Source organism: Dermochelys coriacea, chromosome 25 (assembly GCF_009764565.3).
Source record: "Dermochelys coriacea isolate rDerCor1 chromosome 25, rDerCor1.pri.v4, whole genome shotgun sequence".
In the NCBI taxonomy this organism is placed as follows: Eukaryota; Metazoa; Chordata; order Testudines; family Dermochelyidae; genus Dermochelys; species Dermochelys coriacea.
In genome coordinates this window covers 3,671,886-3,954,301 of record NC_050092.1, presented here as the reverse complement: position 1 = coordinate 3,954,301, position 282,416 = coordinate 3,671,886, and the positions used below count along the sequence as shown (strand labels likewise).

The window sequence follows — 282,416 nt, the reverse complement described above, 5'->3', positions numbered from 1 at the left end:
CCTTCCGGGCAAAGAGAGGAGGACAATGGTTCACTCCAGGACAGGCAGGAGTCCCATGGTGCTTTGCAAGCTATTAGAAGACTGGAGGGGGTAGCATGACCTGAAATGCCCAAGACCCGGCCCTCTCCTGATTTGGTCACAAGGGGCCTGATCCCTTGAAATCAGCGGTGTTGCATCAGCATGAAGCTGGGGTAAAAGGAGAAGACTCAGGCCCCAGTTCTAGGAAGTCTATAACTCCCCCATAATAGCATCATAAAGCTCCAGGATAGACACTTCCCTTTGCCATTCAGACACATGGACACTCCTGGTCATTGCTGGAATTACAGCAGCACTAGCAGTCCACATCGTGATCAAGGCCCCGGGGTGCTAGGTGCTGTACAAACACAGAGCAGGATCCTGCACCAAAGGGTACACAGTCTGAGGTCTGCTTTACACTATAGTCAGGCCAATGCAAGGCCACTTACGTTGACCTACCTATGGAACTGAATAACTCCACCCCCAAGAGCCGCGCAGAGTCACAGTTGGTGTAGTTCGGTTGATGCAGCGCCAGCGTAGATGCCGAGAGTGTGTGGAAATCCACCCTTAAATATGCAGCAGAGAGAAGTCAGGGGAAGGGGTAATTTTCCGATGTAACCCATGGGAAACTGAGGCATGGAGAGATGGTCAGATTTTTGAAAGAACTCTGCTACCAGCAGCTCCCACTGAGAACAGTAGTGAATTGTCCCCTCCCCCAGGCCATGGGAGCCCAAGGGGCTGCAGAGACTTGGATAAAAGGTGGGGTCTGCAGAAAGAATTCACAAGCATCTAAACAGCATCTCCGAAAACTCCAGTGGACAAAGCTGTGAATAGCACGCACCGGTGGGCCACACTCCCACCTAGGTTTTACCTCCTCTCATGTTAAACGTGTGTTAGAACCTGCTCATTAACATATTCTAATCCCACCACCCTCTTTAGCCAAGTCATGGCAAAATCTCTCGCAAATCTGGCCCTAAATTCCTTGCCCAAACTCCAGCAGGAATTCTGTCTAAGGACTGGGACTTGAACCAGGATATCCAGGGCCAACTTTTTCAGTTCAGTTACTCCGGTGTAAATCTGGCATAATCCCATTCATTTCAATGGCACTATTCCAGATTCATGCTGTAGTAACTGTGTTCAGCATCAGGCCCCCAATTTGCCTTAACTACAAGCCCAGCTGTTTGCTCTCATACATCGAACTGGCCAAACATGGAGGGGGAAAAAGAGGAAAAAAATCATAGGGCTCAGGGTATGCGGCTAAAAATAGCTGTGCAGCCATACCTCTTCTGGCTGCAGCCCAGGCTCCGAAACCCAGCGAGGAGGGTGGGGCTCAAGCCCACCATCTCAGGGCTATTTTTAGCCATGTCTGTAGCCTGAGCCCCATGAACCTGAGAGCCCAAGTCAGCAGACCCAAGCTCTGTGACTTGGTGCCATGGAGTGCTTTTTGCAGTGCAGATGTACCCTATGCTTCTACAATGCCTAGCGCAATGGGTCTGTACACTCGGCTGGCCCATAGGTGCTATCGCAGCATTAATAATAATCACTGCTCTGTCTGCATCAGAAGCCAGATTTGGAGTCCAAAGTCTCCCAGCATTCAAAAGTGCTTGGCTATAGGCTTTTGGATCATTCACCAGTACTATGTACAGCTTCTGCAGCATATCTCTCTGCCAGCAATACAGTGAGTGATGGATTGTCTGATGAAGAAGAGAATTAATGATCCTGTAAATAGTTATGAATTACCAGGCTAAAAATACACCTGAGTTGTCTCATGACAAGAAGTCCCCAGAGCAAAGCTCCAGCAGCTGGGGCAGGGAGCCGGATCCCACATCGCAGCGAGGCCTCGTCGATCATTTCCTTTTTTTCAATGCAGTAAGTGGAGATCCAAATATGAATGTGTCACTGGCTCTTCAAACCAGAATGCCATGTGACATGGGGGATGCCCTGCCAAGAGATGTGCTGGCCCCATCTGGCAATATTAGCCCACAAGCATGGAGTCAGCACTTATCGATGGTCCAAGAGAGTTATCAGTTTTGAAGCAATTCAGAATGCCAGGAAAGATAAGGAGAAAAAGCCACAGCCCTACACCAGTGTAAGCAGTTAACTCCCGTGTCTCTTGCTACAGGGCTGATCTGCTGCAATCTCTAGACCAGTGGATGATGGATGCTGCTGTGGATCCAGAGTAACTCCCCTGAACTCAGAGACGTTACTCTGAAATGACACCAGTGTGAATGAGATCAGAATGGGGCCAGCTGGGTCACCTTACACTTTATCACTGATATTTACACATTACAGTAGGACCTACTGACTCCTTGTCCACTTGAGAAAGTTAGAATGATTGAACTAGATCAGCTGAGAAGCCCATTAGTGAAATTAGCACCCCCTGCTGGGTGACACTCTCATTGCAGTTTTCTAGCGCCTGATGTCCATTTGGAAAAGAAGTGGTGGATTCTCTATCTCTTGGGGCCAGTAAATCAGGATTGAATGTCCGTGTCTAAAACTGACACACTCACTCAACCGGCGGTTATGGGCTTGAGGCAGGAATCTAGTAATCAAAGGAACTTTCTCCTAGGTGCTGCACACACATGTAGAGAGAGACAAGCCCTGCCCCACAGACCTTACAGCCTAAATAGACAATGGGTGAGGGGGAAACAGGCCCAGAGAGCATTCAACCACTGACAGGGCCCTGCAGCACTGGCTTCGAGGACTGATGGGTCCTAGGGTCTATTCCCTGGGTGCAGCATTTCAAGTGATGCCATGCCAAGGGGGTGTGGGTGGTGTCACGGAGTCCCCGGGCGATGCTCTGGAACTGCTCCCTACGAAGCCAGTCAGGACTCTGGGAAAGTCTCCTTTCTGGGAGCAGACTGTCTGCAGGACACACAGCTCACACAACTTCCACCTTCCTGGATCTGACCTTGGAGCATTCAGCATCCTCTGCCCCTCCGTGCGCTTCCCACAGTGAGTCCACCCAGGCAGGGTCCTGGGAAAGCCAGAGGGTCCTGCCCCCCAACTCCACAGTCAGACATGACTCTCAGCCAGCCATAAAACAGAGGTTTATTAGACGACAGGAACATGGTCTAAACCAGAGCTTGTAGGTGCAGAGAACAGGGCCTCTCAGCTGGGTCCATTTTGGGGGGCAGTGAGCCAGACAACCCCGTCTGCACTTCACTCCATGTCCCCAGCCAGCCCCAAACTGAAACTCTCTCCAACCCCTCCTCCTCTGGGCTTTGTCCCTTTCCTGGGCCAGGAGGTCACCGAATTCCTTTGTTCTCCAACCCTTTAGCTCTCACCTTGCAGGGGGTAACGGCCCAGGCCATCAGTTGCCAGGAAACAGGGTGTCAGCCATTCTCTGTGTCCAGACTCCTGCACACACCTGCCCTCTAGGGTTCTGCAATGATCATACACCCTTATCCCACCACCTAGATACTTAAGAACTGCATAGGGGAAACTGAGGCACCCCACACTATTCAGAGGAAACATTAAGAACAGTCCCACTTCATCACAGGTAGTGCTAATAATAATCCAGCCACAGCATCTGACTGGATTCAGCTTTGGACCTAAGCTGCACATGCTGGTACTGATTAAATAAATACTCGGATACCCACATGCAGAGACAAAACCGGAGCCCTCGCTTGGCTGCTTAGCAAATCCTTGGCTTGCTCATGAAGTTCTTCTGAGATGGGCTGTTTTCCTTTGATCTTTCTCGCCCTGATTTGTGCAGCGCAATGAAATTCCAAACCAGCTCACTCCGCAATGGACCCAGAGCCGTTGCAGCAGCAGGGTTTCGATCCTGCTGGCAGAGGAAGAGCTGAAGGTGCTGCAAACCATAAGCTGAGAGGTTTGCTGGAGCAAAGAGCCAAAGGCAGAGCAGGGGTGCTCTGGGGTTTTGCTTTGAGGGTTAGTGATTGGTTGAAGGGGAGGCGCATGGGGATTCATGATTTATTTATCACAAGGTGTTTTAAATTGGCCTTGTCTCCCTGCTAGATGGAAGCGTGAGTGGGGGCAGGAGGGAGCTATATAGACAGACCTCCCTGATAGATCAAATGCCAGGCCAGCACCCCACCACAGACTCTGCCCAGAAGGCCTGGCCCAGCTATGTGTACATGCACAGGTTTGGAGTCTGATCTCAATTACACTGGTGTAGAGGTGAAGTCACTCCATCAATTTCAGCGGAGTTACTCCAGGTTTACCCTGAGGCCCATTCCTCTGCACCCAGGGGGTAGTTCAAACCTCCCACTGCGGAACATGAGTGTCCCTTACAGACACACGGATTTGAAATTCAGACCCACAGAAAGCAATAATTAGAAGGAGCTAAATACATGTGCAGTCGGACATCCTGCCATCTTCTCTTAGGCCTTGCCTGGCACTGGTTTAATTAAAGAGCAGGATATGTCATATGACCTTAAACCTCTTCCTAATCGACTTACACTAAACTGAACCTTTTCCACCAATTTGATAAATCAGTTTAAGATCACACTGCACGTGAAACTGGCACGGTACTGCAAGTAGACGAGTCCTTGGACTCATAAATGTGCTGTAGGTAAAGCTACTCCAGTTTGACCCGTTGTCTCAATGTTGAGGTACTTAACATTGCTAAAAAAATTATCAATATTTTGAAAATAATTTTTCCAAAACCTTGTCTGTGCTGCTGATCTTTTTGTTGTTGTTTTCAGCAAAAAATCCATCTCTTTTCTTTATATAAAATATTTAAACATTATTGAAATGGTGATAGAAATTCTGCATTTGCCAAAAATGGTGATATATCCATTTTGACAACATTTTAAAAAACATTCGAAGAAAATAGAAAAATGGATCCATTCCCAAGAAAATTTTCAAGAAGAGATTTTGAATTTTTTTTTTTACTAAAATAGGGTGTTTAGTTTTCAACCATCTTCAGTGATGTGCAATCTGCTCTCCAGACAGGTAATATCCAGACTTGACAGCAGAGATTCAACAATTAACTGACAAGGACTCAGGGAGAGGAATAGAGCTCATTCACTCAGACAGTACAGCCAGAGCTGAGAAGGTTATTCCATGGTAAAAGTGCCAGAATCTACAATGAATATTTTTCGACATGAATTATTCAACCATCTTAAATGTTCATTGATTCACAGATTATAAAGACAGAAGGGGTCATTGAACCACGATTTAAGGACTTCAATAGCTCAGACATGGGTGAGGTTTTTCATAGGAGTGGGTGGGTGAGATTCTGTGGCCTGCGCTGTGCAGGAGGTCGGACTAGATGATCAGAATGGTCCCTTCTGACCTTAGTATCTATGAATCTATGAATCTATGTTCATTGATTCACAGATTATAAAGACAGAAGGGGTCATTGTGAGCTCCTGCAAGCATAGCATAGGGCAGATAATTATCACCCAGCCATTCCTTCAATAAGCCCACATCTTATGGTTGAGCTAGAGAACATTTGACATTCAACTTGTTTTAAAGAGTTCAAGTGATGGAGAATTTGGATTTTCCATTTTATGGTAAATTCCATGATTAAAAAAATCCATTCTGAAAGGGAATGAAAATGAACCCCCCAAAAATGAAATTGCAATACAAATTTCCATTTGGGTCAATCAAAGCATTTTGTTTCAATAAAATGAAAACATTTCATTTGGGGAGAGGGATAGCTCAGTGGTTTGAGCTATTGGCCATTTAGGGATCTGGGGCAAAAATTGGGGATTAGTCCTGCTTTGAGCAGGAAGTTGGACTAGATGACTGCCTGAGGTCCCTTCCAACCCTGATATTCTGTTTTCAACCTTTTAAAGGTTTTTTTTAAGTATATAAATCAATTAATTGTGTTTAAAAAAAAGTTTTGAAACAAAACAGTCTGTTCTGAAAATGTCCAAATGGGACCTTTCAACATTATCAAAATGTTTTGTTTCATTCCCCTTCACCCCCCAGAAATGAAATGTTGTAGAACTTGACATGTTTTCCTAGATGTTTTGCTTTTGAAGAAAATGGCATTTTTCACTGAAAAATCATTTCAACCAAAAATGTCCGTCCACCTCCGTCCCTCACCAGCTCTGTCCCCCTCCAGCTCCAGCTCCTTTCCCCTCCAACTCCAGCTCCATCCCCCTCCAGCTCTGTCCCTCACCAGCTCTGTCCCCCACCAGCTCCCGGGTGTGTTGTTCCAAAAGTTAATCCAAGACACTTTAAAAAGACAGAAGCTTGTTTCCAGTCTGAATCCATCTCCCTTCAGCTTCCAGCTGTTGGTTCTTGTTCTGCCTTTGTTTGCGAGAGTGAAGAGCCCCCTGCCAGGAGAAACGTTCTTCCTCCAGAAGGACTGGTCTCCCTCAGGGTTCAGTCACCTCTTCATCTTCTTTTGGATAAAGAATGAGGAGGCCTGATGGCACCTTAGAGACTAACACATGTATTTGGGCATAAGCTTTCATGGGCTAGAACCCACTTCATCAGATGCATGGAGTGAAAATACAGGCGCAGGTATAAAGACATGAAAGGAGGAGGATGCTTTACCAAGTGTGAGGTCAGTCTAACAAAATAACAGCAGGATACCAAGGGAGGAAAAATAACTTTTGAAGTGGTAAGAGAGTGGCCTATTACAGACAGTTGACAAGAAGGTGTGAGTAACAGTAGGGGGAAATTAGTATGGGGGAAATTAAGTTTAGGTTTTATAATGACCCAACCGCTCCCAGTCTCTATTCAGGCCTAATCTGATGGTATCTTTTGGGTAAGTCAGGGGTTCTCAAACTGGGGGTCAGGACCTCTCAGGGGGTTGCGAGGTTATTACATTGGGCTTGCAAGCTGTCAGCCTCCACCCCAAACCCCACTGTGCCTCCAGCATTTATAATGGTGTTAAATATATAAAAAAATGGTTTTAATTTATAAGGGGGGGTTGCACTCAGAGGCTTGCTGTGTGAAAGGGGTCACCAGTACAAAAGTTTGAGAACCACTGGGATCATGAACTACATTGAACGTCTTTGGTCTCTCACTGTAAGGCAGGTATTCCAGACCACAAATCATTCTTGCAGCTCCGCTCCGAATCCTTTCCAATTTTTCAGCCTCCTTTTTCAGTGTGCACACCAGAGTTCCAGCAATGGTCTACTGCATGCCTTCCACAGAAGTAATATCACCTCCCTGCCCCTGCTCAGTATTTCCCTTCCTAGACATGCTAGTATAACATTATCCCATGGAGCCACAGCATCGCTCTGGGAGCTCATGTTCAGTTGGTTCCATCAGGGCCTACCCCACCCAGGTGAACAAAGGGTTAACTTGAGTGTGATGGGGATGTAAGCCCTCCCTGGACAGCACGGGGTTAGAGAGCAGCTCTGGACTCAGGAGCCCACCCTGGCTGAGCGTGCTGTAGTTGGAGGCAGGGTTTAAAAGGGAGCCGCCCAGCTCACTTGGGGGCAGACAGGGAAAGGAGCAAGACCTGCTCTGGGTGCTCTGGAGGAGGACGTAGCTGGACCCAGACCGGGAGCAGGAACATCAGTGAGTGGCAGCTCTGATGGGACGGGGACACGTGGACAGTCCACGGACTAGTACTGACGGGGACGAACTGCAGCCTGCTGGAGGAGGGCAGGAGATCGGAAGTGACTGAGGGAGACTGGCTTGAGGCATCCCAGGGTGAAAGACGATGGACAAGCCTCAAGGGGCCCTGGCTTGAACCCAGTGGGGCGGGAGGGCCCAGGTACCTCTACCCCTTCGATGGCAACCACTAGGTGGGAGGCTGCCAGAGACTGCAAGTGAACCACAGACCTGTTCCGAAGGAGTGTGAGAGCTCATTGAGCCCACCTTGCTGCACCTGGCAGGTGGAGCAGACCCAGTTAAAGATGCGTCCCAGGTGGTTTCTGTAGAGTGAGGGGCACAGGCAGAGCTGGGGGGAGCCTAGGGCTGGGCTAGTAGGGGGCTGTGGGTCAGGAGTGAGGGGCACCGGAAGAGCTGCGGGGGCAGGGCTGGCACTGGCAGACATTGGCACAGACCCCAGTGTTCAGTCTAAGCCAAGATGTGGGGGATTCATGTCTTTGGCTGAGCCCCTCCCTCCTGGACTAGCACATTCCCACCCCCACTGTTCCACCCCCACCCTGAGGAGGTGAGGGGCTGGGAAGGGCCCTGTGCAGAAGCTAAACACGAATGAAACCCAGGAAGGTGCTCAATTGACAAGGATACAGAGGGAGTTCACACCCTGGGCCGGGCCCTGATGGGAGAGGGCAGCCGGGGTGCAGGAGACACCTCGAAGAGGCCTGCGAGAAGGCCAGCCCACAGGCAGAGGGCTTTGGGGGTGGACGGGTGTGGAGGCTCTGAGGAGACGCAGGACTTCAGGGAGGTGTCTCTGGAGAGTCAGCGTTCTGCAGGGTGGGAGAAGCCCAGATGGATTAAAAGCTCAGGCCTGAGGAAGGGGCAGGAGTCACTTTCAGGGTGGTTTGCGTTTCACGGTTGCATTTGGTTAAGACTCCAGGGAGTAGCCCCAGGGCCACTGCTCTGGCGGCAGAGTGGAAGGGAAGAGGCATCCTAGAGGGGCAGAAGCCATCACATCAATTACACTGTCCATTTGGGACATTGATATCCCTGAAGGGGAGAGACTTTAAAGTGAAATGGCTGGAGGGCCAAATCATGAAAAGAGAGACTGCCACAGGGCCGGCGCAGCTGCCAGCAGGGGGCACTGGATGACAGAAGAGCTGCTACATCACGTCTAGCCATGAGGACGCGCATATAGAATCATAGAAGATTAGAGTTGGAAGAGACCTCAGGAGGTCATCTAATCCGATCCCCTGCTCAAAGCAGGACCAATCCCAACTAAATCATCCCAGTCAGGGCTTTGTCAAGCCAGGCCTTAAAAACCTCTAAGGATGGACATTCCACCACCTCTCTAGGTAACCCATTCCAGTGCTTCACCACCCTCCTAGTGAAATAGTGTTTCCTAATATCCAACCTAGACCTCCCCCACTGCAACTTGAGACCATTGCTCCTTGTTCTGTCATCTGCCACCACTGAGAACAGCTGAGCTCCATCCTCTTTGGAACCCCCCTTCAGGTAGTTGAAGGCTGCTATCAAATCCCCCCTCACTCTTCTCTTCTGTGGACATATGTGATGTGAGTGAACCTTCCCATAAATGCTTTTCACAGTCACTGCTTTCCAAGATACAGCCCCCCACCCTGTGACCAGGACCCACATTATATGGCCTTAAATTGTGCTGAGTACATCCATTTCTTGGACAAGGAGTTTATATAGATACACCCACTGTGTGTGACCAAGTGTGTGGAGTCACTGGACAGCTCGCTTAGGTTGTGCTGTGAAAGAGACTTAAATGGAGCATAAATTCCTCTTTGTCTCTACACATAGCAGGTCCCACAGGGTGATATTTTGTCCCAGGTTAGCTTTATGCCCACTGAATTTTCTCCGTTGCTTTTGTTTGATTTCTTTTAGAATCATAGAATATCAGGGTTGGAAGGGACCTCAGGAGGTCATCTAGTCCAACCCCCTACTCAAAGCAGGACCAATCCCCAACTAAATCATCCCAGCCTGGGCTTTGTCAAGCCTGACTTTAAAAACTTCTAAGGAAGGAGATTCCACCACCTCCCTAGGTAATGCATTCCAGTGTTTCACCACCCTCCTAGTGAAAAAGTTTTTCCTAATATCCAATCGAAACCTCCCCCACTGCAACTTGAGACCATTACTCCTTGTTCTGTCATCTGGTACCACTGAGAACAGTCTAGATCCATCCTCTTTGGAACCCCCTTTCAGGTAGTTGAAAGCAGCTATCAAATCCCCCTCGTTCTTCTCTTCCATAGACTAAACAATCCCAGTTCCCTCAGCCTCTCCTCATAAGTCATGTGTTCCAGTCCCCTAATCATTTTTGTTGCCCTCCAGTGGATGTTTTCCAATTTTTCCACATCCTTCTTGTAGTGTGGGGCCCAAAACTGGACACAGTACTCCAGATGAGGCCTCACCAATGTCGAATAGAGGGGAACGATCATGTCCCTCGATCTGCTGGCAATGCCCCCACTTAGACATCCCAAAATGCCATTGGCTTCTTGGCAACAACAGCACACTGTTGACTCATAACCAGCTTCTTGTCCATTAGGTCCTAGGTCCTTTTCTGCAGAACTGCTGCCTAGCCATTGGGTCCCTAGTCTGTAGTGCTGCATGGGATTCTTCTGTCCTAAGTGCAGGACTTTGTACTTGTCCTTGTTGAAGGAAACATCAGATTTCTTTTGGCCCAATCCTCTCATTTGTCTAGGGCCCTCTGTATTCTATCCCTACCCTCCAGCGTATCTACCTCTCCTCCCAGTTTAGTGTCATCTGCAAACTTGCTGAGGGTGCAATCCACACCATCCTCCAGATCATTTATGAAGATATTGAATAAAACCGGCCCTTGGGGCATTCCACTTGATACTGGCTGCCAACTAGACATGGAGCCATTGATCACTACCCATTGAGCCCAACAATCTAGCCAACTTTCTATCCACCTTATAGTCCATTCATCCAGCCCATACTTCTTTAACTTGCTGGCAAGAATACTGTGGGAGACCGTGTCAAAAGCTTTCTAAAGTCAAGGAACAACACGTCCACTGCTTTCCCCTCATCCACAGAGCCAGTTATCTCGTCATAGAAGGCAATTAGATTAATCAGGCATGACTTGCCTTTGGTGAATCCATGCTGACTGTTCCTGATCACTTTCCTCTTCTCTAAGTGCTTCAGAATTGATTCCTTGAGGACCTGCTCCATGATTTTTCTAGGGACTGAGGTGAGGCTGACTGGCCTGTAGTTCCCAGGATCCTCCTTCTTCCCTTTTTTAAAGATGGGCACTACGTTAGCCTTTTTCCAGTCATCGGGACCTCCCCCAGTCGCCATGAGTTTTCAAAGATAATGGCCAATGGCTCTGCAATCACATCCACCAACTCCTTTAGCACTCTCGGATGCAGCGCATCCTGCCCCATGGACTTGTGCTTGTCCAGCTTTTCTAAATAATCCTGAACCACTTCTTTCTCCACAGAGGGCTAGTCACCTCCTCCCCATCCTGTGCTGCCCAGTGCAGTAGTCTGGGAGCTGACCTTGTTTGTGAAGACAGAGGCAAAAAAAGCATTGAGTACATTAGCTTTTTCCACATCCTCTGTCACTAGTTTCAGAGTAGCAGCCGTGTTAGTCTGTATTCGCAAAAAGAAAAGGAGTACTTGTGGCACCTTAGAGACTAACAAATTTATTTGAGCATAAGCTTCCGTGAGCTACAGCTCACTAGTTTGCCTCCCTCATTCAATAAGGGGCTCATACTTTCCTTGACTTTCTTCTTGTTGCCAACATACCTGAAGAAACCCTTCTTGTTACTCTTAACATCTCTTGCTAGCTGCAACTCCAGGTGTGATTTGGCCTTCCTGATTTCACTCCTGCATGCCCGAGCAATATTTTTATACTCTTCCCTGGTCATTTGTCCAATCTTCCACTTCTTGTAAGCTGCTTTTTTGTGTTTAAGATCAGCAAGGATTTCACTGTTAAGCCAAGCTGGTTGCCTGCCATATTTACTATTCTTTCTAAACATCGGGATGGTTTGTCCCTGTAACCTCAATAGGATTCTTTAAAATACAGCCAGCTCTCCTGGATTGCTTTCCCCCTCATGTTATTCTCCCAGGGATCCTGCCCATCAGTTCCCTGAGGGAGACAAAGACTGCTTTTCTGAAGTCCAGGGTCTGTATTCTGCTGCTCTCCTTTCTTCCCTGTGTCAGGATCCTGAACTCGACCATCTCATGGTCACTGCCTCCCAGGTTCCCATCCACTTTTGCTTCCCCTACTAATTCTTCCCGGTTTGTGAGCAGCAGGTCAAGAAAAGCTCTGCCTATAGTTGGTTCCTCCAGCACTTGCACCAGGAAATTGTCCCCTACACTTTCCAAAAACTTCCTGGATTGTCTGTGCACCACTGTATTGCTCTCCCAGCAGATATCAGGGTGATTGAAGTCTCCCATGAGAACCAGGGCCTGCGATCTAGTAACTTCCGTGAGTTGCTGGAAGAAAGCCTCATCCACCTCCTCCCCCTGGTCTGGTGGTCTATAGTAGACTCGCACCACGACATCACCCTTGTTGCTCATGTTTCTAAACTTAATCCAGAGACTCTTAGGTTTTTCTGCAGTTTCATACCGGAGCTCTGAGCTGTCATACTGCTCCCTTCCATACAGTGCAAGTCCCCCACCTTTTCTGCCCTGCCTGTCCTTCCGGAACATTTTATATCCATCCATGACAGTACTCCAGTACTTCAGTACTCATAAACCATTACATAAGAAGTATTTGAAATGAGCCTGTGGTTGAAATTTACCTGTGGCAATCTGATTTTTTTTTTGTTCAACCAATATCTTTGCCAAAGCATCGTGTATCTGTCCAGAAATCATTGGGGACAGCCGAGCGAAGGGGACAGTGTGGTCTGTGGCACTGGTAAGGCTTGAGTGGAGGAGGAGAGGGGTTATATAGTGTTAGGTGCCTTAGCTTTGCATTTCATTGATTTTGTGGTTTCATGCCATGGATGTTGCATGCAGCAACCTTCACTGCAGGCCGGATACAGAGAATTTTCAATTATTGACATTTTTAGGTACAGAAAAGCTAAGTAGGTCACTTTTTGGTGGTTTCCAGGCTCTGCTGAGCCCTGGATAGTTAGGCTGATGGTCACTAAGGCAACAAGCGTTACAGGTGGAGGGATACAAAGTATAGTCCCCATAACTGTTTTTTAAAAAACTCTGTAAAATATACATAAACAAATCTTTTTCTCCCCTGTAACACATGTGACATCTGCAGATTGCACAGCAGGGCAGGGGGTGCAGACTGCCCAGGGATGTGGCATTTTGAAAGGGTCTCTTTGACAAGAACAATTCCAGAGGGGCCGTCGGGCTGAGGGAATCAGGAACAGGATAAACCCCTCTTTTTCCAGGAGGGCTGGCCTAGGTCAGTAGTGAGCCAGTGTTCCGGCTGCCGCACCACCAACCTCAAGAGATCAAAAGTCAGGAGTCAGACCCCCCCAAAATCATGGGATTTGCCCGAAACATCATGAGACTTCTTGGGAATGACTGTATTGTGTTTTTCACTCTGTCTTTTGATTGTTGAACTTCCCTATCCCTCCCCAGTGTGTGGGTGACAATCAGGGTTACCAACGCTCCCAAATGTATTGGTATATGATTTCTCCCCTCCTCTCCCACAGGAGCTCTCACCCCCACAGCTGCCCCTCCCCTGTCCAGCAATTAATTCTAGCCCCAACATCCAAATCAACCCTGGCCCCTACCCCCATCAGTTTGCCCCCCACCAAGCGCCCCGTCTCAACTCTGCTCCTCCTGGGATACTTCATCCCCCTCTCCCAGGCTGGGACAATGGCTTCGGGTTGCTATGGGGAGGAGGAAGCGGGAGGGTGAGCTCTATCTGCAGCAGGTCTGATTGGCTGCTCAGCCTCAGGATGTGGGCACATGGGGGCAGGTAGACGATCAGAGGGCTCAGACTGACAAGGGGGCTAGAGCTCCTGCATCCCCGGCCAGCCCTGCTGCAGTGAGAACTGAGGGCGGGTTGGTGGCACTGCACTGGCTGGCTCCCGAGGGCTGGTGTGATGTGAACTAGGGAGCCTCGGCCCAGCCATGCCAGCAGCATCAGTGGAGCACGGGGCCTGGTGCAAGATGTGAGGTCTGACCCAGAGGCTGTGAACCAGTCAAGCCATGGATTAAAGCCGATGTTTACAAGTGCACTGTCCAGTGTATGAACTTGGCCAAGTTGTTGCTAGAGTAGTAGGTACTAGATATTTCCATAAGTTTATTCCAGCTGGAACAGATACACCCCAATCTAATACAGGATAAAATGGCTTGGCAAAACAATGAATAGGGACATTTATTCAAGATATTAGGAACAAGCACAAGTAACACACAAATGTCATAAGGTGCTGTGTAAGTTGTGTACTTAAGTTCACAGAATCATAGAATCATAGCATATCAGGGTTAGAAGGGACCTCAGGAGGTCACCTAGTCCAACCCCCTGCTCAAAGCAGGACCAACTCCAACTAAATCATCCCAGCCAGGCTTTGTCAATCCTGATCTTAAAACCTCAAAGGAAGGAGATTCCACCACCTCCCTCGGTAACGCATTCCAGTGCTTCACCATCCTCCTAGTGAAAAGTTTTTCCTAATATCCAACCTAAACCTCCCCCACTGCAACTTGAGACCATTACTCCTTAATCTGTCATCTGCTACCACTGAGAACAGTCTAGATCCATCCTCTTTGGAACCCTCCTTCAGGTAGTTGAAAGCAGCTATCAAATCCCCCCTCATTCTTCTCTCTGCAGACTAAACAATCCCAGTTCCCTCAGCCTCTCCTCATAAGTCATGTGCTCCAGCCCCCTAATCATTTTTGTTGCCGTCCGCTGGACACTTTCCAATTTTTCCACATCCTTCTTGTAGTGTGGGGCCCAAAACTGGACACAGTACTCCAGATGAGGCCTCACCTACCTACTTATACAGCCCAAAATGCCGTTAGCCTTCTTGGCAACAAGGGCACACGGTTGTCATATCCAGCTTCTCATCCACTGTAACCCCTAGGTCCTTTTCTGCAGAACTGCTGCCTAGCTACTCGGTCCCTAGTCTGTAGCAGTGCATGGGATTCTTCTATGTTGTTTGTCTTAGCCTGTAAATGTCGGGATACTTCACCTTAATTCTTTGCGAGGCCTAGGGGACTGCAGAAACTTCCACTGCCGATTGAGCCATTCCTGGCTACTAGGCACTCGTGTGTCAGTGTACCTGTAACCATCGAGCCAGGGCGCTGAGACCATGTCTAGGGGGCCAAAAACCTGGCCGAGTGTCTTTGTCACTGAACCGTGCTTGTGGTTTTTCTTTATGAGCAACATTGAAGCCTGCTGAACTAACATGCTGCACTGTCTTCTAATAACACTGAAGCTCCAAGGACAGACACTGAGTAGCCTTCACAGTGCTACTGAGGAAACGACATTCCAGCCTCCAGCACGTAACCACACTGGGTAGTACTATTGAGGTCTGCTGAGCAGTACCTGTGCAGAGCTGAGAAAGCCCACAGGAAGAACACACACACACACAAACACACAAGCCAACACATATAACATGGAGGTGGACAATCCCTGCCCCAAGGAGCTTCCAGTGTGAGAAGAGGGATGGATGCTCCAATCTGACCAGGGAGAGCACCAGCAGTCAATGAAACCACCATCAGCCCCCAAATCCCAGCCTTTCCTGGATTCGACTCTCCCTTGACCGCCTCAGTGTCAGCAGGACATTTGTAGCTGGCGCCAGTCTAAAGGTGATTCCCAGAACTCAGGCAATGCTGGGCCACCCTGGGCTGCTAGGCTGGCCCCGAGGTACCAGCTTCAGCCACCTCCTGGAGGGGTGGACCTGAGCCACACAAGTGCAGCTGCAAACTGAACCAGAGCCCCAGGGGTGCTGAGATTGGAGGGCTGGATTTGGTCATGATTTCATTTAGGTGGTTTCTAAATTGCCCCTAGGTGTCAATGGACAGGGCCCTTCTATTTGTGCTTTACAGGTTCTTATCCTGCCCTCCGCCCTGCACTATCTGAGCATCCTCCCCTTGTGCACTAATGTGACTCACCTCTCTCACATCCTCTCCCCAGGGGGTGACCATAGCGGGGGAGTGGGGGGCGGAAGGGGCGGGAATGTTTGCTTTGGAGGGCTTATTATTTTTAACATGTCCATGCTGCTCTGTGTGTTTATGTTGGAGAAGGCTGGCTGGAGGAGCCTGCCTGGCTCTGGGGAGGTTTAGGATGATCCTGGAACCGGCCCCTGAGAATACTGCGTCTCCCACCCAGAAGAGCTTTCCCCTGATGGGAGCAAGTTCTGCTGGGGCTGAGGAGCAGAGCTGTCAGCCATGGCCCCATCCCAGAGCCTAAGGCTGGGCTCAGAGAGAGAAAAGGTTGGGGTGAGCAAGGGCAGGAGGAATCTCTCTCTTCCGATCCACTCGGAGGGGTCCATTCAGCAGGGAGCGCCCAACCTTGAAGCCTGGGGGAGGGTCAGCAGCACAGGAGACCGGGACTCTACTCCCACCATAGGCCCTACACCTAGAGGGCTGTTCATTGCTCAAAATACAGCCCTGTGCCCCTCCTTATCACGAGGTCTGTCCCCAGCCGCCAGGACCCCTGAGGGTGGTGAGTAGGGCTGAGGAAATGAGAGGCTGTCTGGCTGCTGGACTTTTAACCTTGAGCAACTTTGCATTAAAGAAAGCCAGTTCCGCAGGCATCTAATTAACCATGATCAAAAGGCTTTAAGATACAGCGGGGAGATGGGAGAAAGGCAGCTGGGTTGGAATTTGCTCACACACAATGGCCCCTCCTATGCAGCATCTTAGGAGAGCTGGTCAGGAAGTTTTCAATGAAACATTTTTGCGATTTGCCAAAAGTGACACTTTGTGCAGGAAAGGGTTGGGTTTGACGAATTTCCCATTTGGAAGCAAATCTGAAAAAAAAAAAGTCTTAAAATTGTCAAAGCAGGGACCAGTTCAAAACAAACATTTTCCATTTTTCAATACGAAACAATTTGGGGTTTTTCAATGTAAGTTAATTTCCAGTTTAAATAATTTTTAACTATAAAAAGATCAATATTGATTTCCAATGTGATTGAAAATAAAACAGCTGGATTGGCCCAAACTGACATTGTTTTCAGCTATTTGGTTCGGGATGGGAAATTTCTTGAAATTTCAGAAAATTTTCCTGGGATGGGAAAAATGTTTCCTGTTAAACTCTCGACAGTCATCTCCCAGAACCAGACAGAGGCCACTGGGATCTGTTGGAACATGGAGTCTTCTATGTTCTCCCCATGCTCATGCCCCCGGTTGGGATTGTCTCTGATTCAATAAGGAAAGGAGTCTGTAATTCAGGGCATTGTGTGAAATTGCCCTTCAAGTTTCTTTGCTGTGGCTGTGTGGTGGAGCCCCCAGTGCAATGTCTTCTGTACAGCAGCTGGGACAGGGCGTAGAGGCAGCGTTATTGTAAGGTCTGTGGTGCAGGCGTCATCCTCGTGATACGTTTGTACAGCGCCTAGCACAATGGCCAACTGGTTGTGATCATAGGTGCTACAACTGTATAGATGAGGAGTACTGTGGCACCTTAGAGACTAACAAAATTTATTAGAGCACAAGCTTTCGTGAGCTACAGCTTACTTCATGCAAAAGCTTATGCTCTAATAAATTTGTAGTCACTAAGGTGTCACAAGTACTCCTTTTCTTTTTGCGAATACAGACTAACACGGCTGCTACTCTGAAAACTGTATAGATGTTAGCTAATAATAACATGGTGCACATGCCCACTCCAGAGGAGTCTTGGACAATTAGGAGCACGGTGATGGTTTTACATCATGCCCATCAGAACCTGCTGCTGCCCACCATTGGAGAAAAGGTACGGGTGTCAGAGACGGTACGTGGGCAGTCATGTCTAGTGGTTGGAGCAGGTAGCCAGGAACATGAGCCAAGGGTCAGAGCTGGAGTCGGAGGGCAGGTGCCAGAGCCGAAGGCAGCAGGCCGAATCAGAGCTAAGAGTCAGAACTGTGGGTCAGAGCCAAATTCAGGAATCGGAGCGAGGGTCAGAGCAGGTTACCTGGAGTGAGGCAAAGCTGGGCCAGCCAGGAGCAGGGCTTGGGAGTCAGTGGGCACTGGAGCTAGTGCAGTAAATGCTTCTGAGACTCTTCCCACCAGTCGGGGCAGTGTAGCCAATAGGCAGCCAGCTAGAGGCCAGCTGCGCCGTCAGGCTCCCGGGAGAGCAGCTCTGCTGCAGGCCCCCGATTCCTGAGGGGGAAGTCGCTGGGTCATTTGTCTCACCCCACGTGGTAGGGGAGGGTCATGGACACAAGCAACCTGCAAGAAATGGCCAGAGGCCGAATGCACAGTATGAAAGTCCTGGGTGTCTGCAGGGCCGGGCCAGACTGGGAACAAACGTGGCCCTGGGCTTCCAAGTTGTGCCCATGGAAAAGCTCTGACCCCCTTCAGGGCTGTGTGCCGTCCCCCCGGCTCTCCGAGCTCAGCTCCCCATGAGCTGGGCCAGATGCCCCGGGCTTGCCTGGGCTTCTGGTGATGGGGCTGGTCAATGACTTTTCAGTCAATATTACAGGACAGAAAATTGGGGTTTTTGATTCAATTTTGGCAGAAGGCTGTCAGCCGCCTGGGGGCAATCCCGACTTTTCATTGAAAACAACCCCCCGCATTTGGGGCTTCAGCTGGAAAATATTCTGGTGCGGATGGAAAGTTGACATTTTCCACACAACCCCCCCTGCATTTTCGGATCTGTTCCATTAGCCCCACTTTGGGGTCTCAGATTACACCCAGTTCTGCGAGGCTCCTTGACTGGGAAATGGGGAAGGGGTGGTGTCTCAGAAGCCCCCTCGCTCAGGGTGCCGTAAGGAGCTGTCCTGCACACTAGATCGGGCAAGATCCTCCTAACTGCCCCTCCCTCTCCTTTCTGACAGGCTCTGATGAAGCAGTGAAACAGTTAAATGTCAGTGTGGGCTGGATGGCCAGCCCCCAGGGAGATGAAGGGGCCGGTTCACACCTCTCCCAGCCACTGTTCCTTGTGTTGCTGCCTAGAGACTGAGTTTTGCTTTCAGATGAAAAGCTTAGATTCTGGAGAACATGGTGCTGTGAAAAGAGGGCTGGCACCCATTCCGAGGTGTGCCAGCTGACTGTGAGTCCCGATGCAGGTGAAGGAGGAGAGGGGAGAGCAGTGTAGCTGGACCATTGGTCTATGCCGGTGCCCGGAGTAGATAGATCATTGATCTGTGCTCCTATGACAGAGGCAGGGCACTGGATTAGCCTGAGCGTGGGTCTGCGCTCCGCACCCCTCTTTTACTAGGCCCTCCTGAGAGAGGAATGCAACAGACACTGTGAACGTAGCCTGGCTGGAAAGGGCAGGAGCAGCGGGGAAGGACTCCTTATTTGAGTCTTGCTCTGCCCCGACTTGCTGTACAAATCCCTTCCTCCCCTCTTGCCTCGATTTCTCCATGTCAAATGTAAAGCGCTTTGAGATCTAGGTATGGAATCTGCTCTGGCGTTCCCAAATTCTTTCCTGAAGATTTCTCTTTCTTTCCCCTCACCCATCTGACACTGGGGCACTTTGCCAGCCTCTCCTTTTAGCCAGAGAATGTCAGTAGCCCAGAATCTCTCCTTCCCCTGCCACACACCCCCTCCCAGTCCCTTTGTTGGAAATGGCCAGATGCTTTCTGCTGGGAAAGACCACAGAGAAATAATGAGCTGTGTGAGCCAGCGGAAAATTAAACTCGTGTTTGGCTGCTTGTTCCCTTAGCTGTGCTAATGACCCCACTCCCGGATGAATTGGTAACAGGTGGTGCTCCGAGCGGGCCACTGAGAGGCTGTCTCCCTGGAGAAAGGGTGAGCGGGAGAGTCATGGGCGGCAGTGCAGGGAAGACACCAGAGAATGCTGCATGTTACGGCTTGGAGAGGGGAGGGGCAAGACTTGGCGGGAGAAGAGGGAGAAAGGGGGGACAGTCCAGGCTATTGTGGGGAGCCTGCACCCTCCACCTGCCCTGGGCAGTGTGCCCTGGTGGGCACGGCCTAGAACTCAGGCACTCTGGTTTCAATTTGTTCCTCTGCTACAGACTGCCTGTTTGATCTTGAGCAAATCACCAAATTTCTCTGGGCCTCAGTTTCCTATCTTTAAATTGGGGGTGAGCCTTCCAGTTTAGACCACAAGCTCTGTGGGGCAAGGCCTGTCTCTCAGCACATGACCATACAACAGCTGGCTCAGCAGGGGAGGACTCCTGGTTCTATTCCTGCCTCTGCCCCTGACTTGCTGTACAAATCCCTTCCTCCCCTGTGCCTTGATTTCCCCATGTCAAATGTAAAGCGCTTTTAGATCTGGGGATGGAATCTGCTCTGGCAGGGTCAGGTATTGGTGGCAAGGTCGGAGGCCAGAAGCTGGAGCCAGGCAGGGCGGCTGAGATACTCTCCCCATCTCCTCTTCCTCTTGCTTGGGGCTTCGGGGCTGCAGCAGCTTCTCGGCTCCTTGTAACCCCCACAGAGACCTCAGTGAACAGCAACAGTGGGGGGCTGGGGCCCAGGAGCCTGGGTCAGTCTGTGCTGCTGCAGGGAGCCCCAGACCCTCCACCTTCCCTGGGCGGCGGGCCCCAGTGGGCAGGGACACGGGACAGGTGCTGCCTTCAGAGCTGGGCAGCTGGAGAGCGGCACTGCTAGCTGGGCACCCAGCTCTGAAGGCAGCGCCGCCACCAGCCGCAGCAGAGAAGTATCTGAGCCACGTGTGACCTTTGTGTTGGGAGGGGTGGCTCTGTGGGGGACGGAGGGCTAAGGCAAATTTTGGGTGGCTATAGGCCTCTTCCTCAGAGCCACCCCTGCTGCCTTCAGATTTGGGCATCCAGCCAGCAGCCGCCACCGCTCTCCACTCTGCCTTCAGAGCTGGGTGGCCAGAGACCAGATTTCATGACGCGTAACGTGATTTTCACGGCCATGAATTTGGTAGACCCCTTGTAATAAGATGTTAAGACTATAGTATCCATGATCTTTTCTGGAGGGGAGTCAGGGCTGGAGACAGGATGCCTGATTCTCAAAGGTGATAAGCCCCTGCAGCATCCATGGAGAAACCATGACTGAGTACAGAGACCGGAATGGGGTCATTAGCAAGGATTGAACCTGCGACACTCAGCACCAAAACCCCAGCGTTTGACTTCCTGAGCAGCTCTCTCAGCTGTGAGGGTGCTGGCATTGCTAGGGCAGGGAAGAGGGATACAAGCTCCCATGCTCTAACTATGTTGTATCAGCACCGCTGAAAATCAGGCCCACAGCTTCTACCACCCCCAGTGTGAACTGATTTATCAGTGAGAATCCTTCACCCTGTGGCGAAATCCTTCACCTTTCATCCAAGGATTTCAAGGAGCTTCCCATTCAGCCACTCCCATGGGACGGGTGAGCAGTATCATTCTCCCCATTTCACAGCTGGGGATGCTGAGACCCAGAGAGGCATCAGCCGGGCAGAGCCAGGAATGGAAACCAGAAGTTCCAGGTTACAGGAACGTGACTGAGGAAACCAGCTGGGTATGCAGCTAGATGCTATCGTGGCATTTGCTCAGGGACATGCTGCCAATCTTTTAACAAGGGGCTCCCACAAAAGCTTTCCCACAGAGCTGGTACCAAACCTAAACCCAGTGAGCCAGGAGGCATGTCTGAGGGGGGGACAAGGCCAGGCAGCCTCTTCCTTTGTTTTAAACAAAAGCACTTTCTCAGAGTCAGGAAGGAGGCAAAGCCATTTGGCAAACAAGGGGCTATTAAGAGCACTTAGCTGGAAGCGTTTGCACTGGGTTCCTGAGAAATGCACGGGATAGTGCAGCATGGAGCTCAGCCTGGGGGACTGGCACTGGGCAAAGGGCATCGCCCAAGATAAATGTGTACATACCGGCTTGTTGGGTGCACCCAGAAACGAACAGCATGCAGGAAAATCTCCCCTGTAGCTTTGCCTTAGGCTGGCAATCTGGCCTGCTTGTCACCATCAGCGATCCCTGCAGCGACCCAGCTGGACTGGGTTTCCTGTTCTAAGTATTCTCTTCATGGCTCCAGGATTCCCCTTCTCCACCCTCAGTGGGGTTTGCAGGCTGGGCTCTGGAGCGGGCTGGCAACGCATGCCATGTTGCACTGGGCAGGCTCTAGGTGGCAGCACAGGAACACACAAACCTGTGGCCCAGCTAAGGTGGGGCCTAGTTTTGGGAGCCAGGGCCCTGGTTTGAGGGGCTGGGCAAGTCAGAGATGAAGCCTTGCAGTGAAATACCATCCCCCGCCAGGCAGAGGAGCCACAGGCCTCTCGGGTGGGAATCCAGGGGCACCATGTGGGGCGTGCTGAGAGGGTTATATTTCAAGGTCAGAAGGACCTGCCTGATCATCTAGTCTGACCACAAAAAGAAAGGAGTACTTGGGCCCTTAGAGACTAACAAATTTATTAGAGCATAAGCTTTCGTGAGCTACAGCTCAATTCATGCATCCGATGAAGTGAGCTGTAGCTCACGAAAGCTTATGCTCTAATAAATTTGTTAGTCTCTAAGGTGCCACAAGTACTCCTTTTCTTTTTGCGAATACAGACTAACACGGCTGCTACTCTGAAACTAGTCTGACCACCTGGCACAGCACAGGCCAGGGAACTTTGCCCAGTGATTCCTGCAGGCGGCTCATATCTTACAGCTGAGCTATAGCAGATCCTTTAGCAAGACACCCAGTGCTTCTGATGACCTGCATCCCCCACCGCTAACCTGCGGGATTTCCCAGTGGAAATGTGCCCATCTCCTATAGACAGGTGAATCACATGCCAGGAGCCACGGCTTGTGCAGCATGGGGCCGGTGGCTGTTTGGCTGGAGAATTCCACCATGATCCAATTCATTTCACAGCTCCGGTCTGGCAATAGGGAGCATGGGAAAATTCCGATCAGGCCTCAGACGACAGGCTTCTGCGCAGTCCCAGTGCGTGCCCAGAGCTGCGCCGGTTTAATGGAAGGGATAGTGCAGTTAAACGGCTACAGCATTGTCTGTGGGCCAAGTCAGACAAAACAAGTGATCTTTTGCCCAAGGTATGTGCACAGTAATGTCTTCCTCTCAGAGGCTCCCTCTCCCCTGATCAGTCCTGGAAGGTACAGCCCAGGAGATACAGACCCATAGGAGTGGGTCCCGCTTGACTTCTGGGTTTGGAGCTGGTGCAATGAGCAGGTGCTTTTCTGGAGCACAAGCCTCCTTTCTTCCCCTCGCCACCACCTCCCCGGGCAGTGAACATCACCTTACAATGTTTGTCTGTTGTGCGAGTGTTTCCTATTGATGGATGCTTTACTTGTGGAGCTAAGTGGCAGACTTTGAGCTTAAGGGTATAATTTACTCCAGCTTTACTGTTTTGCTGCCGATGTGTTGCAGCAAATACAATGAACGCAGTCCATCCATTATCTACTGCTTCCCGTATATGCCTGATGAACATAAGAACGGCCATACTAGGTTAGATCAATGGTCCATCCAGCCCAGTCTCCTGTTTTCTGACAGTGGCCAGTGCCAGGTGCCCCAGAGGGAATGAACAGAACAGGGAATCATCAAGTGATCTATCCCCTGACGCCCATTCCCAGCTTCTGGCAAACAGAGGCTAGTGAACCATCCCTGCCCATCCTGACTAATCATCATTGATGGGCCTGTCCTCCACAAACTCATCTAGTTCCTTTTTGAGCACTGTTATATTCTTGGCCCTCGCAACATCCTCTCGCAAAGAGTTCCACAGGTTGACTGTGCACTGTGTGAAGATATACTTCCTTTTGTTTGTTTTAAACCTGCTGCCTATTACTTTCATTTGGTGGCCCCTAGTTCTTGTGTTATGAGAAGGAGAAAATAACACTTCCTTGTTTCCTTTCTCCACACCACTCATGGTTTTATAGACCTCGATCCTATCCCCCCTCAGGTGTCTCTTTTCCAAGCTGAAAAGTCCCCGTTTTAGTAATCTCTCCTCATACAGAAGCTGTTCCAGACCATTTTCCATATCATTGTTGTTGCCCTTTTCTGTACCTTTTCCAATTCCAATGTATCTTTTTTGAGATGGGACGACAACATCTTCACGCAGTGTGCATGATGTGGGCGTATCATGGATATATATAGAGGCAGTATGATATTGTCTGTCTTATTATCTATCCCTTTCCTCATGATTCCCAACATTCTGTTCACTTTTTTGACTACACATTGAGTGGATGCTTTCAGAAAAATAGCCACAATGACTCCAAGATCTCTTTCGTGAGTGGTGACAGCTAAGATAGACCCCATCAGCAAGTTAGCAGATGACACTAAGCTGTGGGGAAAGGTAGATATGCTGGAGGGTAGGGATGGGGTCCAGAGTGACCTAGACAAATTGGAGGATTGGGCCAAAAGAAATCTGATGAGGTTCAACAAGGACAAGTGCAAAGTCCTGCACTTAGGACGGAAGAATCCCATGTACTGCTACAGGTTGGGGATCGACTAGCTAAGCAGCAGTTCTGCAGAAAAGGACCTGGGGATTACAGTGGACGAGAAGCTGGATATGAGTCAGCAGTATGCCCTTGTTGCCAAGAAGGCCAATGGCAAATTGGGCTGTAGTAGTAGGAGCATTGCCAGCAGATTGAGGGAAGTGTTTATTCCCCTCTATTTGACACTGGTGAGGCCACACCTGGAGTATTGCATGCAGTTTTGGGCCCCCCACTACAGAAAGGATGTGGACAAATTGGAGAGAGTCCAGCGGAGGGCAACAAAAATTATTAGGGGGCTGGGGCACATAACTTATGAGGAGAGGCTGAGGGAACTGGGCTTATTTAGTCTGCAGAAGAGAAGAGTGAGGGGGGATTTGATAGCAGCCTTCAACTAGCTGAAGGGGGGTTCCAAAGAGGAGGAGCTCAGCTGTTCTCAGTGGTGGCAGATGACAGAACAAGGAGCAATGGTCTCAAGTTGCAGTGGGGGAGGTCTAGGTTGGCTATTAGGAAAACCTTTTTCACTAGGAGGGTGGTGAAGTACTGGAATGGGTTACCTAGGGAGGTGGTGGAATCTCCATCCTTAGAGGTTTTTAAGACCCGGCTTGACAAGCCCTGGCTGGGATGATTTAGTTGGAGTTGGTCCTGCTTTGAGCAGGGGGTTGGACTAGATGACCTCCTGAGGTCCCTTCCAACCCTGATATTCTATGATTCTATGATTTTATATGCATAGTTGAGATGCTAAAGAGGAGGTCTCTGTACAGAGGAGAACCACAAAGGACCCAGTACCTTTAACCAAAATGCTGAATCCAGGTGACCCAATATTCTCTTGCATTAGCCACGCACTGATCAGGACGTCTGCGCCTCCTGGAGCTAGCCTTTTCCCACCACTGCTTATGTGACCAGGAGGCACTAGGGACTGAGGACCCTTGGAATGCACCAGCTTTGATGTTTGTTCATTGAGGGGTGACCCAAGGTGTTAACAAACTGCTGGAATAAACAGCCAGCCAGCTACTCCCGGGGACAGCCAGGGGCTGGAAGATTCTGCTTTGAGTAAAGCCCTAGCTATGGAGCAGTTTCATCAATGGGCAGCTCATTTGCATGCTGGTCCCCCCACCCCCTTACTGCTTGGCATGAGCCCACTTCCTCCCGTGCTGCCCCGACTCCACCTCAGCCTTTCTCTCCAGCTGCCCAGAGCCACCCCGTGCTCTGCCCAGAGAGTCACCTCCAGCTTTTCAGAGGGCTCGATTGCCCAGGGCCGGGCACAGCCTGAGCGCCAGGGCCTCCCAAAGCCCTTCGGATGCCACTTGCTCTGGGCAGTCCCAGCTTTACCTGCTGCAGCCCGTGGCCCGCCGTCCTCTGGGGCTCGGGCGGCCTGCAGGGGGCAGCAGGGGGCTGCAGCTGGGGGAGGCTCTTGGAGGCCGAGGGCTGATCTCGGAGGACACTGAGTTTGAAAATGGTCCTAGTGATCGCGGCCGAAAGCGGCGCCCACAGGACGTCACCTTTATCCCATATACCAGGCGCTGAGTAATAGACACAGGAACAAATACGTCGGCTCGCAGGCTCCCCGATGCTGCCTTGGTTCAGAGCGCAGGCCCCGCCTGGCACCCGTGTCCCCTCCTGCCCCCAGCCACCCCGGGGAACTCCTTGTGCTGGCCCCTGAAAGACCCGTGACTTGCATGAGCCCGCTGCTTTGGCAGGTGTTGGCCTCTCTCTCTGCCAGGCCGGCGCCACAGAGCTCTCCATGGGCAGTACATGGGGCGCAGAGGTGGCCTGCACAATCCCGGGGATCCTCATCCCTGGCATCTGGGCAGGTCGACCCGCAGAGTTAGAGCCACATTTCACGGTGCCCACAGAGCACAGCAGATGCCCAGACACCCTCCTTGTTCGGAGCAGGCACCAGCTGCGGCCCAAAGCTCCTTAGCACCTTCCTCTGCGTCAGGGCAGGCGCCTGACTTGTGCCTTGACTCTGACCTAGGACTGAGGGGGGAGTTCGGTCTCCAAGCCCTTGGCCTTTCTGCCAAGCCCCCCTCCTCAGCGAGAACTCAGATTCACTGCCCCCGCGGCTGCCAGCTGGTGAAAGGGGGGCCATTCCCCATCCCTGCCCTACCCACCCCCAAATCGGGCAGCTGGCAGCGTCACACAGCACCCAGCCCGTGCCCAGCTTCGGCTCTGCTTTCCGAGCGCAGAGCCGCACAGTAAGAAATTCCAAGGTGCGTTTCCTCAGAGCTGTGGCTAAAAATAAAAAGGCTTCCTGCAAAATATTTTGCCTTTATTTTTTCTGCCTACCATGCACTCTCCTGTGCCTCCTGCCTGCACACACCCAGCTCAGGTGCCCTGAGACCAATCCTCTGCTAGCTCTGCACAGGTACGGCACACCAGTGCCCGCTCATTAGCCTCCCTGTCTGTCCGCAAGGGCCTGTCTGGGCCTGCCTCAGATGCAGCAGCTTTGCCTAGGCTACCTCCAGGCACCTGTCTGTTCCTGTTCCTGGGTCGGCACGGCTCTGCTGGGGGACCCGGCTGCCCCCATGCCCAGTCTGGAAGTGCCCCTCAGGCCTGGCCCCGTGGAAGGTGGGGGGCTTTCCCATGCCATGGAAGGCTCCCAAGCATTTTCTGCCCCAACGTTCTGATCTGGCCTGCAGGGCTGTTGGCACCAAGGAGTCCAAGCTCTGTTCATTGCTGAGATGGGGAATCTGATGTGGGGGTCACTCCCAGCCCCTTCCTTGGCTGCAGGAATACAGGCTAGGATGTAGATACCCTGTGTGGTGTCACTAGGGCTAGTGCCAGCAGACTCCCCTTGTGCCAGCCTAGCTGTCTTTTGTCACTGCCAAGGGGCATTGACAGGGATTGCCAGGGGAAGGTGGATCCAGCTCCCAGGGGCTAGAGCTGTTTTGCACCCAGGGTTTCAGCTGGGACCCCTCTCTTGGCCACTCAGCTGCCCCCTTCCCCCTTCCCTCCCTCATCGCCGCTGGGTGTTGGCTGGCCCTCCTGGACTGGCACCCATGCCAGGACCCGAGCATGACTGGGGCGAAGTCTGCACCCCCCTCCACCTCTCCAAGGTTGCTTGTTAAAAAGTACCCGGCTAGATAAATAGCTGTCTCGCTTTTATGGGTGCAGCAGCCGGGGCCGATGGGAGAGATGGCCCAGGAGACCTTGCTCTACCGGGGGAGGGCTGAGCCCGTCTGTTTAATGACCCGCAGCCGGTGCCAGCTCTCTAATCCGTGCAGCGTTCCAGTACAAACTGTACCAGTGATTATATAAACCAACTTGCCTCTGTTTATTTAATTCCCTTTTATTTATTTACTGTCCAGCCAATTGAAGCCAGGGGAGTGGCTGGGAGGTGGGGCTCATCCCCTCTCTGCTCCGGAGCTCTCCCCCTTCTCAGGGCTTTTCCAAGAAGCGCTTCCAGACCAGCCTTGAAAGCAAAGTTCAGGCCAGATCATTCCCCCTCCAGCCCCAGCCTCGTAGTGGAGGGTCAGAGCATCTCCTGATTGCAACATTTCCTCTGGCGGGAAAAAGCTCAGGGCTGGTCAAGGAGGAATGACCACACACCCGCCCCATGCAGCTGTGCGCGTCCTGTGTGCAGCCTCGGCCAAGACCCGGCTGTGGCTCTGATCAGACGGGGAGAACTGATGTTCACTGAGTCAAGAGCAGCCAGAACAACAATGGAGAAAGGAAACTTGGATGTGACAAGAGCTCGGCTGATTCCTCTGGTGCTCTGAGTGATTCGGGATTTCCTCTTGCGTCTAACCCCTGCACCCTGTAGTGCATAGTGCACACATACACACATGTGTACGCTTTACACCATGCACACAAGTTCTTTACATGTGTACACACAAGCAGGCATCTCTGCGTCACCACCGGCAAATGAAGGATGATGGGGGACACCAGCCTCAACGGTTGCATCTCAGGGACAAGGGCGGGCTTGCCTAGGGGCAGAACTGGAAGGCTGAGCTGGGCTCTGATCCTGACCTGCTGAGTCTCTGCCTGGTCCTGGACAAGTGGATTCGCCTCCTGTGCCTCAGTTTCCCCATCTTACAATGTGGGAATAGGGCCATTGGCCTGCAATGCTGTGGTGAGGTTTTACTGATGAATATTTAGAAGGCGCTTTGATCCCCTCTCAGGGCCGGAGCTGTGGGAGTGCCACAGGTTCCCCAGTTTAGTGATTCCTGCTCTGACCCTGTGAACCAGGCACATCTGACCAAAATCTGAAAACCAGGCTTTTGGGGGGAGGGAAAAACAAAAAAATGGCATGTTAGAGGCATGAGTGACAGATGGGGCAGCCCGCTTGCTGCCATTAAGCCATGCCCCTAATCTAAGCTTGCTTGGGCCTTTGAGCACAATCCTTGGTGAGCCAATGCAGGCTGAGGATGGGTCGGTCAGGGGTAGGTATGGCCCCCGGCGCTAGGTGCTGCACCAACAGTCCTTGCCCCAAAGAGCTTACCATCCACGTAGACCCAACCCTGGGTGGGGGTAGGGGGAGGACACCCCAGCAGGGTGATCAGGGTGAGGGCAGCAAATGGCATAAGAGTGCCCTGAATATTTTGGGTGCATTAAGGTAGGAGAGGATCAGCTAAGTGTAAGAAAAGGAAGGGAGACAGGACAGGGGCTGGAGTGAGGCTGAGTGAGGGTGCAGTCACCTGCATCGCCCCCCCCCCAGCATCTGTTGGTATGTTATCCCTGTTCCACTGAGGGCAAACTGAGGCACAGAGCAACTCAGAGACTTGCTCAAGGTCATACAGGGAGTCTTGTGAGCCCAGGGTAGTGCCCTACCGGCAGGCTTCTGAGGGAGAGAGAGAAACCCCCCGGGACCAGAGCGCTTGTCACGGGATGTCCCTTGGCAGCTTTGGCAAGACTCAGCCAGGCCAAGGCTGGGTTCGGGGTTCAGGTTTGAGGCTGAGAGTCAATTGGAAGTAGGGTGGGGATGGAACCCCAGTTTTCACAGTTCAATAGAGTTAAAGCCAGCAGGCACCAGGAGGTCATCCAGTCCGACCTGTCCAGCCCGGGCCCATCAATTTCACCCACTTGCCCCTGGCCTGAGCCCGATAACTTGTGCTTGGCTAAAGCATCTTCCAGATAAGCCTCCAGCCTCGAGTTTAAATGCTCAACGCAGGGTTCAGTGTGATTTCATTTCAGCCCCAGCCCTAGCTCTTACCCAGACCAGCCCCCCGAAGCTCCCAACTAACCCCCTCCCCGACTTGCTAAGGCAAGCTGCCTCCACCCTTCCCCCCGTTATGTAAACTCACTATTACAGTAAATCAAAGGGGTAAATGTCTTGCCTGAATTAACTAACTGACTTCCTGTGGTTACCATTCACCTTCAGCGTTTGTTTATAAACTCCTGCCTTTTTCCTCCCGCCTGAATGTGGTTTCTTAACACATTGTACGTGTTCGTTTGACATTAACCACATTGGGGCAGCAAAGTTATCAGGGGAGTTTAGTGGCATGGCCGGGGGAGGAAACCAACCAGTGTCAGTGTGACAGGGACGGTTCTTTTCTCCTGCCCAAATTTGCTCAGCACAAGGGACAGATGTAGGATTGTCAGCAACGTGGACCTGGCTCCCTGATTCACATGCTGCAGCAGCTCCGGCCCCAGCATGAGCTGGAGCTGTCTGGGGGCTGCTCTAACTTACACCAGTCAGCAGTGCTCCCTAACAGACCATAGGCCAGCTGGGAGCTGATGGAGCAGAGCTGTACTTTGTCACTCCCCCTTCTGTCACATCATACACCCCTCCAGAAAGGAAGCGTTGCCTACTGGGTTAGAGCACGACTCTGGGACTCAGTTCAACTCCTTGGTTTGCCACAAACTCCACTGTGGACTTGGGATGGGTCCCTGAGGGTCTCTCTACACTGCAGTGTAAGCCCAGAGGTGGTAGAACTCAAGTTATCAGACCCTGGGTTTGTTGACTTAGGGCTTAAGCATCTACACTTATTTGCAGGGGTGCTGGAACTAGAGGTGCCAGGGGCACTGCCGCACCCCCTGGCTCAAAGTGGTTTCCATCATACACAGGGTTTCCAGTTTGGTTCAGTGGCTCTCAGCACCCCCACTCTACAAATTGTTCTAGCGAGTGCCCCTGTTTATTTGCAACCCCAGATTAGGAGTTGTTGAACCCTAGGTCCCCACCTGGGCTCCGGCCTCTAACACGGCATTATGCAGGCCTGATTCCAACCTCCCATATCCCAGACGTCTTAGCACCCTCTCAAAATGTGGCCACGTTAGCCCTTGGCTCGCGGCGCAGTGTGGGAAAACCTGACTGTCCAGAGGACAAAGAAAGTCGGCCCGTGGAGCGTGACAGACTCCCGGAGCTGGAGTCCAGAGGGGCTGCTTCTACAGCTGCAAAGCAACAGGGCTTGAACCCTGGGTCCTGGCTTGACTTAGGCGCAGACCCTCCACCCCCCGTGGGGTCCTGGGACCCTGGCTCTGAGCCCTGGGTTAGCACGATTTGTGCTAGACAAAAGCCTGGTTTCAAACCCTGGCTTTATACTGCAGTTTAGACATACCCTTAGAGCCAGATATTTAGGCACCTCTCATTGATTTCAGTAGGTGTTAGACACCTAAATACCTTTACAAATCAGCCCCCCTGTGCTTCTGGTCCCCATCTTCCCAGTGGGGATAGTAGCACTGACCTGCCTCACAAGGGGTAATACATTCAAGGTGGTGAGGCACTCAGATACTCTGGCGCTGGGAGCCATATAGGAACTGTATAGGGACTATTCACTGATGGGGGGCAGCTGACCCACTTGGGACAGTCATGTTGCTTATTACCCTTCTGCAAAGTGCTCAGATACTCAGGTTATGTAAGAACCTTCCTAGAGGAGACCAGGAGAGTTTTCCCATCCTGGGGGGATTCCCTTTGGGTAATCAGGGACAGGGAGGAGAATCTGGCCCTGTATCTCTGCACGGTACAAGAATGAAGTGGATGGAGCTGGCACACGGGATGTTTTATCTTTCTCCTCCTCCTAGTGCCAGTAGGATGTGCTGCCAGCCCTGCGGACTTAAGTCCTCTCCAGAATGGACCCACGGTGGGAGTGGCCCCAACATCGCCCCTCAACACTGACCTCTAGGCTGGGCTCTCTCCAGAGCCCTTTGCTCGTTAGCCCCTGTGCTGAAGCTGTCCCCAGCTGGGGTGGTTTGTATAAAGTGGATCCCTGCCCATGAGAAATGGGACTGCGATACTCCAGGGGTTTCACAGAGGGACCCCAAACATCCACCACATCTAACCCATCTCTCAACGCGCCCCTTGTTGGACAGCTGGCCTGCTGGGGCAAGGACTCGCCATTGCTTCCTATGGCATCAGACCCAGCAATCATATCGTCTCCCCACCTGGCCAGGTCCATGGAGCAGGACAGATTGTCCCTCCACACAAGCTGATTCCTCTTTGCTAAAGAGCTATGCTGAGACAGCGCCCTCAGCCCCATCCCTTGCTAAGGTTTTCCATTCAGAGCGATGCTTCCCACCCACTCCCCACCTCTCTAACTTAATACTGGCCTTAAATCCTCAAGTCTGGTCACAAGCCAGCAGAGTTAGAAGGGACTTGGCCAAGTTCTTGTCCTGTGTCTCTGAGGGGAATAGGACCTTGCCCTTGGAAGAACCCTGGTCTGGCTCATACATTTCCTAGTGAACTTCTTTTATATTCCACAGACAAATAAGAAAAACTTTTCTGAAACCAGTCCAGGTTCTAGGAGACTGCAATGTACTTTACACATTGCCAAACCCAAGCATGAATAAAGTATGGAGACTCATAGGGAAGGCCGTTTGTAAATTGGACGCTGCTAATATAGCAAACAAATGTGTTGTCTTCAGCGATGGATATTCTTCGCTGCATGATAACCTTAACTCTGACCCACAGATTGTTGGGAGGGTAGATTTGGAATCATTTTTGTTTTTTTGATGTCAGCATTTACATTGAAAAGGACACAGTTCAATGGCAAATGTTACTGTATTTAGCAACTGACAGCAGGTATTTTTGGTAAAAAACATTTTTACTCTTTCTTGAGAATAATGTCATATATATAATCTAATGGGGAGGGTTATAGCACTGGGGTCCAGTGGCTTAGCCAGGTGACTGGCTCCCACCAGAGGTCAATCAGGCTTCCACCAAAAATTTCCTATGGGGCCTTTGGCAACTGATTTAAATTCTTGGTTCCTCATTCATTCCCTCTGGAGAATGGAGCTGTGTGGGGGGAGTTGTCTCATCAGATCCTGGGCAGTCCTTACACTTTTGAAAAGTGGTCCAGGCTAGCTCAGAAGCCAAGAGCAATGGTATTCCCTGCGACTAGATTTCTGACCCATCAGCTTCTCAAAGACACACTTTTGTGGTGAATTCTCCATCACTGACCATTTAAAAATCCAGATTGGATGTTTCTCTAAAAGATCTGCCCTAGGAGTGATCTGGGGGCAGGTCTCCGGCCTGTGTGCTACAGACACTATAGACCCTTCTGGCCCTGGAGTCTGGGGCTCTGTGTGGAGGGTGGCCCAGCGTGCCAGGTGCTAGGCTGAGAATTGGAAGCTCTGTTCCTTCTTCTGCCTTGGACTGACTTTGAACAAGTCCTGTCAGCCCAGGTCTGAGAATGTTTTCAAGATCACAGGGAGCTCAGGACCAAAATACATTTCAGACTCTGTGCCTCAGTTCCCCATCTACAGAAGGGGGATCCCAGCCCTGCCCTCCTGGTTTGTAGGATAAATATAGCGAGGTGCACAGGGCCGATGACAATGGGAGCCAGGTAGGTACCTTAGACGCATTTTTCAGTTTTGTACCTGCCCTTCCCTGAGATGCCAAAAATCTACCCGTGTTTCAGATACTGCAGTGACTCACCCAGAGAGCCAGTGATGAGCTGGCAAGAGAGCCCAGATGTCCTGCCCAGGTCCATCTCTACCAGCCAATACTTCACCTTACCCGCCTGTTGCTCCCTACGTTTGGCCATGCCTGTTCCTCGGAGTAACCAATTGTCCCTTCCATTAGTAATCTCCTAATCCCACCTCTTTCTGTGCCCGCTGGCTCAAGATGGCGGGAAGTGGTGTGGTGCTGGAATGGTTTAGCAGGGCATGTCGGGTGAAGGAGCTGTGATTTATGGGCCTTTTCACCAAGTCCCGCTGGGATCGCTAACCTCTTCTAACACTGCCTGGCACAGATGCCCTGCCGTGGCATGAGACACCCTGCTCATGAGGCTGGCTGGTTTGGTTCCCTCCTTGCCACTCCAAGCTGGCCCGCCTGGGGCTGGCAGGTAGCAGGACAGATGGCAGCTTGCACTTGGAATTGGGTAGCTCCATTTGTGCTGCCAAAGTGCCTGTTTTTGCCAGTGGCACAAAGTCCTTAATTCCTGCCAGAGCATCTGCGCTTTGTCCTCGAAGCTATTTGTGTATCACCTGCTGGGTGCTGATCTGTCCAACTTCTTTCGCTGGCTCGGTTTGTACCCGAGAGGACTGTGCCATGTGCCGCCCTTTGAAACCCAATCCTGGGGATCCATCGCCCATACCACCTGCAGTGGATCAGGAGCAAAATACCCACCAACCTCCTCTTCTGCAGACAAGGAGCTTAGCCTGGGGCAGAGCGCACTGGGTTCCATAACGCACTGGGAGCTTGTCTCTCTCCCATCACCCTTGTTGTCTCTAAGGCAGTGTTGCCTACCATGAGTTAGAGCATCGGACCAGAGTCAAGAATTCTATGCGCTGTTCCTGGCTCTGCCGCTGACTCACTCTCTGACCTTGGGTAAGTCACTGCATTGCTCTGTGCCTCAGTTTCCCCCTCTGTTGAATTCTTCTAACACAAACCTCCCTTGTTGGCGGCGGGGTTGGGGATTGTAATGAAGTTTAAGGAAGTCCTGTTTGTAAAATGCTTTGACATTCTTAGAATGAACAACTCTATCAAGGGAGAGAGTTTGAATGTGATAGATAGATAGATAGATAGATAGATAGATAGATGGGGTGGATGGGGATAGGTAGATAGATAGATATTGTCGGGGCAAAGGAGCTGTTCCCATTTGTCTCTTGCTCTGCGCCCACCTCTCTTTGCAGCTATTGGGTGCTCTGTGCATGGCGGCCAGACAACCAAAAGAGCTAGTCAGGGTGATAAATCAGCCATTTGTGACACAGCAAATCATTTCACTGAAGGAACAGACTTGACTCCTGCATTGTCTTCTGAGAAGCTGCAGAAGGGTGCGGGTCAGGCATGCCCTTTCGCACTCTGTCCTCTCCAACCCCGGTTTACAATACAAAGCCCAGTGCCAGCTTTGTGCCAAATGTGTGTGGGTTTGTGAAAAGGCCCCGTGGCAAGCGTGTGCAGAGGGGACGGAGCTGGGTCTTGTGCAACCATGGTGCAAAATGCCAAAGCAATCTGAAGCAATGGTCCCAGACCAACTGGCATTTTGGGGGCAGCTGAGTACCACAGGGAGTGCGCAGGCTCTGACACAATGAGGTGGAGGCTGTGTGTGGCAGATGGGAAAAGAGGGGCTGAAAGGAGCAATTTGGACAGGATGTGTGACTCAGCTCATCACCTCTGTTCTCGTCTAAGGTCCAGGATCTTGCTAATGTCCTCAGATTATTCCCTAATCTCCTTCCAAATGGGATTAAGAGAGACAGGACTGAATGAGCAATGAGATGCTCATGGGCACAATCCAGCTGCTTCTCAATAGACTGGGATCAAACCTGGTTAAGGTCATAAGGGTCAATGAGTTTTCCCCCATATGGTCCTTCCCCAAACCAGTTGGGGTGAATTTGCCAAAATTTGGCAGCTTCTGCTCAGGGGAGGCCCCGCGATGGAACAGCAGGGGGCTGCGGGGTGAGACAGAGAGGCATCCACAGGGCTGTGGCAGGAGAGGAGCCCAGGACTGGAAAAGCTGGGCTCCTGCAGGTCGGGGCTGGGGAACATTGGCAGCGCTGAAGGGTGCCCAGATCTGGAGAAGCAGGGGAGCATTGGGTCAGGATTGAGACTCATCAGCAGAGCAATGTGGGGGAGCCCAGGACAGCAATAGCAGAGGGGCTGCAGGTCAGGACTGAGGGGCATTGGTAGAATTGAGGGGGGACACAGGGGGCTGCAGGTCAGGACTGAGAAGCATCAGATGAGCTGTGGGTGGAGGAGCCCAGGACTAAGATAGCGTGGGGGTGGCTGTGGGTCAGGGTGGAGGGCACCAGTTGTGGAGTAGCTTCTACTGCACCGGCTCCCTGCCCCTCTCTAGGCAGAGCTGTCTGTCAGTCCTGTGCCCAGGTTCCCGAAGCAGAGCTCTCCCTCGGCACAAGCAGCAGGGCGCTGACGCAGAGGAATGGCTCAGAGGTTGCATCAGGAATACGCTGGGCTGGTGTCAACAACCCCCAGTTTCTCCCTGGCATTAGCATTGGCTGTGCAGGGAACGGAGCTCTCTGCTGCGCGGCGACCCTTCTGTGCGGACCTACCCCTTCGGCGTCCAGCCAGGGCCTTTCCCAGCTGCTCGCCCCACTTTCCGGCCACGGCAGCCCCTTGGGCCTTTCGTTTCTCAGTCTGCTTCATCACAACTATAGCAGCAGACGTGTGTCTTAGTACCAAGCAGGCAGTGATGCCTCAACCCCGGTCATAGAAGAAGGGATGGGGGGGGATATGGGCCCCCATAGATCCCCACAAACCTTGCATGCTCACCACTCAGTGACCTGCACGGATGTTATTCTGTGTGGTACTGCAGCACCTCCCTCGGGTCCAGCTGGGATCCGGACCCCATTGTGCTGGGTGCTGTACGGAGACATGGCAAAATGGTCCCTGCCCCACAGAGTTTACAATCTAAATAGACTATGCATGGAAAGGGAACCAGAGGTCACACAGGAGGTCAATGGCAAAGTCAGGAATAGACTCCACTTTGCCGGAGTCCCAGGCCACTGCTCCATCCACTAGACAGCGGTTCTCAAACTTTAGCATCCTGGGGACCCCCATTTTGATTTAAAATTTTTCGCGGACCCCTGAGCCAGCTTCTAATTTTCAGGCCATGCCCCCAGGCCAGTCCCCACTCCCTCCCCTTCCCCCAAAGCCCCACCCCACCTCTTCCTGCCCCCACTCCACCCCTGCCCCTCCTCTTCCCTGCCTCTTTCCACCCCCTCCTCCAAGCACGTCCTGTTCCTGCTCATCCCACTCCCAGCCCCGGACATGGCTCGCAGACCCCTAGAGCCGGACATGACTTGCGGACCCCCTGGAGTACTCTCGTGGACCCCCAGGGGTCCATGGACTCCAGTTTGAGAACTGCTGCACTAGACAACACTGCCCCTTGCAGAGGCAGGGGCGATTGACCACCTGGAAAAATTCTCAGTAGATTGGGGATTTGTGCCACCTAAAATGTGCCTGTCAGCCATCCTTTCCCTGTCATGACAGGATAAGGAGAACACTGATCCAGTGGAGATTTTGATTGCTGATGAGCTCTGACAGGGAGTGATTTCGTTTCACCTAATGAGGCTGATTCAATTCCAAACTAATATTAGGTTTGGGGGCATTCAGTTTTGATTTTGGAGTGTGGTACAAAGTCTGTGCTACCAGCCCCTGATTTAGAGCCTGCCATTCCAGGGAGGAAAACACACTAGTTTTCTCCTTGATTCTCCTCGGCAGGAGCAAATCAGGAGCAAAACCTTAGCCAATAACCAGAGGGGTGTGAAAGCCTGGTTGCAAAGCCCAAACTGGGCCACTTTTGAAAACTTCCCTGGAGAGCAGGAGGTCAGGTCTGGAGTGACAGGGGGCTGATTTACCGGTGGGAGTGGGAACCTCATTGGGATTTCATATGGTTTTGACTCGAGAAACGCCAGAAACCAAAGTCATGCATCTAGATGGGCCAGCACCAGAACTCCAGCTCTGAGCATCCTCGAGCTTTGGGGGAAAGCCAGCTCTAGACTTGGAATTTGGGCCCAGCTCTGACCTGAATGCAGGCAGAATGTCTCCACTGCAGCTGGGTTCCTGGGACTGGCTGATGCTGAAACTCAGGGGTCAAGAACCCTCCACAAAATGAAACAGGTTTGACCTGGGACACCCTGGGAACTGAAATGGGTGCCTTTACTCGGGCTCTTGTTCTCACCTACACCCTTACATCCTGTTTGTAAGAGCTTTTCCCCTCCCCAGCCCTGGAGCCTGGGAAATCATTATAGACTCTTCTGGGGAGGGTCTCCACTCCATTGCTTGCTGTCGCCTTGCTTTCCCCACCTGCTGCCAACGCCTAACACATGGGACCTCTCGGCTAGCCAATTAGCATCCAGGGTTTCTCCAAAGTTTCAAAGCATCCCCCCAGGCCTGCCGACAGCAATTCTGGGCCCCAGGGTGAGGGCCGACATTAGGGGGATGCGGGGCCTGGGGTGGGAGTGACGAATCCGTCACTTCCAGGACCAACCTGTCACTTTTGGGACTGACTGTGCTGGCCAATCGCTCCAGCCTGTGGTGCTCCCTAAAGCGCCCCAGTTCACCGTATCCTAGGGACAGCTGTGCCCAGCCAGGGCAGAACAGTCAATGGGCCACCTCGAAAGGTTGGTGCCCAGCTGGTTGTTGGCTGGTGCCCAGCAAGCTGCCAGCTGCACTGCTGGGCTCACTCTTCCAGCACAGCCAGGGCTTCCACATGCCCACCCGGGTGATTTAAAAGGCCTGCAGCCCCCTGTCTCATGCTGCTCAGAAGGTTGGGGAGGGATCCTGATTGGCTGGCATGGGGGGGTGGCGGTTCCTTCCCAATAGAACATCCCATTCTGGCACAGGCGTGTAAGCACCAGAATGAAAGTGTTATATGGATAAAATGCAAAGGAAAGAAAACTGCATAGAGATTTTGATAGCATATGGTCCCGGCTGCCAGGGGAAGACGAGGCTGGGTCAGGGCACTGGCTTGCTTCTCGTGTACATTTACATACATCTCACTTTAGACACATTTTAACTGGAGTCCGTGAAGTGCCATGAAGTAAGGGCTTCTTCTCCCTAGGGTCGCCCACTTTCTAATCGCACAAAACCGAACACCCTAGCCCCGCCCCTTCCCTGAGGCCCCACCCCTTCCCCACTCACTACATTCTCCCTCCATCAGTGGCTTACTCGCCCCCATTCTCACTCACTTTCACTAGGCTGGGGCAGGAGGTTGGGGTGCTGGAGGGGGTGAGGACTCCATCTGGGGGTGTGGGCTCTGGGGTGGGGCCAGAGATGAGGGGTTTGGGGTGCAGGAGGGGGCTCCAGGCTGGAGGGTGGGGCAGAGGGGTTCAGGGTGTGGGAGGGGGCTCTGGGCTGGGCCAGGGATGAGGCGTTTGGAGTGCAGGAGGGGGCTCCAGGTTTGAGGGGACTCAGGTTGGGGCAGAGAGTTAGGGCTCAGGGTTGGAGCATGGGCTTACCTCCAGTAGCTCCTGGTTAGCGGCACAGAAGGGGAGCTAAGGCAGGCTTCCTGCCTGTCCTGAGTCTCCTGATTCTGCACCGCACCCCAGAAGCGGCCAGCAGGTCCAGCTCCTAGGCGGTGGCGTAGCAGGAAGCTCTATGTGCTGCTCTCGCCCACAGGCACTGTCCCCACAGCTCCCATTGGCCGTGGTTCCTGGCCAATGGGAGGGCAGAGCCGGTGCTCGCGCTGGGGGCAGCGTGTGGAGCCTCATGGCCCCCTCATCTAGGAGCCAGATCTGTTGGCCGCTTTCAGGGCGCAGTGTGGAGCCAGGACAGGTAGGGAATAGCCTGCCTTAGCCCTGCAGCACTGCCGACCGGACTTTTTATGGTCCAGTTGGCGGTGCTGACCGGAGCTGCTTGGGTACTTTTTTGACCGGGGTGTTCTAGTCAAAAACTGTACGCCTGGTCACCCTACTTCTCCCATCTGGGGGAAACCTGAAGGTGCTCTGCCAGCTGAACCTGGTTGTCTCTCCACACCATCTGCATGCACCCTGTCACCTAGTCTGTGGAAGTGCATGCACCCCATCTACTCTATGCATGCAAGAGGACCTTTGAATGCTGCTCCGCCACACACCCAGCCCCACATGCACTGCCCCTCCCCACACCCAGACAGGCTGCCTCTGATACCAACTGCATCTCCCCAAATGCTTTACAGAGGGTAGAGTGGGGAGATAAACCCTTCAAAGACCCCCTTGCGCCTCCCCCTTAGTACGTTCCAAAACTTGACTGGTACAAATCCCGGGTCTCCCCATCCCAGCCTTGCTGGCGGAGCACGCTGGCTTTCCTGCTCTTGCCTTCCCACCCCTGGTAATTCTCTCTAGGGTTGGGCTGGCGTTGGCCATCCCAGCTCCTGTCTCCTGTCTTAGCAGCTTAGCAATCAAATCAGCTTGCGCGGCGCCTGCTGCTTATCACCCAAATCCTGGTCCACAGCTAAAAATAGCCCCCGGGCCCAGCAGGAGCCGGCCAGCCCTGAGACAGGGGGTCTTTCAAAGGCCACAGCTGGAAGGAGGACAGATTGCAACAAGGAGGCAACTCCCCACCCCAGAGGCAGGGCCAGAACCCACAGCTTATGCCTAGGAGCCCAGCACATTAGCCACCTGACCACAATCCCTGGTGGGGCACATGGAGTGTCCCTGCTTGACTGTCTCTGGGCAAGGGTTGGCTAAATCTGGGTGCTGCTGTTTTGTCTCCTGCTGCGCCAGATCACCTGCCTTTTGAGTCAGGTACATTGGGTGGGCGGAGGGGAGAGAGCCTGGGACAATAATGGAAGAGAGGTGTGGGGAGCTCTGGGGAAGAGACGGGGGGAAAGTTCCCACCCTACCGGAGTGCTCTGAGCCTTGCTAAGGATTGCGGCCCTCGATTCCCAGCACTGCTGCCGGCACTCTTGCGCCACTCTGCCCCTCTCGAATGGGGCAGATCCTCCACTCCACTGAAAGGAGTTCCAGCTCAGGGACTGGCCCAGCAGCATTAGTGTTTGGGGCAGGCGCCCTTAGATGAGAGATTCAGGGGCTGTGAAGCCCAGGGTGGAAATTCCATATTTGTCCACCTTGCAACGGTCTTCGGGAGAGGACGGAGTTTGCTGATCCATTTCTCCTCCCCCGCCGCAGGCCAGGGGATTTTCCCCACCTTGATGGCGTCTGCAGCTCCTTGGAAGCCCTTCAGAGCACGACATCGTTTCGTTCTTCTTAACGAGAATGCTAATGAGAACGTGCCAGGGGGCCTCTCCAGCATTCACTGGACAAGAGTGGCCAATGTCTTAGCAGGGGAGAGGCTGCCCAATCTGAGTGCTCCGGATAATGTTTGGGGCTGGCCATCATTTTCATAGGGTGGGACACATCTTAGCAAAATGGGCCACACGTCTCCTCTTGGGGGCACCTCTCCTCCCTTTCACCACTGCACAGAACCCCCCTTTGGCAATTCCAGCAATTGCTTCCTCGGGAAAGAGTTCCCTGCTGCTTTCACTTCTTTTAATGCCATTTAGCAGCTAGGAGTAAGGAAGAGAAACAAGGGTTCTGTCAGCAGGCAGCTGTCTGCATGCCCCCACCACGCGCTCATCACGTCTGGTGAGGTCTGTCCTGTGGTGAGCAGCAGCAATACTGGAAAGAAGGTGGAACCAGACTGTTCAGTTTTGCACGGGGTGACACATCCTCTTAATGCTCCTCTCAAAAATAGCTTATGAAAGCTAAATAGATGTCCTAATAGATGGCTAATCAATTGTTATTGATTGCATATAACCACTTCAAATGCTGTGCTCAGAACTGCCGCTCACCCCCACCGCTCATAGTTGCAACATGCTTACTGCATTTACTGATCATTCCGAGATTTGGAATCAACTATTTTTAAATAGTGAGTGCGAGGAAGTTTTCGACAAGCTGTGACCTTGCAGTTAGAGGATTAATTGGAAACACTTAATGTGATCTGCGGAGTGGCTGGATTTTTCTAGGGCATTTTGAAGGGGGAAAAAACCTGTCTTTAATTATCATTATTGCAAAATGCACCTTGGGGACCAAATATTTTGGACTGTCTCGTGTTTTCTTCACACCCCTTTCGAAAATGTAATTAAGCAGCCTGGGGTCTGACACTAAGGCCTTTCTGGAAGTTCTGCTTTAGTCAAATACAAGTTATCGGGCTCAATGCAGGAGTAACTGAGTGAAATTCTCTGGCCTGTGTTACACCGAAGGTCAGATTAGATGACCAGAGTGGCACATTCAGGCCTTAAAGTCTATGAAGCTATGAATTAATGGGTGTAGTTCTTCAGTCTGCAGAGCTTGGCTGAGTGTTTCTCTGACGTCTGTTTAAGGGCTTAAAAATGAATGCAGTGAGCTGATGAGATACATGACCCATGTCTGGGTGTCAGTGGTACAGAGACACAGTGTTACTGACAACATAAGCTCTGGCTGTCCTTTCCCCATAGGCGTTATGCTGGAACAATGACAGAGGGTTGAAGTGCACCAGATGTGGAGGTTACTACAGGCTTGTCTACACTTGAAACACTTCAGACCAGACACTACCTATGCCAACAGGAGGGGGTCTCCCATCTGTGGAGGTGATCCGCCTCCCCAAGATGGAAGAATTCTTCCATCAGCCTAGTGCTGTCTAGACTGGGGATTGGGCTGTCTTAACACGCCATTCAGGGGTGTGGATTTTTCCTTTTTAGTGTAGTCCAGGCTCAGACCCTAGAGGGTTTCATGTCACCTTCTCTTTGTGCTCCAGCTTGAGAATGCAGCCAGGTCTACCCTCAAAAGTTAAATTGACCCAGCTACATCGCTGAAGGGTGTGAAAAATCTACATCCCTGAGTGACATAGTGAAGCCAACCTAACTCCCAATGTAGACAGTGCTACCAGTTCTTGGGGAGGTGAATTAACTATAGTCTCCGGAGAACCCTGAGACGCTACAGCGGCTGTAGCCTGTCAAGTGTCGACAAGCCCTCAGGCGTTGAAGATCAGGTTGTTGCAACCTACTGGATTTGTGTGAATACAATACTGGCCCCTAGTGGCTGCTCCCCAGAGAGGCTAGAGACCTACTGCTGCTGTTACCTAGAGATGATCTCCTGTAGCTCACATGACAGGGGTCTGTGCATTCAGCACCGAAGAACATTCTCAGGCGCACATGAAATTTATATAACTGAGCCTGATTCCCCCTTGCCTAGCACCTGTGCAATGCAGGTATAAACAGCTACCAGCATTCAAGGGAGGGCAGAATCCTGATTTGAAGGCCTTTCCATCCATGGGTGTAAATGACACCACAAGAACTGAAGTAGAATCCGTGCTGTTGAGTTTCTTGTCTGTAGCACGTTGGCCCATCGCCGGCAATTGTCCAGAGATACACCACAAGGCCTCAGGGCTGACTTATCGCGACAGCTGGAGGAAATTGTTTGGACTTTGAAATGTTGACAATTTTTTTTTAAATCATGAAGAAATTCAGTGAAATGTGTGTGGAATTTTTCCAGCTGAAGAGCAGGTTGAAATTGAAAGAAATGTTGAATACGTGTAAAAAAGGAAAACATGCAGAAAGTGTTCTCAGTTTATTTATGGCCTCAGCCACCACGCCTAGTCACCAAGGTACAGCTACACTGCAGCTGGACACAGGCGTACCAGCCCAGGAACAAGAGCAGGGCTTGAGCTAGAGCACTAGAAATGTCAAGGTGGCATGGGCAGAGGCTTGGACCCACCTGGCCCCCTGAGTCTGAGCTCCGGTGACTTGCCCAGGCCCGAGCCTCCTCCGGGGTAGCAATGTCCACACCGCTATTTTTAGCACACTAGCTCAAGCCCTGCTAGCAGCATCTCCCTCCCCGGGCTGAGGGCTGGCTCCCAGCTGCAGTGTAGACATAGACAAGGGAGCCAGGTGAACAGTTTGTAACAAGCATCTTAGCTGAGCATGAACTGCTGCTTGTAAATTGTCTCAAAATGTGGGGCAAGTTTTTCAGCTATACACGTGCTGCTCAAGCTCAGGTGACTATTATAGACTCATAGACTCATAGATACTAAGGGCAGAAGGGACCATTCTGATCATCTAGTCTGACCTCCTGCACAACGCAGGCCACAGAATCTCACCCACCCACTCCTGCAATAAACCTCTCACCTATGTCTGAGCTATTGAAGTCCTCAAATCGTGGTTTAAAGACTTCAAGGTGCAGAGAATCCTCCAGCAAGTGACCTGTGTCCCATGCTGCAGAGGAAGGCGAAAAACCCCCAGGGCCTCTTCCAATCTGCCCTGGAGGAAAATTCCTTCCTGACCCCAAATATGGTGATCAGCTAAACCCTGAGCATGTGGGCAAGAATCACCAGCCACACACCCAGGAAAGAATTCTCTGTAATAACTCAGATCCCACCCCATCTAACATCCCATCACAGGCCATTGGGCCTATTTACCATGAATAGTTAAAGATCAATTAACTGCCAAAATCATGTTATCCCATTTTACCATCTCCTCCATAAACTCATTGAGTTTAATCTTGAAGCCAGATAAGTCTTTTGCCCCCACTGCTTCCCTTGGAAAGCTGTTCCAGAACTTTACTCCTCTGATAGTTAGAAACCTTTGTCTAATTTCAAGTCTAAACTTCCTGATGGCCAGTTTATATCCATTTGTTCTTGTGTCCACATTGGTACTGAGCTTAAATAATTCCTCTCCCTCTCTGGTATTTATCTTTCTGATATATTTATAGAGAGCAATCATATCTCCCCTCAGCCTTCTTTTGGTTAGGCTAAACAAGCCAAGCTCTTTGAGTCTGCTTTCATAAGACAGGTTTTCCATTCCTCGGATCATCCTAGTAGCCCTTCTCTGTACCTGTTCCAGTTTGAATTCATCCTTCTAAAACATGGGAGACCAGAACTGCATACAATATTCCAGATGAGGTCTCACCAGTGACTTGTATAACGGTACTAACACGTCCTTATCTCTACTGGAAATACCTCATCTGATGCATCCCAAGACCACATTAGCTTTTTTCACGGCCATATCACATTGGCAGCTCATAGTCATCCTGTGGTCAACCAATACTCCAAGGTCCTTCTCCTCCTCCATTACTTCTAATTGATGTGTCCCCAGCTTATAACTAAAATTCTTGTTGTTAATCCCTAAATGCATGACCTTACACTTCCCACTATTAAATTTCATCCTATTACTATTACTCCAGTTTACAGGGTCATCCAGATCCTCCTGAATGATATCCCGGTCCTTCTCCCGGTCCTTCTCCCGGTCTACACTACGAGTTTATGTCAGATTTAGCAGCGTTATATTGAATTAACCCTGCATCCGTCCACACAACGAAGCCATTTTTTTCGACATAAAGGGCTCTTAAAACCGATTTCTGTACTCCTCCCCAACAAGGGGATTAGCACTGAAATCGACATTGCCATTTCGAATTAGGGTTAGTGTGGACGCAATTCGAAGGTATTAGCTCCGGAAACTATCCCACAGTGCACCATTGTGACCACTCTGGTCAGCACTCTGAACTCGGATGCACTGGCCAGGTGTACAGGAAAAGCCCCGGCACTTTTGAATCTCATTTCCTGTTTGGCCAGGCGAGCTCATCAGCACAGGTGACCATGCTATCCCAGAATCGAAAAAGAGCTCCAGCATGGACCGAATGGGAGGTATTGGATCTGATCGCTGTATGGGGAGAGGAATCCGTGCTATTAGAACTACGTTCCAAAAGACAAAATGCCAAAACGTTTCAAAAAATCTCCGAGGCCATGAGGGACAGAGGCTACAGCAGGGACGCAACACAGTGTCGTGTGAAACTTAAGATGCTCAGACAAGCGTACCAGAAAACCAAAGAATCAAACGGATGCTCCGGGACAAAGCCCCGCTCGTGCCGCTTCTATGCTGAGTTGCATGCAATTTAGACATAGACAAGGCGGGGCTGCCACCACTATCCCACTCCTGTCCATGGACTTTGATGATGGGGTACTCTCTGCCATGGCTGAGGATTTTGCAGATGGGAAAGATGATGAGGAGGAAGACGAGCTTGAGGAGAGCACACACCGTTCTCCCCGACAGCCAGGATCTTTTTCTCACTCTGACTGAAATAAACCTCCCAACCCAACAAAGCCAGAGAAGGGATCTCTGGTGAGTGTACCTTTTTAAATATAACACACGTTATAAAATCAAGCGTTTTTTAATGATTAAGTAGCCCTGAGGACTTGGGATGCATTCGTGGCCAGTACAGCTACTGGAAAAGTCTGTTAATGTGTCTGAGGATGGAGCGGAAATCCTCCAGGGACATCTCCATGAAGCTCTCCTGGAGGTACTCTAAAAGCCTTTGCAGAAGGTTTCTGGGGAGAGCAGCCATATTCCATCCTCCATGGTAGGACACTTTACCACGCCATGCTAGAAGCAAGTAATCTGGTATCATTGCATGACAAAGCCTGGCAGCGTATGGTCCCGGTGTTTGCTGGCATTCAAGCAACATCCTTTCTTTATCTCTCTGTACTATCCTCAGGAGAGTGATATCATTCATGGTAACGTGGTTGAAATAGGGAAATTTAATTAAGGGGACATTCACAGGTGGCCGTTCCTATTTGGCTGTTTGCCTGTGCCTGAAAAGAAATCCTCCTCACAGTTAGCCACGCGGTGGGAGGGGAGGCCATTGGCGCTGAGCTGTTCGTGTTTGGCTAGCAGGGATCTTCCCTGATACCAGCCACGCGGTGGGGGGAGGGGTAAAGCGATCATCACAGAGAATTGGATGGGGCGGGAGGTTAGTTTGGATTCTGCTGCTGCATGTTAACAGGAAAACTGCAGCATTAAATGTCCAACTCAATGGGCTTTGCTTGGTATGGAAGAGGAGGGCGTTGCTGTTATGAAGGTTGCAGAAGCCGAAAGACTATGGCTTACTATGGCCGCCTGTAAGCCAAATTCTGTTGCCCGGCACTGCGTGTGTGATCTCTAACACCAAAGCCACAGACACTCAATATAAGATGCAAAATGCAATCTTGTACCAAAATCACATGAGTGATGTAATGTGAATAGCGTTGTTCACCGTGAAAGAGTATAGCCATTGTTCTGTAAAATGTCTCTTTTAAAATACTTCACTCCCTTTTTTCCTCCAGCAGCTGCAAATGTTTCAAGCCTCCCTCCTCCATCCCAAAGACTATCTCAGATAGTGCGGCGAAAAAAACGCATACGCGATGAAATGTTCTCTGAGCTCATGCAGTCGTCCGGCACTGACAGAGCTCAGCAGAATGTGTGGAGGGACACAATAGTACAGTACAGAATGGTGGCCGATGAACGTGAGGAGAGGTGGTGGCAGGAAGATCAGAGGAGGCATGAGGCAACACTGCGGCTACTGCAGGATCAAACGGACACACTCCGGCATCTGATGGAGGTTCATGAATGGCAGCAGGATCACAGACTGCCGCTGCAGCCCCTGTTTAACTTCCCTCCCTCCTCCCCAAGTTCCATAGCCTCCTCACCCAGATGCCCAAGAACGCGGGTGGGGGAGGGGAACACCCAACCACTCCACCCCAGTGGACAGCCCAAGCAACAGATGGCTATCATTCAAGAAGTTTTAAAGTGGCCTTTTCCTTCCCTCCTACCCTCCTCCCACACCCCACCCAGGCTACCTTGTGAGTTATCGCCATATTTTTATTTTCAATTAATAAAGAATACATGTTTTTTAAATTACAGTGACTTTATTTCCTTTGCAAGTAAGCTGTGATCGAAGCAGGGTGGCTTACAGGGAATTTAGAGGCAACCAAGGAGACGGGTTTTCATCAAGGAGAAACAAACAGAAGTGTCACACAGTACCCTGGCCAGTCATGAAACTGGTTTTCAAAGCTTCTCTGTTGTGCAGCACTTCCTGCTGTGCTCTTCTAACTGCCCTGGTGTCTGGCTATGCATATTCAGTGGCCAGACAATTTGCATCAACCTCCTACCCCACCGTAAACGTCTCCCCCTTACTGTCACATAGATTGTGGAGCACACAGCAAGCAGCAATAACAATGGGAATATTGGTTTCGCTGAGGTCTGAGCGAGTCAGTAAACTGCGCCAGCGACCCTTTAAACGTCCAAATACACACTCTACCACCATTCTGCACTTGCTCAGCCTATAGTTAAACAGCTCATTACTGTCTAGGGTGCCTGTGTATGGCTTCATGAGCCAGGGCATTAAGGAGTAGGCTGGGTCCCCAAGGATAACTATGGGCATTTCAACATCCCCAACAATTATTTTCTGGTCTGGGAAATAAATCCCTTCCTGCAGCCATTTAAACAGACCAGAGTTCCTGAAGACGCGAGCGTCATGAACCTTTCCCGGCCATCCCATGTTGACGTTGGTGAAACGTCCCTTGTGATCCAGCAGTGCTTGCAACACCATTAAAAAGCACCCCTTGCAGTTTATGTACTGGCTGCCCTGTCCAGTCCCAAGATAGGGATATGCGTTCCGTCTATAGCCCCACCACAGTTAGGGAATCCCATTGCAGCAAAGCCATCCACTATGACCTGCACATTTCCTAGAGTCACTACCTTTGATAGCAGGAGCTCAGTGATCGCATTGGTTACTTGCATCACAGCAACCCCCACAGTAGATTTGCCCACTCCAAATTGACTGACTGACCAGTAGCTGTCTGGCGCTGCAAGCTTCCACAGGGCTTTTTCCACTTGTTTGTGAACTGTGAGGGCTGCTCTCATCTTGGTATTCTTGCACTTCAGGGCAGGGGAAAGCAAGTCACAAAGTTCCATAAAAGTGCCCTTAGGCATGTGAAAGTTTCGGAGCCACTGGGAATCATCCCAAACCTGCAACACTATGTGGTCCTGCCACTCTGTGCCTGTTTCCTGGGCCCAAAATCGGTGTTCCACAGCATGAGCCTGCCCCAGTAACACTATGATCTCCAAATTGCTGGGGACCGTGGGTTTAGAGAAATCTGTGTTCATGTCCTCATCACCACGCTGCCGTCGCCTCCTCGCCTGGTTTCTCAGGTGCTGGTTCTGCATAAAGTGCACGATAATGCACGAGGTGTTTACAATGGTCATAACTGCTGCGGTGAGCTGATCAGGCTCCATGCTTGCTCTGCTATGGCATCTGCTCGGGCAATCCAGGGAAAAGGGTGCAAAACCATTGTCTGCCATTGCTCTGATGGAGGGAGGGGCGATTGACAACATAGCTTACAGGGTTGGGCTTACAGGGAATTAAAATCAACAAAGGGGGTGGCTTTGCATCAAGGAGAAACAGAATGGTCCCCTCAAGGATAAAACTCAAAACCCTGGGTTTAGCAGGCTGTTGATTTCACAGAGGGAGGGAGGAGAAAATTAATACAAAACAAATCTGGTCTATTTCTTATTTTGATCCAATTCATCTATCTTTATACATCTTGCTGGCAGCAGACTGTGCAGTATCACTGCTAGCCATCGTCATGTCCTGGGTGCTCACCAGAAGACGGTGCAGTAAGACTGCCGGCAGGACTGAATCGCCATGAGATGAAACTTAAAAAGGTAATGACCTGGCTGAGTCACTCCCATGGTTGCCTAGGTGCCCCGACCTCACCAAGGTCGGTTAAAAGAGCACCCTGGAGTACGTCGATGATGGCTACCAGTCATAATGCACTGTCTGCTGTCAAAAAGCAATGAGCAGCTGCTGTGTAGCAATGCAGTACCATGTCTACCAACACTCAGGAGACATATGGTGACAGTGAGCTGAGCAGGCTCCATGCTTGCCATGGTATGGCGTCTGCTCGGGTAACATAGGAAAAAAGGCTCGAAACGATTGTCTGCCATTACTTTCATGGAGGGAGAGAGGGAAGAGGGGCCTGATGATATGTTCCCAGAACCACCTGCAACAATGTTTTTGCCCCATCAGGCATTGGGATTTCTACCCAGAGTTCAAATGGGCAGCGGAGACTGCGGGAACTGTGGGATAGCTTCCCCACAGTGCAACGCTCCAGAAGTCAACGGTTGCCTCGGTACTGTGGATGCACTGCGCCGACTAAATGCACTTACAGCATTTGTGTGGGGACACACACAATCGACTGTATAAAAACGCTTTCTACAACACCGAATTCTAGAAATTCAACCTAATTACATAGTGTAGACATGGCCTAAATTGGCAATCCCTCCCAGCTTTGTATCATCCACAAACTTTATTAGCACACTCCCACTTTTTGTGCTGAGGTCAGTAATAAAAAGATTAAATATTCTGTGGACTTGTACTGGGCAGGGACTATTGGCAGCTGCTTTTCCTTCTCGTAGTCAACATGCACTCTGTGACCAGCCCAGCTGAGGTACTTGTCTGTTCCCCACTCCCAAAACACCTGAGCACCTCACAGTCTTTGCAGCACGTAGCGTCACAACACCCAGTTCTTCCATTGACCTAGCGCTGTCCACACCAGGACTTAGGCTGATTTAACTGCATCACTCAGGCATGTGGATTTTTCACACCCCTGAGCACATAGCTTACTTAGATTTGTACTTAGATTTCCAGAAACCCTTTGACAAGGCCCCTCACTAAAGGCTCTTACGTAAATTAAGTTGTCATGAGATAAGAGGGAAGATCCTTTCACGGATTGAGAACTGGTTAAAAGAGAGGGAACAAAGGCTAGGAATAAATGGTAAATTTTCAGAATGGAGAGCGGTAACAGTGGTCCCCAAGGGTCAGTCCTAAGACCAACCCTATTCAACTTATTCATAAATGATCTGGAGAAAGGGGTAAACAGTGAGGTGGCAAAGTTTGCGGATGACACTAAACTGCTCAAGATAGTTAAGACCAAAGCAGACTGTAAAGAACTTCAAAAAGATCTCACAAAACTAAGTGATTGGGCAACAAAATGGCAAATGAAATTTAAGGTGGATAAATGTAAAATAAAAGTGACAAAGAGTCCTGTGGCACCTTATAGACTAACAGACATATTGGAGCATAAGCTTTCGTGGGTGAATACCCACTTCTTCAGATGCACGTATCTGAAGAAGTGGGTATTCACCCACAAAAGCTTATGCTCCAATACGTCTTTTAGTTTATAAGGTGCCACAGGACTCTTTGCTGCTTTTACAGATCCAGACTAACACGGCTCCCCTCTGATAAATGTAAAGTAATGCACATTGGAAAAAATAACCCCAACTATACATACAATATGATGGGGGCTAATTTAGCTACAACTAATCAGGAGAAAGATCTTGGAGTCATCCTGGAGAGTTCTCTGAAAATGTCCATGAAGTGTGCAGCAGCAGTCAAAAAAGCAAACGGGATGTTAGGAATCATTAAAAAATGGGATAGAGAATAAGACGGAGAATATCTTATTGACCTTATATAAATCCATGGTACACCCACATCTTGAATACTGCATACAGTACAGTGGTCCCCTCATCTCAAAAAAGATATACTGGCATTAGAAAAGGTTCAGAAAAAGGCAACTAAAATGATTCAGAGTTTGGAACTGGTCCCATATGAGAGAGATTAAAGAGGCTAGGACTTTTCAGCTTGGAAAAGAGGAGACTAAAGGGGGATATGATAGAGGTCTGTAAAATCATGAGTGGTGTGGAGAAAGTGAATAAGGAAAAGTTATTTATTTGTTCCCATAATATAAGAACTAGGGGCCACCAAATGAAATTAATGGGTAGCATGTTTAAAACATACAAAAGGAAGTTCTTCTTCACTCAGCACACAGTCAACCTGTGGAACTCCTTGCCTGAGGAGATTGTGAAGGCTAGGACTATAACAGGGTTTAAAAGAACTGGACAAATTCATGGAGGTTATGTCCATTAATGGCTATTAGCCAGGATGGGTAAGGAATGGTGTCCCTAGCCTCTGTTTGTCAGAGGGTGGAGATGGATGACAGGAGAGAGATCATTAGATCATTACCTGTTAGGTTCACTCCCTCTGGGGCACCTGGCATTAGCCACTGTCGGTAGACAGGATACTGGGCTGGATGGACCTTTGCTCTGACCCAGTAGGGCCATTCTTATGTTCTTATAGCTTGGTCGATCTCATTTTCTAGTGTAGACCAGCCGTAAGAGACTGTAAAGGGGCCACACCTAACACAAAGCCTGATGGAGTCTGCCCAGAAATCAGCACCATGAGGGCACAGGGTTCATTTGGGTTTTGTGTCCAGGTGAGCATGGGCATGTGAGAGAATGCACAGAAAGAAAGTAGAAAGGAAAGGAACAGACTGTGTGAGGAGGAAGAGATGCAAGAAAAGCCAACCAGCCAGGAACCTGTAAGATAGTGTGACCCTGGAAAAAACTAGAGGGAGAGATTTTGGGTCAGATGTTGGCTAAAGGGCTAAGAAGCCATTCTTTTTGTGCTGGGTTCTTCTCTGTTCAGAGACTCAGGACTTTGTCCATTCCTTGTAAATAAAGAAGATGGCATCAAATAAATACCTGGCTACCGCCAATTTCTGCTTACAACTGGAACCCCATAGGGCCCCAAACTTTGGTTAGCTGTTCAGGTCAAAAGGACACACGGCCACCTGGGATCAATGGATGAAAAGAGGGAGTGGGTGTAGTGCAGGTGAAAATCCCTTGAGAAGTTGCTGGTATGCTGGCCAAACATTTTGCTGATGGCTCACCCAGCACTAAATACTGTTATTAATTTCAGAGTAGCAGCCGTGTTAGTCTGTATTCGCAAAAAGAAAAGGAGTACTTGTGGCACCTTAGAGACTAACAAATTTATTAGAGCATAAGCTTTCGTGAGCTACAGCTCACTTCATCGGATGCATTAGTCGGTATGCATCCGATGAAGTGAGCTGTAGCTCACGAAAGCTTATGCTCTAATAAATTTGTTAGTCTCTAAGGTGCCACAAGTACTCCTTTTCTTTTTGTTATTAATTAATACACAAACATGAATATTGTTGTGAAGCAGTAACATTGCTGTTGTCTCTCTCTCTCTCTCTCTCTCTCTCACACACACACACACACACACACACACACATAGTTAAGACACCTAACAGTACATCCCTTCTACTCCTACCACCATCCCAGCTAACATATACCATAGCTCATGCCTCGCAGCCTTATCTCTGCCCCTTGTCTTTACCCATCTGTACATACCCCCTTGACAAGATTCTTTCCCCGGCACTAATAGTTGTGGCTGTTTGGTGTTCTAGTTGGCTGTGTTGGGAGAGGGAAGCTTGGTAAAGAGCTGGGTGCAGAAAGGTAAGTCAAGGGGGGCGATGGCCAATTGGCTTTGGCAGGGAGCTGAGTTAAGGATATGGTATGCAGCCCCTGGCTGTGGTAATAGTAAGGTGTGTGTTGTGGGACAGAGGGAAGGTACGGCCAGGTGGCTTACCTTCATTTCCTTGCTTGGAGGATTTGTGTCAGGTGTGCTGGTGCATTGAGCTACAGTAGTTTCCCAGCTCCTCCACAGACTCCCTGTTTGATCTCAGGCAAGTCCCTTAGTCTCTCGGGGCCAGTGACCCATCTAGGAAATTAGGATAATTATAATCCCTTTGTCCAGTGAAACTGTAAACTCTGTGGCCCAGGGTATCTCCTCCTGTGTGTTTGTACAGCACCCGGCACCTTGGGGCCACATGCTAGGTGTTACTAACGGTAGCTTCTTTAATGATTACAGCAGGGAGGTGACCGACAAAACACAGCAGTGGAACAAAATCCACCCTCCTTGTGTTAATCTCCTGCAAGCTGCAGAAACATGTGGGGCTTGGTAAGATGATTCACTGCTCTCCTTTTATCTCCTCATGCCAGCTGATACCAAATGCCCCATGCCAGCTGGCAGTAAAGCAAGATCCATTTGGGGTGAGGAATTCCTCTCATTTTCCGTTGCCCTGGTCGGCTTGCAAAACAAAGCCAGGCTGTTTTAGAATGGAGTGTTGAGGGCTTTCTCTGTCTCCTCTCACCCCATTTTGTCTTTCATTGTCTTCTTAATTTTTAAATTTATGTTTGTGTCTTCAGAAGATCTTTTAATAAGGCTAGGAAGAGAGTGATCAAATTACATGGGCAAAGTAGGGCTTGAAAGAAAGAAAGAAAGAAAGAAAGAAAGAAAGAAAGAAAGAAAGAAAGAAAGAAAGAAAGAAAGAAAGAAAGACTACTGGGATATTTCAGTTGGTACTAAGGGCTTATCTACATGGGGGAATGGACTGGCATAGCTAAAGCAGGCTAATTATTCTGCTCTAGCTATGCTAGTATAATGCTCCATGTAGACACTCTATTTCTAAATAAAAGTGATTTTATTCTAGAATAATTACTCTCTTTCCAAAGACGTGCTGTAGCTCAACCACAGGGTATAGGCTGGCTGCAGGAATGACTGGATGGAATCCTCTGGCCTCTGCTATGCAGGAGGCAGTGCTTGAGCTGGGCCTGCTCATAAGGGGTCGTAGACACAGCAAATGAAATGGATGGGGGTACGTGGGGGAGATCCCCTCTGAGTGGCTGCCCCCCTCCCATCAGGAGCTGACACTGTTCTCAGAGAAAGAGAGAGGGAGGAGGAAGCAAAGAGAAGAGCAGCTCAGGCAGCTCAGTCTCCTCCTCATGAGCAATGGGGACAGGACAGTTCCTCTGCTCCTCCCTTTACCCCTGTAGCACCTAGCCTGGGAAGGGGGAGGAGACCCTGCTGCAGCCTCCCCCAACCCCCACTTAGGAGAAGAGGTGAAGATCCTCAGGAGCTACAGCAGGAGCAGAGATGGGGCTGGGGGGCAGAATGGATGGGGGTTGGGGAACAGGTTCAGGTGGCTATATTGTCTCTGATAGACACCCCCCCACACACACTTTTTACAGACCACATCAAGCAACATCAGGAAGTCACATTAGACGCTCACACTGGTAGTCCCAGCTGGCCTTGAAACCTGTGACTCCCAGATGAAGGGAATTGGCCGTGGGACTGGCTCAGACAATCACGTTTGGCTTCTAGTTTCCTCTCCCAGCCTTCCGGAGCCATGCGGGTAGCTCACAAACTGTGCTAAATCTATCTTAACCTGCATTCCTTCTTCGGTAGTGGCAGCCGTACTTGTATCTCGTTAGCACCTAGCAGCTCTAGCCGAGACCAAGGTCCCATTGTGCTAGGTGCTGTAGGGATGGAGAAGTGTGGCAACTACCCCAGCTACTCACTGAGCCAGGGGCACATCTGGGAGGAAGTGAGTATGGAGGAGTGATCAGAATGTCGCAAAGAAGGGGGCTGGGGTGGGGAGAGGCTGTTTCCAGTATTGTCGACCACTAGTGCTCAAAAATATTGAGTCATGCACTGAAAAATAATGAAACCGCCTTAACACCCCTGGGATTTTTAAAATCACATTTTCCAACTTTTCTCTTCACCACAGGAGCTCGTAGGGTTGCCAGTTTTGGTTGGATGTATTCCTGGAGGTTTCATCACATGACATAATCTTTAATTAAAGATTAATCCTTAATTCCTGGAGACTCCAGGATAATCATGGAGGGTTGGCAACCCTAGAAGCTAGAAATCTTTTTTTTAGCTGAGTTTCTCAGGGATCACTTAATTCCAGCAGCTGGGACTTTTAAAAAAAATTAGATCTGGTCAGAATTTTGTTTCTCATGGAAAACTTTGAATTTTCAGTTAAAAATCAAAATCTCGAATATTTCGATTTGGAAAGATCAATGCAGTGCCTCATGGGAGTTGTAGTTCAGGTGTTTCATGCTCCCACTTTCCTCTATAGGTTGGGCTTCCTGGTTGGATTACATCTCCCATGATACACGACGGTGTCCCTTCTTGATGAGGTAAGGCAGTGCATCAGGGCAGTCACAAGGACTTGGTGCCTTAATGGGAGATAAGGAGTACTTGTTGTAATTTGTTAGTCTCTAAGGTGCCACAAGTACACCTTTTCTTTTTGTGAATACAGACTAACACGGCTGCTACTCTGAAACCTGTCTTAATGGGAGATGTAGCGCAGCTGGGGAGTTCAGCCCATGGAGGAGAATGAGGGCAGGAGGGACCCAAACTACAACTCCCATGAGGCAACATGGTGGCATTTCGGAATTGAAATATTTCAGTTTTCAGTTGTTAGTTTTTTCAATGAAAAATCAAAATGTTCCGTGGCAAGCAGACAGGTTTCACAAAAGATTTGATTTGTCGAAAATCCAATTTTCAGTCCAAAAGTGTTTGTGGTGGACAATTTTTGACCAACACATGAACTGTCCCCAGAGTGGGTGATGCTGTGGGATCCGGGTCTGTGGAGGAGATTGAGGGTGAGATAGATTCATGGCTGAATCAGGACTGTTTGTGCAGTTGCACTGATGCTGTGCCAGCAGAGTCTCCAGGGAGTCAGTCCTCATGTGACTGCAGTCTATTCTTGGGCAGAGCCTGGGTCAGCTGAACTACAGACTCAGGTGTTTCTTCCTGGCTGCTCGAGATGCAAGTCAGTATGTGCACCAGCCCTACCTGGCCAGGAGTCCTTCTGCTGCCTTGTGTTACTGATGCCCTTGGCCCTTGCTCAACTTTCGGCCTGCATCCGGTCTCCAATACTGACCCTGATTCGGCTCGTCCATGGACTCTGACCCCCAGCCTGTCCCCAGACCCCAGGTTCAGCACTGCTCTGGGCTTGGGCTTGGGCTTGACCTGTCAGCCGGCTTCAACCCATGGTACCTGTTCTTGACCACTGGGCATGGCTCCAACTACCGGGCCTGGCTGCCTAGAACCCAGAGCCTGACGCCGAGGGTGCATCGAGGTTGGCAGGACAGGCAGAGTGGCAGGAGCAAGGATGGGGGAGTAACCAGAAGACAAGGTCAGAGATGCAGGAAAGGGCTGCCCAGCATAGACTCTGGAAGGCTGGGAGAAGACGTTTGAATTGGGTGGACAGGCTGCACGGGCTTGTGGGTGAGATGCCAAACTCGGGTTCAGGTGTTTGTGGCTTAGTGCTCGGCTCTGCCACAGGCTTGCTACAGGCTCTTGGGCAAGTCACTTCACCACCCTGTGCCTTAGTTTCCCCTCTGTAAAATGAGTGCGAATCTTTACTTTGCCTGCCCTATCTACAGTAGCATCGCCAGCTCTCGCCAGGTTCTCCTGCCAACGGGATTGGCCAAGGCCAGAGCCCAGGCTGACAATGAGCCGAGACTTTCAAATCCTCTAGAGAATTTGGGCATTGGCTGTCCACCCCATTTGCCCTTCTCCTGGAGCAGAATAACCAGAGCTGCTGCAGCCAGAACCCTCTCCCTCCCTCTGCCTCCTCCTCCCCACACTACCCCAAAGCCATTGTCACAGGACAGCTCTGTCCCCTCCTCCCGTGAGCAACAGGGACAGGACAGTACCAGCTCCCCCCACTACGCACTGGGAAGGGGCAGACAGGGATGAGAGCTCCTGGAGGGCAGCTGCAGGGGCGAAAGTTCCTTCAGCAGGGGACAAACCCCCCCCCCCCAATACCTCTGGGAGCATGGGTGAGACGGGGAATGGGCCCGGGGTGTCCAACAGGCAAGAGACCAAAAAACACACAAGATAACTTTTTTTAAAAAAAATCTCATAATTTTTGGCTCTCTTGAGGTTGGCAGTGCTGGGTCTGTTTAGACGCTACGCTGCTGGGGGCAGAAACGGTCTCACAATAGGTGTATCCAGCACCCAGTGCAGTGGTGACCTGGGTGCTATGGGACACTGGATACCAGTGCTAATGGCAGAGAGCCAGTGAAATGACTGCTGGGATAACCAGGGGGCTCCAGGACCTCAGCACCTGGCCAGAGAGTTGATCTGGGCTGGAGGGGAAAAGGCTGGAAGCCAGCGAGGAGGAGTCGCAGGAGATGGGGCTGCAGATGAGCACTTTGCTCACCAGGCAGATTTCAGGAACGTAGAGGGGAAGAAGTGTCAGGGTTTGGGGAGGAGAAGGGGGTAGCACCTGGCTGGGGTGGGGGGGGAGTAATGGGAACATTGGAACAAGGGGAGCCGATACAGCAGCACATTGATGAGCTTGATTTTCTCTAATGAGCGGAGTAGCTGGAGGAGCCTGAACACGCTAGCAATCGGTGAGTCGTCTGCTTAAACACAAGGATGTGGGAGACTGAACCAGGAGTGACTTGATCCTTTTGCTCTTAATGTCTTGCCCTTGCAGGGTGCTAAGTGCCTGCAGTCATGGCAGGCTGGAGGTGCTTGGCACCTTACCCTCCAGCTCTCTGAGATCAGAGCTGCTCAAATAACAAATGTCCATCCTGCTGAAAATTCAAAGAGTTTGAAATTTGGATTCAGCCCAAATCAGGAGGAAATGTCAGAATTTTTCATGAAACAAAATTTTCTGAAATACTTTGTTTCAACCTTATCAAAATGTTAATTATATTATATTATATTATATTATATTATATTATATTATATTATATTATATTATACAAATTGCAAGGCAGCATTTTGATAATTTCTAGTCTAAAATTCTGATTAAGTGGCTACATTCCCACAAAATGTTTCAGTTTTGTCAAATCAGCCTTGTTGGGTGGAAAACCATCCTGTCCGAAAATGGCTAGCCAGCTGTATTTGAGATCTTTGGTGGACAAAGGGAAGAGATGAGGGCTGGATGAAGATAACCTTCCTGCCACAATAACACAGTTAGAGTTGGACACAGCTCATTTGCGTCAACACCAAAGGCTGGAGTCACCCTAGGTCTGGATCCTGGAGGTCCACTGTTCCTCTGAAAAAACTAGCTACTGGTGTTGCTTCAAGGAGCTGGGCTGATTCTGGGTTGGGAACAGGGTTTGGGAGAGGTTTGGGGGAACGAGAGATCCATCACTTCCTTTCACCGGGATGGTACATTAGGTGGAGAGCCACAGTGCTTGAACGCTGAATTGTAGCTGCTCAGAATGCATTGGATTTCAGTGAGATAAATTCCTATACATTTGTGCCCTTTTTACGGGAAACAACAGCCTGGGAGATTTATGCGCCAAGAGATAATAAATGTGTCATGTGTATTTGGAGTTCTTTTTAGAAAGCAATAAAAAAACCAACCCAAAATCTGGAGGTTTTGGCATACATATGGCAGAGTGCATGCATGAGGAAATGTTTTTGTCATTAAAGGGCTGGATTCGGTGTCGAACACACAACCCTAGCTGTGGTCAGAGAGGCTGCTGGGCCACACCCTGGCAGTTGTGATGCCAAGGGGCTGATCAGAGAATCAGGGCTGGGCCCACTAGCACTTCAAATAACATTCAAATGGGCCCTGAACTTTCTGCCTGAAACGTGACTGGGAACTTAGGTTTCCTGGATGTTCCAAGAAGTGTGGATCAAATAATTATTGTTATTATTATTATTACAGTAGCGCCAAGAGACCCTGACCAGGATCTGGCCATTTCACTAGGGGCTGTACGTCCACACAGACAGTCCCTGCCCTGAAGAGCTTGCAATCTAAATCATCAAGAGAGACACAAGGCTGATGGGGAACTGAGGCACACAGAGTTAAGAGGGAGCTTTTCAGAAGCACACAAGGGATTTAAGTGCATAAATCTCACTGTAAGTTAACAGGACGTGTGTTTTAAAATCCCTTGGGTGCTTTTGAAAGTCTCCCCCGAACTGACTCGCCCAAGGTCACGCTGAGTCTGTGGCACAGCTAGGAACTGATCCCAGATCTCCTGGGTCCCAGTCCTGTGCTTTCCCCTGGTTATTTTTCAGCTGCCTCATCACTTGGTGCTTCCAGCCACAGAGAGGATGTTGGCATAGCTGCATGTGAGGCTGTTCTCATGGTAGCTCTGGCCTGACGTATCTGCAGAATTCACCAGAGTTACCTCTCCTGAGAATGCCAGCCTAATTCTACAGCCCAAAGCAGTTCAGCTAGGACTAAAAGCAGCCTCCAGCTGAACCAAAGTCCCAAACTGCTGGAAACTCGCATGTCCCCAGTGTTCAGGGACATACAAATCATCTGTGGGCAGAGATTTCGCTGATATTTCTACCTGCAAATGTCCTGTGTTGCCTGCCCTGCCTGGCTGGTCTATTTCCCCAGTAAGCTCAGTGGGGCAGGGTGGTCTGTCACTATGTGGATGTACAGCACCCTGCACAAGGGAGCCCTAAGCTCTGCTGGAGTCCATAAGTACTACTTTGTTATTATTAATACCAATACATCAAAACTGGGAGAGTTTTCTCTTTTGTACCAGGTACAATATTCCTTGGCTACTTTCTCTCGCTTTCTAGCTCGTTAGCCTGTTTATTGCCTCGCTGGGAAGCGGCAAGGTCTGGTGGCTTAGCATTGCTGCCTTTTGTTCCTGACTCTGCCACTGACCTGCTGTGTCACCTTTATCAGGTCACTTCACTTCTCTATGCCTCAGTTTCCCTGCCTATAAGATGGGGATAAACATCCTCTCTTTCCTTCCCAGAGTGCTTTTCCCTCAACGACTGGCAAGCGCTGCTCTGTACAGAGCTGAGCATTTGTCTGTTGTTTATCAACTCTGATTTTCTGCAGCACCATCCTGGACAGTCCTGTGCTTACAGCACTGACTGGATCCCAGGAGAGTTACATTCAGTTCCCACCTGTGCTGCAAATTCCCTGTGTTATCTAGCGTCAGCCACACAGTGCCAGAACTTCCCACCATCCCCACTGTGACACATAGGGCGCCATTTCCGAACGGGATCAGCACCCAACATGAAAATCTGTCTGTTGGGGTTTGACCCTGCTCCTGCTGAAATCAGTCCCATTGATTTCCAAGATGCAGCCTCAAGTCCTCCCATGCTCTCCCAGCTGTGAAATGAGAGTGGGATTTCCCTGCTGCCCAGTGGCGCTCTGAGCCACTCCGATACACGAGAGTGTTTAGATCACGGACGTACGTGCTGGACACATTGATAGCGTGTGCAAGAAGAGGTGAGCACCCAATGTGTTGAAGGTAAAAACCCAGGGATAGTTTTGTTCCGGTTTGTTTTCAAACAGCTGCAGAGTCTGGATCCAGACCCAAGAGTTTCAGAACCAGGGTAGTGTCTGGATCCCGACTCCAAAGTCAATAAAGCTCAAGGCCAAGATTTCCAAAATGACCGTTGATTCTAGGGACTCAGTTCAAGACCCCATGAAGAGGTCTGAATTTTAAAGGGAGTGGGAGGGGGCTTGACGCTTCAAGTAGGATGCCCAGAATCTTGAGCTGCTTTGGAAAAATGTCCTCCTAAGCGAGTTGTGCGGTGGCTGTGAGTTCTCTGGAGGGAGAGGCAGTGGGAAGCTGGCCAGGACTGCAGGCTGGCTCTGGGTAGGACGCTCAAAGAGAGCTCAGAAGGATGTTTGCTCTGCAGATCACATGGCTCTCAAACACGTATTTACACACCGTCCTGGGTGTGTCTGAGGGTACCAAGGAGAGAGAATCCCGCCAAAAAGCCAGGTGAGCATGGTGAAGCTGGGGGCAAATCACAAATCACAGAGCTGACATGGCCTGCGTGGGGCTGGCCCTAGGTTTGAGGATGGATTTTGCCCCAAGAGCTTGTTCCGACACCCACTAGAGTGTTGCCTTTGCTTTGGTGAGTGCAGAATCTATCAGTTATTAGTGCTATGCGCTGGTGTTTGTATTTCCAGAGCACCTCGGTGCCCTGGTGACAGGCCAGAACCGCATCATGCAAGGTGCGGTACAAACCCAGAACAAAAAGATGCCCCTGCCCCAAGAATTGGAGAGTCTCAGGCAGCATCCCTAACCCGCAGCCCGCAGGCTGCATGCGGCCCAGTTAGCACCCAGCTGCGGCACAGCTGCGTGCTAAAGGGTGGCGGGCTCCAGGGCCAAGGCTGCTGCTCAGCCCACACATCAGCATCCGGGGTTGGGGCTGCTGCCCGGCCCCATATGGCAGGGGTTGGGGTCAGGGTTGGCAGCGGGGTTGGGTCAGAGCTGCTGCACGGCCTCTACACTACAGGGTCTGGGGTCGGGGTTGGGACTGCCGTCTGGCCCTGCACAGCAACGTCTGGGGTCGGGGCTGCTGCCTGGACCCGCACAGCGGGGTCCAGAGTCCCTGCCACCCGGCCCCGCCACCAGGACTCCACTCCTGGCCCCACTCTGTGGTGGGGTCCCCACGGTGGGGGCGCTAGGCAGGCTGTCGGGGGTGGTGGGGGTGCTGTGATTCTCAACCTGCGGACCAGATAAAACATTACAGGCCGCATATGCGGCCCACAATGATTAATAGGTTGAGAACCACTGGACTTCTTAGGGTACGTCTACCCTACAATCAGGAAGTGTGACTGCAGCATATGTAGACACACCTGAGTGACCATCCTGGGCGGGTGGGGATAGCCCATGCAGCTGCCTGTCCTGCCGTAGCTTTCCTGTTCTTGTTACTTGAGCTACCTTTGATGTAGCTAGTTCAAAGTTAGCCCAGGGTGCCTACACATACAGCAATTACCCCTCCAACTGCAGTGTGAATATGTCCTCCGTGCAAGACAAGAGGCCACGGCTGGATGCAATCAGACAGGGGAGCACCAGGAGATAATGTGGGTGACGCGCAGTGGTTGTCACGTTTCTGAAAGCACTACAGCAAAGGAGCGCTCGGAGGAGAGGCTGGAAGGAGGCCAGTGGGGTGGCTTTGCAGACGTTTATGGAGAGCACCTCCCAAGCACACAGGGCAGCAGGGGAGAAACCACAAAGGCGCTTGTTTGAAAACGTAACAAATGGGCAGCGGAGGCTACATCATTGCCCGATTGGAGGTGGGCACCGACGGCTCGAGAGTGATGGAAATGGGAGAAGGAGGGTGGGGATTGACTGAGAAGGGCCTTGAAAGTGGCCCTCCCAATATCTGGGCACTTCAGAAACACTAAAGAGCCCATCCCTGTGGGGCAGGGTGTTGTTCCCTCCCTATTCTACACATTCAGAAACTGAACCAGAGACAGATTTGTGGATGTCAAGGCCCAAAGGGACCTGGATCATTCAGCCTCATCTCCTGTGTGACACAGACCAGCCAGAGACCGTCACCCAGGGACTCCTGCCTAGTCACTGCTGGATGAGCTGGAGAGCATCTTTTGCAAAGACAGCCAGGTTTTCAAAAGTGCTCTCCACTGAGCAGCTCCCAATGCTCAACATCTTGCTCTTCATTTAGCTCTCTAAATAGGAGCTGAGCACTGGGAGAAGTCTAGCCCCCATTCCTTGCTCTAGGTCAACTGGGAGTTGACAAGTCCTGTGAAATGACCCCAGATCACCTAGTCCCCTGCCACAGGCTTCCCTACATGGCTATTTTTTTCCCTGATACCCTAATGCAGCCTAGCCCTCCCAGTCAAAATAAGCACATAAATGAATAAAATAACATGGGAAATTATATAATATTCATCCCCAGATTGTTGGATTTGAATTTCATTAATTCAAAGCAGATTCTGGAGGAGGAAACAAAAAAGCAGAATCAGAAAAAGGAAAGCCAAATTTAAAAAACAATGCTTTAATGAAAAGGCAAGGAAAAAGTGTAATGCATTCTCAAAACCAAATAAGCACCATCTGGAATTGTATCATTTTTAATTATGTCCTGTTTCCAAATTCTTTATTACTTACATTGAGTTTGTGAGTAAGTTTCCTCTCTTGTAAAATTGTATTGGGGAAAGAACATAAAACTGGCCATGGTGAGTCAGACCAAGGGTCCATCTAGCCCAGTCTCCTGTCTTCCGACAGTGGCCAATGCCAGATGCTTCAGAGGGAATGAACAGAACAGGGACATTGTCAAGGGAGCCATCCCCTGTCGTCAGTGCTTACTTTGTAAAGAAAGAGATGCTGGGGCTCAAGCAATTAGGTGCCAGGGCTCCAGCAATATTTTTACATTCATAACTGATGCAGCAAGCCCAGAGGTGCCGGGGCTCTGAACTGCCGGGCCCAGAGGTGCCGGGCTCTGAACTTCCAGGCCTAGAGGCAGTGCCAGGTTTACAATGGCACCAATGGCTCCACGGAGCCGGGCCCATGCTGAGAAGGGGCCCCGGCCTGCTCCACCTGCACTGCGCCCCGAGATCCTGCTGGCTCCCTCCGCCCACCACTTGCTCCTCTTGGCTTGTCCGCCGGCTGGTCGAAGGCTCCTCTCCACCCCCTGGCCCAATCCCCCTGCTCCTCTCCACCCCCTGGCTTCACCCCCGGCTCCTCTCTGCCCCCTGGCCCTACCCCCCTGCTCCTCTCCACCCCCTGGCCATACCCCCCGGCTCCTCTGCCCCATGGCCATACCCCAGTGCACCTCTGGCTCTGGGCACTCTCTGCTTCCCAGTGGGGCCCCACCCATCTCCCCAAAGCTGAGCCACTTGGGACTGGTGCAGAAGCCTGGCCAATCTCAGCCGGGTGTAAGGGCGAACAGTGGGGGGGGGCCTCGGCTGGGCCCCTCCGGGCAAGTGGGTCCTGAGGGGGCCCGGCTGGGACAGGCCCTGGCCTGGCTGATCTCACCACTCCCGAGGGGCCGGAGCGATTCCCGAGGGGCCAGAGCGGACAGTCACCTCCCAGCAGGGTCGGTGAGTGCGGCCGGGAGGCAGGGCGTGGGGAGTGGGTCTCTTGGGGGTCTGGGCGGGTGCTGGGCTGTGAGGGGGTGGGGAAGATGTGTGTGTTGGGGCACTAGGGAGTGGGGGTTCTGTGGGGGGTCCTGGGCAGTTGTGGTGGGGCTGTGGGCAGTGGTGGTGTTGTGCAGGGCACTGTGCATTTGTGTGTGGGGATCTGGGGAGGCGCTGGGCGCAGTGGGTCCAGGGGGACTCTGGCCATAGGGAGTTGGGGGGGTGTTGGGTGGGGGGGCTGTGTGGCCTGGCATGGGCTCGCCCCCGAGGGGAAGGGGCATGCTGGCAGCACAAGGCCGGGCGGGCCACTGTGTGTCTGGCAACTGCCAGTTTGTAAATAGTGCCCTCGCGCTGAGCGGAGCAGGGCTGCCCCTGCCATGCCCCATTGCCCTTGGCCCCTCGCTCCTGGGACTGACCTACCCGCACCATGGTCTATTGCCTCCATGGGGGCCCACAAATATGTTTGGCACCGGGCCCACGAAAGGTTAATACGGCCCTGCCTAGAGGTGCCGGGGCTCTGAACTGCCAGGCCCGGAGGTGCTGGGGCTCTGAACTGCCAGATCTAGATGTGCCAGGGCTCTGAACTGCCAGGCCTAGAGTTGCCTGGGCTATGAACTGAGAAGCCTAAAGGTGTCGAGGCTCTGAATTGCCTGTCATCCAGTCCAAGCTTCTGGCAGTTGGAGGTTTAGGGACACCCAGAACATGGGGTCGCATCCCATATCATCTTGGCTAATAGCCACTAATGGACCTATCATCCATCAACTTATCTCATTCTTTTTTTAAGCCGGTTATACTTTTGGCCTTCACAGCATCCCCCTAGCAATGAGTTCCACAGGTTGACTGTTCATTGTGTAAAGTACTTCCTTTTGTTTGTTTTAAACCTGCTGCCTATTCATTTCATTGGGTGACCCCTGGTTTTTGTGTTATGCGAAGAGGCAAATAACATGTCTTTCTCTACACCATGGATGTTTTTATAGTCCTCTATCACAGTGGTTCCCAAAGCTGGTCTGCCGCATGTTTAGGGAAAGCCTCTGGTGGGCCGGGCCGGTTTGTTTACCTGCCGCGTCCACAGGTTCGGCCGATTGCGGCTCCCACTGGCCGTGATTCGCTGCTCCAGGCCAATGGGGGCTGCGGGAAGGGCGTCCAGCATGTCCCTTGGCTCACGCCGCTTCCCGCAGCCCCATTGGCCTGGAGCGGTGAACCATGGCCAGTGGGAGCCGCGATCGGCCGAACCCGTGGATGCAGCAGGTAAACAAACTGGCCCAGCCCGCCAGGGGCTTTCCCTGCACAAGCGGCGAACCGGCTTTGAGAACCACTCTTCTATCATATCCTTCCTTTGTTGTCTCTTTTCTAAACTGAATAGTTCCGATCTTATTAATCTCTCCTCATAGAGAAGCTGTTCCATACCCCAATCATTTTTGTTACCCTTCCCTGTACTTTTTCTAATTCTAATAGAAGAAGAAGAAGAAAAGCACTTTGTGTTTACTGAAAGGTTTGCAAGACAAATTCATGCCAATTTGTCTGTAGTAATTGGATTTAGCTACAGAAATATGCTGGCAATTGATTATGCAAGTTGCTAAAGTTTTCCCACAGAAAGTACATTTATACCAATGCTACTTTTTCATATTGTGTTTCGTTTTCATACATCAGAGGAATATGGAGCTAATTTTTGGAAACTAATATAATTTTTACACTTCCCCTAAAACATTTTATTTTAAATTCCAGCACAAATTTTCTCTTGCAAATGAACAGTTGGAGAAACACTTTCCTAACAGGCCAAGTGTCTGATTCAAAGCTTAGTGGTGGCAGGGGGGCTGTTCATTGGCTTCAACACACTAACAAAGTTACTCATCTGTTTGCAGGATCAGGTCCAAACGTTACTCTCTAGCCATGCCCCGTATGGGAATTCTGGGTTTGTTTCTCTTGTGCACAGTCTTCAGGCTCTGATCCAAAGCCCAGAGCAAGCAGTCTTTCTATTGATTTAAATGGGCTTTGCATAGCCCCAAAGCCTTGCATCCTTATCGAGGCATAGCTCCTGTCGGACTTGCTTCTTCTATTACTTCTGTTGGTGTACCTCGGGCGTAACTCCCTCTGTGATGCTGGCAGTCAGGTGCCAGCTCGTGCCAAGGTGCCTGAGTCTCCACTGAATTCTGACAAATACAGAGCTGGATCCAGCCTGGCTTGCCTGTGTGTTAGAATTGTTAAAATAGGTATTAGGGTGATAAGAATGTGTTTAGTGTTTAGACTTTATGGTGAGTTGCTGCCAGCATTAATCCCCCATACAACATCCATGTCCCATATTGTAAGGGAACATTTGAGCAGTTGTATTGTGCGCCTCTGTAACTGTGTAAATCACCAGAGAGGAGAGAGACGTTAACTAGTGTGAAATGCTGTTCTCCGGCACGAGGTGTTCTGGCCTGCCTGACATGGAAGGCCCAGTGACACCAGATGAACTAGAGTGGAACATTAAAAAGGACAAAAGACTTTATTGTTTACTCCCCCTCACCCCCCCCCCCACCTTGTGAAGATGAGTCTTGCAAGTGAATTCCTCCTATCAGTTGAGTTTGCAGAGCAGAAGGGGAAAGAGACTAAAAACCACTAACAAAGGGGAACTGGATCTTTAGGAAAAAAGAAAAGGAGTACTTGTGGCACCTTAGAGACTAACAAATTTGTATGAGCATAAGCTTTCGTGGGCTACAGCTTACTTCATCCGATGTAGCTCACGAAAGCTTATGCTCAAATATATTTGCTAGTCTCTAAGGTGCCACAAGTCCTCCTTTTCTTTTTGTGAATACAGACTAACACGGCTGCTACTCTGAAAATGGATCTTTAGGCTACTTGGACTCTGGGGGGCCAGGATATGAGGTATAAGCAAAAGACCCCCAGTGATTGGCCTGGGTTAGTCCTAAAGGACACATTGAGCTTGCTTATCATAGTCGCTTCTATTGCTTTTTGAAATTTAGGATTGGGACTCATTTGTGTATATCTATGTTTACCTGCTTTAACCTTGTACATAACTCTCTTGTTTCCTTTTCCTGCATTATAAATCTGTAGATAGTTTATTATAGGATTTGCTACAATTTGTCTTTGGTGTCAGGTATAAAGCGCCATTGACCTGGGGTAAGTGACTGGGAGTAACCTGAATATTGCTGTAATTCTTGGTGTAAGGGACCATCTGTCACACAGGCAAACTCACCTGGGTGGCAGGACAGACTGGAGTACCCAAGGGAATAGTCTCTGACTCCATGTTAAGGCTGTTACAGCGCCCGAGGAGTTTACACTCGATAACTGGTTGGTGAAATCCAAGTATAGAACTCCCCACCAATGTGGGGTTTGTGCCCTGGTTCCTAACACTCTGCCCAGAGGTGGGGACTCATGCTTTTGAGCCAGTACCTGGCAGCTTGACACACTCCATGTCAGTGAAGTTTCTCCAAATTTACACCTGCGAAACTGACAGCAAAATCTGCCTCATGGACTCCAGAAAGTGTTTCACCAGGTCCCCACATCTATACCCTGTCCAAACCCACTGACTGCTGGGGAGAATGAGGCCCCGAGTAATGAATTACCCAATCAATTCAAACTCCAAGGGGCAAATTCTGATCTTCATTTACACCACTTCAAATGCAGAGGCATTCCCGATTCACTCTACCGTAACTGAGATTAGAATCAGGCTAGTGGTTAAGCTCAGGTAGTCGGTTACCTAACTGCCTTTTGTTTGTTTTTGCAATTGATTAAAATTCCAAGTTTATTCCCCTCTCTTTCTTAGCTTTAAGGGGAAACAATGGCCTCATTTTGTCCTTCAGCAGCTGCAAGAAAGCATGCACAGAATGCTGGCAGTGTAGTTAAACTGTGACACAGCTATTTAAGGGTTAATCATCAGCGTGTCTGAGCAGTTTTACAAGTATTACTCCAATTTGTAGCGACTTGTTGCATGCAAATGTTTGCTCTTATCACACTGACTTTTAAAAGAGACCATGTCCTTGCACAACTACTTTCATTTTCTGAGCCGTGCGAGCTAGAACAAAGCGGTTGGACCTAGGCTTCCAGCTCTCCAGGGGAATGGGGAAATTCCTGGCCCCTTTCAGCCAAAAACTGTTTGAATTGAAACATTAATATTTCTAGTTGTACTAGAACCTTTCCCCTCTGTTTTTGTAAATCCAAATTTTGGGCCTGAAATTAGCTGACACAGCCCCTTTAAATGTTGTAACTAATCTGTGGCATATAGAAACATCATCAGTGTCACATGGCTACACATTGTGGCTCCTTGGGATTTTTCGGTGGCAACAGGGTTTAATTGAGATCTTTTTGCTTCTAAAGCACAGACTCCTCCTGCCAGTTGACCTAAAGGAGGACGACTATTACCTCTGAGCAGTATGGAGCCTATGAAATACACTTCCAGTCAGCAGGGGAGCAGCTGTGACACATACAGAGTAGCCATCTTAAGGTCTCACAATGAAATAAAATAAATAGTTAGATATTACTTCGATTGTGAGGTGTTTGGGGTGGGGCAGTCTTAATGTTCTGTTTATGTGCAGCACCTAGCGCAAGGAGGTCCTGATCTGAGGCACCGTAATAAATAAATACATAAATAAATAAGTGCGGTTCAACAGATGGGGAAGAATTGCATGGGCAAATTTTCAAAAATGCTTTCCTTTAAAAAATAATTTTTAATACATTGTAAAATTTGGAAATTTTGAAAAAGTTTGCCCATCTTGAAAAACGTTAGCCAGCTCTATAGTTAGTCAAAAAAGAAGGGACATTTTTTGTAAATATTTTGTTGAAAGGTGTGGGGGTTTTTTTAAAATGTTTTGCTGAAATTTCAACATTTGAAAAATACCCCCATGCGCTTTAATACAAATGTACAATTATTATTAGGGCTGTCAAGCGATTAAAAAAATTAATCACGATTAATCGCACTGTTAATAATAGAATACCATTTATTTAAATATTTTTGGATATATTCTACATTTTCAAGTATATTGAGTTAAATTACAACACAGAATACAAAGTGTACACTGCTCACTTTATATTTATTTTTATTACAAATATTTGCACTGTAAAAAACAAAAGAAATAGTATTTTTCAATTCACCTAATACCAGTACTGTAGTGCAATCTCTTTATCATTAAAGTTGAACTTACAAATGTAGAATTATGGACAAAAAACTACATTCAAAAACAAAACAATGTAAAATGTTAGAGCCTACAAGTCCACTCTGTTCTACTTCTTGTTCAGCCAATCGTTCAAACAAGTTTGTTTTCATTTGCAGGAGATAATGGTGCCCTCTTCTTGTTTACAATGTCACCTGAAAGTGAGAACAGGCATTCGCATGGTACTGTTATAGCTGGCATCGCAAGATATTTGCGTGCCAAATGTACTAAAGATTCATATGTCCCTTCATACTTCAACCACCATTCTAGAGGACATGCGTCCATGCCGATGACAGGTTCTGCACTCCAAAGCAGTGCAGACCAACGCATGTTCATTTTCATCATCTGAGTCAGATGCCACCTGCAGAAGGTTCATTGTCTTTTTTGGTGGTTCGGGTTCTGTAGTTTCCACATTGGGGTGTTGCCATTTTAAGACTTTTGAAAGCATGCTCCACACCTCGTCCCTCTCAGATTTTGGAAGACGCTTTGGATTCTTAAATCTTGGATCGAGTGCTGTAGCTATCTTTAGAAATCTCACTTTGGTACCTTCTTTGTGTTTTGTGAAATCTGCAGTGAAAGTGTTCTTAAAACGAACATCATGCTGGGTCATCATCCGCAACTGCTATAACATGAAATATATGGCAGAATATGAGTAAAACAGAGTAGGAGACATACAATTCTACCCCAAGGAGTTCAGTCACTAAGTAATTAACGCATTATTTTTTTAACGAGCGTCATCAGCTTGGAAGCATGTCCTCTGGAGTGGTGGCCGAAGCATTAAGGGGCATATGAATATTTAGCATATCTGGCACATAAATACCTTGCAGTGCTGGCTACAAAAGTGCCATGCAATGCCTGTTCTCACTTTCAGGTGACATTGTAAATAAGAAGCGGGCAGCATTATCTCCTGCAAATGTAAACAAATTTGTTTGTCTGAGTGATTGACTGAACAAGAAGTAGGACTGAATGGACTTGTAGGCTCTAAAGTTTAACATTGTTTTGTTTTTGAGTGCAGTTATGTAACAAATAAAAATCTACATTTGTAAATTGCACTTTCATGATAAAGAATTGTATTACAGTACCTGTATGAGGTGAATTGAAAAATACTATTTCTTTTGTTAATCATTGTTACAATGCAAATATTTGTAATAAAAAATAATATAAAGTGAGCACTGTACACTTTGTATTCTGTGTTGTAATTGAAATCAATATATTTTAAAATGTAGAAAATATCCAAAATATTTAATAAATTTCAATTGGTATTCTACTGTTCAATAGTGCGATTAAAACTGGGATTAATTATGATTTTTTAAATTGCGATTAATCTTTTGAGTTAATCTCGTGAGTTAACCTCAATTAATCGACAGCCCTAATTATGATACATAAACAGAAGTGAATATAACTGAGGACCTGATCCTAAATCCATTGAACCATGACCATTGAACAGACCCTATAACATAAACATAATATAATATAATAAATATAATATAATATAACTAAGGTTCCAACCCTGTAAACACTCATCCATAGGCTTAGTTCTAAATCAATGAGTGCTTAAAGTTAAGTCCATGTAGGACTAGGGCCTACAGCCCAATTGCAAATTTTACAGTTGAATGTAAATGTAAAACTCCCTCTTGATTAAAGTAATTGAGTTTAAAATTCTCTTTTTGTCAGGTTTGCACTAGTAAATTGAAGCTCTCAAATGTTCATGGAAGGCAAACCTGGTTACACAGCAAAATCACTCAATCTGAAGGAATTATCACAAGCAATTTTTGCTCACTCTTTTATGATCTTTAATGGACTGATTTCCCTCGTTATCTGGGAGAGCAGTAGATAAGAGAGGTGGCTAAAATTTCCTGCAAAAAAATAAAATCCCCAAATATTCACAGAAGAATTTACAAGAATCTCTTATCTGATTTTTATCAGAATTCCCAAATACCGGGAGATTTTAGAATAGATATAAAGGTGGTTAAAAAAAAGTACCGGTAATTTGTAAATACAGGGGGAGAAATCCATTTCAAAATTTTGCTGTTTTTTTTCCATTCTTTTTCATCTAAATTTTGAACTTTTCAATTTTTTAAATCAAAGAGAAACACATCTGGATACAAGAAAATGTAACACAAAAAGAAAATAACTGTATAGCTTAGACCTAAAGGGCTGGATGTTCATTCAGTCAATAAAAAGAAAAGAAAAGGAGTACTTGTGGCACCTTAGAGACTAACAAATTTATTAGAGCATAAGCTTTCGTGAGCTACAGTAACTGATCTTAGCTCTTTTGAATTCATTATTTATATCGGTTCAGGATCTGGTCCAAAAAGCCATATATGTTAATGGATTTTCCACAAGGTAGTCAAAAGAAGAATATTGCTCCTTATATTTAATCAAACTGCATAAAAATAATGCAAATTAATCTGGATGTGAAATGTACAAAACTTCTCTGCTACAATCCAGTTTCAGGGATCCAATTTCCCCCGATTATCGTTTTGGATATAAATCTGTGACTCGTGTGACAGCCATACACAGCAACCAATAGTAAAATTTTACCTTAGCAGAGGACAATGCAAGAGAGACATGAACCCAGCTAGTAAAAAGCTAATGGTGACTGTGTTATAGTTCCCCACCATGATAAGGGGATCTCGTACGGCAGGGTGTTACTTAAAAGATAACTGCATGCATTTTGCTGAGCACAGCATTCTGAATGTTGACACTAAGAAGTTCTAATCCCCATAAATAAATTGGGAGATGTCCCTTTTTTTAAAATAAAGCTTTTGACAGGGATGGTGTCCCAGACACAACGTTTTAAACCCAGATCTGACATGCCTCAAAATTCAGGGGATGTTCAGTTCCGGGGGCTTGCTTTGGTCTCTTAAAGGGGCAAGGCATGAAATTTAGACAAGTACCTGGGCTTCCCCCATTTTGGAGAATCTTCAGAGCTAGTGTTTCATCCCTCTAATTTTAAATGTTGTTGGGTGAAATTCATCCTTGTGCAGCACAAATCCTAGATATCACTTAAGTGGGCCTTAAGTAGTTCATAGGCCTTTCGCAGAGGCGAATTTCACCCATAGATTATTTCCAGGTAGATCCCATTTGGGGAGGTAGCTCAGAGGTGCTCTGGAGAAGGAAAGCCAATTCTGATTTGACAGCTGCCACATAAACTCTCACACTTAAAGGAAAGGCCTGATTCTGCTCTTAGTGTCCCTTTGGAACAGCTCAACTGAAGCCTATGGAGTTAAGCCGGTGTAAAAACACCCTCAGTGAGAGGAAACTGCAACCCAAAATGTTTATTTTATATTGAGCATTATGGTGACCTGCAAAAAAAAAAATTGAATTGGGCTTATGCCTGTTTTTGTTTCCTTAGAAAAGGCCTAAAAAGGGATTTTTGAGAAATATGTTCTCTTTTTGTGCTGGGATTATACATTAGTAATTAAGGGCACAGCTACCTTGAGAAGGCTTAGGGGCTGAGCTAACAGAGGACTAAATTTGAACAAAGACCTGGATTCTAGCCCTGATTCTGCAAAGATTTACTCATGCTTAATTTGACATTTCCATGGGACTACTCACAGCAGATACAATTAAACACAAACATAAGTTTTTGCAGGACCGGAGCCTTAGATAGTAGGATCCTTGAGGAAGGGACCGTTACTAATATGTACCCAGCACGGTGGCTCCCTGGCCTTGGTAGGGGCCTCTAGGTGCTACAATAATAATAATTAATATATTTATGTTTTAGAGTGGGTCAAAAATAGGGGGAGGAGTTGCACAGACACATTTTCAGTTTTTTCTCCCTTTTTATTCCGGATCTAACTCTGGACCCATCACTGTGGTTTGGGAAATCTGACTAATTGGGGGAGGCGGATTTCAATTTGGCCTGTCTAAAATCCTCTGGGTTTTGTTAACACTTGTTTAACTCTCATACTTGTGAGATAAGGTCCCTTTGAAGATCCAGTACTCCCAACCTTCCAATTTAGGGGTGAAAAAGCACCCACTTTTGAATCATCCAAACATTCTTTAGCAATAGGAAGAAGGTGTGGGGGAGACAAGCTTTGGCATTCCTGATTATACACACAGAGACACATACACAAAAATCTGGCAGAGCTTCATGTGCCAAAGAAGAAAAGAAAAAAAAAGAAAAAAAAGGTACAAACCCATTTTGCCCCCTTTGCAGATCAACTGTCATATTTCCCTTCTGTCCCTTGGACCCATACTAGAGCAGGTTGGTCCCCACATTTACAGGTCTTGAAGATCCCAGCCTGCCAGTGATCACAAGTGACATCTCTTTTTCATGACCCCTTCTGCTGATGTGCTTAGAAAAGCCAACTGTTATTAAAAACACCCTGCATGTGTGTTTCACGGCATACTTCTGCTGATACAGTGCCTCTCACCTTGAGAAGTTTCAGAACTGCTGAGTACTTTCCCTTTGTCTCAGATTTGGCCTGAGAATAACCACTCTTTATTAAACCAGTTCTGTGCGGTGCATAAGTGCGAATACCAATTTTCCCCTGAACATAAAAAGATAATGAAAGCGCTCAGCACAATCTTGGGTTGGGCTACAGTGATACAAAAGGATAATATAAATACATTTTGGGAAGAAATTCAAACTTCTAACATTGTGCCCAACACAGCCACTAAACTGCTGAGTCAGAACCATTAAGACATTGGCAAATTCTTTTCGATGTTTATTTTTTTCTTAATTTCTCCTGGTGCTAAATGCATAAAATAAAAACTATAGTCTCCTTAGCAAAGCAACAATCACTTTCAGGGTTAAGTTGCACAAGACTTATTTAGTTGGTACAGTGCAAATTAATTACTTATTTCGGCCAGGAGGCTGTTTATAGTCAAAACAGGGAAGTGACTTTTTGTTAGGGAGCAGATGGTGATTTAAAAAAAATAAATTCATCTTGTAAATATAAATGTTTTTGGATAGAAAATAAAAGCAAAATTAGATCTTCATTTACATAAGGCAAATTCTGTGCTTAAATAGACCATAAACAAACTGAACAGCAATAAAATATAGATTATATCAATACACAGATTATTCTGTGTAATATACGTGTAGTATGTATTTTCATGGGGTATGGGGAGGATGTGTACATGCATAAATCTCCAGATTATACAAAATCCCTGTTCAAATCGATGCTATTCCTATTAAGAACGATCAGTGCTCTCTGAGTTATCTTATATCGGGGGGGGGGGGGAAGGAAGCAAACTCTAAAATTAAAAAATTAAAAAACAGTTCCTCTGCACTTTCAGTAATTTTATAAAAAAAAATACAAGCAATTTATTTAGTCTGTTTTACCATTTTAGAATCCTTTGACCAGAAAAATAACACGAGATTATGGTACTATTTGTTAAGTACTCTGTAGGTATCATATATAAAAATATACATATCCACAGTACATTTAACCTCCACACACACTGAAAAAAAATCCCAGTTCGGTGTCTTTATATAAAAAAAATAGAGTGAGTTAAAAGAGGTAAAAAGTTTTTGCTGGTTGTGCTGCTGCAATGGAAGGACGGGTTAAAAACACAGGTCCATGCAAAATTACATATTTCAAATATTTCACTAACACTAGACCTTTGTATATTACCCGTAGAGATAAATAAATAATGAATGTTGGTGCAAAATAGGTTGTTTAATATGTTTTAATTACATCTAATATTTATATGGCGACAGATAGATAAACTCCAGACTGTCACTTCTTAGGAGGCAATGTAACTTTTTTACCATATTCAGTGTATAACTTCACGAGCCTCCAGTCCTTTGGCCATCCCAGTAAATCTGCTGTTAAAGTTGTACCATATGGTTGAAGATAAGTCACTGATCACCTTAGAGTACTGTGAACCCAGTTAGCCTCTAATGGGAAACTATCACCCAAAAGGAACATTGCTGTGAGTTAAATATTATTAGTGTGCAGAAACATTCAAAGGATCATTAATTGAAAAAACATCATAATTCATCAGTCAAAGCTAAAAGTGGGATCACAGGCTGCAGAACAGCTGGCATACGATTTTAACTAAAGGGTCAGTGTTTTTCCTTCACTTTCTTCTTTCTATAGCCCCACTCTGAATTCGGCAGAGGCAGGTGGGAATCAAGAATGTGGCCCACACTCCCTTCTCTTTGCATTCACACCACTTCCCATGGGGCCTGTTTTGCAGAGGTGCTGAGCACCCACCGGCCCAGATGAAGTCAGGCCCCTGGACAGCCCAGGAGATGGGTGCCCCATGCAGTCATTTCTCCACTCCCTAGCCTGGCTCACTGCTTTCATCCTTCACCCTCCCAGCCACTCAAAAGTTCGAAGGCACGTTTCAAATTCAACCATTTGCCCGCTGGTGCATGCCAGGGCTCTGCTGGAGTTAATGGAGGCAGCAGTTAATGTTTGACGGTGTATTTTCAGACACACACCAGCGCTATAACTTGGGGGGGGGGTCTGCTCTGCTAGGGAACTCGGATCTAGTGCAGAGGCCTCTCCGTTTTTAAAATGGGTGTGCAGCTTTAAGGAGTGATGGGGAGGGCTGAGGAAAGGGGGAGGGGTGTCCTGGGAGCTCTGATGGAGGGGGAGGGGGGTCACTCCGTGATGCAGAACTCTCCAGCTGGGCTGAGTGTCACCTCTACAGCCGGGGGGGATGAAGGGGGGTGAGGGGAGTCCAGCCCCCCCCCCCCCCATGTAACTGCCCCTTGCTCTGCAGTGGCCGTGCAAGCCCAAAGCCAGTGTGTCTCTCCCGCCGGGCACGCTCAGGTGTGTGTGCGTCCGGCAGCGGATGCACGGGGCTGTGACACGGCGGCTCACACACGCACACTCACCCCCCCCCCGCCCCCGTCTAGCCTGCGGGATCCCGCTAGGATGCGGGCACAGCCCCTGCTCCGCCGCCGCCCCCCTACCATCGCGGGCATCCCGCGGCTGCTCAGCGGACGCCTCGGCTCGCCCCCCTGGCGCTGGGGGGGAGGGGGGGGGACAAGAAGCCCCCGCCCCCACCAGGCGAGGGATCCCCCCGTGCGGCTCGGCCCGGTGTCCTGGCGAGGGGGAGGAGGAAGAGGAGGACGCTGCAGCGCGGCGGGGGGAGGAGAGAGGAGGGGAGGGGTGCGATGGGGAAGGGGGGGCGGCTGCAATCCGGAGCGGTGCCTGTCCGGAGTCGGTGCCGGGGGGGAGGGGACGCTGTGCGCGTGTATTTTCCTAGATGCCGAGGCAGAGGGAGCGGTGGCCTCCCGGTAGGACCCACCGTTCCCGGCGCAGCCCGCCGCGCGGCGGCGGAGAGATCGAGCCGCTCGCTCCGCCTGAGCCCTGGGAGACCCTGGAGAGCGGCTGCGGCGTCGCCCCGCCTGCGCTGTCACTGTGGCCCTTTCTTGTAATCGCACAGCGCCAGGCACCTCCTCGGGCTGCCCGCGAGCCGCGCCGCGCCGAAGAGCGAGAGGCTGGAGTCGATCTGATGCCGGGGTGTGTGCTCACCCCTGCCCGACCCAAACAAACAAACACAATAACAATACACACGAGCCACGGTGGGGGCACTGACATGGGCACCAGGAGCACGAAGGAGCCGGAGAGATGAGCCAACTCTGAGGACACTTTGATTTCCCCCCCCCTCTCTTTTTGTGGGTGGAAAACACAATTCCCCCCCCCCTTTTTTTTTTTCCTTTTGCTGCAACTTGGTCTGGAGCCTCGTTAATTTCACTTGGCTATGGTAGGTTCCCTGTCAGTTTCCTTTTCTCTTATACTGCCCCCTTCCCCTCTTTGGTGGATGGACCAAACAGCAAAAGTTTGTGGTGGGGGTATGTTTGGGGGGACTGGGTTACCCCCAAATGGCAAAGCAGATGCGTGAAGGGCTGGGAGGGGAGATGGGGTGAGATGTGTCCTGCATGGCTCTGTGTTTGGGGGGGCGGAATGGGGGCGGGGGAGCTGCCCAGCGAAGGTGCAGGCTGGGGACGCAGCCGGAATGGATGCAGAAGTGACCAGGAGCTGCCTGCGAGGCAGTGTCTTGCTGTGCCGTCGGAGGGGGGGGGCTGGGGGCAGGAAGATGGTTATTGCTGGGGAAGTTTCTTTGCCACTCCTCCCCGCCCCCTCCCCCGAGGTGCTGGGGAAGAGGCGGGGGGGGGGGTTGCTGGAGGGAGGGCACGGCGGGGCGGTGGGGGGGTGCTCTCCGCAGCCCAGGGCTGCTCGGCGGGCGACGAGCTGGATGTAGCGGAAAATGGCCGCTCCGAAAGGGGCGGAGAGGACTGCAAGCCGCACCGACTTGAACTTGGCAGTGACGCCCAGCAGAGGCGCGATCAAGCCCCGGCTGCGCAGCCTGCGCTGCTGCCCTTCCCCCCGCTGTGTTTTCATGCCCACCTGCCTGAGCTGCCCGGCTCGGCCCGACAGGGCCCGAGGGGGAACGGAGCGCCCCCCCGTGCAATGCACACCCGTCTCTCCCCCGCCCCCAGCCTGCATGCCAGCTGCAGCAGTAGCAGCTCCTCTAACCAGCTGGTAGCCCGGGCCTGGCAGCGCCAGCAAAGTTCAGGGCTCGCTGGCTGCTGTGGGGGGGGGGGGGGAGGGAGGGGAAGACAGACCACGTACCCCCGGGGATCCAGCCCCCCTTGCTGATCAGGGCTCCCAAACGTGGTGTTTCAAAGCGGAGACACGTTGCAGCCTTCACCTGCCACCGCAGCACCAAAGAAACTAAAAGCGAATTTCAGTTGTCTTTCCAAAAATAGCCTCGAGGTTTGGGGGCTGTTTAATTTCTTTAGTATAGAAGAGATTTGTGTTTAAAAAAAACAATACCCTGTTCTCCGAGCAAATCTGGTTTTGGGGCCTTTTTGTTGTGCTCTGATCGTTGCTGAGAAATAAACACTCCCCAAATAGGGGCTTTCGAAAAATGTTATAAAGACAGATTTGTTCCACTCCGACACAAAAGTTTTCTTTTTTAATGCAACATTTTGACGAGGGCAGGGGGAGAAAATCTCAGAGCGGCTCTGCGCCTGCGATAAAAGAGAATGGCCTGGAATAAACACAGTTTTCTTCTAATGATGCTTCCAAAAACTTGGCCCAAAACGAAAATCCCTTGACCTTAGAAGCAAAAGAGAAAGTGGTTTGTCCACGTACAGAGGGGAAAGCCATTAGGATGGCGTATGCAGAGCGGGCTGCCTGCCGCAGTGGGTAGGTGTTTAACACATAACATCTTACCCTAGGCCTCTTCTTCGATCGATCCTATCAGCTCTAGGCCTTGAATCCCTTCCAAACTGCACTGCCGAGGAAGAAGTGAGGGAACCCTCGCCCGCCTCCTCTCTTCCCGCAGCGCTTAGCAACTTCGGGACTCTCCTGCTTACAAACTTTGCAGGATCGAGTGCATTTGGGAATCTCTAACGAACCCTTCCCGCCTGCACTACGTTGCAATACGTAGAAAATCAAACGCGCGGAATACTTCCTTCTGCAGAAAATACTTGGGGGGTAAGGGGGATGATATCTGAATTTTTTTTTTTGCAGAGCAAAGCACTGTGGAATTTGGAAAAGCAAAAGTGTAAGGGTAAAAATAAGGGTTTATAATTGGCCCTCTAGATGCTATGGATTAATTAGGTGTATAAACTAGTAGGAAAATAAGGTGGAAAGCCATGTGAATATATTTTGTCCTATAATTATACGTAGATGCTGCTACATTTGGTCTTATATGGAGAGACCGCTGTAGCTATAAAGCCATAAGTATTTAATATCACAGACAGAATAGACACATGCACACAATTCGAATCCAAACTAGTTATTTAGGCAAAACCCTTCATTTTAATATTCGCCTCCAAATCCTGCAAAATTTCCTACCCAGAGAGGATTTTTCCCGTGTTCTTTTTTTGTTTAAGGTCACTGCTAAGATCAACGCAATTGAAAAAGAAGTAGAGGGATAGTCAATAAAAAATCGCAAACCTCGAGAGTCTGACATTTAGCCATGGTAGAGAAGGGCTGAGGTCTCACTTTCAGAATTATGAAGCAGGGATTCCCTTTGTTTTTTTCGATACGTGTCCTCTCTCTCTCTAATTAGTTTTATTAAAGCCTCCAGAAATGTTTGGTTGTTGTTTTCGCCGCTTTGTGCAACGAGAATTTGTGGTTTGGAGTTTGCTGCTGTACTAGGTTTGGTGTTTTATTTTCTTTTTGTGCTGTTTGTTTTGAGGAAGGAGGCGAAATGATGTTACTAATTTTGAACTGATCAACCCCCCACCCTCACCCCAGGCGTTGCAAACTCTTAGCTGCTGCTGGACTAAAGGAATCTATGAACCTGACAGATGTGTCCTCTAATGTTCACCTGTCGCTTAATGTTATAATGGCCCCCTCCGAAAACCGAACGACCCAAGGAGAAGTTAACTCGTCTGACTGCAGCAAAAAGAGAAAACGAAGTAGAGTTTTGTAGAGTGTAGAGTGAGCGGGGTTTGATGTGTGAATGCCAGGCTCGCAGTGTGTGATCGAGGGGGGCCGGGCAGAAAGTCGGGTTCCTGGGGGGGCTGGTAACCGCGCTATTAGAGTCACGGTTTGCTATCGATTTGTTAATAACATTTCCACGGGCCGTTTCGGCCTGTTGCGCGGGGGACCGAGGCAAAAGATCCGGATTTTGCTCCCCGAGCAGCTTCTTTGCAAACGGCGCCGTGCGCGGCTGAAGGGGAACCCGTGGTGGGCCCGGGCTGCCACTTGCGAGTTCGGGGTCGCTTCTGGCCTGGTCTATTTCCCTCCGCAGCGGCCGCGGGCTGGGAAGAAGGCGAGTGGCGTGGAGGGGCTGGTTGTCGCTCCTGGGTGGTGGTTGTTGTTTTGTCTACGTGCCCTGAGTCCAGATGTCAACAGACGATTCCCCCCGACATAATATCGGGGGGGGAGGGAGGCACAAAAACTCGGACGATGCCCTTCCGCCAGCTCTTTTCCCAGGGGCCTAACCCCCCCCCCATCCAGAGCAGCAACCCTGGGGTGGGCTTCCTGTGTGTGTGTGTTGGCCTGGGGGCAGTTCACGCCGGGGGAAGATGCATGTATGTATCTATCTCCTAGATATAACGCTGACATCGTGTTAGCAGCAAGGGGTGAAACTTGAGGGGAAAGCGGCCTGTGTGTGTGTGTAACGGTGAGTTCCTGGCGCAGTGAGTTCCCCAGAACCTCCATCCATTGGGGCTTGAATCCTCAGCGTCTCCTTTGGCGCTTGCCCAGCAGACGAATATGAATCTGCAGTTTTGATCGTATCGGCTCCGTCCAAACGCTCCGCACGCCCTGGCATCTCCCTGCCGCCTTGTGCCCCCGCCCCCCCCCCGGAACCTAGGCATTCCCCCACATCTCGCTACTCTGCCCCCCCAACTCCGTGCAAAACCGACTCCCAGGGCAGCTTTGCCCTGCAGCGGCGCAGCGAGCTCAGCCAAAAGGGGGATCCTGCATCTTTAAATGGGATGTAATATTTTGGGATGGGCTTTTTCATAACGTCACTTCATTCCTCGCTCCTTTTTTTTTTTCATTTTCTCATTCTTTCTTTCCTCTCTCTTGTGCCCGTGTCTCAAATGGAGCGAATTTCTCTATAACTTCCCCGATCGCTCCCCCTCCGTCCCCATCACTTTTATTCGGGGGGGGATCTTGTAGGGGGGTTGGAGATCACCCCCCCCCCCCGTGAGGATGATTATTTTTTGTCTTAAATTTCGGGTTGATTTTTTTTCCTGTTAAAGTTGGATCTTTCGCTCTCTCTTTATTTTGGGTCCCCCCCAACTCCCCCCCTGCCTGCGATCCGTCTCCAGAGAAGAGAGAGATTCCGGAGAAGGAGAGGGGGAAAAACTGCTTCAGCCTTCGAAATGACTCAGTAACTTTTGCGCCTTGGGTCTCTCTTCTGCAATTAGTCAGTTTCCCAGATCAGCTCGGGATGTATTCGTCTCCTCTGTGCTTAACTCAGGTAACAGCCCCCCATTTCTCTCCCCCCGCCGCCCCAAATCCCCTCTGGCTGCTTCCCTTCAAGCCCCTGCTTCCCTGCTGGCTGTCTTTTATTAGTAACTGGGATGTGGACAGAGAGAGATTTGCTTCCTCTGTTGCGATCGGGGGTTTTCGGTGGAGTAATTTCTCTGCCACCATTAGTGCAAAATAGTTTTACAGTTAAAGAAAAAAGGGCGGGATTTCTGGTGTGTGTGTAAAGATCTGGGCTCTCTGCAGAGGGCATGAAGCTCGGTTCTTGCCGGTTGTTTTTATTAGGGTGGTGGTTGTTTTTTCTGTCTAGTGATTCCCCCCCCCCCTTCACTTTCACTGGGGCTGTGTTCGCAGGGTTGCGAGTGTGGTTTTTTTTTTTGTAATGCGGAGGGCGGTGGATGGGTGCAGGGAGACTGCAAGGTTGGGGGGGGGCATTTAGGAAGAGAGGGGGAAATGAGGGGGGCATTTTGCGTGTAATTAAAAAGAGCGACTGGCAGCTCGCAGCCGGCTCGCCTCGGGGCACTCCTGCCTTCATGGGCATTTAGAGGGGAAATCATCGGTATATAACTAATTGCTTTCAGCCTCCCCCCCCCCCCGCCACCCCCCAGTAATACACTTTCCTCTGCATAGAACGGCACATGTCCCCAGGGCTGGGCTGGCGGGGAAGCGCCTTTCTGGTGTAAGGGGGGCATTTTTTCTTCGAAATGATCTAACTTTGTAAGAAGTTGGAATCACATGGACTCTTTTTTGTCTGGGTGTGTGTGTGCCTGTGAATTCTCTAGGAGCAACTCTGTGTGTGTGTGTGTCTCTGTGTGTATTTTAGGGGATAATCTGTTGCACTGTGGCTAGTGTGTATTGTATAGCTGGTCACAAATATTCACGGCCTGTGTTGTGTGTGATATTTTGAGAGATCATATTTTCTTACTGTATATTGTGTTTGTGTTATTAAAATATTGATTATGTATGTGTTGCTTTAAATGATAACCTATTCATTGTGGATGGTTGTGTTACTCTAGGTGATAAAATAGTCTCTGGGTGTTGTGTATTTTATGTGCATGTTATTTTAAAGGGGGTGGCCAGGATCACTAGCTGTGTTGTGTTACTCTAGTTCATAAAATATTCCCACTCTGTGTATTGTTTTAGGGGATCACTGGGACGGTTTGTGTTACATTGGGTTATAACATATTGACCACGGGTGTCACTTTAGATCACAGCATATTGGCCCTGTGTTGTGTGTGTTAGTTTATAAAACACAGGCTGCAATATGGTATGCGAGGTTCTGTTTGCAGTTGGTGTTGTGTGTGTTATTTGACAGGAGAGAATATTCCCTGGTTGTGTTGTGTGTTACTTTTGTGGGCTCTGTGAGTATGTGCTTTGCATAGTTTCTTTTTGTGACTAAAATATTCATTTTAAAGTTTCTTTGCATATTCCACCAAAACTCGGCAGAGGCAGGGCCACGTTGGAGGGAGAGGCTGGATCACTTGCTCTGTCCATATTGATTCTTGATATTTATTTAATTATTGAGCAGCCAGCCTTCCCTTTGCGTCTGAGTAACCCTTTCCCTGCTCCAGCTAAATGAATCTCTCCTCCCTCTGCTCCTTAGTGACTGCAAGGGTCTATTCTAGGACTGGGGGCTACACTCAAAAGCGGGGAGGAGAAAGGGCAGGGACCAAAGGCTCGGTCTGCTCCAGGGTCCCAGCTCCCCAGCTGCCCCCAGAAGGAGTGTGATGTCAGTGGGGCAGGAGAATAGCAAGACACCCCACTCGCCTCTCCTTCAGTCTGCCAGTCAGTCCCTCTGGGGCTGGACTTACCTATGGCTTTAACCTGATTCTTGCTTCCCCTTCCTGCAACCCCCACATCAGGGTCACATGCTGCCCCTTCCACTGGCTGTGGGTAGGGGCCCACAGATCTGCACCCAAGGGGAGATGGGGACAGGAGGCTTCGCTGAACACCCAGGAGGCAATGCAGAGGATCAGGCTAACCTCCCCTGATTTAGCCCCCTGGCCCAGACTTGCCAGGTGTCATGCATGTTGCAGGTATGTTACACCTGCCTGTGTCTCATGGCGAAAGGGGGAGAGATGCCCCTGGGTTTTGGTCTCACCTGTTTTACTGGTGTTAGTATTTCTGGGCAGTTCACAACCCATGTGCCTGAGACAGGCCTCAGGTTCCTGCCCCAGGAGCCAGGCAACAGTCGTTCTCCCCACATTTTGCAAATAAGGTAACTGAGTTTGCACAAGGCCACGTCTGGAAATAGAACCCAAGGGTCTCAGATGCCAAACTTGCATCTCAGCGACTCCGCCATGCTATCTTTGGGAGGGAAGATGCCAAATCTGTGTGCTTGACTTTGCTGGCTGCAATCATTGCTCTAACCACTAGCCCATGCTCTGTTCACCGCTCCAGGAAGGGAACCCAGGAAGCCTGGTACCCCACCACAGCCACTAACTGTGTAGCCTGGAAGGGTACCCCACCACAGCCACTAACTTTGCTGGCTGCAATCATTGCTCTAACCACTAACCCATGCTCTGCTCACTGCTCCAGGAAGGGAACCCAGGAAGCCTGGTACCCCACCACAGTCACTTTGTGTGGCAAAGTGTGTGTCCTGTCCCTCTCTAGAGCTGCCGTGGCTGGACAGGCCTGTGGCTGGAAACAGAAGGGCCTAAATTCAAAGACGGCTATAGAGCCAAGACGATGTGTGATCATGTCGTTAAACATACATGCGAGAGGCTGAAGAATTAAGGCTGCATGAGTGACATTAACTGTGGTGTTTCCTCAGTTCTGACTTTGTAACCTTAAAAATCTTTAACGCAGCTCATTCCTTCTCTCCTTCCTTCTTATCCCCATGCACACGCCTCGCTCCCTATACAGCCCTCCTAGGTTAGCACTTGCTGGGGACCAGATGTCTTGGAAGGCTGGTAGTGGGCCTGCCGCCTGTCAGTCACCACTGTGAATCTAGCCCAGTGCACCAAGGATAACAATTGTGCCCATTGAGTGGGTCTCTCCACTTTGGCACGGGACTGAGACAAGCCAGGAGCAGAAGCTCCCACACATGTCCAGCAGGGAGCCTTGGTTGGCTCAGGGAGCTGCCAGAATGGGCTAAACCCCCACCTGCCCCCTGCCCTCCCGACATTGTGGACCCACCCCGGGTTTGGCTTTGCAGGGCTTCCCGCAGACAGTGCCCTCTGCCCTTGCTCCTGGGCCAGCAGAGTCCGGGAGGGGACGAGCAACAGCTCTAGGATCATTCCTTCCCTGCCAGAGCTTGTCCCAGGCTGGTGTTGCTGTTTAAAGAGTCTCAGAGCCTCCGACATCAACCCAGCAGCACTAAAATAGCCCTGGCAAGGCACCTCCACCGAATGCAGCGCTGGCCAGGGCTCTGCAATGCTGGGCTTGATTCCGATCCAGAAGCACGATGACGCGATTGCACACTGTCCAGCTGTCTTTCCCTGACTAGGGGCTTCCCTCCACTGAAACCCAGATTCACTGCTATCCTCTCGCAGGGACGGAAGGAACAGCAGTGTGAGCTAGCAGTTAGCGCACAGTGCTCTCGGCTCTGCCACTCGCTCCTGGGGTGTGACCTCGGGCAAAACACTTCTCCCCCCTCTGTGCCTTGGTTTATCCATCTGTAAAATGGGGACAGTGATAGTCACCTACCTCCACGGAGGGTGTGGGAGGGAGCTCTGAGGCTAAATTAATAACTGCAAAGTGCTTTGAGATCCTCAGCTGGAAGGTGCTTTAGATGAGCAATTTATTATGAGTGCAATTAATTATTATTAATGCCAGGAGCCCCTAGTCTGTGCAATAAGCTCAGCCTATAGAAGCAAGAAAGCATGTGACCTGTTAATTAATTATTATTTCTTATTTCTGGTTGAGTCCATCCACCCCCTGGTTTGCAGACAAGGTAGGACTGCCCCAGCCAGGGTTAACTCTAGATAATACTTAGTCCTGCCATGAGTGCAGGGAACTGGATGACCTCTCGAGGTCCCTTCCAGTTCTATGATTCTATGAACTCTTATCTTGAGTTCCTAAAGCTACTTCTGAGGAGCAAATATTTCCCCTTTGAAATCTGTCAGAAGCACTAAATCATGGTTCCCCTCGCTCCCCTCCCCCCAAAAAGGAAAAATGCTCCTGGGGAAGATTCCTATAGTTTAAGGCCAGAGGGGACCACTGTGATCATCTAGTTTGACTCCTTCACAGCACAGGCCAGAGAATCTACCATGGGTTCCTGTGTCGAGCCCACAGCAGCTTCAGCTCCCACCTCTGGCCCTTGTGCAGTCAGCGACCAGTGCCTGATGAGTGTGAAACACGTGGCCACGCTGGAGTAAATGACCACACGCAGGGCAGGAGAATTGGGCCTCTGGTGTTCGCTCCCTCGTTGTTATTCCCAGTTCTTGGCCTGGGACAGGCTTTTTCTCTGGGCTTACCCTGGCATCAGGGAATCCCATATCAGTGGTGCTTTCCTCTTCTTCTGATCGGTTTGGTCACGTCTCCCAGATGCTCGTCTCAGGTCTTGGTCGGACGTTTGGTGCCGCAGAGCTGAGGAGGTGCTTGTAGGGTTTCAGAGACGAGCAGTGCAAACCTTGAAGGGTTCATAAGGGCTGAGTGAAGTTCAGGGCCAGAATCTGCATTCAGGTGTAAGTCTGGAGGTGCCTGGGTTCTGGGTGCACCCACCTCTGCTTCTGAGGAAGATCCAGGCAACTAACTGTGTGCAAACGCTGACCAGGAGAACCCTGTATGGGTATTTAAAACTCCTAGAGGAGAGGGGTGTTGCCCAGCGTCACCCAAGGGGTAGGAGCCGAGGGAGGAAGTAGATGGTCAAAAGGAAACGCAGCACCTGTGTGGGGGGCAGTGCGGCTTTGGACAAGGTATGTATGAACGTGTGGAAAGGAGAAATCGGGCTTTCCCATGTGTCATTGCTACAGGTCTCTGATACAGACCTTGGCCCTGGAACCACATGATCTTGTAGTCTCACTTGATAAGCCCCCACCTGCTGAGCCCCTGGCACTTGAAATTCCTCCCCCTTGGCTAGGTCTTTATCTGGGTGTGGGAGGGACGGGAGATGTGCTTGGCGGTTGTGCTATTTTGTCCTCATTCCACAGCCCATGTGGGGGCTTCTGTGAAGGGGGTCGGATGCCCAGCTCCACTCCCGCTGGGGCTCTGCTGGTTTACTCCCGCTGGGCCCATTCATACCTTCAGGCCAGTGACACCTGATTTACCCTGGCGTCAGGCGGAGGAGAACCAGGTCCCGCGGGTGTGGGTATCAGTGAAGAAAATAGTCCTTCCTAAGAGGGAGTGCCTTGAAAAACTCGCTTCAAATGAACCTCAGTTGAATTGTGCTGGAAAATGACTTGGCAGGGCTGGTGGCTCTGAGCCCAGGTCTGAGCCTGCTGGCTGGCTGGGCTCCAGGGCCCTGCGGGGCTGAGCCTCAGGTGTTCAAAAAGGGGAGCCTTGGTGCCTCTTTGCAAGGGGAGGTCAGAGGAGATAAGACAGCCGCTGGAGCAGTGAATTCCAGCAGTGATCTCAGATCATGTGCTGAAACATGAGGGGTAACTAGCTAGGAACTCGTGGGTTGTGTGTGTGTGGGGGGGGATGGTTGCAACATACTTTCGATTCTCCCATTTGCTGCGCATTGTTTGGGAAAAACAATGGGCCCCTTCTTAAAATGTAACCTTTGTGATTCTCTCTCTCACCCATGTCACATTCCCCCACTGTCTGTGCCCACCCTCCACCGTGCAGGACACAGCCGTCCGGGGGCTCGGCCATGTCTCTCAGCCGTGCCCGCATGCTTTGCAGTGGCTTAGCAGAGGATTTGGCTCCTTCTGCCTGGTCTAATTTTAAAAGCTGGGTCGGTAAAAATAGATCCCCTTTTTAGTGCAATTTATGAACCCAGATATGAGCAGAACAAGAGGCAACAGAGCCTTCAGGGAGCTCAGATCTGGAGCTGGGGAGACGTGGGGTGCAGGGATGGGTCAGATCAGTAACATGAAGCTGGCAAATTTGCGCGTCAGTGTATGGATGTATATGTGTGTGTCTGTGCATCTGAGTTAGCTTCCTCTCTCAGCTCCCCCAGGGAAATTCTATTGACTTCCGGGGTGTCAGGACAGAATGGGGTCCTCTGGGATACATCACAGGTTGTTTAGTTACCCCTTTTGGACACTGTTTGTTTAAAACCAATGGCCAGATGTGATTCTGATTTACAAACTGCATGAGTTTTGATGGGCTCACACAGTATAACTAAGAGCCAACCTGGGCTCAAAACATTAAATTATTAACCCTCATCTGGGGTACCAAAATACCCTTAAATAATTAATGTTAGGCATCTAATTTTCTTTTCTTCCTTTCTGCGGTTGGTTTATTTGCAGCATTTTGCTCAGCCTGGCAATGAAAACAGACTCCATTCTAGTCAGTCTCGGATTCTCATGTGCTGGCACGGCACTGCAATGTTTGGGTTGCTAAGCTGCAAAAAGCGGGTGGGAAGATTACATTAAAATAAAAAAAATTGCTTCCAATGACATTTGGGGGAAAATCAAGAGAGAATTTCTGTTAATTGGAGATTTTAATAAACAAAATCTCAATGTTGGGCCTGAATTTCCTGACAGTGTCTCTTTAAGGGCGCGGGGACCTGATAAACATGGTCTGTGGCTTTATTTTAGGACATGCTGGTTACAGGAGCATTCTGGGAGCTGTAGTTCAAGTGGCCTGAGTGAAATCACTTCCTGGTGTTGGTCACTTTTACTCTTCCCAGAGGCTCTGGCAGTTTGGTTAGTGTTGGTCCCAAGCAGTAAAATCAGGATCTGGATTACGACTGTTGTGAGGTTATAGCTGGGTTCTGGAGCCACCCTTATGCTGATTCAAAATGCTTGGAAATGTAGAGGTGAAAGAGAAACTGGCCATGTGCATCTTTTCTTTTGCGTCTTTGTGATGGCTAAAGAGGGCCTGAACGTTGTTTTATGTTCTCCTTGTTTCTTTTCCATGAGAAACTCAGATCCCGTCTAGTGTGAAATAGTCTGTGGTGCCTGGAGCATGAATGAAAGTTGGGTTGTTGAGAGAGGGAGAGATTTGTAGGTGCACGGCTGTAACTATACAGGTGTACATTAAATCCGGACCACCTCCCCCCCAGTGTGGACACAGTTATATTGTAATAAAAGTGCTCATACCAGTAGAGCTAGAGCTGGATAGGAAGGGCAATGAGCTCTGCTGGGCTAAGACACCTTTACACCATCCACCCGCCCCCACACCAGGGCTTGTGCCGATGGAACAGTACCGACGTTGCTCTACTGGGACAAGTGCCATGTGTAGAGCAGGCCAAAGTCAGGCAGTTTAATGCCGAGTTAACCCAGGCTCTGAACCTAATGTTGCCCCTACCCCACTCCTGTGTGCAAATGAACCCTCTCACTCAAGTGAGGTGGGAGGGTGTGTTTGAGCCTTGTGCTGAGCCGCCCAGCTGGAGGGTGGGTCAGAGTTCAGGCCCTGTCCTGTCTCAGGCTGGGAACCCACTTTGCAACATGACTGTGGCCAAACCGCTCTGTGCTGCTAGTCCTCCAGCGCCTGCCCACAGTCCCTCATTGTGCCCAGTAGGACAGACGGGTTCTTCCACAATTGGCTGTGAAGGAATCACCGAGCAGCTCCACTCACTGCAGCTAGGAGCCCCTGGGATGTGCTCGCAGGATACGTCCTAGCAACACATGGGAGAAGCACAGTGCCCGTGAGAAGAACAGGAGGACTTGAGGCCCCTTAGTGACTAACAAATTTATTAGAGCATAAGCTTTTGTGGGCTACAGCCCACTTCACCAGATGTATCTGGCTGTGCCAGTGAGGGCACAGCTGCTTGGGTAGGGCTTTGCAGCAGGGCTCTCACCCCCAGGCAAGGGGAAGCCCAGGCTCAGACCCAGGTGCTGAGCGCTCTGGATGCTCTGCAGTGAGATGGAGCCTTTGGCTTTGGTTTGGTTTGATTCACACCCAGTGAACTGCAGTGGTGGAGAGAGCCTTTGCTAAAGACTGAGCACCTTGGGTGGAGAGGGTATAATACACATCCTCGGAGATCCCTAACAAGGCCTCCACGTTCCTGTGATACCGGACATTTCGGCACTTCCCACCCCTGCCTGCCTGACCCGCCCACAGCAGCATGCTCTAGTGTGCATGGTGTATGTGAGGTCACGCTGGTGGAGCCGAAGCAGCACCCTCTTCCAAAGGGCGTCCCCTGTCCAATACCGGACAGAATCACATCTGGTTATGGTCCTGTACCAGAGAGGGGACAAAGCAGCCCAAAAGAGAGACCATCTGGTGTAAAACCGGGCAAGCAGGCGTCCTACCTCCAGGGACAATCAGATATGACATGCCTGATACTTACCCAGTAAAAGAAAGCACAGTGTGTAGGGGCCCTTGCTAGGCTCTCTTTAGCTATCCCTTTAAAAAAGGAAGTGAGTCCCTGTGCTATTTAAAGACGCCAGCCTAATTCTTCTCCAGTGAGAGAGTTCAAGTCCACCTCCTCTCCTGTTCCTGGTGCCTTGATCTCCGTTCTGATGGGCTGTGATGCCACAGTGGATTTATTTCATTGCAAACCCTGGCAGTTAGGGATTAGTTTGTGCCCAATAAGTAACCCCCTGAACATTTCCAATCTGGTGCTGTAAAAGGGAATTGAAGATGGGTATGTTATTATTCATTGTATTCTAGCACTGCAGTGACCCCAAACATTATGCCCTTTACACACACGTAGTGAGAACGTCCCTACTCCTAAGCGCTCACAGTCTAAACAGACAAGGCCCACAAAGGGAAACTGAGGCATAGAAACTTACCTAAGTTCACAAAACAGGTCAGTGGCTGAACCCATCACAGCACCCCCTTCTCCTGGCTCCTCAGTCTAGTGCCTTAACCCCAAGACCACGATGACTTGAGCTAATGTGACTTTATTCAAACACACGAAAACTTGGGTGACATTTGGCCCCAGTAATGAATGTCACGGCTGGCCCTGCCGATCACATCTAATTGGTGCATCTCATATGTTGGCGCGGTTTCTGTACAGACCATGGGGATGAAATGTAGCCATGTGCAGAGTCAGTGTCAGGGCTATGCAGGGCTTAAGCCCCATTCTGAGGTCTCAGTTGGGATCTCAGCAGCTCACAGTCCTTACCCCGGAATGCTGCCTAGTGGGGAACTTCACCCAGTCAGAACAACAGGCCAAAACAAAACTCCCTCTCCAAACTGTGGGCGAGTTTTGACCTGGGACTGAACTTTGTGGCTCAGGTTCTCTCTGTAATTATAAGGAGACCATCAGAGTCAGGCCCTCTATTTTTGACCCCAACAGGTTTTGAAAGCATACGCCCACCCCATGCATATTATAAGCCTGTAATTTTTCAGCTGGCAGATCCGGCCTGGCAAACAAACCACTGGGACTTTCCTTTCTGGGTTTGTGTTGTCACCAGGGATACAGCCGACTCCCTTGGAGTTGTGGGTAGCTTATTCTCTTTGTAGCGCCAGAGTAAATCACTTCAGTTTATTCTGGTGCTCTCAGCTCTCTCCCGCGTCACGTGGGCTGGGAATCTTTCCGTCTCACTCACGGCCAATGGATTAATTTGTCCCTGTTCATTTCCCTCCCCATTACCCAGAAGCGCCGTGATTCTGTCTGTGCGATAGGGTGTGGCCGCCCCACATGGCAGCCAGCCATCTGGATGGCTCAGCCTGGCACTGGGTTCTCCCCCTTCCCACACCAAATCTGAGCGGCTGGAGGCTGCAGCAGCTCTGCCTTTCGCTGCATCACCCTTCCAGAGTGGCATGGGGGGATGACATTTCAACCATCCCTGACATGTCAGGAGCTGGGTTTTCCAGACCTTGCCCCCCCCCCCACTTTCCCCCCCCACTATCACCCAGCCTATCGGTTCCCCCTCCCCCCATACAACGCAAACAGTCCTTGTTTGGCCCAAATCTCTGAGGACACTCCATTTTCCTTCCTCTGGTTTGCAGTGTCTCCTCTCCTCCAGTGCAGCCTGGGCACTGGAGAGCAAGACTCCGAACCCCCTGCAATGGTGGCTGCACAGTCACACGGGGACAGGAGTCAAAAGCAGCAGGGGTCAGTTGGGGGGCAGGAAGAGCAAAGGAAATACTTCCAAGCCCAGCATAATGCCCGCTCTCTTCCTCCCCCCCCCCCCCGCTGCACCTCTTCCTGGGTGATGCTGGAATTTAAGCCGAGCTGGAGTGTGGGTAATTACCCATGAGCATGACTGCATGGGCACACGTGTTAGGGTGAGCAGTGAAACCCTTGTTGGGACAGTTCTCCTGCTGATCCTGCTCTCGCTTTATTCGCACACGGGCTGAGCCAGACTCTCGAGTCTCCTGCCATCAGCACAATTCCCACAGCCAGGGCCACCAGCTCCCAGGCTACGAGCATGTGTCTGTCGGCAGATCCATCACTCGCCCCATCACCAGCCCTAACACTCCCAGCCTGGGTGCAAAAGGGGCCTGCAGCTTGTCTGGGTAGAATCGCCACCAGTAGGAGGTACTGGGCATTAGTTACACTGAGGGAACTAATGCAGGAGCGGGGCTGGGGGCTATTGTTTGAGACTTTCTGAGCCTGCTCTGCTGCTCTGAATTCTCCACCTTTGCGCCTTTCTCTTGCCCTGAGATTTTCTCAGGCTTGTGCGGGTTCCTAGGTTGGGGAATCCCAGTGTTTAAGGCCAGAAGGAACCACCAGATCTGATGCTCTCCTCTGTCTCAGCAGCGTGCTGGGATCCACCCAGAGATGCTGCCTCTAGCTTGTGGCTTGGATGGAGCCAGAGGTGCTCAGTGCCTCTCTGGACCAGGCTGATGGTGTCACCCAAGCCTCCCGGCACCAGTCAAGGCATTGGCTTTGATCTCTACAAGCCCTGTAAGGCTGGTCAGTGGGGCAACAGGCTGGATCCAGGCACTGGCAGAAATCACCCCTGTAGAGAGACTCCGGATTTATGCCAACGCAGCTGAGATCAGCGCCAGCCCCCTGCCATGCCCTGATAACCCTGTCGCCCGGGATGCTCCCTAGAGCTGCGTGTTTGAGGGTGGAGGGCAGGAAGCCACCCTCAACCTTGGAGTTCTCTTCCCTTGTTGTGCTGACCTCCACTCTCCCTGCCTGGCTGATCATTGTCCCCAGGCCTCTGCCAGGAGGGGTTGTGCAGGGAGGGTCCCATTGGCTTTGTTTTCTTTTCTGGGCCCCGGGGCGGGAAGCTTGGGGTGGGAGGGACTCTGTGCAGCTGTTTGGTTTGATGGCTTTCGACACCCTGAAACACGGAGAGAGAGACTGGGATTCTGGCAACCGCCAACCCGGGAGCCGGGCAATGCTAGTGTCTGCGTGCACCCCTCATGCTGAGACGGGCCAGTGCATGTTACACCGGAGAGTAGGGATCATCTCGAAATTCCTTCCTAGGACTTTGGAACACCTAAGGAAGACCCTGGTTTCCTGATGGGCCACCCCGTCCTTTGTGCTGAGCCTGGTTCCGGCTGGGCCAGGAGGGTGTCAGTGCAAGGATGAGTGAGAGCCATGCAGCCCCCTTCCTCCATCCACACACTACACCTTCCTCGCACTAAATCAACTCCCTGCGTCCTGGGCCAGCCGGAACCAGCACAAAGGATGGGGTGGCCTGTCAGGAAACCAGAGTCTTCCTTAGTTGTTCCAAAGTCCTAGGAAGGAATTTCAAGGCGATCCCTGCTCCCCGTGTGTGACACAGATTGGGCCCATATTTGTGTCATGGAAAATACTGCACCAAGGATTGATTTATTGATCAGCTATTGCTCTAAAAGTGCATTAACCCATGGCTTCCCCATCTCCTGCCAGTGCCCATCTGCAATTAGCATGAAGGCCAAAATATCCGTTCCATGCTCGGGGGGGGGGGGGTCGGTCAGCAGCCATTTCCATCACTTCTCGAGACCCCACGCAGTGAGACCAGGCCTAGGTAGCACCGTCTGGAGCCCAGAGGGAAACACCGGCTCAGCCTGCGCCACCAGGGCCACTTACAAAGCTTTTTAAACCTCAGTCCTGGAAGCTGCTGAAATTTGGGGGATTTGGGACCAGATGTTAAGTGCCTGGCTTGGGGCTAGTTGGTCCAAAGGTTTCATTCAAAAAGGGTTTTGGGGGCAAAAAGTGGCTTTTTTGTCCAAGTGCAAATATGAGGTGTCTAAATTTGATTGAACTGGGAGGGGGGGTTAAAAAAAAGTCAAACAAGCAAAACATTTTTTTATTCCACAACTGAAACCCAAAAATACTGACAGGTTTCAGAGTAGCAGCCATGTTAGTCTTAAATACTGGGCACCCAAAAATGGTTTGGAGGCAATTCCCCCCTTTAGTGGCTGAAAAAAGGGGGGGAATCCATTTTTGACAGATGCCTGAAAACCATTTCCCGGCCAGCTCAGCCGGGGACCCTGCCCGCCTCCACGCTGTTCTCTTAAACAGCACAAACCAGGCACGCCTGGCCACTGAGAGGCTGCTGATATTGTGGTAGTGTCTGTGGCTGATTTTGGGGGGGGGGTGCCCCTCCTAGCGTGACCGATGTCCTGATTCTATAGGGACAGTCCTGATTTTGGGGTCTTTTTCTTATACAGGCTCCCATTATCTCCTCCCCCCGATTTTTCACACTTGCTGTCTGGTCACCCTACCCCTCCCTGCTGCCCCACACCTCTTCCGTCTTTGCAGCAGCCGTGCCCCTGTGGCCTGGAAGGGCGACTTTGGTGGCTTGCCAGCTTTCCCTCAGTAGCCTCCAATCATGGCGTTTGCTGCAAAGCACTGGGCTGAAACTCCAGATAAATCAGGGGACAGATGAGGTTTTTCACCAGCATTACTTGGCTGGAGTTGGGACCTTCATGCCATTCTCCCTCCCCCCCAAATTCCTGCCCCCCTTGCCCCCGGAATTAAGGAAAGTGAGACTGTGGAGAGAACTGTAACGTGAACCTCTCTGAGCAGGGCTGTAAAATCTCCTTTAGTAACCTGTCCGCTGGGCTAGAGCGTGCCACGGGGTGCATACAAATGAAGCGGCGCTGCTGAAAAGTGCAGAGTAAAGGGTTTTTTGATGGAAATGGACATGCATGTGAGATGGGTGTTGAAGAAAGTGCATGTGTTGGTGTGCTAGGGGGGCCTGCACAACCGTGTACATTTGTACAAGACAGCGTGCTTGGGTGCGCGAGGCTGGGTGCGTGTGCACATGAGGACCTGTGTGTGTTTGTCTGAGGGGGGGAGACAGAGGAGCGTGGGAAACCCTGGGCATATGCCGGTAGCAATGAGTGTGCATGCAAATTAGTGAAAGGGAGGGGATGAGCCAACTGGTCGTGCACAGGAAGGGCCGTGTGAGTGTGCGAGATGGCTTGGTGATGAATGGAGGGGGTTGGCTGTAGGCTGCCTGCCCCGAATTCTCATAGCCACCTGCCTTCGGGGGTCTCTGCTGCTGCCCAGGTATGGCTTGGTCTAGGCCCAAGGGGTTCTCAGGCCAGAATTGCTTTGATTGGCCCCTGCCTGCGAGGAGTAGTGAGGCTCAGTCCTGGCTGGTGGGCCAGAGGTTGGTTTGTTCTTCCCAGGGCCAGAATAGAGCCCCGGGGCAGCCCAGGAGAGGGAGCTGCGTGCCACAGGCTGGGGTGTTCTGACAATCCCAGGGATGCGAGTCGTTGCTGATATCATTGCCTCAGACAGATGGCAAATCCCCACTCTCCAGTCACATCCGGGAAGCTAGAGAGAGCTGTGCCTTGCCCTGTATGATGATCAAAGGGGCCGGGAGTCACTGAACTAAGCATGTCTGAGCACAGCCGCTGGCTCCAGGCCCACCCCACCTTCCTGCTCCCCTCTCCAGAGAGTTTATTAAACAAATCTCTTTAATTGCACCCGGAGAAGAGATTGTAGGGAAAGCAAGGGAAATTCCCCTGCTCTCCACTCTGCCTTTCCTAGCTCTCAGAGATCAGCCACTTCCCGGACTGGGCGTGTATTTTCTCCTCCTTGCTGTCTCTTTTTCCTCTGGCTTCTTACTGCAGCAGCCCTGAGTGCAGACCCTGTTGTGCTCTGAGCTGGACGTGCAAACAGCGAGAGAAAGTCCCTGCCCCAGAGAGCTTCCCCTCTGCCCAGAAAAGGCGAAGGATGCGAGGGGACATGACTTGCAGAGCATCGCACGGCAGGACAGTGGTAGAGCCGGGATTAACATCCAGGACTCCTGAGTCCCCGCTGGGTAGCCTACCCAGTACACCACTCTGCCTCACCGCTGGCCAGTTTTGGGACGATGAGGTCTGTACCTTGGGCCTTAGTGCTGAGGCTTTGTATTGCTTTGCACTTAGATAAATGACTGGGCTTAGCCTGTGGGGCCCCTCGCACCCCCAGCTTCCATCTTCGCTCAGGCTTTCCTGCAGCATTTTGGCAAGGAGGGAGGTTCCTCTCCTCCCCCCCCCCCCCGGGTCACTTGTGAATACAGCATGAGGAACCGGCTGGAGCAGGGTGTGCAGTTCTGCCCCCTACTGGAGAAAATCAGCACTGTTTAGCTCTGGGGCATAGTCCCTGGGCGCCTAACACCTAGTGGAGAATCTTCTTTAGCTGTGGGGTTAGGGAGCGGATCACACATTTTGGAGCCGGAGGAGCTGAGCTCTGGGACTGCGGCCACCGCAGTATAAAGCACATGGTGACAACCATGCAGCCGCTGAGTGCTTACAGTGTCCTGTCCCGCAGCCTGCAGTCCTGGCTGCCTGCTGCCCTGCCTGGCTGCTTTACATCCACAGTGTATCTGTGAGTCCTCTTCTAGTGCTGCCACTCTTTTCGCCAAGCCCCCTTTTGACTGGCCTTTCAAAGGTGCCGCTGGAAACTCTTTGAAAGAGAAGCCAGTTTGTGGAGCCCGCTTGTAAAGGGACTACAAGCCCCAGGTGCGAGGCGGTTTAATCCGTTCGCCTAGCCTGGCCTTTACGATTGCCGCGCCTAGTCAAGGAAGCTGATCACCTGCTTAGGCTCTGGTGTGGGTCGTTGCTAGCGATAGCTGCCCGCACTGGAAATGCGCCATGGCTAAGACGATGTTCGAGCTGTCTGAGAACAGGCCCAGTGAGGCTCACACATGTTGTATCTGGAGATGGATGTAGAGGGGGAAGGCCTAGTTCTGAGCCCACCATCTTGGAACCAGTCCTTCTGGAACAGATCCTGAGCTCTGCTCCAGCCGACCAGCATTGGATCAGTTGGTTCCTGTGGGCCTGACCCCGCACATGGTACTAGCCAGTACTAATGGCCTGTGTGTGTTTACGGTAGAGGGGAGGGTGCCCTGTTACAAATAGCTGTGTAGACATTGCAGCTTGGGCCTGAAGCCTGGGGAGGGGGCATCTGTCAGCCTGAGCTCTGAGACTCCATGCTCACTGTGCAGATGCACCCTTGTTAGCCCCCCAGCTATTGAGCCTGGCTCTCTAGCTTATGCTGCCCTTAGCTAGGGAGCGCCCCAGTTCTGGCCCAACACGGTGGTCATATCATGCAACGCTCCAAATCTGGCCCTGATTTAAGTCAAAGGAGAATTAGCCAGGCCCCATTGTTTGCCTTCTAAGACGTGCATTATGCCAGCCAGTAAGGAGGGGCACTCACTGTGCCATTGCCCTGGGGAGAGTTGCTGGTGCCAGCTGTAGAGTCTGTGCCTGGTTGTGAGGCTGACAAGGGAGTTGGGGCGGAGGCGCTAGGGAATCGCCCATTTAACATACATATCTGCCTATGGGTGACTGCAGTGAAGGGCTATCATTGCTCAGGGCAGGCTGCTCTGGTTCAGTTCCATCCCGCCCCAGCCGGGTACGGTGCCAGCTGAAGATAGTGTCAGTTTCACTTTTGTTTCTAGCTAGTTGCGAGTCAGTTTCTCTTCTTCTTGGCTGCAGTGTTCCCTGGGAAAACCTTGGCTGTGGAGCTGTTGCTTGTCAGAAGGATCTGTGGAGGTCCAAATTCTGGAGGACCCAGTGCATAGGACTTGCAGGGCTTAAGCAGGACCTAGGCCTTGTGGAATTTAAAGGGTATATAAACCCCACAACTGGGCCCTTTGCCCACAGTTGAATTCCACATTTAGTTCCTGGGAGGCAATCTGGCAAATCCTGCTTGGCAGATGTTGGGCTTGCTCCCACTAGAGTGACCAGCTGTGCGCCTGGCTCCATGTACTGTATCCAGCTCTTCATGCTTAGCCGAGTCAATGGCCCAGGAAAATATGAATGCTCGGGAGTCCTGCCTGGGTGAAGAGTCTAGTGACCTGCTTCTCCCTAAGCTCTGGGAGTCACTTCGGGTCAAATTTCTAAAAGCTCCTATGTGACTTAGGAGCTGAACTACCATTTTCAAAAGCGATTTAGGCACATAAAGGCCAGATTGCCAAATGGATTTAGGTGCCCAAAGACGCTGATCATGCCTAGTTGGATTCATAAAACCCCCTAAGCAGATTAGGCCCCTAACCTTGATTTTCAATGGCAACTAGGTGCCTAACTCACTTAAGCACTTTTATAAACTCACCTGGTGCATAAACCCCTTGGAAAATCTGGCCCCGAGTCTCACAGAAAGTCAGTGGCTCCTAAGTCCTTTTAGGCACTTTTGAAAATGTTGCTTAAGTGGCCATGGGCCCTTTAAGGACTTTCTGAAACAGAATGCCGCTGTGTTTTTTAAGAGGCCTTGTTGATGAGGGTTCTAAAAATAGAGTCATACTGGGATCTTAATGGGACTGTGTGGGAAACCTGGAAACATTTTCTCCTCCCTGTAAATGAGTCCAGATGCATTAGCAGAGGCTGCAGCGCATCCTGTGGTAACACCAGAGGAAGCAGGGATGTGTTTGAATTTCTCCTCTGATTGTAGCAGTAAAGCCATACAGAGCTGGGCCACGTCCTCCAGCCCCCCCATCCCCGTTCTCTCCTGAGCCAGGCTCTGCCCAGGGCCAGGGCTGGTGAGGACACCAGGGCTTTAAGCCTCTCCCCCTTTATTCTGGCTCCCGCTGGAAGTTAGAGCAGCCTTGGAGCTAATGTACATTCAACCTTAGCCGCCTCTATGTGCCAGTTTCGAAGATGAGAAAAGCAAGGGCTCTGCAGAGCTTTGCCGGGCCTTGGGCAGGCTGCTCTCTGCGCTGGCGGGGGGTGGCCTGGAGTCACTGTTCCTTGTGCTGTGGGAATTCCTCCCCAGAGCAGAGTGGGTCCCTTTCCTTCACCCCAGGTCAGTGTGGAAGGCGGGACCCGGCCCTGCAGTGCTCTTTAGGTTTGTAAGATAATCAAAACATAGCAAACCCTTTGGGCAGTGCTGGGGAAAGGAGCTGGCCCCTGAGGCCTGGGGATGGAAATGGGGCCCATTCAGAGCAGAATGCCCCCTCTGCCCCCTGCTCTGCCCCGGATGGGCCCCCCAGCACTAGCATGTCTTGCTCAGGTCTCTGCACCGAGCCCGCTGGATGCGATGGCTGGGCTTGAAGTGGAAGCCAGACTGCGGCTGATTGAGGTCAGCACGCAGCATGTCCTGTCGCTGCTGACCAGTGACCTAGGGGCGAGAGGCTCTGTAGCCCATTCCCCACCTGCCGAGCCAGCCGCTTATTGCCCATGGTCACATCAGCTGCTGTGGCACTGCCCACTCCACCCCCAAATCCTCCTGTTTGCACCAAAGCAGGGACATGCCCCAGAGAGCTAGCATTCCGCACGCACAGGCAGGGAGGACGTGGGAGAGGAAAGGACTTGCCCATTGTCACCCCAGCAGAGCTGGGAACAGAGCCCCCCTCGGGGCCCCACTCACTAGATCGTGCTGGCTGCCCAGCTAAAAGCCATTCAGTTTGGGGAAAGGGGGTTCCCCCACCTCTCTCATCCCCCATATTCGACCAAGAACATACCATTTTCTAACCCCCTGCCCCGCCCCCCCACACTCCCTCACACTCCCTCACTTACTTGCTAACACACAGACACACAGACTTGCTCACTCTCACTCGTTAACACACACACACTCACTCATGCTCACTCACATTCTAACTTGCTCACTCACACACTCACTTGCTCACTCACACACTCACTTGCTCACTCACACACACTCTCATTTGCTTACTCTCACTCTCTCACTCACACACACTCACATTCACTCACACACTCTCTGCTGATAGCTAGGGCTGTCTCAGGCCTGCCATTCTCCCACCTCCCTGCCTTGTGCCAGGCTGGGCTGACGTTGCAGGGGGTGTGCGCCAGTAGGTACATGTCCCTATCTTATCAGTAACCTAGAGAGAGTTTTGATAAGGGCCATGCAGCATGGGACCTGCTGATAACACTCCAGTGCGACACTTCCCATGTCATGGACCTGTTATCTCCAGGCTCTCTACAGTCGCCCTTCTGTCTTGGGCTGAGCTCTCCTGCAGCCGCCAGATTCCCCCTTCCAGCCAGAGGTGCCTGGTGCAGCCGGGATCCACCTGCCCCGCCACAGGTGCATAAACAGCTAGCGGTGTAGGGATTTCAGGTTTATTGGCTGGGCCAAAGAATCCCTCGATGCTGGTGCTATCACTGGGGCTGGTTCCAGCACAGCTCAAAGTAGTGTAGATGGGACCCATCCACCAGCTGATACCCTGGGCGGGGCAAGGCACCTTTTGAAAAGTGGCCTCTAGTGATGAGTGCCTGAGCTGCCAGCGGCCTGTCCACTCCCCTAACTGGTAGACCATTCTGACTCATGGTTTTCGCCATGGCCCTTGGGCAGGTCACGCCCCCCCTCCCGGGCCTGTCTTTCCCCTCCCACCCTGTGTCTGCCTTGTCTGAAAGCTCTTTGAGGCGGCCCGCTCAGGACGTGTCTGTCCAGCAGCCAGCACACCAGGGCCCCGCTCTGTTTGCATCTCTAGATTTTGCTAGCGCACAAGCGAAGGAGAGCGGCTACGTCCCGACTGCACAGCTTCCTTTCCCAACGCCCGCCCTAGGAGTCCTGACCTGATTACAGTCAGAGCCGGTCCTGGACCAAGGGCTCATGGCTGTAGCACTCAGGATAAATATCCAGTGCCGTGGTTGCTGCGAATGCCCCTTGTGCTGGGTTACTGCAGCGCATACGAGGGCATTGCTGTAGAATGCTATGCTCTGTTTCATCAGGGAGCCCTGGGGCTGAGCTTGACCTAGGGGCTGTGTCCTCTTTGGATGGCTTATAGCGATAGCTCCTGTAGCATGTGGGAATAGGGGGGTATCCCAAGAGGGAGGGGCTAATTATCCCCTATCTGCTTACTGGGGAGCTCTTACCACTCCCTCTGAAGCTTCTGGTTGCAATCACTATCACAGTCAGGGTTCTGGGTTAGCTGCGCTGGGTCTCATCTGCACTGGCACCGCCTGGGGCCCTAGGCTCCAACAGATCCAGCCCCAGGCTGTGGGGATAAATCCAGAGACTCCCCAGGGAACTGTTGAGACGTTGAGTTTCACTTCGTTTGGATACAGACCCATGACCACCCTAACAGTGGGCCTGTGTTGGCCCAAAGGGGTCCCTGAAGTTAACCTTGATGGCTCTTTGGACCATCTGTGTCCCTGTAAAAGTCGAGTTCTGCCTGGTTCTGCTCTGGGTATCCCCCGGGGTCGCAGCCCCCAATGTTTCTCTCCATTTGTGCCTCGTCCATTTGGTCCGATCCCTTCGGTGCCTGGTGTCCCTTAGCTTGGTAGCTCCCTCCCCTTAAAGAGAAGGGTGCTGGGAGGCTGCTTCTGCGGTAGTTTGTCTTGTTCAGTAGTGAAATGTGGGCTGCATATAAACGAGTGCATCCGTCTGGCTGCGTGTCTGAGACCAGGCTCTAATCCTGCAGCCCTCGCTTGCAGGATCAGGCCCCTTGCGTACCCTCTGTGCCTTTCACGCTCTTCCACCCTCTCCTCCTCCTCTGTTTCCCTGCCAGCCAGGCCGCTGCTGCCTGCAGCGGGGTTTGATGGACTGCACCTTTCAAGGGAGTCCCACGTCAACTCTCTCTTTGCAGCGCCACGGAATTTTCCACCCTAATGGAAGTCCCGGCTCATAGCCCTGTGAAAGTGTTCCCGCTGACTGTGCGCAAACCCTCAGCCATGCAGGATTCAGCTACTTTGCCCATCCCCCCGCTCTCCCGGCCAGCCAGTGATCATGGGCAGGGTGAGGTGGAATGGGGGGGCCTGGGGTATTTCAACACGGCCCTGAGTTTTTTCCATGTTGCTGTAATGTTAATTTCCCTGCAATCTCACACCCTGCGGCCAGCGCCCTGGGAAATCCGGGCAGCTGATCCAATCAAATGGACCTTGGTAGAAATCCCAGTGGGGTCCATTAGAATCCCCTAGCTGGCCTGTGGCCTCTACTGGTGCTACTGGCCTTTGCTGGCTTCGGCTAGAGAAAGAGTAGCTTGGGGGGATGGACCAAGAGATCCCTGTTTCTCTGCAAAAGTCCAGCTGCCAGTAGGAACCTGCTGAGTATTTTCAGAGGGTTGGTCTTTCTAATGAGGCAGTGTGGCTCAGTGGCTAGCGTGCTGACCTGAGACTCCGGAGAGCTGAGCTCTGTCCCTGACTCTGCCAACGACGTGTTGTGTGACCATAGGCAGGTCACTTCCCCTCTCTCATTATGGCTGTCTGCCTGGTGAGGCTGTAAGTTGTTCAGAGCAGGGCCTGCCCCTCGCTATGGGTCTGTGCAGTGCCCGGTGATCTAACACCCATTTCAGTGACAGCAGGGTGGTGAGAGATTAAAGTAGGGCATTGAGAGCAGGAACAGATTTACTGTGTGAGTTGCTGCTCTGTGCCTCAGTTTCCCCACCAGGCACAGTAGCGCTGACTGAGGGAAGTGTTTGTGAAGTGCTGCCTGCCCTTGCTGAGCTGAGATTGGTGGGGCTGTGAGGGTGGCTAGTGCTGCCCCATGCCCCAGTCCAATCTGGCCCCGTTTGTAGTTCAGGTCTCTGCCTCTGAGCCGTTTATAGCCAATGAGTAATTCTATTGTTTCAGTAGCCCCCGGTTGGGGTACTGCACTGTGTCCCTGCAGTCTGGCCTGGGGGAAGGAAGAGCAGTCCAGCCTAGTGGAGACGCGATTGCATGAAAACTTATTTGATCCTTGTAGGGTTCCCGGCTCCCACTGTCCTGGGTCTTTAAACTTCCGGGCTGGACGAGTTCAGAAGGTCAACATGATTCTGGGCCCAAGTTTGCCCTGTAGGCTTCTGCGAACCAGGGGTTGTGTCTGGCTCTGCCACTGACTTATTTTGTATCCTCGGGCAACTCACTTAATCCTGCTGTGAAACAGTGCCCTTGATGTGCTCCCTGCTCAGCGTGGCAAATGGCTTTAAGATTGTGGACTGGAGAGTACTGTCTAAGGCCCTCTGCAGACAGGCTAAAAGGTGTGGCTGGGCCCTAGACCGCTCCTGTTTGTAAGTGGATGAGCATCCATGCCAACCTTTGTAAACACGTTCGCTCCCTCCAGTTCGCTCCAGGTAAATCTCTCTCATGTGGACAAGCCTTCCAGGTGTTGTTATTAGGGGTGCAAAGTTCCCTGTGATTCTCCTCTGTCTGATCCAAAACCCCAGCCCCCACCCAAGCTTTTGGGGTCTCCAAAACTCTTCAGAAAGGTTGTATTGCCACCCTGGGCAGTTAAGACCCCCGAGACCAGCCTTCAGGTCAGGAGAGTGGCTTAAAAATGGTGAGATATTTTGAAAAAGAATCCATTTGGGGCTCTTTTTATTTGAATTTTGAGCCTTTAGATCACACTCAGGTCCCGCTTTCCAGCTTTCTCTCCAACCACAAGGGCTAGAAAGTTGAGAATCACAAGCTTCCAGGAGCTGGGGCTTAATGAAAACACAGCCTGCTGTAAGAGTCACGATAACATGGTGAGAGTTATCAGTGCTCCAGCACATCCACATTGGCTCCTCCAGCCTGGAGGGCTTGGAAAGCAGATAGCCAGTGCCACTTCAATTCACATTCCCAGGTGGTAATGCTCTGCCATGTGGTGCCACCGGCATGGTGTAAGTTCTGTAGCTACGTAGTGGTTTTGCTGTCTGCGAACTGCACGGTTAAATGTCTAGGAAATGGCTCTTAGCAGAGGATGGCTGCCATTTTGTGAGGCTGAATGGATACAGTGTGGTATGGAACAGATGCGTGCACACACGCTGTGCTCACTCTCTCACAGAGAATTTACTTTTGTTCTTTCTTGGCTTAGACCCTGCCCCTGTCATCAGGATATGCAAGGAAGTAAGCATGCACTTTTAGTTTGAATAAGAAGGGTACAAAGAAACAAAAGAAGAAAGAAGAAAAGTAAAGTCTAGAGAGACTGTGCAAGAGCTCTAAGTACTGTGTAACACGCCACACCCCTCCCGTGCCTCAGTTCCCCATCTGATACTTCCTTGTAAAGGGCTTTGAGTGGAAAGTGCTAAACATGGGCTGAGTATGGCTTGAAGTGGAAGGAATCTTGACAAAGAATTGAGCGAGGCCGTGTGACCGAAACCTCCCTGGAGGCAAGTCACCCCTTCCTTGCTAGAGCCCTATTGCCTGAGGATGCCCTGCCATGCTGATTAATCAGCCTTCACATACCTCCCCAGCTTTCAGATGGGGAAACTGAGGCACAGATAGGTGTAGCAATTAGCCCAGGGTCACCCAGCAGAGCTGGGAACAGAGCTCTGGACTCCTAATTCCCCAGCCTATGCTCCTCCCAGTAGGCTGCACTTCCTCTGCTCAACTGGGAGCTAAGCAATCTGTACAGGTGCCCTCTCGGCTCCTCACCAGGCCACTGGAGCACGGGTGGCTGTGTCACCAGGACGTGCTGATCTGCCATGGATATTCTTTGTCCCAGGGACTCAGCATCAGATTCTGCTGCTCTCCTCCCTCCCGAGGCCGTGAACTTTTCACCTCCCGATCTAGGGACAGGAAGGCTGTCGACTTGAGCCAGCCAATCCTCTTGCCACACTCCCCTGCAAAAGGCCTTGGTTATTTTTAACCAGTGACTAGCTCCTTCTGCCCGCCCTGGATTTCCAGTGCAGAAACCACACGATAGGAAGGGGGTGGCTGCGTGCGTGGGGGGAGCACAGTTGTTTTATAACCAGCTCTGGATCCTGGCCCCACGGCCTGGGGGGTGGGGATGGGGAGCTGGGTGCTCAGGGTGCATCTGCACTGCAGTAAAACACCTGTGGCTGGCCCGTATCAGCAGACGCAGGCTCCTGGGGTTATGAAACTGCAGGGGGGGCCCAGAGCCTGGGCTCCAGTGCCCAAGCTGTTGGTGAGTCATAGAATATCAGGGTTGGAAGGGAACCCAGGAGGTCATCTAGTCCAGCCCCCAGCTCAAAGCAGGGCCGATCCCCAATTTTTGCCCCATATCCATAAATGGCCCCCTCAAGGATTGAATTCACAACCCTGGGTTTAGCAGGCCAATGCTCAAACCACTGAGCTAGCTGTCCTCCATACCTGAAGGGGGGTTCCAAAGAGGATGGAGCTCAGCTGTTCTGAGTGGTAGCAGATGACAGAACAAGGATCGATGATCTCCAGTTGCAGTGGGGGCGGTCTAGGTTGGATATTAGGAAAAACTTTTTCACTAGGAGGGTGGTGAAGCACTGGAATGGGTTCCCTAGGGAAGTGGTGGAATCTCCATCCTTAGAAGTTTTTAAGGTCAGGCTTGACAAAGCCTGGCTGGGATGATTTAGTTGGGGATTGGTCCTGCTTTGAGCAGGGGGTTGGACTAGATACCTCCTGAGGTCCCTTCCAACCCTGATTTTCTCTGATTCTGTGTGCACGTCCTCATGGCTAGTCGTGATGTAGCAGCTCTTCTGTCATTCAGCGCCCTCTGCTGGCAGCTGCACCAGCCCTGTGGCGGTCTCATGATAAAAGGCCAGGAAATACTGTGGAACTCCCTGCCGCTTGAAGTCTTTAAGGACAAGAACTTAGCATGATTCCAAGAGGGACTGGACATTTCTAAGGCTAACAAGACTGTCCAGGGTTATAACAATGAATGGTACGGAACCGCCGGAGGAGATAAACCTCTGACTTCAGGGCTTAAAACAATCGCTGGCTACTAGAGACCAGGAGGGGACAGGTTAGCCAATACCTGCCTACTAGAGCATTCTCACACCTTCCTCTGGAGCAGCTGGTGCTGAAACAGGAGGGTGCTGAGACGGACCTTGGGTCTGAGCTGCTGTGGCCATTGCGATGTTCTGTCCGACCCGACTGACCGATTCACCTGTGGCCTCACTCTCTATCTGTTGCATTTCTAACACTCTTAGTGCTTGGTCTGGCAGCCTGCATCTGCACCGGCAGTGAGCATGGCACCCCACCGGCACTAGGTCTAGTGTAGATGGGTGTTGGCCTCAGTGGTTTTCACCCCCATGCTCATGGTCCCCAGGCTGCTCTGAGCTCAGGGGATTGGATCCCGGGCTGCGGTTCAGGCTGTAGCCTAGGATCTCCAATCACTTTCCAGTCATTAGCTAATGAACCTCATCTAACCCCTGCAGGGAGCGTAATAGGGATCTCTGGCTCATGTGTCTGCTGCCTCAGTTTCCCTCTCTTGGCTCTCTGCTGAATGCACACACACGGGGTGCAGATAACCCCACCCTTAGGGACTGGGTTACAGACGCAGCTTGAGGAGGCCCCAAATAGTCCATCTCTTATGGCATTGAGGCTTAACCCTTTCACCCCCTTGATCACCAGCACTTCAATGGCCACTACCCTAAACAGCCTTCCCTCCCCACAGCGGGGTGTCACAGCCCCCTCTGGTTCTGTGGCCCATTGCCCCCTGCCTGACTCTCTGTGTCTTCTGCCAGGGCGCAGGGGGCTGTGGACCCTCCTGGGTTCTGCCAGCTGCACATGCCAGGTGCAAGCTGAACCCAGAACCTCTCCTGCAGCTGCCCAGGCCTTGCATCTGGTATCTGGTTAGGTCCTGTGTTTGCTCCCAGTCATGTGCCCTGAGACCCCAGCACCCAGCTGGAAAGGGCCAGGACCAGTGGCAGATGCCCTGGGGTGTGCCAGGTGTCCATGGACCAGCCCTCTGTGACAGGGCCTCTTATTATTCTTGTTCTACAGATGGGGAAACTGAGGAAGGGAGGCTCGTCAATGTGCCCATGGTCTCACAGTGAGTGAGAAGGGAACAGAACCCGGGAGTCCTGAGACCCTGACCCCACTATGCACAGGCCACAGTCCACTCCCAGAGCTGGGAACAGTGTAATTACTGGCACTGCCCAGTGCAGCATGTCAGCTGAACAGCAACCTGGGGGCAAATGCTGTAGGTGCTTCACAGCTAAGCCTGCTCGCACTAAACCTGGGGCGTCCCAGGATCCACGCAGGGTGTGTTCCTAGGGCTGGCAGACCGGGGACGATTGCAGAGACCCTGGGTACAGAGGCGTAACCAGTTACAGTCACAGTGAGCGACAACGGTTCCTGGTGGGGTCCCTGGGGCAGGGCAGTCAAGAGCCGGGGCTGGTCAGCTCTTGGGCCTGGGGGCCCCACTCCAGGTCAGTCGCTATTCCAGCAAGTAGGTGCTTGCAGGTTTCCAGGCTCAGTTAGCGTCTCTCATTGGGGTCCCCCCACCCTGGCTCCATGCTGCTGCTCCCCCATAAGTCCCACACAGACCTGTGCCCAGCACGGGGCTCTGTCCACAGCTCTCTGCTGCCAGGCGGCTCCTGACTCAGCTGCTCTGCAGGTAGGCGGCTGCCGTTCCCAAAGGCAGCTTGGCTGCCTTCTGGCTCAGGAACACAATAGAACTCAGGAGTCCTGGGACCCTGACCCCATGATGCTAACCACCAGACAACACACCCCTAGCAGAGCCGTGAATAGAACCCGGGGTCCTCATGTGGTTGTCACCTGCTCTAACCACTAGACCCCACTCCTTGCCCTTGTCGTAGGGTCACTGTGCGGTCCAAGCTGACCCCTCGTGCATTCCCTGCAGCGCGGGGCAGGCAGAGACATGTACAGTGAGAGGAGACCAGACAGCAGCTGTATGGGGATGGCCAAGCTCTCCTCTCTACTCTGAGATTTCCATGCAGGGAGCTGCTTTGAGTCCAACCAACCCAGTCAGCCCTGGGGCTGCATGTGATGCCCATGCCCCCCTCCCCGCCCCGTCCCAGAGACAACTTGCTTTACTTTGTTCAACTGAACCTCAGACTTAAACCCTTTAGTGCAGAGGGCTCTGGGGGGAGCAGCTGGCTGGTTCCGTGCCTGGATCCCTCATGCCTGTGTCCCATCCCGGTGCCTATGGAAATACTGGCAGCAATGCCAGGACGCCGATCTCAGAGCAAAGCGGACCAGACCAAGAGCCTCCAGCAGAGATGAAGCAGGGAGCATCACTGGACGATCTAGGAACATCTGGGCCTTTGGCAAAACTTTGTGAAGTGTCACAAAACATTTGACTTTGGTCTAAGCCCCCAGGGAGATCTCAGCTTGAAAAGCCACCGGGCCATAACTCGAGGGTCCTTGGACTTTCTCACTTCCCATGCCGGGGCTGCCCCAAGGTGGCTGGCTCAAGGCATTTCCATGAGCTGCATCTCCCCTTCTCACTGGCTGCAGCCCTCTGCCCCACTCTCCCCTTTGCAGTCTGTGCAGTTTGGCTCTGGCCTCTGGCACCAGGCAGACAGCACGGTGCTGTGGAGAGAGGCTGTGGGCTGGGGAATCAGGGCACCTGGATTCTAGTCCTACCTCTCCTGCAGACTTGCTTGAACAGCCTTGGGCTGGTTTCGTGGCGTCACTATGCCTCAGTTTCCCCATCTATAAAGCAGAGGCAGCGGTGCTGTGAGGACTGTGTGTAGAAGGCAGCGTTTAAGGATTAAACATTTTGATCCGTTATGTGCTCTCCTTCCACCCTTCCACCCTGGTGTCCCCTGCAGATGCCCGGGTTGGACTGACACCAAAGAAATGCCAGACAAAAGGCTCTGAAGCAACTAAATGAGAGTCATGATGAATCTCCAGGTTCCTGTAGCTGGTGCAGCAAGGAGCAGTGTGCTAGAAAAGAACAGGGACCTGGTCCAGAAGCCACAGCTGGAGAACCGAGGTTCAACCCCCCAAGGCAGAATTCCTGTCTGAAGCGTCTGGGGTGGTTCTGTTTTTCCAAACCCTAAGAGCAGCCCTTTGCCCTCAACCCGACTGACTTCCATCTCAGATGAAGAGCAAATGACAACAAGCATGAACAAAAGAAAAACCCTTCCCCACTACTGAGTGACTGAGAGCAGGAGTGAGAGCGCAGTGTGCATCTCCTCTGTAACATTCTGCAGCAGCCGTGAGAACAAGATGGCTGCTGTGCTCCTCATGCAAGGGGGAGCGCCTGAAAATTTAAAGGTCTGGTACACAAAAAAACTCCCAGCTGTGAACCCTCCATGTTCAGCAAGCCAGCACATCCAGTGCAATGACGACTCTGGCTGCAGTGAGATTGTCTCTTGATTTTGCAGTCAAGTGAGGTAGGCCCTTTGATACAATCTCATGTCTGATTCTATCTGATCTGGACTCAGAGAAGAGCCCTCTCCTGCTTCCTTCTCTGGGTATTTGCCTGGCGTCCCATTACCTGAATGCCTCGAGATCTTTCATTTAGGTATCCTCACAGCACTTCTCTGAAGTCATGCGCTTTTCACCGATGGGAAAATTGAGGCATGGTGCCACTAAGTGACTTGCCCAGGGTCACACAGGGAGTTGGTTGCAGAGCAGGAAATTGTAACTAAGTCTTTGGCTAGCTCCCTAGACCATCTTTCCTCACCTGTCCCTTCTTTGTGGCCGCTGCCTTTAGGGCTCAATGATGTTGGCTGCCTGCCAGAGGCTCAATACGCTTCCCTGAGCCAGCGGAGCGGAAAGAGGCTAAGGCAGAGCGAGGTGCTTGGGGGCAAAGGGAGACTTTGGCAAACAACCGCAGCAGTGCATGGCCGCTCCCCAGCTGTTTTCTGCAATTCCCAGGGAGCCCGGGACCTTGGGCTGCACTGCAGGGATATTCGGTTTCACGGTCATGCTCCAGCCCAGGAGCCCAAGAGAGGAAGGGTCATTTCCCGCTCCCGGCTGGGGTACTCGGCCCACTCCTCACTGCCTTCCAGGTCTTGAGCAGATGGGACGCCCTTGGGAGGAGGGACGCTGCCTTCCCAGAGCTCTGACCCCAAACATGGAGCAGGCAGAGCCCAGCCCACGGTCACAGTTACAGTTTGTGCTGAAAACCGGAGCCACTTCGGGATGGCTGCACTGTGGGCAGAGCCAGGCGGGGGACCCGCGCCCCGGGATCCATTACCAACACCCTGAGCTGGCGAAAATCACTTATTCCTTTGGAATCCGTGTGTCAGGCCCTGGGGGCTGCTGCCCCGGAGTCACCCTGCAGCAGGGGACTTTGGGGCTCTTCACGGTCCTGTTCTTCCATTCTCTCAGCCTCTGTCCGTCGTGTGCCCTGCACAGGTGGGCAAGCCAGCACCAGCCCTCAGGCTTCTGGCCGCTCATCCTGTCTCAGCTGCCCGCCCACTCAAGGTGGCCGGGTTTGCCCACTCGCAGAGCTGAGGCCCGTTGAAGTCAATGAGAGGCCGCCTCGTGCCCTCCGGCCAGAGCCCATGGGGGCACTGTGCTCAGGAGAGGGTCTGTCAGGACAAGCGGGAGGCCCAGGTTGCTCCTCGCTCATCTTGCACAGCCCTTGGGCTTCCCAGTGCAGCCCACCACAGCCGCGGAAGGGACATGCCAGAATCAAGGGATCGGCTGCCTCTGCCTCCCCCCGCCAGCCTTGCATGGAGCCCAGCTGGGAGCAGCCTCTCCAGGAAGCTGCCTGGGGCAGCAGCGTCTCAGAGGATCGCTTGCGGAGGCTTTGGCGATGCGGCTCTGATGTGACAGCCTAGCACACTCCCAAGCACTAGGGAGGAGTCCAGAGACCTGCCTTTCATACATTGAGATCAGATGGCAAAGTGCTTGGAGCAGGCACTGTCTTTTCATTGCACCTGGCATGGCGGGGGCTGGGCAGGGTTGGGGCAGGGACTGTGTTTGCTCTGTGTCTATACAGCCCCAGCGCGGTGGGGGCTGGGCGGGGTCTGTGTTTGTTCTGAGTCTGTACAGCTCCTAGCATAGTGGAGGCTAGGTGGGGTCGGGGCAGGGCTGTGTTTGCTCTTTGTCTGTACAGCGCTTAGCGCGGTGGGGGCTGGGCTGTGGCTGGGGCTGCTGAGTACTACCATAGTCCAAATTAGTAGCACTGATGAATCATCTGCCCTCACATTCACTGAGTAGGGGCCTGAGTCTGAGAGGCTCTGGGCATCAGGAGTTGCCAGAGACCTCTCAGGATCAGGCCCTGCATGACACGGGGGATAAGACCCAGGGATATGTGCAAAGCTGCAGGTAAACTGTAGCTAATTCAGTCTTGGCACCCCGTAGCCCTGGCAGCCGTGGCCCCGTCTGCGCTGTAGCTGGTACCCGTTGGCACCCCGTAGCCCTGGCAGCCGTGGCCCCGTCTGTGCTGTAGCTGGTACCCATTGGCACCCTGTAGCCATGGCAGCCAGGCCCACTTCCCACTACCTCGCACAGACCCCTGCATTTTGAGACCCCTTTACTGTAGTGGATGAAATCCCAACCCCAGGCCATCACGGCTGGTGCTAGCACAGGGGTTCTCAAACTGGGGGTCACGAGGTTATTACCTGGGGGTCATGAGCTGTCAACCTCCACCCCAACCCCGCTTCACCTCCAGCATTTATAATGGTGTTAAATATTTTTAAAAATGTTTTTAATTTATAAGGGGGGTTGCCTTCCAAGGCTTGCTGCGTGAAAGGGGTCACCACTACAAAAGTTTGAGAACCCCTGGGTTAGCACCTTTTGGTTGCCTTCTGCTTACCAGAGCTTTCGCTGCACTGACCTGAGCAGTTATGCGGCAGCACGCTGGGTGCTGATACTACATGTTGCACCCCAGAGGCAGCTGCAATTGAGTGATTCCTGTTTAGCTATAGTTGGTGAATGCTGTTCCGGTGCCCTCGGTAACCCCTTGAACCATGACGGGGGGAGGCAGGGAGGTGCATTTTGTCCTGTTCATCTGGTTGATTTCTAAGCTGGCAGGGACTCAGAATTCAGTGACAACCGCTGAGCTGGGGTCCTGTGCGCGATCCAGCCAGCGGAGATCACAGCCCAGAACAAGCATTTTACAGGATCTGAGCCTGAGAAAGCAGCTGGCTTATCCGCTCGGGAGCCTCTCCCCACAGGGGAGGTGCAGGCTGGGCAGCGTCCGTGCCAGGCTGACTGTCCAGCCCTGGTGGAGTCTGATGCCCTGCTCTGTCTGCTCAGATTGCACTAGTGCCAGGAGCTGACCCTGCACCCCATGCCCCCATTTTGCCTCCCAGTGTCCTAGGGGGACGCTCAGACTTGGGGGCCCCTTTGTCCCTTGTCCTCTCTGCTGAGGCTGCCAGCAAGAGGGAGCTGGGGGGGAGGGCTAATTGCTCCTATTTGTGCTGAGGCTGAGAAGCCGGGCTAGCACCAGCTGCTCTCCTGGGCAGGGCTCAGGCCTGTAGGGTGCAGGGGAGGGGCCAAGGCTCCCCAAACCCATAGATCCCAGCAGAGCCTCTGGGCAGGTGAAAGGTCCCTCTCTGTGACCAGCGTTTCTCTCCCCTGAAGGCCCTGTGATCAGGGCAAAGCTCACACAGCAGGAGCACACGTCCAAACTCAGGGACGTTCTGGTGTGACCCAAAGCACCGGGCTCCCTCCTCCTCCCCACACGGGCCCAGCTGCAGTAGCCATGTCCATACGCTGGTTTGTGTGGTTACTGCAGTAGCCCCTAGCAGTCCCATTGGCTCAGCATAGTACAGCCCCACGGACTCAATGTATCTTAGGTACTTATCTCTCCCACTCCAGCATCTGTATTTAATCTTCACTCCCCCCCCATGGGGCAGGCAGGGCTGGGATCCCCACAGTACAGGTGGGAAACTGAGGGCCAGAGAAGCCAAGTGACTTGCCCAAAGGCCCTATAGCAGATCAGGGACTTGAACCCAAGTCTCCCCAGTCCTAGCTTAGTATCCCAACCATCAGACCATCCTTCCTCGGTGCCCTATCCCCCCTCCCCCAGCCAGCGCTCTCAGTTCTAACTGACTCTCCTTGCAGATGGGGAACCAAGAGACAGCCCGTGACTCGCCCTGGTCCCACTGAGAGCCTTTGGCAGCACTGGGAATTGGACCCTCCCCACCCCCTGCGGGGTCCCTGGCTGGTGCCTTTATCACAAAGCCATGTGGGGGCCTTGTCCGCACCCCATTTCCTGTGAGCAGCTTCCCAGGAGTCCAGGAGAGCTGGCTGTATTTTAAACAATCCTTATTGAGGTTACAGGGACAAACCATCCCCATGTGTAGAAAGAATAGCAAATATGGCAGGCGACCAGCTTGGCTTAACAGTGAAATCCTTGCTGATCTTAAACACAAAAAAGAGGCTTACAAGAAGTGGAAGATTGGACAAATGACCAGGGAAGAAATTAAAAATATTGCTCGGGCATGCAGGAGTGAAATCAGGAAGGCCAAATCACACCTGGAATTGCAGCTAGCAAGAGATGTTAAGAGTAACAAGAAGGGTTTCTTCAGGTATGTTAGCAACAAGAAGAAAGTCAAGGAAAGTGTGGGCCCCTTACTGAATGAGGGAGGCAACCTAGTGACAGAGGATATGGAAAAAGCTAATGTATTCAATGTTTTTTTTGCCTCTGTCTTCACGAACAAGGTCAGCTCCCAGACTGCTGCACTGGGCAGCACAGGATGGGGAGGAGGTGACCAGCCCTCTGTGGAGAAAGAAGTGGTTCGGGACTATTTAGAAAAGCTGGATGAGCACAAGTCCATGGGGCCGGATGCGCTGCATCCGAGAGTGCTAAAGGAGTTGGTGGATGTGATTGCAGAGCCATTGGCCATTATCTTTGAAAACTCATGGCGACTGGGGGAGGTCCCGATGACTGGAAAAAGGCTAATGTAGTGCCCATCTTTAAAAAAGGGAAGAAGGAGGATCCTGGGAACTACAGGCCAGTCAGTCTCACCTCAGTCCCTAGAAAAATCATGGAGCAGGTCCTCAAGGAATCAATTCTGAAGCACTTAGAGAAGAGGAAAGTGATCAGGAACAGTCAGCATGGATTCACCAAGGGCAAGTCATGCCTGATTAATCTAATTGCCTTCTACGACAAGATAACTGGCTCTGTGGATGAGGGGAAAGCAGTGGACGTGTTGTTCCTTGACTTTAGCAAAGCTTTTGACACGGTCTCCCACAGTATTCTTGCCAGCAAGTTAAAGAAGTATGGGCTGGATGAATGGACTATAAGGTGGATAGAAAGTTGGCTAGATTGTTGGGCTCAACGGGTAGTGATCAATGGCTCCATCTCTAGTTGGCAGCTGGTATCAAGTGGAGTGCCCCAAAGGTCGGTCCTCGGGCCGGTTTTGTTCAATATCTTCATAAATGATCTGGAGGATAGTGTGGATTGCACCCTCAGCAAGTTTGCAGATGACACTAAACTGGGAGGAGAGGTAGATACGCTGGAGGGTAAGGATAGGATACAGAGGGACCTAGACAAATGAGAGGATTGGGACAAAAGAAATCTGATGAGGTTCAACAAGGACAAGTGCAGAGTCCTGCACTTAGGACGGAAGAATCCCATGCACCGCTACAGACTAGGGACCGAGTGGCTAGGCAGCAGTTCTGCAGAAAAGGATCTAGGGGTTACAGTGGACAAGAAGCTGGATATGAGTCAACAGTGTGCCCTTGTTGCCAAGAAGGCCAATGGCATTTTGGGCTGTATAAGTAGGGGCATTGCCAGCAGATCGAGGGACATGATCGTTCCCCTCTATTCAACATTGGTGAGGCCTCATCTGGAGTACTGTGTCCAGTTTTGGGCCCCACACGACAAGAAGGATGTGGACAAATTGGAAAGAGTCCAGCAGAGGGCAACAAAAGTGATTAGGGGGCTGGAACACATGGCTTATGAGGAGAGGCTGAGGGAACTGGGATTGTTTAATCTGCAGAAGAGAAGAATGAGGGGGGATTTGATAGCTGCTTTCAACTTCCTGAAAGGGGGTTCCAAAGAGGATGGATCTGGACAGTTCTCAATGGTAGCAGATGACAGAACAAGGAGTGATGGTCTCAAGTTGCAGTGGGGGACATTTAGGTTGGATATTAGGAAAAACTTTTTCACTAGGAGGGTGGTGCAACACTGGAATGCGTTACCTAGGGAGGTGGTGGAATCTCCTTCCTTAGAAGTTTTTAAGGTCAGGCTTGACAAAGCCCGGGCTGGGATGATTTAGTTGGGGACTGGCCCTTTTTTGAGCAGGGGGTTGGACTAGATGACCTCCTGGGTCCCTTCCAACCCTGATATTCTATGATTCTATGATTCCCAGCCCCTTGGGGAGGTGGGAGCCAAAGGCCAGGCTGGGTGCTAGTGGGTGCAGGTCCAGGTGGACCACAGCTCCCAGCAGCCCTTGGGCAGCTGTCACAGACAGACCCTCAGGCCCAACCAACGGGAAGTGACAGGCAGAGGAAGGGACAATGCCTGTTCTGTTCTGCAGTGCATCCTTCTTCATTTCACATTGGCACCAGTTCCTCCTAACCCAACCCGTTCTGCCTTTCTCTCGTATTTGGAAAGCTCTTTATCCCTGTAGTATGGCCTAGTGCTCAGAGGCCAGGACACCTGGGTTCTATTCCTGAATCTGCCACCGACTTGCTATGTAGTCTTGGCCTGGCTCGCTTAGTGCCTCAGTTTCCCTGTTTATAATACAACTCAGCTGCCTCCTAAGGATGCTGAAAAAAGCTGATTAATATTTGCAAGGTGCTTTGAGATCTATGGCTGAAAGGGGCTGGACAAGTGGCAAGAATTACAAATAACCTTTCATTAATAATTAGTAAATGATGAGCAGCAATCGATTTCCTCCCCCATAATCAATTATAGTAAAATGGATTCAAATACGTCGCAGTGGCAGAGCCTGACAAGCGCATGTGGATTTCAGGGGCTAAGTGCTTTGTTCCAGGTGCTGTAACATCCTCTGAGGACGGACTTTACAATGGTTTGTGCCTGGCTTCGTATCAGGATTGAACCTTTCTCAGGATCGCATGTGAGCAGAAGCCATTTCTGGTCACCATGTGTCAGAGGGTTGGCCCATGCGACTGGGATCTGAACCAGGGCAGGAAGCAGATTGTGTGAATGATGATATCTTGAGATCTCCACGCGCTTTCTAAAGCAGGTCGGGGTGGGGAGAGAATCAGCAGCATCCTATAGGCTCACCCCAAGTCTCACACTAAGTCGGTGTCTGAGCTGAGAATTTCCTCCGGGCTCCCAGCCCTGTGCTCTAACCAGCGGGCCGCACAGCCTGCTGCTGTCACCCTGCTGTATAACAGGCCTGAAATAACCTCCAGCTCTGAACTCTGGAAATCCAGAGCTGAATGTTGCTGTTCTGGAGAAAGCCCTTGGCTCCTAAATCAGTGATTTAACACAGGCCAGATTATTGTCTGCTCCTCTTCAGCGCTGGCCCTCCTGGGACCCAACTGCTGACTCCAGCGCCCACCTCTCTGAGGCTGGAGCCTGGGGCAGACAGTGCCAGGAGATTCACACGGCCAAGGCTGCGTGAAAGTTCTGAGTCACGCAGGGAATGGGGCGGCTGGCAGAGAGCACCAGTGGTTGAGGGAGACATAAGCACGGGTCAGATCATGGTCCATCCAGCCCAGTATCCTGCCTTCCAACAGGGGCCAGTGCCAGGTGTTTCGGAGGGAGTGAACAGACCATGGCAATTAGCCGGTGATCCTGCCATCCAGGCCCTGCGCCTAGCAGTCAGAGATTCAGGGACACCCGGAGTGTGGTGGTGTGCTCCTGGCCAGCTTGGCTAATAGCTGTGGATGGACCTAGATACTAAGGTCAGAAGGGACCATTATGATCATCTAGTCTGACCTCCTGCACAACGCAGGCCACAGAATCTCACCCACCCGCTCCTTCTGCTGATCTAACGCTGTGGACATTGTGGGCCAGGTTTTCAAGCGCTCTGTGCTGGGATTAGCGTGAGCTCAGTCCCCAGTGAAGGGCTTGGTTTTGAGACAAGCTTGGCAGCACCCAGTGTGCTAATCTGGCCTGAAGTTGGCATAAGGGGGTCAGACCTATAGGGGCGCTAAGGGGGAGAGACCTCAGGGCTGTCCTCTCCTAAGAGAACAGAGCTTACAAGTGGATTTCAGCACCTCCTCACCTTGGGGGACCCTCAGATTTAGGTGCTGATCAGTCCCCCGGGTGCTGCCCTCTGGGAGTGGACTCTAGTCTGGCAAGCTGGGGATGGGAGGCAATTTTTCCTGCTTCTTCCTGGGCCCCAGTGATCTGTGACTGGGGTGGGGAGCATGGAAACTGCAGCAGTTTCGAGGTGGTTGCCTGGCTTGCGAAGGCGCTCAGCAGCCATTGATAAAATAAGCCATGACTGGGGCTGGGCAGCTGTCAGGTAGCCTGGGGTCTCCCCACACCCTACAGGACTCCTGCAGCAAGGGTGCATATCCTTCCCTCAGTCCAGAGACAAAACAGCCCGGCACCAGGACCAGTGGCTGGGGCATGAGCGAGGGCAGGGGTCCAGGGCCCACGCCAGAGGGATGGTCTCCCCAGATTTGGCATCCTCAGTTCCAGGAGTCATGGGATTTAGGTGAGAATCTCAGTGTTTCTGGACTGAAAGAAACAAATGTCTGGCCCTTGGGGTTGGGGAGAAAAGCTGGAAAATGCGACCCACAAAGGGCTCAGAAAACAAGCCAATGAAAAGTGGATTCTCTCCATCGCTGGCAATCTTATGGTCAGAATTCAGTGCCTTGCTAACAGATCTGCTCTAGTTCAAACTGGGGTGATTTCAAGGCAGTTTTCCAGCCTGTGTTATCCTGGAGGGCAGGCTGGCTGCTCATAGGGGTGCCTTCTGTCCTGGGAAGCTATGAATAAAGAGAACCCACTGTCGGTTATTGAACCAAATTGCGATTTTCTAAGCCAAGCTTGTGAGTTTTTGAACCATGATTTTTGAACATGTAGGGTTGGCAGCACCGTAGCTGCCTGAACGCCAGCCCCATGCCTTCCGCGTCGCGAACGCCAGCCCTGTGCCTTCCCCGTCCCGAACGCCAGCCCCGTGCCCTCCCCGTCCTGAACGCCAGCCCCATGCCCTCCCATCCCGAACCTCGCGGGCTCTCACCCGGAGGCATTCTAGAGTTCCAGGTTCTTTCTGTCCCTTAGGTGATGGGAGAGGAAGCAGGTTAGCGGCTCACCTCCTTCGCTCCCACCGTGCCAGCAGGCTGTTACTCCGTGGGTGCTGGGGAGTGGGTGGGCAGGGGAGTCTCTCAAGTGAGGTAACGTGGTGACGGTTGAACCTCAAACCATGAAGAGAACTGCTTTGGGCAACGCGGGCTACTGGGCCCACCACAGGGCAAGGTGCCAGGAGCACCTGAGTTCTAATCCAGGCTTCGCAACTGACTCACTGTGTGTCCTTATGTAAGTCCCTTTGCCTTGGTTTCCCCATCTGTAACTCATGGAATATGCTTCCCTCCCTAGCAGGAATGTGGTGGCTTTGGTCTGTCTGGGCAGGGCTCTGAAATCTCTGGCTGGAAAAGGCCACAAAAGAGTTAAAAAATAAAGGCTAATTCTGTTCCCACTGAAGTCAAACAGCAGCAGGAGCAGGATCGGGCCCCGTTTCTACAAAAGCAGCACCCTGCAAGCTGGCCTATTTCCCCAGATCTCGTGGGCTCTATAAAACGGGGTTGGACAAGGCCCAAGGACAGGATCTCCTGCCAGATTCCTGGCCGGAAATGCCACGAGAACAGCCTTTCTGTGGTATTTCAGCACGGCTGTCTCCAAGCCCAGCAGAAACTCAGCAGCGCAAATGAAAAACAACACAGGAGAAGTTAACCAAACTTTTGCTGAACCTCAGGAACGAGCTGGTTTGAGTTCAAGGCACAGGGTGGCCCAACCTATTCTCCAGTCCCCAGTTGTTTGGCGCTGTAATGCAATGGCTAGGGTGGGTGTGTTTGTCATCGCTGCCCTCTACTGGACGGAACCAGAGGTGCTCAGTGTGCGCCATATGCCCTATACTGGTGTCTGGTACCCGAGATCATCCTTTAGCTCAAGTGGCATGGCTGGGGGAGCTGTGCTTTTTGAGCAGGAGGTGCTGAGTTCTTCTTCTGCTCTTGAGGAGAATCCAGCTAGCAGTGGGTCCCAGCTGTGAAGTCCTGGCTGGGAGGTGGGGGGATGGGTCATGGGGGCCAGGCATTGGTGTGTTCTCACTTGCAGCTCATGCTGTGATTGTTCAGGTCTAAAGAGAGACAAGGCAATCACTGGTGGAGCAGGCTGGGCTCAGAGCTGTCCTGCTGGGAGAGGGGGCAAGCTTGGCAGGGCAGACTCTTGGGGCTGAGTTTGGTGTTTGCTGGCTCAGAGCAGCATGGCTGGACTGGGCTGTCTGTTACACTCAGACCTAGAGGCCTTGACAAGATGGGGCCCTGCTTTGCTGGGCAAGGCACAGACACAGTGAGAGACAGCCCTGCCCCAGAGAGCTCACGATCCAGCTAGAGAGGACAGACAAAGATAGGAGGGGAAACTGAGGCACTGAGGGGGGAAGGGTTGTACCCAGGCTCATCCAGCAGGTCAGTAGCAGAGCCAGGAATAGATCCAGGGCTCCTGTCTCCGCTACCAATGCTCGTCTTTCTCTCTGTTCTCTTCTGCACTGCCTCTGTGGAGCCCCGCAATGCATGGCCCAAACCATCCCTGTCTGTCCATCTCTCTTGCCCATATGTGAACTCTTTGGGGAAGGGACTGTCTTTCTATTCAATCTTTGTACAGTGCCTAGCGCAGTGCGGGCCTGGGCCGTGGCTGGGGCTCCAGGCACTACCATAATACACCTAATAGATAATGTACTGTGCCTACCGCAGTGGGGACCTGGGCCCTGGCTGGGATTCCCAGGTGTTACCATAATACACCTAATAGATAATGTACAGTACCTAGCGCAATGAAGACCTGGGCCAGGACTGGGGCTACTAATCACGACAGGGATACAAATAATAACAATAATATCTTAACTCCACTTTTTATCTCCCTAGCTACTGTACCAAACCAAGCTGTCCGTACCCCTTCCTCTCCCGAGGAGCCTGGGTTTGCTTGGGAATTTTAACCACCCCCTGGGTCGTCACACAGCCCAGCCCCGCAGGAGAAGGCCATCCAGTGCATAGGCTTAGCCCAATCACGGCGCCTGCCCAGTAGTTTGCGCTTCCCCCTGGAACATCTGTATTTACGGCACATGAATTGGTCCCTTGTCCGGCCTGGCCACTAAGGCAGATTAACTATATGTGACATCTTTGTGCAGCGGAGATAATCCGGGAGGGGAGGGAAAGTTGTCGGGGTGGCTGATCGGATTTCAGGAGCTGCCCCAGCTTTCTGTTCATCCCAGATCCCTGCTTAATCCCAGCGCAGAAATCAGCCTTTTGGGGCCACGGGGCTTCTTCCCTGAACCAGTCACCAATGGAACAGGATGGGGGCGGTCAGCAGCAGCCCCATGAACAGAGAATGCAGTAGAAACTGGAGCTGGGACCTTCCTATAAGCAATAGGGCACCCTGATGGAACAAGGGCCAGTCTATACTGGGCCCCAGAACTGCAGCTATGGGGGAGTTTGAAGGAAACTTCTCTAAGCAGGGGCAGTTTCTTCCAGCATTCCCATAGGTTTGTGGATGGGGCCCCGATCCTGATTGGGCCCCTGAGCACTGCTGTATTAGAAATAGCATTCAGGGCGCTGGAGCAGGATGGAGCCGTCACCTCTGCAGCGCTAATGCCCTGTTTGGGATTTTGCTGGGACTTGGCGGGATCCCCGAAAGGAGTTTGTTCATAGTGAAAAAAGAAAATCTTTGTGTGTTGGAGCAGGAGGGGCCAGGCCTGGGGCTCGTATCAGATCTTCAGGGTCAAGATATATTGACAGAGCTGGGGCAGGGGGGAGCCCAGAGCTGGGATAGCAGGGGCTGCAGGTCGGGAGTGAGGGGCACTGGCAGAATGTGGGGGAATCCCCGGGCTGGGACAGCAGGGGGTTGCGGGTCGGGAGTGAGGGGCATCAGCAGAGTTGTGGGGGGAGCCCAGGGCAGGGGGGTTCTAAGGACTGGACTAACGGGGGCTACAGGGCAGGGTTGAGAGGCATGGAAAGAGCTTGTACTGCCCATGCCTGCATTGCCCAACTGTTCCTCCCTGTAATGTGCACCATACTTTCCCATTGCTTTTCCCCAGGGTGTCCCCTCCCTCTCCCACCTGTCCCCCCCCCCCCGACGGTCATCACAGCAACCTGCCATCTGCTGAGGAAAGCGAGGGGTAGTCCCCTCCAGAGTCCATCTCTGCTATTCCTTCAGCCCTCAAGAGTGGGTGCTGGAGAGCAGGCGAGGGGCAGTTCAGAGGGCGGGGCACAGCCTAGGCAGCTTTCCCCCTTCACCCTCGGCTGCCCTTGCTGCCAGGCCAGAGGGGGTTGCTGTCTCCACCTCCTCCCAGCCCTCCCGGCTGCAGGCTGGCCAGGCCATGTCTGGGGCGAGGCTGGGTGCCTCTGCGCTCCGATGGCAATGGGACAGCTCCCTCGCCCGCCTGGCTTGGCCCGGGGTCAGCTGATGGGCAGCACGGTGCCTATGTTAGTGCCCGGGCCTGATGCTGCAGAGGGGCACTGGCTGCCCAAGGGGGTTGGAAACCAGCTGTGGGCCTCTGGGGCAGGGCTGGGTCGCGGTACCCAGATGCTGTCCCCAGGGGGCGCGGTGTGGTGGCCTGCATGTTAAATGAGGCCACTGGGCCTCAGTCCAGCTCCCTCCCATGCCGGGGTCCCATAAAACCCACCTCCCTAGGTGGCCCCTTCTTGGGGCCCTGAAGGATCAAATGGGCCGTGGAGTCTGAGCTCCCGGGACCCCTGCAGACCAAGTCCCGGTTATGGGGAGTGCTGGCAGTGCTGTGCCAGTGAGCCCCGGGCACCGGGTCCAGGGCTGCCTCGCCAGAACTAAAGTCCCTTGCCAAAGCCCCAGGGAGTTGTATTTTGGAGTGCCCTGGGATGGGGGGGGTCACAGCCTTGCAGGGGGGACACGGTTATGGAGAGAGCAAGGCAGCACAGGGAGGATGTGGTGAGCTCAGACCCTCTCCCCAGCATCCCCCAGTGTCCATCCCGCAGAAGCAGGGCATGCCCATGGCCTCCAGCCTCCCGCCCGGTCTTCACAAGACACACCCCGTCCCTGCCACCACTAGGCCAAGAGCCCTAGGAGTAATCAACTCTTCGCCAGGCTGGACAGTCAGAGGGACAAGCTCAGTCCTCTGAGCCTGGCGTAAGGAGACGCAGCTGCAAACAGAGGTGCCCTGTGTGTGAACACGAATGCCTCTGAGTGTGTAAGGAGAGATGCCCACAGTGAGGAGCGGAGCCCATGTTGGGTGTGTAAGGAGAGGTGCTCATGCTGGGTGTGTAAGAAGAAGTACCCATGGCAGGTGTGTAAGAAGCAGTGTCTGTGCTGGGAGAGGTGCCCATGGTGGGTGTGTAAGGAGAGGTGCCCGTGCTTAGAGAGGAGCCAATTGTGGATGTGTAAGGAGAGTGATCATGGAGGGTGTGTAAGGAGGGGTGCCCGTGCTTAGAGAGGAGCCAATTGTGGATGTGTAAGGAGAGTGATCATGGAGGGTGTGTAAGGAGGGGTGCCCATGCTGGGTGTATAAGGAGAGGTGCCCACAGTGAGTGTGTAAGGAGGTGCCCATGCTTGGAGAGGGGCCCTGCAGGTACCAGTCAGCGCTCCCCTTGGCAGCACGAATCCCCTCCACTCCCCCGTCCATTGGTTCCTGGTTCGTTTTCCCTCCCTGCCTCAGAGTCGCGAGTGCCCTGGTGCAGGGTGCGCCCGGGGTCTCTGTATCATCGGAAGGGGGCGTTCCCTGAGGGACGCTCCGTGGGGAGCGACTTGGCTGGCTGGGGAGCAATCTGGTGCTGGGATGCCCCGCCAGGAGCCTGCTCTGGGATGTGGCCCACTGGCTGGAGAAGGGATTGGCCTGGGCGGGCTGGGGGCACGGTAGTGGTTTGATACACCAGCCAGCCTAGGCCAAGGGTTGTTTTTGGAACTGATGGCTGCTTTTTTCGGCTCCTGTCTTGCTTTGCCTTGACCTTCTTCCCTGATGTAAGCTGCATGCCCGGCTGCCGGGGATTAGCGGCTGCTGCCAATCAAGCTGGCAGCTTGGCGGTGCTGGGGGCCAGCCGGGATTCGGGCCTCCCTCCTCTTGCAGCTACGCTCCTGCGGGGTACTTGGGACATACCGACGGGGGCAGCTCTCCAGAGTCTTGGGCCCAGCGCCCCCAGGGCTTGGCCTCAGGCCCCCATCCTCCTGCCTGCCCCGAGCGAGTTGGATGGGCCCCTGGCAGAGGGCCAGCATGAATGGTGCCGTCCTGAGCTGGCAGCCAGTCTGGCCACTCACCACCTAGCTCTGGTGATGGGGCATGGTTGGAGCATCAGGTCGCTGCCACTAGGCGCCGCTGTCCTGGGACGCCCTGAGCCAAAGGGGCTTGACGGGGACAGGGGGGTTGAAAGTGAAACTGAATCCGCAGCAGGGGTGTGGGGGATGAGCCCTCTGGGCATGGGCACAGAGGGGCCAGTGCCAGAGTGAGCCGGGAGGAGCCCTGTGTATGGGCACAGAGGGGCCAGTGCCAGGGTGAGCCGGGGAGGGGCCCTGTGTATGGACACAGAGGGGTCAGTGCCAGAGTGAGCCGGGAGGAGCCCTGTGTATGGGCACAGAGGGGCCAGTGCCAGGGTGAGCCGGGGAGGGGCCCTGTGTATGGACACAGAGGGGCCAGTGCCAGGGTGAGCCGGGGCAGGGCCCTGTGTATGGGCACAGAGGGGCCTGTGCCAGGGTGAGCCAGGGTTGGGGGGTCCCTGGTCCCTGATCATGCCGTGGGGTCACTTAGGGCAGGTCGCTTGGCCTGGAGACTGCGGGATCTACCCCAGCTCAGACAGGCTCTGTCCCAGCACCGGGCCATCCACATGCAGCCCTGGACTATCCCCACTGGCTTCCCAGATTACCCCTCTCACCAGCCGCACATGCCGGGGTGTCCACAGTCAGCAAGCCCCCAGCTCCCAGCTCTGTGCAGAGCAGGGTGCGGCCTGGGCTTGCAGTGCTGATGGGACCCTAGGTCCTGCCCCCTGGGCCTGCACCGTACCTCCTCCCAACACGATCCTGGGAGGAGATGGGCCGAATGGCTCCTGTGTTTGTCGTTTCAGCAGCTCCAGAACCAAGGCACTTGGCTTGCAGCTAAAAAGATACTTTTTTGGTCTTGCTGCCCTGGCTCCCTGTTCAATTTTTATTTGTTTTTTTTTATTGCCCACCCCTGGCACGGTCAGCCGGGGATCTGAGAGCCCAGCTGGGCTTCCCCCCGATCAGTCATTGCTGGTCAGAAGGGCCTGCAGGTCACTTCCTGCCCTGAGTGACTCCCTGTGGCCTTCCAATTCCATGCTTGGAACGACTGGGGCTGGAATGAGAAGCGCTGGGGGGCTGCCGCCCCACCTTAGAATCATAGAAGAATAGAGTTGGAAGAGACCTCAGGAGGTCACCTAGTCCAACCCCCTGCTCAAAGCAGGACCAACCCCAACTACATCATCCCAGCCAGGGCTTTGTCAATCCGGGCCTTAAAAACCTCTAAGGAAGGAGATTCCACCACCTCCCTAGGGAACCCATTCCAGTGCTTCACCACCCTGCTAGTGAAATAGTTTCCTAATATCCAACATAGACCTCCCCCACTGCAACTTGAGACCATTGCTCCTCGTTCTGTCATCTGCCACCACTGAGAACAACCGAGCTCCATCCTCTTTGGAACCCCCCTTCCGGTAGTTGAAGGCTGCTATCAAATCCCCCCTCACTCTTCTCTTCTGCAGACTAAATAAGCCCAGTTCCCTCAGTTTCTCCTCATAAATCATGTGCCCCAGCCCCCTAATCCTTTTTGTTGCCCTCTGCTGGACTCTCTCCAATTTGTCCACATCCCTTCTGTAGTGGGGGGCCCAAAACTGGACACAATTCTCCAGATGTGGCCTCACCAGTGCTGAAAAGAGGGGAATAATCACTTCCCTCGATTTGCTGGCAGGTAATTATAATAAACATTGAATACATGGTTTCTAGCCAGCACCCCTGCTTGGGACACCCCCGTTTCTCGTGGGCAGCAGGGTCTTTGGATGACACCGCAGGAGGAGTGGACTCCGGCCCTCTCTCCCTTTGCTGGGGTAGCTGTACGGGAATCCAAAGCTGGGAAAGCTGTGTTAGTCACCCAGGTCAGCAGCCCTGGCCCAGGACACCCCCAGAAGGCAGAGGGTGATGGTAGGAAAGGGCTGGTTTTTTTTCAAACATTCATTTTTCAGAGCAGAACCACAGTCCAAAGAAAAATAATTTTTCAACGGCTTTCCAAATTCTTGGGCAAAATTGCTGCTTCTCACAGTTCTTGTGTTTTCTTAACAGCCGCAGGGACGGATCCTTGCTTTCTCTTATGCCACCGTAGCTCCGCTGCTTGTAGTCGAGCCGCCCCCACTTTACGCTGGGTCGGCGAGGGAAGGATCTGGCCCACGAGCGAGTGAGAAGGAGCAGCTCCGGTTATGGTTAGCAGCCTCCTGCCATGCGATCGTGCTGAGCGGAGATTCTGCTCTGCAAAGCAACTCAAGGAAAACATTTCCAAACTGCTGCCATAGCAGAGCGGGCTTGGCGCACAGGGCTTTTTCCTGATGCAATCCCAATTATCCTTAATCCGAGCCATATTCAAAGCAGGGAGTGCGCCCAAAATATCAGGGAGGTCTGGCACGAAGAAACCATTGCCTCCAGGGTTTCATCTCCAATCTAAATCAGGGGGATTTTTCCTGCCTTTGCACACACCAAAGGCGGCTGGGATCCTGGCTTTGGTGTCTTTTAATGGCAGGTGGTCCTTTCCCCAGCACTGGCAGAAAAGTCCTAGCTCCTAGTAACCACCTTCCGGCATTGCCACATGAGCTTTCCCCCAAGCCACGAAATGGGGAAATTGGGTATGGAGGGGAGGAGCTTTTCTTGATTTCTTTCTTGGACCGACTCTCTGGGAAATACTAGCCAAGTGGAAAAAGACCGTCAGAGCGTGACTCACTCTCTGGAGCAGGGGCTGGGCCAGAAGTGGGGTGAATCTGGGGCGTTCCCTGGATGGGGCTGCGTTTGGCGCAATGGTTCTGCTGGTCACACGGCCGCTGGTCAGCATCAGGCAGTGTCCTGCTGTGGCGCGCTGGGAAAGGGGATGCTGGGCCTGGACCCCTTTGGCGCTATGCATGGGCTGGCACATCTTCCCTGACATGCAGGCACATAAGCTCGCACTCATGCCCAGGCAAAGAGGTGGGCACAGAGACCCAGCCTGGATGCCTCCAATCTCAGAATCTGATTCAATTTGGGCTCAAGAATACAGTCTGCTGGCTCCTCCTCGCCTGGCACCGGGCACAGGTTTCATGGGAGGATGGCATGCAGCTGGCACTGGCTTGGGGAATTCTGAGCCTGGATTGCTGGGTCATCGGGGCGAGAGGGAAGGGGAGGGGGTTCGTTACTGTGGCTATGGCACATTCGGCAGCACCCTCCCCACTCTATTAGCTCCATTACACCTGGAATTGGAGCCTCTACAGTCGCCGGCCGCTTATGATCCAACCCCAGCCCCGCGCTCCACAGCACCTGCTGTGCCAGCTGTGGTGTGGAGGAGGGATCCAGACTCTCCTCAGCCCAAACCCCCCAGGCCTAAGTCCGGTGTAAGCTCAGGAGTGACTCCAAAGAAGACAGAGGGATCCCCCAGCCCCATGGTGGGAGCAGGCCCAAAGGGGGGCAGAGGTCCTCCAGGCTGGGCAGCAAAGGGTCTGAGCTCCTAGCAGGAGACCCCGCCACCCCAGGGGACATGCCCCAACCCCCTGGCAATGCCCTCTCTGCCAGGCCGGGCCTGACCCGGGGTCGCCCATTTGTGTCCATTAAACAGGGAGGACGATGAACATGCAATAATTTGCTTTATCGAACGGCTGCAGCAAAATTCCCCGTCTGGGATCCCCGGTGTGCCAGTTCTGCTCCCCACCCCCTACCTTTTCATAACCCCCCAGGGACTAGCCTGGCCCTGCTAGGACACACACACTGGGAAGAGAGCTCAGGAGTCCAGACCCCACCATTGTAGCCGCTAGACACCACTCTCCTCCCAGGAGTCCTGGTCCCCAGCCTGCCCTGCTCTAACCACTAGACACCACTCCCCTTGTATCCAGCAGCCCTGAGTCCCAGGTCCCCAGTGGAGACCAGTGATTAGAATAGTAGGAAGCTGGGAGTCAGGACTCTTGGGTTCTATTCCTAGTTCTGTCAGAGAACCCAGGAGTCCTGTCTCTCGGTCCCCAAGCTCTAGCCGCCAAATTCCCCTCCTTTTCCATAGCTGGGAAGAGAACCCAGGAGTCCTGATGCCCAGCACCTCCCCCCAATACTATGCTGTGTTCCCACAGAACCATGGGCCTTACAGAATCCCCCTGTGCACGGCACCCTGGGGCTTGGTCCTGCCTGTCTGTGCATCTGTCCTGACGGCCAGATCTGTCTGCTTGCTCCTGCAGGATGAGTTCCATCCGTTCATCGAGGCACTGCTCCCCCACGTCCGGGCCTTTGCCTACACCTGGTTCAACCTGCAGGCCCGCAAGCGCAAGTACTTCAAGAAGCACGAGAAGAGGATGACAAAGGATGAGGAGAGGGCAGTGAAGGACGAGCTGCTGAACGAGAAGCCTGAGGTCAAGCAGAAGTGGGCGTCCCGGCTGCTGGCCAAGCTACGCAAGGACATCCGGCCCGAGTTCCGGGAGGACTTTGTGCTTTCCATCACGGGCAAGAAGCCCTCCTGCTGCGTCCTCTCCAACCCCGACCAGAAGGGCAAGATGCGGCGCATCGACTGCCTGCGCCAGGCCGACAAGGTGTGGCGCTTGGACCTGGTCATGGTGATCCTCTTCAAGGGTATCCCGCTGGAGAGCACGGATGGGGAGCGGCTGGTCAAGGCAGCCCAGTGCACCAACCCCATCCTGTGCGTCCAGCCCCACCATATCAGCGTCTCCGTCAAGGAGCTCGACCTGTACCTGGCCTACTTCGTCCGCGAGAGAGGTAGGTGCCGCTTGCGGCTCCCACGGGGCCGGGTTTGCCTTGCACTGCCACCTGACATTGCGGGAGGGGCTGGGGCTGTGCCCAGGGTCCATTCCAGGGGGCACCGGAGTCCAGTTTAGGTTCTGAACCCTCTCCAGGGTTGTATCCAGCAACCTTTCCATGGAGCACAGAAATCTGCTTTGGATTCTTCCCCTTTCTGGGGCTGTGCCCAGGTTCCATTCCCAATGGGCAGGAATCCAGGCCCGGTTCTTCGCTGTTTTCAGGACATTGACCTGCAAAGATGAATCTGGGACCCAACTTGCCCTAAATTCTCTACCTCGGGGACTGGTGCCCCAGCCACCCAACGCCCTGCCAGCTGCAGGATCCTCAGCCCCTCCCCACTCCCACCAAATACAGCACAGCCCCCAACCCTGCTCCTTTCCCTGGGGTCTCCCAAAACGTAGCCTTGGCCCTGATCCCTTGTTTGTGTAAATGCCAGCCTGAGTGTGCCATCTCCTCCCCGTCTGGAATGGATCCTGGCTGTTGGGTGGTTTTATTCTTGGTAAGTTGCCAGAGGTGGCTGTATGTCAGTGGTGGGGCGGGGGCAGGGCAGTTGTGTGCAGTCTTGGGGTCCTTCGGAATGAGGCACATGCCTCCCTACGGGATCTAGGCACTCACCCATCGTCACGCCATCTCCAAGTGCTCCCCAGCCAACAGCCAGGGCAGCTCCCCTCTGCAGGATTTGTTCTCCCGAGGGGCCATGTGGCTGCAGGGTGCATTGAAGGGTGGGGTAGGTGGCCTGCGCAGTGCAGGGACAGGATCTACCCAGTGCGTCTTGGGAGGGGGCTGCCTGGGTGCCTGGGGGCAGGGATCCCGGCCTTGGCAGGGCTGCATTCAGCTGCAATGAGTGCCCAGAAGGGCAGGTGCTGAGCCAACCAGCTCTGCTGGCCGTGCGGGGGCAGCTGGAGGGGCTGCATGGCTGGGACCATGGGCAGGAATACAGGCACGGCTGGGAATGTGGGGACATCCGGTGCAATGCCAGGGGAAAGTCAGCCCAGCACTGCCTGGGCAGTGAGAGCAAAGACAGAGCTAGGGGTGAGGAGAGAGTGTGCTGTCTAGGGCACGTGGCAGCTGGCAAGGCCGGCTCCATGCACAGAGGCATTGGTAAGAGCCAGGAGGTGATGCCCGCCCCAGGAAGCCCTGCAGGAATATCGACCTTCATTCTGCCCCAGAGACGCTGCAGGGAGCTCTGGGGTCAGGGGCTCCACACCACAGTTCATGCCATGGTGTCAGTGCTGGCTGCTGATTCTGGGCCCCTGGGTTTCCAGCTGCCCTGATTTGCAGAAGTGCAGAGTGCTGAGAAAATTCTGGCCTAAAAACATAGGGTGTAATAATCTCCATTGACTCCACTGGGGCTAGGATCCCACCGAGCTCAGCCAGGGGCTGTGGTGCTAAATCCCTCGGAATGAGTCTGGGGTAGAAGCGGGTCTGGACTGGAAGCGACAGGCGGGGTTTCTCCCTGGTCCCTGGCCACGCAGTAGTGGCCTGTGGCTGTGCTGGAGTGGGGAGGATGCTGTTGTTATTTCTGCAATGGTAGCATCCCCAGGCCCCATTGCGCTTGGTGCTGTACAGACACCGAGCAAGGACAAAACACGGGAGGGGAAACTGAGGCACAGCACAGGGGAGTGACTTGCCCGAAGTCTCACGGCAGGTCCGTGTCAGAGCTGGGTCTAGAGCCCACGTGTCCTAGGCTACAGCCTTAGCCACTTGTGTGTCAGAGAAGGGTTAGCTGGCGTGTGAAGCAGGAGCTCAGGTCTGTTCTGTGTGTCCCCGGTGGGTTGCTGTCCCTCACTGGTACGCAGGACTCTGACAGACCCAGTCCGACGCGGGAGGTTTGGGGCCACAAGGGACCGGCTGCGGCTCACCAAGGTCAGAAGCTCAGGCACTGGGAGTGATTTGTTGTGCCCCAGTCTTGCTGGCGGCTCTCTCTGATTCCCCCTCTGGACTGCACGCAATGCTTGTGCATTCTCCCTTCAGCATGGGCGGAACCTCTGGGGTCCCTCTCCCCGCTGTCAGCACATGCTCTGGGGCCACGTGCTGATCCCAGAGCCCAGAGCATAACCCACCCTGGCCGGCGCGGACGGGGATGGAACAAGGGATTGTATCGGCAGAAGGGAAATAGCGTTTGCCCTCTGACTGCTCTGCGGCTGGATCTGGGGAGGTTTGCTGCAGTCAAGGCCACCATTTGGTTCCAAGACTTTAATCCACATGTGATGCAGAAGGAGACCTAGCCCCAGCCCTGGGAGCATCTGAACTGTCTGGGGTCCCATTCAGAACTCAGCACAAGCCTGGACAGATGAGAGTAAGGGTCTGGGTGGCACTGGGGGTCGGAGCATGGGACCAGAGCCCAGGAAATGGGGCCACACTGCAGTGGGAATGTGGGTGCAGCAAAACTAGTGAGGCAGGGTCCAGGCAGAACTCAGGAATCAGGACCCGGCTGCACTCTGAGAGCTTCAGTGACTTGGCTAGGATTGCCCCTTGCAGTGTATTGGTCGATATTGGTTTCCGCCTGAGGCAGAGACCCAGGCCCCTCCGTTCCCAGTCCAGGCTGCTTTCATTCCAGGTGGATGCTACAGGCTCTCGCTGTGCCTGGCTCTGGGACTAGAGGGCCAGGCCAGAGCTCCGGGTATCCATGCCCCAGGGAGCTAATCCGGAACAAGCCAGGTAGGAGAGGACTTTGCTGCAGGGATCGCCTCGGGCCACCTGAGATCTCTGCTGGGCTCAGGCAGGCCTCGCACCCTGAATCGCCCCTTGCCAGCCAATGGCAGACAGGAGAGCTCCTGCCTCCATCCCCCACGCCCACCTTCCTGGTCCAGGCCCAAGGGCAGATACTGACCCGAGTGGGCATTTCAGTGGCTGTCATTCCATCAAAGGGGACCTGACAAAGCCATAAGTCATGCAAGGAGCAAACACATATGCTGGGGAAATCGGAGAAGACATTTCTGCCCCCTGGGGCGGTTTGATTTGTTATGTGCTTCCCCTCCCCCACCAGACTGGTGGTCCTGCAGCCAAGCCAGCTGGCTGGGGATGGCAGGTCGTGGGGATGGCGAGGGGTGGGAGTGCCATCTTGGGAGCTCGGCGTCGCTGAATAATGGGGGCTACTGGGCCCTGGTGTCTGTGCCGACTGGACTCTGCTTTTCTCAACCAGGGCTGGTGGGAGCCCACACTGGGCTGAGATGAATCTAAGGTGGATTCTCTGGGGAGGCTGCTGCATACAGACAGGCTCTGTGGTTCTCTCCGGCTCCCCGCTGGCTCTCTCCTGAAAGGGGTCTGCAGCAGCCCAGAGCAGGATGTGAAGTTAGCATGCGCCATCATATTCACACTCTGGGCCTTGCTGGGGCAGCAATCGAATTTCACACCCTGCCTCTGGAGGGCACCGCCAGGGAACGCTGTGACTGGTATTTCTGCCGCCATAATGCTGAGTGCTGCTTCTCTCTGCCGGGCGGGGATGTGGCATGCAAGGGGGGTGCTGTTCTCCGGGGCGGGGGATAGAGGGCGCTTGGGGAGCCTGTGGGGAATGCAGAGAGAACAGCTGGGAGGGATGGGACAGTGCTACAACAAATGTGGGATGCAAAGCTCCCTCCCTCCCTCCCATGCATCTCTGCCTCCCCAGCACAAACCCTGCTCCAGTGCAGGGGGCACCCCAGGGAGCTCCAAAGAGCCCCTCTCAGGAGCAGAAAGAGGAAACCTTTGACTGCACCCTCCTACCGCCCCCATGGAGAAGCCGCAGGGCAGGCCGGGAAGGCTCAGCTCTGAAGTGTGCCCCAGGGCAGGGGCATTGGGGTGGCCCCTGTGACCTGGCAGGCTGTGGTGGGGCAGGTGGCTGGCAAAAGCCAGCCCAGGCCTGGGGAGAGATGGGCATCAGCATTCTGCTCAGCGCCTCCTCCCTCCGCAGGCTCCTGCAGCACGGGGGAGCTGGCAGCGGCAGGGGAAGGGGCCAGACCAGAATGTGTCATAAAGTCAGAGCAGGGGAGCTGTGTTTGCAGGGACCTTGAGGGGCTGGGGAGGACCTTGCCTTGGATCTGCCCTCCATGACCCCGGCATCAGTCAGAAGTCACCCCAGCCAGGCTGGAGCTGGGCCTGCCAACGTCCCAGCCTCCCGCAGACAGAGCTGCTCCAGCAGCTTGGCTTGGCTCTGGGGCTGGGGCTTGGCCAAGGGCCGTGGCCCCCGGGGCAGGTTGGGCACTGGCAGCCAGGCAGAATCTGAGCAGCCCGCGGGGCGGCTCTGCTTTCCCATGGGTGCTGCGGTAGCGCCCAGAGGCCCAACCACAGTGGGGCGCCCCATCTGGGGAGACCCCAGCCCCCACCAGAGGAGACGCTTGCAGGTGGGTGAGAGGGCAGGGGGCGCCCTGTGCTGGGTGATGGGGAGACCCCAGAGGAGACGCAGGCAGGCAAGTGGGGGGAGGCGGGGGGCCCCCTGTGCTGGGTGATGGGGAGACCCCGCCCCCCCGAGGAGACGCAGGCAGGTGAGTGTGGGGAGGGTGGGGGGCCCCTGTGCTGGATGATAGGGAGACCCCGCCCCCCCGAGGAGACGCAGGCAGGTGAGTGGGGCGAGGGCGGGGGGCCCCCTGTGCTAGGTGATGAGGAGACCCCGCCCCCCCCGAGGAGACGCAGGCGGCCGGGTCCCCGGCAGGCGGCGTGGCTGGACCCACCTGCTGGCCGCGCTCAGCCGAGAAGGCTCCGGCCGGTCACTGGCCCCACCAGCGCTTAAGGGGCGCTGAGTCCCCATTTAAGGTGGAACGGAGCCGGCCCATGTGTGACCGGCCAGGGGGCGCCGGGGTGGGGCCCCTGACCAAGGGGGTGTGCGCGGGGCCGAGGTGTCCTGCTATCAACGAGAAACAACTACGGGTGTGATGGCTGGGAGGGAAACCCCGGGGCCGGGTTTGGATCTTACTGCCCGGTGTGAATCCAGAGTCACTCTGCTGTCTTACATGTTTCAGAGTAGCAGCCATGTTAGTCTGTATCCGCAAAAAGAAAGGGAGGACTTGTGGCAACTTAGAGACTAACAAATTTATTTGAGCATAAGCTTTCATGAGCTACAGCTCACTTCATCGGATGCAAGTGAGCTGTAGCTCACGAAAGCTTATACTCAAACAAATTTGTTAGTCTCTAAGGTGCCACAAGTACTCCTTTTCTTTTTGTCTTACATGGAGTCACTCCAGATTTACACCCTGCAGCTAAGATCTGAAATTGGGCTTTCTGGCCCTGATCCTGCAGGGAGAAATGAACCGGTATAGCCCCTATGGAACAGTTCCCACGCGGACATTCTTATCCCGGATTAGTTATTGCTGTAAATTCATACCCTACCTTAATCCGAATTGGTTTTCAGGTGTAGACAAGCTGTTATGCTAGACCAGAGGGAGAGGAAGCTGAGACAGGAAGTGACTTGCCAATGGACAAACAGCAGGTCGGTGACAGAGCCAGGAATAGAACCAGGGGTTTTGGGGCCCAGCCCAGCCCAGCCCCCTGGTTGGCAGGCCTAGCCCCTGGACTGCTCGCCTGTGTAAAGTTAAGTGTATGTGTCTGTGCATGCAGGATCGGGGCTGATCCGCCCTTGTCTCCCTGGGGAGCCAGGTTCCTCTGGCCTCACTGAGCCAGCAGCCCCGGTATCAGAATAAAGGGGCTTCTGGGTGCTGGGTATGGAAATTATTTATCAGCTGGTTAGATCTGACAAGGGCAAGGATATAACCCCTGCCAGGGAACAGGTCTGAGCAAACTGGGGCAGCAGCTGATCTCTGGGCCCTTGTCAGGCATGGTCTCAGAGCACTGCGTCACCAGGACTTAGTGAGCGGAGCCTCAGGACCCGCTCAGAGGTGGAGGCACGTCATTGCCCCCATGGGACAGGTGGGGAAAGTGAGGCATGGACCTGTTAAGAGCCTCGTCCAAGGCCACCCAGTGAGGCAAGTGATGGGGCCATCGGGAGAACTCAGGAGTCCTGACTTCTAGTTCCATGCTGGAATCGCAAGAGTGCACTTCCCTAGACAGAGAACCCAGGAGTCCTGGCTCTCTGTCTCCTGCTCCGTCCGCTAGAACTCAGGGATCCTGACTCCCGCTTGGGATTGCCTGGTGTGGGGCTGGGCTCCAGAGGCTAATTAGCTGTACAGCCAAACCCGCTGGGCTCTGGGTGGGATCTGCAGTTCCAGCTGCCCCTTGGTTCTGTCATGTGTAAGGCCCAGGAGTGACCAGGGTGGAGCGCGGCTGCCCTGTGGCTAAGGCTGAGGCCAGCGTTTTCTTTACAGCTCCGCAAGCCTCCTGGGGCACTGGCTGGGGTCAGCGATGCAGATTTGGGGCCATTTGACTAGGGGCTTCTTAAGATACAGCCCCCGAAAATGTGTTCCTAGGCAGCGGCCCCTGCAGCGAGAGAGAGAGACCCTGTTCTGGGGACACCAGGGGTTCTCCGCTGTGGTCCGCTCCCTCCCCCAGCCCAGAGCAGGATTACCCCCCTGTGTCTTCCTGGGGCTCCAGCATGGGGAACAAAACTGACCCTCAGAGCCCCCAGGAGTTAAGACCTCCTTGGAGCTGGGGTAGGGCAGGCTGCTGGGCCTTTCGTTGCTGTATCAAACTGTTCCACCAGTCCGGTGTCCCACCTCGGGTCACTCTCTCAGCTCACCTAGACTCCTGCTCCCCAGGCCACTGCTCTGTCCAGTCCAGCCTGCCATCTCCACCCCTGGAGCCACATCCTGAGCCCAGCTCCCTGCCTGCAGCAACAGCCCCTGCCTCAAGGTCTTCTCCTCTGTAGAACTTAAAGGGCTTTGCAAACAGGTCACAGTCTTTATCCCCATTGCACAGAGGGGGAAACTGAGGCACAGGGAGGGGGAAGTGACTTGCCCCAGGTCACCCAGCAGACTATGCCAAGGATAGAACCCAGGTCTCCTGAGTCCCAGTTCAGGGTTGTAGCCACTAGGCTATGCTGCCTCAGTAAAAGATGATTCAAAACCATCACAACCTATGCTGCAGCTGACTAGCTGGCCTGTACTTTGCATGGGCTGAGGGGAGAGATCCTTCTAGCTGATGCTGTAAACCCTGAGATATGGGCACAGCTGTGGGGGGAGCCCAGGGTTGAAGTAGCTGGGGGTCAGGGAGCATTGGCTGGGGCCGGGGGAATATTACCCTCGCTCGCATTTCTGGCGCTCATTGAATTACCTGTAACACAACATGCCTGGATGAGCCTCCTGCAGCGATGAGTTCCACAGCTCAGCCCAGCCAGGACGGGCTCTGAACTCCTCCCCTGGCCCATTCGCCTGGTGTCCCCATGTCTGTGCGGTGGGATGGCCCAGCTGTCATGCCCCCCTTGCCTGTCCCAGCCCCCTGCCTGCTGGCACTGCCAGCTCTCAGCTGCTCCGTTTCTGTGGAGTTGGTTGAAATGGAGGCTGGAGCCAGGGGGACTGGGGGCAAGGAGCTCGCAGGTGTCCTCGTGCCCTGTCAGGGCCCAGGTAACACTTCCAGCAGCCTCATCCTTGGAGCAAAACCAGGCAGTAAAGCCAGGCTGCTGAGAGCTGCTACTGGGCAAACTTCCAGCCTCTGCCCTGCCAGAGATCCCTGTTCCCCTGCTAACCCAGCCCTGCCCCTCCAGCTCTGCTGGTGCCTCTCAATCCTGACCCGCAGCCTCTGCCAGCCCAGCTCTGGGGTCACCCACCATCTCTGCTGGTGCCCCTCAATCCCAACCTGCAGCCCCTGCCAGCCCAGCCCTGGGGTCCCCCCACCAGCTCTGCCGGTGCCCCTCAATCCTGACCTGCAGCCCCTGCCAGCCCAGCCCTGGGGTCCCCCCACCAGCTCTGCCGGTGCCCCTCACTCCCAACCCAGCACATGCATTAGTTCAGTGATAAGTCCTGTCTCAGGCAGGGACTCTGAGCTGTGCGAACGCTGGGCTGATGGGAGGAGAATGGATGTCTGGGGCGAGGGAGGCGGGAGACCCCGATCTCCTGTCGGTTCCTGACCTTGGCCAGATTTAAAGCCCACTCCCCCGGGAGGCAAAATCACATCAATTCTCCCTCTGTCTGTGTTCCTGGCAACCTGCCCAATCCTCCCCTCTGCCCCATAGCCAGCCCCTCACACGCGCCCTTCCTCTATGCCCCATAGCCAGCCCCTCACACCCCCCTCCCCTCTGCCCCAGAGCCAGCACCCACACGCCCCCCACCCCTTAGCCAGCCTCTCATACACCCCCCCTCTGCCCCATAGTCAGCCCCTCACATGCCCCCCTCCCCTCCACCCCATAGCGAGCCCCTCACATGCCCCCTCCCTTCTGCCCAATAGCCAGCCCCTCATACGCGCCCTTCCTCTATGCCCCATAGCCAGCCCCTCACACCCCCCTCCCCTCTGCCCCAGAGCCAGCACCCACACGCCCCCCACCCCATAGCCAGCCTCTCATACACCCCCCTCTGCCCCATAGTCAGCCCCTCACATGCCCCCCTCCCCTCCACCCCATAGCCAGCCCCTCACATGCCCCCTCCCTTCTGCCCAATAGCCAGCCCCTCACACGCGCCCTTCCTCTATGCCCCATAGCCAGCCCCTCACACGCCCCCTCCCTTCCGCCCCATAGCCAGCCCCTCACACGCCTGCCCGACCCCAACATGGCAAACACAGACTCGCCCCCGAGGTCTCTGGCTCAGGCCCCTGGCCTCCAGCCTGTCTCTTTTCAGAGTAAAAAGAAAAGGAGTACTTGTGGCACCTTAGAGACTAACAAATTTATTAGAGCATAAGCTTTCGTGAGCTACAGCTCACTTCATCGGATGCAACTGTAAGGAGAGTGATCACTTAAGATGAGCCATCACCAGCAGCAGGGGAGGGAGGAGGAAAACCTTTCATGGTGACAAGCAAGGTAGGCTATTTCCAGCAGTTAACAAGAATATCTGAGGAACCGTGGGGGGTGGGGTGGGGTGGGGGGAAGAAATAACATGGGGAAATAGTTTTACTTTGTGTCTGTCTCTGTCTCTGTCTCACTCGTGCTTCCTCGCACCCCCCATTCGCTCCCACCCGCCTCCGAGTCCAGGTGACCCAGGCTGACCCCATCACTGTCCCCAGGTAGCCCCCCCAAAATGTGGCACCCCCGGAGAGGGACCGATGGGGAGAGAATGGGAGTCCAGGCCCCGGCTCCCCATCCCCTTCTCCTTGGGGGAGAATTGGGCCCGTGGCTAAGCCATGCAGGAGCTGGACATTTTGCCCTCACCCCAGCTCCTGTGGCAGCTAAAGGGTTAACCTGTCGCCTCCCTGGTCTCCCCGTTATCAGCTGGGAGCAGCCTGCGCCCCCTCCCCTCCCTCGGTGCTGATGCTGGCACATGCAGGCAGCTGTTTGCTCAAGGCGAGGAGAGGGGCAAGAGCCTTGGTCAGAGCTTCAAAGGTCTGGCTGGGCCACGGAGGGACCAGGCCGATGCAGGCTGGACGCCAGCCAGGCTGGGCACAGCTACAGTGGCCTCTGGCCCCAGGGTCCAGGCACAACCTGCGGACTCCCCCTCCTCTCCTGGCACAAAGCCCCAGGCCCCCAGCTCAGGGCTTCCCCCACGAGGTGTCCCTGAACCCCAAAGCCCTTCCCTGAGTACTGCTGGCTCCCAGCTGCCCCCAGCAGCCTGTGCTGCACCCCCCTCCCCAGGGCTGGTGGGTGCCGGGGCCTCAGGGCCCAGTCTTGGGGATGAGATTTTAAGGCCTGTTTAAAACTGGCTGGAGGTGGAGGCAGCGTGGCCCAGTGGTGAAAGCAGAGAGCTGGGGGTATGGACTCCTGGGTTCTGTTCCCTGCCTCTGTTGTGTGGCCTTGGCCAAGTCCCTTCCCCTGTCACTGCCTCAGTTTCCTTAGCAGTATTGGGGAGGCAGCAGTCACCCCCCTCCCAGAGCTGAGCCCCCAGACTCTGGGCCAGACCCGGGGTTTGCACGTCGCCCTTGCAGCAGCTCTCGAACAAGCTGAACAAATCCCCAGTTCCCAGCCCCCCATGTACCCCTTGGCTCTGGCTCTGGCTCTGGCTTGGAGCGCCCCACTGGGACCCTTCTCCAGCTTTCTTCTGCCTCCTCCTCCCCCATCTGACCCATCCCTGTGATGTGCCCCTTCCCCCAATGAGACCCCAAAATGACCAAGAGGGTCTGGATGACCTAGGGCTGGGCCCAGTGGTCTGCAGCGGGGGGGGACTGTGCTCCAGGGCTGGATGCTGGTGGGGGGGCTGGGCCCAGTGGTCTGCAGTGGGGGGGCAGCGCTCTGGGGCTGTGGGGTGGGGGTTGGGCCCAGTGGTCTGCAGTGGGGTGGGGGACAGTGCTCCAGGGCTGGGTGCTGTGGGGGGGGCTGGGCCCAGTGGTCTGCAGCGGGTGGGGGGCATCGCTCCGGGGCCAGGGTCATGGATGAAAGTCAGCAGCTTGGCAGTATACCAGGAATCAATCGCCTGGATCAATTGTGCTGGGGCCTCCGGAGCATCCCGGGCGGATTCCTGCAGAGCCGTATGTTGCTGACGCCGGCCTTTGGGGGGGGCCCTCCCAGTGTGGGGGGAGCAGGCCCAGGGGGCCAGGTTGCAGTATGGCTGCAGTGTGCGGGGGCGGGATCGGGGTGAGGCACGGGAGGAAGGAGGCAGCTCGCCCCAGAGCCGGCCAGGCTGGGTGGGGACAGGGAGAGCCAGAGCCGGGGCATTCGAGGTGGGGTCCTGCCTCCCTGATCCACCTGGAACCAGGCAGCGAGAGAGAGAAAAGGGCCAGCAGGGCGGATGGGGGGCAGTCAGAGAGTGCCCTCCTCTGTGGTGGTAGATAACCCCAGTGCTGTGAGCTTCCTGTCAGCAGTGCCCTGCCCTGCGTCCTGGCTGACACACCAGCTGCAGGAGCTGACTTGATTTCACCTGTCCTCATGCTGCCCCGGGCCCTGCATCCAGGCTCCCACTGCTCTGTTGCGGTACTGGGAGTTAAGTTCAAGACCAGGGTTCGTACAAACCCTAATATCACCATGTCCAAGGGGTCCCGTGGGTGGCAGACCCCGTGTCCTCCCACCCACGCGCCTGAGCCTGGCTGTTCCCTGGTGGCCACACGCACCAGAACACCCGTCCGTGTTCTGTCGCCCGTTCTCCTTCCCTGCCTCTCCCCGCTCCGCTGCCTGTGCCTAGCCCGGATTCCTGTAGCTACAGGCACAGAAACCCCACGCTAATGGGCCATGCGGCCCGGAGTCCCCCCGGCCTTGGGCAGGGCACGGATCCCTGGACAGCACCTCGCCCCTCATGGGCACTGCCCCAATGCATCCGGGGCCTGGTGCTGGGAGTTTTGGGCATCACACAGGGCGGGGCTATCTAAGCAAGGCAGCCAGGGCATCTTTGCCCCACAGAGTGGCACCAGCCTCCCCGCAGCCATCCATGGGTGCCCTGCAGCAACAGGGCTGCTGGACTCTGGAGGACGCTTGGTGTGAACAGGCAGCATCCTGGGGACCCCAGGCAAGCCCCTCCCCCATCCATGCCCCCATGTGGTCCCAGCGCTTCCAGCCTCACCAATGTCTCCTGCAGGGCAGAGCGGTTTAAAGCTGCTGGCTGCTGGGTGCCAGCTCTGGGACCAGCTGCCTGCTCTGGCTGCAGGGAGCTGGGCAGCACGGGGGGCCAGAACAGCAGCATAGGGGCTCTGTGGCTGGAACCGGCCGGGATACCAAGGCGTTTGGACTGACCTAGAGCTGGGGAGCGAGGGGAGAGCGTCGGGGACTGGCTGAATCAGGGGTCAGGCCCTTCTACTGCTATTGCTGGGCCCAGCCCGGGCCACTCTCTGCCCGGGGGTAGCTAACGTGTCAGCTAGTCCGAGCCAGGCATTGCACTCGGGTGGAGAGCACCTCAATGCACCCGCCTGCATACCTAGGCAGCAAGGCCAGGCAATGGCAAAGCACCCTGCACCCAGCCAGGCCAGGCTACCCTACAATACCAGAGCATCCTGCCCAAAGAAAGGGCATCCTGGAGGACTGATTGACAGCGGCGAACTCCCCTGGGAGAAGGTCTGGAACTGGATTCTGCAGCTTACCTGGAACGGACTCTGCCTACTGCTCCTGCGGAGGGTAGAACCAGCAGCAGGCTCTTGTGCTCCCCCGGGGATGGGAGGAGAAAACCCGGAGTGGTGTTTAGTCCACCAGTAAAATGGATCCAACTCCGCCGAGGAGCCAAACCCGGGCTAGATTTCTGGACCCTGGGGAATGGACTCTTCCCAGGGCGAGGCTCGAACCTTGCAGGCCGGCTCCCATTAGCTGAACCCTGCTGTGGGCCCCGATTCAGCAAAGCACTGGGGCACTTTCTTAGCTGTCGGCGTGGGCTCAATTCTGTCCCACTTCAGCCCCCTCCTTAGACGCAGGCTCCGCCTGACGCACGGACCTCAGCGGAGAGCACATGCTGCTGGCGATGCACCCGCAGAAGTGCCTTGCTGAATGCGGGCCTTTCAGGGCACGGACGGGTGCGATGCAGCAGCCACTGGGCTGGCGAAGGAGGCCACAGCCACGGCTTTCCCATTGTAGGCTGCTTTCTGGCCTCTCCCCGTTGTGGGAGGGGATTTCCCAGGCTTGCTCACTGGCTGAGTCCTGCTGGGAGGATGCAGGGCAATGAAGAGGGAGGAAAAGGGCCCTTTTCTCACTGTTGCTAGGTACTGTGCATGCACCAAGGGAGGAGGCCGGTCGCTGCCCCAGCGGGCTTAGGCCCAGGTCCCCAAAGGTGTTTCAGCTCCTACTGGCCACTGAATTTGAGGCTCTGGGCCCAAAGGGACACAGAGAGGGGAAGTGGCTTGGCAAAGGTTGCGTGGCACTCCTGTGCTCTAACCACTGGGACAGGCTGCCTTGCTTGCTACGTGTGCTGCAAGTTTTCTCATTGATAGTGAGAGAGGCTGTGCTTTGTGTGTGATGCCCACTTTCCCATCTCCTCACAAAGAGATCCCTCCCCTGGCGTCTCCCCAGATGAGAAGGGAAGGACAAAGGGGAGGGAACACCTTTGGAAGACAACGCATCTGAATTCCTCCCCAGCTTGGCAGCTGGTTATCTGCACTCCCCAGCCCCGAAGTGAGCCTGGAGAAAAGCGAGGCAGATGGCACCAATCTGCTGGGTACCATGTGCCAAGCCTCTTGTCCTGAGCATGCCTTATGTCTCTGAGAGGGCCACTGTGCCAAATGTCTGTGCCGTCCTCCCATCTGGAAGGAAAACATCTCCCCTATGCCCACAGTGCACGGTGCAGCCGCAAATATTTATCACAAGGAAACTGACGAGATTCACAATATTTTGAATATGTCTTTTGCAGAAATACGCATTCACACACTCACACACACCCCGACGCACACTCACACCTATGCACAGGAGCACATGCTGAGGCTCATATTTAGTCACACACACACACAAATACAGACACATACACAGATATTCACATACCCACTTACACACATAGAGATACATATTAGCACATAGAGATACACAAGCATGTGCACACACATGTATTTACACACACACACGTGCACATACACACATATAAATGCACACACATGCATGTATATTCCCTCACACACGCACACATTCCCGGACAAGTCACTATTAGATGGAGTTAAGTTCAAACTACATCAGGGTAAAGGAACCGCCGGAGGCCAGCTGTAATTAACCCCAACCCCAGGATTACAAACCGAGGAAATGCAGAGCTAAGATTACACTGAAAAGCAGTCCGCCGCACTCACGTCTGGAACCGCATGGCTAAGGCACCCTGGCCATTGTAAAGCTGCCCAGTAGTGATGCAGTGCAGTCCTCATGCAATTAAGGCATTTAGTGTTTGTGGCCTCCCATTAATTGCATCTGATTTTTAAGATCTATTGGGGTAGGATGGGGGGGTCCCATTTTCCCCCCTTTCTTAGAGCTGGTCCTGAAGTGAGAATAAATTAGTCAAAAATAAATTATTCCCCCCCCCCCGCTAGAAAATAATCTTTGCAAATAATGTGTGAATTGCCAGGCTCCGGAGCAGGCTGAGTGGTGGGGGATTGTCTTTGGGATGATTTGGTTTCGGACGACTGTTATTTGCAGCAAAGTGTTTGACCAACTGTATGCAGGGTGCCTGGAGACACAGCCAGTCTATCTCTAGAGGGCATTCAGAAGGAAAAGATCCTATTTTTCCTTCGTGGGAAAGGGGAATCTGCCGTAGGATCGTTGGCAGAAATGCAAATCGGATGAGCTTGGGGCACAGGGCATGTGCAGGTTTAAACTAGTGTCAGTGATGGATTCTCTGTAACTTGAAGTCTTTAAATGAAGATTTGAGGACATCAGTGACTCAGCCAGAGGTTAGGGTCTGTTACAGGAGTGGGCGGGTGAGGTTCTGTGGCCTGCAATGTGCAGGAGGTCAGACTAGATGATCATGATGGTCCCTTCTGGCCTTGAAGTCTAGGAGTCTCTGATTAAAAGCCCGTTGCATATAGAGACATGAGGATGGTAGGAGACATCTTTGTCTGTCTGGACGGCTCAGGAGTGAAATCCTGACCCCAATTTTGCTGTTGACGTCAATGTGACCAAGATGTCACCCGTGCGGCTAGTCGCAGCCCCTGTCCAGTGTGTCCACACTACAGCGTGGCGTCTCATTCACACCTCAGCAGCACCTGTTCAGAAGTGCATACGAGGATGTAGTGACTTTGTGGGGCTTCTAGCATAGAGTGGTGTGTTGTTCTTAGTGTGATACTGGCACTCGGCGGCACCATCGCGCTAGAGGCTGTACATCTAGGGCTGGCTGGTGGATCTCGCTCACACGTACTCAGGGCTGGACTGGGGCTTGGGAAGGAATTTCCCCCCAGATCCCATGGGCAGGAACCGGTGGGGAGTTGGAGTGGCCTCCTTCTGCAGCATAGGGCATGGTTTGCCTGCTGGGCTCATCTGGGCATATCTCACCTAACAAATCCCCTTCCATTGCAGGGCCTGCCCTTGGGCATTGGTGCCCCTCCTGGTCTCTGCCTGTGGATCGCAACAGTTTAGTTCCCAGGGGACTGCAGTGTTTTGGTTTAACTAAGGCTCACTACCAGGAAGCTGGGGAGAACGAATCTCCTGCGATAGATGGGGGTCCCTCCTGGCCGGAAGCTCCAGGGAACACACAGCGCCTGGTTCAGAAATGGCTAGACAAAGGGCAGGGAGGGAAACAGATGCAAGAAGCAGCTTGCTCAGGGTCTCACAACAAGTCAGTGGCCGAGGAGCCCGGGTCACAGCAGCCCTAGGCCATCGGGCCAGTCCCTTCGCCGTGCTGTCTCTGGGCACACTAGGGCTGAGTGCAGGCTGCCCGCAGGGAGAGCCAGCTGCAGAATGGCTGCATCAAACCACATTGGCCCATCGTGCCACAGGATCAGAGGCATTGCCAAAACGGGTCGTACCGTGCACTGGGCACTGTCCTCAGATGACTCAACCCCCCCCCCCCAACTTCCTCTCTCCCCCCCTCCAACCCCAGGACAAGAGTTCTCCCAGCCTTTAGGGCAAAGGAGCTGGGGTCCCGCTGGCTCCCCGCAGCTCTTGGCAGCCCCTTACCACCCCTGTAGCGCTGAGACCCCCTGGCTCACCTGGCTAACTGACACCCACCTGCCTCATTGCACTGCTCTGTGTGGCTGTCCCTGCACATGCATCCCACGGGTATCACTGGCTACCGGCTGGGTCTGATCCCCAGAATGTGGGGAATGTTTTAGCTGCTGGCCCCTCTTTCTAGCCTGCTGAACCAACATAACCTCCCAGGTGCAAACGCTTCTTCCAGCCACTGAGGCTGGATCCAGCTCTGTGCTTTGCAGATCTCTCCTGGGCAGCATCTGGTGCATCACGGCGGTGTTGTTGCATTCGGCGTATCAGGCAGGCATTGTTACACCGAGAGTTTGGTACAGCAGAGCCGTGCTGAGCCCCACGCATGCCCCATGTGCCCCATCCTCCCTGTGTGGTAAGGAGCATTGGCTCATACGCCCTCACCAACAACCCAAGAGGAACCCCGGGCTGGGAAATTGGATGTGAACCCAGAAATACCTGAAGATGGAGAGTTGGCTGGATCTGGAGTTCTGATCCGGGCTGCTGTAGGGATGGGGCCAAGCTATGCAGTGCTGGGCTGAGTCCAACCTTGCCCCCAGCTTGGAGGTGTTTGGATCTAGAGTTTGGGTTGGCCCATTATGAGCAATGAGATACTTAAGTGATGGACACTATAGAAATTCCATAGATAGATAGATAGATAGATAGATAGATGGTGGAGTGTATGGGGATAAATAGATTAGATTAGATAGAGGGAGTGTATGGGGATAGATAGATAGATAGATAGATAGATAGATAGATAGATAGATAGATAGATAGAGAGTGTGGGGGGGGATAGATAGGTAGATAGATAGATAGATAGATAGATAGATAGATTAGATTAGATAACCAGCAGACACGCCCATCTCTGCCGCGTCCCCACAGCAAACATCGTGTCAAGGTGACCTCTCTGGGCCCTGTGCCTGAAGAGCCAGGGATGCCCCAGCCAGAGAGTCCCCACTAACCCCTCAGCACTTCCCAGTTTCCCTTTTCCTCCCCTATGGCTGGGTTGGGCGCTTGGCTTCCTGGCTCCGTGTGCCGGCGAGGTCAGGGCTTCCCTGCGTGTGATGCGCTGTGTGGGAGCCTGCAGCATGGAGGAGGCGGGGAGGCAGCTGGCTTCGTGCTAATGCTGGGTCCTAGGTCAAGCAGTAGCCTCCTGCTTCCGAAAGCCCTGAGCCATCCCGGCTGGGCGCGCTCCAGGCAGAGCAGCAGCCAGAGAGGTCGTTGTGTGTGCGTGTCCGGGGCTGCACCCTTCGTCTCCGGGGAGCAGGGCCCAATGGACTGCGCGTCGCAGCCAGCCGTGCTGTCCCACGGGAGATGCGCACCGGGCTCAGCCTGGCAGCCCTGCTTGGGTTGGGCTCTGCCCAGGAGAGCGGCCCAGGGCTGGGATAGCCAGGGGGCCTTCCTGGGCAGAGCTGTGGGTGGAAAACAGTGTGGTCTCGGCTTGTCTCTGCCCAGAGGAGGCCAAGGAACAGCGAGGTGGGTTGGAGGCCAGGACAGAAGGGCCTTGGCAAACTACAGGGGGCGGGGGGGGGCACGTTTGCAAGCTCGGTGCTTAGCTCCAGCTGGTCCGTGCGAGCTGCTCTGATTAGCCCTCGTGCAACAGCGCGTCTGACGCCCCCCCCCCCCCGCATGCACATGTCTCCAGTGAGATCCATAGCGACACTCGGCCGTGCGGGTAGGGGGCTGTGGGTAGGACAGAAGGGCATCAGCAGAGCTGGGGGTGGGGAGCTGAGGATGGACTTCAGGGTTGCGGGATAGGACTGGGAGACATCGGCAGAGCTGTGGGTGGAGGGATCCCAGGGCTGGGATCACAGGTGCTGTGTGTCGGACTGCATTGGGGTATGGTCAGAGCTCTGTGTCCGTGTGCGTGTACGCACACGCATGTGTGTGTTCACTGGGGCTGGGTGTGTTCTAGCCTTTTCAGTCATTTCAAAGGCTCCCAGGGATATAAATGCCAAACACTGGAGCTGCCTGATACCCCGCTCAGCATGCAAGTGACTTTGTTTTTGTGTAGGACTTATAGAAAAAATGGCATAACCCCTCCCCTGCCCCTAGCAGTTCTCAGCCAGAGTGCCCAGCATTAGGCCCCCGTGGTTCTGATTCGGAGAACAGGGGCATGTCTGATAACCCATTGTGCTGCCTTTGAGGGGGCACTGAGTGACGGGGCCTGTGTGACAGGAAAACCCAAAGCTTTGCTGGCTTTCTTCCTTCCCTCCTTCCTCTGGCCTTATTTGTTCCCTTGCTTTTCCACTCACCCTGTCCCTTCCATGGCCTTTCCTCACTTGGCCCCATCTCCTCCCCTTGTCCCTCCCTTCTTTCTCTCCTTTCTGGAGTTCCTCCCCCCAGCAGGCCGGGTTGGGGCAAACGGCTGTAATAATGCTGTGGGGCCGGTGCTGCAGTGGGCGGGAAGCTGGCTTGTTTGGGTCCCAGCCCAGCACTATGAAAAATGAACCTGCTAGACTCAGCCCCAGCGCGCCGCCCAGCCCCTACGCCACCGACTTATTTATAGCCAGCCAGGCAGGCCATGTGGCTGGGGGGGGGAAATAGCTCTGTGGGGAGGTGCTGGGGGGGTTCGAGAGAGCAGGGACATGGGGTGGGGATTTGGGACAAGGGGGGGCTTGTGGCAACTGGATGGGGTGATTAGATGGGATGCGGGGCAAATGCTGGACCATGGGCAGAGGGGGACAGATGTGATGGGATCAGGTGTATGGGGGGGTAGGTGGGGGCAGACCCATGGCACAGGGTGGGGTGAGTACTGCTGGTGGGGGCAGATTCACTGAACAGCTAGGACAAGGGTGACCCACTGGTAGCTCAGAAGGGGGCTGGTGCCCAGTTCAATGCAGCCAGGTCCCTTTGGGCCCCAACCCCTGTGCGGTGTGACCCTGTACTGCACTCCCAGTCCGCAATGGAGGCTCCTGGGGCTGCTAAGCAGGGACAGAAGCAAGACCCCTTGCTCCGGCCGTGGGGCTGACCCCCGGCTGTCAAGAGGTGACAATGTGGCCTGAGGGCGGTGAGGGGGCTGATCAGTTAATTCAAAGAAAACCTTGATCTCCTGCACCCTACATGAGCATCCCCCCGCCCCACCCCCTGTGGGACAGGAGAGGTCAGCAACGGGTGCACTGGCCCTGGCAATGGGGTGCATGAATGACAGGGAGTTGGGGGGGATCCAGCCCCCCAGGAAGGGGTGCACACATACCAAGCTGTGGGGGCACAGGGACAGGAGTAGGCCTTCCCCCAAACCGAGGGCCATGGTGGATCCAGCTGGCTGTGGTACACCCGGGACATGCCAGGCATGCCCATGCAGGGCGGGGGTGGGGGGAAGCCTCTTCTGGCAGCATTGCGAGGGCTGATGAATTAAAGATGAGTGGGGGTTTGTCTGGCTTGCACCTGCCCTCCTCCCCCCATGCAGCCATGCCGCTTTGTGTTGGCAGGCACCGTGCCCGCTAATGGGTTTGCAGTTGCCATGCTGGCAGGCTGCCCACGCTCACTCAGTGCTCCCGCGAGGAGAGGGGGCAGCTGGGCCAGCAGATGCTGATGCGTTCCTCTCCTCCCCCTCCTCCGCACCCCCAACCCCTCCCAAACCCGGCCAGGGGCCGACATAGGCAGAGTCTGGCACTGGGGCACTAGCCGAGCCAGAGGGACTCACGCCTTCACAGCGGCTCCTCGACATCTTGTGAGCAAAGCCCTGGGGATACTTCAGAATGGCAGTGCAGCCCCGATAGCCCAGTGGTCCCCTTTGCTGCAGGGAGCTGAGGTTTCCTAGCCAGGGCCTGGAGCACTCCCAGGTGACCCCTCACCAGAGATAACCAGGGCCAGACCCCCCAGCTTGTAGCCAGACTGGCAGGGTTGGAACAAGACGGCTTGTTCTGGTTCTAGCCTCGCAAAACCTCCTCACTCTAGATTTGGATGTTGCCAGCTTGGTGACCACCCAGGGCTGGTTCCGATCCAGGTTGCATTTGAGCTGAACTACCCGGGTGGGTCGGCTTTGAGACTCAAGATTTTGTTCTGTCTCTATCCTGGCCAAAGGAAGTGAGTTGTGCCAAAGCCTGTTCTCACCCAGGGTTCGCTGTATCCAAGCCATCAAAGTCTGTGGGGAGGGAAATCAAAGAGCCTGGACTTGTTCCATCTCCATCCCAGGCAAATGGGTTTGGGGTTTGGTTCTGAGCTAGGCTCTAGTTCAAGGAACCACCTGAGTTCTGGTGTAGAGCTGAGATCAAGGTTACAGGCCGTGACCTCATCCAGCAGGTGTGAACCTAAGCATGGGAGGCTGGCTGAGAGCAAACCTCCATCCCTGCTAATACCAGACCAATCTTCTGATGCCGACTAACCCCCCAGAGCGACCTGAACCAGGGCTCGCTGGCACTGCTTAGGCTGGGGGTCAGATCCCCTGCGAACCTCCCAGCTCCTTCAGGCCCATCTTCGCACCAGGGATTGCTTTGTCATTCCTATCACCACCCCCCATTTGCCCTGCCAGCCGTGAATCAATACATTGGCTCTTCCAGAGCCATCAGCCGCAGCTCTCAAGCGGGGAAAGCCCGCTGTCTCTGGTGCCATCCAGCTTCCCCCAGTTTCTCCTTAGGCACCACAGAGAGGACACGATCTAGCTGGTGGAGGCTTGGGTCGGCACTCGGGTATTCCCTTCCTGGTTCTGCCTAGCTCAGTGCATGGTCTTGGGCAGGCCACTCTCTAAGCCTCAGTTTCCCTCTCTGTCACCTGGGGGTGGGGCCGAAGTCTATCAGTGCTCGGAGGCTGAAGACTTTCATGTTTGTCAAAGCACATTGCGATGCTCGAGAAAGGCAGATGTGCCACTTGGCATGCCAATTGCAGGTCTATAGCCAGTCACTCTGCCAGAGCAGTGTTTAGAGCCATGGGGCCTCGTGAAAAGTAATTACTAGTGAGGGTTACAGAGCGTTGGTATGGTCAGAAATGGCAAACCCAGCCCTGGTCGGCGCCCACTGGCCCGCTCCCTGCGTGTCTGGGAGCCATGTCTCAGACACTACCAGGGCCCCATCACTCCTGTTACCCTGTGAGGGGGCAACCAGACGGATTCTGGTTGGCCTCAGACATTGCTGCTAAAGTGCCCATTTATTCCAGTTCAACTATGGCTGCAAAATATTTATTACTGGTGATATGTGAAGCAGAAAGGATTCATGATCATCTCATTTAATCTATCTATCCCCTTCCACTCTATCTATCTATCTATCTATCTATCTATCTATCTATCTATCTATCTATCTATCTATCTATCTATCTATCTATCTATCTATCCCCATCCACCCTCTCTATCTATCTAGCTATCCAGTAGCTCCCTGTATTGCTGTTCCGATGACTTTTGCTAATATACTTTGCTAACACCTAAGCACTGTTTGAAACCCCAGAGGTGTAAATCATGGCCTCGCCATTTCTGGCTGCGCCGGGCAGCAGTGGTGGGATGGATCAGGGTGGCAGTGCAACCTGGGTGAGCTGGGAGAGCCCCTGAGAGAGGATCTCAGGCACAGACTTGGGTGAGCTGAGCAGGTAAGTGTGGGGGTGGGAGGCACTTTCCATCTCTCATTTCCCTGAGAAGGTCTGTCTGCCCCACTGGCCTGATTCTCACGGGAGTCCAGGTTGGCTGCAGCCATTGTGGCATCCAGCCGTGTCGCTGGAACGGGGCTGCATCCAGCTAGTGGCATAGGTGGTTCTAAGCCTGCTTTGTGCCCACATGGCAAGTTCCCATGGCAACCAACCTGCCAGGGCCTGCTGGCACATCACTGCCTTCCTGTGCCAGGTCCAGCCAGGCAGATAGCACCGGGGCGGCTGATGGACATCCCAGAATGCCCTCAGGTGCCACACTCTGGGCACAGCCTGGCCCAGCTGGAGCACTCAGGAAGAGTTGCCCATACTTTCCCAGAATGCACTGGGACAAACCCAGCCCCAAGGGCATGGAGGCCCAGATGTGGGGTGACCGGCAGCTGGGTCATGAGCCAAGCTGCTGGGTGAGCTGGGGAGGTCACAGCCTGGTGTCTGTACGAGTAGCTGGGGTCTAGAAGCCAAAGGCTTTGCAAAGCTCCCGGTGGGTAAGTGGCACTGTAGCAGGCTCTGCACTGGCCCCTCCTCTGGGGAGTCCCACGAGAGAGGCCAAGCACCAAATAGGGCTTGGGGACCTCCCTTCAATCCCTGCATGGGAGTTCTTAGTATGTGTATCACAGCCAGTGCTAGGTGTGGCAAAAACACAGGGAGAGCCAGTCCCTGCCCCCAAGACCCTGCAGTCTAAATGGACCAAGGGGAGTTATTTCCCCGCTGGGAGCAGCAAGAAGCCAGGGCACGAGGTCACATTGACAGCAGGTTTCCTGAGTCCCCATCAGCACCTTAAATACCCCCCAGGTCCCTCCTGAGCTCAGCCAGGTGGGAGTGAGGCTCACAGCCCTGAGACTGTGGAGCTAGACCCACAGCTGCAGGGGGGGCACCTTGGAGGGACAATATAGCAGAGAGCTGCTCTCCAGGGGTGGTAATCACCCGCCTTCACTAACGTGACTTCAAACCCAAAGTGAGTGACTTTCTGCTGTAAAGCCTCCTGCTCTGGCCACTGGGGAGGTGTCTCGGTAGCATGTGCTGGGCTGGGAGCACTGGGCTGCAGCCAGCCAGGGACTCTCCGTCCACCCAGCACCAGGTTACTGCTGCTAGTCGAATGAGCCGTGATGTCCAACGGAGAGGCAGTGATCTATGAGGGGCAGCAGGCAGTTCCTGTGCCAGCAGGGACAGCTGGTGGCACCATGAGGATGCCAAGAGGACGGCGCGGCTCAGCTGGCTCTCTGCAGAGCCGGGGGGCAGGATGGAGGCTGAGTGCATGTCTCCACACGGCAAGATGCGTGGGATTCTCCCAAGCAATTAACCTTGATTAAGCCACTCTCTGCATCTGGATGGGATAAACAGCTGGTAAACAAGCCCCCGGTGAAGTACTGCAATTAGCTGCACACAGGTCCCTGTCTCCCAGCCAATCTGCCATGCACTGGGTTTGCATCAGGGCTGACAGGAGGAGGGCGGGTTGTTTTCTCTCTCTTCCTCAGTCTGTCTTTCCAGCCTGGGCCATGGCAGGGCTGGCAGGGCAGGTGGTAGCAGGCCAGCTAGTTCACTGCAGGATTCTGTTGCAGCCAGCGAGCTTAGTCACAGAGCTGGGAAGTTAAATTTAACACAGGTTGGTCCAGGGCTGGGCAGCAGCCTGAATCCAACCCCAGGCTCTTAAGGTGCACAAGGGGCAATGTGTTACTCCCGGCGCCCCCAGGGTCTCGCCCCACTGAATGGCGACGCGAGCAAGGGGGTTGTTGTGGGTTTCTGGCCCAGGCTGGGAGCCATTGTCGAGCCGGGATCGATATGCCAGGAGGCTGCGGGATAAACAAGTGGGGCAGGACTTGGGGGGTATACCAGCCCTTAGCATCCTGATGCACTGCAGGCCTCCTCGTGCACCCGTGTGATGCCAGCACCCGGGGTGTGTGAAGTGACTCAGGTTGAGGCCGCTGGTGCAAGGATGGCGTCCTGGGCAGGGTCAGCAGGGTCAAGTGCAGCTGGCTCTTGGGAGACCACAGAGGTTAACACAGGGTGGTGATGGTGCCCATCTGGGTCACAGGGAGCTCCAAGTCGCAGCTTTTGGCCATTAAATATCCCACAGCCTTTTACCTAAGAGCAGACTTAGCCCAAAACATCCCAGCCACATGTGTTCTGCTGGTCCAGCGTCACCCCGGCAGTGTCAGTTGGATACAGTGCTCTTTACTTCCTGTCCTAAACTGTAATATTGCTGTTCTGTTCAGCTGCTGTGGCGTTCCACCCCAGAGGTGGCTGCATTTCAGCACTGGGTGACTTGATCTGAGCATGTGCAGGTTGCTTTGAGATCTCTGTGGGGCTGGGGGCATCAGTTATTGCTGTTCGCAAGAGGCAAAGGGGGTGTAGATTAATCACTGCCTGGCCACGGGCTGTTGCTTCTTCTGCCCTCCATGCCTGCAGACACCCTGCTCCCTTAACTCCCCTGCCCGGCTCCCCAAGGCCCCGCTGTTCTCTAAGGCGGGCAGCAGCAGCAGCTCAAACTCCCTTGCCATCCGCCACCAATGGGCAGCTGCCATGTGGAGCCTGTTAGCCCCCTTAGCTCCCCTCCAGCCTTGGCACCGCCATCCGCCCGGGTCAGGCCGACAGCAGCTGCCAGTCTGCTGCTCAAGGCATCTAGATGACAGGATGAAGCAGTTGGCAGCGCCAGTCCCAGGCAGATGGCAGCAGGTGACGGGCGCCCAGGAACCAGGCCCCATGGGGGAGCCAAGTGGTTTTCTCAGCTCTGCAGGCAGGGGCTTTTAACAGGCTGGCAGATGTCTCTCCAGCCCCGGCACGTGACACTGCCTCCCTCCCCTGCCCGCCAGTTCTTGGTACCGCTCACTGCCTGGACTATCACACGCTTTCCGCAGGGCAGAGAGACCCCTGGAAATTCCTAGGGACACTCAGAAACACACTAAGACTGCTGGCCCATTCCTGCCCGGTACCATTTTCTACTGCTCTCCCTCCGAGGGTCCGAGCACCTCCCCTGCCAGCTTCACTCCCTCCCTCCCCTACCTTGCTGTGTTTCCTCCTCCTCCCTCCACAGCCCCACTGCTTCACTCTGTCTCTTTCTCCCTTTCTCCGGCTCACACTCCTTTTTTCTCAATTTCTCTTTCAGTTCATCTTTTGTTCTTTCTCTCTCCCAGCCCACTCGCGGGAAAGCAGCTCTCCAACCCCCACCCTACCCCCCAACTGAACATGTGCCCATGTCACAGGGTAACCATGACACAGACCAACATCCCTGAACAACCCCAGGGGGGCAGCGCTGGCACCGCCGCGGGCACCTCCGCCAGGAGCAGGCAGAAGGAGAGGACTGCAGGGCACAGCGTTAAGCGTGGAATGAGAGGATAGTCCCTGGGCAGGAAGAGCCAATCTTCTCCAGCCCACAAGCATGGCCTGTCGGAGGGGCCTGCCAGAGGGGTGCGGTTGCCCTGGGGCTGGCTCTCCTGGCCCCAAGCCAAAGAGAGGGAACAAGCAGTCTGGGAACAGCCCAGCACTGCCCGGTGACCTCTCCGGCTCTGCGATATGGCACGCACCACCACCGGGGCAGAACTGCAGCCAGGGTGCCCCTTTCCCTTGACAAGGGTGGGGTACACTGGGACAGGGGGAGTCCTGCCCCTCCCCTTGCCCTGGGGGTAGCCAGGGAAGGCCGGGGTGGGGCTGAGGCTTTCGGGTGGTGTGGGCTGAGGCCTTGGTACCCAGCGCTCCTGGCATCACCCCTCCTTGCTGGGGACGTGCAGCACTCGGTGGCTTCCCGCCCTGGGCCTGTCTCCTCAGACACTTGAGCCCCTGGCTTGGGGCCGGAGGGGACCCCGGAACAAGGCTGAAGCCTGGAGGTGGGGGGTGGGAACCGAGAATGCAGCCAGGTGCTACCCCCCTAAACCATGAGCCCCCCTCAGGTTGCCTGGGTGGAGGCAGTGCCCACGCCCAGCCCTCCTCAGCCACAGGGAGGGGGCACAGGCCTCAGCTCAGGCTCTATCCCAGTGGGAGCCTCCCCAGAGACTGGGGGACCTGGGGGGCTTGGTTTGAGTCAGACTCCTAGAGGTGCCGCCAGGGGGGCTCACCCCACCACCTTGGCCTGGAAACTTTGTGAGAGACCAGGCTCCCCGCAAAAGGGCTCTCCCCAGCCTGCAGGTGCCATGCTCCAGCACCGGGCACAGCTGGGCTGGTTTGGAACAGGGTCTGAAGTGGGGTATGGCAGAGACGGGTCTGAGACAGTGGCAGTGTGGTTTGGCCCGTTACAGAGACAAGAGCTGGGCCAAAGGCCGGAGCTGGACCCTGGCCCAGGCCATGGGCCCGCAGGGCAGCTGGTGCCCCCCACTCAGCTCCACAGGCCTGGGGAAGGGGCTGCTCTCCCTGCCGGGCTCCCCTCAGAGCCTCCTGTGGCTCCTGGAGATGCCAAAGGCTGCCCGGAAGCGGAGGGGGTCCCCTGTCCGTCTATCTGTGGCCCCCCTCACACCCAGCTTCCCTCTCCCTCCTTCCCCTCCTCTCACTTCCTCCTTCCCTGCCCCACTCCCCACAGCTCGCCCCCTCTCCCTTTCCTCTTTTCTCTCCCTCCCCTTTCACACGCCCCAGCAGTGCCTCCCCTCCCCACTTCCCCCCCCACACACACACAGCTGGCAGCTCCTGGACGTGGCCCAGGGCTGGCAGGAACCAGCCGCCCCTCTGCCCGCAGCACATGGGGCCCAGTGGGGAGCTGTTCCCACATTGCAGAGCTGCTGCCATCTTGCCATGCTGGCTGGGGCTCAGCTGAGGGCAGCCCAAGCGGCTGCCAGCTCAGAGCCCTTCAAGGCAAAGCAGCAGCAGCTCTCCCGGCTGGCCTGACTCACAGCCCGGCATCAGGGCAGGACAGGGTGACCCTGGCCCCGTCAAGGCGTGGGGCGACTCCCAGTTAGCACAGGCCAGGGAGGTTGCACTGGGGTGTGTGCAGGGCTGGGGCTCTTCCCCCGGGCATAGGGCTGGGGTGGGACTCTGCCTTATAGCTTGACTCTGTCAGGACAGAGAATTCTGCCCCAGTGACAAGAAAGTGACTCCTGCAAGGCCCCTCGCCCTGGGGCCAGAGCCAGCTAGGGCACTGATGTTGTCATCTTCCTCTCAGCAGTGCCGTGCAAATGCTGATTGGGGGCTCCAGCATGTGAACTTCTGGGGTGCTGTGGAATCTCTAGCACTGATCAGCTTTTGCCAGCAGCACCAGCACTGAAAACTGCAGTGCCAGGATCCTCCCCTGCGAACTTCCCCCAGCAGTGCCCTCCCCATGCCAGCTGGGACCCCTCCCCTGTGAGCTTCCCCCCAGGAGTGTCCTCTCTGTGCCAGCTGGGACTTCTCCCCTGTGAGCTTCCCCCCCAGCAATGCCCTCCCCGTTCCAGCTGGGACCCCTCCTCTGTGAGCTTCCCCCCAGCAGTGCAAAGTGCTGTGCTCTTCCTTTGAGCAGTGCCAGTGACTGTTCAAACTTTCCAAGGCCCTTTGCAGCAATGAGAGCTGGGGCTGCAGCCATGAGCGGGGCTGGGAATGGGGACAGTGTCCTGTGGGCACTGGCGGGGCAGGGGACGGGCAGGTTGTTGGCAGAGTGAGAGGCCTAATGACACTCTGGCTTCGCGGAGCTGGGGCCCAGTTGCAAAGGTGGGGGGGAGGTTGAGTTGGAAAAATTTCTCCTCTGTTAGAAAACTCTAGATCCTTCTGGGGGGCTTCTTTAGCAGGGACCCTAGGTCAGGAGAGACAGAGACGAGTGCGTCTGGGGATAGACAGACAGACAGACAGGGCAGATGTTTGTGTCTATTTAATTTTCTGATATGGGCTCAGGCTGGAGAAACAGCCAGAAATGTGGGTGTTTCTCTGCCCCCCAACAGGTATGAAATCAGGACAGGCCTCTTTACTCCTGGTATTTCATGGCTTTGGCATGTGATCCCAGCCAGGTGGGGGATAAACCTCTGGTTGCTGCAAAGTGTGACCGTAATGCCCATGGGGTGGGGAGGGTGCATCCAAACCCCAGGAAGGTTTGGGGGTTGATTTGGGGCTGAGGGTCAGGGGGGTCTTGGATCAGAACTAGCTGGCTCATCCCTTTCCCCAGGAAATGAGGCACGTCGGCCAGGATCCTCTAACAGCAGCCAGCTAGCGGCTTCCCCAGTTCTCTGCACATCTGGAATTTGGGCCCCAGCCGACCCCTGAAGGAGACAGCTAATTCCCACTGGGGTGGAAGAATCGGGGCCCTGGAATTACCCTCCCCCACCCCCCGAAGGGCCTGATGGAAAGCAGCAGGCTTGTATCTGCATACAGGAGACAGAGCATGGACGTTTACAGAGGGTCACTCTGTCTGTTACCCCAGCGCCTCATGTCCAGAGCCCTATGTCCAGAACCTGGCACTGCAATGGTTAATGGCAGTTGATCTCCAGGGATTTCCAGTCCATCCTTTGGAAGGCTATTCATGAAATGAGCTGACAATCCCGGGTGCAGCTGTCCGCCTCTTTCTTTGCCATATTGAGCTCCTGCCACCAAAATCAAGGAGGCGGGTCTGGGCGGCGTGACACGGGGCCCTGGGCATATCCTCGGCATGTCGGATCCGCTGCTCAGCCCCTTGGGACCGCTCCCGCTGGAAGGCACTTTGCTGCAGTCCCAGCTGAAGAGTAGCTGGGGTCAGGGAGCGGGGACTCTCCCATGGATGGGCGCTTGCACCCAGCTTTGTACCAGCAGCTTTCCCAGCCAAGCTGCAGCCCAAAGCACTTCCCAGAGTTAAATCGCACATGTCAGCATAAGGCATAAATTACTGAGGAGAGCGGCGCAAGAGCGGGGTTGGCGATCGATGGATGTGTCACTCGCACAGAGGCAGCGAGGACTCGGAGGCGGAAGGGGTGGAGGAGGTAGCGTTTGCATGGGCAGTGTGGAGGGAGCCATAGCAGCGGGGCATGGGGGCCAGGTGCTAGATTGGATTCACTCCTGTCCGGCCGTGTAGGTTCTTATTCTGTGCCCATCACAGTGGTACCTGAGCTGCGGAGTGGTGTTGGTCTTGCACCAGTAACACTAGATGTCAAACTGCTTCACAGTCTGTTGTGTATTTATCTTGGCAGGATGGGGAAACTGGGGCACGGGAAAGCTAAGGGTGCAGAGGTGGCTTGGCAGCATCTCCTTGGGACACGGGGCGCCTCCCCACACTGACCTGAGAGATGCTGCGAGGTTAACCTGGGTCCCTTCTGCCTGGGGAGGCCTGTGCTGGCTCCACGGAGGGACTTGGGGAGGTGTGACGGGCTGAACCCCTCCACGGCACACCAGGCCCCTTAGCCAGTGTCCACGCTCACTCCTTCCTGCTCCTGCCTGGCCTGGCGGCCCGTAAATCAGCTGGAGTCTGAGGACAGCTTCTTGCCCAGCTGTTTGTCCATCTCTTTGCTCCCCTTGAGCCGCAATCCTGGACCCCTTCCTGCTCTTGCAGCCCTTGCCCTCGGCACCTGGAGTAAGGCAGGGGATGGGCATGGTTCCTGCCCCTCCTGGAGGATTTCAAAGCCATCCTGGCTACCAGAAAGGGCAAATTCCTCTTAGCAGCACCCCACATCAGGCAGCTGTTAAAAATGTTCATCTTGATTATTACTCCTCCAGTGTCTATTCCAGCACCCCAGCGGCCTCACCAGGTCAGTGCTGCCTTGAGCCAGGTGCTGTACAGACCACTGACAGACTGCAGCCCTGCCCCACAGAGCTTGCCCTAAAGCCCCAGAGAGCCGTGGGCCAGGGCGCATTTGTCTAGCATCAGCTTCCAGCCATTGGTGGCAGCCTGGCTCACGAGCTCAGGACCTCCCATTTCCCAGCCCAGCTCTCCCCAGCCTCTTCCGCAGCCCTGTGGCAGCCTAGCTCTTGGCTTCCCCACACCCATCCCGGGCCTGCCGTAAACCAAGTTAATCATTAATGGCCAGTATGAGTAAGAAATAATTCCCCAGCCCGGCCCAGTTCCCTGCTCTCCCACCCAGCCCAGCCAGGCCCCTCCTGCCCTGGTCCCCCAGCCCAGCTCAGCCCCCTGCTCCCCAATCCAGCCCAGCCCTCTCTTGCTCGGCTGTATTCCTTGTGGGCCACGTCAGAGTCGTCACTCCCCCTGTCCCCCATTTCAATGTCCTGTATCACCCCCCTGGGCCCTCCTAGGCCTAGGCTGATTCCTGATTTGGCATGAGCTGGGCATGCTGTCTCCAGGCCCCACACCACCACCCCAGTGTTGCTAGGTGGTGTTTTTAGTAAAGCCTCAACTCCTGGAGTCATGTGAACATGTGGGACTCCTAGTTCTTGTGTATGCCAATCTCAGGATGGTGCGTGCTGTGGCAGGGGCTTGTGCCTTAGCAAGGAGGGAGGGCTTGGACCAGGCTGGAGTGGGGCAGAGGTGGTCGTTCGCTCTGAGCCAGCATGGCACCAGGCTGAGAAAGGGAGCAAAGCGTTGCCAGCTAGCACACGGGGGAACACCTGCTGGTGGCAGCAGACCAGGCAGTGTCTGCCAGGCCATGGCGCAGACAGCAGCAAGAGTGAGAGGCAGGGGTGGGCAGGGAGGAGGACGCTGGGAAGGAAGCTGCTTAGCAGAGACTTCCTTGAACCCTTTGCTCATTTTCCTGGCCTCAGCCACATAATAGGTTCCTGAGGCTGACAGACGGCAAGGCCGGGTCCAGGCCTGCCAACGCGGCACCCTCAGGTGTGGGGAGCCCAACTGGGGAGTCATTAACATGGGATCTCCCCCATGCTGTCTGTAGATCAGTGGCTCAGTGGCACCAGATCTCCCGCAGGCAGAACTGCACAGATCTCCAGAGGGCTCTTTCCTCCCCCAGTATAGCTCTCCCCACACTGGGGAACATCAGAGTAACCTCACTGGTGTCAGTGGGTCAGACCCAGCATGAGGTATCTGGGGTCTGGCCCCAGGTCTCTCTGTCAGACCGACCGACGCTCAGTAACAGCAACAATCACAAACAGCAGAGCCTGGACCAAGCCCCGGAACAGATATGCCCCACCTTGGGTTGGGGGAGGGCCTCTGCAAAGGCTCCCTCCCTGCATAACGGGGCAAGCTACAATCTTGGCCCCAACTGCCAAGAAACTGCAGGGCTTTGGAGCCACGTTTTGCAGATGGATCCATTGCTCATGATGCCCCCAGCTTCCAGTGAGGTTCTGGTTCCCCGCTGGCTGCCGGTCTCAGCCAGGGCCTCTCTGTCACCCCCAGCCGCCCTGAGGTCATCTGGCCCACGTGTTTCGAACCTCATGAACTTATCTGGGCCAAAGGTTCTGGGCTGGCCCCTTTTCTAGGGGAATTGCGTTAGCCTGGCACAAAAACAAAGAGAAACTCAGAGAAAGATTTAAAATACATCTGGCCCAGAACCCAGGAGAGGGGGGCAGGGAAAGCCTTGTCCCTGCAGCAAGGCTACAGACAGTTAAAGATTAAAGGGGACTTAATGAGTTCATGGAACATCTGTCACGTCAAATCTATCAGCTCCGTCAGCTGAGTGTGGACTAGCCAGTGAATTCAAATGGTGGGAAACCACCTTCGAAATTTTTGATACAGACATATCTAGGGCCTGATTCTGATTTCAGTTACCCTGGTGTAAGTCTGGAACAAACCCATGAAATCAGTGGAGTCATTTTTGGATCTATGTTGATGTAACTAAGATCAGAATCTGTCCCATTGTGGACAGTGAGGACAAAGACAGTGACCTTCCTGAAGTGAGTTTATGTGCTCACTACCATGGCTAACAGAAAGGGCCATCTCCATAGGAAAGCTGCCTTCTCTGGGGAAGAGCTGGCAAATTCAAACCCAGCTACCCCCTGTGCAAACTAGCCTTTGATCTCAGAAGGACACCTGGAGCTGGAAGCTGGGCTGGGGCAGATCTGAGGCAGAAGAGGAACAGAGTAGCCTTAGGATAATCCTTCTAAATTCTAATAAAGTTCCTTGTTCAGTGTCGGAAGAAAGTGATTCTTTCTGTGAGGCTTTGCACAGAAACACAGGCGTTGCCAGGTGGGCTTGGTCCTCGGGTCCATCTTGCCCGGTGTCCTTTCTCTGACTGTGGACAATATCAGATGCTGCAGAGGCAGATGTGGGATAATCTGCCCCGCACATTAGAGCTCATCCTGATCTCTGAGAGCTAGAGGCTAGCGTAAGCCCTGGAGCACGAGGCTCAGATGGTTGGCAGTGTGCACTGGTACAGCTCTGGCTGTTAGTACTCACATTGCATAAGGGTGCAGTCTGGCCTGCTACCTATTAATGAGCGAGATGGGAGCGTGTTTGCTGTTCATTCAGCTATTGCAATTCACAGCCGCTGAGGAACTGCCCGTAGGCAGGTGCTTAAAAGGTGGCCGAATTCTTTGGAACAGCTGAGCCGTGGGTGGGTGGGTCTGGAGCACCTGGAAGGGCTATTCTGATCTGCTCCGGTTCACAGGTCACACTATCCCCGTAGCACAAGTTCAATGGAAATCTGGTTCCTGACATGGGTCCAGTTGTATTTTGCCATTGCCAGCAAAGCCCACAAGCTATGACAAGTTTCACTGTGTTCAGAACTGGCTCTTCCTAGTACCTGAGCACTTCCAGGCCTCCGCCGGGCTGAGCCGCGGTCTGTGGGTGGCAGCGCCAGGGTGGGGGAGGGCTCAGTGGGGAAAGCTTCCCCATGCAGAAACATGAGCAGTTTCAGATCCCGGGATGTTTGCCTGAGAATCCCGACCCTGGGGTAGCTCCTCAACTGAAATGTGTGAGGCAGCTCAGATGATATGGATCAAAGAGACTGGCACTTTTTTTGGAAATGCTTCTGGAGGGCTGGGGGGACACGTTCTGTTCCCACCTCAGCCACTTGTGTGGCCTTAGTTACACTGTGTGTGGTGATAGCACTGTGCAAACGCTGGGGCGGGCACCAGTAGGCTCTGGCTGTTTGCCGCAGGCTGGGACTGCGGCTGATTAGCATGGCCTGATCTGGCTGGCTGTAATGGGGGATCCATAGCCAGATTGAAGGCCCTGCTCCAGAGCAGGGTGGGACCTGGGGCAGGGCCCAGTGGCCCACGTTGTGAAAGGTATGGAGGGGCTGGGCTGCTCAGCATCACAGTGACTAGCTGACTTCAGAGCCTGCACTCCCGGGACTTTCAATGAGACTTGGGCATTGAGATGGGCAACACTTTAGTGCCACTAAACCTCTGGCTTTCTGGGCCTCCGTTCCCAGCAGTGGGGAGACCTGCCCTGCCGCCCCGCTGTGCTGTGCATCACAGCCTGCGAGGCACGCACCGGCCAGGGAGCTGGGGCCAAGCGAGAGCCCAAGCGAGTGAATCCAGCCTGTTACCCAGCTGTGACGTCCCACTGGAACACGCACAGGTACTAGAGGCTCAGCTGCCTCTGGGATTCAAGGAGATGTAGGCACCTAAACCCCTTAGGCTCCCCAGCCCAAGCTTTTCTCCTCACCCACTGTTTTTCAGTGGAGAAGTGACTCATCCAAGCTCCTGCTGCCAGGCAGAAGGCCTGGCTTCTGGCTCCCCAGCCAACACCTAATCCACTAGGCCACAGGGTCGCCCCCTTCGAGCAGACACTGGAGCCACGTGGAGTGCTGGGAGGGGCTGGCACATGCGCCTTTATCCCTACCAAGGTCTCTATTGATCTCCTGGGCTGTGGCGCAGCCTCGCCCAGGAGCTAGGAAAGGGCCCTGCACCGGCCAGCGGAGAGGCTGCAGGCCAGTGGGAGTTGAACTGCACATCCCCAGCTGGGTAACCCCTCGAATCCCATCAGCTGGATCTACTGCTCCCCACAGGGGGGCCGTGCAGAGGGACGCTGCTGGGCAGCTGTTTGCCTTCGCTCTAAGCTCAGATGCTCAGTCCTGGCTCCCACTGACTTCGAGGGGGGCACTTGGGCAAGGTCAGCAAAGTGCAGACAGTGCATAGGCAGGGCTTAAATTCTCCCCGAGGATTTCCTGGGGGCACTGGGGCTTCGGTCCCACGGGAGGCGCCGCGGCTCAGGGCTTTTGCCCCTTGTGTTTGAAAATATTTACTGGAGCTCTGCTCCAGACAGCTCTGGCTGAATTTGAGCCTTGGCACTAGATCTGCCTGGCTGCTTCGCTCTCCCCTAACCCTTTCCAGCTGAGGTTCTCAAAGCCCTTTTCACCAACTCCCCCTCCCTCTGTCTCCCCAGGGTAACTTACACCTGTGATGTGGGTATTATCCCCATTTTACAGAAGGGGAAACTGAGGGACAGAGTAGGGCAGTGACTCCCCTTGGTTATACGGTGGCACAGCTGAGAACAGCACCCCGGCATCCTGACTCCCAGTCCTGCTGCCTTGTTCCAACCACAAGAGCTCCCTTCCCAGAGCTGGAGCTAGTATCCCCGTTCCCCACGTCCCTTAGCGCTAACCATTTGATGACACCCAATCCCTGGGCATCATGGTTTGGCAGGCCTCCATTGCTAACAACTTCTAGAGATGCTGCAAGAGTTTGGGTCGAAATTGGGGAGGAAGGTGGAGGGTGCGTTCTGCCCATGAGAGCATGTGTGTGTGTGTGTGTACACCCGTGTGTGCACACAATGTCCGTGCAGACGTCTGTCTGTGTGTGTGTGTCTGTGTGTGTGTGTATGTGTGTGAGGGTTAACAGTGCAAGCCTCCCGCTCGCTTGCTCGCTCTCAACTCCAGCAAAGGATAGCAGGGCAACCCTTTCTTTCCTTTCCTCTTTCTTTGCTGGCCCGAGTCGCTTCCCTGCCTGCCCGGGAGAGTGACGTATTTCTGTAGAAAAAGGAAAGGGAAAAGAGTGCAGAAAATTCCCCCACCACCCAGCGGCTCTCCCCTCCCGGGGCCCTGGCACCTATCCTCACTCCCCCGTCAGCGCTCGGCTGCCCTGGCTCTTTTCCCTGGACTGTCGGAGGAATTCACGCAACCTAAAATGGCTGCCAAGAGGAAACTTGGGGGGGGAGGGGTGAAGTGCGCGTGCACAAGTGTGTCTGTGTTGGGTTTCTCTTCCCTCATACTCTGAAATGGCTGCCAGCTAAATGGGAGGCTGCGGGCTTGGGCTAAGACGCCATGTGGCAAGAAAGCAAAGCCAAGCATTAGACCCACAAGCATGGGGGTTTTCTTCCCCGGCTTCTTTCTCTCAGTCAGGTTTTCTCTCCTTTCTTATTTGCCCCCCTTTTTCAGCCCGTGATACCCTGCCCCTATCATGGAGCAATCTCATTTGCACACTTTGTTCCGGTATTCAGGGAGGGACGAAAAATCTGGCGAGGGGGAGCGGAAGTGGGGGGAGAAAAGCGCGAGCCCAGCGTGGCACAATGGACAGGAGCGTGAGAGGGCCCTGCGTGAGCGATGCCCGGGGGTTTCCACTGCTCCATGCACTGTGGTTCTAATGGGAGCACAAAATGGCCGTCGGGCCAGCATGGGGGAGTAATGTGGAAAAGTGGGGAGGGGAGCGGAACAAAATGGCTGCCCTCGGCGGTTACGTCAAGCAGGATGCACTGCTGTGAAAACCTTCCCCGTGGCCCGTTTCTCCTTCTCTTTTTCACCCCACCCACCAACAGCCTGTGCCATGGGTCTCAGCAACAGCGACGCCCTTAGCCTGTCTTTTGGGTGAGAAAAGTGCATTCCCAGGCACCCACTTCCGTGCCGCCCGAGGCCAAAAATAGCAGGCCGCGCTCCGGGAGCCGCGCTTCCGTGCGAGGTCTCGGGAAAGCGCCTGAAAGGGAAATCAGGGAGCAAAGAGCCGCCAAGCGGCTTGGCTGGGCTGCTGTGTTTTGACTGCGTTGTTTGGATTGCCTCAGCCTTTTCCCGGCACCAGCCAAAGCTGTGAAAGAAAAATGCCGAAGGCCAAACAGGTGGGAGGAGGAGAAGGATGGAGAAAGAGCGAGAGAGGGAGGAAAGAAAAAGGTGTGTGTGGGGGGAAGGTTTGGAGCTGCTTTGAAGCCAGGCTGGCATCTCACCAGCTCCCAGAGCCAAGCGACAGAGGCTGATGGAAAGCACGGTCCAGACTCCTGGCAGAGGCGGATTAAGATTTATTGAAGCACTGGGCACAAAGAACATTTGAGCCCCTGCCATCCCCTAGGGGCCCGGGGCAACAGACCCTGAGGGGCCATGCCCCACCCCCCACTTTTTAACATGGCTATGGTAGCCTCGGGCAGGCATGGAGCAGCAGCCAGTAACCTTCCTGGGGCTCCCTGCTGCCTTACAGCTGGGGCAGGGACTCCTCTCCCCCTGGAGTATGTCTGCAGGCCCACGGGAGGGGGCGGGAGGCCGGACCAGAGCCCCCACTCCTGGGTCTCACTGGCAGCGGTGCACCCTGGGGGGGGGGGGACATGGGCCGGGGCTGTTCTCGGTCACCTTGGCCCCTGCCCAGGGCAAGCAGAGAGTCTGGGGATCCCCACAGCAGCCCAGGCTCTCTGGGCCAGCGGCTCCTACCACTGACCAGGGGATGGGGTAGGGCCACAGTTCTGGTGCCAGTGGCCCCCCACTTCTACGCAGGTTCTGGGCGTCCTGCGGGGCCCCACTAATTGGGCACAGGCTCCATGGGCCTGTGCGTTAATCTGCCTCGGCTCCTGGGGAAGATCCTCAACAGGTCATGGAGAATACTGTGTGGTGCAAAATCCCTGTGGGTGGCACTGTGGGGCAGAGCAAGCCTGGATCAGAGGATCAGCCGGGCCCCACACTCTATCCCCCCAGTTCTTTGTTATCGTTATGTTAATGGCTCCAACCGCCTGAACTCCTCGGTTACTCACAGACTGTGCGCTGCTGGGAATAATGACACACGACTGTGCTCTTTGCTGAGCACGCATTTTATCAGGCATCTCGAAACACGGCACAGGCGTTCATTTCAGTGGGGCTCCCAACCCTGCCCTCCGCCCAGGAACCAGCGGAGTATTAGCAGCCCCACTGCACTGCGGGAAACTGAGGCACTCACATAGGAAGTGGCTGGTGCAGAGCCACAGCAACAGACCCAGAAGTGGAATTCAGGAGCCTGTGCCAAGCGCTAGGACAAACTCAGCCCGGGGCTGGGACTGGAAACCAGGCAGCAGAGCCTTCTGGAGCTGGGGCATTTTAAACCAGCTGCCCTCTGGCATCTCAGCTCCTGGTCCCCTGCTCTAACTACTAGACCATCCTCCAGCGCTGGGAGTAACAGAAGAACCCAGGAGTCCTGGCTTCCCATCTTCTGCTCCAACACTAGACCATGCCCCTCTCCCTCAGCCTGAGATCCCATTCAGCCCCAGATAGATACGATTCTGTGGTTCTGCTGTGCCCTTGGCAAAGGCTTCTTTTCCTGCCTGTATCCAGACCCAGTGGGTCTCCTGGATGGGAGCGGTGGGCATAGCTTGGATGTGTGTAAATATAACCAGTCTGTGGCTAGTTAGCCGCATGGCCAGTGTACAGTGGATGGGCCCATAGCTGTGATTAATGTGGCCTGGCTCTAGGGCGACCCTGAGGGATGCTGGCCAAGGGGGTCTCTCCATTCGTGGGTGGAGAAACGGCCGCCAGGAGCGTTCTGGGACTGGGCCACCTCTGCCCAGCCTCGAAGAGGGGAAGCCGGGAACAGCAGAGGCCACATGGGTTCTGCCTGGAGCAGAGGAAATGAGCCAGGGAGTCTCCACACAGAGCCAGGCGGTACTGGGCCCCCGGGGCTTGGAGCTGATCCGCTGATGGAGCGCTGAGCAGGGGCCTGAGCCAAACCCCAGTGTCCTGGTTGCCTCCAAGTCATAGAACGGGCTGGAGTGAAACCTTGGGTCCAAATCCCCAGGAGCTTTGGATTCAGATCTTGACTTTGCACCTTGGTCCCCGTTTCTCTGTGTGCTAAGGACAGTCCCCTGCAGGGCTGCTCCTCCAGAATCACCCAGATTAGGATCCGGTGCCTGCGAGGTGCTGAGCGTCCTCTGCTCCCATTGACCCAGCAGGATCAGGCCCTAGCATTGATCTTCCAGCCCACCCAAGTCTCTGCAAGACCCCTGGGATCAGCAGTGCCCCAGGCAAGATCTTGTGAAGAGAGCTGCACTTATGTCTCAGCCTGGGGACCCTGATCCAAACAGCTGATAGCAGAGCCGGCCTGCCCTGCCCAGAGGAAGTGGAAGGGATCCCAGAGAGATCCCAGGATGTTAGCGGCTTCTGCATACTGAGCGGTGTAACCCATGGGCAGTCAGTCCTGGCTGAACCCAGAAGATGGGCTTGTTTCTGATGCTCTCCCCATGAGTCTGTCTGCCTCTAGCTAGGAGCCAGAGCTGGCACATTCGGGGCGCTGGAGCTGCAGCTCCAGGGGATTCGGCTGAATACCTCCAATAATGGTTTTCAATCTTTGCACTCTGCACAAAGGAGGAGAAAACCCCCAGCTCTGGAACAATCACTGAGGACTAGGACAAACTTCAGCCCCATTTCCACACAGCTCGCCCTTGGGGAGCAGCACGTCCTGGCCCCGCTGTCCTACCCTATCATTTAGTGAGAGCAGGAAAATAAACCAAAATCCATCCCAGTCACCCTCCCCGGGCCTGATTCTCACTCCCACAGGGCCCCTTCACACCACTCTACATTTTCCTCACCTTGGGAGGCTCCTGTGCGTAACCGGAGTGGACTAGGAACCTTGGTGTGACTGAGATTCAGGCCCTCAGACTACAGAGAAGGCTGCGAGCCCCGAGTTCGGTTGTGCATCCCTGGGCGCTCGGGTGTAGGGATCTCATTACCCTGGCATGGGGTCACTGCTGTGGACTGGGGATTGAGGATCAGCTGCCTTTTAATGATCCATCTTCTGTCTGTGTGTTCATCCCTATGTCTCTGTGTCCATCCCTACCACTGCTACATCCCACTCTCCCTGCCCGTGGCCAGCGGACTGAGCGTGCGCCAGGGTCCAGTCAGCCCCCGCACTTGGCATCCGTGCCCCCACCCCAGGCAATCCCACTCAGGGTGTTTCTCTTGTCAGCAGAGCAACCCTGGCAATACAACATGGCGCAGGGTTCATATTAACAGCCTGATCTGCTTGTCTCAGTCACAATCCCCAGCTGAGATCAGTGGGAATCCCTTGGCTTTGATGGCTCTCTGAGCCAGCGCTCACACCAAGGGACTGGTTTGCTTGCGTTTGATGTTTTTTTTGGGGGGGTGGAGTGGTTTGCCATTGGTGGGTGGCAGTGGGACAGGACTCCTCACTGCCGACTCACGCTGGGCTCTGCCTGCCTCCGCCATCCCCACCGGCAGCCCAGACGCTGCCCTTGGGATGCATGGGGCTGGCCAGGTCTGTCGCTATTGCAGTGGGCACAGCAGGGCATGGCTGGCTCTTCCAGAGCTCTGCAGGTCCTGCAGGCGCATCACCAGGTGTGCCCCAGCTCCCAGGTCTGGTTCCTCGCTGTCACGGCTCAACCACACTTCCTAGCAGAGCGGCTCCATCCACGCTCCGTGCGCTGTGCTGACTCGGTGCGCCGGAGCCGGCTCTGTGAAGGAGCAGGCTGCAGAATTCACATCCGGGCCCTACTACCCCCACAGCACCATGGTATTACAAACCCAAAGGGCTTTGAAACCAGCAACCGGCCCCAGACTTGGCAGGGAAAGCTGGGCTTAGCCTTCATCTCCAGCCTAGAGGGAGACTGGTGTGAAGACCAGAGACTGCAACGGGGCTGTTCCGTCCTGGCTGCACACCAGGGGCTGTCCATGCTTGGGCATGGCTACCTATTGTGGGTATTGATCCATCCCCTGTTACCAGGATATCTGAGTCCCACCCCATCTTTAGTGTACTGAGCGTCACGGCTGCCGTGCTGGCAGGGGCAGGGCAGCACTGCTAGCCCCATGTACAGGGGCAGCTGAGGCACAGAGAGACCTGGTCACACAGAAAAACAGTGGCAGAGCAAGGGCTTGAGCCCTAGTCTCCTAAGACCCAGGTTGGGGCTCTAGCCCCCAGACTATCCCTGAGCCCAGAGGAAGGCACCCATGGCAAGGCCCAAGCAGTGCCATCAGTGGGGCCTTCCCTTGGGTCCCGTAGTGCATGCTGGGTGATGTAGTCCCCACGGGCTGCACTTTTGCATGAAGGTCCCGGGCCCAGCCTGGCTGTGGCTGCTCCTCCAGCCCTGGGATAGCATGGCTCTGCATCCCCCGAATCCAAACCCAGGTCCTACCAGGATGGCACATACAGTTCCCCTGCCCCCGGCAGTGCCAGATCCCACCCCTGGGCTTTGTTTGTGATGAGATCTGCAGCACTCCAGGGGGGCGACCGCGCAGCACGGTCCTCCATGTCCGACTGCGGGGAGGGCGGGAGGGAAACGGCCTTGAAATCTAATCCAGGATGCTCTAGAAACCAAGAGTGCTGAGCTCAGCGTCTGTGAGCCTGCAAGGAGTCTGATTATTTTTAGATAAGATGGAGCAGGGGCCGGGAGTGCGGGATGCAGGCTGCCCAGCCTGCCTGTGTGGCTGATGAGGTGGTGAGGGGCGGGGAGACTGCAGGCTGCAGCAGGCGCTTCCTTTGCACCATCGCTCTTGAAAATGTAATGCGCGCTGCCATCGTTCCAGCTTTCCCTTTTTTTTAACCGCCTTTCCTTTGGGAGGGGGTGGCACGGGAGCAGGGCTGAGCCGGCGTCGCCCCGGGGAAAGCAGTAGAGTTACTCTGCATTTACCCCAGTGTCACTGAAGCCAGGATCTGGCCCCTCCTCCATCCAAACTGCACCGCGCAGGCCAAATCCTGCAGTCCTTACTCAGTCAAAACTCCCACTGAGGTGGGGCCGCTCAGGCAAATGGGGTGGTAGTGCCCCCTGGGGCTGGAACAGCAGTGTGGGGAGTCTTGATGAAATCTGCTTCCCAGCCCTGCAGAGACAGTGCTCAGCAATTTGGGACAGGAAGTGGAGGGGTCTGCCTCCACGGGAAGCAGCAGGAGGAATTCAGAGAAGCGCTTAGGCCTGGTCTACACTACAGACTTAGGTCGACATAAGCCACATTTAGTCGATCTAATGATGTGTGTGTCTACAGGACCGAGTCCTTCCACCGACCTAAGTGGCCTGTAAAGTTGACTAGCCCAGGTTTGTTAATGAGGCACGTGGTGGCTCAGCCCCTTGGCTTCAGGTCTCCTAGTACAAGGAATTACAGTTCTGCTGGAAGTTGCAAGTGGCCACACGTTGGGTGGGACGGACACATACACACACACACACACACACACAAAGCAGCTACATTGTGTGAGAAAGAGAAGACAGCCAGGCTACATTTCAGCAGCAACAGTGCTGGGTTTCTTGCATACCTTGTTTCTTGTCGCTAATGAAGTACATAAGCTATCCAGGCATCATTGAAAGGGCACCAGGAGCAGAAACCCGGGGCGCAGGAGCAGCCAGGAGATGGGCATGTGGGTTGCAAAAGTCTGATGCCCATGATATAAGGGGGAAGGCAAAATAAAAACTATAAGGTGGATAAAAAACTGGCTAGATTGTTGGGCTCAACAGGTAGTGATCAACGGCTCCATGTCTAGTTGGCAGCCGGTATCAAGTGGAGTTCCCCAAGGGTCGGTCCTGGGGCCGGTTTTGTTCAATATCTTCATAAATGATCTGGAGGATGGTGTGGATTGCACCCTCAGCAAGTTCGCAGATGACACTAAACTGGGAGGAGAGGTAGATACGCTGGAGGGTAGGGATAGGATACAGAGGGACCTAGGCAAATGAGAGGATTGGGCCAAAAGAAATCTGATGAGGCTCAACAAGGACAAGTGCAGAGTCCTGCACTTAGAACAGAAGAATCCCATGCACCACTACAGACTAGGGACCGAGTGGCTAGGCAGCAGTTCTGCAGAAAAGGACCTGGGGGTTACAGTGGACGAGAAGCTGGATATGAGTCAGTGTGCCCTTGTTGCCAAGAAGGCCAATGGCATTTTGGGATGTATAAGTAGGGGCATTGCCAGCAGATCGAGGGACATGATCATTCCCCTCTATTCGACATTGGTGAGGCCTCATCTGGAGTACTGTGTTCAGTTTTGGGCCCCACACTACAAGAAGGCTGTGAAAAAATTGGAAAACATCCAGCGGAGGACAACAAAAATGATTAGGGGACTGGAACACATGACTTATGAGGAGAGGCTGAGGGAACTGGGATTGTTTAGTCTGCAGAAGAAAAGAATGAGGGGGGATTTGATAGCTGCTTTCAACTACCTGAAAGGGGGTTCCAAAGAGGATGGATCTAGACTGTTCTCAGGGGTAACAGATGACAGAACAAGGAGTAATGGTCTCAAGTTGCAGTGAGGGCGGTCTAGGTTGGATATTAGGAAAAACTTTTTTCACTAGGAGGGTAGTGAAGCACTGGAATTCGGTACCTAGGGAGGTGGTCGAATCTCCTTCCTTAGAGGTTTTTAAGGTCAGGCTTGACAAAGCCCTGGCTGGGATGATTTAGTTGGGGATTGGTCCTGCTTTGAACAGGGGGTTGGACTAGATGACCTCCTGAGGTCCCTTCCAACCCTGATATTGTATGATTCTATGATTTCATGATTCTAAAACGCTTCTAAACGCCTGTCCCTCCTCACAATCATGGGAGACATGGTGAAGGTTCAAGCAGCAACATGAACTGGCTGTGAAAGCTGCAGGGACTGGCAGAGTGGCAGATGACCAAAAGACACTGATGCTGCTTCTTTTGGGGTCTGGTGCAGAAATGTTGGGCATATGTGACAGGTCTATGAGAGGGACACAATGCTGGTACATGCAATACATACATGCAATGGGTCTAATGCTGGGTATATGTGATGGGTATGTGCCCTGTGTATATGTGATGAATATAGCACTGGGTGGATGGGACAGGTGTAACGCTGGCTATATGTGATGGGTACAATGCTGGGTATAGCGATGGGTATAGTGATGGTTGTAATGCTGGGTACACACACTGGGTATAGAGTTTGGGGCAGTGCGCGGTTTATGAAATGGGTATGTGCACTGAATAGAGCAATGGGTATAGCATTTGGTGTAGCATGGGATATATGCAATGGGCACAGCAATGGGTGTAGTGCTGGGTACATGCACTGGGTGTAGTGCTGAGTATCACACTGAGTTCCATATCAAGGGTAGAGGTGAGAGGGAAAGAACTACAGAAGGAATCGCGAAAAGGTCTGGGAGTCACAGGGCCCCTTGGAAGGGGGTTCCCCTTCCAAGGCCTGGCCCCTGGGGTCGGAGGAGTTTATTGTCACACCTTAACCTTTAATAAGTCCCATCCTGTGAGTTGGCCCGTCGTGGGGCTGGATTGTGATGTCTGGCGCATTCCAGGTGCTCAGCACGTTACGGCGGTCTGGCCCCGAACAACGCCCTGGCTACAGACCCTCACTCTGGACTGCCCCTGGCAGAGAGTTGCGCGGGGCACTTGCCAAGGCAGCGCTGCTCAGCCAGGCAGCAGGACAAAGAAATGGGCAAGCGCCCGCAGAGGGGCAGAGGGCACGTGGCTGGAAGCCCCGAGTTTGTGCAGGGAGGGGAGCATTCAGCAACGCCAAGCACCTGACTTGGAGGGGTGTCAGCATGGGGCCACTGGGCTGGTATGGAGAACGCCCAGCCGTTGGGTGAGTGTGTGGAGACCAGGATCAGCCCCACGCCTGGGGGAGGGCAGAGGCTGAGCTGAAAACACAGGGGCTAAAGGTGCAAAGGGGAGCTCTTGAGGCAGGGTGGAATTGCTGGGTAGGAAGCCAATACTGCCGCTGTCTAGCCTGGCTGTGCACCCTACACCTGTAGCCTGGCTTGGGGGTGGGGGTGTCCAGCACCCTGCCAGCTCTGAAGGGTGTGGTGGCTAACAGGTGCCCCAGGAACCACGATGGGACCTATCAGATCACCTCCCCTGGGTTGACCTGGAGGTCTTCCATCTCTCTGCTGGCCCAGGTCAACCCTGCTTCGTTTGAGGAGGCAGCCAGCACACAGCCTGAGGCTGTGTCTCCATTACCTTCCCCCTCTCGGGGCCCACTTCTGTCCACCAATGTACCTGGTCTCCATGCCACCTGCTCAGGCCTGGCCAGTCCTGTCTCAGATCCCCCAGATGGGACCCAGCCTGGTGCCGGGCTCCCCCATGCTGGCACTCCATGACCGATGTCACAGCCCCATGACACCATAGCAAGGAAATCCCATTGCCTTGAACAAGGTCTGGGAGCTCCAGGATGGCTCCCTGAACCCACTGAGACTCTGCCACAACCCCTGGGGCAGGTGACCACCCCTGGCCCTCCCACAGCTCTGGCTAGTTTTCCCCTGGCTAGCTTGCTCTGAGCCCCCCATGGCACCTACTGCCCTGAGCATGCCAGGCTGTGGCATCGCCCTGGGGAAGGCTGGCCAGGGCCCGGGTGGCAGGGAGCAGCTGTTCCAGAGCCAGGTGCAGTGGGCAGGCCGGGCGGTGCTTTGTACCAGTGTGCAGGGCTGCCTGACGAGGGGGTTGCAGTCACAGCAGAGGAACCCAGGGCTGTTTCATGGCGCCATCGGTTCTGAGGTTGGGTGCTTCCTCCATTACTGGCGGCGGGCAGGCAGTGGTGAGGGCAGGAGGCTCCGTGGGGCATGGCAGCCCATTAATCATTGTATGGGAACAGCAAAGTGACCTCTGGTTAGTGAGCGCAGACCACGCAGGGGCCATTACAGCACAAATGATATTATATAAAGCAGCCATTAGTGTTTGTCTGTTGCCAGGGGAACCAGAGGCCTGCCTGGTCATGGTCACTAGAGGGGAGGAGGGAGAGGTCTTTCTTTCTTTCTTTCTTTCTTTCTTTCTTTCTTTCTTTCTTTCTTTCTTTCTTTCTTTCTTCACTCCCTCAACCTTTACAATTCCCCCCCACTCCTCCTGCAGTTTGATTTGGATGCAGCATTCTACTCCACTTCCTGTCCTAACCTCTTGCACAGCGTTCCTGTGCACTGTTACATGGTTGCTGTGTTCCACCCCAGAGGTTGGCTGCATTCCAGCGTGCCATGAGTGAGCTATTTGCGGCGTTGCTGTCCAGTATTCAATTATTGCTGTGTTCCAGCCCGGTGGTGGCTGCAATGACTCCCTACACCTTTTATTAGCAGGAGGAGGTTTTCCTTTCACTATCAAAGGGATCCTCTAGGGATACTGTCAGGAAATACCCGAATCAGTTTCCAGCCAACAGGGGGCGCTGCGGGGAATGCGACACGGTCAATAAGGCAGGGTCCAACCACTGACAGAGGCTAGTCCGGAGCCCAGCCGCTCCCAGCTCCTACTCCTGACTTTCCACACCTGCGAGTCACAGCTCATGGGGCTGTTACCATCTGCCTGGGGCAGGTGAGAACCAGGGTGGGTGACTCCGCCGGAACCAGTGAGCACCAGCCTCCACCACCCTTTGGGGCTGCACTGTGCACTGGGAGGTTGGCGTGCTGGTGGAATTAATGAGGGGGGGAGATGGGGGTTGTTAGGCCATCTAGGGCAGGCTCGACCCAACGCCAACGCTCCCTGCTCTAATGCAGCCCCCAGCTCCTTCTGTGGCTGCTTGGTCCAGGCCCGGAGTTGGGGCGACCCCCTGTGACTGCCTCAGGCTGGGAGCAAGGCAGAAGCACAGGGTCTGTGCGCCCAGCAGCCTCAGTACTGCATCCTCTTTCTGCGTGGGGCAGCCCCGCGTGGGACACGGCATCTTGTGGCCAAGGAAGACTTGCCTCTGCCATTCTGAGAGCAGGCTGGGGGCAGTGGGCTGGTTGCTGCCATCAGGGGGCACTGCTCAGAGTGGGGCATAGAGACCTGGTGTGTGGTCAGCATGGGGGGAACGGGGCTGGAGAGGGGGTGCTGGGTTGCAGAGCCTCATGCCTGGCTTTTCTTTTCAGATTCAGAGCAAAGCAGCAGTCCAAGGACAGGGATCGGCTCGGACCAGGAGGACAGCAAACCGATCACATTGGGTAAGTCAGCGCTGGGCAGGGGGGTCCCCTCACCCCTCTCTTGCCAGCTTGTGGGAAGGTAGATCTCGCACATAGACCCTATTTAAAGCTCGCTCTCAGAACCCCTGTGGGGCAGCGAAAGAAGCCATGCGGATACTGAGGCAGTTGACACTCTCCCCGTTCACCCTCTGCAAACCCCGGGGCCAGGCCTCTCGCTGGCCACAAGAGTGATGACTTTGGGGCTCTCACAGCCTAGCGTCCCCTGGTGGAAAATCTCTGCACAGCGAGGCCTGAGAACAGGGGAGAGGGAGGAGGCGTTTCTTAAAGCCCCAGCACCTGGGGTCAGGTGCTTTTGGGAGAATCTCAGCTTTGGTTTAAAAAGTACCCCAGGGAAGTTTCTCACCCTTGCAGCTGTGGAGAAAAGCTGGAAGACCTGATGCCTCTGCAGCCTGAAGGCAAAGGACAAGAACCCCCAGTTAGTTAGCTGTTACATCTCAGGATTAGTGGAGGCTGCCCCATCATTCTGGGACACTTTGAGGGGGGCAGGTTTCTGCTCAGAAAAGGCCCGGGGCTGGGATAGGGGAGCGGCTGTGGGGTGGGACTGAGGGGCAGCAGCAGAGCTGTTGGGGGAGCCCTGGACTGGAGAATCGGGGGGTGATGGGAATTTAGGGCCATTGCAGAGCTGTGGGGGGACCCAGCACTAGAACAGTGGAGGGGTTGCAAACCAGAGGCATGGGGCATTGGCAGAGTTGGGCATAGGAAGCTTGTACAGCGCTCATGCATGCTATGCCAGGCTCTCTTGTCAAATTACCGCCCAGGCCGCTTCTCCCAGAGCGGGTGTGGGGGGTCCTGAGGGGCACAGAGAGCAGTCACACAGCTGCCCCAGGCTCTTTCACAGCTGCCACAGCGCTCCTCACCCAGGGAATGGCTGAACAGACCTCACTCCTGCTGCAGGGGGCGCCAGAGCACCCTGGGCCAATGCAGTACCATAGGTGGGTTCTCACTCCTGCCGCAGGGGGTGCTGGGGAGCCCCAGTCCAGTCAAGCCCCATGGAAGTGGGAAGGTTTTAGCCGAGTTTTGCATCTAAGCGACCAGCAGCACAGAGACCTGCTCCTTCAGGGGCCAGTGTTGCGCCTGCTCTTCCAACGAGATCAGACAGCCCACAGCAGGACCATGAGCTGGCAGGGCGAAGCCCAGGGGCTCCCAAGGGGTCACGTTTGTGCTTCCACATGGGAGCTGCTGGGGCCTTTTCAAGAGCACATGGTTCCCTCTTGCCAGCAGTCAATGAAGACGATGCTGAGGGCCTCTCCTGCTGGCACCCCAAGCCAGTGGCTCTGTGCCTGAAGGCCAGGCTGAGGCTCTGGACTAAGGCACCCCTTAGGTGCCCGTATTCACAAGCTCCCAGGCAGTGTCAGAATAAACATCCCTTTGCATGAAGCGAGCTCGGAGCTCAGACTCCCGCGAGGATTTGCAAACATGGGCCATTAACGCGGGGAGATGGGGCTGGGCTGGGTGCAGTGGGTAGCGCTAGAGAGAGGGTCAGACAAGCACAAATAGAAGAGCTGGATGTTAATGGAGAGCAGAACTTTCCCCACCCAGGCAGGAACGTTAACCCTTCGCTCTAGGAAAGCCGCTTTCTGGGGGACGGGCGGGGGGGGAGGGATAATTGGTTCTGCAGGTTCTGCAGAGGAGGTAGCACCGAGAGGTTCATCCATTAGTAATGTCAAGGGAGGGGTGTCCACAGCGATGCCCCTGAGTTCGCACCACAGATGTGCTGGGCCCCTGCAACAAATACTACTTGTTATTTGTATTAAGTGGCACCTAGAGGCCCCCAAGAGAGATCAGGGCCCCACTGCCAGGAGCTGCCCAGACACCAAGAGAGATAGCCTGGCACCCCAAGGGTGGGAGGGGGACCCAGAGGCCCAGAAGCAGGCCAGTAGTAGAGGCAGAAAGAGAACCCAGGTGTCCTGAGGCCTGGGCCTCCCCACTAGGCTGCATGGTTTTAGAGAAAGCAGCTGCCTATGTCACTGACAAAAGCACATTTTGGTCGGCTGCGTCTGTGTGACTGAGCCAGCAAGACCGAGGCAGAAGAGCAGGGAGAGAGGGCTCCCAGCCAGCCTGCGCCAGCCGAATCCCTCGCTGCCGCTGGCCCAGGGCATCCCTGGAGCAGCGCCCGGAAGTGCTGGGGTGAAAGGTGAGGTGCCGAGATGGAACAGAAAGGAAGTGATTGGATTTTGCTAGATGGGAAAGTGCCACGGAGAGAAAACTGCTGAGCCAGGGCTTTCTCCTCCACCTCCGGCTTCTGCCAGCAGCTTCTCAGCCGCCAGTGATGCTGAGACCCAAACTGTCCGTCGGCTGCTGGTGCACCGCCCCGCACTCTCGCCCCCTGCAGCAGAAGTGCTGACTCGGCAAACCCAGGCTAGAGGAGGCGCTTGGCTCCTCGGTGCCTGGGATGACATACGCTCCAGGAAGATGCTGAATAGTTTCCCTCTAAGGGGATCGGGCTGAGTGACGGGGAGACCACAGACCTAGCTGGCCTGGAGCCGGAGTTTTTATCAGCTGGTCTATGGAGCGTGGAATGAGTTTGGCAGGCCTCAGCCCAGCTCCCCAGCATAACAGCCATCCTCGGACTTGTTGCAGAGAGGCCAACGGAGTGTTTGCGTGGACCTGTGGCAGAGGGCTGCAGGACAGTGGGAGCATGCCCTGGGATTCCAAGTGCAGGATGACTGGAGACGGGCGGGGTGGTGCCCGTGGTAGGATCAGGTGCCCAGAACGGGGGCTGCATCTCAAGCTGGCAAGTTCGCAGTTTGCCCCCATTCACTGACTTTGCTGTCTCACTGTGAGCGCCAGGATCTCCCACCTGCAGCTGTTTTCCACTGAGTCACTCCTGTGGCTGGGTTTGGTTTTTGGAGTCACCCACCACGTGCCAGAGGCCTCTGCGTTCAGCTTTGCTAGTGTGCCAGCCCCGGGGCATGCGGGCTGGAGCTTGACTGCCAACTGGGGGATGGAAGTATCCAGGACTATTAAGCCATCAGTTATTACTGAGAAGTGGCACCTGGAGGCCACCCCCGCTGGCATGCTCCGTGCTAGCCCTAGACCATTGTGCCGGGCACTGCACAGTCGAATCAGCCCCTGCCCAGAAGAGTTTAAAGTCTATTCAGACAAAAGAAGAAGTTTTAATCTCCATTTTAGAGACAGGAAGCTGAGACCCAGAGAGCCAAAGGGACTTGCCCCTGGTCATGCAGGGCATCTGCAGAAGGACTGGGGTCAGACCTCTGAACTGTGTGCTCTTCTGAGACCCAGACCAACAGCCTCAGTGCAAGACCATCCTGCCTTTGTGCCGGTTTGCTGCTAAAAAAAAGGACTGCTGTTCTACCGAGCCCGCCCTGATGATTCCCATGCTCAGAACTGCATACACCAGCCTTGAGACAGGATTTGTCAGTCCCCAAATACAAATGCAGGCCAGTGTCACTGTCCCCATTTTACAGATGGGAAAACTGAGGCACAAATCTTGTCACCCGGACTTGATAGATTTCTTTGAAGAGATTACAAGTTTGGTTGGTACAGGTAATAGAGTAAGGCATTTTGCTTGGTACTCTAGGATATTTTGATTAAAAACCAAGAGCAATACAAGATCAACACGGTATCCATAACATGGACTAAAAACTGGCTCACTGATGGGTCTCAAAATGTAACTCTGAACGGGGACGCATCGTCAATGTGCTTCTAGCGGAATCCTGTGGGATCAGTTCTGAGCCCCCCCCCCATATTAAACATTTTTATCAACGACCTTGAAAAGAACATCAAATCATCACTGATAAAATTTGCAGATGACAAAAAGATTGGTGAATAACAAAGCTGACAGGTCACGGAGACAGAACAGGCTAGTTTGCCTGGTGAGCTGGGCACAACCAGCCAACCTGCAAAGTCACACATGGAGGAACTCGAGCACGTGCCACCGCTACAGGAGGCGATGAAAAAGATGGAGAAACGTTCTCTCTTGCCACACAGGGCAGGACAATCTCAGTAAGAACAGTAGGACAGTGGACCAGACCTGCCTTGGGACGTTGTGGAAGCTCCTTCACTGGAGGTTTCGAAAGGAGGCTGGATAACCACCTGGCTTGGATGATGTAGACACAGCAAATCCTGCCTCTTGGCAGGGGTTAGACTAGATGGCCCTTGTGGTCCCTTCTAACCCTACAGCTCTTTGTGGTACTCCTGGGGAAGCAGTGCCTCTGAACAGGACTTTGGGGTCATGGTGGATAATCAGTTGAGCTCGTTCTGGGTTACTGTGATCCTTGGACGTATAAACAGGGGAATCTCAAGTAGGAATAGGGAGGTTCTTTTATCTCTGGATTTGGCTCTGGTGCGACCGCTGCTGGGACTTTGTCCAGTTCTGGTGCCTGCAATTCAGGAAGATGTTGATCATCGGGGAGGGTTCAGAGAAGAGCCCTGAGAATGACTAAAGGATTGGAAAACCTGCCTTGTAGCGATAGACTTTCGGCACTCCGGCTGGTTAGCAAAGAGAAGGCTGAGGGGTGACATGGTAAGTACCTGCATGGGGAGCAGGAATTTGAGAATCGAGGGCTTCTCAATCCAGCAGAGCAAGGTCTAATGAAAGCCAGTGGCTGGGAGTTGAAGCTAGACAAACGTAGATGACAAACAAGAGGCACTGTTTAGTGAGGCAAATTAACCATTGGAACAATTTGCCTGGGGCCGTGGGGGGGTTCTCAGCCCTGGAAATCTTTAAATCAAGTGGGGGAGGGAGTTCTCCCAGCTCTGTGCTCGTTTCCCAGGAATTAGTTCAGGGACTAGTGCGGGAGCTCAGAAGAGATGACCACAATGGTCCCGGCTAACTAATCTAGGAATAAGTGAAGGGACTTGAGTCATACCCAGGCCAGGACTACCTGCTGTCCTGTGCCCATGCCACTGGGTCATTACTATGGATAACAAGAATATCCAGAGTAAATGTTTTAAAAGCAGAAGAGATTGAAAGGGGAATGAACCCTCCTGCTTCAGGGCAGGAGCTGACCTCTAGCCATGGGGGTCAGGAGGGGCCTGTGCCTGGGGCAGATACCCCAGCACTGCAGGATTCTTGCCCGTTCCTCGGAAGCAGCTGTTAGAGGCAGGATACCAAGCTAGATGGGCTCCTGATCTAATCTGGCAAGTCCTGAGCTGCCTCTATTGTATCTCTGATTAAAGCAACATTCTGGCTAAGAATTTCAAGTCAGTTACAGCTACCCTGAGCACTTATGACCCAGCCCATGGAGAGAATTAGAGCTGCTTTCACACCACGGGTTGGGGTTTTAAGCTATGTGAGTGTGACATGAAAGCGGGTCACGTCAGTATGACATGTACGTCAATTACTGGATATTTGACACACAAATGCAATACGTGGGAGCCAGCATGAGTCACACAGATAGGAAATTAGATTTCACAGCCAGCGCCTGGGGATCTGGGCTGGGGATCCCTCACCCTCTCTGAGCCCCAGGCAGGAGCGGGCAGCACTCAGAGGGCAGGTTGTTGACAAGGAGTGAAAAGGGAGGGGAGGAGCCAGGCTAGGCCATGCCGATGCTGCTCTGGTGCCCGTTGGGCAAGAGGATCTGGGCTGACTTGGGAACTGGGCAGCAGCCCATTGGCCAGCAGCTTCTGGGCAAGGGTGCAGATTGTGGCTTTAATGCATGCAGCATGGGAGAAGCCAGGCTGCTGGAATGTTGCTCCAGCCATTGCCCCAAGCAGACCATGGGAGGCCCCAGGATCCTGCATCTTGGGGCGGCTACAGCATCTCTTCCTTGCCAGGGCTTGTCACAGAGTCCCCGAGCGATGCTCTGGAACTGCTCCCTACAAAGCCAGTCAGGACTCTGGGGAAGTCTCCTCTCTGTGAGCAGACTGTCTTCAGGACGCACAGCTCACACAACTTCCACCTTCGTGATCTGACCTTGGAGCATTCAGCATCCTCTGCCCCTCTGTGCGCTTCCCACAGCGAGTCCGCCTAGGCGGGCTCCTGGGGAAGCTAGAGGGTCCTGCCCCCCAACTTCGCACTCAGACGTGACTCTCAGCCAGCCAGTAAAACAGAAGGTTTATTAGATGACAGGAACATGGTCTAACACAGAGCTTGTAGGTGCAGAGAACAGGACCCCTCAGCTGGATACATTTGGGGGGGCAGTGAGCCAGACAACCCCGTCTGCATTTCACTCCATGTCCCCAGCCAGCCCCAAACTGAAACTCTCTCCAGCCCCTCCTCCTCTGGGCCTTGTCCCTTTCCTGGGCCAGGAGGTCACCTGATTCCTTTGTTCTCCAACCCTTTAGCTCTCACCTTGCAGGGGGGAAGGACCCAGGCCATTAGTTGCCAAGAAACAGGGTGTCAGCCATTCTCTGTGTCCAGACCCCTGCACACACCTGCCCTCTAGGGCTCTGCAAGGATCACACACCCTTATCCCACCACTTAGATACTTAAGAACTGCATAGGGGAAACTGAGGCACCCCCACACTATTCAGAGGCAACATTAAGAACAGTCCCATTTTGTCACATCTCTCCCCCCTTCGAGACCGAACTGAGCGGGGTCACTTTATCCGGTGACCTGGGGAAGTTCAAAGCCACCAATGTTCCCATGAATGCCCCAGCATCTCTCCCGTTCCTTGTTGGGAGTTACACCAGGCCCTTCCAGTTTCACGCCCTCCCTTAGATCAGGGGTGGTCAATAGCACTTGCATGCCACATGTGGGAAAGTTTATGCGGCCCGTGCCCTTTTGCCAACCCAAAACCCCGGGGGTCAAACTGGGATCGGATCTTCTCCCAGCGCTCCAGTCTGGAGGCCTGCAATTCGGGCTCTCTTGGTTAAGATCCCCCATCTTGACTGGGCCACAGACTGTTCACTTACAGAACTAGCGTGGAGACATCCCTTTCTCAACAACCTTGTCTCCCCAACAAGCTGGCCAAACACAGCCACTTGGTTATAGGACTGTTTAACTTTCTTAACAACTTTCACTCCATCTGAGACCTTCTCAAAGCTATCCACACTGGATTCTTCAACAGGAAAGTCACAGGTTTCAGAGTAGCAGCCGTGTTAGTCTGTATTCGCAAAAAGAAAAGGAGTACTTGTGGCACCTTAGAGACTAACAAATTTATTAGAGCATAAGCTTTCGTGAGCTACAGCTCACTTCATCGGATGCATTTGGTGGAAAAAACAGAGGAGAGATTTATATACACACACACAGAGAACATGAAACAATGGGTTTATCATACACACTGTAAGGAGAGTGATCACTTAAGATAAGCCATCACCAACAGCAAAGCAACAGGAAAGTCAGTGGATCCATTCACAACAGAAAATTTCTGGCTGTTAGGAACTGAAACTTTCTTGATTAAATCACTTTCACACCCTTCAGTTGCAGTAAACTGCTTGCAAAGACTCCATGAGGATTCCTTTCCCTAGGGGCTTTTCTTTGCAACAATTCACCCTTCACAAAAATTCTGCCTTTACCCTCTTCACCTAGGGCTTGCTCTAGAGGAACACTTTCCTGAGCAACAACAGACTCTTTCTGGGTCTCACTTACATCCAGAATCACCTCTGGCCCATCAGGCGGATTCCTACACAATCCTCTTTCAGGCAAACTGACAGACTCCCTAGATAAAAGGTTAGAAGCTTTCTCCTTCCCTTTGCCACACACAAGTTCTGGAATCTTTTCCTTCTTGCTACAGGTTTCCACGCCCTCAGTAGGTAACACAATCAAATCACTTTTCTGCTCTCCTTGTGCCCTGGCTAGGATCGCACCCTGATTAGACAGAGTTGCTACACACTTTCCCAACAACACACTAGCAACAGGCAAAATACAAGCACCAGAATTGTCTGGGCTCTGGGATTTTGCATAGACAGTAACTGGATGCGGACCTAGTTACAGGGCCATTCTCCTGAGCAGACACAAACTTAGGACCATTCCCTTCCTGGGCTTTAGCTGAATCCAGAACCAACTCTGAGACAACTGCACTATTCTCAACCATCACAGGCTGAAAGGCCCCTTCTGTCTGCTCCACAGACAAAGAAGAGCCGGAGACACTTTCTCCTTTAACAGACACACAGCTTGGGATCTCATTCCCCTGGTCCCAGCACACAGGGCTGTTCAAAGACAACTGCTTGGAGACCAGGGTAGCTCCCTCCACAGCAAGTCAATATCCCTGACAGACACAGGCACGTTTCCTTCACTGTCCCAATTCTCCACCCAGCTAACAGGTAAGGTGCAGGGACACTCATCTTCCACTCTCCTCGCCTTCCCACCCTGCTTATTAGACAAAGCCACAGCTCACAAGGCTGCCTAGGCTCATCCAGAGTTTCCTTACCAAGCACCTTGCCACTCCCAACAGATCCCCTGCCCTGCCTGTGTCTCCCCCCACTCAGCTGGGGTCTCAGCTCCCACTGTGCTCAGTGCTGCCCTTGCTGTCCCAGTGGGGTAGGCAGTGAGCTCGCTGCTTTCCTCACTGCATTAGAGCCAGCCCGAGGCCCCTCTCCGGTGTGCAAGGGGGCGGGGAGCATCTCTCTGTCCCACCCAGCCCCAGGGGTCTGGTTACAGGCAGGCAGGTATCCTGAGCCTAGCAGCTCCTCCCTGCTGCCAGCCAGGTCATCTGTATTTTCACTAAAAGAAAAGGAGAACTTGTGGCACCTTAGAGACTAACAAATTTATTAGAGCATAAGCTTTCGTGAGCATCCGATGAAGTGAGCTGTAGCTCACGAAAGCTTATGCTCTGATAAATTTGTTAGTCTCTAAGGTGCCACAAGTTCTCCTTTTCTTTTTGCGAATACAGACTAACACGGCTGCTACTCTGAAACCTGTATTTTCACTGACCATTTTCCTCTCCGCCGATTGGTTCCCTGGATTCAAATTCAAATCCTCGGCCGTTACAGGAGCAGGGCCTGGATCCTGTCCCAAAGAGACACAGTCACCCCACAACAGGGTCTCGCAGCTGGTGTCCTGGAGAACCCCAACAACCAGCCAGCCCCAACCCTCCTGGGTCTGCACAAGGATCTGAGCCATAGGGAGGGCGAGGGGCTTCATCCCTGGGACCCTCACAAAGCCCTTCAGCATCTGAGGCTGCACCACCCAGGGCCTGACAACAGTTCTCTCTGTCCCAGGATCTCGCCACCCCAGGAATGTCTCCCCATTGACCATCACCTTCCGCTCCCACTGGAGGTTCGAGGGGTCTGGCCCCATACAGACATATAGGTTGGGGTCAGGAGTGGGAGCCTGTCCACCTCGCCACCCATCTGGCTGATGGAGTCTATGGCCTTGGGACCCAGCAAGGGAGCTAGACACCGGGGCTTTTCCGCAGGGTCCCCCTGGTTCAAACCGCCAGCCTGCTCAAAGGCAGTGAGGTGGGCATCCACATCCCCCCTCCCCTTTACCAGGGGCAGCAATTTAGTCTCGAGGTTCCCTGTGGAACTGGCACCCCTGGGTCTATCCCCACTCACCCCTGGGAGGTCCCCTCTGCCTCTCCGCTCCACCATCGCCAGTTCATGCTGCTGCTGCTCCTGCAGCTCTTTCTCGGTCTCTCGCTGTCTCTCCCAGTCCTCTTGCTCTCTCGGACTCAGCTCCAATCCCGTCCGTCTCCGATCTCCCGATGGGGAACCCGATCGTGAAGACTCCCATCTGGTCGGGGACAGGAGTCTTGGAGATGCCTGGCTACAACTCCAGCTGCTCCCAGATCCTGCTATAGCCCCATTTGGGGTCAGGAATCTGCTCCTTAGAGTGATCATCCTCCTCCAGCTGCACGATTAACTGTGCTTTGGTGAACTTTCCAATGCTCAACCCTCTCTTTCTGCACAGGGTTACAATGTCCTTCTTAAGGAGATGGTGACAGGCCATCACTCCGCTGTTGCCAAGTTGTTGTGGACTCACAGGCCTGTGTGCTCTCAGCTCCCCACGGTTTCCAGGGAGAACCCCTAGTGTGCCAGCCCTTCTCGAGGTCACCACTTCTTTGCCAGGGTCGAGCTGCAGACTCCTCCACCCCTGGGACCGCTCCCTGCAATCCCCAGGGGAACCCTGTTACTGCAAAAGTCCTTCTCTCTCCCAGGGGAAAGCCACAGGCTCCTCCGCTCCTGAGACTGCTCACTGCAGTCCCCAGGGGGACCCCATTACTGCACAGTCCTTCTCGCTGGTCACACACTCCCAGGGGTTAACTACCCCCCAAAACCGCTCCTCTCTGAGCCTTCAGCATGCCTGGTCCTCGTCAATCCCCCTTTGCTTTACTGCTCCCCGGTCAGGAAGCACCATCCGCAGGGTGCAGTACATCCCACCGCTGACACCAGTTGTCATGGAGACCCCGGGCGATGCTCTGGAACTGCTCCCTACGAAGCCAGTCAGGACTCTGGGGAAGTCTCCTTTCTGTGAGCAGACTGTCTTCAGGACACACAGCTCACACAACTTCCATCTTAGTGGTCTGATCTCAGAGCATTCAGCATCCTCTGCCCCTCCGTGCGCTTCCCACAGTGAGTCCGCCAAGGCGGGGTCCTGGGGAAGCCAGAGGGTCCTGCCCCCCAACTCCACAGTCAGACGTAACTCTCAGACAGCCAGTAAAACAGAAGATTTATTAGACGACAGGAACATGGTCTAACACAGAGCTTGTAGGTGCAGAGAACAGGACCCCTCAGCTGGGTCCATTTTTGGGGGCAGTGAGCCAGACAACCCCGTCTGCACTTCACTCCATGTCCCCAGCCCGCCCCAAACTGAAACTCTCTCCAGCCCCCCCTCCTCTGGGCTTTGTCCCTTTCCTGGGCCAGGAGGTTACCTGATTCCTTTCTTCTCCAACCCTTTAGCTCTCACCTTGCAGGGGGGAAGGACCAGGCCATCAGTTGCCAGGAAACAGGGTGTCGGCCATTCTCTGTGTCCAGACCCCTGCACACACCTGCCCTCTAAGGCTCTGCAATGACCATACACCTCATCCGATGAAGTGAGCTGTAGCTCACGAAAGCTTATGCTCAAATAAATTTGTTAGTCTCTAAGGTGCCACAAGTACTCCTTTTCTTTTTGTGAATATAGACTAACACAGCTGCTACTCTGAAACCATATACCCTTATCCCACCACCTAAATACTTAAGAACTGCATAGGGGAAACTGAGGCACTCCCACACTATTCAGAGGAAACATTAAGAACAGTCCCGCTTCGTCACAGGGCTCTAGCTAGCTGGCAGCCCCGGGAAGCGATGCCCAGCACAGGCAGCAGGAAGGCTGCAGGAGGGAAGGGGGAATCTCCGGCCCTGCCCACCCTGGCCTCTCTGCAGAGATGCGGCCAGCAGCTGAGGTGCCATCTCTACTCAGGAGCTTCTCTCCCCTAGGTCCCTGCAGAGCGATGGCTTCCAGCATCTAGGTCCCTGGGCTGGATTGTGACAAGGCTTCCTGGCCCACACCAAACCCGGAGCCAACACAACCCCATGGCTCTGCTAATTGATGGGCAATTAACTCAGTGAGCCAGCAATACCTCAGGCCAGGCTGCTCTGGGCCAGGAATGCACCTGGCAGCTCAGCTAGCCTGAAGGCCTTGACTCTGACCTAGAGAAGGGGAGCCATGGACCTTCTGCAGGCCTCTGCCTCAGCTCTCAGGAGCAAGGCTGGGACCAGCAAGCCAGCCAGCTCCCCCCATCTGTGGAGACCTGGACACCGGGCTGTGCATCCCTCGTGCGGTGTGCCACGTGCACTGCTCGTTCACTACGGCGGGGCGTCATGACGCACTGCTGGGCAACAGTGGCCCCCGGCAGCTGTGCAAAGAGGCAGGTCCTCGAAACGATGGGATGTGGGTGGAGGGCTGGGGCAGAAGCCCACCCCAGGTAGAGCCACAGGGAGGGAATGGCGGTGACTCTGGTGCCAGTGATGGGTGCCCGGAGCCGTGTCTCTCTGCTCCTCTCATCTCTCTCTCTCTCCCCGCGGCAGATACAACAGACTTCCAGGAGAGCTTTGTCACGTCAGGGGTATTCAGCGTCACGGAGCTCATCCAGGTCTCCCGAAGTGAGTACCAGGCCGGCAGCTGGGGGCGCATGTGCGCGGCGGCAGGCAGGAATGCCCCAGAACTTTCCCTAGCGCTGACAAACACGCCATTGCAGGGTGAGGCAGAGCCAGTCACTTCCCCTTCCACCCCCGCGGCCCCTCCAGGGGAGCAGACTGTGTGGAGTTCGGCTCAGGGCTTGGTGAGCAGGTCTGGGCACAGCCTGGCAGCCTCATGCCAATGGCTGTGTTCCTGAGCCCTGTGGGGGGCACCAGTCCTAGCTGGTATAATGGCCAGGGTGAATTTCCCCCCAGGAGTGGGTAGCAAATGCAGCTTTCCCACGGAGCAGCAGACCCAGGGGAGCTCTGACCTAGAGGGACATGCCTGCCCCAGGCTGGGTGTTTGATTAGCCCCCCTGATGCAGGTCTCTCTATGTTGTGATCCACAGCACCAGTGGTGACAGGCACGGGGCCAAATTTCTCTCTGGGTGAGTTGCAGGGTCATCTGGCCTATGATCTGAACCCCACGAGCACTGGCATGAGAAGGACGCTCCCCAGCACCTCCTCCAGCGGGTACGTACCAGCCTCAGCGTGGGCTCTGGGGGCAGCAGGGCCAGGTGGGGGCTGGGCTGGGCCTTTTCTAGGCCTTCTCTGTGCAGCACAGTGTGGGAAGGGCAAGGCAGGTTCAGTCCTGCTTCAGCCAGATGCGGGGCCTGCTGGCATGCCTAGTCACATGCGTGCAAGCACCTTCCTGGGCATACACACTACGCCATGCACACAGAGACCTGGATGTACAGACATGTAAGCACACACGGCGACACGCATGGCGCTCCAGGCACACACACCGACAGAGCCACCCAGGCACGTATGGAGTCGCATGCACATCCGTGGATTCCTGCACACACACACTGGGCAGCAGTGTAAACTCTTCCTGCGCGGCCCCAGCTCCAGGGTAGTTTGGTCCACGGAACAGAAATCCAGGGCAGGTTTTTCCCTTTGCTGGGCCGTAGCCAGAGTCCAGTGTGGGCTCCTCTCCTCCTCACTCCTAGTCCTCTCCCTGCCTGGCACACTGTGTCCTCGGGGAACTCCTGCTGCCCGGGCTCCCAGCCTCTAGCCTGCCAACCTCCTCTGGTGGGGAGGGGGATATGTGTTACTTAACCCCATCATTGCTGCAGCGCTCCAGCAACCTGCTGCAGTCACAGCCCTGCTGGGAAGAAATCCAACAGTGACATGGTTAACCAACAGGTTTGGCTTGGTGGCTTCTAAGGCCAACTTAGAGCGGCCCTGAGCTTGGCAGCTGTAGCACCCTGGCGGTGTGGGCCTGTCAGTGCTTCCATCTAAGCAGGGCCAAGGCTATGCAGGAGTTGGATGGGAGACCGCTTGAAGAGCAGTGATGGGGGCTTTCACTTCTGACGCAGGCCTGGCCCCATGCCCCAGCCTGCTGCTCGGGGACTGTGCTCCTGGGAGCTGTTGCATAGCGACTGAGGCCGGAGGAAACTTAGGAATGAGGAGAAGTATTAGCAGCAGTGTGCGGGCTCCCTACCTCCTTCGGACGGGATCTTGTGCCTCCCTGTAATCCCCGTCCCTCTGAATATGGTCTTAGCCACACAACAGTCTAGGACCGGAAGTGGCAATTAAACAGCTGCTGCGTTCCACCCCAGAGGCAGCTGGTGAGGATGATATTATTCGGTGGCTGCGGGTGAGCACCCTGTGCTTTCAGCCGGTAAACTAATATGAGAGAACAGGAGCCTGGGAGCTGAGGGAGGTCCACTTAGGTCTATGGGCAGAATTTGGCTCTCATGGGTGCTGCCAGGTTACTGGAGAGCAGAATTTGGCCCACAGAGTCCATTTCCCCTGCCAGGGAATGAGCTGGCAGAGACCAGGCCCTGTCGATTTCCCACCCGATGAGCTAGGCGAGGGGAGGGGGATCCTGCCGGCCTCACCTCACTGATTGGCAGGGTGGATGAGGCCTCAGGGAGCCCCTTCCTTTCTCTCGTCTTTGATCGGGGCCAGCATGGGTCAGCCACGCCCTCGGACACATGCTTAGAGTTAACTGGCACTCCGGGCATTCCTGGCTGCACTGGGGCCTGTTTCTGGCCTGACTTGCTTCCCAGGCCAGGCCGATGCTACAGGCCCGTGTCAGTATCACTACGTTGCGCAGGAGTGTGAAAAATCCACCCCCCGAGCGACGCAGTTCCACCCCTTAGCCCCCTGCAGACGTGCACAGGAGGGCTTCTTCCATTGATACAGGGACCCCTCTTCGGGAGGTGGATTAGCAAGGCTGAGAGGAGCAGCTCTCCTGACGCTGCAGCCGTGTGCATGAACACAAGCCCGCAGTCTGGCTCCCAGACCACCCATTTCTCCTGGAAACCACTGGGGTCGCGTGGGTGTAACTGAGAGGAGTATTGGGCCCAGCAGCTTCATTTCTTCTTGTCACTGACCCCAGGGCTCCCTGCCACCAGCTCCTCCCTGGCAGCAGCCACAATGTGCCACGTCCGTATGGGCTTGGCCCAAGAATCTCAACGTGCATGAAGTCGGTAGCCTCTTCTTCTGCCATGTGCACCCCAGGGGACACACTGCCCCAGAGTGGAGCATCCCCCTGAGTAATGAGTGCTCCCAGCTGCCCTGCGAGGTGATAAAGTCACATTCCTGCAGCCCTGACCCGTGTCAGGTGGGCCACTCATTCAGGGAATAGGGCCATAAGATTGGGCTGGCGACTCGCCTGAGGTCAAACAGCCATTCAGTCGCAGAGTCCCTTATTCTAACCACTAGACTACACTTCCCTCCCAGAGCTGGGTACAGAACCCAGGCATCTGGACTCCTAATCCTTGGTGCTAATCACTAGACTGCACTATACAGTGAGGGACAGAGCCCCTGAGCCCTGACTGCCTCCCCTTGGCTCTCAGCAGGAGCCTATGACAGCAAAAGACCCTGGCGCATCAAACGACTCTCCATGGGTTGATCAATTCTCCTCCCTCCCCTTCCCCAGGAGTAAACGACACAAGTCTGGCTCCATGGAGGATGACATAGACACGAGTCCGGGGGGCGAGTACTACACCTCGCCCAGCTCGCCCACGAGCAGCAGCCGCAATTGGACAGAAGACATGGAAGGGGGTAGGTATCCCGCCCGGGGCCCTTCCCTTGCATGTTCCCCTGGCTCTGGCGCCAGGTGGGGCGGTGAATCCGGCATCTCCTTTTCGGGTTTGTCACTTTGGCTTAGGAGCCGGTTCCTGGCTCAGAGGATCCCCCAGGTGATGAGAGACCTAGAATATCATAGAACATCAGGGTTGGAAGGGACCTCAGGAGGTCATCTAGTCCAAACCCCTGCTCAAAGCAGGACCAATCCCCAATTTTTGCCTCAGATCCCTAAATGGCCCCCTCAAGAATTGAACTCACAACCCTGGGTTTAGCAGGCCAATGCTCAAACCACTGAGCTATCCTCCCCCACCGAGGAGAGCAGGGAAAGAAGCTGTCCGCTGCATCCTGGGGCATCCCTGCTGCTGATCACTGGCTTCACAGGTGCTGTATGTGGGGGCATGGCCAGGGGGTGAGCCAGCCTGCTATCCTCCCTCTGCCAGAGACCATCAGCCACAGACTCACTCTGCCAGGCATGCTGGGCTCACTACTGGAGCTCCTGGCAGGGTCCTTGACAGCTCTGTAGGAGCCCTCAGTAGGTGCACTCAGATTTCTATAGATGTCTCTGATGACTGTGCAGGGAATTTCCATGGGTCCACAGGGTCTCCCCCAGCACAGGGTTTCTGGAGTTGGGGCTGGGATCCCCACAGAGGGTCTGTGTCAATGAGACACAGGGGAGGGCCGGCAGCTCTTCCCACTGACTTCCCCGCTCAGGAGGCCACCTGGCTCCCCGCCCGCCCCCTGCACTCGCTATGTCCCTGCCCCCGCTGCCCTGTGCGCCTCTATGCACTGCCAGGCTGGGGCCCTGCCCCCACCGCTCCCCATCTCCACAGGTGCCCCATATTACCGAGGACGGATTTCTTCCTTGTTTGATGTTTTGTCTTCCTGTCTAGACAGCCCCAATTAGCCGTTCATTAAGAGAAGGGGGCGGGGGTTGGGCTGAGCTAATTAAAGCAATACAGACCCTTTTTCAGATGGCTGGTTCCTGGGGTCCCATGCGGCGCCAGTTCTCCCTGCAAGGACCGCCGGGGGGAGGGGCTGGGTTGTACATTATCTTGTATTTATTTCTTTTTATAATCTTGCGATTTCTGTCCCCTCCCCTTTAAATGCAGCCGGCCACCCAGGAAGCAGGCATGGGGAGGTTACCCAAGGATCTGCTGGGTTGGGGGGCAGCAGGCACTGGCAGCTAATGGCCCCGGGGGATTCACCCCCCAGCTTCACACGATTAGGGACATTTTTAAAGGGGCTCTTTAACTTTCCTGCCTCTCAGCCTGCAAACCCCAAACTATTCCCCACCCCCAGTCCTTGGGCCTGGCCCCCGGTCCTCCCCCCAGACTGTGTGCATGTGCACCTGTGAGTTTGTGTGTATGCAAAGGTGGGCTGGGAGAGGGTGTTTCAGACTCCCAGATCCTGAGCCCCCTTCCAGAACCTGCGCTGTGCTGGGGGTCCAGGGCCAGAACAGAATCACAGCCTGCTCCTTTGTCTGCCGTGCGGGGCGCGGACCCTGTCGTCCGACCGGGAGGCTGTCTGGACTGCAGGTGTCCCCTGATCCCTGCTGGAAGTGCCATATCGTAAGCTGGACACCTGTTCTGGGCTTTGCACCATCGAGCCAGAATCTAATTGTGAGGGACCTGGCCCAGCTGGGGGACACCTAGACAGTATACGCAGCCCCTCCTTCTCCAGCGGGGACGGGGCAGAGAACTCTGAGCTCCAGCAGTTCTGGGCAGCAGAGCACACCGAGAGGCCCAGTGCAGAATCTGGCCCAGAGCAGAATCTAGTCCATTTTCCTCCCTGGATTTCCTCCTGATTTACACCAGCCTGAGATCAGAACCAAGTGCAAGGTATCGGTGCTGGGGACACAGAACTCCTGGGTTCTAGTCCCATCACTGACTCAGCACTTTGGGCTGGCCTGTCTGTTCTCTGTGCCTCAGTTTCCCCACCTTGGGGAGAATGGCACTGACCCCAAGTGGGGAGGTGTCTTGGTGGTGTCCTCAGTAGCAGCTGCAAAGCACTTTACCCCAGGATTGGAAAATCCCAGAGCCGGCTGAGCTTTTTGGTCAAAGCTGGTTTTGGATGTAAAAGGGCCTTTTATTTTTCCTAAATGAAAATTTTCCACACAAAACCCCCTTTTCTTTAGAAATTTGGGGGAGTTTTTTTAATGAAAAACAAAAAACTAGACAGGTCATTATGTAAACCCTGCGCCCCACCCTGCATTTTTGCTTTCCAAGTTTTTCCTGGGAAATGCCCTTTTCCCGCTGGCTCTATTGATGATGATGAATGTGAGCATTGCTTTAAAGATCCCAAGGACAGGTTATGCAATCTTCCACCGTTCAGGCTCCCGGGTTTTGCTGGCCCCTTCAATATTTGCTGGAGGGACTAGCCCCTAGCAGCCTCCTCCCGGCCCAGGTCCCTGGCCTGCTAGGCATTGAAGAAACACAGAACAAAGAGATGCTTTCTACGTCACTGATAGATTGTGCTGTGTGCGCTGGCTGGATTTGGACTGCAATGGGGGCCGGGTTGCCCCAGATGTGGTGGAATAGCCCAGGGGTTGCTCTGCCTTACCTAGCTGGCGGCCAGAGTAGACAGTCACTGTCAAGACATTATAGGCATGGTGGCAAGGAGGAATGCTCACCCAGAGCCAGGAACAGAACCCAGGAGTCCTGGTTCCCAAGCGCCCTGCTCCAACCCTTGGCCCTCCTGGGCTGCAGCTTTCTTTTTTTTCCCCTCGACTCACTAGCTCCGCCTGCTGTTGGAGATCAGGGAGAACCTCAGATCTGGGTGCGAGTACGAGTCCCTCTCTCGCTGTGCCCCCCAAGCCTGGCTGGGGAGGGGAGGGTGTAAGCCATCTGAGAAGGGATGTGTTTAGCCGGTGCGTCGCAGGGGGGTTTATTTCAATCCTGTACTGGATGTTCTGTGAAATCCTCCTAAATGAACGTCTGAGAACGGGCTAAACCCATTAACACCGGCTGGGCCGAATGGCTGGAGATAAATCCTCCATGGCACTATGGCAGCAGGATTAACTCCTTCTTGGAGTTCCCCACTTCAGGCCAGGGCGAGCCCCGGGTACTAAGATGGGGAAGGGCAGACGAGCCACATGCCCTCTTTAGGGGATGCCCAGTGTTGTGTGCAGCCACAGGGCTCTGCCGTGGTGGGAGAGTCTACTTGCATAGATACTTGCATAGAATATCAGGGTTGGAAGGGACCTCAGGAGATCATCTAGTCCAACCCCCTGCTCAAAGCAGGACCAGTCCCCCAATTTTTGCCACAGAACCCTAAATGGCCCACTCAAGGATTGAACTCACAACCCTGGGTTTAGCAGACCAATGTTCAAACCACTGAGCTATCCCTCCCCCCCTGCCAGTGCCCATGGGCTGAGGGGGCTGCAGGGGAAGCTGTGGCCTGGGGGGGAAGCAGAGGCCGGGTTGAACGCAGGGCACAACAGAGAGGAGGTCCTGGAGTGAATTGGGGAGGGGTGGAAAGGGAAGAGCAGAGCAGTGGGAGACAGGGCCAAGGGGCATGGAGAGGGATTGCAGTGGGCAAGTGGTGGGGCTGGGTCAGCAGAGAATTAGGCACTCCAGCCGGAGACACCATCCTTCCCCAGCAGCACGGGGAGCCATCCCCGGCCAGCCGCACACCGCCTCTGGGCCTGCCAGCAGGAATCACTTGCAGGCGTGGGAGGAGCCACTTCCTCCAACTCCTCTCCCCAAATCCCCTGGGGCTTAGCTGTCCATGTCCTGTGCCCAGAGAGGCCCGGGCACCAGGGAGCATGGGGGAAGACAGTCAGTCCTGTGGGCAGCCAGGGGTCACAATAGAGCAGGGTGGAGCAGGTGCAGTGCACGCTGGAGGACATTAGGGAGAGCTGGTGAACACTAGTGGTGGGGGGCAGCTGTTCCATTTCGACAAGTGCAGCTGGCTCCTGGGTGAAAGGCAGTGAGGCAGGCTGGGGGCAGAGACCACCAGCCTGGAGATCTGGGCCCTATCGCCTTTAGGACCGAGTCTGCCAGCCTTCGCTCAGCAGGAGGATTAAACTGCAGTGTTTGGCCCTCTGAAAGCAAGGATGAGCCAGCCCTGGCTGAACCCAGGCGTCCGGGCCTGTTTTAAAAACTGATCCGAATTTCTGGCTAAAGCTCCTGCTGAGCCCAAGCCTTCCACATGAGTCAAAGCCCTTCATCCAGGGCTTCCCCTTGTCACCTACCTTAGCTAGGCCCCCTACGCTGGCGTGGGCACTGTTCTCACAGCACACACAGCCCGATGGGAGACAGGATATGTTGGGCCTGTTCTCACAGCAGATCCAGCCCGTGCTGGAGGCCAGCAATAGGCGCTGCTGGGAGGAGATTCCTGCCCTGCATTCCCAGCCCGAAGATCAAAGATCCTGACCCCCATTTCTGTGTTGGCAACGGGGGCTGGCCCCTGGCGATTAGAGCCAAGAGGCCAGTGGTGCAGATGAGGAGAGCTCTTTGCAAGTTGGTGTGGATCAGAGGCTGGGTTGGGAGCCCCTCCCCCTGGGGGTTCGGTTCCAGCCCTTCTCCGGTATAACTGTAAGCCAGCAAGCTATGCAGACAAGGTGCTGGAGAGCAACTCCCGGGGGTTCAGTGCCATTGGAGAGCGACAGCAGCTGTGTCACTGCATGCCTCCTAGTGCAGATGCAAGGTCAGACTGGGCAGTGCCACGCCCGAATCAGCTCAGGAGATAGCAGGCAAAGGGGGCTTTACATCACCTTTGAACCTCCCGAATTCTGGACTGAGATGGTGGCGGGACTGCCCCAGTGTGTTAGAATAGCCCTGGGGCTGCTCTGCCTTACTGCAGCCATACTGGCCCTGCATGGACCACTGTGCAGCCTCGAATAGCCAGCCCACACAGCACTCCAGCCATTCCTCCTCCTGTCCCCCATACATCTGTCCTCACAGGTCTGTGGGGGTGGAGGGCCTACGCTGGCCTTGGGGAGACGATCTCACCGCAGGGACGTTTTCCCTGCTCAGCAGCCCTTCCCCCCGTCCCATGGTGTTTATGCCTTTTGGCTCCTTGTGCTCAGGGCTCAAATCCCCCAGCTCAGCACTCCGCAAAACTCAACGTATTTTTAGCTCTCCTAATCTTTCCTCATAAATCAACAGCCAACTATCCCGGCTGAGGCCCATAACGGGGCAGGGCTGGGGCGGGGGTCTCCTGCCTCCAGGAATGCCAGTGACTCAGCACCACAAGCTGAGCAGAGCAGATCTAGATCCAGAGGGTTCCTTTACTTTGGGTGACGCCCAGTGGCAGAGGGAAAAACAGCGTCTCCATCCCATTTGCTTAGACAGGCTGACAAAGGGGGGCTGGGCTGGTTCCCATTCTCCTCGACACAGGCACCTCTGCCCTGACAGATCCCCCAGTGGGGAAAGCAAAGGCCCGGCAGGGTGGTCGGCCATGCTGGGGGCATAGTGCCCACGTCGCACAGAGAACGAGGGAGATGCTTACATCTGGCTCAGGATTTCATGGGTACCAAATGGCCAGTCGCCGCAGGGCTGCCTTCTCAACTCAGTCACCAGCGTAGAACACCACAGCCATCAGAGCCACCTCAATTTATCCAGCCTGGGCCTGTCTGGACTGGTCTCCACCTGCCCTGGGCCTGTACGGACCTGCCCTGGGCCTATACACCCCTGCCCCCGCCTACCCTGGCCTGTACAGCCCTGCTCCAGCGTGTTCTGGTCCTGTACAGCCCTGCCCCCACCAGCCCTTGGCCTGTACACCCCTGCCCCCGCCTGTCCTGGGCCCAACCCCCATCTGTACAGCCCTGTGCCCACCTGCCCTGGGCCTGTACGGCCCTGCCCCCGCCTGTCCTGGGCCTGTATGGCCTGGCCCCCATGTCCAGCTCCTAGGCGGAGGGGCCACAGAGATTCTGTGCGCTGCCCCTAGCCACAGGTGCCACCCCATAGCTCCCGCTGGCCACTGTTTCTGGCCAATAGGAGCTGCAGAGCTGGTGCTCAGGGTGGCAACCCTTAGACCTAGGAGACGGACATGCCGGCTGCTTCTGGGAGTCATGCGGAGCCAGGGAGGGAGCCTGCTTTAGCCCCACTGCATCGCCGACCAGACTTTTAGCTGCTCGGTCAGTAGTGCTGACCAGAGCCACCAGGGTCCCTTTTCAACTGGGCATTCCAGTCGAAATCCGGACACCTGGCAACCCTACCACCACTGCCCCAAGGCTGTACAGCCCTGCCCCCGCCTGCCCTGGGCCTGTATGGCCCTTCCCTCACCGCCCTGGGCCTGGATCCCCCTGCCTTGGGTATTTCCCTGCCACTGCCTGGCCCGGGCCTGTATTTGCTCTATTCCTGGCTGCGTAACTACGGCCCCAGCCTTCCTGTGGGCAGAGCGCTGGTGCTGTGCACAGTGTGCCCTGCAGAGCGGGCGGTTCCCCCGGTAGCCTGGGCCCTGCGTGGCTGGCAGGGACAGGACGGGACAGGAGGGGAGGAACATGCCAACCCCAAGGGCTCCGCTCAGCAGGGTGCATGAGACGCGGCTAGGGCGGCAGGTGATGGGTTTCGGTCCTGGAGGGGCCAGGATGAGGTTTGGGTGGGTGGCCTTGCGCAGAGCTCACCTGCTATGTGCCCCTCCCGCCAGCTCCCCCAGGTCAGGGCCCCCTGGGCCATTCACCCTAAGGGCAGGAGAAGCGGGTTGGAAACACAGAACTGGAGCCATGTGCAGTGGGGTGAGGCTGCCCAATGGGGAGAAGATAGACACCTGCACACCTGGGGATGTATACTCCTGCCAGCACATGTATACCAATGTGTACAAACACACATGCACACACACGTGCAAACACGCCTACCCTTGTGTATACATACAGCCATGCACACACATGCCTACCCATGTGTAGACACATGCACACACCCATGTGTAAACACACACACATATCCATGCGCACACACTGCTGCATACCAGTGTCCACTCAAATACATATGAATACCCATGCGCATACATATACCGACCCTGCTGCACACCCATGTGTACAAATGCACACCTGTGCACTCGCACAGACATTCGCACACATAACCATTTGCGCACACACACATACACACGCTTGGGCAGTCAGCTTGTCACTTCGACCCTCTGCGAGCCAAGCAGTCAAAGCCAGGGAACGTGACCCACTTCATAAGCTCCTGCCCATCCCTCTGTCGCTACCTAATTAACGAGAGCAAATTAGTGGCTGTGACAGGGCCCCAGGAGCGTCTCTGGGTGCTGCGCCCCCTGCTGGCTCTGCGCAGCAATAAGCCAGCCATGCCCCTGGAGTTCTTTCCGCTCCGTCTCTGCCAGTGACGCCCAGCCCAGCCCCCTTTCCTGGTTAACGCTGGGCACGCCAGAGCCCTTCCTTGCTCCCACAGCACCACATAGGCGCCGAGCTGCACTGCATGCAAACTCTCGCCTAGGGACACCAAGGGTATCCCCTGCCCCAGGGTCTGGGAATAGGGGATGGGATGGATAACTGGATGATTCCCTGTTCTGTTCCTTCCCTCTAGGGCACCTGGCACTGGCCACTGTCAGAAGACAGGATACTGGGCTGAACGGACCTTTAGTCTGACCCAGTGTGGCCGTTCTTATGTTTGCTTCCCCGGGTTCTAGGCTCAGTCGCTGGAGGGATCCCCCCTCTCACTCCCCCCAGTCACAGTGGTGATTTCACTGGGCTGTCAGCGCCTTGGGCCAGGGCCAGAGTGAATCCATTCATTGGCCGTCTCCTCTGGCCTCCGGCCTCTGAGCCTAGCGCTCCAGGGGGGTGGTGTGCCTGGTGGGAGGGGGAACCCTTCCTGACCCTGGGGGTCAGATTCTGCCCTGACGCCTGATACTGAATGATGCTTCTGATGGGCTCCACTGTGGATTTCATTTATGGGCCTTTTAAATGCCGCCCCTGGGCACCATCATGGGCCCGAGCAGCGGGGGGCTGACCCTTAACAGCACCACTTCTGCTTTTATCATGGCTCATTAGGCATCTCCCCCGTGAAAAAGACAGAGATCGACAAATCGCCCTTCAACAGCCCGTCGCCCCAGGACTCTTCTCCAAGGCTGAGCTTCACCCAGCATCACCGTCCGGTCATTGCCGTGCACAGCGGTGAGTTTGGCTCTCCGGGGGGAACAGGGTGGGGCGGTTCCTTTGTCATTCACTGCCTGGGAAGGGGGGCTGGGCAGGGGGCTCAGGCAGGGGCTGCACTAATGCATGTGTGGCTGGTATCATTTCTGCTGCACCCTCAGCCTGCCAGGCACCCTGCAGGCAAAGGGCTGGCTCTGAAGAATTTGCAAGGGAGAGCCGCCAGCTACAGTCTGCAGGGTCTGCGTGACCGTGACCAGGGTTGGGGACAGAAAGAATCCAGCTTGGTTTTCAGCCCAGCATCCCTTGGGCTTGTGGGCTGGGCCCTGTGTGATTGAAGGTGGGGAGGGGAAGGGGTTTTAAATAGGGTGGTTTCTCAGAGCGGGACTGGTTTGCAAATGGCAGTGGTTAGCACCGTTCATCTGCCAAATGCTTCACCAGTGTCAGCGAATTCTCCACGCACCTTCCTCCCGGCCCCAGAGGCAGGTAAGGATCAGGGTCCCCGTCCGCAGATGGGAAAAACTGAGGCACGGTGCGAGGTTCAGTGACTTGCCCAAGGCCATAGAGGGGCCTCGGGGTCAGAGGCAGGGTGAGGGCTCGGGAATCCCTGGCTCCCGGGCCCCACTGCCCCACCGCGACGCCTTGAGCATGGTGTGATACAATGTCAAAGGTGTAAGGCAGCTGGGCTGTGTGGGGCTGCCACCCGACCCACCATTAAGGGGGCACTGGAACTAGAGCGGAGTGCCCATGGGGCAGGAGGGGGTGCTAGGGCGCTGCCTGGCCTGGGGCTCTGAATGAAGGCCGCCCTGGTCCTCTCTTTGTCTCTCTCCTGCTCTAGGTATCGCTCGAAGCCCACACCCTTCATCTACTCTGCATTTCCCCACCACCTCGATCCTCCCCCAGGCGGCCTCCACCTACTTCCCCCACACGGCCATACGGTACCCGCCTCATCTCAACCCGCAGGACCCCCTGAAAGATCTCGTCTCACTGGCCTGCGACCCGTCCAATCAGCAGCCTGGACCGGTAAGGAGCTGCCTAGGAAGCCCCCACCGCTCCCCCACCCTGGGGCCTATGTGGGGGAGAGTCCCACAGGGCCAATGCAACCCGGCTCCTGCCAAACTGACCTGGCACGTCCCTCACCATCAGAGACCTGTGAGCTGGGGACTGCTTGACTCAGCTCTCCGTGCTGTCGCCAGCCTGAGGCACCCTGAGCTCGGACACTGCACCGAGCGGCACCGTAGGAGCTAAATGAGATAGACGGGGTTTCTCTGGGCTCCGTCAGGGTGAAATTCCTCCCTTCCCCCCGCACACACACACCTGTGCTCTGCTCACAGACAGCCTGTGGGCTTGACTGGGGTGCAGGCCTGTGGCTGGCCCCTCCACAGCAGAGAGACGCTGACACTTTGCCCCAGGAGAACATCCCATCCCGGGTGCAGCCCATTTGCAGATAGGACCAGCTCTGCTTTTCCACTCCCCCTGGGTCGTTTTCCTGTCCCTGAGGCGTTCGCTGGGAGCAGGGGGTTTCATTCTCTGGCCCAGGACAAATCCCCGAGAACATGGTTTGATTATTATTTTTAAATACCAATTAGTATCTTTTCCTCTTTCATTTGACCGCAAAGCGGGCCAGGGAAGGGGTGTTGCTGGACTGGGGCCGGCCCCTGCTGCATGGGAAAGCCCCATGCCACCACACTCTGCCGGGACTGAGAACTAGGAAGTGAAACTGACAATAAACTGAAAGTGAAACTGAGCCAATGCAGCTGGGCTGGGGCAGAAAGGAAATTAGCTCAGACTGTAATGCTGGCAGGAGGTTGGACACAGCACCGGGGGAAGGATGGAGGGAGGGACCGACCACTTCTCTCTTTAGAGCGTCCTTTGAAGTATAACAAACGATTTTCAAAAGCTAAGGCCCAAGTCCATTGTGGGAGTAGAGGGGTTTCCTGCCCCACGACCCATGAACTGTCTGTCCCACAGCACGTGTGCGGATGACAGTCCCTCACACACATTACCTGTGTTGCCAGGTCCTTCTGAGCTCCCAACTCGTTCCGTGCCAGGCACCTATGGTGCATGGGGATGTGCTGTTTCCCTTGCCCCAGGCCCTGTTAGTGCTATCTGGTCACTTGAGGGGGGCGGCGGGGGTCTGTCTTCTCTCTGTGTCGCCTTCTGCTATGAAACCTCCTTAGCTTCTGCTCTGGCCCCCTCCCTGCCCCCCTGCAGCACCCTGGACAGTTCCAGCATCGCAGGAGCAGGTCAGGACTCATCCACCTGCTGCTGAGACAGCCTGGACCCCCCCAGCCAGGACTAGAACCCCGTCCTGCCACTCCCACGCCGAGGGAGCGCTTGCCAAGCTGGCAGTAGTAGTAGGTCCTGTATCCTCTCTCTCACATACATGCCACTGCCTCTCTCCAGACTTGCCCGTGGGTTCTCCTCGCTCCCAGCACTGACTCCTGGCTGCCCCTTCCTCCCTGCCAGCAGCTGGCCCTTCGCCCAGGAAAGCCATTCTGCTGAGCACAGTTCAGGCTCTGCTCCTCAGCCCAGCACATCACTCCGTTGGGTTTTCCTGGAGGATCCCCCCTCCCCAGTCCCTGGCTGGCTGTGGGTTAATTTCACACCCCCCAGGGAAAGGGGGCTACAGGCAGACTCTGCCCTCTGCAGCCCTCCAGCTGACCACCCATTGGGAGCTGGGATTTCCCAGACTCTGCACAGGCAGCCTCCGGTCCAGGAGGCCAGTGGCCAGAGTGAGGGGCACAGGCAGAACCCTGCACTCACCCCAGAGTCCTGTGTGGCAACTTCTCCCGCTGGTGGCTGGGCGCTGGTGCAGCAGCTGCAGGGACATGACCCCCATGCTCAGGTCCGGCTGGAGAGGCAGAGCCCCCAGCGGGAAGATCTAGGAGACCACACAGGAGCCTCTGAAAGCTGCAGAGCGGGTGGCAGGGAAGGAGGCAGCTCCACAGCCTTTGAAGCCTTCAGCTGGGCCCTGCATCCTGGCCCAGGCCCCCAGCCCCTGGGTTTTGATGTAGCAGCGATTGCTTCCCAGCTGGCTCTGGGCCACCTCAGCTGGGCGTCCCTCCCCACAGGGGCTGGTTCAAAGGGCTACCTGCCATGGGGCTGATATGGAGGGGTGCCGCATGGTGAGCCTTGGCCTCAGAATTCACTCGCTTCCACTTCCCCCTCCTGATTCAGAGGGCAATTTGGTCAATGTTAGGGAGTCTAAACTGGGACCCCCAGGCTCTGCCCATGCCCCTCAGTACCGACCTGCAGCCCCCTGCTATTCCAGTGCTGCCCCCCCACAACTCTGCTGATGCCCTTCAATCCCGACCCCCAGCCCCCTGCAACCCCTTTCCTGTGTTGCTGGCAGAGCTGCGCCAATGCCCCTCTGTCCTGGCCACCTGTCCCTGCCGTTCACGTCACAAGCCCAGCTGGCCGATTGCGCTATGGCTGATCTGGGACCCCCAAACTCAGGTAGCTGGGAGCTAGTTGCACCCAAAGCCGAGGTGGGTGCATCTCGTGGGACTCGCTCGCCGTCAGCCACTTAGAGGATCCCTGGCTCACCCCTCCCCTGCCAGGGCCTCTCCTCATGCACAGTGGGAGGGGGATGCAGGCCTGTGCAGGGCCTGGGGTTCCCCATGCTGCCTCCAAGCAGGGCCCTGGCTTTGCATCTGCTCTTTTCATCAGCTGCCCCAGCTGGTGCCTGAAGCCCATCCCTCGCCCCTGTCCCCGAGGCCTCCATCTGGACCAGACCCCTAGGGTGCCCACTGCTAAGAGCAGGGGGGGTTGCATCTCCCCATCTCCGCCCTGCTGCTGCCGCGGCCCTCCACCACCATCCCAATGGCACCTCTGGCGACGCGCCCGGGAGGGCTGGCTGCGGGCTGCGCGGGCCTGTGCTGCTCTTGCTTCCTAATGGCTTGTTGTTTGTTTTTGTCTGTGTTGTGTCCCCAGTTAAATGGAAGTGGTCAAGTGAAAGTGCCCAGTCACTACATTTCCACCCAGATGCTGGCGCCGCCACCTCCCCCTGGCATCCCCCGGTTGGCTCTCTCTCCTGACACCAAATCCGCCACGACAACTTCCGAGGGCGGGACAACCTCACCGACATCACCCAGTAAGCAGCCCGCGGCATCGCCCAGCATCGCAAGGGGCCAGCCACTGAGTCCCTCCCCCGCAACGCCTCCTCCTGCCTCCCGCCCTCCAGCTCTGCATCCATCCCATCACGCCCGGCAGTCACGCTGGTGCTGGGGAGCAATGGGTGTTGTCTGCGGCCTCATGCCCGGAATAAGGGGCTCAGGGGAGTGGGTGTGGAGTTGTTTGGGAGCCAGGGACCTCCTACCTATTAGAAAGCAAAATCAGTCAGTGTCTGACAGCCTGCGTGGAATGAGTTTGCTGGGTCTCAGTTGGCTTCTTAGTGGTCTTCAAGTCGCATCCCCTGCTTGGCCCCTCAGGGCATTCTCAAGGCACTGAATGGGCCATGGACACTGAGCTTCCCTCTCTTGTACCCAAGGCCTGCTTCACAGCCAGAGGGAGGGCCCGGTACTCCAGCAGGGAAATGGCCTTGTGCTTCCCAGGACATGGGTCTCTGCCGCTGGCCACTCTCACGTGCCTGGGGAGGCAGGTCTGAGCTGGCGCTGCCGGGAACGTTCACTGTGTGCTGCTTCTCCGCTCTGCCTGGCAAACCTGCCTCCTTCACTGGCCTCTCCATGGTGCATGTGTCCAGGACTGTTTCACATCAAAAGTTCTAGGGATTTTCAACCCAGGATGGGCGGGGCAGCTGGACTCCTGGGTTCTGTTCCTGGCTCAGCCCCATGCTTCCCGGCAACCCTTGGGCAAGTCACTTCATCGCTCTGTGCCTCAGTTTCCCCATCTGGAAAATAGCTGTGGGGTGGAGCTAATGCCTGTCCCATGGGCTGGCTGGGGGTTCCATTGGCTAATGGTCATGGTGCATTGAGCTCCTCCGATGGAAGGCATTAGGGAAGGACGACATAGGACTGATGGTTGGAGGATTAAATGCATGCATCCATTGGCATGCACAGTGCCCTGAACTGCAAGGGCATTCTCCCAATCACTACGTATGCAAAACTAAACAGCAACGGTGGAAAGCTGCAAACGCACTGGAAACTTCAAAGAAAGAGAGTCCATGATGAGTCTAACGAGCCAGAGGCCATGACCTCGTTAGCGATGGCAGTCAGTGGCTAATTCACCCATCAGCTTCCAGCCCATGAGGATTTGTAAGGCACTTCATGCACTGAACATATCTATGGGTCCAACCAGAGCCCCATAAAATTTGGGCCCAGCCCCCTACAGCCTGTGAGCATCAGAGCTGGAGCATTCTTGGGGCAGGCTGTTTGAAGCAGCAGCTGGTCCCTGTCACCCAGCATTCACCCAGCATGGGCAGCTCGGAGGGGCAGTGTTTTGCCCTGGAGTTCAGGGAAGGCTGGGGTTTCAGACAGGATCCCTGCCCCCCAACCTGATGTCACATCCAGTCCATCCCCTCCTGCCCACTCCGTCCTGCTTGTTTTATATATCCCAAGCCATGGGCCTTGCCGCTCTTCACCCCATTCCCCAGCTGGAGCTGTCTACCCCTTCCAAATGGTGGAGCTGGGCCATCCCATGGGCCTGGCACAGTGGGGCGTCGGGGCACAGCATCAGCATGTCAGAGTGTGCCCCATGGCAGAGGCCTAGCTCCCAGGGCACCAACATGGTCCTGCAAGATGGTCTCAGCTCACGTTGCCATCACGTGTCATCGCCTAGCACCGCCCAGTGCATTGGCTCAATCCTGGCTCCTCAGCCATGCCCCTCCAGAGCATGCTCTGCCACACACACACACCCAGGCCACGTGCCCCCTGAAAGCCCAGCTGCCAGCCACATCCCAGTGAGAAGGAAGCGGCACCAAGTGCTGCATGGAGCCTGACTGCCCTGCGCATCCCCCGAGCTCCTAGCTTGAAAGGCCGGCTGTGAGTAAACAATTCCCCTGCCAGCAAACCGTAATCGCCAACTGGAAACCCAAAGCTCGCTGATGGGAGCGAACGAGGAAAGACTCGTCAGTTATGGATGGGGCAACTTGGCGGAGGCAGGAGGGAGCCGCCTTCCAGCTAGAGCGGAGGAGGTGCGTTTGGAACGAGCTGGCGCCGGGAGGGGCTGCCTTGAATATTTCATCAGCATTGATGAATGATGATTTTTTCATCCACTCCCTCCGGTCTGGGAAATAACCGTCCAGAGCCGCGGGACCTGGAGCCCCCACAAGCCAAGGGGAAAGGTCCCAGCATCCCCGGGGGCTGGGGAGCAATGGGAGAGCTGGCAGCTCTGCCAATCCATCCGCAGCCTACGCAGTGTGTCCATGGTGCCCCCTGGGATGGAGAGATGGCAGAGCTCAGCCGTGCCCATGCCCCCCATTGAGCCCAGACCTCTGGATCGGTAGCACTACAGGCTCCTAAAGCTCTCTACACAGCCCAGCCACTGGAGGGGGCCAGGGAGCCACCCCCTGACAGCGTGGGGCACAGACCCAAGGGCTCTGCGTGGAGGCTTCGGGACACACCCCGGGGGGTCTCCCCAGGTGCCTAGGGCAGCTGCTCTCAACGCATCTGACGCCTGCTCCCTTTCACCCAACCCATGGCCAGTCACAGCACCGGGAGGCACCTCCTAGCCCAGCTTGTATTAACCCTCCCGATGGGGCTGGGCCACCCCTGGCTTGGCCGGGTTGGCAGCTGGGCCATTTCAGTGCAGTTCCATGCACAGCTCCAAGCAGAGACACAGCCTTCCCCGAGGCTCTGAGAACTACAGATCCCAGCACACTGCGCTGCAACAAGCTCTGCCCCCTCATCTGAGGGCTGTGATTAAAATGCAGGGGGGTTAGTGGAGGACATGTTACCTAGTGGGTAGAGCAGGGGCTTGGGAGCCAGGCCTTCTGGGGACCTGTCCTAGCTCTGCCGCTGATTTGCTGTGTGGCCTTGGGCAAGCTGCTTCACCTCTGGGTTTCCCCACCATTGGCAAAGGGCTGCGGATCGCACTGTGCCTTGGTGCACGGGGTTTTGGGAAGCTCTCAGATCCTGGCATGGGAAGTGCTGAGTGCTGTGTGTGTGATCCTGCTCTCTGGGGGGTGGGACTAGAACCATGTGTCTAAGTCCCTGTACTGCTGGTATCACCCTGCTGCTGCCCAGGTTGTGTGTAAACAGGATTCTAGACTCAGGGAGTCTCAACCCTGCACCTTTCGCCATCACTAACCATTCAGAGCAAGTGTATTTGAGAAGCACCCATGGGACATGGATTCAGTCCATTCCCCAGGCCCTGCCCCCCAGCCTGCCATCAATATCAACACAGAGGAAGCAAAACCCTTTGGGACAGCTAGACAGAGCGACCTCGTGGATAGGGCTCCCATGCCAAGCCTAGCAGGTGGAGCCCAGGCCTGTGCCAGGGATGCCTGGGTTCTGATCCCAGCTGTGTCCTGCAGTGACCTCAGCCATGTCCCTTCGCCTCCCTTCCCAGTGGTGTGCAGCTGCTGGTGCTGGGCCGTGATGACTGATCAGCGCATCAGAGGCGCTTGCCATTTGATGAGCTAATGAGCTCTCGTTTCTGTCCCCAGCCTACTCTGCACCCGGCACGCCCCCTGCGAATCGTTCCTTCGTGGGATTAGGACCAAGGGATCCGGGAAGTATGTACCAGGCACAGGTAAGAGCTGCGCGCACTGGAGGCCTCCGTGTGCCACGGCCCCGGTGGGAAGGGAGCGCTGGCCTCCCACAATAGGGACTCTTTGCCATGGCAAGGAAGCCCTAGCAGGCCATGCTGGGCAGGGACCCTGCCTTCCAGCCACAACCAGGATTTGGCTGGGAAACAGCCAGCCCCGTGGCCAGGCCAGGTGGCAGCATCCTGGTGGCTCAGTCTCACTGGCAACTGTCTTGCTTTCCCCGGTGATCTGGTTCCCTGTGGTCCCAGGTGGGATCAGGCCAGCCTGTGGGCATGTGAGCAGCAAGGCCCTGGGGGAGGAGCATGACCAGGCAGCCTGTCTAGCGAGAGCGGGCGGTGTCCTGCCGAGCCGGCGTCACACAGCCTCCCCTGCCGTCCGTCGGAGCCCTAGGGCTCACCAGTGCTGGGCCCAGCTCCCCAGGGCAAAGCGAGCGCAGAATGCCCGCTGGGCAGAGCGGAGGGGGTGACGGCCCAGCATGGCCAGGGCTCAGGGCCGGATTCAGTCACTCAGGGCAGGCCCGGCAGAAGGGGCCAGCTAATGTGTCTTTAAGCCTCGGCTCTTTCCACACGCGAGGCCATGTGGGCAGCAGAGAAAAGCCGCAGCGCGGTGCACCCCGGCCAGGCCCCCTCCACTGGACACCAGCAGCAGCATGGGTGCCGTGCCCTTCCTCCAGTTCCGTGCCAGCCGGGGAGGAAGCTCAGGGGGCCATTGGTACCTACTTTAAGGGCCCTCAAAGCCAGAGCTGCCCAAAGGGGCCTGTGTGTACCTGGGAATTGGGCTCTCCCTGGGCGCTCGGCAGCCTGTGTTCCAGCGTAAGCCCAGCCAAGATTTGTCACAGGCCACGACGCCTGCATCAGACCCAGGTACAGCAACGCACTGGGGTGGTGCCCGCGCAGCCGCGCGTCTCCCTGTGCCTGAGCATCCCCCATGCTGCCTCGCCAGCTTCATCTCAGTGCATTCTGGGAGAATCCGGGCCACTGTCCCATCGTGCCTCAGCAGGGGACGAAGTGCCCAGGGACACGTGTGCAGAGTGGCACCAGCGTGGCAATTCATCCTGGGATTGCTAGTGCACAGAGAACAGGGAGCAAGGCGGAGCCGCCAAACCGGTTACAGGGAGACACCCAGGAGCCAGCCTGGGCCTCTGGCAGAGCGACCCCTGCTAGGCTGCCATGGGGACGAGCCCTGCATCAGCCTCGTGTGTGTGGGCCCAGCCCATGACTACTGGTACCACTGGAAATGTGTGAGGGAAGCCCGAGCCCTCATGTGCCAGGTGCTTGCCCTGCCTAGTTCCACACGGTCAATTGCTAAAGCAGGGACTGGAGTCCGGGGGAGAGAAGCAGGGTCCCGCTCCTGCCAGTCGCTGCGAATGCCCGCCAACAAGACACTGCCTTAGAGACAAATCCCACCCAACTGCTTGCAGGGCGGAGGAAGGCCAGGTGCGGGGTGGGCTGACGGATTAGCACTGTTTTCGAGGCTGGCTCACTGCTGGGGCAATCACAGCCTTTGACCACTAAGTCGCTGGTTCAAGCCCAGCCAGGGGATGGTCTGGAGTGGCTGCTGTGCAGCGGGTCTGGGGAGCCCGGTTGCTCCCCTCACACCATCGCTGAGGGGTCTCAGAAGGGGGGTCCAGGGTTGCGTGGGTCAATCTGGGCAACTGCTGCTGCCCGAGCTGGAGAGAAAGGGCCCAATGCGAAGCCAATAGAAAGACTCTCATTGGGTTTGAACTGGGCATTGGAGGGAGGAAGGGAGGTGGGTCACCCGGCTTGCCCTGGTTCTGAGTTCACTCCAGAGCCCATGCTGGACTCTGCTGTCCGTGTCTTGGCTCTGCTCCGGCCTCCCTTGCTTTCCCGGCCGCCTTGGGCACTGCAGCTGCCTGGAGCCCAGCTCCCATCTTGGCACCCGACCAGCAAGCCAGAGCCTCATAAAAAACAGGCCACTAAAAAAACAACTTGGCAGCTGGCGCTGAGTGGCTGTTGAGCTTGCACCCCCCACACCCCACCCTGGCCAGATTGGCACAGCCGCCGGTTGGCATCTGATTGGCTGGCTCCGTCGCGTGATGGCCGTCAGCCAATGGGATTCCTCCGGCGATGTTGGCACCTGGCAGAGATGCTAGGCGGAGCGCGGCTGGTGGTGCAGCGAGGAGCCATTACCCTCCCCCCAGAGCCCCCACGTGAGCTCGGTCCGGAAGGGGCAGCTCTTTGCTCTTAAAGAAACAGGGGCTTAAAATTCCACACACACATACCCTGCCCCTTCAGAAATGAAATGCCTCGCCCCCAGCCCTGACTCTGGGCCCCCGACCCTGCTGCTGGGAGCGGCTGGACCCTGGCTATGCTGCGGGCTCACACACAGCCCCCCAAGGCCTGTCACAGCTGGAGCTGGGAGCTGGAGTGTGGATTTTCAGCTGCTTTTAATTAGCATCGCTTATTATTTAATCCATAATTCATTAGCTGGTGTTTGCAGGGCACAGCGTTCCCAGGTGCAGTACTGTGTCACTAGGTGGCGCCCTTCCCTCTAAGTCCCTGCTCCTCAGCCACACAGCCCAGGGACCGCGTGGCTTTAGGCGGGCACTGCAGTTTGTTGTGCAGACTAGGGCGGCCCCTGTCCCAGAGCCCCTTGCGCTAGGCGCTGTACGCCCACAGAACAGAGGCCATCCCTGTCCTGGAGCTTACAGTGCTGACAGAGAGAGGCCAAGGTGACAGGGAGACTAGGAGACACGCCACATCCGGCACTGGGGGATTATTACAGATGTGGGGAGGGGGTTCCTAAGGGTCTGAGGACAGAGTCCTGGCCAGCGCCCTACCCCAGGACCTGCTCCTGGGATTTCCACAGGGCACAGGATTCCTTGTCATGTCCCATTCTGAGCGGCTGCTGTTAAACGTCGTGTTCTACCCCAGAGGGAGCTGCATTTCAGCAATCGGTGGAATGAGCCCAGCGTATCCCTTCCCTCCGTGATGGGTGTTGGTGGGTCTATGTCTGAGGAGCCTGGGGTGAGCCCCGCCAGAGGAAAGGCCCTGCATCGGGGCTGGTTAGGTGATCACATGCTAAGCAGGACTTCTAATGATGAACACATTAGCTGGGTGCCTCTTGGGAAGCCAGCTGTGACCCAGCAGAACAGTCACTTCTGGCACGAGTTAGACAGCCTCAGCTCTTCCAGTGGCGCTGGCTTGGCAGCCCCTGCTGCTCTGTGTTCAGCCACAGCCTGGGCACCCCGGGGAGAGCCCAGAGCACCCTGAGGGGCCAGAGGGCACGGCCAGGCCTCACTCGGTCCCTGTGGAATGCCAGCCAGGCTGCCAATTAGCGCCGATTGTTCTGGCGCCATTTGTGTAGCAGACAGTTGGCAACGAGGCCGCGGTGAGCCCTGTGCTGCTGGGAATTCGCCCCCCTCCGCTTTTCCCTTCTCCGTTTGTCCACGTGTTGGCAGAATGAATGCAAGGACTGTAAACACTGGGCTGTTTGTCTGGTGTCTCCGGGGGAGGTTGGAGGCTGGGAGGAACTCAGGTGAACACTCAGCTCATTCATTGTGGTTTGAACCCCCAGGGAACAAAGGTATGTGCAGAGAGACCAGGTGTGCTGCTGCCGGCTGCCTGTGCCCTGCGCTCTGCACAGCATTGCCTAATGTAAACTGCAGCTCGGGTTGCTTTGCCAAGGGGCCAGGGCACTTCCAGAGAACACCGAGCAGCTGCTGACCCAGCAAAGCGGGGGCTAAACTAGGGCTGTCAATTAATCACCGTGAACTCAAATGATTAACACGGTTAAAAAAATTAATCGCAATGAATCGCACTGTTAAACAATAATAGAATACCAATTGAAATTGATTATAAATATTTGTGGATGTTTTTCTACATTTTCAAATATACTGATTTCAATTACAGCCCAGAATACAAAGTGTACAGTGCTCACTTTATATTATTATTTTTGATGACAGATATTTGCACTGTGATAAAGATAAAGAAAAGAAATAGAATTTTTCAATTAATCTCATACAGGTTACTGGAGTGCAATCTCTTTATCCTGAAAGTGGAACTTACAAATGTAGATTTGTGTTTGTTGCATAACTCAAAAAAAAAAACCTGTGTAAAACTTCAGAGCCTACAAGTCCACTCAGTCCTACATCTTGTTCAGCCAATCGTTCAGACAAACACATTTGTTTACATTTATGGAGTCCTACCTCTAATTCCCCACCCTATAATGCACTTTCACAACAAAGAGATTGCGCTACAGTACTTGTGTGAGGTGAATTGAAAAATACCATTTTTAAAATCTTTTTTACAGGGCAAATATTTGCAAACAAAAATCATAATAGAAAGTGAGCGCTGGGCACTTGGTATTCTGTGTAGTAAGTGAAATTGATATATTTGAAAATGTAGAAAACATCCAACAATATTTAAATAAATTGGTATCTATTAGTGTTTAACAATGCGATTAAACGTGCGATGAATCGTGATTAATTTTTTTAATCATTTGACAGCTGCGGGCTAAACCCAAAGCCCCGAATACCACGTGGTTTTTAGCAAAAGTTGCACCCCATCCCCACGGTCGCTCTCTGCTGATCATGCTGTTACTTTACCCTGCAATGTGTGTGAGTGCGACCTCTGCTGACTGGCTTCGGAAGTGCTTCACTGTGTGTCATAGCCTCTGTAGGGCTAGTGGGGGAGTTGGCTCAAGTGGCAGGGCCTGTGCTCTCAGCGCCCGCAGACCCGAGTTCTGTTTCCTGTGTGGCCATGCCATGTAGCAGAGGGACAGCTGGGAAGACACCAGTACCTACAAGCGCGGTTGCAGGACATGATGCGTGGGATCCGCTGCCCGGCTGGCTCCACAATGTCGCGCTGGGCTAGTGATTGGTGGGAGGCCAGGATACCGCAGGCAGCAGTGTCGCCATTCACTGGGGTGGGGAGGGGGGATTCTTCCGGCTGAACCACCCCTTCAGCAATGGTGGGGTGCTGTGCTCTTCCCTCAGGGTCATGCCCGATGCCTCGGGGTGGCACTAGAGGGTTCTGTGCTGTGGGCAGCCGGGTGGGTGACTCAGCAGGGCCCCTTTGCCCTCTGTGTTTAGTGCTGCAACACTAGGGGTGCAGAGAGCAGGTGGGTGACTGGGTAGGAGGCGCTGTCCCCTCAGAGCCCCAGTGCAATGCCGGGGGGTACTGTGAGGCACTCTGCCTTCCAAGTCAGCGCTGCCCCCGTGCCCAGCTATGGAGCTGCAGGATGCTGTGCTGGGGGTAGCTGTGCTGGTGATCCTTGGGGTGTCTCTCTCCTGACTGAGCCCCGCCTGCCCCACCACTCCCAAGCGCAGCAATGATGGATGATTGACGTTCCCAGTGTCACCCAAACACCTGCGTTGTTCTTGGCTCCAGCCACAGCTCCCCGGCTTTCCCCTTTGTCCCGTCCGCTCCCCACCTGGGCCCAGTCAGATCAGTTAAACCTCAGAGGGAAAGCAGATCTTCAGAGCAGGTGCATATCCGGAGCTCCAGCCACCAGCAGCAGCCTCTCTCTACTCCGTCTCAGGGAACAAGTGTGCCTTGTCTCCCTCCTTTTCGTACCCACTCCCCCAGCCCCTCTCTCTGCCTCAGTTTCTCAGACATTTCCCCGGGGTTGGGGGCGGACGCAGAAACTCAGCGAGTCAGTTCAGTTCCCAGCGATCAGGTGTCACTGGATGGCCCCCAGTGGCAGTGGCAGGGGGTCCAGGCCTGGACTGGCCATTGGGATTGCACTCAGCACCGGGACCCCCGGCCCTGCAAAGACACAGTGCAGGGGGGCCTTGTGCTGCCACCTGCCGGGGAAATGCAGAACTGGGTCAGATCTCAGTGCCCAGATGCTCCCACCGAGACAGCACATGAGTGATCTCGGGGACGCGGCCTCCTGGCTGCTGCACACAGGCTGTGTCCTGGTTTTTCTAATTCTGGCCTGGACATTGTCTGTTTGTGAAGCCTGACGTAACCTGTTTATTCCCCCCCCCAGGGATTCCTGGGGCACCCCAAGACACTGAAACCCCAGCGCCAGGGGAAGAAGGGAATTTTAGTTCCTGTCTATACTAGGAAAAAGAAAAGCAGTACTTGTGGCACCTTAGAGACTAACAAATTTATTAGAGCATAAGCTTTCGTGAGCTACAGCTCACTTCATCGGATGCATTTGGTGGAAAAAAACAGAGGAGAGATTTATATACACACACAGAGAACATGAAACAATGGGTTTATCATACACACTGTAAGGAGAGTGATCACTTAAGATAAGCCATCACCAGCAGCAGGGGGGGAAAGGAGGAAAACCTTTCATGGTGACAAGCAAGGTACGCTAAATCCAGCAGTTAACAAGAATATCAGAGGAACAGTGGGGGGTGGGGTGGGGGGGAGAAATAACATGGGGAAATAGTTTTACTTTGTGTAATGACTCATCCATTCCCAGTCTCTATTCAAGCCTAAGTTAATTGTATCCAGTTTGCAAATTAATTCCAATTCAGCAGTCTCTCGTTGGAGTCTGTTTTTGAAGCTTTTTTGTTGAAGGATAGCCACTCTTAGGTCTGTAATCGAGTGACCGGAGAGATTGAAGTGTTCTCCGACTGGTTTTTGAATGTTATAATTCTTGATGTCTGATTTGTGTCCATTCATTCTTTTACGTAGAGACTGTCCAGTTTGGCCAATGTACATGGCAGAGGGGCATTGCTGGCACATGATGGCATATATCACATTGGTAGATGCGCAGGTGAACGAGCCTCTGATAGTGTGGCTGATGTGATTAGGCCCTATGATGGTATCCCCTGAATAGATATGTGGACAGAGTTGGCAACGGGCTTTGTTGCAAGGATAGGTTCCTGGGTTAGTGGTTCTGTTGTGTGGTGTGTGGTTGCTGGTGAGTATTTGCTTTAGATTGGGGGCTGTCTGTAAGCAAGGACTGGCCTGTCTCCCAAGATCTGTGAAAGTGATGGGTCGTCCTTCAGGATAGGTTGTAGATCCTTGATGATGCGTTGGAGAGGTTTTAGTTGGGGGCTGAAGGTGATGGCTAGTGGCGTTCTGTTATTTTCTTTGTCAGCCACACTATCAGAGGCTTGTTCACCTGCGCACCTACCAATGTGATATATGCCATCATGTGCCAGCAATGCCCCTCTGCCATGTACATTGGCCAAACTGGACAGTCTCTACGTAAAAGAATGAATGGACACAAATCAGACATCAAGAATTATAACATTCAAAAACCAGTTGGAGAACACTTCAATCTCTCTGGTCACTCGATTACAGACCTAAGAGTGGCTATCCTTCAACAAAAAAGCTTCAAAAACAGACTCCAACGAGAGACTGCTGAATTGGAATTAATTTGCAAACTGGATACAATTAACTTAGGCTTGAATAGAGACTGGGAATGGATGAGTCATTACACAAAGTAAAACTATTTCCCCATGTTATTTCTCCCCCCCCCCACCCTACCCCCCACTGTTCCTCTGATATTCTTGTTAACTGCTGGAATTAGCGTACCTTGCTTGTCACCATGAAAGGTTTTCCTCCTTTCCCCCCCCTGCTGCTGGTGATGGCTTATCTTAAGTGATCACTCTCCTTACAGTGTGTATGATAAACCCATTATTTCATGTTCTCTGTGTGTGTATATAAATCTCTCCTCTGTTTTTTTCCACCAAATGCATCCGATGAAGTGAGCTGTAGCTCACGAAAACTTATGCTCTAATAAATTTGTTAGTCTCTAAGGTGCCACAAGTACTGCTTTTCTTTTTGCGAATACAGACTAACACGGCTGCTACTCTGAAACCTGTCATTATACTAGGAAAGTTACACTGATGTAAATTGATCCCGTTACACCGGCACAAACCCTTAATCTAGACACATTAGTGAACTAGATAAATTCATGGAAGACAGGTCCATCAATGGCTATTAGCCAGGATGGGCAGGAATGGTGTTCCTAGCCTCGGTTTGCCAGGAGCTGGGAACGGGCGACAGGGGATAGATCACTTGATGATTCCCTGTTCTGTTCATTCCCTCTGGGGCACCTGGCATTGGCCATTGTTGGAAGACAGGATACTGGGCTAGATGGATCTTTGGTCTAACCCATTATGGCCGTTTTTATGTTATTACGTAAAACAGTTTAACACTGGCCTAAACCAGTTCAGTTTGTGCTGGCAAATTACAGGCTTAAGCTAAACCAGTGTAAGTAAGGGTTAAACCAGTATGAGTGTGTCTACACATAGGGATTCATACTGCTTCCCACCCCACAGGAAAACCAGGGACAATGAGATCTCTCAGTACCCCAGCTCCTCTGCTCTTGTCCCATCTCCCACCTCCCCACCCCAAGGCCTGGCTCCTCACCCCACTGCATTCCCACCAAGCTGTGTCTACGCTGCCAGGGGGGCACTGAGCACACGGGACAGACAGACCCTTGGCTCCAGGACCCAGAAGGAGCAATTAAATGGCAAGTCCCATTTGTCCCTTGCAGCCCCAGGGTAGAGCGTGCTCAGTGGCTCTGTGGGGATGGTACCTGCACAGCCCCCTCAACACAGAGGAGCTGCGAGGGGCTGGAACATGCTCAGTGTGGGTGGAATCTTTGGTGCGTTTAGCTGCCAAACTATGACAACTTTGACAAGTCCCTGGAAAAATCATGGAGCAGGTCCTCAAGGAATCAATTCTGGAGCACTTATAGGAGAGGAAAGTGATCAGGAACAGTCAGCATGGATTCACCAAGGGCAAGTCATGCCTGACTAATCTAATTGCCTTCTATGATGAGATAACTGGCTCTGTGGATGAGGGGAAAGCAATGAGCATGTTATTTCTTGACTTTAGCAAAGCTTTTGATACGGTATCCCACAGTATTCTTGCCAGCAAGTTAAAGAAGTATGGGTGGGATGAATGGACTATAAGGCGAATAGAAAGCTGGCTAGATTGTCAGGCTCAGCGGGTAGTGATCAATGGCTCCATGTCTAGTCGGCAGCCGGTATCAAGTGGAGTGTCCCAAGGGTCAGTCCTGGGGCCGGTTTTGTTCAATATCTTCATTAATGATCTGGAGGATGGTGTGGATTGCACCCTCAGCAAGTTTGCAGATGACACGAAACTGGGAGGAGAGGTAGATACGCTGGAGGGTAGGGATAAGATACAGAGGGCCCTTCACAAATGAGGGGATTGGGCCAAAAGAAATCTGATGAGGTTCAACAAGGACAAGTGCAGAGCCCTGCACTTAGTATGGAAGAATCCCATGCACCGCTACAGACTAGGGACCGAGTGGCTAGGCAGCAGTTCTGCAGAAAAGGACCTTGGGGTTACAGTGGACGAGAAGCTGGATATGAGTCAACAGTGTGCCCTTGTTGCCAAGAAGGCTAACGGCATTTTGGTCTGTGTAAGTAGGGGCATTGCCAGCAGACATTGGTGAGGCCTCATCTGGAGTACTGTGTCCAGTTTTGGGCCCCACACTACAAGAAAGATGTGGAAAAATTGGAAGGAGTCCAGCGGAGGACAACAAAAATGATTAGGGGACTGGAACTCATGACTTATGAGGCAAGGCTGAGGGAACAGGGATTGTTTAGTCTGCGGAAGAGAAGAATGAGGGGGGATTTGATAGCTGCTTTCAACAACCTGAAGGGGGTTCCAAAGAGGATGGATCTAGACTGTTCTCAGTGGTAGCAGATGACAGAACAAGGAGTAATGGCCTTAAATTGCAGTGGGGGAGGTTTAGGTTGGATGTTAGGAAAAACTTTTTCACTAGGAGGGTGGTGAAGCACTGGAATGTGTTACCTAGGGAGATGGTGGAATCTCCTTCCTTAGAAGTTTTTAAGGTCTGGCTTGACAAAGCCCTGGCAGGGATGATTTAGTGGGGATTGGTCCTGCTTTGAGAAGGGGGTTGGACTAGATACCTCCTGAGGTCCCTTCCAACCCTGATATTCTATGATTCTATGTTTCTCTACTGAGCATGTGCAAGCTGAGATTTCTGAATCTGGGCAGATTTTCATGGGGCTGGAAGAAGGCAGCTCCCTGCAGGCAGACACACACACCGCCAAATTTCTAGTCCCTGCTACACAGCACCGGGGCACCAGAGCTGCTCAGCTAAACAGCTGGAAGAATTGTTTACATGGGCACAGCAATGGGTTTTCCCCAGCCTCACTTAGAGGAACGGGTGGACCGTTTTGGTTGGAATTTTGCTAAAAAATCCAGCCCTGAGCAGAGACCTGACGTGGACAATTTCATCCCAGATGGTTAAAGTTCGTCAGAAAACTGAGTCTGATCATGGGAAGCATCGGGCAATAGGTGGCGCTGCCTGCTTGCCCTGCCAGGAGTGGATTCTCTGCAGATCCTTCTTCACCCCAGAAGAGACATCACCCCACTTTCTGAACAAGGCCCTTTGCAGTATTCCAGGAGGCTGATCTCCTGCCCACAGATCCCTGCTCTCAGCTGGGCCTGTCCTCCCAGCCCCAGCAGCAGGCCCTGTCTGCTGGGGTTCGTCCCCCTGCGGCGGCACTCACTGCATGTTCTAGCAAGGCTGCCAGGATCCCCCACCCCATCCAGCAGGACGTGGTTTCCTCGGTAATTTTCCATTCCCTGGCCCTGTGCAGCCAGCAGACACCGTGCTGGCACAGCATGGAGCATTCATAGAAATGAGTCAGTCCAGGCTTGGAGCTGGGCTGCTGAAGCTCCAGGGAGCCAGCTGCAAATAATTCATGGTGCTCTCCAGCAGGATGGAGGCTGGGAGAGGTCCCTCTCCCCCAGCAGGCAGCCAGGACTTCAAAGAGGGGCTCGGCCCAGCCCCCTCTGGCCCCTGGAGCAGCGGGGATGGTGCAGCAGCACCCCAGGAGAGGTGAGACAGTGCCGCAGGCTGAACAAGGGATGCTGTGCGTGGCCCGGCTTGTCTGGTGCGCTGGTACCCCTGGCAAGAGGCTGGGGCCATTTTCCTGGGGTCACCTGGAACAAGAGAAACTAGGAACGAGAGAGAGGTTTAGTTCCCAGGTCCGATCAGAGGGGCTCTGCTGGGTTCTCGTCCAGGCTTGCCCTGCACTCCGGCAAATGGTTTCCCATCTTGGCTGCTCAGTTTCTCCAAAGGACTCAAGCGAGAGGGCTTCCCTCGGGCTGCCCCAGAGAAACATCTGGGACTGGGGCCGGGGCCACAGACCACATCCGAGCCAGCCTGGGCAGCACAGTTAGGGGTGCACCCCCAAGCCACCACACCAGTGTGCTAGGCACTGTACACATGGGGCGAGACCCCCCCTCCAGTCCAACGGGACAAGGGGAAGGGACTTGCCTGAGCAGTGGCAGTCAGGAATTGCAGCCAGGTTCCCTGAGTCCATGGCCAGCGCTCTACCCGTTAGACTGCACTGCCTAGCTCGGCCTGTGGGGCTTGCCTCTCGCTTGTGCTGCCTGTCTCCGACTGGAAGGGGCAAAGCTAGGGACCTTCTGTAACGTCTGAGCAGAGCACGGGGGAGCCAGGGCCCCTGTGACACTGTTGGGCAGGGCTGAGCCAGGCACAGGGGGCGATGAGGAAACTGAGCCCTGTCGCCATGAGCAGCACAAAGGGGCACAGCAGGGGGCAGCCCCAACCCCCTGCAGCAGTGGGCTCCTCCCGCCATATGCCCCATTCGATCTCCTGGCAGTGAGGAGACCGTACCCCAGCTCCCTTCCCCCCAACTAGCCCCAGCAGTAGGGCCGAAACCCCCAAAGCAGGTGCTGGGGAGCAGGGAGTGCTGGACCTGGCTCATCCCCTGGCTCCAGCCCCCATCTCTGCTCTGCAGTGAGAGGCTGGGAATCTGCCAACTGCCCCACCCACCCAAGCCAACCGGCCAGGTTTCCATGCCAGACTGTTACCGCGCTTGGGCTGCCCACATGCAGCAGTGGGACAGCAGGAGCCTGGACTGCACCCTGCCACACTCCAAAGGAAGAGAACCCTCCGGCCATCTGCCTGTGCGGGGCTACAGATCACGTCACCCACTGTTACAGTGCAGCCATCTTGGGGTGAAGCACAGCAGCTGGGAAATCTTGCCCTGCCATATTGCCCCAAGGTGGAGGGCAGATGGTGAAGAAGAGTCTAGGGTCCATGTGCAGTTGCCCGGAGCCATGCAGGGGAGGCTGTAATCACCCCACAAGGGCATTTGGACCAGCGCTTGCAAACAAAATCCAGACCAGCATGGGATCGTTGATGAGCTCAAATGATGAGGATCTTGGGTTTACACCTCACCTCACCCAGAGGGACATGCCTTCTATTGACCCCTCCACCTGCCCTGCGCCACACTGGGGTCAGCACTGGCCGGGAGCGGGAGCACCCCCTACTGAGCCCCCTGTAGCACTATGGATTTGCTGTAAAGGTCTTTCATCCAAGCACTGCCTAGGCTGTCCTCCCGAGTGGTTCAGGCTGGAATGTCGGCCCCAGCACTGCCCCACCCTGCTCTGGGTATGTTCAGATTCAGAGCCTAGTCCAGATGCTTGCTCGGCCACGGGGGTCTGAGAGCCAGTGCGATGGCCCAGCCCAGCTGCGGCCCTGGGAAACGGCACATGCTCATCCATGGAGATTCCAGAGGAGCCTGGGGAGCTATACACAGCTGCCCCATCCTGGGGGTCTGAGGTCCCTGCAGAGGAGATTGGATCTTGAGTCAAAGCCTCTGTGGAAGTTGAAATGCTGGGGACAAAACCAAGCCGAAGCGAATATAGGCCAAGGCTCAGACAGCTGCAGGTCAGGCATCCTGGAACTTGGGGGCAGGAGCTCCGACCGCACAGGATACTCCGTCTGGTTCCTGTTTCCGCTGCCTGGAGCAAGCTGACGGGTTTTTCATGGACCACATGGCGAATTGGCCTGTCCTGGCCGTGCCCTGCCAAAGCCCAGCAGGGGAAGAAGTGGAACTCAAGAGGGCTCCCAGTGGGCCTGCTCAGAGCAGAAACCCAAACCTCAGACAGCCAGAGCCCCGTCTTACTGGGGGCAAGAGACGAACGTGGGCAAATCACGTGAGGAGCAATCAGTGCCGATTCTGCACTGCCTGGGCACATGCTACACTGGGTGCCCCCGGCAAGCATCACTTGTGTCATCCACAGCACAGGTACAGCAGCAGGGCAAGCTGCCCCCCAACCCTGGGGCTGCTCTAGCATACCCAGGGCCACGCCGGACCCAGACAGCTGCACAGCCACGGCTCTTCCTGAGCCCCTCCTGTTATAGTATCTGAGCACTTCCCACCCCTTGATGAATTAACCCACCAGCCATCTGGGCGGCAGGGCAAGGCTGTTATCCCCACTGTACGGATGGGGAAATTGAGGCACAGAGAGGCCAGGCGACATGCACAAGGTCACACAGGAAGTTTGTTGCAGAGCAGGGAATTTAACCCAGGTTCCCAAGTCCTAGACCATCACTCTAACCATTGGTGCATCCATCTTCTCTCCCCCACAGCATGGGGTGGGGGGGGATCTGATTCTCCCATGCCCTGGACCTTGTGTCCTCATTTGCACCAGTGCCAAGTGGGCATAAGATGGCCCCAAGTGGAGATGGCAACACTTGGCACTGGCTTTGCCCAGGTGACCCAAGGTGCAGGGCACTGGAGAAACAGGCTGGGGTGGCCCAAAGGGGCTTCAAGCCACCTTCACCCCATTGCCCTCACCTCTCTCCAGTCCTGCCCCACTGCAGGCACAGCAGTGTTGACCCAGCTCTTCTCAGGGTCTGTGAGCCTCGATCCATGTGGGTGCAGGTCGAGGCAGTCCTGCATTGGAGGGTTGCAATCCAGGTCGTGGGAACCATCATCCCCAAAACTAATAACGTGCTGGATTATCAGACCAGCCTGACGCTAATCCTCTCTCCAGCCTGGGGTCAGGTCACCCGCTGATGGTGCTTCTCCCTGCATGACCAGCATGATTAGCCTGCTGGTGTCACACGTGCACCCCGGGCAGGGGGGTTTGAGGTGGGCTTGCAGGGGAAGCTGCCTGGTCCAGACCAGCTCAGCTCTTTCCTCGGGGTTCCCTCACTGGCTCCTCCTTCATAAAGACAAAATACCCTCCCCCACCAGGGAGCTGCTAGGAACTTTTATCCATCCCCAGGGCTCACATTCTGCATTCAGCTGGATCCTCTGACGTATTCATTGCATATCAGTCTGCTGCTGATCTTGTTAGCTCTTGATGCATCACTTTTGTATCACACTCTAGCCCAGGGCTAGGATTTCCAGCCGTTATCTGAGTGCCAGGGGACAGTAGGGAGGAATCATATGGTGCATTTGACTGAACCCAATGTTAAATATGGGAAGCCTTGACCAAATGGAGCTGAACTGATCGGTGGCAGGGGGTGAGACCCTGCTGTGATATTAAATACACAAGCACAAAATTGCTTCTGTGAATAAAAGTCTCCTAGTTTTAGGGATTTCCATAAACCTAACAACTGTGACAGCAGCCAGAACTGATCCCTTTCTAATGGGCCTTTCTGTTTTCCTCAGTAGGATTGGATTTCCACTTTTTAAAAGATGTCTTTTTGTCTCTAATCACCTTTTTTACTCTGTTGTTCAGCCATGGTGGCATTTTTTGGGGCCCTCTTATTGTTTTTTTTATCTGGGGCCTGCATTTAGCTTGAGCCTCTATTACAGTGTTTTTAAATACTTTCCATGCAGCTTGCAGACATTTCACTCTTGTGACTGTTCCTTTTCATTTCTGTTTAACTAGCTTCCTCATTTTTGTGTAGCTCCCCTTTCTGCAGCTAAATGTTCCTGGGTATTTGGTATTTCTTTCCCCCGCCCCAAGGATGTTTACCTTATGGTCGCTATCACTGAGCGGTTCAGTTCTATTCACCTCTTGGAGCAGATCCTGTGTGCCACCTGGGACTAAATCAAGAACTGCCTCTCCCCTGGTGGACTAGCTGCTCCAAGAAGCAGTCATTAACTGTATCTAGAAATTTATCTCTGCACCCTGTCCTGTGGTGACATGTACCTAGTCAGTATGGGGATAGTTGAAATCCCCCATTATTACTGGGCTTTCTGTTTCTGTAGCCTCTCTAACCTTCCTGAGCATTTCACAATCACCATTACCATCCTGGTCAGGTGGTCAGTAGTATATTCCTACTGCTACATGCTTATTCATGCATGGAATTTCTATCCACAGAGATTCTCTGGTACCGTCTGATTCATTTAAGATTTTCACTATATTTGACTCTGTGCTTTCTTTCACATACAGTGCCGCTCGCCCACCAAAACAGCTACTCTGTCATTCCTGTATATTTCGTACCTAGGTATTACAGTGTCCCGATTATCATCGTTCCACCAAGTTTCTGTGATGCCTCCTAAATCAGTAGCCTCATTTAATACCTGGTGCTCAAGTTCACCCATTTTAATATTTAGACTTCTAGCATCTGTGTACAAGCACTTATAATATTTGTCGCTATTTAGTTGTCTTCCTTCATGTGATGTAATTGAATGGGACTCTTTTTCATTTGACTGTTTCTCTGCAGTTCCTACGTGCATTTTACCAACCTCTATCCCCTCCTCTCTGCTAGGATATAGAGAATCCCCTTTAATAAATCCTCCCCTAAGGGATGTCTCTGAACTGTTGCTCCTCCGCATCTCTCAGCTTTCTCCCTCCTCAATGAACTTTTAAATTTTCTATGCCAGCAATCTGGTTCTGTTTTGGCTTCGGTGGAGCCCATCCTTCCTGTACAGGCTCCTCTTTCCCACATGGTTCCCCAGGTCCTAACAAACCTAAACCCTCCTCCCAGCACCATCGTCTCATCCCCGCGCTGGGGCCCTGGAGTTCTGTCTGTCTTACTGGCCCTGTGCTATTTCAGAGAACGCTCCCAGGGAGGCTCTTGACTCGAATCTCTGACCTAGCAGCCTAAATTTGGCCTCCAGGACCTCCCTCCTGCCTTTCCCTATGTCACTGGTACCTACATGTACCACGACCACTGGCTCCTCCCCAGCACTGCCCAGAAGTCTGTCTAGATGTCTCGAGAGATCCACAACATTCGCACCCAGCAGGCAATTCACCATGTGGTTCTCCTGGTCACCACAAACCAACTCTCTATACTTCTAATAACCAAACCCCCATTACTGTCTCCTGTCTCTTCCTAACAACAGGGTCCCCTCCCCTGGAGGGGTGTCCTCCGTGCGAGAGGATACCACGACGTCTTCTGGAAAGAGGGTCCCAACTACAGGACTCAGTTTCCCTCTGTTCTCCTTCCCCGAGACTTTCACCCCCCCCAATAGCACAGAAGCTGCCAGACTGGGGCTGGGCCCGCTCTGCTGTGTCCTATAAAGCCTGGTCTGTGTCCCTGGCTGTCTCCCTTAGTTCCTCCAGTTCAGTCACTCTGGTCTCCAGAGCCCATACTTGGTCTCCGAGGGCCAGGAGCTGCATGCACCAAATATTCATGTACACTACCTGCTCGTATGTGCTGCATTCAAGGCAATAAACTGGATACCCCCCACCCAGCTGCTGGCCGTCTGCCTGCGTTATTTTGACTCTTCCCCAGAGGGTGGGAGGGTGTTTGTTTGTTCTTTGTGTGTGTGATTTTGGTCCGGGTTTTTTTAGGTGGGGGGCATTATTGGCCTAAGTTAAGAGAATGTTTATTAGGGTGTGTTTGCACCTCATGCTCCCTCACTAGATAGATAGATAGATAGATAGATAGATAGATAGATAGATAGATAGATAGATAGAGCCTTCATCCAAGGATTTCTATGTACTGTCAGAACATGAATTAATTCAACTCCCCGAGAGACAGCTGAGTTTTATTATTATTCCTGGTTTAGGGATGGAGGAGCTGAGGCATGGGGGTTGGCGGGGGGGGCAGTGATTTTCACTGCTTGTGTTTGCACTGATTTGTATCATAGCAGCATCAGTGCAGCTCAGGACCCGGTTGCACGAGGCACTGTAGTGAGAGGCTGTCCCTGACCTGAAGAGCTGGCAAGAATAAAAGACATGGGTTGGGAAGGGAAATTGAGGCACAGAGCAGGGAAGTGATGTGCTGAAGGTCACATGGGTGCTCAGTGAGGAACAAAACCCAGGGGCCCGGTTCTGCAGGAGTCAGTGGCACAGACTGGTATGGAAAAGCCACAGCTTTGGGCCCTAGGAATGCTGGTCCCCCTACACTAACCACTAGGCGTTGTACAGCTGAAGGGTTAAAGAGAACAAGCGACTGGCCAGGGAGAGGTGGAAGGAAGAGGCCAGGCAATCCAGGCGGGGAGAGCCAGAGCCCGCTGCCTGCAGCAGGAGGGTCACGCCCAGAGCCCGTCTGGTTGCCAACGGAAACCAGACATGAGGTAATCGTGGGATGAACTTGAATTTGGGGGACTTAGGGAGCAACACAGAGGAGGCCAGTCGAGGGCAGCAGCAATTCTCTCAGTGCCGGAGGCCTTTCGGCTGGCCTGCCCCAGTCCCTCCAGCCTGGCCGCGGAGCCAGGGCTGAGCAGTCCCCGACCCGAGGCCTCGGTCCCAGCCAGCCCCCCGACGCCCTGGCTGCACTTTGTCAGCGGGACGTCCGGCACAGGGAAGGAGCCGGTGACTGGTGTGATTAAAGAGGGCTCAGGGAGTCCCGGCTCTGGGGGCCCTGTACAGGGGTAGAAGCTGGAGGAGTTTGTGGCAGTACCTAGCCGGTGCTGGGGCATGGCTCTAGATTATGGAGCCAGTTCTGCCCCACAATGCACAACCTTGGCAGCATCTAGGGGCCATACATGTGGGGCCAGATAGAGAATGCCAGGGCGGCATGAGGGAGGCACCAGCAGCCCACGCTGCCCCCTCCCAGCCCCTTGGGGAAAAATCACCCCTGTACAATAGCAGCTGAGTGCACAGAAATTGCTCTGGAAAGCAGCAACCCCAAAGGAGTTTGGGGTCAGAGTGGACCAGCACCCCAGTGTGAGGTGGTGGTAAACAGGGCTAGTGTGATTTTACTTCTGCGTCTGGCGTTGGTGAGTCAATCCTGGACACCGCATCCAGTTCTGGGTCCACAGTTTAAAGAGGGTGGGGTGGGTGCAGAAAAGAGCCACAGAACTGATCCGAGGGCTGGTCACTCAATCCAAGACCGGCTGGTGTCACTTGTCTCAGCCAGCTCCTCGGCGTCAGGCAGGGGTGCGCGTTTGTCCCGCCTCTCCGCAGTCACATCTGGGTCCCCTCATTCACCCCATGGCCCCAGCAATCTCCCATTGCAACCGACCATGAGAGAAACAACTCTGACGTGATGCACCCCGATGGGGATGGGACTCTCAGCAGAGGGGGAGCAAGGCACGGCAGGCAGCCCGGGAAGCCCCCGTAAGCCAAAGCAGTCCCTGCAAGGGAACATACTGCATGTGGGGCTGCCCCTTTCCTGGACCCAGGATTGCTGCCCCCTACTGGAGGTGGTGGTGGGGCCTCCCCATGCTGGTGTCCCTGTCTTGCCCCGTCAGGGTGGGGTCTGGCACCCAGGAGGGGTTTGGACCACTCCCCTGCACCCTGACACACAGCGAGGGGGAAGCGCACTGCGGTCGCCGGCAGCCTGAGCCCCAACACTGAGGTCGTTGGTCCGCTTGGGGCTAGATCCTCAGCTGGTGTAAATCTGCAGAACCTCTGCTGAAATTCCCTTTACACCAGCTGACCACATGCTGCGTACCCAGCTCGCAGGGCTTCGGTTCCCCACGACAGACAGGCAGGCGAGCGGGGCAGGGGCTCTAGGCAGGGAGAAAGTCTTGTCTAGTGGGCAGAGCATGGCATGGGAACTCAGACAACCTAGTTTCTGGTCCCAGCTCTGCCACGGCCCTGCTGGGTGACACTGAGCCAGGCACTTAGAATCATAGAATATCAGGGTTGGAAGGGACCTCAGGAGGTATCTAGTCCAACCCCCTGCTCAAAGCAGGACCAATCCCCAATTTTTGCCCCACATCCCTAAATGGCCCTCTCAAGGATTGAACTCACAACCCTCGGTTTATCAGACCAATGCTCAAACCTCTGAGCTATCCCTCTCCCCAACTTCCATGCTCTCGTTCCCCACCTGTTTGTTATCTGTGTGTACAGCCCCTAGCGCACGGGGCCCTGCCTGGGGCCTCTAATTAACAGCCATGGAGAGCGAGAGAAAGCCCATCTTAGGAGACAGCTGGCATGTGGGGGCTGCAGGCTAGCTGGGGACACTGAGGCAAAGGCAGGTGCACTGTGCATAACCACCCACCGGAACATTGCCACGCGGCACCTGGGGCAGGCGATGCCAGGGGCTGTCCATTGCTTTGCATTTGGGGTACTGCTCCTCTCTCCCCCTCCCTCGCTGTATTTAGCCCGGGGGGGTGAAGAACTGAACGTTTCGGGGGAAAGGCAGCAAGGAGCGTAAATAGTGACAGAGAAGAGCTGTTGGGAAGGGAGGAGGGACTCCGGGCTGTGCATGCAGGCCTGGTGAGAGAGGATTGGCTCTGCTGCCCTGCAGTGCCCCTGGCTGGGGCTGAAAGGAGGGGTCAGCCCTGACCTGTAAACCACCCTCCCCTTGGCTAATTAGGATGGGACTCAAATCATACCTGATCCCTGGCATCTCTGCAGCAGGCAGACGCCACCCGCCTCTGGGGTTGGGTTTTGGAGGGCAGCTCGCACCATGGGCGCCCACCCAATGCCAGCTAGCGAGGAGGGAAGCTCTGTGATTGCAGAGGAAGCTGGCAAATTACAGGCCCCTGCTCTGAGAATCAGAGGCAGCTGTGGTACTAATGGAGACTTTTACATCCCTTCAGTCCCTCTCCTCCCCCACTGGCATGCCCCCAGCTGCCACGGGGGTGGGAGCTGCAGACAGAGCCGTGGCAGGGGGCTGCTGGCTTCCCGGCAGAGGCCGCACAGAGCACACAGCCAATGGCAGGGACCCTGCCCTGAGATCTCACTGACGGGCCTTGGGCTCGGGGCTGCTCCTTTATGGTGTGGAAAGCGGGCCTAGGAGGCTGCTTTTCCCTGTAGGGGGCACCTTGGAGGTCCCGGTCTGGTGCACCCAGGCATAGGCACTGACTCTGTGGGTGCTCCAGGCCTGGAGCACCCATGGGAACAAATAGTGGGTGCTCAGCACCACCAGTGGGCCCCACTGATCAGCTCACCCCCCACCCCCAGCGCCTCCCGCCCCCCGCTTATCAGCTGTTCAGCAGCAGGCAGGAGGCACTGGGGGGGAGGGGAAGGAGTGGGGACAGGAAGAGGCAGGGCAGGGGTGGGGCCTTGGGGGAAGGGGTGGAGTGGGGGGAGGGGGAGGAGTGGGGGCCGGAAGAGGCAGGGCAGAGGTGGGGCCTTGGGGGAAGGGGTGGAGTGGGGATGGAGTCTGGGGCAGAGCAGGGCTTGAGCACGCCTGGGGAAATCAGATAGTCAGCACCTCTGCACCCAGGGATGCTCTCTGGAGAGTGGGGGGCTAGCAGGAGGGAGGAGGGCATGACTCCAGATCAGCTGCAAGGGGAGAGCTTGCACTGAGAGCGCTGAACTGTGCTGGGTTTGCTCAATGCCCGTTTGACTCAAACACTCGAAAAACCCCTGGAAGAAAAACTCTCTGTGTTAAAAACTTAAAAGCTCCAGCCCCCTGTCGGCTGAGAAAGCTCCATCCCCCTCCTCTCCGAGCCAGCCCCATCCTCCTGCTCCTCCCCAGGGAGTCTGTCTTAAGTACTTATCTGGCTCCCAACACCGTAGCCTCTGGGCATCTCACAGTCTTTAGCCTCATAAGGCAGGGCAGCGCTCTTATCCCAATTGCACAGAGCGGGCACTGAAGCTCTGGCCCCATTGGAGTCAAGGGCAAAACTCGATTCAGCTCAAAGGAGCCAGCTGCCGCCACCCACAGCTCAAGTCTGTGGTACAGGAGGGACCTGAACTCAGGTCTCCGGAGTCTGAGGCACATGCCCTAACCACTGGGCCAGGCTTCCTAAGCCTCCCACAGCAGAAAACAGCCTGTTAAAAAAAATCAGCCCTTTCCCCTCAATGAGAACCCCCCTCTCAAGAGCCCCTAGTCCTGAGCGGCTGCCCTGTGATTGCTGCAAAAGAGTGAGGCCTAAAGGTCACTTTTCCACCTGCTCTTCTTGGGTTGGAATAGGCTGGGCATGTAGGGTGACCAGATAGCAAGGGTGAAAAATCAGGATGGGGGTGGGGGGTAATAGGCGTCTACATAAGAAAAAGCCCCAAATATCAGGACTGTCCCTATAAAATTGGACTTGTGGCACCTTAGAGACTAACAAATTTATTTGAGCATAAGCTTTCGTGAGCTACAGCTCACTTCATCGGATGCATTCAGTGGAAATGCATCCGATGAAGTGAGCTATAGCTCACGAAAGCTTATGCTCAAATAAATTTGTTAGTCTCTAAGGTGCCACAAGTCCTCCTTTTCTTTTTGTGGATACAGACTAACTCGGCTGCTACTCTGAAACCTATAAAATTGGGACATCTGGTCACCCTAGGCTGGGGGGAGGGAGGTAAACCCAGGGAGGCAGATGAGTTGCTGTAGCCTAGCTGGGTTGAGGATGGAGCGTGATGTGTGTCGGAGCAGGATTATCAGCTGGAGCTGCCTTCACTAGGAGGGACTGGACTCGGGGGCCCAGGGGGTCCCTGCCAGTCCTGGGGCCTGTTCCTCCCTGTTTTCAGAATTGCCCCAAATGTCTCCCATGTGGGTTGAGGCCTGTTCTCGAGCTGAAACACACTTTTCCCGGAAAAAAGCAGGTGCTGATTGGTGGATGGGTTGGGGTGGGGGGCGTCTCCCATTCTGTGGCTTTCTGGTGGGTGGGAGGCAGTGTGGATGGAGGGTCGGCGTGCTAGGCTAGGGGTCAGGAACCCTGCCCCCGAGTCCTCGTTCTGCCAGCAACTCACTTGGCATCAGTTAGGCCCTTGTCTTCAGAGAAGCTCATCATCTGCAGTGTTGTCCTCTGGGGTTTGCACCTCAGTTTCCCCACCTGTAGCATGGAGCTAATGCTGACACCCCTCTCGGGAGCGTTGTGGTGCGCTCAGTGCTTGTTCAGAAAGCCCGTGGCTCCGTACATCCTGCGGGGCAGGCTCTGTCGCCGCCTGGAGCTGACCGGGTGGAGCGGAGGCTGCAGGGTGTGAGACCAGGAGGGAAGGGAGGAGAAAAGCAGGTGGGCAGAGCTCTGACATGTCAGGAGCTGGCTGAGCGCGTGGACCCACAGAACAGTGCGATCGAGCTGCCTGTGGTCATCTCCACAGACCACGGCTGAGCTCAGCAGACACCATCGGTGTCTGACTGGGGCCAGGCTGTGGCGTTCCCCTCCCTCCCAGCCTGGCAGAGCCCAGACCTCACACCCACATTTTGCCACACGTGCCCCCCCTTTTGGAAATGTGACTGCAGCAGGCTCTCGCAGGGAGCGCCAACAGGCACAGGAGCTCAGGGAACTCAATAGCTCAAAGCAGCAGTATGCCTCAGTAATGCAGAGGGGAAACCAAGGCACAGAGCATAACTGATTTGCCTGAGGTAAGCCAGGAGTAGCTGCATATCCCCTCAGTCCCAGGACAGTGCCTTCCCCACTGCACCAGCTCAGAGCTGGCAAGCAAGGGGCACCAATGGGCCCTGCAGTGCTGGCGAGCTCTAAGGTGGCACATGTGATCCAGGTACTATTAACACCTGCAGAACAACAACCCAGGGCACAGTTCAAACCAGCGTGCCTCGGGGTCGGGTCCCTTTGCTTCTAACACAATGCAAGCTGAGGCCGAGGCTTACGAGCTCCCATCAGCCTTTGTGGGGGGGAGGGGCTTGTATGCAAATCAGTAACAGCAGCATCTGTTCTTTCTTTCCTGCTCAGTCCTGGTACCTGGGATAATCACAGCTACCCCATCCCGTCGCCTCCCTTCTCCTCTGCTTTGGGCATCCCGAGAGGAAAAGAAGTAACAGCCCCAGGCCCAGCCTTTCGGTGAAGATGGAGAGAGCGAATTACCGATGATGACGAAAAGAAAAAGAGAACCAGACCCAAGACGTTACAAGGAAGGAAGGAAGGAAAAGGTTCAAACTTTTTTAAAAAGTAAAAACAAGCAAAAACCCTACAGACAAAACAGCAATCCACGCACATGACGATGCGGAGTCCCGTTTGCCAGAAACACTATTTGCCCTGCCGGCTGACCTCCTGGGAAGAGAACGGACACAGCTCATGACACAGGTCTCTTCCAGCAGCAGCAGCAGTGCCGGAGTCTCGCCTGCAGTTCTCCAAAGGGTTGTATATGCAAAATTGTCTTTCTGATTTACTCCTTCATTCATGCCTCTCGTGAGTAGAAAAGAACAAATTTCCCAGGCTCCCCCACCCCACCCCAGCCCACCCTCCTCAGCAAACTGTTTACTTTCCAGGAGGGTGCTGGGGCTGGGTGGGAAGGCAAAGAGACAAGGCATTCAGTTGTTTCTGAACCAGAGGTGCTGGGTGGGGCAGGCGAGCGCTCCTTAGTGCTGTTGCTCCCTGTTCCACCCCAGACAAGACGCCTCCAGCCACCTGCTGGCCCAGAGTTCGGACAACGAGTTCGCCTTTTCTTTGTTTCTTCTTAAATGCTCTATGCCATTAAATGCTCTTCGTTAGGGTGGGGAACCAAGCCCTCCTGGGATCTTGGCACTGCTTTCTGGTGCACTAGAGGAGTGGCATTGTGGGGAAGCGGGGGTGGCGGGGGTACACGGGCTGGAGCCCCTTTAATCCTTCTCTTTCTCGGATTGCCTTTGGGCACTACCGGCTGCAGAAGGGGAGGGACAGAATTCGGCTGTCCCCTGAGCTGAGCCCCAGGCTGTGCATCTGGGCTCCTCTGTACGTAGAGCCCGTGTTTCCAGGCGAGGAACAAGCAGGCCAACTGGGGAGCAGGGCACTGGCTTCAAGGGGGGACGTTGCCACAGCTTGGAGCCTTGGCACAAGCCAGCACTGCAGGAGGAGATGGGTCTGAGACTCACCACCCGGCTGGCTGGAATGCGCAAGGCGCATAGATAACACTGCTGTTCAGATTGGCACTAACGGGCTCTGGGAATTAGCCCTGGAGCTCCGTTTGGAAATCAAGGGGGTGGAAATTTCTGAATTACAGATCGGCTGAAACAGCTGAGTCCAAAACTCCAAATCTCTCCTCTGGTAATAATTCTCCCGATGGCATCTGCTATTCCCCAGGTGCCTTCCCCTGCTGCCAAGCCCTGCCAACCGGAACCAGCTGGGAGCAAATCCCTGTCTCTCTTCAGTGAAAGACACGACGCCAGTGTCCTGCTGGGTGTGGCGTGGCGTGGCTCCGTCGCAGTCCATGGGTGGGACTATTCCACCCTTACGTGGGTGTCACGCCCATAGCGCAGGGCTGCGCCAACGTAGCGTGCCACACTGGTAAACTTTCCATACTGGAGCTTATGCCGCGTAGCTCCTGGCAAATGTGGGGCCTGTTTGAAAACCCCTCAACTCTCTTTGTGTGGGGGCGAGGCGGGGCTGGACTCTGCTACCAGGGCAGGGCCTGGGATTTGTGTGGACCGAGTCTTCTTCTCGCTTGGCTCTGGAAAGTTAGGATGGGACAGGTGGGCCGAGGGGAGGGAAGGTTGGAGCGAGATTTCCCCCACGCACCTGTGTACAAAGAGCTATGCACACCTGTGGACAGGTACCATGTAGACTAGTGGCGAGATGGTTGCAATTGTGTTGCACATTTTGTAGGAAATGCACTTTTAAGAGGGAATGATTAAAAAAAAGAGCAGCAGCAGCAGGAGATTGGAGCTCCCGGCACTGGCTTGTTGGGAGATTTTTTTTTAAAGAGAGAGGATTTGCTTCCTGAGAGGCTGCACCACAGATGGGACACACCCTCCCCCCCCACCACCCCATTTGTGGGGCTGGAGTAGGCCTTGGATCCATGACTTGGGTAGGCAAGGTGCCCTAAATTCAGATGGGTGGGGGCCATGACACCACTGGGTTTTGCCCAGCTCAGACGCCTCCCCATTTCCTTCTCCCCGGTCAGTCGCTCCTCAGCCCCCGCCATAGAACGCAGTTCCTGACTGGTTCAAGTGCCTGAATTTTCTACTGCCGTCCCCTGGGCGTCGGCAAGCTCAGAGAGCCAGGGCCGGGGTGTGTGGCGCTGCAGCCACTGAGCTTTCACCTGTCCGCAGGGCTGTGGGAGCCGGGCAGGGCTCAGGATATTAGCGAGACGCGCTGTGGAGGTGGGAACTGGACCCGCATGTGTTGGTGAGAGAGATGCTCTCGAGTTACACAGAGCTCTTCTGCCTGCAGAGAAGCATGAAGACAAACTGGGCCCCGTTCACTGAGATTCCTGGCTGGGCCTGAGAGTGGCGCATGTGCCAGATTTACATGGGGAAATCAACTGGTTCGCTGAGAAGCTAAATTAAATGATACGAGCCGGAGCATGGGCTGGGCTCGGCGAGGGAGAGACCAGGTCCGGACTCCACCCACCGATCCGGGACCCTGAATGGGCGAGACGCCGTTGCCAGACAGTTGTTGGAGGGCTGCCTCTTCCGAATGAAATCTTTAACGAGTGCCCCACACGCGGCAGGAAGAGAAATGGGACCATTGGCTGCGCCCTTTGGCAGTCAAAAGTGTGACCAGGGAGAGGGGGAACTCTGCCCCTTGGAACAGCCCTGCCTGGTGGGGCACTGGTGCTACGTGACAGAGGCCCCCACACATTCTTGGATCGTCTGTTCATTCACGGCAGAGAGCCGTGTGAATTCACCAAGCCAGCACCGTCTTCCCTCCCTGGCCCATTTCATGCCTGCCCAGGCAGCCCCTTAGGAGAGCGCTCGAAAGGTCCAACATGCTTCCTCACCAGTTCCTGTCCGAGCGTGGAGCAGAGCAGGTGGGATGGAGATGGAGCGAGCCGTGGGACTGCAGTGGGGCCCGGAGAGAGGAGACCCAGCCTTGGCCCTCTGCAGGCAGCACCGCCGGTTAGTGCCTTAGATCAGCAGCGGGAGGGCGCTGCCCTCCCGCCTCCAGCACGGCTGGGCCCCTGGGCACCCCTGCCTGCTGTCTCCTCCGCTTTACGCAGGCAATTGCCTGGGGTGGAGAAACGAGGGGCTGTCCCTCCACTTCCTGCCCATAGATACACGGGGGGTGGGGGAGGGCTAGTGGCAGGGCAGGTGTCTCTGGGGAGGGAGGAGCCCAATGGCCACGGAGCAAAGAGGCAGGGATCCAGATAGAGAGAGGACCACCCTACTGCCAGCACCTGTTGGCATAGCCCAGCGTCAGGCGGTGCCCTCGGAGAGCCCAGCGGCGCTGTTCCCCAGCCACAGGGCATCATCAAACATGGGGAGAATCCCAAAGGGGAGTGAGGTGCCCAACTCCCAGTGACTGTCAATGGGATCAGAACCCACCTGCCCCTATGCCTGAACATCAGTGAGTCAGCCCATCCCCCCTCACACCCACCTCCACCAGCACGGGACCCCATCTAGAGCTGGCCCCAGACGACAGCCTCCTCGGGCACAGCAAGACTGGCAGTTTGCCCCCGGCCAGACCCTGCCCTGCTCCCCGGCTCCAGGCTCTGCTGCACCCGGCGAGGGGAGAAGGGGCGCTATGGGGCCAGGCGTTCCCAGCCCAAGGGCTGTGCACACTTCCTAATGGAGGAGAGAACCAGCAGGAAAGGAGGAAGAGGATGGCAGAGGAGCGATGACTGGAGAGGATGGCTGCAAATGGACTGCTGGGCACAAAGGAGCCAGGGAACTGGAGCGCTCTTCGCAGCAGGGAAACGCCAGGCGCCTGCTAGTCATTCCTGCTTCTCCGCTGGGCCTACACTGAGTCCTCTCCAGAGCGGCAAGAAAATCCATCTCGGCCCTACAGTCCTGTGCACCTCAGGCCAGGCTCCCCTCCTGTCCCCGCTCTCCCCAGGAGGTACCCAGGTTAATTATGGGGGGCAAAGGATTCCAGGTCTGGTTCATCCTCCCCCACTCCCTGGAGGCTGCTTCCTGGGTCCGTTCCAGGGGTGCAAGATAGACCCCGCTCCGCTGCCTGCAGGTATTGACTGGGTATTCAAGGCTGCAGCAGATGCAGATCACCTGTGACAATCATTTCTACTCCCCCTGCCCACCACAATGGCTTCCTGCTCAGCCCAGAGCCCCTCGATTCCTCTCGATCTATCCCCATCCATCCGCGTTATCTATCTATCTATCTACCTATCTATCTATCTCCATCCACCCCCATCTATCTATCTATCCCCATCCACCCCATCTATCTATCTATCTATCCCCATCCACCCCCGTTATCTATCTATCCCCATCCACCCCCATCTATCTATCTATCCCCGTCCACCCCTGTTATCTATCTATCTATCTATCCCCATCCACCCCCATTATCTATCTATCTATCCCTATCCACCCCCGTTATCTATCTATCCCCATCTACCCCCATTATCTATCTATCTATCTATCTATCCCTATCCACCCCCGTTATCTATCTTTCCCTGTCCACCCCCATCTATCTATCTATCCCCGTCCACCCCTGTTATCTATCTATCTATCTCTCTATCTATCTGTCTATCCCCATCCACCCCCATTATCTATCTATCTATCCCTATCCACCCCCGTTATCTATCTATCCCCATCTACCCCCATTATCTATCTATCCCTATCCACCCCCGTTATCTATCTATCCCCATCTACCCCCATTATCTATCTGTCCCTATCCACCCCCGTTATCTATCTATCCCCATCCACCCCCATTATCTATCTATCTATCCCTATCCACCCCGTTATCTATCTATCCCCATCCACCCCATCTATCTATCTATCCCCATCCACCCCCATTATCTATCCATCTATCTATCCCCATCCACCCCCTTTATCTATCTATCTATCTATCTATCTATCCGTATCCACCCCCGTTACCTATCTATCCCCGTCCACCCTTGTTATCTATCTATCTATCTATCCCCATCCACCCACATCTATCTATCTATCTATCTATCTATCTATCTATCCCTATCCACCCCCTTTATCATCTATCTATCTAATCTATCTATCTATCTATCGCCCCAGTCGCGTCTAGGCACTGGCTCCAATGAAAATCAGAGGTGCTTTCCTTTGAATCAAACTCTTTGCCCCCCGTGGCTTTGTACAGTTTTGGGGAGTGTTCTCCCACTATTTTTTCCCCTTCTTTGTGCCCCCTGCCCGCTTCCCTTCCGCCCCCTTCTCTGGCATGCCCGACACAGAGATGCTGGTTTCTCCTCCCCGACAGGAGCTCTGGCCTTTGGAAGTGACTTTCAATCAAGCAGCGAGTCAGACACAAAAAGGAAGAGGGGCGCTCCTTTGCTCCCACCCCGGGTACACGTTCTGCTTCCCCAGAGCTCGGGGTGGATTAGCCTGTTGCAGTGCGTGGACCTGTGGCAATTCACACAGCTCCCAGGGCCTGCGCTGCCCGACAGACCATCCAAAGCCAAAGCGAGGCAGGGCTGGATCAGGCCTGATGTGATCCCAACACCTGCATTTTCCAGTGAGGGCTGTGGATTAGGCACCCTGCTCTCAGCACTGGGTTTTGGGAGCTAGACTGGCTGGGTCCAAGGAGCAGTTTTCACAATCGGGCCCAGGGGCTGGCCAAACCTTGCATACCATGTCCAGCTCCAAGGTGGGACCTTATCTGGCAGGGGGACAGAGGGACCTCATTTCTGGTGCCCTCTGTGGGAGGGGCTGACACAGGAAGTCCAAAAAAAAAGCAATTGATGGAGAGGGGGGAAAAATTTAAAAATACAAAAAAAAAAATAGAAATAAACTGCATGGTGCTTTAACAGGAACTCATGTGACCTAGCTCAACCAATCAGCTACTGGCTGATAATGTGCATGGCAGACTGTATAACTGGCTCTACCTTCCCCCCCCTTACAAAAAATTATGTATAAAAGAAAAAAAGTTTAAAAATCCATGTTTCCTAATTTGCACGAAATTTGATACCACATGATGTGCCTTGCCTTCTAAGCCTAAGTGTTAACTGTACTGGTATCACTGCACAGGAATAGCTGCATGCACTGGTTCTTGTAGTAAAATTAAGGGGGGAGGGATGGGACTTTTCACCATTTGTCAAACCCTTCAGGGTTCAGTTGGGGGCTGTTGTTTGTTAATTTTCTTTTTTAAGTGTGTGTCCGTTCTGACATCCTGGGGAAGGCTCTGCATGGCTCAGAAATGTTGGGATGGCGTCACATAGGGCTGGGGTCGAGGCTCAGCTATGCTGGCGTAATCCGGAGTGCGCTCCTTCTGATCCTGCTTATGCCTAACTTGCGGCCTTTGTAACCCCATTGGCTTCAATGTGGTTACTCCAGTTTCACACCATTGTGACCCCGTTCACATTCAGTGCAGTTACTCCAGTTTCACACCAGCATACTGAGATGATGAGTCTGCCCCCAGACGTACGTTTGTTTTGTAATCAGGCGTTATACCGCAACCCCTCCATACTGGCAGACAGGACACAGAAATAAATAACCAGGGAATCTTCCTGGGTTTCAGAATCAGAAACCAACGAAATTCACAAGGGGAGTGTGAAACAAAAAAGCCCCGGCCTGGAGTCTTTTGTCTGATGGAGGCAGGTCCAAGAGGGGAGCTGAGCGGAGGGTGAAGAATAACCTCCTGGTCTCTAGTGCTCCCAGCAGGAAGATTGTCTTGGCAATCAGCCCCGGGTAAAGATTTCTTTTGCCCCCTCTCGCCCAGCCTCCCCACTTGTCCAGGCCAAATTAGGCGATAACTCTCCCTACGTTAGCCATGCAAATGGTTTCTTTTTTCTTGCATTGAGCACTGAGTTGCCAGGCTGTCCCGTTTATTACCAGCTTCCCCTCCTATACGTCTTCCAGCTGTTCATACAAAGTGCATCCTGTATGAAAAAAATATGCAATACCTGTTTTGTCTGTGTCGATAGCTCCGTTAGCTGAGATTCTCAGTGACTGATCCAACCCCGGCGGGGCAGTGGGAGGGGTTTTGTGGCATGGGACGGGGGAGGTGGGATTTTGTGTGTTTTTTCCTTTTCCTTTTTAATTGACCAAAGTTAATGAGCATGGTGGCAGAATCTCCCTCCTTCCTCAGCAAGCGCTGGGTGGAGGGGGGGACACCTGTACGTTATGGTGTGGCAGGGGTGGGGGGCTGGGGATTCATTATTGGTATTAGCACCGTGTTTTCTTTGAGAAGGGCAGATGGTTCTGAGACTGGCCTGGATCCTAGAGGTCAGCTGTGAAGCCAGGGCCAGGCCCACACCCTGACCTCAGAATCAAGGGCAGCTGGGGGATTGTTTCTATCTTCCCGGTGATTTTATTTTTAAATCACATTGATTTACCTCCTGGAGAGGGGAATCCACTGGCTTCTGCTGTGCTGAGCCTCCGGCCATGCACCCAGAGAGCTCAGCAGCCACGCTGGACTTGCGGGCTCCGTGGGGTGGTGGGTCATTGGTGCTGGCTGGAGGGGATGTGATCAGGCTAGTCCCTAGGGATGCATGCTTCACAGTGTGATGGGAGCGGAGGGGCATTTTCAGGGAGATGGCGGGTCTGCAACGTGCTGGGCTGGCAGGGGCACGGTGGGTTTCCAGGGGGCTTGGACCAGGCAGCAGTGAAGGGAAAGGGGGAACAAGGGGTGCGAGCATCCAGATCAGAGAGAAAAGGTGTGTGAATGCCGGACGTGCTGTTCCAGAGGAAACCAAGGGCCGTTGCCTCTCCAGACGCTGCTGGGACAGTGCCACCATCAGCAGGAGAGTCTCTCTCCCCCTCACGATGACCCGGGGTTCTTCTGGAGCCACCCGCAGGCTGTGGAGCCTCTCTCACCCCACGGAGCCCAGATCAAAGAGACCCCCTCTCCAGCCATGGCAGGACTCACACTCCCTGGGTGCGGCCCCCCGTACGTCACCTGCGTTTAAATGTATAAACATGAGTTCTCTGTGGGAGACTCACCAGGGCCTGCTCAGGGCCAGGCCACATGGGGCTGAGCCAGCAAAGGGGCAGTTGAGAGATCCCAGTTTCACGTGCCCTCTCCGGTCCGGTCTCCCCCAGGCCCTGGCACTTGCCGTGAGCAGTGTGTGCTCCGTAGCGCCTCAGCCTGGTTTGGGAGGCAGGAAGAAGAAAATTAAAGCAACTTTTTTGGTAAAAACCCTACAACAAACAGTTCCCATGCCCCGGGCTGGTGGGACCATTCCAACCATGCCACATGGCACAAACCAGCAACCACCCCACCCCCCCACCCGACACACACAGCATTGCTGGGTCAGCCATCCAAGAATCAGGAGCCAGCCTCCCAGAAATCATGAGATTGGCTGAAAAATCATGAGAGTTAGTGATAAAATGTGGGTTCTTTGGCTTTCCTACTGGTGTTTGAGTCTCCAGAGGATTTCAAGCTGGTCTCCCAGCCAGGATGGCTAAAACATTCCTTTGGATTTGAAACGCAAGTCTCCCTAATCCTCCACCTCTGTGAGCTGGGGGTGCAAAGGAAAACAAGGCTAGCCATTAAACCGGCAAGCGTGGGCAATGCTGGGAGATGCCGAGTGTGCACCTCCCCCTCCCCCCCCCCCCCCCCCCGCAGCTGGACATGACGGCTCTGGGCCCATTTCCGCTGCCCCAGGATCTCACTGACTGCTCAGATGGCTCCAACTGTGTTACGCCTGATTTACACCAGTGCAAGTAAGATTAGGGACAGGCTCTGCCCTACACCAGGTGGGGACAAGTGGACAGAGCCATCTGCAAGACTAGCTGCTTTAAAAACACCCTGGGCTAAGGTCTTGCCCTACGCCTACGGCCCACTTAAGTGCCACATCAGCCCTTAAGTGGAACATAGGCATTGGGGAACTTCAGTCATCATGTGCCAGCCCTCTGCTGAGGGGTGAATTTCATCCCAGTAGAAGGATCTACCACTGCGGCAGGCAGTTACCACCATCCACCCGTCATTCCAGACTTGCCACTGCAGTATGGTCGCCCCTTCCGAGCCAGAGATGCCTTGGAAAGACGGAGGCTTTGCTGCCCCTCGCTCACACCAAGCGCTGGCGGGCCCCCTGCTGCTGACGGTTCCACACACACATGCACACGACATGAACAATCAGCCAGAGCCAACGGACCTGGAAGCGAAAGTGGCTTTGTTTGAGGAGGAAGGTTGTTTGTGTCAAAAGTGCTAGCTGATGGCTTTGCGGTGGGGGGGCTGGGTGAGCGACCAGGACAGAGGAAGGCTAGAATTGTAGAAAGCTCTTCGTGGGTTTGGTTTCCTCTCTTGTGTATTTTTTTTATTGTTGCATTCTTCGTGCCATGGGCCGGAGAGGGAGGGATTTGAAGCAAGGGACGCATTTGTGGAAAGTCCTTGGGGGATCTTTTTATGCAATGTGCAGTATTGTTTTCTGCAAGGACAATGCAACGGTGGGTAGCTGTAGTTTATTTTAAAAGACAAAAAAAATCCCCCAAAAAAAGACAAAAAAGAAAAGAAAAGCGGGTAAAAAAACCCCACAAAAAAAAATCACCTGCAACCTAACCGACAAGTGAACGAGTTTGCAGGCCACACGCCCGTTGTGACCGACTCTGCGGGAACCGGGCTGGGCGGTAACCCCACAACAATCCAACCCCTTTAGTGCAAGAGCTCCTGACACAGCAACTGCCCTTGTGTTCATACCACGGAAGAAGGGGTGGAGGCAGGGGGCGCTGAATGCTTTCTCGGTGGATGGGGCCTGAATCAACCTCCAACCACGCCCAATTGCTCGTGCGGGCACAACGCCCATTGAGCTGAGCTGGGCTCTGGCCTGTGTGTGGCTCATACAGCTGAGCCCTCAACAGAGTCTGGCAGAGAAATCCAGGTGCGTACAGCAGCCTCTCTCTGTAGCAGGAGTGCAAAGCATTGCTCATATTTTCTGTCCCACCCAAAAAACTTCTGCTCTCGGCCGGGCAAAGATTGGTTTCAATTTTTCCATTCAGAGCCTCCAGATTCCGGCATCTGTGCAGATGGCAGCTGTTGGGCCAGTGAGATCTTTGGGCCAGTCCAGGGCCACCAACCCAAACCCCAGAACTGTCTAGCTGTAGCACTTCATTTTTGCTGGCTTGTTTCAAAGACAGCCACAAAAAATCCCCCACGAAGAAATTGCACCTTACCAAACGTTCCGACCAATCCAGACGGGCGCTGAGCAGCACGGGGCACAAGCGTTGGCTAATTGATTGGGCTCTTCCTCGTCCACCAGTGAAAGGAAAGCTCACACCGCCCCCTCCTCCTCCCCTGGGAAAATTTGCACTGTTCCACTCACCACACTTTTCTTTGCCGTTTCTTAGTTACCCCAGTCCCAGGGGCCAGGGGAGGGGCCCAGCAAGGGGGAAACCGAGGCAGATGGGACCAGGATGGTCCTGCAAGATCTGTGTGATCAGACAGCCCAGAGACCAGGCACAAGAGTTCAGACCCAGATCCCCATTCTACTGAAGTCCAGGCCTTGTTAGAGCCAGTTTTGGTTCAGGTTCTGGGGGCTGTTTGTGTCTGAGGCTGTGGCTCATTGCTAGAGACCAGCAGGGCAATCCTGCACTCGCTAATGCCACTGACCCCAGTGGGGTTAGTCCTCATTTACCCTGGTGTACGCGAGGGCAGAATTCGGTCCCCTGGCCTCCACCCCCTTGTCTGAGACGTGCTCCCAGGCCCCGCCTGACGGGAATATGCAAATACCATCACAGTCTCCACCTCCATTGTCTTTTGTACCCTTTGAGGGTTAGTTTGGTTTGGTTTGGGGTTTGTTATTTTTTTTCTCTGTGACTTTTTAACTCCAAACAAGGCAGCAGCCTGAGCTGGGGAGCAGAGATCACTGCGCGCGGTAGACACTTAGCACGGGATGTTGGGTTTGGTTGTTTCATTTTTTTTTCTTTCTCTGCTGTATCGATACAATCACATAGTTCAGCCATTGAAATGGACACATAGCCGTTCACAATGGTCTCTGGAAATATCTTGGCAAGGCAAGCATCGGGGCCGGGGGGGGGAGGCTGATGCTGCCGGGCACTGGCAGGACAGGCTCATGGGGGAGGAAGGGCACAGGTGGTGGCTGGAGAGAATTACACCCCATCAGTGTCAAGCTAAGGGTCTTGTTTCTCCACACAAACTCCTGGAGCTTTTAGCTCTTCTAGAGTCTCTAGACAATCAGCTTGGAGAGCAGCCTGTGTAGCCTTCACTGGCATGGAGGGCAGACAGGGACTGTGATGGACCCAGTCCAGGCTTCTTTCCGGGGTTCTGAACAGTTCCCAATCCCCAACTTCTACTGAGAGACAATCCCAAGACACACCCTAGGCTGGGGAGGTCTCCTTCCCTCCAGCCTCTGAGCCATACACTCAACCCTCCCCAAGCAGAGAGAGAGCCCCCATCCGCTGGAGCCCTCCATGCACAGCCGGGCAAGGCGTGGCGCTTGCTGAGTTCATTCATGCACTACAGTTTCTCTAGAGGGTTCTTGATTTTTTTCGTTGTTGTTGTCAACGTCTTTAAAAAATCTAACACAAAAAGTTCTCGTGACCTATAAATAGAAAACCATGTACATATCTCTCTCTCTATATGGTGCTACAGGGGCTGGATCTCAGAGCCTTGGGGACCTGGGCACAAGGTCAAATGTATCTACAGCTACCCCACCTGCTCCTCTCTGGAGAAGATGATAATCCAGCTGTTCCGGTTTTAATGTCGTTTGTTTCGTGTCGGGAAGGAGGCTGGGGGCTGAGCATAGGACCTGTGCATGCAAAACCTAAGAGCAGACAATCCTTCGTCACAGCCCCGGGGTCCCCTGGGCAGTCAAGGTACCTTACATCACAAACGAGGGTGTCTTTTGTTTCATTGCAATATGAGTTGGAAATTGCTACTTTTTGTCTCTTCAGCTTGCACATGGATCTTGAGGCTTGGTCTATTTTAATAGAGCAAAGACGCTGCTTGGCTGCCACTTCCTTCCATATTTAGCTGAAGTATTGGGGGCTGGGGGGGGCAGATCCTCAGCAGACAAAAGGCCCCAATCCTGCTGCAGAGGAGTCTTATGCCCCTGTCCAGCCCAAGCTAGAGTCCGGCACAGCACGGCAGCGAGAGGGAAGCACTGTGCTGAATCGGGGCCGGGGGGGGGTCTCACTGAAGTGACTGGGCTCCCCCGCATGCACTGAGCTAAGCACATGCCTAAATCTGTGCAAGTGCAGGTGTGAAATCCCTGTGGCTCCACTGAGGCCACCCGGGAGCTCTGCCGAAGGACCCCAGCGAGGGACGTAACCCCTAGTCTCTCCCCTCGCCCTTCTGCCCTGAGGTGGCTCCGAGGATAGGAGGAGAACTTACTAAAGTCCCCTTCACTGGGCAAATCCAGACCTTTCTAGACTAACAAGTCTGGAATTCCTGTTGGGAACATCCAAGTTATCACAAGATCCTCCCCCTCCTCCTTCCCCCATGTTTCAACCCCCGACTCCATCAGAACTGGGGTTCCTTCAGGTTGGCCCGATTCACTTTGGTGGTTCTACATGCTCCAGAGCCCTGCCTGTTCTGGTTAATAACGACGACGGCAACCATAGTTTTACACACAACAACCAAAAAAAAAAAGCAGTAGCCAGCAGGAATCTGAAATACACCAATACCAAAAATTCTGACAAAGCAGTGCCTCTTACTTACTGCTGGCTTGGCTTTCTTTTTTTTTTTTTTTTTTTTTTTGCCCCGCCCTGCCCAGGATTTTGGAGGGTGGGCAGCCGGAAAGGGGGGGGGGTTGCTTATACAACCATCTTGTATGTTTCCTACACAGCACTGCCTCTGTCCAAGGGAAAGTCCATCTTCGTCCTTTGCCATGCTGTCAGGATGGGGCAAGACGATGGGCGGGGTCAGTATTTAGCCACACCCACCCAGCAAGATCATTAGCAGATGGGGGCAGAGTTTTTTGTTTCATTCAAGCCTCAAGAACTTTGTTCGGAAAAAAATCGAGGGCTTCCTTCGTGGGAAAATTGTGGCAGGGCAGGGGCCATGGTCGGGCGCACACAGGTGGGACTGACATTCTGGGGTCAGTCCATGGTTTCTTCCCCCGGCATCTGAGCCAGAGCCTCCTGAAGCCAATGGGAAGCTATCCATGGCCACAGCTAGGCCTTGGCTCAGGTCCCCAAGGCACAGCTTGGCCAGCCTTTGAATCCTGCCACGGGTTGCCAGGCTCAGAACGCCGCAATCCCAAGCCAATCTTGCCCCTGCCTCGGGCTGGCCCCAGAACTGGTTAGCATCCCCCTCCCCCGATGGCAGGGCGTGGCGGGGGGGGGTGCAGGCGGCGCGTCCTTCTCCATTGGGCTTTCTCCAGGCTGAGGCTGGTGAGGCTAGCGCCGGGCAGAAGATATTTCGTGGAGATATGCTGGGACCGAGTGGAACATTCGTTTTTTCCTTTGGTTTTGATTTCATTTGGAAGCTCTTTTGTTCCTTCCTTTCCGTTGCTCTGGGACGGACATTACAGTCATAGTTATTCTGTTTCTTGCTTCTTGCTTGCGGCGCCACATTACACACACGTACCACGGCACCAGGGAAGGCCGAGCTGCGGGGCGTATATCGCATGGGCGGCTTCTTAGGCAGTGCCTTGTTGGCAAAGCTCTCTGATCAAACCCCCTCCATTGGCCCCCCGGCTCCCCCACCTGCATGTAGATCCCCCTCCCCGTTTCCTACCCCACCCCCATGGCTGGATAGCTCCTTTGGTTGCTTCCCTGGTGCCTCACAATATTTGATTATAACATTGTATGCAGCCATTATTGTTTAGCAGATGCTCCTGCCTACGTACACCTTACTGAAAGCGACTATGGGTTTTTTTCCCCCCTATGCAAAAAAAAACAAAACAAAACAAAAAAAAAGTTTAAAAAAACAGAAAGAAAGGAAAAAAATAAGAAAAAATGTATAAAAATTAAACAAGCTATGCTTCAACTCTACACTGTGTCTGGGTCTCAATGCAGCCGCCAGGCCAGAGCCTGCCAGCCCTGTGATGTGGATCGATGTCATAAGCCTTGGTTAGCAGCTGGAGAAACTGAGGCACAAACCGGGACGGTGGTTTTAGCCAGGGACACACAGAGACACCCCAGGTGTCCCGCTCCCTTGTTCCTGTGCATAATCCCATTGGGCAACAGCACTTTACAGACTAGCGTGAGAAGGATCGGTGACCACGCTCTGAGCCTCAGTTTCTCCATCAGTATGGTGGGGACCCTGAGATGGCCCTGCTCCTGGCCAGAGCATCCTCAGTCCTGGAGGGTTTTGCATATTTGCCTTTTGTCAAATAATCACTCCCATTTGCCATTGGGGAAACTGAGGCACAGAGGTCCCAATTTGGAAATGCACAGAGACATGTGTTTAAGTCCCAGTGGGATTTAAGCATGTGCTTCACTGCTTTCTGGAACCAGGGTCCCAAGGAATGTGACCTGACATAAGTCAGCAGCACATCTAGGAGCCCAGGTGTCCTGCCTTCTGTTCTCACTGCAGCATAACTCAGCCTTCTTCAACCTGGGCTGGTCTCGGTTGGTGACACTCTTGCCTCTGCAACGCCGGGGGGTAGGAACAGCCCCCAGCACCCCACTGGGGACCCCATCTCCAGAGCTCATCATTAGACCCCCAAGCATCCACCCAGGCCAGGAAATCAACTGACCAGGTCTCAGTGCATGGAGCCAAGATCGGATTGTTTAGCTTTAAACCAGATTAGTAAATAACCAGGGACGAGCCCCTGCAGCGTGAGCCAGGCAGGCCCAAACACAGCAGGTTGCTCCCCAGGGCTGAATTTGGGTTGTGTAGACCCCACCACACAAGGGGCCCCTGCTGGCCAGAGACCTCAACCCCTTTGATTAGTCCCTCTTAAAGGGGATTCTCTCTCACCCTGCCACTCCAACATGGGTTGGGAGATCACAGTCCTCAGGAGATCCCCATGCAGACCCCGCGGTGGGCAGGTGCCCGGGGCTCCCCCATGCCGATCCCACAGCAGGGAGCTGCCCAGGGCTCCCCATGCCATGTCCACAGCCCTGCAGGGTTCACATGCAGCAGTAAGCCCAGGCCTGATCAGGAGCGGGTGGCTCAGCGGGGATTATGGGCACTGACAGAGATACCCTGCCACCCAGACCCTCCCCAATGCCCCACTTTGGTGGCAAGCTGATACAGCTCACCGCACAGGTTCTGCCAGCACTGCAGGGACCAGGCCAATGAGGATCAGGGTGGGGGGGACAATGGTGGCGTGAGACCCCCAGCCTTTCCCTGCACATGGTGGTCTGGGCAGGGTTGTGTCCTGGCCTGACCCTGTGAGCCCTGCACATCTGCTCTGATCCAGCCAGTTCGGGCCCCTGGCGACACAGCGCCCTGCTGCCTCGGCCCTGCTGTGTTAATTAGTTGCAATAAAAGGGCCCAAAGAGTCCGAGGTGTTCCCCCGCCCCAGGCACCATCCAGCATTAACCGGTGCAAGCAAAGCCCAGGGTTGGTAACAAGAGCCCAGCACCGAGGCAGAGACACTGTCACAAAGGCCAGCAGGGTATTGCCTGAAACATACAAAAAGCAGAGAACTGAAACGGGATCACGAGCATTGACACTGGGTCAGGGGGAGGTTACAACAACCAGATCCAGACCTGGCCTCTTGGTCAGTCCCCAGTCCGTCTTGCTGCAGAGGATGGGGCAGTTCTGAAGGAGCATCACAGTCTGCCTGCGGCAAAGCAGCTGGAAGGGAGCAAAGACAAGGGGGAGCGAAGCTGGGGGAGGTGGCTTTCGGCCGGTTCTTGGGCTCCAGGGTGGCTGGTCAGGCACAGATGGACGCTCTGGCCTGCCAGGTCGGCCACGGCAGCTCTTGCTCCGGACCCCAGCTCACCTCCGCAGTCAGGTCGCTCTCCGTCTGTGGACCTCGCCGGGCTGTGCCATGCAGTACGGCCAGCCTCAGGAGCAGGACGAAGCCGAGCGAGCACCAAGAGAGAGGAGGAAGGTGGGCACGAGAGGGAAAGGCAGGCAGAGCAGGATCACATGTGTCTCCCGCCAGCCTTGGCACTGGGGCAGCAAACATAGGCCAGGGCCCAGCTGGAGAATCAGCTTCTGGTGTCACAGCCACAAACCTTCCACCACAGTCACAATGGTAAGTCCCCACGCCCCAGTCCGGCAAGGGGTGGAATTAACCAGCCTCTCCTTGGGGTTTGTCCCCCAATCAGGCCTGATTTCAGACACCCCAGTTTTGCTCCTCCGGTGCAGCCCTGGAGCCATGCCCAGGCCCAGTGGGGTAGCCCCTTAGCCCTGGTCCCTTCCCACAGCATCTCCTGTTTCTTGCACAGCTGAGCCATGTGACAATCCAGGTCCTGTCAACCGCGTCTCATCTTTTGGGCTAACAATGAACAGGGGCCTCAGTTCTCCCAGCCCCGGCCTCCCTTGCTCAGGCCCTGAGGGTGGGGAGCAGGGCACTGGCTGAGCAGGCCCCCAGCATGGGGCGAGTGGCGCAAGGGGCCGGGAGGCCCTGGGGGTTCCTCTCTCTGCGCTGAGGGGCTGGAACACGCGTGAGGGGCTGGGGCCAGCCGGGCACAGCACAGCGTGGGCAGCTGCAGTATAAACCTGCCCTTGCACACACCCACAGCCAAACCCAGCCCTTTCCACCATGCAGCTCTGCCAATGCTCCTCAGTCCTGACCCGCAGCCCCTGTTACCCCCGTCCGGGACATCTCCCACGGCATGGCCACACGGCAGGCAGAGGTGAGACATCTCAGGCAGACCTGCCCGTGGGAGCGCTAATCCAGCTTGTACAGCTAAAAATAGAAGTGTGGACCCCAGTGCCACTGTACAGTCTGCCAGGCCCAGCTAGGAACTCACAGCGCTAGCCCATGCCAGGACTGTGCCAGTGCATCTACACAGCTCGTTTATAGCCAGGCTAACACCGATCTGGCTCCCCTCAGTGCAATCACACCTCAGATACACACACACACACACACACAAACAAACACACACACACAGAGCGCCTGCCCTGCAGCACCCCCTGCTGATAAACCTTGGGTCACCACCACAACAGCAATTTTAGTGATGCTTCGTCCTGACCAATCATTCCTCCCCCCATTGCTGCCCCCTCTCCCCCCCGCTATTCCTGTCCCCACTCACACAGAGTTTATCACAAGTTGATCACCAGGCCTGTGGTACTCAGCCTTCAGCTCAAAGCTCCAGATCCTGGAGTCCTGGGCTCACGGGAGGTGCTTGGCTTCCAGCCACCCAAAACATGTGTGTCTGTGTATGTGTGCGTGTGTGTGTGGCCGTCCCATGTTTCTTTATCTCTGTGCAACAAGCATGGGAGATGCTGAGCTCTGCAAAAAGCTGCAAGAAACACCCTGGCGAACATAGATGAGACCGGCTCAGTGCTTTTATTAATCATTGTGCCCGAGTCCCTGGGATGGGCCAGGCTGAGAATGCCATACTCAGGGCAGACGGAAAGCAGTAGGACAGCCAATCCCCAGCACTGGTGCTCGCTGCTATAATTAGCTTCACCAAGCCAAACACTATCCTCCTCAGGCCAAACACTATCCTCCTCAGGCCAAACACTATCCTCCTCGGGCCTTCTAGCCCTTGGCTCCCATCCAAACATGTCTAATAAAGTGAGTGTCAAGGTTCCTTCCCCACTTTGAACTCTAGGGTACAGATGTGGGGACCTGCATGAACACCCCCTAAGCTTATTTTTACCAGCTTAGGTTAAAACTTCCCCAAGGTACAAACTATTTTATCTTTTGCCCTTGGACTTTATTGCTGCCACCACCAAGCATCTAACAAATTTATAACAGGGAAAGAGCCCGCTTGGAAACATCTTTCCCCCCCAAAATCCTCCCCAACCCTACACCCCGTTTCCTGGAGAAGGCTTGAAAAAAATCCTCACCAATTTGCATAGGTGAACACAGACCCAAACCCTTGGATCTTAAGAACAATGAAAAAGCAATCACGTTCTTAAAAGAAGAGTTTTAATTGAAGAAAAAGTAAAATAATCACCTCTGTAAAATCAGAATGGTAAATACCTTACAGGGTAATCAGATTCAAAACATAGAGAATCCCTCTAGGCAAAACTTTAAGTTACAAAAAGACACAAAAACAGGAATATACATTCCCTTCAGCACAGCTTATTTTATCAGCCATTTAAACAAAACAGAATCCAACGCATCTCTAACTAGATTGCTTATTAGTCCTTTACAGGAGTTCTGACCTGCATTCCTGCTCTGGTCCTGGCAAAAGCAACCGAGAGAGAACCTTTGTTTCTCCCCCCCGCTTCCAGCTTTGAAAGTATCTTGTCTCCTCATTGGTCATTTTGGTCAGGTGCCAGCGAAGTTATCCTAGCTTCTTAACCCTTTACCGGTGAAAGGGTTTTTCCTCTGGCCAGGAGGGATTTTCAAGGTATTTACCCTTCCCTTTATATTTATGACACGCCCCGCAAATCACAGACAGGGTGAAACGCTGGCTGTGATTTCTTTCTGGAGCTCTAGGAGAAAACAGAGTTAATAAGACACATTCACCTTTAAATATACTACCAAGTATATAAAGACTAACAATATTTTCCATATCTCAAGGATGATTTTAACCAGTTGATTCTGGAAACTTTCACGGGAGAGTGCATCAGCCACTTTGTTAGAAGCTCCTGAGATGTGTTGGATGTCAAAATCAAAATCTTGGAGAGCTAAACTCCACTGAATACGTTTTTTGTTATTTCCAATGGTGGTATGAAGCCACTGTAGCGCAGCATGGTCGGTTTGCAGGTGGAAACGCCGTCCCCAAACATATGGGCGTAGCTTTTCCAGAGCGTAGACAATGGCATAACATTCCTTTTCACTGACTGACCAGTTGCTTTCCCTTTCAGACAGCTTTTTGCTGAGAAACATGACAGGGTGGAATTCTTGATCCAGTCCTTCCTGCATTAAAACTGCTCCCACACCATGCTCGGATGCATCTGTGGTTACTAGGAACCGTTTGTCAAAGTCTGGGATCCTTAGTACAGGCTCAGACATGAATGTCGCTTTAAGTTGGTTAAAGGCCTTCTGACACTCTTCAGTCCACTGAACAGCATTTGGCTGTTTCTTTTTGGTTAGGTCTGTCAGTGGGGCGGCGATTTGGCTCTATTGCAGTACAAATCGCCTGTAATAACCGGCCAAGCCTAAGAAGGATTGGACCTGTTTCTTTGACTTTGGGACAGGCCACTTTTGGATAGCATCCACTTTGGCCTGTAGGGGGTTGATAGTTCCTTGACCCTCCTGGTGTCCAAGGTAAGCCATTCTGTTTAGGCCTATTTGACATTTCTTAGCCTTAACAGTTAATCTTGCCTCCCTTATGCGCTCAAAGACTTTTTGTAGATGTTGCAGGTGTTCTGCCCAGGAATCTGAAAATATGGCCACATCGTCAAGGTAGGCGACTGCATATTCTCCTAATCCTGCTAGGAAACCATCTACAAGTCTTTGGAAGGTGGCGGGTGCATTCCGCAGTCCAAAAGGGAGTACATTAAATTCATACAGCCCGACATGGGTGGTGAAGGCTGATCTTTCCTTAGCGGATTCATCTAGCGGTACCTGCCAGTACCCCTTGGTTAAGTCCAAGATAGAGATGAACTGGGCCCATCCCAGTTTCTCTAATAGTTCATCTGTGCGTGGCATTGGATAGTTGTCTGGGCGAGTTACAGCATTTAGCTTATGGTAGTCCACGCAAAAACATATCTCCCCATTTGGTTTGGGAACTAGAACCACTGGAGATGCCCATGCACTGCCAGAGGGGTGGATTACCCCCATCTGTAGCATATCTTGGATCTCCCGTTCTATAGCAGTTTTAGCTTGAGGAAACACCCGGTAAGGTTGGACTTTAATTGGGTGAGCATTACCTGTGTCAATGGAGTGGTATGCCCATTCAGTCAGTCCTGGGGTGGCTGAGAACATCGGCACGTAGCTAGTGCATAGCTCCTTGATCCGCTGTGGTTGCATACGCCCAAGGGTCATGGAGAGGTTCACCTCTTCCATGCCACCAGCACTTTTCCCTTCATAGTAGACACCTTCAGGCCACTCTGCGTCATCTCTTCCCTGGGCTGTAAATTGACAAACCTTTAATTCTCTGGAATAAAAGGGCTTTAGAGAATTAATATGGTACACCTTAGGCTTTCGGTTGGAAGGGGGGAATGCTATGAGATAATTAACAGCTCCCAGGCGCTCCTGGACCGTGACTGGCCCTTCTCACGATGCTTCCATTTTATGGGCCTGGATCGCCTTTAAGACCATGACCTGGTCCCCTACTTTGAAGGAATGCTCTCTGGCATGTTTATCATACCAGGCTTTTTGCTCTTTTGAGCATCCAGTAGGTTTTCTTTAGCAAGGGCTAAAGAGGTTCGGAGGGTGTTTTGTAGGTTGGTTACAAAGTACAGAATGTTAGTTCCTGGAGAAGGTGTAAACCCCTCCCATTGCTGCTTCACCAAATGTAATGGCCCCCTAACCTCACGGCCATATACAAGTTCAAATGGTGAAAACCCTAAACTGGGATGTGGTACAGCTCTGCAGGCAAAGAGCAACTGCTGCAACACTAGGTCCCAATCATTGGAGAGCTCATTTACGAATTAACATATCATGGCCCCCAAAGTTCCATTAAACTTCTCCACCAGGCCATTTGTTTGATGATGATAAGGGGTGGTAACCAAGTGATTCACCCCATGAGCTTCCCAAAGGCTTTCCATAGTTCCTGCCAGGAAATTAGTTCCTGCATCTGTGAGGATGTTGGAGGGCCAACCTACCCTGGCAAAAATGTCTGCTAGTGCCTGGCACATACTTTTAGCCCTGGTGTTGCTTAGAGCTACTGCTTCCGGCCATCAGGTGGCAAAATCCATAAAAGTCAATATGTACTGATTCCCTCTGGGTGTCTTTTTCGGAAAAGGACCCAGAATATCCACCGCTACTCGCTGAAATGGAACTTCAATGATGGGGAGTGGCTGGAGAGGGGCTTTGACCTGGTCTTGGGGTTTTCCCATTCTTTGGCATACCTCACAAGACCGGACAGAGGTAGAAACATCCTTGCCCATTCCCTCCCAGTGGAATGAACTCCCCAAACGGTCTTTGGTCCTGTTCACCCCAGCATGGCCACTAGGATGATTGTGGGCTAAACTCAAGAGCTTGACCTGGTACTTAGTTGGAACTACCAACTGTCTCTGAGGATGCCAGTCTTCCTGGTGTCCACCAGAAAGAGTTTCCTTGTATAAAAGTTCTCTTTCTACAACAAACCTGGATCGATTAGAAGAGCTGAGAGGCGGTGGGTTGCTCCGTGCCGCCATCCAAGCTCTCTGGAAGCTTTCATCTGCTTCCTGTTCAGTCTGGAACTGTTCCCTTGATGCTGGAGACATCAGTTCCTCATTGGATTGTGGACATAGGCTTGGTCCCTCTGGAAGGGATGTAGGGGATGGGGCTGTTTCTGTTGACTGTGAACCGCTCTCCGCTGGTGCACTACGTTGGGGTTCAGGCTCCAGCTGAGCCTCTTGTGTAGGGTTATCGGCGGCTGCTGCCGGTTCAGGTTCAGTGGGGCCCTCTGGTGTTGGGATTGCAAATGCTGGATTCAGTGCTGGCAATGGGTCTGGTGCTGGTTGTTCCGCCAGTTCCGGTTCTGGGACTGGCTCGGTCTGGGTCTCTGGGACTGGATCCACTACTGCTGTTGCAGACATTGGCTTGGGGTCCGGTTCCATCACCTCTGACCGAATCCTGGTAGAAGTTTCCGGAACAGAGCTAGGCGTGAAGGCTTGTTTAGCCTGGCTGCAGGTGACCATTCCCACCCTCTTGGCTAGCTTCACATGATTGGCCAAGTCTTTCCCCAACAGTATGGGGATGGGATAATCATCACAGACTGCAAAAGTCCACATTCCTGACCAGCCCTTGTATTGGGCCGGCAACTTGGCTGTAGGCAAATTGAAAGGGTTGAAGGATCACTTGGATCTCTGGGACGATTAAATTTGTGTCCACTAAGGAAGCATGGATAGCCAACACTTGTGCTCCGGTGTCTCTCCATGTGGTGACCTTCTTCCTGCCCACACTCACAGTTTCCCTCCACTCCGAGGGTATCTGGGAGGTATCTGGGCCTGAGGACCTCTGGTGTGATTTCGGTGCAATGAACTGTAATCTGTTGCGGTTCTTGGAGCAGTTGGCCTTCACATGCCCTACTCGTTACATTTAAAACATCGTCCAGCTGACGGATCACTGGGGTAAGGTGGGTTGCTGGAGAACGGTGTGGCAGGACGATGAAGTGTCTGGAGTATTCCTTGATGTGTAGTTGGGGCCTTGGGCTGCCCCCGGTAGTAGGGTGTGGTCTGAGGGTGTCCCTTCTGGTATCTGCTCCAACTGCGACCAGGGTTGTTCCTCTCTCCACCCATTTTGTTCCGGCTTGCCCCGCCTCTCTGGCAGTCTGGGACTGCTCATATCGATCAGCATAAGAAGCAAGACTTTCTGCTGAGTCCACTTCCTTATCCCATAAACATGTTTTATTTCCTCCTTGGACGTATTCAGGAATTGCTCCTGAGCTATCAAATCACACATTCCTTTAAAGCTAGTGACACCCCTTCCTTGGACTCATTTATCTAACAGATCCTTCATCTGGTTTAGATAAGCCACATTACTTAGTCCAGGCCCTCTCTTAAGGGTTCGAAATTTTACTCTGTACGTTTCAGATATAATTTGAAATTGATTTAAAACCAAATCCTTGAACTTATTATAGTCAGAAGCCTCATCAGTAGGCATCTTATTGAATATGTCCAGAGCTCTTCCAATCAATTTTGCAACCAATGTGGTCATCTTGTGACCTTCAGGAATTTTATGGAGAGTGCGCAGTCTCTCAAAGGTGAGAAAATATTCAGCAATATCACTGGATTCATCATACTGTGGACATAGTCGCTCCCATTTGTGGATTGTTGGGGAAGGATTGTTAGGGTTATCCAATAGATTCCTCTCAGCCCTTACCTTCTCCATCTCCAGTTCATGCTTCCTCTCTTTTTCCTTTTCCTCCATTTGTTTTTCCTTTGCCTCCATAGCTCTCCTGTGAGCAGCCTCTTGGTTCTTTTTTACTTCCTTAGCTCTCTTGTGGGCAGCCTCTTGGTTCTTTTCTGCCTCTTTCGCTGCCTCCATTTCTTTGTCCTTTGCCTCCATAGCTCTCCTGTGGGCAGCCTCTAGGGCTTTTTCTGCCTCTTTCACTGCCTCCAGTCTGGTTAACTCCAATTTGTGTTGTGTCTTGGTTTCTGTCATGTTTGCCTCTTTGTTTTTAACTAACTTTACACCCAAGAGTTAGAAATAAAACTAACAAAAAACTTGGCTTGTAAATTTTTGCTGTCCTGTAACCGGATACCTATGTTCTCTGATAGTGGTTGTCAGCCTACAGAAAAATCCTTAAAAAAACCCCTAACACCTTTGTCTCCAGGCAAATAGACAGAAAACCCCTCTAGTTGCTCTTAGGTTAAAAAAAAAATTCTTCAGGTCTGTGAAGACTTGTGAATTTCCCTGCAGGAGGTTAACTACCCTGCTTTTAGGTAGAGAAAACTCCAGCTCACAAAAGACAATTCCCTTTTATCTCTGCTCTGGCCCCCAAGCAGAGACAAAAAAACTCTAACTGCTTTCAGCTGAAAACCTGATTTTCAGCAGCCCAAAGGAAAAAAATATTTCCTTTTTAAAATCTGTGCTTCTTGTTCACAAAAAATCTCAAATTGATCTCAAAATGATTTCAAGTTCATCCCACTTCTCTACCACCATGTCAAGGTTCCTTCCCCGCTCTGAACTCTAGGGTACAGATGTGGGGACCTGCATGAAAAACCACCTAAGCTTATTTTTACCAGTGTAGGTTAAAACTTCCCCAAGGTACAAACTATTTTACCCTTTGTCCTTGGACTTTATTGCTGCCACCACCAAGCATCTAACAAATTTATAACAGGGAAAGAGCCCGCTTGAAAACATCTTTCACCCACAAAAAATCTTCCCAAACCCTATACTCCCTTTTCTGGGGAAGGCTTGATAAAAATCCTCACCAAATTGCATCGGTGAACACAGACCCAAACCCTTGGATCTTAAGAACAATGAAAAAGCAATCACGTTCTTAAAAGAAGAATTTTAACTGAAGAAAAAGTAAAAGAATCACCTCTGTAAAATCAGGATGGTAAATACCTTACAGGGTAATCAGATTCAAAACATAGAGAATCCCTCTAGGCAAAATCTTAAGTTACAAAAAGACACAAAAACAGGAATATCCATTCCATTCAGCACAACTTATTTTATCAGCCGTTTAAACAAAACAGAATCCAACGCATCTCTAACTAGATTGCTTATTAGCCCTCTACAGGAGTTCTGACCTGCATCCTGCTCTGGTCCTGGCAAAAGCAACACAGACAGAGAGAACCTTTGTTTCTCCCCCCCCCCGCTTCCAGCTTTGAAAGTATCTTGTCTCCTCATTGGTCATTTTGGTCAGGTGCCATCGAGGTTTTCCTAGTTTCTTAACCCTTTACCGGTGAAAGGGTTTTTCCTCTGGCCAGGAGGGATTTTAAAGGTGTTTACCTTTCCCTTTATATTTATGACAGTGAGAGATCACTGAAAATCCAATTCACCATGTGATGGGCCCTGCCTAATTCATGGGCCATTCTGGTAAATTTCACGGTCGCAGCATTTTAAAAATCTTGAATTTCAGTGTCTGATATTTAAACCTGAAATATCACGATTTTTCACAAATCATGAATATGCATTAAAAATATAAACATGTAAAGCCCGTAAGTCAGCATGTCTCAAATTGGGGGGTCCCAACCCAAAAGGGGGTCTCAAGGCTATTGTGCGGGGGAGGGGGGTCGTGATATTGCCACCTTTACATCTGTGCTCCCTTCACATCTGGGTGGCTGGAGAGCGGCAGCTGCTGGCCGGACACCCAGCTCTGAAGGCAGAGCAGCCACCAGCAGCAGTGCAGAAGTACGAGTGTCAATACTGTGGCCCCCCCACCCCCATACACACACACACACTAGCCAGATTTCATGGTCCAGGACAAGTTTTTCACAGCCATGAATTTGATAGGGTCCTAACCATATGTGAGGTTCTACTAATTGCAAACGGTCAGAGACTTACCCCTGGGTCAACATGTAACTCAGATCTTACCCAAATATCACACTTTCAGCCAAGCCTTAGTGAACTAACTGAAGCTTTATTAAGACGAGACACGTTATAAATGGTTAATAGCTCACACACAGACAACCGATTGCAAAGTCCTTACAGCAGGGTTGTGCAGCAATGGACAAGATGCCTGGCTTGTAAGATCTCTGGTACCTTCCAAAAGATTGGCAGGTCCTCAGTCACTGCTTGCAATGTCTGACCCAACCCAGGTGCATTGGTGCATGGCCCAACATGGAGTCCAGGGTCACATGAGCACGGAAATTTAGTGGGAAAAGATGGAGTCTTAGGTCACATGTCCTGCGCTGTTTGCTGAATCACAGGGGGGTGACCCTTGGCTCCTCGCTGACTGAAGCATCCTCAGGAAAGGCCCAACCGGGCAGGAGGAGTCTCTTCAATGGCCCGCTGTGAGAGTGGCGTGGCCCACTGGGCCCCCCAACACAGAGCCAGCTAGCCCTGATGGAGCTCCAGCTGGGGGCATCAGCCAGGAACACAACACACATGTGTGGTACGAAGCTGTGGCCAAGAGTCATAACTTCACATCTAAAGCTGATACAGGCACATAAACCATCAGATGTCACCATTCATAACTTGTCTATCGATACCATACATGACGGGAGGTGGTGGAATTTCCTTCCTTAGAAGTTTTTAAGGCCTGGCTTCACAATGCCCTGGCTGGGATGATTTAGTTGGGGTTGGTCCTGCTTTGAGCAGGGGGTTGGACTAGATACCTCCTGAGGTCCCTTCCAACCCTGAGATTCTCTGATTCTATGACTTGTTGAGATTGTATAACAGTGGTAGCAGCAAAGCTAGAAATGGTCGTCTTCCATCGTACAGCATCACAGTAATGCTGCTAATACTAGCGAGCGGAGGGGTGGGGCAGGGTGCTAAGAAAATAGTCCCTTATTTTTTAAATACAATGTTAGCAACCCTAGTGTGAGGAGCTCGAGGGGATGAGTGTGCACAGCAGTGAGTGCATATGGGAGGTGAGTGTGTACAGTAGTGTGTGCAATAACCTAATGACTCTCCCGCACTCCTGGCTCAGGCTGTGCCCCCCCGGCTAAAGGCCAGGCCAGGAAGCGATTGGGATCCTGCGCCCAGAGACTCGTTAGTGCTGACCTCGGAGGGCGGGGGGAGCGGAGGGCTGAGTATTCTCATCCATTGGGACCCCCCAGCTCCTAGGACATTGACCCCCCAATCCCAGTGGGATCCTCCTCACTGAGACCCAACCCCTCTCCAGCCACTGGCCCCACCACAAGGGCCCTGCCCCATCTGCCAGGGTGATGCTGGTGCCTTCCTGCTGCAGGGAACCACTCTCCTCCTGCCCCACCCCCCCGCATCAGTTCCTTTGCCCTGTGCTTGCAGAGTCTCTTCCTTGAGGGGCCAGAGCCCCCGCTGCCAGGCAAGGGAACCCCACCCCGCTTTGGCCCTGAGCACGTGGTCTGGGTGGACAGGACTCAGCAGCTGCCAATCCCCCACATGCTCCCAGTGCCCCCCATTTTCCCCAGTTCCCCCATCTCCAGGCAGTCCTAGAGCCACCAACCCCAGCGCCCGACTCCCCAGCCCTAACGCTCAGAGGGCGGCAGTGCCCAGCTGGTGAGCTCCAGCCCCACAGAGCCCTGTGGCTGCCCAAGGCCAAGGCCCAGGGTGGGACCGGCCCAGTCCCCACAGTCATTCCCCTGGCAGCCCAGAGGGTTGACGTGCAGGACAGGCCCACGGGCTCAGCTCGACAGAACAGTCACACTCCACACCCCCAGCCCAGCGCCCCTCACCCAGCAACAGCCCCGCACTGCCTGGTGCCGCTGCACAGGGGCTCAGGACACCGGGGGGCTAGCCCCAGCCCTGCCACTGCCCTTCTGGGTGGCCTTGGCCAACTCCCCTCCCCACTCAGTGACTCAGTTTCCCCTCCCACCCTGTGTCCATCCGGTCACTTTAGGTCGGGGCCTGTCACTCACACGGAGTCTGAGCAGCACCTGGGTAGTGGGGCCTGGATCTCGGGGCCCCCTGAGGGTGCTTCCATGATACCCAGTGCTAATAACCTGCTAGCTCACGGGGGGCAGGGGCTCTGCTGCCCCCTGGTGACTACCAGGCAGTCAAGGCAGTTGGCCCCCAGGGACCAGCTGGCCTAGGGGATTCGAGCAGTGCAGGAGAATAAAGTCGTGGCTGGGGGGGGGCAGGAAAATGGCTCCTGAAGCCAACTGCCCCCAGTATGCAGAGCTGGTCCTGCCTCCCCGCCAGCCCCCCAGCCGACCTAGGAGCCCCCACAGGCAGCAGAGGAGGGGCCCCTACTCCCACTAGCTGCGAAAACACACCCAGGGCAGAGGTCACATGCAGCAGCTGGGGTAGGTCCTCCACACCCGCTGTCGGGGCGCTTGGTGCATTGGCGCTGCACGATCAGGGAGCCTGGGGAAGGTCCTGCCCCTGGGCTTAAAGGGACAGGTGCATGGGCGGAGTTAGCACCGAAATGGAGGGGAGGTTGCGAGGGCCCACGCAGCCTCCCTGGACTGTCCCAGCAACGGAGCCGAGGAACATTGCCCGGGGAAGCCCAAGTGTCCTTGAGACAGAGGTGTGGGCAGAGTGCAAGCAGCACAACCTAGCATGGCTGGTGCCCGCAATCCCGACTGGGATCCTGAAGAGCTGGGGCAGGAAGGGGCTCCATCTGGCAGGGCGCGGGGATGGGCCGTTTGCCCTGGGGCCGGGACAGGAAGGGGCTCCATCTGGCAGGGCGCAGGGATGGGGCCATTTGCCTTGGGGCCGGGGCAGGAAGGGGCTCCGTCTGGCAGGGTGCGGGGATGGGCTGTTTGCCCTGGGGCCGGGGCAGGGAGGACTCCATCTGGCAGGGCAAGGGGATGGGGCTGTTTGCCCTGGGGCCGGGGCAGGGAGGACTCCGTCTGGCAGGGCGAGGGGATGGGGCTGTTTGCCCTGGGGCCGGGGCAGGGAGGGCTCCGTCTGGCAGGGGGTCAATAGTCCTGAGATGCAGCTTCTCCGATCACACAGTATCTGCCAATGTCCCTAGGAGGCTGCCCAGTGCAGCAGCAGGCAAAGTCCAGCCCCTGCAGCCTCCAGCTCGGATCCTGGCATCTGGGAAGACTCTGACCAGGAGTCACAGCGGCTGCTGCCCAGCCCCTGTGGTCTCTGCAGCACCCCAAGCTGGAGGCAGAGAACCCCTAGGCAGCAGGGGGTCGGGGGAGGGACTTGCCCCCAGAGGTTCACATCTGGGGCTGTCCCGTGTTTTTTAAATACAATGTTAGCACCTACCCTGTCCATTCACCCAGCCAGGAAAAGGTTGGGGGGGGGGATTCAGTCCAGCCTCGACCCGGGCGGGGTCCCCACATGGCTGCCGGCAGCAGGCAAAGCCAGCTTTGTCCATGCGTCCCAGGCCCCCGTGCTGGGGTCGGTGCCATGTTGGCCTGGGGACATGCCTGGGGGCAGTGCAGGGAAAGGCCCTTGGTGCTGCTTCATTAGGGCTTCCAGGGCCTCCGCTCCGCAGGCAAAGGGGTCCAGGACCTGCCCTAAGGAGCTGCTTGTTGTACAAGCCCAGCGGGGGCTCAGCCTGGAAGCGGGGACAGCAGAGGCCGTGGGCCAGGTCCCTGTAGCACAGCTGTGCATGCGAGCAGGGATTTCCCTGCACCCCCCCATGGTGGTGTTTACTCCCCCTCGCCCCCAGTTTTGTGAACTAGTTACATGCAGTGTGGCCAATTTAGTGATTGTTTGGAAATTTGAATTGAAATTGAAATATTAATATATACTTTAAAAACATATGTTTCAGAGTAGCAGCCGTGTTAGTCTGTATTCGCAAAAAGAAAAGGAGTACTTGTGGCACCTTAGAGACTAACAAATTTATTAGAGCATAAGCTTTCGTGAGCTACAGCTCACTTCATCCGATGAAGTGAGCTGTAGCTCACGAAAGCTTATGCTCTAATAAATTTGTTAGTCTCTAAGGTGCCACAAGTACTCCTTTTCTTTTTTTAAAAACATATAAAGTGTATGATAAAATATGTGTATCTGAAAAAGTATCATAGATTTGAAAAGTATGAACATAGACTACCTTCCTTATACAGCTGTTGTTTTTATGACCATATCAGTGCATTCATTTAGGTGATGTTGGCCAACCTAATCATTTCAAATGATGATTTGTAAGCAGAGTTGAAATGAGCTCTCCCTGACAGCTAGTGATCAGCTGGGGGCCGGGGGGGGGGGCGGGTGGAGAGGGAAGGCTTCAGGACAGATTGTATTTTCATTCACACCTAATCTACCTAGGTATCCAGCAAACAGAGCTGCCTTGCCCAAGTGATAGATTTTGTCTGGGGTTGGGTTACAAATCACTTGAATGGGGGAGGTGTAATGAAATGTTGTTGTTCTTATTGTCTTAGTCAAGGGCAGTAGAACTGTACTCAGCCTGTACTGATTGGCATCAAGAGAGAGGGTGGGTTCAGGTGTTTTGCTTGATGGTCTGCCTGAGTCACAGGTACTATTTGAGCTGCCCCTCTCCACTGTTTAAAGACAGAGCTGATCAGGCTCCACAGATAGTCTTTTGTTCTGTTAAGTGACCACTACAGTGGAAATCACTGATAATAAGGTCTAAGTGCTTAGACCAGCTGTGGGACAGTGTTTCTGTGGAAGAGACGGCCCAGGCTGCACTAGCAGTGAGGTTCCCCTACTGAGAGCTCAGCTGAAATCACTGAGAGCCGGTGGAACCTCAAGAGACCAACTCACAGAGGTCACAGCGGCAGGTGGCAGCAGAAGGTGATGGCGCAGGGCCGTTGGCAACAGAGCGATGGAATGAACGGTGGCACAACGAACAACAGTGGCCAGAGCAAACAGTGAGCAGCTGGAGAAACGAGCAAGGTGCCTTCTTGCCTCACACTTGGGAGGTGAACTTGTGTGAAAACACTTCTGAACTCTGAGTCTCCACTGACCAAGGACAATACCGGTGAGTGTTAATGAGGCTGTTACACAACACAGTTCATGCAAACAAACATGGCTGTGGTATCATACTTTCTATTTAGGGAAGAGATACCACACACTACAAACTTGTGTGCCAATGTTAAGTGCATTGTCACTTGTTCATCCTAAAGTTGAACACTGATTCTGAACAAGACCAGCAAATGCTCACTATCTTTCTGCAAGAAACTCAACTGACTGGCTAGACGCATGTGGTGCAACAGTGAAAGACTCAACAGTTGAAAAAGTGAAGAACTCTCACTGTATTCAGAAAATTTGCCTACATGGTGATGAATGCACCAATGCAAATGGGCATCAAGTATTAAGTCATTGTGTACAGTTATCTTGATGTCACTGGTAAGCCAGTACATGCATTTCTAGATTTTCAAGTTATAGAAGACAGATTGGCTGCATCTGTGACAACCCACATCTTAGAAGAGTTAAATGCTTGTCAATGGGACCCCAAACAGATGGCTGCTTGTGCATTTGATGGAACTGCAAACTTCTCTGGAAGACATGGTGGAGCACAAGCTTTGCTCAGAGAAAAGTAAAGGAGTACTTGTGGCACCTTAGACTAACAGACTAACACGGCTGCTGCTCTGAAACCTGTCAGAGAAAAGTGTAACCCTAGTCTCTCCTGCACACACTGCAGAGGCCATCTACTCCAACTAGCGCTAGTATGAGCTGCAGACTCTTCAAAAGACATTTTAAAAGCTATGAATTTAATATCTTCATTATATTCTTTTTTCAGCAAGAGTCCAAAAAGACTTAATATCTTGGAAAATATAGAAGATACACTGGGACTGAAGTTCAAATTAGTCCAACCTGGGAAAACCCTCTGGCTTTCTCATGAGCTATCCTTGGCTGTTGTCTTAAAATTACTCCAGCCATTATTACTGGCTTTGGAAAGTATCTATCAAGATGGGATGGATCTAAGTAGTGAGGCTGGTGGATTACTTTTGCTACTATGTTCAGAGAAGACTATTGCCATTCTCTCTCTTGTAAGTCTGCTATTGAAACCACTTGGGTCATTAAACAATGCCATCCAGGCATCTGCTACAACAGTAGTAGATCTTTGTCCAGCAATAGAAGCTACATTTGGATCAATCAGAGAGCTAGCCATTGAAAAAGTACTGGAAGAAGCAAAGACTTCAGTCCGGAAGTTGACTAATGAAGGCATTTATATTGAATCCTTAAGTGAAGAGGACAAGAAGTGTTTGTTAAGACAACTGAAAAAGTACACAGTCTTGATTCTTAAAAATCTACAACAGCGACTTCTAGATTCTACTTAACCTCGACATAGCTTTTACAGATCACTGTCTTATAAAACACCGACAGTTTAGTGGAGTGAGGCACTACCAGCAATGTGGCTGCCATGTGCTCAGGACGGAATAGAGAATTTGAGCACACAGTGGAATATCGTATGATGAATGAATGAAGATTTGACTTCAGCTTCTTTTTTATCATCGCTAGTGGCTCGACCCAATCTTTGTGCTCTGTTTCCTGGGATGAAAAAAGTAGGAATTCAACTCTTGCTACTCCCAGTCACAACAGCTACAGTTGAGCGTTCTTTTTCATCATTGAATAGAATTTTGTGTTTTGAAAGGAGTCGCCTTCTGCCTGATCATGTGAATGAACTCATGAGCATATCACCTGAAGGAATGGAAGTACCGGACACACGAGAAGCCACCAAAGATGAATGCACTGCATTCAAGAAGTTCATTAACAGAGCTGTGCAAAATTATAATAAGAAACCAAGAAGGATGTAGATGTAGTTCTTCATAGAAGGCTTGAGTAGCCAACTTTAATTTGTGTGATGATTTTAAAATCTAATAAAATGGTCATGAAACATTTTTCAGTTTTTACTATGGTGCCTACAGCCCCCCTTCACCCGCACAGTCTCACCCTCATCGGCCCTGACCCCCCTCCCTGTAAATTTGAACACCACCCCCCAATTTTAATTCCTGGGGAAAACACTGCATGCGAGGTCTGCATGGGCCACATGCATGGACCCAGCATCTCCTGAGGACCCCCCTTCCTCAAGCAAGCAGGGCTGAGCTGACCCACTCATGACTGGGAGTCACTTTCTGATGGCTGAGCTGGTAGGACGCTGTCCGGGCTTGACTGACTGGTCGAATGGGCAGGACCATGCACCCTGTAGTGTGTAGCATGGGGCCCAGCAGATGGAAGAGCCTGTGGGGAGGGTATTTCCTGGCTCTGACCAACACTCCAGTCCCCGGCTCTTCATTCAGCTTAGAAATTCACTTTATTTTATGCTGTATTCCCATGATCAGCTTTGACACAACCCCCTTGAGCTGCATGGGCCAGTGCATCTAGGATGACCAGATGTCCCGCCGTTAAGAGCTTTGTCTTGTATACGCAACTGTACCCTCCCCCATGAGAAAAAAATGTCCCAATTTCCCATACTTGCTATCTGGTTGCCCTAAGTGCAGCCTATGGAGCAATGGGCTCAGGCTCTCTGCACGCTCAGGCGGACGTCTCTGTGTCGGTTATTCTTAACTCACTACATCCTGCTCTTAGGCTTTTCTTCATAACCACACAGGCCGAAAACCTTTATTATCGTTGTTATTCGTGTAAATGCAAGTACAGATTCTGGAGCCCAATTCTGCAGCCTTGGGAGGGACGGGGGAATTCTGCAGCCTCTGACCAGGTGGGGCCTGGCCAACAGGCCTTATCCCGCTTGCCTCCTGTTCCCTCCATCATTTCTTTAGCTGGGATTTACTGTCCACTTTCCCTCCTGGCTGTTATGGCACAGTCTTGCCAGCAGGTGGCACCAATCAGTGCTATAATGTTCTCGGCCCAGCTGGGCAGTGCAGGGGGCAGCACATGGCATCGGCCCCGTGGCCCAGCCGGGCTCAGAGACGCAGGGAGATTGTTCTGCTCCCTCCCCGCTGCAGCCCACAGGTTCCTGTGCCGCAAGCTCAGCCCGTGTGAGGCCCAGCCCGGACCCACTTGCAGGGGGCGCTGCGGGGCTGGCAGGGGGCTTTGGGGGAGAATCCCCTCCAGCGACTGGCTCTGGCTCCTTGCTCCACAAAGGCCCGCGCACCCCTGCAGCTGAATGACCAGGGAAGGGGAGAGGGGGCCTGTCCTGCACAGGGTAGTGAGTGGGTATCTGTGCCCGCTGCACCCCGGGCCCTGCATGGCAGCACCCAGAAGAGAGCAGCCACATGGGCAGCCTGCATGGCCCAGGGGAGGCTGCTGGGTGGGTCAGGCCGGCTGCTCGCTTGTGCTGGGACAGAGAGGGGCCAGGCGGAGCTGGGCAGAGACGCGGGGAAGCAGCGAGTTGATTTGTGTGCCAGGCAGCCCAGCGGGGTACCGTGGTCTCCCACCCCACCAGGCTCGCCAGCTCCTCACAGGGAGGTCGTTTTATTCTCCTTCATCCCCTTCAGCTCCTCCTCGTTGTCCTCCTCCAGCACCAGGTTGTCGTAGGGGTTTGAGACCGTCCTGCTGAACAGGAGAGACAGCAAGGAAATGTGGGGTCCCAGGCCAGGGCTTGCTGGGGGGGGGGGGGGGGTGAATCAGCAGGTCCCTGGGACGACGGCTGATGCTGAACCTGTGTTCGGATCCCTCGGGGTAATAGTCGCTCGCTGGCTCCCCGGGTCCCGCTCCCACGTGTTCAAAGCACAGCTTGCCTTGCCCACACTGGGGCTTTAACACGTTAGTTAGAATCCCCTGTGGACACGGCTTTTGGCTGTGAGCTTGGCAGGGCGGGGTCAGTCACTGGCTATGCGGCGGGCGCCGTGACCAGTGGGGCATTGAGGTGCCTCTGGGAGGGGAATCATCAATCATGGGAGGGCGTTACCATCACAGAGCCAGGGAGCCAGCTGGTCTCTGTCCTATTGGCTCCGTCTGCCTGTTCCCATCCCAGCAAGCCAGTGGCTACCTAGTGCCTCCCATTTGCCACTGTACTGCTGGCCACAGCGGGGATGGAACCCAGAGCCTCCTGCTCCATAAAGCTCCACCCCTGAGCAGCAGGAGGATCCTCACTAGCCATTAGCAGAATAGGGTGCATGACACCCAGCTGAGCAATCCCAGTTCCCACCAGCTGCAAAATCCAGCTGTGCGGAGATCTCCTCTCAGAGAAGGCACCTGCTTGTCACGGTTCCCACTGAGGATCTGAGACAGGCACTGTAAGCGACCCTCACCTTTTATATCTACCCAGCCCACTGTGCACCCACGAGCACCTGCACGTACCCGTACACACATACACGAGCACCCACACACACGAGCACATATACACACAAACATGAGCTCACGCACACACAGGCATACACATGAGCACATACACATGGGTATGCACACAAACACACACACACAGGTGTTGCTATAGGGAGCCAAGCTTGCCTAGTGGCTGGGGCCCTGCTGGCTGCTTGGCCTCTACTCCCAGCTCTGCTGCCAATTCCCTTCCCTGCCTTCATCACCTTTGTCATGCCTGTGAGTGCCCTGGGCAGGGCTGGCTCTGCGTGCGTGTCCCTGGCATTCAGGGGATCTGAGCTCACTTGGGGCCGGGGTTGGTTCTGCGTGCGTGTCCCTGGCATACAGGGGATCTGAGCTCACTTGGGACCTCTAGATGTTACAGACACTCCTGTTGCCGGGAGATGCGTGTCCAAGCCATGGGCAGAACCCATTTCATAGGGCCAATAGGCATAACAAGGCTGCTGGCAGGTCAGGGTATTCATGGGGGTCCCCAATTGGGAGGGATCCAGCCAGAGCCCTTATCTGGCCCCATCCCATAGGCCCAGGGCACACCACAGTCGCCAACATATTCGCCCTCACAGCCCCTGTGGGGCAGGGCAGGGCCGTTACCCCCTTGTACAGATGGGGACTGAGGCCCAGAGAGGTCTGGCCCGAGGGAGGGTGTAGCAGAGCCGGGAATTATAATCTGATTGCCAGGCCGGCACCTGACCACTAGGCCATCCTTCCCCCCAGTCCCAGTGCATCTCCCCAGAGCCAGTGAGGTCAGGGTTAGCTGTCAGGGCTGGGAATTACCACATGAGACAGGCACCAGGAGCTCTTACACTGATACAAAATCCAACCGCAACAGGTCTTGCCCCGCCTTCCCCTCCATCTCCAAGCACAGAAGGCCGATTCGATCTGCGTACAGGGAAGGCCAGGGACTCGCCCCAGGCCATGCGGCAGAGCCAGGAACATCGGCCACCCATGCTGCTCACTTGGCCACCAGCCCACGCTGCCTCCTCCCCCCACTGGCTGAAGTGAGCACCAGGAGAGCGGGCGCTGCTCAGCCCTGCCCTGCAACCAAAGTCGTTGCCGCCAGTGAAAATGGGGGGGGCATATACCCCACAGAACCCCCAAAATGTCGCTGTGCCGGGGCTGCAGCCCGAGAGGCAGATGCTCTACCTGGATTGGGCAGGTTCTTCCAGGGGCTCCTCCTCATTCCTGTGAAAAGAGCAAGAGGGACAGGGAGTCAGAGGGCGCCATGCGGCGGGGGCGGGGGGCCTGAGGAGCCCTAGCCAGCGCCAATAGGAGGCTTCCCCCTGACTTCAGCGGGCCTTGGTACCACGTAGCCTCTGTCCCCAATGCAGCGGGGCCCTCATCCAGCTCTGGATAAAGAATGCGCCCGTCTCAATGCCCAGTCGAGCGCTCAGAAGTGCAGCTGGTGGAACCCTTTTTGTTTGGGCCAGTGACCACAAGCAAATGTCCGTTTGGCTGAACTTTTTTGATTTCCCAGTGGAAAAATGTGCCTGGCTGCCCACCAATGGCTCTTGTCCACTTTCACTCTCTGCCAGAGAAACTGTCAGAAGCCCCCCAAGGGCAAAGAGCCCAGGAGCTCAGCTGTCCCCTCAGAGCTCTCAGCCTCACCAGCTCCCACAACTGAGGGTTGGCCAGGGGTGAGTACCCCCAACTGCTACTCCAGCCCAGGGGAGGGGTCAATTTCACGAGTGAAATTGACAAGAGCCATCCAAGCCAGCTGAAAAATACAAAAATTTTCCCAGGAAGGTATTTCTGTTTTCCCATCAGCTGTGCTTGAATTAAATGCCAGTGCTACAATTCGCCAGGCCAGGCCACCTTAATTCAGCCCCTTGCTAACGGCACACAGGAGCCAGCTCTCGGGGGTCTCTGTCCAGTGTCTTACACACACAAAAAGAGCCGTTCTCCTCTTTCAGGTCTCTGCCTCCTTCACTGTCCGTCCGGGACACTGAATGAGGCAGGGGGTCCTGGAGGGCAAACAGCGCATCATCTGGTGGGAAAGGCTGTATTGTCATTAGAGTGGCTTGGTATTTTTCAACAAAATGGTGGTGAGAACGGGCTGGGGGGGGTGTTAGAAACGGTCAACTCATCAAAACCAAAATGTTTCACAGAAACGTTTCCGTTTTGACAAAACTTTCATCGGGAAAGTGTCTTGGGTCCAGGCTGGAATTTCTGGCTAGGGAGCAGCCCTCACCCCAATGTGAAGGCTAGCTTAGTGGGGCGGGGGTGCTTATCGGTGATGGAGGAGAGCCAGGGTCAAGTCCCTGCTCCAAATTAGGCAGAACAGGGACCTACAGCTGGGATTCTCACATCCCAGGGAAGTGCCCGCGGCAGTGGGTTATTCTGGGTGGGGCCACTCTCTTGGGTGGTTTGGGGTGACAAATTTGAAAAGGTCTCGTTCTCATTCTGACATGGAATGAAAACAAATCCGGCACTTTGCCATTTTTTGCTACCTGAAATTCTCAATTCTGACCAGCCGTATCCCCGGTGTGAATGCTTCAGGGGGATGAAGTTAAATAAAAGCAGAAACTGCATCATGCGTGATCATAACAACCATCCCCCAAAGAGCCACAAACAGGGCTGGCACCCAGGACCTTTAGATCCACAGCACAGATCCTCTGCTACTTAAACTTAAGGAGTAGGGAAGCTAGCTGAGGTAGTAGGTTGTTATCCTCCATCTAGACCAGTCATGTGAGGGCACCTGCTAGTGGCTCACACAGCTATTTGCGAGCCAGAAGAGGAATGAAGGGAAGCTGGAATGGTGGGTGCTGCTCCTGGCTCTCCAAAGGAATATTATCTAGATCAGGGGTTCTCAGCCCATGGATCGGCACCCGAAATTGGGTTGCCAGAATGTTTCAGAGGGTGGCCTGGCAGCTCCTGTGGCTCCAGTCCCTCGGGGCTGGCTGGGCTCACCCCCTGCTCCAGGCACTGCAACTCCGGGGTCCCAGTGTCACTCAGGTTTGGCCCAGCTGTCACGACGCCGGGAGCCCGGGCAGGCCAAATCTGAGTGAGTGGCACTGCCACCCCGTGAGCCGGGGCACAGCTCCACTCACTCCAGTCAGGAGCGCAGGGCCAAATCTGAGCAGGGCTGCTACCCTGGAGCTTGCAACCCCCAGAGCTGAGAGCCATGCCCAGGCAGTCCCACAGCACAAGAGTTGCAGGAATCTCCACTGTGGGGTGAGTGCCGGGGCAGAGCAAGATCCAACTGAAACCACCCGGGGCCTCCATCCCCGGGCTATTTACTGGGTCACAACAAGTCAAGCCATTTACAGAGGGGTCCTGAGCCCACAAAGGTTGAGACCCCTGGTCTAGTGTGTGCAGACACCACAGCCAAGCACTTCAATTCAGGCCGGTTGCTCAGAAAGGCCAGTCGCTGTGTGGATGACACTGGCGCCCACTCGACTAGAGATGGCGCTGCCTGACGTTCCCCTCAGCAAAACAGGACGGGGCCTGGTACTTGCCTGCCTCTGACAGGTGCTGTGACATGCACAGAATTATTAACTGAGTCTGGGGGAGAGACAGGACTAGAATCTACAGTGTCCTGCTGGCTCCCTCCCAGCACGCCTTCCTGCTGCCGCTTGTCCAGAGCGGAGCCTAGAGCACATTCAGTGCGGCTGGAATGGTCAGAGACTTCAGCAGCGAGCTTCCTGCAAGCTCTCCTGAACATGTGCAAATGGCAAAAACTTGGCCAAAGCCGGATGAGTTTTCATGGGCACAGCAAAAGGCACCTCCCTGAGCCAAGGATTGTACCCCTGCCAGGTGTTTATGTTCCTGCGCCAGAGCATGGAGGCGCTGGAGTTCTTCAAAGGAACGGGCAGGAAGGACCCTGGCAAAACGACCTAATTTCCCCAACCTTGTTCTCAGAAAGGCTGGATTGTATCAAGCCCGACGCTGAGACCCAGCTGGAAAATTTCAGCCCAGACTGGTAAAATTTGTCAATGTTATGAGCAGCTGAAAACAGGGGCTGATAATGGAAAACATTAGGCCACCTTAGCTACAGGTGGCACTGCCCATTTTGCCTGCAATAGCTTGGTGCAGCAGGGACTTGGTACTTTGTACACATTCTGTGGCCCGTGCTCCCTGAGGCAGCAGTATGAGCAGAACGCAGAGCCCAGCTGTGTCCTGATATGTGGAACGAGCCACAGATAAGTACCAAACTGCTGATTCCAGCCCTGGAGACACCAGAGGGGAGGGTGACCTTCACCAGGCAGCAGGCTCCACTCCCAAGATGACATTGTACCCTGTGACAACACATTTTGTTCAACGATCTCAAAAATGTTTTACAAATATGCTTAGCGATCGCATAGAGCATCACGGTGCTGTGTGGACATTGCCTACAGCACCCATTCACCCAGCCTCCTGGGGGGCAAGAAGCTCTGTTATGCTCTTTATATAGATGGGGAAACGGAGGCACAGAGCGGGACAGGCACTTGCCCACAGCAAGTAAAGTCATTTGCCCCAGGCATGTCACTAGTACAGCTGGGAATGGAACCGAGGAGCCCGGACTGCCTGCCCACCCTGCTCCAACCGCTAGATCCCACTCCCCTCCCAGAGCTGGCTGGAGAACCCAGGAGTCCTGACTCCCAGCCCCTGCCCCCACAACCTACACTAGTCTAACCAGCACTGCCTCCCGGTCACAGCTCTTTGTGGTCTCAGACCATCCCAGTCAGTGACAGTGGAGAGCAGGTCAGGGGGCCAGAGGGCCCAGGAGAGTGGTGGGCACTCTGCACCACGCAGGATCAGGCTGAGGGGAGGATCTTGTGGCCTATGCCCCGTCAGACAGGGAGCCCACCTGTGCTTCTTGTAGCACCAGACTCTGTTGATGATCATCAGCATGACAACAATGAAGAGGAAGACCACGACAGCTGTCAGCCCCACGAGCCAGGGCTGCAGCGTGCTGGAGCCCACAGTGGTGCCCTGCACTGCGCCTGCCAAGCCAAAGGGAAAGGTTCATTCTGGAGAGGGCCTGGAGAGGGAGCTGCAGCTGGATCGGGGGAAGCTGGTGCCCAAGGGGGGTCCCTGGATTGCTTCAGTGATTGCCTCAGGGGCTTCAGCCTCCAGCTCTACTTATGGGCCGCAGTAGTGATCTGGGGGGACTGACCCTCCCAGGGTGTCTCCAGCACCCCATGGTCCTGCTTGCTCCAGCGGTCCCAGCCCTGCAGGCTTCCCAAAGACCCCCGCCCCTCAGCACAGAGATGAGGCCAGGGAGCTCGTGCCCGGGGCCCAGAGAGGCAGGGACGGGCCCTGTTCAGACCCATTTCCTGCTCCCCTCCTGCCAGGCTGCCCACCCCATGCTCTCCCACCCCCCCACCTCAGTCTCGGCTGGGAGGTGGCGTCCCTACCGTCCTGGGCCCGCGAGGCGGTGATGAAGAGCAGAGAGAACAGAACAGCACGCAGAGGAGACATGATGCCCGGCTCACTCGGTGGCTGCCTGTTCCCGAGCACCACGTGCTGTCCCAACCCAGGGGCGGCACGGGGATTGCACAGGGCTAGCAGCTCTCCCAGCAGACAGAGTCCACAGTCAGCGTGGCGAACAGCCCGCCTGATGGCTCAGGGACGCCAGCCAGTGGATTTATTGTGCTCAAGAGGGCAAATGCCAACTTGAGTTTTAAAGGTACCATGGCAACCAGATTCCTTTAACCGTTTGGAGGCGGCCGAGACAGACGAGGAAGCGGAGAAAATCCCAGATCCCAGGCCAGGCCCCGCACAGAGATTTTTCAGGCAAATCATTTATTTGCTGCCTAACGCCAGCTCAGCCAACCCGAAATGTGCCATGCATGTGACACGGTCAGTTCCGGCCAGAAAACACTCTCCAGGCCAACTAACTGGGCAGCATTTGTCCTAGCCAGTGGGGGGCACTGCCCAGGATACTGGAGACCCCCATCTGAGCTGCCCTGAGGGGTGAATGGGGGCTGTCCACGGCTCGGCGAGAACCAGGGCAGACCCCCGGGGGAGGCAAAGCCGCTCCCTCTAGCTGCTCACACAGTCCCCTCCTCCCAGCCCTGTGCACCCCGCTGGTTAGGGGGAGCCAAGCGGCCCTCTCTGCTCCTGAGCCCCAGGGGCAGGTGGCAGGGACAGGCCCTGGTTCTGTAGCTCAAGCTGCAGCCACTCATGCTCTTCACCCTCGAGGTCCCCGGTTCAATACCCAGGGGGCTGGCTGAGGTAGCAGCCACCCTCAGGTGCTGTACCCCTCCTCCCGCCATGGGAGCCGCAAAGAGGTGACTGCTGATGGGGCCCTGGAGGGGACAGCTCAGCTCTCCAGGGAGCGGGGGCCTTTCACCACCCTGGGTTCATGTGACGCATCGATTGTGCTAAACATTAATGGTGTTATCTGGGTGCCCTGGGGTGACTCACGCTGTCCGGAGATTGAGTGCAAGCTTCCCTTAATGATGCCCAGTTAGTTCCCCTCACTTGTGCAAGCAAACCCCATTCAGCGTTCGTCACGCTGATCGTGGTGTGGCCCCTGGGAACAGAGCAAACAGACCCAGCGGGGGCCAGGGTCGAACCCAGCAGCAGCATGATCCAGGGGTGGGGTAGTGCTGCAGAGGGGATCAGCTGGGGGAGCAGGGGCAGAGAGGGCAGAGGAGCAGAAGTGGGGTGAAGCTGAGCAAACAGCCGATCAGCACAGGGCAGAGGAAGTCCAATCAAAACAAAGCCATAGACATACATAAACCCCAGCTATGGGAGGTTTCCCCCTTTGCACCCAGGCCCACGGTGATGTCCCTTCTGGGGCACCAAGTCTGCAGCCAAGGGATGGCAGATGCTGCCCCCTTGGTCTGTCCCCCCTCCCCCCATATGTTCTCCCAGACCGTGGGCCCCTTAGTTTGAGGGCTGAGTCTTCAACTGTGGGCCAAGGGCAATGGGGGGTCGCAGCTGGCCCTGGGGAGCTCAGACCCATCCCTGCGGCAGGAAGCTGTGCCCCTTGGGGAGGGGGGTGGCGTGCGGGCAGACAGACAGCCAGCCCGCTGGAGTTTGGACTTTGATGTGGCTGCCAAGTGCCCTGAGGTAGCCATGCCAACAGTGCCAAAGTACAGTCAGAAATAAATGCTGGGTGTCTTCCGAGCACCCCGCCCCTTTGGAAGGAGTTGGCCTCGGGCCCATGCTGGCACTGGGGCCAGGGCTTCTCGTCACAGGGAGGCGGGGGGAAGTGCTGGGACTTGCATCCCACATCACCAGGAGCAAAGGGCAAACTCCTGGTCCCACTGAGGCCAATGGGCATTTGGCCACTGGCTGGCCGGGAAGCAGCATCTTCCGGCCAAGCGACACCCCCTCCTCCAGAGCAAGCCCCATGCACCTGGCTCCTGCTTCTGGGGCAAAGCCCAACCTGGAGCCCTTGGGGAGCATCTCCCCTTTGGTTATTCCTGGAAGGGTCTTTCCCCTGCAACAGGCTGGTGCAGACAGTAAGGTTGCCAACTTCCTAATCACACAAAATCCAAAACCGAACACCCCTGCTCTGCTCCTTCTCTGAGGCCCCACTCATTCCCTCCCCGCTCCCTCCATTGCTTGCTTTTCCCCATCCTCACTCACTTTCACTGGGCTGGGGCAGAGGTTTGGGGTTTGGGAGGGGTGAGGGCTCCGGCTGGGAATGCAGGCTCTGGGGTGGGGCCAGGAATGAGGGGTTTGGAGTGCAGGAGGGGGCTCTGGGCTAGGGAAGGGGGCTGGAGTGTGGGCTCTGGGCTGGAGCAGGGGGCTGGTGGTGCGGGGTCCGAGCGGCACTTACCACAGCTCCGAGGAAGTGGCTGCCAGGTCTCTGCAGCCTCTAGGCGCATGGGCAGGCAGGCGGCTCTACCCGGTGCGCGCTGCCTTCACACCCACAGGCACTGCCTACTCCCCCCCCAGCCCCGCAGCTCCCATTGGTTGCAGTTCCCGGCCAATGGGAGCTGCGGAGCCGGCGCTGGGGGCAAGGGCAGTGCACGGCGCCTCCCTGGCCTAGGGGCCGCAGGGACCTGGCGACTGCTTCTGGGTCTGGCCTGCACTGCTGATCGGACTTTTAACAGCCTGGTCAGCAGCACCGACTGGAGCTGCCAGGGTCCTTTTCTGAGTGGGTGTTCCGGTCGAAACCCGGACACCTGGCACCCCTAGCAGACAGGCCTGCTGGACACCTGGCACCCCGACACCTGGCATCCCTAGCAGACAGGCCTGTTGCAGGTGCCAGCCGGCAACCAGGAGGAAGAAATGAATGGGGAGGCCTCCAGATGGACCCAGAACGGCCGTCCCAGCATCTCACAGTGTGTTTGGGGAACAAGTGGAACCCTAGCCAGGGGAACACTGGCCCCAGCAGCTGGGGTAAATTCCAGTCAGTTCCCTGCAGTTCAGACACCCCGAGCAGCCTCCAGGGATGCAGCATTGCTTGGGACGCAGAAGAGAACAAGGCTGCCAGAGACAACCCCTAACCCCCAGCTCCCCCCTCACATCTTGTCCCCCCTAACTTCCATGCTGCCCCGAAGGGGAGGGAGGCTGATCCAGCGCCAGGCCTTGTCGAGCTCTCCTGAGCTGCATCCAAATTCTGGGCCTGCCCCTCCCCGGGGGGCTAGTGCTTGGGATAGGGTGAGGTGCAGGGGGCAGAGAACTGACAGTAAAATCCTCTCGACAGGCTGTCAGCAGCAAGCTCAACTCCACAGTTGCTTGGAACACAAAATGTGAGTGTGTGTGTTTGTGTATGTGTGGGAAGGCCAGTGGAAGTGTGTGCATGCGTCTGCAGAGCATGTGTGTGTGTACACACATGACTGCACTGTTGTGTGCACATGGGTATGTATCTTCAGAGTATGTGTGTGTGCGTGCGTGGGTTGCCAGGTGTCTGGTTTTTGAAAAGCTGACTGGACCCCTCTGCTGCCGAAGGGCGCAAAGGGCAGCTGCAGCTGAAGGAGCTCAGCTGATGAAGAGAAGCTTAATCTGAGGCTCTGGCTCCCGGCTCCGCAGAGAGAGAGGCACTGGTGCCGCCAGGTGGACGGATCCGGACAGCATGCACAATTTGAGGGGCAGGGCTGGCAGCCGGGCTCGCTGCCTGTGATAGCCTGGCAGGGCTTCTCAGCCTCCCAGAGCCCCAACTCTCTCCGGCCCCTTGCTCCAGGGATCGACCCCCACACCCCTGCTCCCCACCGTGCCCCAATTGGGCAGGCGGGCTCCCTGTCAGCTCCTCCCATCCCGACTTTTCATGCAGCAGGTGAGTCCTGGGGGGAGGAGGGAGCAAGCGATGGAGCTGGGGGGAAGGGGCTGTAGTGTCTGGTTTTGGCAAATTGGCAACCCTAGTGTGTGCTGTGGGGGAATGCCCATGGCATGACGCACATGTGTGTGAACACACGTCTGTAATGTGTGCACAGGTATATGTATCTGCAGAGTGTGTGTGTGTGTGTGCATACATCTGTGTGTGTGCTGTGGGGAAAGGCCTCTATGCACGTGCACGAGCGAGGTGAGCGTCAGCAGCAGAACGTGAGTGTGCACATTTCTTGCAACGCCTCAGCCAATTGATTCTGGCCCAGCACCACCTGCCCGGGCCCTCCTGAGGCCAGCAGCTGGAATCTAAGCAGCTGTTTCAAGGGGCCTCCCTCACTCTGCGGCAGAGAAGCACCAAGTGGGTTTCGGTGCCCGCCAGTGGCTGACCATCACAGCCTGTGGGACGCCAGGAGGGAAGCAGCGCACGGGAAAGATGACAGCTCTGGGGCCCAGACAGCATGTTCTCAGGATGGCAGCCCCACTCCATTTCCCAGCGTGGGTTCAGGTGCAGCTGAGGAGCTCCCCAATTTCCGGCCTGACCGGACAGTGGAGGCATGGTGGGGGCCGATTCGGGGCGGACTCCCACAGCCCTGGCTGAGAACCGAACCCAAACCTGCATCTGGCTCCAGCTGTGCTCAGCTCTCTCACAAACCTGGCCTCCTTGCCCAGCTGTCCACATCGTCATCCAGGCAGCCAGGGCAGAACTGGGCAGCAACCCCCATACACAGTGCTCCAGCCATGGGGTGGGCAGGGGGGCGGAAGGGGTGCCCTGCTCAGGCTGGCCTGGCTAACTCCAGGGAGTGTGATGAAGAGTCCCAAACCACACACCCCGCCACCCTTAAGTGCCCCCAGATGGAGTCTTGTTGTTTTGAGGCCTAGGTGTCCAAGGGTCTTTATTGACCAAAATGTTCTCCCCCAAGAGTGGATTTTGTTCCCCCGAACCCAACATGATCACTGAGAATTGGGTAACACGTCATTACATTACATTTGCTGATTTTTTTAAATGAAAACCATAAAACTAATGAAAGGGAGAGAAGGGCGGGGAATGCGGGGGTGGGGGCTGGGGGCTGGGAATGTTTCGCTTTCGTTTGGTCTAAACGTTGGGAAAATCCACAAAGATTTCCAAGCCCCCGTTTGTATTTGTTTCTTTCCCCTTTTGGTGGGAAATGCACAGCATCCACTGGGCTGCTCTGACTGCAAGGGGAGCCCGCCCTAGAGAGCAGCTGACTCTGGCCAGGCAGCCCTGAGTCCACTGGCTAACCAGCCCTGGCCTGCCCTCCCCAGAGCTATGGGGAGTGTATCACAGTTCTCAGGGGTGCCTGGCTTGGGAGCCACCTTGCTACCCCCAACATGAAGGAGTCTTGCCTGGGGTAAGCGGGTGGGAGCTAACACCACCAGCCTTTCGGCCACTCGCCCTCTCCTTTCCTTGCACATGCATCCCCAAGGCCTTCTGGAACATTCCCCTGTGATCCCCCTGACACTGGCTACTCATGGATGTCCAGACCCTCTGCCTATAAAGGGAGCAGTGTGCCCAGTTTTCTAAGTCCCTGTAACCCCCCTGCTCCTTGTCCTGAAACCAAAGCAGGTGTATCTAGGAAAGAGCTGAGGGACCCCTAGAAGCCAGAGAGCATGTTGGACACAAATGGTTAACATACAAAGCAGGGCCTGCACTTGTGACCTGCTCCCTGCTCCTAACACAATGGGTGCCCCCTCCCCCGAACTCCTGCCACTGCAGAGCTGGTGTCACAGGAATCAGGATCCAACCATCCATGAACCTTCTGCCGAACACGCCATCTCCTCAGCCTCTCCCCACACTGTGGTCCCAGGCAGGGCAACCCCCTGGCTGTTACACTGGTCCCAGTTTACCCCCAGCAGTTCCGATTATTTGTGGCTGTTTGGGATGGGTTTCCAGTGTCTGTTCTGGGATGGCACAATGGGGGAGAATTGAGCCGTGCATTACAGCACTGGCTAACTGGGGAGGGTGGCTGCTCCTGCATCACTGTATCATGTATCACTACCGGGTGCAGCTTTGAACCTTACCCATATGGACGTAAATTCCAGTGTGGTTACGTTATTCCCACACTGGGAGTATGACCAGCACTAGGGTGCCAGCTTTCAAGAGAGAGCTCACCCATATGGATTTGGTGTCACAAGTTGTCCAACCTGAGATGGGAGCCACTTGTCGAAAGCAATGAACCCTTCTGCCGTTGCACTGACAGCCCAGCACGAGCAGTGGATGCAGTGAAGCATGGGTCGAGTGACTCCTTCTCTGCCTGCTAGTCTTGATCCTGGCTTTGGGCCCTGGCAGGCTGGGCCCTGGCCTGACCAGGCCCCTCTGCCGGGGAGTCTGCATCTGCCCAGCCCCACAGGCCCACGCTGGCAGCTGGAGCTGAGGGGGCAAGTTGCCCTGTCAGCCCCATGGAGCTGCTGCCCCCTAGTGGACAGTGGAAGCCCCTCTACCTCTCTGAGGAGGCTAGATGGATGCTAAGTGCTTTAGAGACCCCAATACCCCCAGCCGCGCATCCCCCCACTTCCCCTCCATCCCAGGGTGCAGGACGAGTCAACGTCCCAGCCAGGATCAGACTTGAGTGCCTTAGCTTCCAGTGCCATCTATAGGCAAAACCCTGCCCTCATGGGGACAGTGAAAGCCCTAGGGGGCTGGCACTTCCCATTAGCCCTTGCTGCCCTGGCAACAGCACTGAGATCAGCACAGAGCGAGCGGACCCAGAGAGGCCATGTGAGGACTGTCAGCACAAGGGAGACAACGGGTGGGCCAGGGCCTCTCAGGCCCCTGCCCTCCCCACATGGGCATGGGGAAGGAGAGAGAGGCCAGATCTGGGAGTCAGGTCTCATCTCTGGAAGGGGGCAGGGTCCCAGTGGGGCTCACGGCCCTTCCCTTCTAGGGGGCCCACCCCAGACCCCAGAGAGCACCAGCCCAGGGTGGGGAGATTGGAATCTGGAGCTGGATCTGCCTTTTCCAGCTCACATCCCCCTTTGGCTAAGGGGGCATGTGCCATGGGCCCTGCCTGCAGTTCCTGCTCTGCCGCCCCAGCACCCACTCCAGCAGACCCACTGCCCACAGCACCGACTCCGCCAGCCCTTCTGCCCCCCACTGTCCCCATCACCCACTTGGCCAGCCCCGATGCCCACTCTGCCAGTCCCACTGCCCGAGCTGCCCCCAGTGCCTGTGCCAAGCTGTGCCTTAGAAGAACTTCTTCCGGTGAGGGTCTGTGGAGATGATGGATCTGCTGGGGGAGATGGGGGGTGGTGTCAGGGGGGCTTCCATCCCAGGCAGGGTGCAGGGAGCTTGGCAGCCCTGCCCCTCCATGGCAGTCTCCTCCTCTCGCCTCTCCTGCACCCCCATCGCCTTCTCCACAGCGGCCCCCCCCGCTGACCTCCAGCTGCTCCTCTGGCTTCGGCCCAAAGGCCCAGTCTAAACACAGAGACACAGAGATGAGAAGGGGCATCGTCCTCACCCGCCCTGAAATAACACCCGGGGCAGCCCAAGGGCCCGACCTGGAAATAGCCTGCGCGCGAGGTGGCTGGGCCCAGGGCAAGCGGGCAGGGCCACTCAGCCGTGTGCTGCAGACACAGGCAAGCAATAGCCTTGGCAGATTAGTAGGTGCCTCCATGCTGCAGGGCAGTGCCCTGCCCTGGGTCCCGGGCAGCAGAGGCTGAGGGGTCACTGACACTTGTTCTCATGAAGGATCCCTGGTCTGGTGACCGCAGCATCCTGCCCAAATTCCCCCAACAGCCCAGATGGACCCCCCGTTTCTTCAGACATCCTGGGCAGCCTCGCTCTGCCCCGCCACACACTGTCACTCCTCATTGTTCTGCACCACTAACAGCTGCTCTGTCCCATCCCAGAGGGGGCTGCACCGCATTGGCACTGGGTGCTGTCTGTTCAGAGCTGGGTCATCAGTCAAGGGGAGACGGACTGGGAGCCAACCACAGTGGGTTGAGATCAGCTACCCCTGGCACCCACGCCTCACCCATGGCTAGCCTGGCATTGGCACTGAGGCTACAAGCAAAGGGATCAGTGAATGTCAACCTCATCCTCCAAGGTCCCCAATTCCCTGGGTGGAGGCTGCCTGGCAGCCACAAGACAGGAGCAGCATCCCGCCAGCGCTGATGCAGGGTGGCTGGAGCAGCTGATCTGAAGCTGAGATGTCCACGTCTCATTCCCCATCTCGGAGCCACCTGATCCATGCCCCAGGCCCACATCCCTGCCACTGACTGCTCACACTCACCTGCACCTTGAGCACTACCCAGTGAGCCCTGCGCATCCCTGTCCACTGACTGCTCACACCCACCTGCCCCATGGGCTTTGCCCGGCACATCCCAGGGACACTCACCGGCGAAGTCGTGCACCAGGTCCTTGATCAAATGGCCCATGATGGCATAGGCAACGAGCCCCACAATCAGCGCTGCCATCAGCAGGTACAGAACGTAGCAGGGCAGGCGGACGGCGTCCAGGGCTGGGGGCTTGTAGTCTGTGTACAGGGCCTCCTCCCGCTCCGGGGCGTCCTGCAGCAAGTGCCGCATCCCCAGCGTGCCATCAGTCGCGCCCCTGCCAGGAGCCAGGGTCCTGCTGCTGCCTGAAAAGGCCATGTCAGCCCCCGCCGGCCCTCTGAATCTGTGCAGCCCTCCTCGACGTCCTGCACTACCCAACGCTGCCACCCCAGCTCCTGCTGGCTGGCCCCTGGGCCCCTGGTTCCAGAGGCAATGCCAGGCAGCGGCTTCACACTCGGTTCCCAGCACTGCCGCCTGTGAGATCTTGCCAGGTGGAAACCAACGTCCGTGAACAGCCTGCGCCAGACTCCCCGGCCCTGTCACTGGGCCCGGCGGGACTCACAGCTCTTGCGACAGGGCAGGCAGCCAAAGAGCCCCAGGGTGCAGCTGGAATGCAGCAGGTGCGACCCCTGCTAGGTCAGTGGTGACTCAGATTCGGGGGCCCCAGTATTGTGGAAGGAGGGGCTCCCATCTGCCCCCAGCACTCCAACTTCTGCTCAGCAAGCCCCACGCATGGAGGAAGACCAAAGCTGGGGGGCGCGAACTCCCCTCTCAGATGAGATCTGCAAGTTGCACCCGGGCAGGGGGAGCCCAGGGCCCTCTCAGGCCTTTCTCTGCCCCCGACGGGGTCTGGAGGGACTGGACGGCCTGGGCTCAGCAGGTTAAGTTGAGTGTGGTCATAAGAGGGAGGCAGTCGGGGGTGCTGTCAGGATTGCACCGACCCTTCTCTCCTGGGTGCCACGCGTGTCCGACCAGCCCCTGGCCCACAGGCCACTCCTAGGATAAGGGGATGAGCTCCCCGCAGTGGCTCCTAGCACCCGGCCGGGGGAGGAGGAGGAGGCTGGATATGGGGCTTCTGGCCAGGCTTTGCCTTGGATGCACTTAGAGCAGCTGGGCAGGATCGAGCCACGTCCCCAACCCCATCGTCTGCCTCTGGCTGTGCCAGGCTCAGAACCTCTGGAAATCTTACCCCCGGGAGCGGCCGAGATGCCGCAGGGCTCCCAAATACCAGGCACATCGGACCCTGCTGCTGCCCTACGGGAGCTCACACAGCCGGTGACGAGCGCTTAGCAGCTGGGGTTGGCAGACTGGCCCTGGGGTAGCGGATGAAAGCCAAGTGCCCACAGCTCTGAGGAGGAACGGCTCGCCCGAGGCGGAGCTAATCCCTTCCAGGCTGGAATCTCCTGGACAGATGGTGTGAGACCAGCAAGGGACGTCCCTGCACAGGGGACGCCTGTTCCTGCCATTGGGCCGGGGGGGGGGCAAAAGGGGCTCCTTTGAGGGGGTTGGGGAGGCACCTCCAGGGCCAGCCCAGCTGCCAAGCAAACTGATACCAGTGAATCTGACTCCTTGCGTTTGGGGCCCTGGATCCAGCTGGTGTCCTGCTGTTGACAGGGACCCAACTGCCCCCCCCCACCCAAAAGCAACTCAGTCAAAGGGGCTGGGGCCTGGGGCTGTTTCCAGGGCAGATGCTAGTTTCATGTCCAAAGCTGGCTCAGGACACTCACAGCAGGGGAGGGGGGATCCATGATCTCCAGTGTCACTGACTAGCCATTAATGATCCAATTTTCACATGCATATTAATATGGCCTGGGCCATAGGAAAGGCTTTGCCCACTGTCCTCCCTGCCCATCCCACTTGGAGAAATTGCCCCACAAGCCTGCTGCACTGTGGATGCTTGGGAGTCAGCCTAGCTAGTGCAGCAGTGCAGCCACCTCTGGGGCAGAGCATGGCAGCTGTACAGTAAGGAGCTACATTGCCTGCCCCAGACCTGAACACCCCACAATGGAAATCACAGGAATGTAGGGAGCCAGGCAGGGATTACCCAAGCTGGAATTTGGCTGGGGCACAGGGCCAGCTTTTGCCCCATCTGCCAGGGGGTGGCAGTTTTACAGCTCTGTTGAAATGACACTAACCCAGGTGTTTGAGAGGCAGCATTTGTCAAAGGGCCAGGACCCAGCTGGGCCAGGGGGTTCGCAGCTGAAGGGGCTCTCCCAGGTTCTCTTCTAGGGCTTCAGTGTCTCCGCCTGGGACTTCCAGCAGCATTGGACTCTCCACTTCCCTCCCCCAACAAGAAGTTCAGAGGGCCAGGACTCCTGGGTTCTATTCCCAGCTCTGCCCTTGACTCACCCCGTGACCTTGAGTCACCTTGCCTCTTTGTGCCTCAGTTTCCCCCAGCTGTATGAGAGTTGATACCAAGAGCTCTAACAGCTAAACCATCCGAGAGTCGTATCAGCCTCTGGCACTAACACCCCCCGAGGGGCACGGCGGCCCCTGCTGTCGGGTCAGCTACCGGCCCAGCTCAAGGGCTGCGCCGAACATTGCCAGCCAAGTGACGTTGCCAGCATGTGCTCTGTGTTGAAGCCCAAACCATCCATGGAGACTTCTTGGTTTCCCAGATGTGGGTGACCCAGGTTCAAGTCCCCAGGCCTTCCCCAGCCAGGCAGGGAACCAGCTCCCAGGGCAAGAGAGGGTCAGAATCTCCCCTCGCCCCCCGAAGCCAGAATGCTCAGCTGCACAGTCTGGGTCGCAGAAACAGTTGAAGGGTTTTGGCCCCGTCCCCCTGCGGAACAACATTACGGAGAACTGTCCCCTTCAGCTGGCTCCCAACCACCCCAGGACCCCCGGCCCTACCGGACACCGACTCCACCCAGCCCATACCCAGCAGAACCCCAATACATGCCCCCCCATACCCAGCAACTCCCATGACCACTGGACTTTCCTTTGCCAGTCTCTTGCCCATCCAATGCCACTGACATGGCTCTCCCAGCCCCCCCTGCCCACCCAGTGCATTAGCCCCTGGCAGGACACTCGCTTCCCCTCCCAGGAGCTGGGTAGGCTGCAGGTCTTTGCCCCACTCCCACCCCAGCAAAGTGCAGCAGCCGCATTAGAGGGTTTAGGAAATAAGAGGATTGAGGGAGAGTGACTCACAAAGTGCTTTTGCCGAGGAAAAAGCATCTGTGAACAAACCGGACGCAGCTGCTGGCCTGGGAGCAGCCAGGAAAGAATGAGGGGAAAGCAAGGCCAAAGCCACCAGGCCCTGCTGCCACACAAACCACCAGGCTCACGCCTGGGATCACTCCAAGCATCCACGAGTGACCTGGTGTCACAGCCCAGCGCCCCTTGGCCCTGGAAGCAGAGCCCTGTAGAGTTGCTGTCCTGGCCTGGTGCCGCCAGTCCAAGGGCACTGATCACTGGAGAAGGTCAGAGAGGAGCCGTGAGGATGATGGTTAGAAAACCTGCCATGTACCAAGAGACTCAGAGCACAACCCATTTAGCTGAACCCAGGGAGGGTTATAGGGGGTCTTGCTCCCACTCCAAGTATCTATGCAGGGAACAGGTATTTAATCCTCGGCTCTTCCATCTAGTGAGAGGGGCTGACACAGTCCTGTGTCTGAAAGCCGAAGCCAGACACAGCAACTAGAAAGATGGGTGGACATTAAGGTGCATGTAATTAACCATGGGAACGATTTTCCGAGGGATTTGGGGGCAGGTCTCTGGCCCGTGCTGCCCGGGTCAGACCAGCTGGGCCCTGGGAATCCGTGAGTGCTGGTGTTTGGCAGGGGAGCTCAGATGCCAGAGACAGGCAGTCGAAGGGCCCAGGCGATGTGTCCAACCCACCCCACAGCAGCAAACTCATGGCCAAACCGCACCCCAGCCCCATTCCCCACTGCCTGCAGGCTGGGATGACACTGTGAAAACTGCACCATGCCAATGGGCAGTGACCCACCTGGCTGTGCCCTGGGGCTAGTGACATCACAAGTCACCGGGGAACCAGGCTCAGCTGCATGAGTCCAAGCTATGGTGCTCAAGTGCAGGCTCAGAGGGGTTAGGGCCCAGGGGCTCCCACCCACCCTACTTACACCTTGGCAGTCAGTGCCCAGCCACTTCATTCCAGCGGTTCTCTGCCCTGTGCCGACCAGCGGTTTACTCCAACACTCTCCCACCTTGTGCCCCTCCCCCCAACTCCCATAGCAGTAACATCCCTTTGCCCCCTTGGTGCTGTTCACTCTACTTGTGCCTTATAAACCACCCTCCCAGTAAATCAAGGCAGGGACCCTTGCTGATCAGTGCCTAGCACAGCAGAGCCTGGATCTTAGCTGGGACTGCTAGGTGCTATCGTTATACTAGCTCAGTGCTGACTGGCAGGGCTCCTGCCCTCAGGGTGAGCCCTTCTCTGTGCCAGGGCAGTGTTCACACCTTCTTTCCAAGAGCCACCTGGCCCTTTGTGCCCAGGGATGGCACAGCTTTGTGAACCGTGGCCGTATGTCTCCGGGCCAGGGGCTAAGGTCCAGCAGGTGAGACAATCTGAACCCCGGCTGCGTGGCTGGTTGCAGAGGGCAAAGGCCCAGTAGATGAGACAGAAGGAACACTGGCCACTGGGGGCAAAGGCCCAGCAGAGGAAGAAAGGCATCCTTGGTCCAGTGCTGAAAAGAGGCAGGTCGATGCCAGACTTTCCCCCATTCCATTTATTCCCCGCAAGCCTTTTCAAGCCCCAGTACAAGTGAATGGCTGTATCCGACAGGCCCCCACAGGCTCCATCTGCTGCAAGACGGCCCCATCCCCGCAGAGACTAGACCAGCTCTGCCTTCGACGTTGCGCTCTGCACACACCGAGGGGCGGTAGTTCTAGAGGGCTCCCCATTGGATCACCTTGCTGGAACTCGCTGGCACACGGCTGCAAAGCTCCCACCTCCAGCCCCTACACTCCCACCCTCCTACGTGCCCACAGTGCTACAGGGCGGCTGTGACCATAGCAGTGCCATCAGCGGCCCCCCACTCCTCTGCCCACAGGCCAGGGCTCAGAGAAGGCAGCCGTGGGCAGGGTTTGTGTTGCCCTGGCAGGTCTGCTCCCTGGCTAGCACTAGAGGGGAGCTCTGGGGCAATGCAGCTTCCCTCTCTACCGCCATTGCCCAGGGAGGAGGAAAATTGAAGGCCAGATTTCCAGAGCAGGCACCCAGCCTCACTGCACGGCAGCCCCCCACCCCCCGCACAGCACATGTCACTGTGAGTACAAAGCCAGGCCTGCAAAGACCCAGGGGCAGGTTGAAAACCCAGGTGCTCTCTGGCTCTGTCTGAGCCGCGCCCAGGGGCAGATACTCAGCTAGCGGTGCTAGGGCCAAACAGGCAGAGGCTTTGGCTGGGGTCTGGCAGGCCTGCAACCGCGGTGAGCAGCGCGTCGCCTCCTGAAACACCTGCCAACGGCGCAGCACAACGCTGGGCTTTGCCCAACGCATGAGGCCCCCAGCAGCGGTGGAGCTGGAGCACAAGCACAGCCGTAGAGAAGGGAGTCTGCAGAACCAGCCCTGGCTAAGAGTCCCGCCCCAGGCCCCGTCTGAGCAGCTACGTGACAGTCCCTTGTACCCACCCACACCCCGTGACTTGAGAGACGAGCCCTGCTCTCCCTTCTGGCCCCGCCTGACACTCCCACACCCTAGATCCCAGGCAGGCTCCCCCACAGAGAGCTACTGTTTGAAACCTCTTTCCTGGGACCCCAGCGCAGATCCTGACCCATCCCAGGGACTCAAAGAAACAAGCTAGCACAAGAGGCTTGCTGCTGTCCCATGCTGCCACCTCCCCAGGACACAGAGCGCACAGGACTATGTGGATGGGGCTTCCCACCCACTCTGCCCTGGTGCAAGCAGCTGGGCAGGGCAGGGGTGAATCAGGCCCTGGCTCCCCTACCCTGGGGCTGCCTCCGGCAGCCACCCAGCTCCTCACAGAGGCCAAGGCAGGCTCCCTGCTCAGCCTGAGGCCTGAAGCTTGCTCAGCCCATCAGCATACTGGAATTCAGGGCCGTTGGCATAGTCATACATGTCCAGGGCCACCTCACAGCTCTCCCTCACCACCCGCTCCCCATCCTGGGCGAATGCCCGCAGCGTCTCCAGGCAGGACACCTTGGCGATGGAGCCCAGCGCCTCCGCACACTCGTGCCGCACCATGGGGTTCTCCGCCAAGCGCTCCAGCGCCGCTGTCAGCTGGGGCACGCAGGCCTCATGTTGCATCTGGCCTAGGACGAAGCCAATCTCATGGCGGAAGAGGGCGCTGCCGCACACCAGGCCTGGGGAGAAAAGGGCCGGAGGTGGTGACCCAAAGCACTCTGGGACGTTGGGCCCCACCCTCCGCACAGATCTGAAGGGGGGGGGACCCTCCCGCTGCAACTGCTCTTTAGGCAGCTGGGAGCGAGTTGTTGGGGACTCAGCTGCTCAGGGGGTTAATAGCGGCAGGTGCAGCCTGGCCCCTCGGCGAGGTCAAATTCAGCCTGGGGGAATGAGTGGGGGGGGTCAGACAGGGTCCGCCTACGCTTTCCCACCAGAGGCCCTGTTGGCCATGGAGACTCAGCGGCCACATAAGGGTCCCTCCGGGCAGGGCTGAGGGGGATGCGCTTGCCCTGCTCCATAGCTGTCTGACAGACAGGCCTGGGCCCTCTGCACTCAGCCCCATCCAGCGGGAAGGCAGAGGACCCTAGGGGGGCAGGGAAAGTGACCCCAGGCAGTGAGCCCTGATGGACTTTGCAGTGGGGCTGGATTTCGCTCCAGAAAGGTCCACACAGCTCTGCTCATCCCTAACCGGGTCAGACCTGCCTGGGGGCCACAACTGGACGGGCCCCATGGGGTTCTCAGGCTCTGCGGGTTGGTCCCTCCCAAGGGGCTGGATCTGCAGAACCACCCACAGCGCTAAAGTCATCCTTTGTTTGCTTGCCCGCAGCCGGACTGGGGTGACCGGCCCCCTCTGGTGGCAGCAGTGGGGGCATCAGGATGCCCAGAGCGCAGCTGGAAATGCTCTGAACATCTCCAATTGCACCAGCCAGCTCAGAGAACTCTCCCCTCCCCCCCGGGACAGGGGCAGGTTCAGGAGTGCTCCGCACTCAGCTGGGGGGGGGAAGAGGCATGCCCCCTAGAGCAGTGGTTCTCAGTAAGGAGCGCCCCAACGTGGGAAGGGCAGAGGGTCCCCCCACAGACACTGGGAGCCCCTGCTCTGGCCTGCCCCAGGGAATTCTCATGCCCATCAGAAGGGGAGGAGCACGAGTGACTGGCCCCCTTTCAGGGAGCCGAGACGCCACAGTTTGGTGGCAATTCCTGGTGAGGGGGCAGGGAGTTGGCACTGCCAAGGGCACTAGGGCGAGGGCTCTGCTGTATGCACCCCCACTCCGCTCTGCGTCTCTGGATTCCAGCGGCACAGGGCCAGTCTTGGCCGCAGTCCGTTGCCATGGAGGATCCTGGACTCAGACACGGCCCCCAGGGGGTTCCTCAGGGAGTGGGCGACTCACACTGTGGCCTCGTCCACCCAGCAGGCACGGGATAGGACAACAGCTCCAGTGGAGCCAAGTCCCGGGGGTAAGTGGATTACAAAACATGGGGGGACAGGGAGCCACGTCTGCTCTTCCCACCCCTGTCCTAGGCTAGGCGGGAGGTTGCTGCTGAGCCCATGCCCTGTGCCCAGGGAAGGTGAGGCACTCCCTAGGGTGACCCCTGGTGAAGGGTGCTGGGAATAGCAGGGATATAACCCAGCTGGGGAGCCCAGCTGCTCATGTGGGGATGGGTCCCAGGGACAGCACAGCAGTGGGGCCTCCGACTGGGGATCTCTGGACTCAGTATGGGCAAGGAGAAGACACAGCATCGGCAATCCAGGGCTCTCTCACCGTCAGCCAGTGCCAGTGCCGCGGCCTCGCCCCCCACGTTCCTCAGGGCGAACATGGCGCGGTACCGATCGAACAGCGGGCGCGACTCATCCAGCAGGGTCTCCCGCAGCTTGGCGATGTCCTTCTCCTCATCAGGGGGAGCCGGGTCCACAGACAGGTAGGGGCCAGCGCTGGGTGCTTCTTTGTTCTTCTGCAGCCATTCGAGCCTCTTGACTGCCAGCTGGCAGGTCTCAGCTACCTGCAGCGGAACAAGATAGAGACACCTTCACTGGGATCCCCTGTGGAGAGCAGTCCCACCAGCCAGGCAGTAGTATCTAGTGGTCAGAGCATGGGATGGCAGTCCCAGCTCCTGACTCCAGTCCCAGCTCTGCTACCAACACACTGGGACACCACTGACAAGTCACATCCTCCTCTGCGACTCAGTTTCCCAATTGGCACAACAGGGCTCGTACCCAGCTCTGTCAAGCCTCACCCAAAAGGAGTGATGGAGCGGCCAATAGTCAGACATGCAGCTCTGACATTCCACTTCCACGGGGTCCGGCTGTTCAGTGAGGTTTACAAAGGCAGGAACTGCTTCTGTGTAGGTGACTGAGCCTTCTGGGGCATAAATAATCCCCTTACTGGGACCAGTTCAGTTCCTGGTCAGCAGGAATCCCAATGGCAGCAGACGTGCCAAGTATCAAATGGGGCTATGCAGACTGACTCCCCAAGACAGGGCCCCTCCCAGGCACTGCCAGCAGGACTAGGGCTGTTATCTGCATGAGAAAAAATACACAGACAAGAGGCATGTGCACTCATCAGCATAATAACCCCCAACAACTGCCCTACTCATTGCTACCCACCTGGGGACCCCTGCATCAGTGCCAGCATTACAGCAGATCAGGCTCCCACTAGGCCGGGCGCTGACCAGATAAACAGGAAGAGAGTCTCTGCTCTGAAGAGCTCAATCTCAACAGACCAACATGGGAGGGGAAACTGAGGCACAGAGCAGGGAAGAGATTTACCAAGGTTGCTCAGCAGGTGAGTGGCAGAGCTGGGAATAGAGCCCAGATCTCTGCAGTCCCAGTGTGAAGCTCTGCCCATTGGCCCAGGCTGCCAGGCGGTATGATCAGTGCTGATAGCTGCCCTTGGCAGGTGAATGCAGAGAAAGCTTTACCTCGATCACCGGGTCTTCTGAATAACATCTCAGAACATCCAGCACCTGGGGGTTCCCAATTGCTCCCAAAGCTTCCCCTGGAACACAGACCAAAGGTGGAGACTAAGCCAGCTAATGGGTGGTGGGGGTTCTGCGGCGCTCGCAGAGACAAGTTATCACACTGCTGCTGCTGTCACTGTTAACAAGCCTTGCCCCTCCCCTGGGGTTGAAGGCAGGGGGGGCGCAGCCCTGCCATAAGCCTGGCTGTGGCGCTTCTAAAGAGCAACAGCCGAGCTACGAAAAGAGAGAGGGAAACGCAGCACATGGCACCGGAGCAAAGACGAGTTGGCATTTTGCGGGGACGGGAAGCAGCTTTGGCCTGGCGTTGAGGAGATGTCCGCAACATCACACCCCAGTGAGTTTAGCATCAACCTCTGGAGCTTGGATTCACTGTACAAGCATCACCATGTGAGGTCTGCTTCAGAAGCCCTGAGCTCCATCGGGGGGGCTGTGCAGGGGAGTTAGGAGCCACCTTGCTCCTCACATAGCCAGCCACTGCACACGGGGAGCCAGCAATGTGAAGTGGAGCATTGGCTCTGCCCCCTAAGGTGCCAGCCAGCACAGAGCTGGAAATAAGACACACCAGGAAAGGGTTGGCACATGTTCCTGCCCCACCAGGAACAAGCTGTGACTCACAGCCACAATTCCATCCATCCCTGCCCTGCCACGCTACATCAGCCCCCGTTTCGGACTGGACTAGCAAGGGCCTCTGTGCCAATGGAACCAGGACAGAGCCCCGCTCACACCCTGAGCTCTCGTACCTGCTTCATGACGCACCATGGGCTCCTGGCTGGTGTCCTGCAGTACCCGGACCAGGCAGGGGATGGCATGCTCATTCTGCATCTGCCCCAGGCAGTACGCCAGCTCGTGTTTCAGAAGGGCAGACTCATCCCCAAAAGCCTGGCTAATCCAGTCAATGGCGGCACGGCCACCCACATTGCGCAGGGTGAAGAGGGCTCGGAAACGAGCCTTCAGGGGCTGCATCGTGTCCACCAGTGTCCGGCCGATGGCCTCCACTTCCTCCTCAGTCACCATGGCGCCTGGGTGGAGAGTCTCGGGGGTCTCCAGCTAGAGGCAGCTGCTCTTACTCTACAGCCAGCAGCTCCCACAAACCAGGCACTGAAAGAACCTGGGCATGAGAAAGAGGGGTCAGGTCTCCAATACTCTGGGATAGATGAAACTCCACAGTCAGGTTTTAATGCATTCACAAACAGAATTGAAAATTCTGGTGTGGACAGGACACAACCGCTTTTTGCTAGTCATGTTTAACCCTAGTTTGTGTCCGGAGGACTTTCTGTAGCATCCTCTCTGCAATTTACAATCACGTTAGTTAACAAGTGTTCAAGCCCAACCACAAATTCAAGAAT

The 282,416-nt window shown here is 54.5% G+C and overlaps 4 protein-coding genes and 2 long non-coding RNA genes across 27 annotated transcripts in view; 1 reads left to right on the top strand and 5 right to left on the bottom strand.

Moving 5' to 3' along the window:
* Positions 1-22,826: 22,826 nt before the first annotated feature.
* LOC122457492 lies at positions 22,827-35,872 on the bottom strand. Its single transcript, XR_006277046.1, has 3 exons — positions 35,789-35,872; positions 25,196-25,198; positions 22,827-22,838 (listed from the first exon to the last, which is right to left on the bottom strand). It is a non-coding gene; the product is annotated as an uncharacterized LOC122457492 (long non-coding RNA).
* Positions 35,873-64,705: 28,833 nt separating this feature from the next.
* Positions 64,706-75,681, bottom strand: LOC119848427 (serine/arginine repetitive matrix protein 1-like). Its single transcript, XM_043502880.1, has 4 exons — positions 75,654-75,681; positions 75,051-75,610; positions 72,553-72,669; positions 64,706-65,205 (listed from the first exon to the last, which is right to left on the bottom strand). The coding sequence occupies exons 1-4, from the start codon at positions 75,679-75,681 to the stop codon at positions 65,077-65,079; spliced, it is 834 nt and encodes a 277-aa protein (XP_043358815.1). The 3' UTR covers positions 64,706-65,076.
* NFIC (nuclear factor I C) lies at positions 75,607-236,631 on the top strand. Of its 17 annotated transcripts, none has more exons than XM_043502799.1 (11): positions 75,607-75,847; positions 125,374-125,905; positions 170,632-170,703; positions 182,600-182,674; positions 183,100-183,223; positions 185,640-185,764; positions 193,740-193,862; positions 194,677-194,861; positions 197,775-197,934; positions 201,406-201,491; positions 235,790-236,631. In XM_043502799.1, exons 1-11 carry the CDS (start codon positions 75,845-75,847, stop codon positions 236,168-236,170), a joined length of 1,866 nt encoding a protein of 621 aa, XP_043358734.1. In that variant the 5' UTR covers positions 75,607-75,844; the 3' UTR covers positions 236,171-236,631. The 17 variants fall into 17 exon arrangements, with proteins under 17 accessions (XP_043358734.1, XP_043358740.1, XP_043358739.1 ...); XM_043502805.1 differs by lacking the exon at positions 235,790-236,631 and adding an exon at positions 224,138-224,292; XM_043502804.1 differs by lacking the exon at positions 235,790-236,631 and adding an exon at positions 217,508-217,858.
* LOC122457491 lies at positions 235,689-238,472 on the bottom strand. The gene is made up of 2 exons (XR_006277045.1): positions 236,362-238,472; positions 235,689-236,300 (listed from the first exon to the last, which is right to left on the bottom strand). It is a non-coding gene; the product is annotated as an uncharacterized LOC122457491 (long non-coding RNA).
* Positions 238,473-257,383: 18,911 nt separating this feature from the next.
* On the bottom strand, positions 257,384-264,069 carry SMIM24 (small integral membrane protein 24). 2 transcript variants are annotated; one of them, XM_038384191.2, is made up of 4 exons: positions 263,831-264,069; positions 263,281-263,416; positions 259,638-259,676; positions 257,384-257,726 (listed from the first exon to the last, which is right to left on the bottom strand). In XM_038384191.2, exons 1-4 carry the CDS (start codon positions 263,892-263,894, stop codon positions 257,630-257,632), a joined length of 336 nt encoding a protein of 111 aa, XP_038240119.1. In that variant the 5' UTR covers positions 263,895-264,069; the 3' UTR covers positions 257,384-257,629. The 2 variants fall into 2 exon arrangements, with proteins under 2 accessions (XP_038240119.1, XP_038240120.1); XM_038384192.2 differs by having other exon boundaries at positions 257,384-257,723.
* Positions 264,070-276,568: 12,499 nt separating this feature from the next.
* Positions 276,569-282,416, bottom strand: part of DOHH (deoxyhypusine hydroxylase) — a 7,976-nt gene continuing 2,128 nt past the window's right edge. For all 5 annotated transcript variants that reach the window (XM_043502797.1, XM_043502796.1, XM_043502795.1 and 2 more), the window contains exons 2-5: positions 281,811-282,178; positions 281,011-281,087; positions 279,855-280,092; positions 276,569-278,273 (exon numbers count right to left, since the gene is read on the bottom strand). In XM_043502797.1, coding sequence (XP_043358732.1) covers positions 277,957-278,273; positions 279,855-280,092; positions 281,011-281,087; positions 281,811-282,084 — 906 coding nt within the window. In that variant the 5' untranslated portion in view covers positions 282,085-282,178 and the 3' untranslated portion in view covers positions 276,569-277,956. The remainder of the gene's footprint in view (positions 278,274-279,854; positions 280,093-281,010; positions 281,088-281,810; positions 282,179-282,416) is intronic.

Coding starts and splice junctions, on each gene's coding strand:
- LOC119848427 (XM_043502880.1), bottom strand. CDS start 75,681: ATGTCAGTGCCCCCACCGTGGCTCGTGT. Junction 75,611..75,653: donor GCCCCCACCGTGGCTCGTGT/GTATTGTTATTG, acceptor GGCAGGGGTGAG/CACACACCCCGGCATCAGAT. Junction 72,670..75,050: donor GCCGCGGGATGCCCGCGATG/GTAGGGGGGCGG, acceptor TTTTATGTTCAG/GGGAAAATTGGTATTCGCAC.
- NFIC (XM_043502798.1), top strand. CDS start 94,118: ATGCGAGGGGACATGACTTGCAGAGCATCGCACGGCAGGACAGTGGTA. Junction 197,935..201,405: donor AACCTCACCGACATCACCCA/GTAAGCAGCCCG, acceptor TTCTGTCCCCAG/CCTACTCTGCACCCGGCACG. Junction 201,492..235,789: donor GAAGTATGTACCAGGCACAG/GTAAGAGCTGCG, acceptor ATGGTGCTACAG/GGGCTGGATCTCAGAGCCTT.
- SMIM24 (XM_038384191.2), bottom strand. CDS start 263,894: ATGTCTCCTCTGCGTGCTGTTCTGTTCTCTCTGCTCTTCATCACCGCC. Junction 263,417..263,830: donor CGCCTCGCGGGCCCAGGACG/GTAGGGACGCCA, acceptor TTGGCTTGGCAG/GCGCAGTGCAGGGCACCACT. Junction 259,677..263,280: donor TGGTGCTACAAGAAGCACAG/GTGGGCTCCCTG, acceptor CTCTTTTCACAG/GAATGAGGAGGAGCCCCTGG.